The sequence below is a fragment of the Camelus dromedarius genome, chromosome 31 (genome assembly GCF_036321535.1).
Source record: "Camelus dromedarius isolate mCamDro1 chromosome 31, mCamDro1.pat, whole genome shotgun sequence".
Classification (NCBI taxonomy): Eukaryota; Metazoa; Chordata; class Mammalia; order Artiodactyla; family Camelidae; genus Camelus; species Camelus dromedarius.
The window spans coordinates 4,515,734-4,765,545 of NC_087466.1; the positions used below are offsets into that span (position 1 = coordinate 4,515,734).

Consider the following 249,812-nt stretch of genomic DNA (forward strand, 5'->3'; position numbering starts at 1 on the left):
GGGTTTGTCGGGGAGGCTCCAGGAGCAGGCCGAGGTCCAAGTCCTACACATACTAGGCCATTCCTTCCCTGCCTTACCTGGCCATTCCTCAGTGCCGTCATCTGTAAGAGAAGAATCCAAGAGTAGGTACCTTACAGAGGAGTTTGGAGAATGACAGAGGATAAACCAAAGAATGCTCTCAGTACCACGGCTGGCATGATTAGTGTTCAATAAATGTTCGCCATTATTATCAACGCCCTGTTCCTGAACAGGAACACCTGAATGTGCTGGGAAGAAAATACATTGCTATGAGACAAGATTATAAAGTAGTATATAAAATAGGGCTCAATTATGTTGAAAAAAATTATACACATGTAGAAGCTAAAAAGACCAGAAGGAAATGCTGGCAGCACTGAAGTCTTGGTGGTAAAATTATAGGGGATCTTTTTCTTTGTGTTTTCATGTATTTTCTACATTTTCCTGCAATGCACACATCACTTTTGCAATCAGGAAGAAAGAAAGAAAGGAAAAAAAGCACTGTGAAAGCTGAGAGGAGCTATCACTTGGATCTGGGCTTGTGGATAGGATGCCTCAGAGGAAGTGGGATTTGAGCAGGGCCTGGAAGGACAGGAGAATTTGAAGAATGGGGGAGGAGAGCCAGAAGTCTTTCTTGTTCCTTGGTGTTTTTTTGTTTATTTTTGTGTGTGTGTCTGTCTCCTCCCCTAGGCTGTGGGCTCCTTGAGGGCACAGTCCATAGTCTAGCTTGTTCACTGCTGTTTTCTTAGCTTCTAAACAAACAAACAAACAAACAAACAAAAGAACCTGGTGCTTAGTAGGTGCTCAATAAATACAGATCTAGTGAGCGAACAACCTTGACAGCTCCACTTAGCCTGGGAAACAAGGATGCTCTCAGTTCACTGTCCAGCTGGTGCACTGCCAAAACGGAGGTGCGTGGTTTCTGTGGTAACAGAAGAGGGCCCGCCAGGCCAGCGGCGGGAGGCAGACATAGGGATGGCGAACTCTGCATCTTTTCATGGTGTGGCCTGGAAATTGGGAACATGGCGGTGGGCTCTTTCAACAGATGTTGAGGGAGGAGAAAGAGCTTCAAAATATGGTTACCTCAGTTGTTTGCTGCCCAGGCTTGTCAAATCAGTCGATGAATGCTCAGGCAGATGGTTTAGGTCTTTGAAGGAGGGTAGGAGGCTCTTGTTGGATGGAAAGCTAGGGACTCAAAAATGTTTGGTTCCAGTCTAAACCCTGCTTAGTGACCTCAGGAAAGTTACTTAACCTCTCTGGGCCTCATTCATGAGCAGTTTTCTCTGCTCTAAAATTGCTTCTAAAAAGACATGTCTAGTAGGAATGTAAAATGGTGCAGCCACTGTGGAAAAAAAGTTTGGTAGTTCCTCAAAAAGTTAAACATATTATTATCATATGATTCAGCAATTCCACGGTAGATATATACCCAAGAGAATTGGAAACAGGTACTTAAATACTTGTACTCAAAAGTTCATAGTGGTACTATTCACAATAGCCAAAAGACCATCAGCAGGTGAACGCATTAAAAAAAAGGTAGTATATCCATACAATGGAATTCAGCCATAAAAAGGAATGATAGTGCTAAAATGTGGATGAACCTCGAAAACATTATGCTAAGTGAAAAAGCCAGACTCAAAGATCAAATATTGTATGATTCCACTTATATTAAATATCTAGAATAGGTAAATCCATAGAAACAGTGCAGATTGGTGGTTGCCAGGGGCTGGAGGAAGTGGGGAGTGGGGACAGAATTTTCTTTTAGGGTAGTGGAAGTATTTTGGAACTTCACAGAGGTCTTGTTTGCACAACATTGTGAACATAATAAGTGCTGCTGAATTACACACTTTAAAGTGGTTAATTTTATGTTACATGAATTTCACCTCAATTACAAAAAGAAAAAGAAAAAAAAAAAAGACTAAGAGGTAGGCAAGACTGAAGGTGGATATAGATGGAACTGAGAGATCATCACAGGCTTCCCACACAATTACACTGCCAAGGTGACATGCAGGAAAAAGCTCCCAGTAGGGTCAGAACTGGAATCTAGATCTGTCTCTGGCCACTTATCCACAGTGGGATCCTGGGCCACACACTCAAGCTTCCTGAGCCTCAGGCCTCCTATCTGCAAAACGGGGCTGCTGCATCTTCTCTGTCTTCCACAGAGCACTGTGCATCGTTGTTCTAAGAGCACTCTGTGAACCGGGGTTCACAGGGTGAACCCTTTGGAATGAAGTGTCTCAGTACCTATTTTCTAAGCACGGCAGACTGAGAGCCAGTTCCTGGTTCACGTGGAGACACTGAGGGGGTTCAGAAGCCACTGGCAAGGAAGGGGCACACTGGGGCTAACCAGTTGGAGTCCTGGCTCCATCACTGTATCTGTGGCCATGGGCCAGTCACTCATTTTCCTGTTTTTTCAGCAGTATAATGGGAATAGATCTACCTTGGAGAGGGGCTGTGTGTATACCACAGGCACTTAATAATCAGATCCCTTCCCTCTTTCTTTGTGGCTGCTCTTGAATTCAAAAATTGCCAGTTCCCAGAATCCACCAAAAAATCTCTGAGCTGTGGCTCAGAGAGGTTAAGACTCTAGCTCGAGGTGGCACCGCTAGTTTGGGCTTAGAACACAGATAGCCTGGCCAGGGAACTTTCCCCGAACCTCTCAGCTTCATCATCTATTGTCTCCAACAGGCTCCTGGCACCTGCTCCAACCTAGGAAGGACTGAGGTAAGGAGACAGGCCCAGCCCATAATTAGGTGCTATGCAGAGCTCATCACTTCAAGAGACAGGTGCTGCTGTCCCCCGTGTACATATTAGGAAACTGTTTATTAACTAAGGCTCAGGGAGACCAAGTGACTGGCACCAGAACAAGCAATCAGAGAGCAGAGCAGAGGTCTCGAATTTGAACTCGCGTCCTCCCGCGGCGCCACGCCTGGAAGCCCCGGGGCGCGCGTGGCTCTGCGCGAGAAGGGCGCGCGGCGGTGGGAATCCCGAGCGGAGTTGGAAGCCAGGCCCGTTCATTTGCATGCTAATACCCAGAATGCTTTTCCCCCCCGCACACTGCTTCTCTTAATGGAAGCGCTCAGTTTGGAACCGTGGAAAGTTTGGAACACATACTTCGCTCCCTCTTTGCAACTGTGGGAACTTCCCACCCGCACACTTGGTGCCTACAGCCTAGGGCTGGCTCCAAGTCGGGCTGCCTGGCGGCGGCCGCCAGCGCTTCCCGGGCAGACGAACCTCTGTGTCCAACCCGCTCGCAGCAGCATCTCCAGGACGGCCGGGGACAAAGCGCTCAGGCCCGCCGGTTGGGCCCATGGACTGAGCTCTCGGCGACTCACTGGGCTGCGGGTGCTGGGGATGCTCTTGATCTCAGGAGGCCAAAGGGTGTTCCCTGGAGCCTCCAGTACCCCTATTTCCCTGGGGTGCGCGGGGATCCCTGCTCCTGTCCATAGCCGTTGCTTCTGTTGTCGCCTCCCTGAGCTGGTGACTTTCCGCTCCCTGGAGCGCAAAGCTTGGCGTATGGAGGTTTTGGGGAGAGTGTGGACGATGGCCTCGTATCCCCAGCTCTCCCCGGCGAATAGCCCCTTCGGTTCAGTTAATGCGCGGATGCAGAAGCAGCTCCGGCGGTTCGGCCTGCCCTCAGCCGGGACCCCGGGCCCTCTCTGGCGCTGGGAGCGGGAAGGCGATCGCAGGCGACTGCTGGGGATTTCACGCATCGAAGGGGGACTCCGAAGGGTAGCCAACGCCCGCTCGACCTACGGGTGCGCATCGCAAACTGGGGAGCCCAGGTCTGCACCCCTCGGGTCTCCCCCTTCCCCCCGCCCCGTTCGCGCGCCGCCACTCTTGGCGGGGAGGGAGGGGCATTGAGAGCGGGTTTGCTGGCTTGGCGCTTCGTTTGCATTGGTCCGGGGGGGCTGAGACTGCAGCCCCCGGCCCCGCGGGCGGGGTGGGGAGGCGGGGGCCGGACGGGGGCTCAGTCTGCGCTAGCATTGGCGGAGCTGGGGACTGGGGAGGGGGGGCAGGAAGCGGGGGGAGTGGAGCTGCGGGGGGGGTGTATAAATAGGGAAGGGGGGACGTGCATCCTCGGTTGGGTGAGGGGGGGGCGCTCGGCACAAAGAAAGTGGAAAGTTTGCAGCGCGGGGCGGTCCGGGCCAGGGATCCGGGTGCGCACGTGCAGGGCCGGGGGCGCCGGGGGCCCCCCACGCCGAGCTCGGCGTTTCTTTTTTTTTTCCTGCAAGCGAGGGGGGGTGTTGTTGGTATCGCCCCCTCCTTCTCCTCCCCCCAGGGGTGAAAGTGCAAGAGGAAGTGCAGCCGCTGCCATCTTTCCTCCGCTCCGAACACACGGAGCCCGGGGCCGCAGCGCCGCCGCTCCGCCGCCGCCTTCGCCCGGCCCAGGAAAGGGCCCGCCCTGCCGCCGCCGCCGCCCGCCCGCTCCAGCCTTCGCTGCAGACACCGCCCGCCAGGCTCCGGGACCAGGCCCGCGCTGCCGCCCCGGTGCGCGCCCCGCCACCGCCGCCTTAGCCTTTTGTTTCCTCCGCTCCGGCGCCCCCGCCCCGGCTCGCGCTTTGCAGGGGACGCAGCGCGCGCCCCCAGCGGGCCCGGGAAAAGCAGCGGCGCGCGCGCGCGCCTGCGCGACAGACCCCTCCTCCTCCCCGCGCGCGCGCCCCTCTTGGCTGCGCGCCGGCGCCGCCTGGCGGGCGGGAGGGGAGGTGGCAGGCGCGTTTGCGGGAGGGGCGCACCTCTTTGCTCGCGTACCCCCCGGAGGTAGACCGAGAAGGGAAGGCGGGCGGGCGGAGAGGAGAGAGAAGTGCACGATCCAGCAGGGGTAGGGGCAGCTATGTGGGAGGCGGTGCGCCCTGCAGTCTAGACAGTCGGATCCAGGCAGGGGGTGTGTGCGCCCCGCGCACCTGCGAGACTACAGAGCCCCGGGCCGGCACGTGTGGGTAGTGTAGAGACGTTCGCTGCGCCCCGCTTCTCGCTGCCTAGGGGAAGGGAGTGGGGCGGGCAAGTGCCGCGGCCCGGTTTGTGGGGAGGGGGCGGCGGCCATGGAGCGGGTGAACGACGCTTCCTGCGGCCCGTCGGGCTGCTACACCTACCAGGTGAGCAGGCACAGCACTGAGATGCTGCACAACCTGAACCAGCAGCGCAAAAACGGCGGGCGCTTCTGCGACGTGCTCCTGCGGGTGGGCGACGAGAGCTTCCCAGCGCACCGCGCGGTGCTGGCCGCCTGCAGCGAGTACTTTGAGTCGGTCTTCAGCGCCCAGTTGGGCGACGGCGGAGCTGCGGACGGTGGTCCTGCTGAAGTGGGGGGCGCAGCGGCGGCCCCAGGCGGCGGGGCTGGGGGCAGCCGGGAGCTGGAGATGCACACCATCAGCTCCAAGGTGTTCGGGGACATCCTGGACTTCGCCTATACTTCACGCATTGTGGTTCGCCTGGAGAGCTTCCCCGAGCTTATGACGGCCGCCAAGTTTCTGCTGATGAGGTCGGTCATTGAGATCTGCCAGGAAGTCATCAAACAGTCCAATGTGCAGATCCTGGTGCCCCCTGCCCGGGCCGACATCATGCTCTTTCGTCCCCCTGGGACCTCGGACCTGGGCTTCCCTTTGGACATGACCAATGGGGCAGCCCTGGCAGCCAACAGCAACGGCATCGCAGGCAGCATGCAGCCCGAGGAGGAAGCAGCTCGGGCGGCCGGTGCAGCCATTGCGAGCCAAGCCTCCCTGCCTGTGTTACCTGGAGTGGACCGCTTGCCCATGGTGGCCGGACCCCTGTCCCCCCAACTGCTGACTTCCCCATTCCCCAATGTGGCATCCAGTGCCCCTCCCCTGACTGGCAAGCGAGGCCGGGGCCGCCCAAGGAAGGCCAACCTGCTGGACTCAATGTTCGGGTCCCCAGGGGGCCTGAGGGAGGCAGGCATCCTTCCGTGTGGCCTGTGTGGGAAGGTGTTCACTGATGCCAACCGGCTCCGGCAGCACGAGGCCCAGCATGGTGTCACCAGCCTCCAGCTGGGCTACATCGACCTTCCTCCTCCGAGGCTGGGTGAGAATGGGCTACCCATCTCTGAGGACCCCGACGGCCCCCGAAAGAGGAGCCGGACCAGGAAGCAGGTGGCATGTGAGATCTGCGGCAAGATCTTCCGTGATGTGTACCATCTCAACCGGCACAAGCTTTCCCACTCCGGGGAGAAGCCCTATTCCTGCCCCGTGTGTGGGCTGCGTTTCAAGAGAAAAGATCGCATGTCCTACCATGTGCGGTCCCACGACGGCTCCGTGGGCAAGCCCTACATCTGCCAGAGCTGTGGGAAAGGCTTCTCCAGGTGAGGAATGGTGCCCCTCCGCCCCTGTGACTTGTCCTACTCCTCGCCAAAATCTAGGGGTGTGAGACTTGTGTGGGGGGTCACTTGACCTTGTAGGGCCATGTCAGATTTGGGGAGAGTGTTTTAGCAGCCCTGATCTTGAGACGATGTGGCTGAGAGCTGCTTTCTCTTCCCTGGGGGAAGTTCTCTGGCGCTAGGTGTGCCCTACTGTCTCTCTTCCTTGGGGCCTTATGGGAAGGGGCTGGATTCCTCAGGCCGCAGCCACCGGGCCTCACCATTCTTCTCCCTGGGCTCCCTTTGTGTTTCCGGCACCAGGCGAGGGGCCCCCTCTGGGGGCGGGAGGCTGGGCTCCTCCAGCGACTTTCCCCGCTTGAATGGCTGCCGGGGGAGGGACTGAAACAAGTGCATCTGGGACTCCTCCGTCTCCCCAGCACAGCATTGGCCATCCTGGGTCAGTAGACTCAGGCTTCACCCCTTACAGCCTCGGAATCGCGGGGCACCCAGAGTTTCTTCTGAATAGCGAATTCTTTGATCTGCTTTGACCTGGTGGCTCCAGAGCCTAACTGGACCCTGAGGTCCTTTTTATGTCTACTAGACAGAGAGGAAGAGGGGTGGGTGTCTTCTTAGATTCACTTTTCAGTGAGCCTGGTAAGGAACTGAAGACTTGTCTGGGAGCAGAAGGTTGATTTTCCTCTTAAAAGAATATTCAGAATAAAAGGCTGGTTTTAATTTGCCTGGGTACTGAGGACCTAGTGCTGTGCCTATGAACGTAGGGATGGAGAACTCCCTCAGAGGGGCCCCAACCAGGAACCAGTCTTACCGGTCAGGCAGCCCCTGCCCACCTGCCCTGGCGGGCATCTGGTTTACCAGCCCAGCTGGGGACTTGAGGCTTCATCCCTTGGCCTCTGGGGACTGAATTCCATCTGGGTGGCATTCATTGGCTGCTGTGGCGGGAGAGGCTGGGGGAGGGGAAGACTGAGTTTCTAAGGGGCTTTAGTCTGGACAATGAATCACACATACCCCCTCCCGGAAAGGCTACTGCAGGGCAACCCGGTCTCATTCTAAAGCCACCTCCTCCAGTCCTAGGAATCATTGAGTTTAAGGGGGGCGGGGGAAGGTGGGTAGGGAGGGTCAGAGACAAATGCTCACTTCCCTCCCCTTCTAGAGAAAACCAGGGCAGAGAGGCCTGGGCCTGAGGAGCCAGAGCTGGGTGGTGACTCTTTGTCATACTGGGGTAGGGGAGAGCCCTCTCCAGCAGTGTGGAGGGTGGGGGCTCCGGCCAGGTTTGTAGCCCCATTTCCTGAGGTCTTGTTTTAAAGTCTCTCTTGGTTCTCTTTTCCAGGCCCGATCACTTGAATGGACATATCAAGCAGGTGCACACTTCTGAGCGGCCTCACAAGTGTCAGGTAGGGGCCGGGCCAGGGCAGAGATGGGCTGAAAGAGATGCTGCTGTTCTCACAGCCGTGGCCATGAGCCAGCTGATGTGTGTGCAGGGCCGGCTGGCTGACCACCGCTTTGCACACCTCCCCCTCTGTCCCTCCAGCCTCCGTCTGCTCTCCTCCTTTGTTCTTCCCCCTGCCGCCCCCCTCACTGCTGATGTCCCCTCCTTCCTGGTCGCTGGGTGTTGGTCCCCACCCCGTCTCTGTCTTTGCTCTGTTGCTTGGCTTTCCTCTCCTGGCGTTTGCCAGCTCCTTGAATGGTGGGCCACATTGCACAAGTGTCATCCTGGGGGCACTGGCACCCCACCGGGCCCGGCTTTGGGTTCCCAGCAATTTGCAGGGGTCATCGTGGAGGTGGGAAGGGTTTCTGAAGGGCTCCTGGTGGTCCAGCCAGCAACTCTTCCCCTTGTCTGCCTGGCAGCCTGACCCAGCTTGGGGCAGCAGGTGGCGGGGGCGGGGGCGGGTGGTCTCATCTCTGAGCACTGGCACCTGCTGAGCCCATCCCAGCCACATGTGCACATGGCCAAGGGCTTCTGAAAAGTGCGGAGTGAGGTGGTTTCCTGTCCTTGAGAGCTTTGTGTAGCAGTAGGTAGGGGAGGCCCGGCGAGATTCTCACCCTTGGTTGGTCTGCCTAAACAGTATCTGGGGGCCCTTTGGTGCCCAGAAAGTTGAGCTTCCTCTCCTGGCCACTGAGCGTTCCTGTGTGGGTGGAAAACATGCCTCTGTCTTGTCCTTGGTGGTCCCCACTTCCCCGGGCCAAGTTCCCGCCATCTGAGGGGGAGACAGAGTTGTGGGGTGATTACTGCAGCCTATGGTAGGGGGACCTACTTCTCTTATCCTGTTGGTGGCAAGGAGGGAGGGTTGGGGAGACCTATAGGGAGGGATGGACGTGCCATAGGTGGGGCAGAGGCCCCCAGAGGCCAGGTGCGGCCAGTCTTCCCAGACAGCCATGCTGGGTGGCTTCCCCCAGGATGGCGACCCAGGGGAAGGCCTCCCTGTGCCTCGCTGCCTTCTATCTGTCTGTCTCTGACTCTCTCATCATGGAGCACATCCCGACTCTCCCACGGTCTGAGCAGCCCAGGGTCTGAGCAGGCCGGCAGAGTAGGAGGAGCCCAGAGGGCAGTGGGGGCATGCCCGGCGGCCGGGGGGTAACCTGCACTCTCTGCCCTTTTTCCAGGTGTGGGTTGGGAGCAGCAGCGGCCTGCCGCCCCTGGAATCTCTTCCTAGCGACCTGCCAGCATGGGACTTTGCCCAGCCTGCTTTGTGGAGGTCGTCCCATTCGGTTCCTGACACCGCCTTTTCCCTTTCTCTAAAAAAATCCTTCCCAGCCCTTGAAAACCTGGGCCCCGCACCCTCCAGCAACACTCTCTTCTGCCCAGCTCCGCCAGGATACCTGAGGCAGGGCTGGACCGGCCCAGAGGGCAGCCGGGCCTTTACGCAGTGGCCTGTAGGCTAGCCAGGGCCTCCCTGAGTGGGTTTTCCATGGAGGGGAATGGTGGCAATGGCGGCGGGCTGAGACCCCTGCTCTGGGGAGAGGTCAGCAGGGTGGCCTACCCACCATGCCCAGCTCCTCCCTGGGTGACATGGACTCTTTTCCAGCTCAGGGTCCCCCCACAGCCTCCATGTTTCTTTCTGGGCTCTCTTGCCTCACTTTCCCCCTTTAGTCGATGGTACCTTCGGTGTCTCCTTGCCTGGAGGTGGGTGCTTTCCTGGGAACTAACCTCCAGCTTAATGCTTCCCCTCCCCTGCCACCTTCTTCCATCCCACTCAGATGGCTCCTGCTTTCACTTCTGGCTAGTGAATTAGACTTTTGTGGTTTTGAGGTTTAGTAGCAGGTCTGCTCAGGAACTAGACTAACCAGTAGCTTCATATCGGGTCACCCCCGTGTATGGTTTTGGGGGCTGATAAAGCAGATGTAGGCCCCCTGCCCCGATCCTGGGGTTGTACCCTTTAGCCCCTGCAGGCTCCGCAGGGATAACAGGTGATGATAAAATTTTTCATTCTAACATTTGAGGCTTTGTGTGTTTTGTCCTTGGTCTGTGTCATAACACTGGCATCACTGTCCCCCGGTGTACGCACCCGCTCCTGCCCTGCCCCTCCGACACACTCTCACAGACCTGCAGGCCCTGCCTCCAGCCCCATAGCTGAATTCCCCTACCAACGAGCCAACAGGTGAAGATATGCTGGCTCTTGGGCACCAGGCTGGCCAGCCAGGGGTGCCGGGCTTGGCTGAACAGCAGGGGCATCTGTTTTGCATGATGTGTACTCTGGAAGCATCAGAGGGGACGGGACGGCTCTCTGGGAGTTGGTTCCTTGGGCCTCCAGCAGAGCTGGGTCTCAGTCCCTCCTGACGCCACAGAGGACAGAAGGGGCTGGTTACAGAGACTGAGGCCACAGCTGGAGGGAAAAGTCACCCGAATGTCGGGGCATGGAGGCCCAGGCTGGGCAGTGACACACAAGTCTCCTTGGGGCTTGGTCTGAGTGTCCTTAAAGGGCCCAGTTGCCCTAGTGCTGCTGGATCTGTGGTGCTGTGGGCTGGGACATCTCCCCCACATGGAGTTCAGCCTTAAGGCAAGAGGCTGGAATGGCTCAGAGATCTCCCACCGCTGCCAGTGGCCCCACTTCCTGGGGGCTAGCTGGGGTGGTTTGGGCTGAAGGGATAGCTCACTAGAGAAGGAAGGAATTGAAGTGGGAATAAGGAAACCGACACACCCTCAGGAAGAAGGTGGCCAGCAAGGCCCATGGCGCTGGATCCCCATCATTGCCCTTAGACTTTTCCAGGGCTGTGGAAAAGGCTGCCAGACTCAAAGGCCACCTAGGGTGGGGCGTGCACTGGTGTCCCTGGTATCATTTAGGCCCCATTCCTGCGCTCTCCACCCTTGGGAAGAAAAGCATGAGGAAGCCCGGACAGGGAGAAACTGGCTGGGAGGGAAGGGAACATGACTGGTTGAGTGGTGACGAACAGAGGTGACCTGAGCCCGGGTGGTGGGGCCGGGGCCGGCAGGTATGCCTCCAGCAAGAGCGGGCGGCCTCAGCCCAGGGCTAGGGGTGAGGCGGTCTTCCCAGCAGCCCAGCCATCAGCAGGCTACCGCAGGCTGCCCTCTTCCCCTTGGGGCCCCTCTGTCTTCTCTGGCCTCCAGGATGGGAAGTGCCTTTCTCTTGCGTGGCCCTGGCATGGAGGCTCTGGGTGTCCCATCCGTGGAGGTCTGTCTCTCCCTCAGCCTTCCTCTCCTTCCTCTCCTGGGTCAGGTGACCAGGCTCCTGATGTTCTCTGTTGTCTGAACTTCTGGCGGGGCTAGACTCGGACGCGGACACTGTCACAATTCCTCCAGGAAACCTTGGGGACTCCAGCCACAGAGGGTCAGCCCTGGCACAGAGAAGGCAACCACCTCTTCAGCTTGGCTTTGTAATACAGTCAAACTTTTTGTTGAGTCTGTGGGTTTTTTTTTCCCCAGTAGCAGATTTACATTCCTAATTATGTTTGCTCAGGCTAAAGTTAGCTTTCATTCCTTGAGAGAGAATCAGTGGAGGATGGGGTTGGGCAGCTCAGCCTGGTCTGAGATTTTAATTTTGCTTAGCTAATCCCCTAAATGGATAATCCACTTGTGGATAACTGAGGTCTGGCTGTCGGTTATCTTGAGGTAGCAAAGTATGAAAGGCAGAACTTTAAAGGACACACCCCAAAAGAAGGTTGGCAAGAGAAACAATGCATCTCTTTCACATTCCCTCTAGTGGCGCCCTCTCCAGGGACCGCGGAAGATGGAATCCTGGATGCGTGCTTTCAGCTGCATTTTCTTAGCCCTGGTCCACGGTTGGTTCCTTTGAGTTCTGCGGCGTGGCCCACACTGCTTCTCATCATTGGAGGGGTGGTCCTCGGGTCACTGTCTGGCAAAGCCGGCTCTTGTCCCCAGATAAATCAACAGGTGCACCTCTCTCCCCGAGGTGTTCACAGCATCCCTTACTCTGGTTTACAGTCTGGTAGGCTGGGTGGAAGAATCAATTTCCCCTACACTGCGGCCTGTGAGTGGGTCACAAAGTCCCTAACTGTGGTGGGGCCCAGCTGTGGCAATGAGACCAAGCACTCATGATGCTGTCTGAGTCCCTTAAGTGCCTCAAGTTTCCCTGCACAAGTTCTGTCACCTCCCTCCATGAGGACAGCCCTGGCTACTGAGTGCACTGTTACAGACTATCAGCACCTTTCAGAAGCTGCCTCTACTGAGGCTGGGGGTGGTAAGAATGCAGGCTCGGGGGCCGGTTCTCAGGCCAGCTGCCCCATATCCTCTCAGGCCCCCGTCTGCCCAGCCTTAGACCAGGGAGCCGGGCGGATCGGCAGGGAGCCAGCCTGGCAGTGGCCGGGTGTGCAGATGGCTGCTTTCTCTAGTAACTCAGTTGTGTGCTTTGTGCGTGTCACTCTCCAAACTTAGCTTCCTCGTTTGTCAATCAATAAATTCAGGATATAAAACAGATAAAAGCAGTACAGTTGACCCTGGAACAACGCGGGGTTAGGGGTGCTGACCCTCTGGGCAGTCAAAAGTCTGCATATAACTTACAGTCGGCCCCGTGTGTGCACCATTCCTCCACAGCATGGTTCTGCAGCGAGAGTTCAACCGGCCTTGGATCGTGTACGCCGTAGTGTCTCCTATTGAAAAACATCCCATGGATAAGTGGACCCGAGCAGTTCAAATCTGTGCTGTCTGAGGGTCAGCTGTATCTCATTAGTATAAATTGTTCTGTTCAGATGTGTAATGTTAACTTAAAAGATAATGACTGAGAGCAGTGAGGCCAGTCCTGATGCAGACACCTGGGATGCGACAGCAGCTGGGGCGTCTTCTGCCCCCACAGCATCGCATGCCTTTGTTTCTTGTTTTGATTGTACAGTGAGGCAACAGATAAACATTTGTACATGGTGACAGTGTTCAGATGCTTACCTTGAGGCCTCAGGATCTCTGGCTTTGTTTCCGTTAGACAGCCCATGGGAGTACCTCCGTTCCGGCCAGTTAACAGGGTGGTGGGTCTTCAGCGGGTGAACGTTCGATCTGTAATGCACTTGAAGGTGAACGCTGCTTTCTCTTGTGGCTCTGAAACAGTAAACACACACAGAGGAAAAAAAATGGGTCAGCCTTGACTAGAACTCCTGAAACTCCTCCATGGAGCCAGAATAGCTTGAAAGTCACAAGCTTCACCTCTCGTAAAAACTTAAAGTCCTGTGACCTCCAAGGCTGGGGTGGCTGGCTGTGCGGGCCGGGTCCTAGAGAGGGATGTTGGGGGAAATTGGGGACTGAGACCAAGTTGGGACGGGAGACTGCCTTCTCAGGGCGCGGGTGCTGAACTCCAGCTCCTGAGCTGTCCTGCCTGGCACCTGGCCAGTTCTCCGGGGGGAGCGGGTGGTGAGACACGCTGGGAAGATGAGCTGCATGTGACGCGGGGGGGCACCTGGGCGGGGCAGGGCGGTCCCCACCTTGTTGCTACCAGACGTTGCTACCAAGTTAACGTCTCCCAGGGCCCCTGGAGCCTCCTGCCCTCATTCTCCGCTTAGTTTCACACGTGCACAGTCGACACCATCGTTTCATGGGCTGCTTTTTCAATACAAATGCACATGGCTATTAGGAAGAGTAATCTCTGTGCTTTGTCCTGCCTTTCCTTTCCATTTCCCTGTGGCTGTGACTAAAGCCACTTTTGAAGAAAGTGAATAAATTGAATTCTTTGTGTAAAGCAAGCAGGGGAGACCCAGGGTGGAGAAGGTGAAGACTGTTCTGTTTACGTGCCAGTAGCTCTTCTGCACACTCACTCACAGCCAGAGCAGCTGAAATCCATTCTGAAATGTTTTAAGCGCGGAAACGCCTAGGAACGGGCACGTGGGAGCCACTGGGAACCTGTAATCCCCACTCGGGTCCCAGGAGGAAGGTCCTGGGGAGTAAGATGGGGAGAAAGCTGGGGCCACAGTGTAGAGTCCTCTTTACACAGGGAGTCCACGTGTTGGCCAGAAGCGGCTTTGGTTCATGGTGTATGTGGTGGGGCGTCAGGTGTAGATGCTAGGTTTTTCCTCACCCCGTGTTCCCTTCTGCCCTCAGACCTGCAATGCTTCTTTTGCCACCCGAGACCGTCTGCGATCCCACCTGGCCTGTCACGAAGACAAGGTGCCCTGCCAGGTGTGCGGGAAGTACCTGCGGGCAGCGTACATGGCGGACCACCTGAAGAAGCACAGTGAGGGGCCCAGCAACTTTTGCAGCATCTGTAACCGAGGTAACCTCCCTGCCACTCCCGCACGTCCAGGGGATGGGCCTGAGCTTGTGTGGGAGGCCAGGGGGTGTCTGACCACCCTGCCTCAGACCCCACTCTTTGTATGGCCAGCCCTCCCTCCCCACTGAACGATAAACACCTTCATCCTGCAGCTAGCTGTGTGTCACCCCTTCCTTCCCAAGAAACTGGGGGTGCTTGGAATGGGAGATCCACAGGTGGGAACAAAAGAGTGTTGTTCCCAGACTTGGGCCCACGACACACCTGCTGCCCGGGTGGCAGGATGGATGCACTGAACTGCCGAGGTTGGCAGGAGTCATTAGGCCCCCAAAGGTGGTAGGAAAAGGGGTCCTGCTTGAGAGCTGTTGCTGCCTGGCTCACCGGCATGTGGAAGTCAGCAGCCAGGGAAGGAGGTTGAGTCTGGAGATGGACAAGGGCTGAGACTTTCTAGCACAGATGCTCGGAAGAGCCCAGACCGACCCATGGCCCTGAGGAGAGCGGGAAGTGGCAGGTGCTCGGAGCAGGGCAGCGTGCTCGTGGCCAAGGTCAGCCTAGGTGGCATCTGGCTGCATGGCCCCAGTGTTGTGTTGGATGAAGTCAGGCCTGTTCCTGAGCTTCTGCAGGGCTAGTTGGCTGCCGGAAGGGCTGAGATCCTTGTTTTGTGAGCTCAGTGTCAGTGAAGGAGGCTTGTGACAGAGGTCGGGGGCAGCGGTCTGGTGGGCATGAGGACGCTTCTGCACGGTGCGCTTGCTTTGGCCAGGCCGGGACGTGGCTGGGAAGTCCTGTCTCCTGAGACAGTCTTGTCCCAGTGCTTCTGGAAGTCTTGGGTGTGGCTTAGTGGATTGGGCGCTGAACCAGGAGGCGGGGGAACAAGGGTTTAGCTGGCCCCTCCCACCTCACCCTGCGATGTGACCTGAGCCCCCCACCTTCCCCTCTCTAAGCCTCAGTCTCTCCATCTCTACGGGGTTGAGAACACCCCGTCTGCCCACCTCACAGGGCTGCTGTGGGTACCTGGGGGCACAGGTAGGTGAAGGTTCTCTGAACCCCTCGAGGGGCAGCGCACTTGGGACATCCTCCTTGTACTCAGTAATGGTTAGCAAAGACACAGCTCGCTGACACTCTGGTTTGAAGCAGGCACAAGCCCCTGCAGCCTTTTGCTGGCATCTTTGAGTCCCATGCTGTCTCCACATGCTCTGCGGTCACTGGTGGAGGGAGACGGCTAAGGAGCTGGGTGTTCCTGGTGCCCTGAGCTGGTCCCACCCCAGACTGCACACCTGGGGTTTGCCTTGAAGACCCCTGGATGTCGATGCTTGTACCACTGGGAGACCTGCTGTGAAAGCAGGGAGGTGGTCCTAAAAGCTGCTTAAGCATCTGTCCTGTTTCCTGACACATCAGAAGAGCCATTTCTGGCAGGAGCTCCCCCAAGAGCTGGCAGTGGAGCTGTGCGTGGAGGGAGTGATCAGGCTGTGGTTTTCCATCCCGACTGTGGCGGCCCCATCTCTGGGAAAAGATGGTTCCTTGTCTTGCTTCGTCCTAACCTGGCTTCCTGACAGCGCCCCAAAGAGCTCTGAACCTGCCACAGCATGTCGTCAGCGGGCTGTCAGTCAGGTTCTCGAGGTTGAAGTTCTCAGCCTGATAATTGGGGTCCGAGGCCAGAGGCGGGAAACCAGTGAGAATGGAGGAGGACGTCCAAGAGATGAAGCCTGGATTACAGGGCAAGGGTGGGGGAGGGCTGGATGGGGGACCCAGGGCCACAGCCCCCAGGGGCCCCACTCAGGAGGAAAGAAGAGCTGAGAGCAGCAGGGAATGGCCGGGAACGGCGACCCAGTTAGGAGGCAGCTGACGCGGCAAAGCTGACGGCTGTCATGCATCAGGACTTATTTTCCCCGGACAGTGGCCACAGGCTCCACGGCCGGGGTGGGGGGCCGGGGGAGTAAAACCAGAGCCCAGCTTTTCTCGGGAAAGCCGAGACTGGATCTGGATTGTCAGAGGAGGAAGTCCTGCTCCTCCAAGAAGACAGAAGAGGACTCCAGTCCATCCCCGCTGGGTACTTGGAAGGAAGAGAAAACAATTTTGGTCTTCATCAGGAGAGAAGGAGCAGGATTCTGCCTCTGGACTCATTTCTTGGGCAGAAACAGGAAGAGACTCCTCCCCGGCCCCCACCCCCGCCCCTCCAAAAAGAGGAAGGCAGCTTTTCCAGGATAAGGTCACAGAAGAGATTGAGACACTGGAATCAGAACGCAGAGAGCTCTGGGCCGCCCTGTGCCCTGCCCGCCACCAAGGCTGTGCACACAGGAGGAGCTGCAGGACTAAAAGGGTGTTCTTCTCTCCACGAGGCTTCAAGCAAAGGGTACTGTCAGCCAGACGGTCAAGGCTGGATCAGGTGAATTTCCAAGTGCCCTCTGAGATCCTTCAGTCCCCGCAGTTCTTAAGCAATCACCATAACCACTTCCACACCTGCCTCCTTCCAGCCATGCAGGCAGCTCTTGCCTGTGAAGAACGGGAGGGGATGCAGCCTGCTGCCCGGCGCCATGCCGGGGGCAGGTGACTTTGTCGTTATCCCAGAGACATATCGGGACATGGGCCACACCATCTGGAGAGATCGTTTGCAGTGGGAGGAGTGTGACGGCTGCAAAAGCCTGTTCCCTCACTTTCAGGCTGTAGGAAATTAGTTGAGCTCAACAGTGGCAAGAACCTGGTAATCACCACGGTTTTTCTTTCTTTTTCAGTTTCTGTAGTGGGGTCTTTGTACGTGTGCGTATGTACTGGTAGGAGGCAGAGGGAGAGCTCACTGGGAGTCTGCCCTTGACAGAGGGACAACATTTGGACTCATGTCATTGCTTAGGAGGTGGAGGAAGGCTTCTCTCCAGCCAGAGGCGAGCACACCAGTTGTCACCAAGGCCAGTCGTAGATGCACAGCCGGCTGTCCCCTGGACTGAGCCGACACAAGCCTACTTAGTGTCTCCCTCCAGCGTAGCATGGCCCCACCAAGGTGTGGACAAGGAGGAAGCAGTCCCTGACCCCTGCACAGGAGTGCTTCTGGAGAGCAAATGATAGTACACGGGACAAAAAAGCACAGCAGAGGAGCAGTCGCCTCCTGCTGATAAATTCTCCATCTTTGGAGCGTGAGACAGGGTGGCTTGTCGGCGGTGGTGGAATCGTGTGTGTGTTCTGCGGCCCCGTCACCCCGCTGCCTGTGTCAGGCTGCCTTTTTGGTTCTCAGTGAATCAGCGGTGAACCAGCAGGTGAGTTCAGAATCCCAGCCAAGTGTGTCTGGCTTCCGAGATGTGTTCTCCTCAGAAACTCAGCTTCTGTTTTATCCCAGAACTTGGCTGCTGAGCTGCTCTGTGTTTAAATTCTGGGCTGGAGATGGCAGCTGTGGACCCACGCCTGCCACCCGCCATGTGGTTTCACTATAGATAGTAAGTTATCTGCCGCTGGGGCAACGTCAGGGGGGACCCCGCCACGTGGTCCCCAGACTGCATTTCAGGAAAATGCAGTGAGTTTTCGCTGAGCATCTGCTGTATTCCCCCGGCACAGCTCTTCCCACGAGGAGTAAGCGTAATAGTCCCCTTCTTTCTTGTCCCTTTTGACTGCAGTGGCCCTGCCCTGGTGCACCATGGAGAGGGATTCAGACAACTTCAGAGGCTCCATGAGGGATTAAAAAACAAAAACAAAGTTCCCTCCTAAAGTGGTATCATCCTATCGGTCAGAAAGTCCGGATGTCTTTCTTATGCTGGTTTCCAGGACCACAGTACCATCCACGGGGCAGCGCTGAGGTCCTCTGTCCCGTGAGCCTCGTCTGCTCCTTCCTGACTGCAGCCTCCCTTGTAGGAATGTTTATATGGGACCCTCTGAAGCCAGGCTGTCCCAAGCTCGGCCCCAGGCAGACCACTCGGTCACAGAAGGACGACGCGCTTTACCAGGCAGGACAGGACACCAGCATCTGGTCCAGGCGGGTCTTCTTTCTTGGGAAAGGAAGGAAAATTCACCCAGTCCCCCATTTCCCTCCAGCACCGCTGACCGCTATTCTCAGGGGAGAGTCTGTCAAATAAGATTCCCACAGGTCAGCCCCCGGCTACTAGCAGCTGCCTCTCTGATCCACCAGCCTGGCAGGGAGATACAGGACTGTAAATGGTGATAATGAAGCCTGTTGCAGAAGCCCAAGGGGGGTTTCCAGGGCCAGGACCAAAGCTCAGGGACCGTTAGAGAGGCTGCCTGGTGGGGAAGAACCACATGGTGGCATGTGGTCCTGGGCCTGGAGTCTAGGCTCTACTGTGTGGCAGCTGCACACGTGGCCGTGAGGTCCAGAGTGACACACGGGATGCGTGGGGCCCTGGCACACTTTAGTCACTCACTGGAGGTGGGCTTTATTTTTTTAATTGTTGTTCATTTCTTAAATTGAAGTAGCATCGGTTTACAACATGGTGTTAACTTCTGGTGTACAGCATGGTGATTCAGTTACACATATATATATTCCTTTCCTGTTTTCATTATAGGCCATGATAAGATGTTGAATGCAGCTCCCCGTGCTATTACAGTAGGACCTTGTTTATGTGGTTTCGTGAAGATTTTCCTTGTAGTTACAGTTGTACAAGGGCTCCTGCCAAAGTTGCGAGGGATTCTGTGAGAACTGATCCACCTGTAGGTGTACTTTTGATGTATTCGTGGGAGAGGGTGAGCTCCGCGTCCTCTTGTTCCGCCATCTTGAAGCCCTTCTTGAAGGTGGACTTTATTAGAGTTCCAGCAGCATTGCAAAGGCCAGGCCAATTCAGATATTTAAAAAATAAGTCTTGTGCAGACATTACAAAGTTATTCTGCAGCCTCCAGCCCATCAGCGGTGGCTCCTACCGTTACACTGTGGCTGTAACTTAACAAGGGAATGAAAGTGACTGAAGCTGGGTCAACCACATGTGGAGCGAGTTAAACGGACACCGTCAGGGTCCTAGTGCCCCAGGTGGGCCTGACTCCCAAAAGCTGTGAAGGCTCTCGGATCCTTGACTATGGTCGAGATTTGATGTCACAGCTCCTTCCTGTGAAACCCAAGGGGACATCCTTTGACGGGCCCACCTGGTTCCATATCCTCGGACTCGTGGCTGGTGCGGAAGTTGGCCTGAGATGTGCTCATCCTGGCCTAGGGTATCTGGCAGCTCAAACTGACCGGAGCATCTGGGCTGGGCTGGGGCAACTCCAGGATGGCCGGATTGCCCCTCCCCTAGAATAAAGGCAACGGTGCCCCCTGCTTCTTCTTCCTTAAGTGAAGCTGATGGATCCTCCAGAACCAACCAGAAAGTCCACCGTGAATAAGAGATGACTGCACCCCTTTAACATAACTTCCTATTTTCACTCTTCTTCAAAAGGTCTAAGCAGTTACTAAATCCAGTTATTCTGACCGTGAGGAAGTTAGCAAAACAGAAGGTGCCCTGACAGATAGAAGAAGGGGGCTCCCAGAGGCGTGTCTCTGGGAATCTGTCCTGCCTCCGTCCGGTTTCTTGTGCAGGCGATTTACCTTCACAAGTGTTGGTGGGCGTCCTGCTCCTGGAGTCCACGGCCGCCCTGGAACCCTGTGTATTTTCCCGGCTACATTTCTAGCCATGGTCCCTGCAGCTGGTCTGGGGCTGTGGGACGTCCGCTCAAACCACTTGTAATCAAGGCACCAAGCAAGCCTAGAGGCATTTGGCCTCTGGCCCTGGCAGGATCACAGGACATCCCTCCAGCCTTGCAGAGCGGGCTCTGCAGAGAAGCCGACTCGTGGACAGTGCCACCCTCCCTCCTGAGCCAGGGGGCTCCTGTGGTTGCAGCGTTTTTGAGCCAAGGAGGGGCCCCTTCTAGGAATGCTAGCCAGTGCGGCCAGAGGAGAGGCATGGGGGAAGCAGAGAGGTATCTGTGTGCTGGCCGCGGGATCTCATCTCCTTTTGTCTTGTTTAGGTTTCTCCTCTGCCTCCTACTTAAAGGTCCATGTTAAAACCCACCACGGTGTTCCCCTTCCCCAGGTCTCCAGGCACCAGGAGCCCATCCCGAATGGGGGAGCAGCGTTCCACTGCGCCAGGACCTATGGCAACAAAGGCAAGCGACCCCTTGCTCTGCACTTTGCTTCTCTGCGCAGACTGTGGCGTGGGGGCGCTGGGCCGGGCGTGGGGAGGCGGGAAGGCTGCCGGCTTGCTGGCTGCCTCGAGGAGGCTCGAGATCTGAGTGGCAGTGGCCTCCAGGACAGAAGTCACAGTAGGTCCCTCACTCCAGGGCACTGCCAAGATCCAGCCCCCGCCTCCTCTTCCCCAGCCCTCCTCCCTGGCTCCTGGCCTGCCCCCGCCGTCTGGAGCCCTGCAGGGATGTCCCAGGCCCAGGGCAGAAGAGAGCCCTGCATGACGAGTCTCTGGGCCTGTCCATTGCCTGTGGCCCATTAAGGATGGCGTGGAGCTGCGGCTGGATGCTTTCTTCTCCTCTGACCCTGGGTGAGGGGAGCCAAGGGCCGGCTTCCCCCTCCAGCGGGGCGATTGGTTGCTGTGCGCAGCCCTGTCCAGAGAGCCTCTGGCTGCATTTGTGAGATGCATGGCGCTGCCTCTGAGTTGGTTGACGTCGCGCTCCCTAGGCCCCACCTCCAGGTGTTGATTCAGGTTGTTCTGTGGTATTTCAAGTGGTTGTCGCCTCGGGGATGGCACCAGGGGCCAGCAGGCGGCAGAGATGGCATGCTCCACGCTCCCATCACAGACTCCCTTCCCGCCCAGCATGGCTCTCTGACCCCAGGCAGGAAGCTGCTCTCGGTGGAGGACTCACGTGGGCTGGGCAAGGCCGATCAGCGAGGACTGTCTTGAGGTTCCTCTTGTCCTGGGACCTGCATAGGGACAGCAGCTGATGGAGTTGTTCAGTTCCTTTTGAGGTCTGTGTTTTGGCCGCTTGGCCTGGAAGGACTCCGGCAGGCGGAGGCTGTGAGGGCAGGGCCTGTGTTTGCAGCACTGGGGAAAGGACTGGCTCTGGCTCAGCCGTCGATGGGGTCTGCTGGGTTGAGGAGCTGGCGGCTCTGGTTCTGCTGTGCTAGGGTGCAGCCGGTCTGGTGCAGAGATGAGGCCACTGACATACCTGCTCCTGTCATCATGGCAGCTGTCTGACCCGCAGAGGTGCCCAAGGGAGCACCTAGGAGTTGGGGGTCTCTGGGTTGTCCTGGGCAGAAGCAGTGGAGGTCCCCCCTCCAGACCGTCTCCTTGACGCAGGCCGACATGGTGGTGAGCGGTACTTGTGTGCCTGCATGCAGCGTCCTCAGCTGGGGAGGCCGGCAGCCCCGGGCCCTGCATCTCACCCCCCGATGGACCAGCCGAACCTCGGTGGGCTCTGCCAGGGCGGTGGCCGGCCGCCGGCCGCCCTCCATGCGCCTGTGAGCTGGCCCCTCACCACCCCTCCAGGAGGGGGCATCTCTGGAGCCCGGCCTCACCGCCCCTCTGTGTTCTGCTTCCTCCTAGAAGGCCAGAAATGCTCGCATCAGGATCCGATTGAGAGCTCTGACTCCTACGGCGACCTCTCGGACGCCAGCGACCTGAAGACGCCAGAGAAGCAGAGCAGCAATGGCTCCTTCTCCTGCGACATGGCGGTCCCCAAAAACAAAATGGAAGCTGATGGGGAGAAGAAGTACCCCTGCCCCGAGTGTGGGAGCTTCTTCCGCTCCAAGTCCTACTTGAACAAACACATACAGAAGGTGCATGTCCGGGCCCTCGGGGGCCCCCTGGGGGACCTGGGCCCCACCCTGGGCTCACCCTTCTCTCCCCAGCAGAACATGTCTCTCCTAGAGTCCTTCGGGTTCCAGATCGTTCAGTCGGCGTTTGCGTCATCGCTGGTGGATCCCGAGGTGGACCAGCAGCCCATGGGGCCCGAGGGCAAGTGAGGCAGAGGCTGCGTCCCTGTCGGATCGGCCACCGGGGACCGCTGAGAAATGCTGTGAATGCGGAGGGAGGTGGTGTCTTTGGGTTCTGTAGCTGAGAGATTTTTATTCGTTTTTAACTCCCCCTCCAGCCCTGTCACCCCACCCCTCCCCACCTCCCACCCCCAAGTGGTCTTTAGAAATAGAATCTCATCTGACATTCGGCAGAAATACCTGCGAGACCCAGAATGGGACGAGGGCAGAAAACACTACATAGGCCTCTAAGGCAGCACCGGGGCCAGTTTCCTGATGGGCAGAAGCTGGAGCTCCTCCTGGTGTGCAGTCCTTAGTGACCCTGATCCCCAGCCCACACCTGACAGCTTTCTGGGACCTTGCTGATTTTGGTCCCTTCTCGCCTCTGGTCCCTCATTCCCCCTTCAAGCCCTCAAGAGAAACCACAGTAGGGTCTCCACCCACTTACACAATGCTGATGCCCAACTGTTTTTAAGGAAGCTGGAAACCTACAGCACCCCATGGACCATGGGGTGAGTGTCCTCTGAGAGCCCCTGAGCTTGTTGACCCTTGACCTGTGGGGCCCCAGACCTTTCTGAGCCCTGCTTGAAGGCTAGCATTTTGCCACTCGGACAAGCTTAGCAGTTGAGGACACACGCCCCCCAAATTCCAGTTCTGATATGTGATTTTAACCATTCAACTTGCTGTTGGGTTTTAATTCTCTAATTATTATTATTATTGTTATTATTTTTTAGGACCAGTTGTAGTGAATTGCTACTGAAAGCTATCCCAGGTGATACAGAGCTCTTTGTAAACCGCAGTCACACGTTAGGGTTAGGATTAAACTTTGTTTAGATGTACCATAATTAACTTGGCTAGTTGATTGTTTGAAGTCTATGGAAGAAATAGTTTTATGCAGAATTTTAAAAATGCCAGTCTGGTCAGGGAGGTAGGGGGTTTCAGTGCTTTTGGAAGGCAGGCGGGCTGGCAGGTGGGGACATCGAACACCTCGGTTGTATCACATGTGAACAAGCCCAGGTTGACCCTGTGATGTGAACTGATCTGATCAGACTGTATTAAAAACGTTAGTACGTTACTCTGCCTGCTCCCCTGAGTCTGGTTTTTCGGCCGTGGGATCTCTGAGACCCAGAGGGTGGGTAGCCTGCGCCCCTGCACATGGGTGGGGGCAGGAGACCGCTTGCTCTTCACTGTGCCAGTCCTGCTGCGATGGACAGGTGGATGTCCCCACTGCAGACTCAGCCACCAGCATGCACCCACCCATCCACTCCTTGTCTTCACTGCTCTGGGCCTCAGACCCTGGGGATACAGCGGTGCATGGGACACCCCTGTGGGACTTAAAGGGAAACAGACAGTCAACAGTAAGGAGATTGGACCACAAGAGTTTAGATAAGGAGAAAAACCTGGCAAGGTAGGGACGGTGTCAGCGGGAGAGTAGGTAGGTGGTCCAGGCCAGTGAGGGGCGGGGGTGGGACTCTGGGAGAGGGACATGGAGTTGGAGGGGACCCAACAGAGCTAGGACCTAAGGAGGTACGTGGGCAGGGAGAAAATCCCCAAGGGGTGCTCAGAGAGGCTCAGCAACCTGAATCCCCCCAACCCTGTGTGACTCATGGGTGTGTGAGGAACAGGGGAAAGAGAACAGCAGACGGGCAGGAAGTGAGCATGACAGAGAATCACTGGGAACAAGAGGTAACGCGAGGGGACAGGCAGACCCAGGCAGCCAGGACATCGAGGAGCCTGCAAGTGAGGGAGGAGGGAAGCCCCCAAACCAACAGAAGCAAGTGGAAAGGAAACAGTAGAGTGACAAAGGGGAGAAGAATAAATGTAGACCACGAAGAGCAAACAAAGCACAAGAGGATTCAGACCCAGTTTAGTATCAGTTGTTACACTGCTAGGGTCTAAAGGCAGAGAGTCTGAGTTGGATTTTTTTTCTTTTTCTTTTTTTTTAATTGAAATATAGTTGACATACAATATTACATTAGTTTCAGGTGCACCACATAGTGACTTGATGTTTTCACGCACCATGAAGTGATCACTGCAAGTCTGGTAGCTCCCTGCCCCCAACCAGTCATTACAGTGTTGCTGACCGTGCTCCCTGTGCTGTGTGTTACATCCCTGCGGCTTGTTTGTTTTATACCTGGAGGTTTGTGCCTCTTAATCCCCTTCACCTATTTTCATGCCCCTACCCTATCCCCAACACCTGGATTTTTGCAAAAACCTCTAAGCCTCTATGTGAAATCCTGGGTGAGCTGCTGGGCTCTGGTGTGCATGGGTGGAGGCTTTGGGCCCTCGGGGTGAGTGTTGGAGGGAAGGGCAGGCCTAGAAAATGGAGACCTTGTGACCGCCACAGTCTGCCAGCTGGGGCCACCCAGCAGGCAGGAAAAGCAGAGAACCTGGCCATGAACCAAGGACTTGACTGGAGACATTCTCGGTCCTGCCCCCACACAGCCCCCCTCCCCAGCCCCGGTCTCATCTATGGACAGGCAGGCACTACGACTAGGAAGCAGTCTGTCTCACAGCAGGAGGGGAACAAGGAAGTAAGTGCGACTCACCTGAGGCCTGGGCGGGAAGTGGGGGGCCCCTGCCCCCAATTCTGGCATCTCCCCTGCTCTTCAGGCCATGGAGAACAAAGCTGCAGAACGTGGTGCACAAGGGCAGAGTGAATGGTCAGGGTGAAGGGCCTGAGCTTCGGCCGTCCAGCTCCACCATCTGCTCACCGCCAACCCTGGGCAAACCTCTGAGCCTGTTTCCTCACCTGCAAAACAGGTGGTGAAGACTGAGGAGGCCTGAGCTAAATTCATGCGCTGAGTCCTCTGTGCCTAATTCTCAGCTCAGCCTTGAGGGGGGTCCCGTTACTCCCCCTGCTGTGGATGAGCATTCGGGGCCCGAGAGGCAGAGGTGACCCAACCCCGCCCACCCCTGCCCCCATCACTTAGGCAGAGCCAGGGTTCAAACTCAGCTCTGTCCTCTGACTCCAGGACCTCTGTTCCCAAGCTTCTAGTGTTTCCAGGTTCCCAGCGACAGTGCCTCTGCATGCATGTAAATAAATGCCCACTACTGTGCCTGGCTCGGAACGGGCTCTGCTCCCCTGCCAGGCCCCCAGGACAAGGGCCTGCACAGGACAGCAGAAGAAATTCCACATGGAAGTTGGGGTCAGTGCCAGACGGAGTGCCCAGAGAGTCTGACCCTCTGGGGTCCCGAGCCTCCCTGGGACCTGCTGAATGAAGGTGTTCCTGGCACCAGCAGCCTGGTGGACTTGCTCCAGGCAGACCTGTCACACCGGGGAGCCCATCCAGCCACTGCCAGAGGGCCTGGGCCAAGACTGGGGCATTGGCCTCACCTCTCCACAGCAGGGATGAGGGAGGCCCTGTGGCACCAAGGGACCCCGGCACATGTGACCACAAAAGAAATGTGACCACTGATGGCCCAAAGTGGGCAGGGCCTGGGGGGCCTGTGTCCAGTCTCAGGAGATGGTTCCGAGATACTTTTTACAGTTACGGCAACTCTCCAACCCTTGGCATCCCATGTGTGAAGTGGAGACGACAGGAGGGTTGTAATGAGGCTGATACATGCACACCGGGTGCTGGGCACAGAGCCGGGCTCCCCGTGGGCGTGAGTAAACTTCAGCCCCTTCCCTGGCCCCCGTGCCTACTCGCTGCCTTTTTCCCTCAAAAGCCTCAGGTGGGGGACCCCAAAACTAACTGCACAACAGCTTGCCTCCTGAACTTCCCCAGCTCCAATCCCACATTTTCTGTCCACACTTTCAGACACCCGGAGCATAAGCCCCACCTTGTGCTCTTACTTTTCATGTATCAGGCCTTTATTTCTGCCAACCTGCAGTCACATCTTGTTCCTAACAACAATAACCATAAAAATAATGGCACTAAGGGCCAGATGCACTTCTAAACACTTTATACTTATTAATTCTGTTTGCCCTCACAATGGCCCAAAGAGGTACACAAAATTCTTACAATTAAGCAACTTGCCCCAAGCACACGGCCTTAAGTGGTACAGGGAGGACTCTAGCCCAGGCCCAGAGTCTGTGTCTTCACTGTGACCCTGCGCTGGGGAGTGTCGGCTCTCAGACCCTCCCCTTCTCAGCACATCCCATCCAGTGCCTTAGAATACCCTCCCTGCAGGAAGGCTCTTCCTCCACAGCCATGTGCATCAGAACCTTACCGTTTCCATGGCCTTCTCTGCCGCTGCCCTCCTCCACCCCTTCCCTGGGCCATCATCCCTGGGCCCTGGCTCACGGTGGTCTCCGGAGCCAGCCACCCAGGTGCAGATCCCAGCACCACCTCTTTCTAACCAGGTGGCCCCTGGCAGATGCATCTGTTTCCTCGTGTGGAAAACAAGGGTAACAGTCCTATTCACACGGCCGCTGTGAGAATTACATAGGCTGGTTACCCATCAAGCACATTAGAAAACACTCAAAAAGCTCCCTTTTAGTTCACCTGAATTATCTCCTCCACCAGACTAAACCCGCACAAAAATGAGCAAGAGCAGGGAACAAGCAGACTTTTTCTGTAAAGAACCAGAGGGGAAACATCTTCAGCTTCATGAGCCACATGGTTGCCGTCACAGCCACTCCACTCTGCCACTGTACAGGAGCAGCCGGGCCCAGATAACATGAAAACAGGATGGACCCGAGCGACTGTCGATGCCTCTCCCTGCTCCAAGGGCATCAGTTCCCATCTGATTCTCTCCTGTTCCAAGTCAAAACCTGTGCCCTGAGCATACTGGGTGCCTGGGCGTCCACGCCAAGGAGCATGAACTCCACATGTGGCAGGGCCTCTGTTTATTTTTTTTTTAAGCTTTTCTTTGGATGATGATAAACTATTCGATTTTTCATGTCATTTCTTCCACCTCTAAGTTCCTTATCTTCTGTTTACCTGAAGAACTCCTTATTCAAATGCTCAGCTCAGACAGCCCCTGGCCTGCAAAGCTTCCCCCACCCCCACCAGGAGGGAGGCAGCTTTCACGCTCACATCGCTGCTCTGTGCCATGCACTGTGCCACAGGCTTCACGTGCGTCAGCAATCCTGTGGAGTTGGTACTGTCTACTCTCACTGAGGCCCAGAGAGGTCAAGTAACTGCCAACGTCACACAGATGTCTTGACCAAGGATCCCAGGGCCCCATCACCTTGTGCCATCTCCCTGTTCTGCACACATTCCTACTTTCACATCATCTTTTCATGGGTCTATCTCCCCATATGAAGCCAGGTTTTTTTGCAAACCGGCCTCATGCAGAGATAATTCATCTCTGTGTTGCCAACACCTAGAACAGCGCTCGGCACTTAGCAGCCGCTGATTCCCTCACAGGTGTTCTGAGTGGGATATGGTGTGCCAGGAAGGGCTGAATTCCTGCTCTCAAGGGACATACACATAAGCAAACATCTGAACCACAAGAGAAAACGAGACATGAGAGGCAAGGGGAAATAAAATGCTCAGATGGTTTAGAGAAGGTCTGAGAAGGTGGTGGCATTAGAGTCAGACCCTGGAGCAACTTAGGACTCAGATGAGAAGGGATGGATGTAGGGGAAGCAGGTGAGCTCAGAGAAGGGAGGACCTGGGCAAACTTGCTCTTGAAGTGCAAATACCAGCTGACAATCAAGGTGACAAGTGCCTTCATGTCACCAAGGGAGAAAAGGGCCATTTCAGGCTGTGGAGGAGCTGCAGTGAGGAAGAGCTGATCGGGGCAGCCACGCTCCCACGTGCGGGCCAGTCTGGGTGACTGAACAAAGACATCTTCCTAAGGGGAACCCTGTGGCCAGATTCAAATAACAAAGCTTCCCTTGTTGAAATGATAACTTCCCCCATTTACTGAGTACATGTTCTTCTGATTCTCATGACTATGACCAGTACAGTCGTCTCCATTTCACAGATAAGAAAATCGAGGCTCATAAATCTAGCACAGAATAAATAGCCCAAGATTTAGAGTCAGAGGACCTTGGTTCCAAGCCTCACTCTTAGTTTCCTGTACTGATGGCAGAACTTTTCTGGAAAATAATTTGTTAGAATTTATCAGGAGTCTAAAAATGTTCATATCCTTTAAACCAGAATCCTACTTGTAGGAAGCTATCTAACAAAGTAACACTAAAGAGCTTAGCACACAAAGATGTACGGAAAATGTGAAAGCAGCCTAAACGGCTGGTTAATATACAGCCATTTACAAATGATCACACAATGTTTAATGTCATAGAGGGAAACATTTATATTAAAAGTGGTTATGAGAAAACAGCAGGTTATGAGAAAACAAAATTGCCTGGGTGTTAAGAGCTGAACAAGGTTAAAATGATGCATGGAAAAAAGACTGGGAGAAAATGCACTTGCAACCGGTTTATCAGGGTATCTCATCCTGTATAAACGGGAATCATTCCTTGTATTTTTCAGCGGCCGCCCTCAGGAGCACCATGTCAACCCCTCTTTTCTCACTGGATCTCTTAATAACGGACGCCACAGATCCTCCACTACTTCCAGAAACTAGAGTGGTCTCCTTCTGGTAATTCAGGTTCATTTTAAACGTTTACACAAATAAAAACACTCGCTTAAAAATGGCCATCTCAAGCTCCCCTTTGAAGTTCTTGCCCTGCCCCCTCCCAGGGAAGCTGCATGTGGCCATGACCCGCTGGCTTGAGTGGGGGGGGGGGACCGGGTTGGTCCTCTCTGCAGGGGGCTGTAGGCAGGGATGGGGGGAGGGGCCCTGGGGAGGTGGCCAGTGGTCTCCAGGTTGGTTGGCTGCAGCAACTCGAGACCAAGGCTGTTGTCTTCTTCTGTGGCTGCATCCCCAAACCGGCTCTCTCATGCAGAACCTTTCTGAATCTCAGCTTCCTTATTGGTAAAATAAAAGAAAACACGCTGCCTGGGGTGTGTGGTGGACGTTCACAAGAGGACGTTCACAAGAGGACGTTCACAGGAACACTGTCAACCGTGAAGCACTGTGTAAATGTCATTAGCTATTGGCACTGTTTCTGTGAGGAGCCTGTTCTTTGAAATGTCTACTATTAATTGAAGTGGACACCTGCACTTAGAGAAGGTGAATTTTCCGTCAGACCTCCTGTTCTCCAGCCCCACCCCCACTCAGTAAAGGACAGCACTTTCCCAGATGACATGATGCGGGCCAGGCCTTCGGAGGCAGCCCGGGCTCTGTCCTCTCAGGCCACTGGCTGTACTTCTGTTCGGAAGTACACTCACTACCCATCAGTCGCTTCCTCACTCCTGCTACTGCCCCATCTGGCCACCTCACCTCTCCCCCTCCTCCAACTGGTCCCCCTTCCCCACCCTCACCTCCTGGTCACCAGTCTCTGCTGGTGTTGGTTGGTTTCAGTTGCTTTTGGCTCCAAGCCCTCCAATGTCTTCCATCTCACTCAAAGCAAATCCAAATCCCTCATCAAGGTGTACGAGGCCCACAGGACCTGGTCCCCTGGTTCCCTCTCTGACCCTCCCTCCCTCACCCAGCTCCAGCCACAGCGGCCTCCTCATGGTTCCTCTCACAAGCCAGACATGCTCCAGCCTCAGGGCCTTTGTACCTACTCTAGTCCCTTGGACTGGAACATGCTTTCTGCAGACAGTCATGGGGCTTGCTCCTTCACTTCAACAGAGTGTCTTTCCCTGACCACCAAGATGAAAACAACGCATCCCTACCCTACCTCCTTCCCTTGATTCCTCTTCTTAGTACTTAGCACCCCTGACATATTAGCTATTCATTTGTGTAAGGTCTGCCACCCCCATTAGAATGCAGGACATTGTCCACGGCATAGCCCACCACCTGGCAGATATTAACTCCTTCTGAACATTTCATTATAAGGACTGTTTCAGTTACACCTGCCAAGTCCAATGGCAATTTTCGTGGCCTAGGGTTCTTCTGGATTGGGTTCCCTTCGTTGTGTCTCCGGGAAGCTCTATGCCCTGAAAAGGAACAAAGCCTGTGCTCCATGTTCAATTTAAGGTGGAATGACCCTGGCTCTTGGGGTTTGGGGTTGGAGGGAAGAAGAGGGTCTCAGTGTCTGACCATCTTTAACCCCCTTCCTGGTGCCTGCAGCTGGCTGGTATCAGGTGAGACACATACTCCCACAGCCCACTTTCTGGGAAGTTGCGTTGTGGAAGACAGATACATGTAAATAACCAAGAAATGTGATCAAGGGGGTGGGCAGCTGTGGGGAATGTATCATCCTTACCAGAGGGTGGAGGGGGAGCCCCAGAGGAGGGAGGGAGACACAAGCACCCAGAGCTCCACAGAGCCATTCCTGGTCTAAGAGCTGGGAGGTGGGGTCGTGTGCCCAATGTAGGACCAGGAACTCGGGGGACACCACCCTCCTGGCCTCAGCTTTCACAGAGGTAAAGTTCTGTCGCCTCTCTGCCTGCTGGGTGACTACATTTTAACCCAGGCTGCTTCGTCTTCAGGGGAGAAGGAATCTCCATTCTCAGTGTGGGGCCCCATCCCCTCACAATGACGGGCTCACTGACAGCCCACATGGTCACAATACTCATTGGCGCCCAGTGCTGGGGCCCCAACCCTGCCCTCCTGACTTTCGCTGGCAGTTGGCCACCTTCCCTGCCCCTTACCCAGAAAGCCATACTTCCCAGAACTGTTTTCCACAAGCAGCTCCCTCCCTTCCTCCTCAGACCTGCCCAGACTGGCCTGGGCACTTCGCAACAATGTTCTTTGCCCGCAGAAAGTGGCTCAGCTCCAATCCCTTCCCACCAGAGGACCCTGCACGCAACTGCCGAGGAGCTGCCAGCAGGGGGAGACAGGACAATTCAGATTCTGCAGCGGGACAGGAGCCAGGGACAGGAGTCACAGACGCCACTTCTCCAGGCTCAGGTCATTTTCTCCTCATCTAAGATATGCAAAACCTGGTGCTCTGTTCCAACAGCTGAGCGTGAGGTTCAGGGGAGTGGAAAGCCAGATGGAATCCACCCAGTCATCAATGACTGATCAAGCACCTTCTAGTGCCAGGCTGGACGCTCACGCGGGGTCATTGCTGGCCGCAAACGTGAGAGTCAGAACTGGAACTGGAGGTCCGGGCACTGGGACCACAGTGAGGGTGCATGTCAGGCTCCCGGGACTCTGGGAGGAGGAGAGGCCAATGAACAGAGTCTGAGGCCAGAAAATTCTTGTGCTTCTTCCAGCGCAAAAACCCTGCCAGAGCAAGAATGCCGGGCTCAATAAAACAGCTAAAAGCAATCTAAATGAGAGCTCACATCCCCACATCTGAGGGAGACAGCTCTGGGAACAAGGAGAAAGCGAAAACTTGATCACTATCCCGATTTTGGTTCAAAATCCAGTGGGGAGACGAAACAAGATTGGCCGAGGGTTGGTAATTCCACAACATGTACCTGGTAACTATATTATTCTTAGAGAAAATTCCCACAGGGAACGTTTATATATATATATCAACAACTTGGTCAATAATCGCTACAGACAAGTTTCACAGGAGGTACCCTGGCGCTTATGGGAGAAAACAGGGCATCTCTGCTCACCCAAAGTCCCCAAAGAGTTCGGGACACCCTGACGCTGTAGACACTCCCTCCTGCCCCCTTCCCTCCCACACCTGCTGCCAAAGCCCATGGTCCCTACCCTTTATAAAGAGCAGCACGTGTGCAAGTGACATGTTGCTGGGGCGCCCGACCCACGTGGTTCACAAGAGCAGGAAGAAGAAAGCCGAGATCTGCATCCGGTCTTCTGTTGCCCAGTAGGGAAGGAGTGTTTGGCGAGGATGCCAAGAGGGGAAGCCACGGAGTGAGGGGTGAATGAGGCTCCTGGCAGCACTGTGAGGTCACCGGGCCACCTTGAACAGGTCCCAACATCTCTGGGAGCGCCTCCTTTCTAAAGACAGGGACACATGAGGAAACAGCACCTGTAGGTGCTTGTCTGGGCAGCATGAGAGAAATCCAAAAGACAGGGTGTTCCCCCATGTGTCTCCTCATCAGCATGACATCTCAGGGATAGTAATTTACAAAAAAAACCCCAAAAAACAAAGAGCAGATCGTAAGGCTGGTGCCACTCCTGACCTCTGGAGAGCTCTGGTTCAAGAAAATGGCTTTCTTAGGCTTCTACCCCAGAAATTCAATTCATGACTGACAGGAAGTGTTGGATCTGGGCTGAGACAGGTGGGAGTAGTCTGGATCCGGGCTGGTGCTTGACAGCTAACGAGCCTCGGCCCAGAAGAAACAGTACACACATGGCTATCTAAAACAGTAAAAACCAACCCACAAAACAGGGTGACATAAGAGCTTGACAAAACCAAGCACAGCTCTGTAAGGCAATAAAACAAACACTTCATAATTATTTTAAATGACAAGGGCGCTGATTCCATCAGTGATCCACACAGAAGCACATGCTCCAAAAAAAAGGAAAATACAAAATACTGATCACAATACCCAACTGTACTACATATTGGAAGCATCTGGAGTAATAAAAGTAGAGCACTCACAAAGCTGTATTCATCAAAACAGTATGGTGCTGGCATAAACATATGTATCACTGAACAGAACTGAGACTCCAGAAATAAAATCGTGCATCGATGGTCATTTGGTTTTCGACAAGGGTACTAAGACCATTCAATGGGGGAAAGGATAGTCTTTCAACAAGTGGTGCTAGGACAGCTGGATATATGCATGCAATATATGACACCAAAAGCACAGGCAACCAAAGGAAAAAACAGATCAATTAGATTTCATCAAAATTTAAAACTCTGCATCAAAGGACTATCAAGAACATGAAAACACAACCCACAAATTAGAAGAAAATATCTCATATATCTGATAAAAGTCTAGCATCCAGAATATATAATTATTAAAATAAAGACAAACAACCCAATGGAAAAAAATGGGCAAAGGCCTGCAATAAACATTTCTCCAAAGAAGATAAACAAATGGCAAAAATGCACATGGAAAGATGTTCAACATCTTTTCATTGGTCATTAGGAAAGTACAAATCAAGACCACAGTGACATACCATTTTCCCCCAGTAGGATGGCAATCATAAAAAAAGGCAGGGAGAGGATGAGTGTTAGTGAGGATGTGCAGAAACTGGAACTCACGTTGCCAGTGGGAACGCAGTGATGCAGCCACTGTGGAAAACAGTCTGGTGGTTCCTCAAATGGTTAAACAGAGTTACCCACAATTCTACTCCCAGGTATACACTCTAGAAATGGGACGCTTTCCCATAAGTCTGAGGACTTGTGAAGGTGACAGAGGGCCACTCAGTGTTGGAGAGGACAGGCTCCTAGAAAGTGGAAATGCTCTTCCATTGCCTGGGTAGCAACAGCCTGGCTGTGATGGGGCGGAATTTCTATTTCTGACGTCGTCAGGACAATAAGGGAGCTGCTGCCAATGCTGGGTAGAACTCAAGAACACTTAGCAGCGGTGGCTGACTTCCAGCTGAGCCATTAAGGTTAATGGAGAAGAAAGCAAGCACCAGGTGGAAATATCGCTGGAAACTCACAGACACCCTGAGTGTTTGAAGCTGGTACTTAACCTGCTGTCACTGAAGTCAAGCCTTTTCTGACCTCCTAAAACTAGGCCGGGTGCCCCACCATGAGCCCCATGATCCCCAGCAGTGACCTCTACTGTAGCATTTATTTCTACCCCTACTCCTATTGGCTCTATCCCAAGACTGTGAGCTTCTTGAGAACAAGGACCTGGCAGGTCACTGCTGTGTCCACAGGACTCAGCCTAGTGCCTGTCTGTGCCCAGCAGACGTGTAATAACCCCTTAATCAGTCACCCTTTACTGTCTGTGTTACACTCTTTTAACACCTACTTATAAATGCCCTGTATTGTTTTCATTTCCATATGTGTTAGCCTGGTCTTTATAACCAGGTCATTAAGTTTCTGGAAGATAGCAAATATACTCAGGACTTCTAAGTCACGTGACTGACACACTTATTAAAAACTAACACTTAGTCAGGGCTCAATGGACGTCAACAAGCCAATGATGGAGGTACTATTTTAATTTCTCGCTCACCCCATATGAGAAAACTGAGTTACAAGGAGTCAGTAGCTTCTATAAGATGACACAGCTAGGGAGTGACAGAGCTGGGATTTGAACCCTGACCGTGGTGCCTGTACTCCTAACCCCTACAAGAGGCTAAGAAAACTCGGAATTACAAATGCCAAGTGATTTACTTGGGATCAAACTGCAGCGCTGAGCCTGGAAACCAGGACTTCCCAAAGCCTGCACTCTTAATTATCTGACACGCTGCTTCTCTTGCTTAAACGTCTGTGCTAACACCCAGATCGTACTGGGTGTTGACAGATTTTAAAAGCTGCAGATCCAGTTTACTGAGATTGAAGATTAGGTTCCCTTCCAAAAGAAGCATCATTGTAGTTCACTGGGTTGATTTACCTTAAACACCGACAGCCTAGGCTCCCCGGCCACCTGAGTTTGTGGTCTCTAGCACTCTCTCCCGCTGCGACGCGGAAGACTGTTTCCCTCAACATGAAACCCATGGTTTCCAAGGCTGGCCTCTAACTCAAAATCCGCTCCCACTCAGGAATTTATTTTTCCCTTTTTGCCCCCCAAACCAGTGATGTGATGTCCCCAAGTTCCCTGGGGACCCTCGTTTCCCCAATGTGGAATGTCTTGTTTCCAAAAGTAACCTGTGCTCCACAAGCCTTCCTGGCCGTTTTATTGTTTCCCCTTAAAAAATTACTATTCTGTGTAGGCTTATTAGACTCTCTTCCTTACATTCTCTGCTTTCTCTCTTTATTTCAAACATTTACTAAACACTTAACTATGTACCAAAATGGACATAATCTAACTCACTGAAGGCCATACTTTCAAAGAAACGGCCTTGGGAGTTTAGATATTTTGACTGGAGTATGATTTCCTTAACAAGCTTCACAAAACTGTCCCCTGCTCAGTTTGCAATTTTACACCCAAATACCTCTCAGCAAAATCTCCGTGTCCACAGCACATCACACACCCAGAGCGTATCTGGAGTCATCACATTAGCTCTGACTCCAAAGATTTTTACCAACACCTCGGCCCTCTTGCTGACAAAAAAGATTTTTAAGCCTTTTAGCAGCTTTATGGCTTCCTCAGAGTTCTTCTAAGTTCAAAACAAACCGCCCGTCTTTCTTGGGAAATGCTCTGGAGGCTATTTCCTGAGTTAACGGTACAGCTTTGTCTCTCTGGATTAGCACTGATTTAGTATGAAACCAATCGTTAAATAGCTCTGAAATATTTAGTAAAACGTGAGTACTGCATTTCACAACGTTGTCTTCAGGCTAGAAACCATCCAAAATGAGTATCTGGGCAGTGCTGTATCATATTATTGTCGCAGGAATCTTTCCAGAAGAAATCTGAAGTTTGGAGTAATTACAGGCCATAAAATATGGCCACATCGCACGAATACATGAAGCAAAGTTCACATCTGGATCCTAAGAAAAAAACCAAAACATCATCAGTGATGATGACAGGCCCATCTCTGAACTAAATCTGATTTCCCTCAGGAAGGAAGGGACTGAACCTATTACAATAGAATATGCCTTTGAAGGACTGAGAAACAAGTCCGTCATTCCCGGAAAAAAAAAAAAATCAAATCACGCTGATAAATGTCTTAGTTACAAGGGAGAAAAAGCAGAGATGACTAAGCTGAAAACAAGACTCCTCTGGCTTGTCTCACATCTCTTCTAGGCAGTGTGGTTCCTGATAATACACATGGCACAAAATATGGTCTTGCTGTATATCAAAGTGTGTAAGGTTGGGAAGACAGCAGTTCTTTAAACAGAAAAATTACATGGTAACAGCAACAGGTAAGGAAGCTTTGGGCTTCTGAGGAGGAAGTTCTGGCAGCCTATACAGGCCCAACGGATAATCTGGGAGTGGTACAAGTGCTGGCCTGACTACAGCCGGTCTCTATTGCCACCAGGGGAAAAGTATAGTCCAGCAGAAGCAGTCCTTCTGAGACTCAGGAGGGGCATTTCATCAGGGAGTAACTGAGCACTCACTGTACACAAAGGCTATAGATTAGATGCTGAGGGACTAATCCCAAAGAAGCCCCTGCTCCTCCGAAATTAGACTGCATTCTCATCTCCTCAAGCCTATATATTTTACATAATGAAACAAAATCATACATCTCTTGCAGTGGTGGACAAGTATTAGGACCCGCAAGGAAAACGGTGCAGAGAACCCTTCCCCTTCAGCCTTTTGCCTGTGGAAACACCTTAGTGCAATCTTTCTTCAGCCAGTGAAATATTGCTGTTACCCTCTCCCTCTCATGCTGTTTCACCTTTTTTCATAACATGAAAGACCATCTGATGTTTTATATATTTGTCATTAGTCTTTCCCAACTAGAATATAAGTACCATGAAGGAAGGGATTTCAACTATTTAGTTCACATATATATTCTCAGTATCTCTATATCCAGAACTATAGCTAGCATGTAGTAGGTGCTTAAAATTTTTGGAAAATTAGTGAAAGTGTTAAAAAAAAAAAAAGACCCCTGAACATTAAGTTAGAAGAGTAAATTCTGCAATTTGGGGCATATCTGTGTATACGTGTGTAAGTTTACAGACTTAACGGTGTAACTCCCAGGGGGTACCAAGTCAGGAGTCAGAAGATCAGATGCACGTGTGGGGAGATGGGAGACAGACTGCAAAAACAAAGTAACACGTCTTAATGAATGGACAGAAGGAATCAAACGTGGTCCGCAAACGTCTTGAGAGAGTAAATGAAACTTCTCTGTCCTTTCTGTGTCTGAAATCTGACTGGCGTGAATTCAAATTCACTTCAGATTAGTTGGCTTGACATCAGCTTTATTCCTTCATAAAACTTTTGAAACTTACAAAATTTTTTTTCTCCTCCTCCCTGAATTACTGCCTTCCTTCGAGATGCAAGCTCTCAGACCGAAACAGTCTCCCATGTCTATTTTGAGATTTGCCTGAGTCACAAGGTAGTCTTGGTGAATCACTGGGCTCTATCTCTCAGTTTACTGAGACTGCCTAGGAACTGGAGCTGTCAGCCAAACAGGAAGACAGCCCTGCCACCTAACTCCAAAAGGTCTCAGTCATATGGATGTGGTGAGGTTTAAGGATGGATATAAATTGCTGCAAATGGATTTCCCACAGGATGGGGGGTGGGGTGGGGAAGCAAACATGGTACTTAACTTCCTCTATATGAATTCGGGGGCCAGACTATTGAACACAGCTGAGCAAAGATCCCAATGTTTGCATCACATGTGTTTTCAACTAAAGAGACCCCCTCTTCTGTATTCCTACTATATATGACAACCCAAATCCCAGGCAAAGTTACACTATGAAAAAAAAAGTCAGTGTTCATAAACATGTATAAACCAGCCCTTTTTCTTTTTCAAGAATGGGTATAAAGAGCTCCTTCCACCCAGATGCTCTTATCTGTGCCCTCTCTGTGCTTCTGGAGCTCCCCCTGGTCTGCAGCTAGCATGTTCTAAGTTGTTCTGCTTTAGTGACTATAATTCCAACCCCCCTGCCCCCTAATGATGCCTCTTGACAAAATTATTCTTTCTGTACTCACACAAATGGAAACAGAAGAGATGAAACGCCCCTGGGTGCAGCCAGTGCAGGTCTCAAGCTGAATCACTGCTAAGCACAACCTGAACTTTCCTGCCTCTCTTCACTTGGCTGAGCTCCTTTCTTGGCTCAGGGTTGTGATCGAGCTGGGCATAGGAGGCTTAGGACCCAGGGGGCGCCTTTCGCTGAAAAAAACACCTCGCTGCAGCAAGCTGGCTGGGAAGCTCCCAGTTCTAAAGAGAGGCTGTTTACCAGAAGAGCGTAGCAAGGGCAGGTCTGACTGCAAGGCTGGGAACGGAAGGCTGAGCCGCCGCCAAGGGGACCCCGGCTGGACCCTGGTTGGTCAGTCACCTGCGGGACGGAGGAGGTGAGGGAGGATGCTGTTGGCCTGGGTGCAAACGATCCTCGTCAGCAACATGCTCCTGGCAGAAGCCTATGGATCTGGAGGTGAGATTACAGACTTGCCTTTCTGCACCAACTTAATGAAGCAGAAAGGGTAAAGCTCACTATTTCCCAAGCAGGAAGGAAGATGACAGGAAACGGAGCTTTTAGCAGGTTCCTGTTGACCCATGAAAGCTTTTTTTCTTCCCTTTCTCCTTTCCCTGCCAGGAGCTTGCAGCTCCATCTTTGCCATTAAGAACAAAGGCAAGTAGCCACTTTTTCCTTTTCCTTGCCTGTGGCTCAGGAGTGGATGGAACTTGGCGGGTTCATCGCCCCCACTCCTAAGTCCTGTTCTTTTTGGGGGCTTTGCACGGTGTCCCCAGAGCGCAGGCCCTTCTTCCCCAGCCTCTTCCTGCGGCTCTCCCGTTGAGGGGAGTGGGAGTTTGGAGTCTCATCCAGGCAGCGGCGAGGCAGGTTCCCTCCGTTTGAGGCTCTCTTTTGCCTGACTGAATCGGGGCTTTTGTAGCATTCTCTCGGGAGGGAGTGCTGCCTGTGGAAGTGTGGCTTCATGCGCTGAGACGGGAACGCCAGAGTTTATGTAACATGGAACGACAACGCGGGGATGCCTTTCGGGTCTGTGCCCACCGACCCCAAACTCCCACCGTCTCCACAGAGGGACCTGAACCCAGAGCTCCCTGCACCCTCCTCCAAAGTGGCCACAAGTTCCAGAGCAACAACCCCTCGCTCTCGTGCAGTGCTTTCCGGCTTACAGGGAAAAAAAAAAAAAAAAAAAAAAAAAAAAGAAGAAGAAGAAGAAGAAGAAAAAGCGAACGTTGTTTGAGCGCTGAGGGCCGGGCACCGGCTGGGGGCTATTCACGTGCTCTCTCCCTTCTTTTCCGGCCTCACAACAGCCCTGCGAGGCTCGAGCGGGGCTTCCCACGTGAGGGCAGGAGCTCCCAGGCGGGGTGGCCCGGGCTCCCCTGCCCGTCACTCAGTGTCCGGGGGGCTCCTTTTCCTCACAGGCTGCTTCTGGGACAACGGCCACCTGTACCGGGCGGACCAGCCCTTCCCCGCGCCGGGCCTCCGCTGCCTCAACTGGTTGGACGTGCAGAGCGGCCTGGCACCTGCCCCCAAGTCTGGTGAGTGCCGGTCTCGGGCGGCAGGCGGGCAGCGGTCGCATCCCGGCCCCGGCCCAAGCTCCTTCTCTCCCCTCCCAGGCGCCGGTAACCACAGTTACTGCCGGAACCCGGACCAGGACCCGCGCGGGCCCTGGTGCTACGTGAGCGGCGAGACCGGCGCACCCGAGAAGCGGCCTTGCGAGGACCTGCACTGTCCAGGTACCCGCCCGGGACCCCGCGCCCCCGGTTTCCTGGGAGCGGCCGCTGCACCCGCAGCGCACGTGCGGCCGCGCGACGCCGGCCGGCCCCGCCCCGCCCCTGCCCCGTCCGATTGGCCAGGGCTGTCTCCAGGCCGCGGATCCCGAAGCCCATTGGCCGGCGCCGCCGCCCGGAATGAGCTCATCCTCTGCGAGCGCCTTGTAAACAACGGTGGGAGGCGAGGCCCCGCCCCTCGGCCGAACTCCGGATCCTGCGCGCCGCCTGGGGAGTCCCGGAGGCGCGGTCCTGGGCCCACGCCCTGAGCGAGTTCCTCAGCGTTTGCGGACCGTTAGTGCTGCGTGCTAGGCACTCTCCTCACAGCTCCCTCCCCACCATGCCCCCGGGAAGAGGCAGTTTGGGGGATTTGAGCCTCGGAGAAGTTCAGCAATTTACCAAAGGCAGGGGCAGCAGGGTCCATATTTGAGTCCAAGTTTCTTAGACTCCGAGGTGCAGGCTTATAGCTCCCCGGGCAGCAAGACAGTTCTCTAGGATTAAAGGGGATATGTAAGCATATAACATAGGGATTGGCATAAAGTGTGGGCTCAACACATGTGAGCTAACACAACATTGTAAATCAACTATACTTTAAAAAAAAAAAAAAGCGGAGTCATGGATTGTCTCCTGGCGTAGAGAAGGGACCCTTGGAGAAGACGTCAGCTGAGCTGAGCCTTGGAAGATGGCAAGGATTTGAACAGATGAAGACGTAGGAGGCAGGAGAGGTCCGTTGCCATGACCTTCCCCTCACCTGTGCCCCAACTATGGTGCAGTCCTTAGGCCTGGTCTTGCCTCTAGGGCAGGGCTTGATTTTGTGTGGTGGGCCTAAGGTGGGTCCCCTTGTCTTCCCCAAAACTCAGGCCACTCTCTGATGAGAGCTGTTTCCCACTTCACCTCCAGAGACCACTTCCCAGGGCCCGCCAACCTTTACAACAGAAACCAAGGAGACGTCTGAAGTGCTCAGAGGAGACGAGGTGCAGGTGTTTGCCCCCGCCAACACCCTGCCTGCCCGGAGCGAGGCAGCAGCCGTGCAGCCAGTAATTGGGATCAGCCAGCGGGTGCGAGTGAACCCCAAGGAGAAAAAGGACCTGGGAACCCTGGGTATGACTGCCCACCCCTGTCCTTGTGGGATTCCTTGTGAAAATCTGCTCTCTGGGGTGGAGCTAATGGGACCTTGTGCCCTGTCCTTGGCAGGCTATGTGCTGGGTGTTACCATGATGGTGATCATCATCGCCATTGGAGCTGGCATTGTCCTCGGTTACACCTACAAGAGGTCAGTAGCTTCTCTTCCGGGCTCTCTGCGAGAAGGGGAGGAAGGTACACAAAGTCAAACCGGACTCCTTTGTGGCATCCTTACCCATAAAGGAAGTGAGGTGTTGGAAGAGGACCAACCCTTTCCTTTGGTGTCTTTACTCCTCACCCAAAAGCTTGTGAGGGAGGCTTACAAGTGAGGAAGCCTTCATTGGAAAGGTAAAATGACTTGCCCAGGGTTACTCTGCCTGGGAGTGGCTAGATTCAAACCCAGCTCTTTTGACACCAGATTCTCTGCTGTCTGATCCAGATTGCCTGGCATGGAATTTAGTGGCCTTGTAGAAATTAGGCTGGGCTCCCACTGCAGGTTCCCAGAGATCGCATTCTTTCTGTGAGTTATAAAATTCTGCTACCAGAAAAGGTTCCCAGCCACTGCTTTTGCAGGTGGGGCTTGAGTGTCCTGAGCCAAAACAGAGGGATCTCCTCTAGGGCAGGAGAAAGTGAGTTAGAGGATAGGGAGCCTGTTTGCTACTCCTTACCACGTATAAGAAAGTCAGAGAGGCTACCTGGGAAATTCAGGGACGTGACCTGTGGCTGGACAGCAAGAAGAAGAATGCTTATTTTGAGAGGTCCCCTGTGATACCGTGTGAAACAGGCTCTCAAAGCCAGTGACTGGTGCGTGATGATAAGCTGGAGTCATGCTCGTTTTTACAACATTGGTTGTAAAAACTCTGGGAAAATTACTTGCAAAATCTTGGGCAAAATCAGGGGATTTGACCTCCAGACCTGAGTATCTGTGATATTTCTCTTCTGTGGTCTGGGAAGGCTTCCTATACGGGAAGTTGACATGATGGTCTGCGTTTTCCAGTGTTGAGGACCATGCCTGAGCCCACAGCCCGTGGATCAGCCAGCATTAAATAAACCTAGGGTGCCCTTAAAGGTGATGTAGTCAAGCTCCTCATTTTACAGGTGAAAAGTTGGGTAAGAATAATAACAGCAGTAGCAGCAGTCACAGTTACCAGAGGCCAGGCACTGCTTCACGCCAGACGCACACTGTAACTCCATTCCCACAATCACCCCTCATGGGGTAAGTGCCCTTATCATCCCCAGTTTATAGATGTGGAAACTGAGACAAGAGAGGGTATGTACTTTGCTTGAGGTTACACACCTAGCATTTGGTGGGTCCAAGTCTCAGCCCTGCCACTAATGAGCAGTCTCTGTGACTTTGGGCAGGTTGCTTCTCTTCCCTCCTCCGGGGCACTGCTGGGGCTGAGGCACATGGCTCCCTAGCCCAAAGCAAGTGGTCAGTAAACCATAGCTGTTTCTCTTTCCTGTAAAACGTGGGTGCTGTACCAGCCACTCTCTGGGCTTTCTTCCTTTTCTGATCTACGATTCAGGAAGCAGAGGTTAAAAGAGGTGAAGTATTGACCCGAGAGGGTCTCCTGACTCCCTGTGCAAGGTAGGTGCCCCAGTGGGATGGCTGATGTGGCAGGTAGGTCCAAGGGCACCTGCTTGCTTGTTTCAGAGAGTTAGAGGAAGTGATGGGGAGGCCCTGGCTGTCAGTCGTAGTCAGACCCAAACTGTGTTGGCTGAATTTAGCCCTTAAAATATGTCCTCCTTCGTCAGCTACTGGACAGTGGTTGGCTCTCCTCCAACCTTGTGACAGTATCCAGGCCTCCAGGTGCTCAAACAGACTACTGAACATCCTTAATTGCATGCATGCTCAGTTCTCATGCCCAGTGAGGAAGGCAAGGCTTTTTCTTCTAGATTTGCTCCTCTAGGCTGTCACAGAACTGCCTCAGAGCCTTGTATTTACTTTCCTGTAAACTCAGGGTGAGGCACCAAGTCACCAGACTCCCCGTCACTAACCACCAGACCACCCCTTTCCTCAGCAAAAGTGCTCTGAGCACAAGCCGTACAACAGGAAACCACATGTGGGCTGGAGGCAAGCTCTCAGCTCCCATCTCTGCCCAAAGTCAGAGAACAGGGTGTTCTGGAAAGTGCCAGTGTGTGCAGTCCTGCCACTCCTTTGAGCCTCAGTTTCTTGTCTATTCAATGGGGCTGTATCCCACCTCCACACCCCGCCCCAGACTGTCATAAGTATTAAATGTAACCAGTAGGACACCAGTCAAGTTAAATAACCACTCTAGCAGCCAGCATTTATCTCATGCTTTCTTAGTAAGTGAAGCCCCTCTGAATGCCCTTCCCTGATGGTCACGCCCGAGCTTCATGACCACACCAGAGGGGTCACTTTTACACTGTTCACAGTGAGGAGTTGAGACCTAGAGGAGTTAAATGCTGTGTCTGAGCTACATGGCCAACCAGGTGTGTCTAAGGATTGCCAGTATCTCCCCAAAGTCCAGCAAGGCCCAGGGGCTTCGTGCAAGCTTCGCTTTGGATTACAAAGGACAGTAGGAAAAATAGAAACTTTCCAAAAAAAATAGCCAGCATCTAGTTCTGGAACTGCCACCAGTTCTGGGTGTGACACTGGACAAGTCATTTACGCTCTCTGATTTCCCCATTTGTAAAATAGTGTCAGGGCAGGTTAGCTGTGGTCCTCCCCGCTCTAATATTTCCTGAAAAGACAGTATTACCTGCTGGTGGCTGCAGGCAGTACGGGGTTCAATCCCATTTGCTTGAACGTCTCTGCTTCTGCCTCCCCGTCCCTGAAACAGAGATCCTAATAGACGCCGTATAGCTTGGTTGTGAGGATGAAATTAGCGTAGTCTGGGCATGCAGTTGGTGTTTGTGACCTCAGCTGCCCTGAGGAACTCGTCCTAAGTGGCTGCGTGGCAGGGCACTGCTACTGACTGAGAAAAGAGCAGTGGCTGAGTTATGTAATAGTTCGAAGAAAGCCGCGTTGCCTGAAGGAGGTCTCAGTTGCCTGTGTCACCCCCCAAGAGGAAGTCAGACACCGGCAGCAGCTCCGTCCATGCCTGCTCTCTCTGGCCAGCCTAGCTCCCATTCCTGGCCCCGGAGCAGTCAGGGACAGAATTGCCCCAAGCCTTGGATGGAGCTAACGGATGGAGCCTTCTCCGAGCCAGGGGAGTGGGGCGGGGGCAGCCAGGCACCAGGCTTCCTTTCTGGGAGGAAGGGCGGCAGGCCTGGATCGGTGAGGGCTCAGCCTGGGAGATCTGTGTCCTGGTCGTCTAGGCCACCAGGTTCAGGTGGCCAGTCTGCTGTTCCCTGCCCCTGCCCCGAGCACAGTGTCTGTGCTTGCTCCAGAGGGAGCATGTATTTTCTGATAAGAAGGCAAGGGAAAAACTAAGTCAGCACCACTCTGCCCACTTAGGAGGGAGCTGAGTCAGTGAATAAGTCTTTTGTTCTTTCATGGCTGCCAGACAGCAGCCTGGTTGCCCCCCTCGCCCCCCAAGGCAGCAAGAAGGGGCTGAGCCACCTGATGGTGGCCTCTCTCAGACCTCAGGAGGAGCGGGGGCAGCCAGTGCACCTCCAGGACTCACAGGCACCATTAACAGGATGCACGTGGGGCTGAGTGTGTTCTCAGGCTTCTAGATGGAAGAGACTGTAACCCCGATGAGTCCCAGCACCTGCTTCCTTTACTTACCCTGGGCTGCTCCTCCAGCCCAGCTCTGCCCCATTAATTGGCATTGATTTTTTACCCCCTAGATATTTGTGTGTGATGCAGCCTGACCGTCATCAACGGCTCTGCTGACCATAGCCAGACACTTCATAAAGGGGGTAGCTGAGGAGAGCGGGGCTTTGGAGACTCCAAAGCCTCAGTTTCTTCATCTGTAAAATGTGGATGATACCTGCAGTCTTGCAGAGTTGGGAGGGACATGTATAAAATGTGTGGCATCCAGTAGGTGCACAGGCAGCTTTTCTGCTGATGGGAAAGCCATTTCCTGGCACCTTAGTAGGTCCTCAGAAAGTGTGAGTTCCTGCTTTGCCTCTTCCTCCAGCCCCTTAGATCCTGAAATTCAGGCCTTGGCACAAGACACTTGGATGGTCTGCTTCATTTGTGAATTGCCTTTTGGTTTTCTTCTGGCTCGGGGGCTCCCTTAATAAAATTAAACCCAGACCTTCCTCTCCTGACATGGGCAGCCTTGATGAATCTAGCTCTTGGTTTCGTTACCAAGGCGGGTGTTGTCACGGACAAGCAGTGCCCGTGGGCAAAGTGAATCTCAGGCTATGAGTTGGGGTGCACTTGGTCCAGACAGCCCTGACCCCACAGCCCTCCATGTCCCCACGGGGCGCTCTGGGGGTCACTGCTACAGGAGCCAGTGGTGTCTGCTACTGAGCCTGACAAGAAGGATGGACAAGAGCTGCAGGCTTACACACTTGGGCATCCAGGGAGATGAGCTCCTAGGTTTGCCCTCTGTGACCTCACAGTGAGAAACGGAGTCAGGGCACACGTCCTGCAGGGGATCTCACAGGATGTTTGGAGCCCTGGAGGTTATCAGATCCAACTCTGTTTCACAGATGATGAAATTAAGGCCCAGAGAGGAGGGGAGTGGCTGAGGTCACATAAACAATACTTGACTCAGGATAGAGCTTCCTTGGTAAACCAGATCAAGATAACGTTGCTTGGTGAGTCAAGTCATATTCAGGCAGATTGTAGTATCTTTCCCTTGAGTTCTACAGCAGTTCCACTGTCTTTGAAATGCTTTCACATTCACTGTCTTATTTGGAGGCAGGTAGTATATCGCAGTTTCAACAGATGAGGAAACCAAGGCTCTGAGGCCAAGTGTCACACAGCCAAGGCTGGGCTGGTACTGGAGCGCAGGAGAATGGGCTGATTTAAAGACAGTTCTGAAGCATCTGTGCAGACTCTTCCCTCTCCGGCCACTGCTGTTTTCTCAGCACTTTCTCTGGTCTGTGGAGACTGTCATTGCAGTGGATGTGCACCCCGCTTCATCTCGCCATCTCTCCCGGAGGACCGCAGCAGGCCCGTGTTGTTGCACCAGATCATCCATCAGCTGCTTGTTTCCAGGCCTCTTTGCGGGTGGGAAGAGTCCAGGAAGATTTCCTCCTCTGACAACTGAGCCCATGTGTCCAGTTGCTGGCGTCAGAGGATGCTGACCTGGGTTCTGGGTGCTGGTTCTGGTGTGTAGTGTGCTAGGTACTCACCAAACCCCACAGGTACAGCCAGACGACTGGGTTTGTGAGTCTCTGTCCCATTTCTTTGGGACAGAACTTCTCTTGAGCATCAGCCAGAGTCCAGTGCCCACTCTGGGTTTGAGCCCACCATGTCATCTGGAGAGTTCAGCTTCTCTGGGCTATTTCCTCACCTGTAAAATGAATGATAAGACCTAATTGTTAGGGTTCAGCAGAGAATGAGGTGAGATAACATACATCAAATCCTTAGCGTGGAGGGAGCGCTCCACCCGAGCAAAGTGGGCAACACCATGGCCTGACTGGGTCACTGAGCCCCATGAGACGTGGAAGGCATGTGAAGACTCAGGCCCAGTGGTCACTGTCTCAGTTTCCCATTGACCTGAGCAGCCCTCAGCCCTTTTTGTCCCCTGTATAGATTGGGGGTGGTCCCTGTTTCTTGCCAGGGCTCACACCAGGGACTTTGGGGTGACAGCTGTCTCAGAACAGGATGGTCAGGTCAGTTTTCTGGACAGCACTGTGGGTGAGGGCTGGGAGAGCTCTCTGGGTCTTGTGGCACCTTGGGCTGAAGAAGCAAAAACTGTCTTGCTTTAAGAGTCTCCCTCCTCTAGAGTATCTTCGTGGAGCCCCACTGCAACTGTATGGGGCTGTGGCCCCCATTTTCAGATAAGGAAGCAGAGACCCAAGGTATAGGGGCACCTTGTTGAGTCAAGGCAGTCTGGCAAACTAGAAATCTTGGACGCAAGCTCCTGACTGGCTGTGCCCACAGCTGGCCCCCACCAGGCCTCAGGATGCCGGCTAAGGAGCGGAGCCGCCCTGCAGGGGGTGCAGCCTGAATGCTTGCCTCTTTTCCCCGCAGGGGCAAGGATCTGAAAGAGCAGCATGAGCAGAAAGTGTGTGAGAGGGAGATGCAGCGAATCACCCTGCCCTCGTCTGCCTTCACCAACCCCACCTGTGAGCTTGTGGACGAGAGGACCGTGGTGGTCCACGCCAGCCAGACTCCGGTCGGCCTTCAGGAGGGCAGTGCCCCTCTCATGGGCCAGGCAGGCACTCCAGGCGCCTGAGCCCCCGACCCTGGGCAGGAGCCCACACAGACACTGGTGCAGGACCACCTACCCTCCTGTGGCTGGGAGGATCGACACTATCTGTTGTGGTTAAAACCCCTCACTTTTTTTTTTTTTTTTTTGGTCCATTTGTTTTTGGTGAATCCTAAGACAGAAGCAGGGGCACTGTGGGCTGGAGTGAAGCTGGGTAGGGTCCTGCCAGGGCTCTACCTCCACCCCTTGGAGTAGGGTTTTGCCTGTGGATGAAGACAGCGGCGGCCCCCACTGCAGTGCTGCTGACAGGGGCTCCCAGACGTTGCCTTGCCCCGGAACTGAACCAGGGACAGACAGGGAGCTCCCCCAGCTCCCCTGTGCTTCATTGTCCAAGACGGCCTCAGCCTCAGCCTCAGCCTCTGCCGTTGTCCTCCGTGGGCTTGAGTGGCACACACTGTTAGCTTGAGTGGCACACACTGTTAGTCATAGTTCAGGTCAAGTCAGTCATGAGGCAGCATTTTAAAAGTATATTTAGTTTTTTTAATATTTGGGATGCAATTCCCTACTGACCTCTGAGAAACGAGTCTGTATGAAAGTCAGAACTGTGGGTTGAGGATGGGGTTGAGGTGGGGTGGGGGGCTGTTGACAGTGATGTGCCTTGACAACCCTGGGCCAGGTGCAGGCCCAGGGACTCTTCCTGTTTTGAGAGGAAAGGAAGGGAAGAATCGCACTGAACATTCCACAGAGGAAGAGGGTGGAGAAGGACCCGCAACTGCCTCAGGCCATGGGGCTGTAGTGGACCTGGGGTGCCCCAGACAGTATCTATTCAGGGTGGACCGTGGCCCCTGCATTTTTCAGGGGTGAAACAGCAGCCAGTGGACCTACCAGAATTACACTGTGGGCGGGGCCTTGTGAGCTGCAGCCGAAGAGAGGTTGACCTGGAAACCAGCTGAGGCAGGTGACAGATGCTTCAGGGCTTGTCCCTGCAGTGGTCTGGGTCTGCAGGTGTCTGTGGCCTCCAGGCCAGCGCCTTCCTGTGGGGTAGTAGGGCTAGGGTCACAGCCCCTAACTTGTAAAGCAATCAGAGAACCATTGGAAGGGACCTTAGGGTTCCTCAAGCCTTTTGGACAGAGGGGCTTAGTGGGGGAAAGTGATGCTTAGGGTCATAGGGGAAGTGCTGGTGCAGCCGAGAGGAGGGTAGTGTTTCCCCAGGCACCTGCCACACTGTTCCTGTGGCTTGGCAGGGCCTCCAAGCCCTGATGTCACACTTGGAGGCCTTAGCAGTGCTCCCTGTCCATAGACCTTTCTTCCCAAAGCCCTTCCAACTGCCTGATGTGGAGAGGCGGTTAATGGGACCCAGTCTCAGCAGGCTGTTCCTGGGAGCAATTTGCTGAGGGGACCTAGGCCTCAGGGGGTCCCTTAGTGGCAGCGATGCAGAAGGGAACATTACTGGTTTCTACTTTTCTATAAAAGCACTTCTCTGTGTACATGTTTTATATACCTCATTCTGACACCTGCATATAAAGTGCAGGAAATGGCTCTGCATTTGACTTACAGAAATAAATTTGGGGAAAAAAAAAGACTCCATGTTGCCAAGTTTTTGTAAGGTGCCAGGAAACTCCTCCCAAAAGTTGGGAAGTTTTTGGTTACCTTGTCCACACCTGTGTGGCGAGATCCTTCGCCCTGGCCCTGCACCTGGGAGGTGGCGACACCTGAATGCTTGGTAACCGCAGCCTCCACACACAGTCATCACCAGGAATCTTTCAGGTTGAAGCCGCAGGAATGGTGGGTGTGCAGTGGCCCGAAGGGCAGTCAGTCACTGCGAATTCTCCCCTTCAGCATTCTTTCCGAGGTGGAGGTAGTTGAATTGAACATCCAGGCAGCCCTTGGCAGGCGATGGAGACTGGGGTGGGGGTGGGGTGCTGCCAAGGGAGGGATGGGTGTGTATGGGGGAATGGGTCCTGAGCTCCCAGGAGCATCTCTGGGCTGAGGAAGGTCCCTGCGGGGGTGGCTCCTTGGGCTCCAGAAGCAGCTGCCCACAGGACTTTGCTGGGCTTTTAAGTGGGGATTTCACAGCAGGTTCTCAGCCTCTCAGGTACCCAGGGTGACCTCTGCCCACACCAAGACAGCGCTCTGCAGCTCTACAAGCAAGGCGCACCCTAGAGCATCAGTTTTTTCCAGGAACCAGATCCTGTCCTTAAGTTGGACTCTAGCTTTGGGAGAAATCACCTTTGGGTACATGGATACATACTGTGTCCAAGATCCCACTAGCCAGATAACATCACCCTGCCCCTCCACAACAGGTCCCCTGTGCAGAAGCAAGAAGCACACCCTCCACACACATCTCCCTGAGCCAAGCCGCAAGTCACTTTTTCACTCTCAGTATCATCAGTTACGTTAACTGCTTAATTTATTTGGTCTGCTCAATGGCCCAGCTTGGGCCCACCACCCCCATGCTTGCTGGGGACCGCTGAGGCACAACCAGCCCCCTGATACCAACTTGCTGTCGTTGGGAGCCCAGGGCTCGAGCCTCCAGCAAACCTGCACACTCCACACCTAAGTATGGTCTACACAGCAAGGAAACTCTGGCCAGAGATGACATCTAACCGCACAACTCACCAGGTCTATGTACAGTATTTCACATATCACCCCACAGATACAACAAGATAGTTTTAACAGCAACCATCCTCCTGGATCACTCCCCCCGCCTCCTCCCCCCACCCCCGATACAACCACCACATACTGCAGTAATATCCCAAACCCACTGCTAATTTGTTAAATAGGCTGCAAGGTCACATTTAGGTGGAGGCAAATCTACTTGTGTTGAAGACCCCCTAGCTCTGGGAGCCGGGTGGAGGGTGTCCCCAGCACCCAGAGAGGACGTGCTGTGGCTCAGGAGGCTGGGGCCAGGAGCTTGTGAGCTGGGCCAGCCAACACGGAAGGAAGAAGCCGGAGAGCCCAGCCGGGGGAGCGGCCTTCCCCAGCACCTCCACCCTGGGATTCTGCCACCACCTCTCCCCACCCAAGTTGCTGCCTGCACTAGGCACAGTGAGGGGTGAGCAGTGGCTGTCACAAGGGTAGGGCCAGGAGACTGCTGTGATTCCCACCCCCTCCCCCATAGGCTGGGCCTGCGATGAGCCACACCGTCCTCCAGAACGCACTGAGCAAAATGTCCGGGGCTTCTGACTGAGGTGCCCACCAGGGAATGAGCAACAGCAGCCAGGATCCTAGGATACAGGGCTTTCTAGAGGGCAGGGCCGCCTTCCTTCCAACCTCAGCCTCTTCCTGCACTTGCGGCTGACTCCTTGTTGCAGGCAGAAAGGATGCTCCCCAGAAGATCTCAGTCTCCAGCAGCACAGTTTGAGAACACAGGCGGGAGCTCCCCCTTGAGTTGATGTGGCCCCTGGGCTCAGGAAGTGAACAGAAACCAGCCCTTCCCCCGACTCCTGGTCAGATCCACCAAAGACAGACTAAGGGACTCTTCAAAACCTACTCCCTCAACCCTTGTCCCGGGGAGGGCGGGACGTGGAGTGCAAGGCAGTAGCACCACTGTCATCTTTCATCGCTGGATTGCTGCTTTCGCTCCTCCATGCTTGCACATGAAGTCCTCCTGCACCCGCTGGATCAGGGGCTTCAGAGCCCACAGGCAGGTTCACCTGGGATCCTGCCCAGCAGGTCCAGGTCCCGCTGATTAGTGTAAGCACAAGAGCCTCCCGGAATCCCACCGCCAGGGAGTTCCCGAGTGGTCACCAGTAACAGATTCCTCCTGGCACAGGGACCAGGCTTTTTGTTTTTGTCTTTTTTTTCTTCTTCACAGCTTTTAGGCGAGTGCTGGATTTACAGACAGTAACCAGGTCCCAGAACCTGGGAGATGCGCTGCCCTGGTGCTGCCCCCGCTCGCCTCCTGGGGAGGTAGAAGGGATGGCTTGTTCTGCTTCTAAACAAGCTGCCAATCCACAGGAAGCCCGGACGGCCCTGCCCACAGCAGGGGTGGGGCACAGAGGGGGCAGTGCTAGCTGTGGAACGCCCCCCCGCAGGGGGCTGGGCCAGGGCTAGGGGGGCGAGTCCCGGGTCAGGCCATATTGCACGCTCACAGTGTGGTCCAGCTCCTCCAGCTCTGCAGGCAGCGGGATGCCCAGCTCCCCCAGGTACAGGGAGAGGGCCTCAAAGGAGTCCTCCAGTTTTGAGAATGCCGGTCTAGAAAGAAAAGGAGTTGGAGACAGATGAGATATGGGCAGGGCCTTGGGGAGGCACGGAAGGGACCCAGGCCTGCGGCTCAGCCACTTCCTAGGTGTACAACCTTGGGCAAGCCCCTTAACCACGTTGCACCTCTGTGGGAAACAGCGACAATATAACTGTGAAAGTAAGAGAGAATAACACTGGCCTGGCTCGAGGAGGGGCAGCTCAAAAAGTGGAAGTCCAGGAGGAAAAAACCCCCTCGGATGTTGAAGAAAATGCAATCATCACAGGTGGGACTGGACTAAGTGCCCTTTTAAAGATGCTTTCCAGCTCTCAGACTGTTTCCGCATCAACAGATCTGCCCAGGAAGGGGCATTTCACAGACTCGGTAGCTCTTCCCAAGGAGAAAGCCAATGCCTGGCCCCTGGTGCCGTGGGAACAGCTCAGCTGCCCTGGAACCCCAGACATCTCGGGCTCACTCTTCCACCTCCTCCTTGTTTTTGCTTAAACACCTTGTCCCCTTCTTGGCAAGGCCCACTCTGATCATCGTATTTATTTATTTATTTAACCTATTTTTTTCTTTTTTTTTAAATGGAGGTACTGGGGATTGAATCCAGGACCTTATGCATGCTAAGCAAGTGCTCTTCCACTGAGCTACATCTTCCCCTCAATCATCGTATTTAACATGACCACCTGTACCCTAAACAATCCTCTCTTCTCGGCTTGACTCCTTTTTCCAGAGCACCTGTCACTTCACATTCAACAGTTTGTTGTGTGGACTGTTTATCACTTCCCCTCATTGGAAAGCAGGTCCCCGCAGGCACCTTGGTTTTATTCGCATGGTGTCTGGCACTAGCAAGCACTCAGCAAATGTTGTTTGAATGAATTAAAGAGAGATATATTTAGAATGACTGAGAATATTGTGGAGCTTCAAATTTCCCCCTCATGGTCTTACTCTGGTGTCACTGAAGGATTTCAGTCCTTTGGCCCATGAAGGAACAAGATACTGAGCCTCTCACCAGCAAATCCCAGTAAAGTAGGCCTTAGGAAATCAATTAAAAATAAAGATTATGTGCCAACTGGTTATCTTGGGAGGACGGAGCTGGGGAGTGAGGAGCGTTGAGGAGCATGCTGGTTAGGAGATGACAGAAAACGTACACTTCCTGTGCTACATGTATTTTGGTAATGTTTGAATTTGTTTTTTATTTATTTTATTTTTTTTTACTTGATAACAATTTTTAATTAACATCAACCCAGCTACCTTTAAAGGTGTTGAAATTGCATGTTATGCGCTCAGTAATGTAACCAGAAGACATGACTGTGATATAACAATTCTTTAAAAATATTACAGTTTATGCATATACCATTTCTTATAGGAGAAATTCTGAAAGGAAAGATGTACTTTACTTTGGAAACAACAACAAAAAACCAACACACTGCTGTGAACAGTTTAGCTGAGACAGCCTGTCTCTTTCAGTCTTTTCCAGTGATAAGCTACTAAGTCAGAGCTCAGAGGCAGTCCGGTCCTGTCCAGTCCAGGCCCTCCTCGCCCAGCCTAGCAGGCATGTTATGCAAGTGCTTATCGGCTTATTTGGACATTTGTCCTTCTACTTCTGTAATATATACATTTAATGTTACAAACTTCATCTCAGCACTGCCTTTGCTACCTCCCACTAATTTTGATAAATTGTATCCTTGTTGTCATTTAATTCAAATATTTTTATTTTCTCTTGATACTTCTTCTTTGGCCCATGGGTCCTTTGAAAAGTGTGTTGCTTACTTTCCTAATATTTGGGGATTATTTAGATATATTTTTGTTATGAATTTTTAGTTTAATTCCATTCAGTCTGAAAACATGCTTTTTTTAAAGTGATTTCTATTCTTTTAAATTTGTTAAGGTATGACTTTGTTTTTTAAAAGAAACCCAATTTTTGATAGCAGAAGTGCAAAGATTCTAGTTTTCTAAAGCACAACTTTAAAAGACCCAGAGTGACTTGAGTAATGAGGAAAGCTATAATCTGAGAATAATAAAGGTATTTTAAAAAGATTTCTTTGAAGGAGAAAATTAGCTAAACGCATTAAGATGCTCACTGTAGTAATACCTACTCTAAGCAGAAACCAGGAAAACCTAAACATCTACACTGTGTATATTACACGTTCATACAGTCTCCTGATTGCATTTCATGACGTCAACAGAAATGATAAACAGAACGGCTGGGTAGTAACAAAATGCAGGGTGAAACAGAAAACTTTTTTCTATTTGATATTATAACTATATAAAAAATGTGTGTTTGGACATGGGACGTGGGAATATTGGAAACATGAAGATACTTATTCTGTAAGCATAGGAGAGGTCCGGGTGAACTTCCTTCTGTTAAAATTTCTTTTAACAGCAGTCTCTGGGCTACATCCAGGTCACTGTTACAATGCCCTCGTCTCCCTCCCACAGCTGGCATGTCAGAGTCGTCAGGTGGCTTCGGAGGTCAACAGCCACATCCTTGTGTTCAAGGCTTTCCCACCCCTGCACCTGGGAAGGGCTTGGGGACGGCTAAAGGCTGGGCAAGCATCCCGGGACTGTGGGAGTTTGCGGAAAGGAGCAGACACCAACCTGCTCTCGGGCTCCAGTTTGCAGCAGATGGCGGCCAGCGGGAAGAAGGCTGGAGGGCAGTCTGTGGGGACAAACTTCTCCCAGAAAAGCTTCACGTTGAGGCCGAAGTCCAGTGTGCGCGGCAGGCAATCGGGATCTGCATACACCTGCCCGATGATCTGCAGGTGAGAAGACGGTGGTTAGGAATGGACTACTGACAGTGCAGCCACATGGCCGGGTAGAGGGATGCTGGTGGTGTGGATAGGAGGGAAGGATGGTCAGAAGAGGGAGGTAAAAACCGAGGTTAGAGTGCTGCTCCCCACCCCTACCTCTCCAAATCTTGCTAATCCAGACTTGTCCCCTGAGAATCTGCTTACTGCAGCAGAAGCACAAGGTTCTAAACTGGCCTGTGAAGGGGAAGCTCCCCCACCCCCGACCCTGCCCTGTGATGCCCCCTCTGTCTGAGCTCCCTGCCAGAGTTCAGGCCCTGTGAAGCACGCTGCTGGGTCTGATTCATGTCTGAAACCCTTTGGTGCCAGCCTAGTGCTCTGTACGCAGCAGATGCTCCAATGATCTCTGTCAGAGAAAACAACATTTTAAAAACCTTTTCCAACCGCCCCTTGTCTCTCCTCTACCATTGTCCACTTTGTGGGAGTTACAGAGACCTCTGAACATATGTGCTCAACTGAGTGTTTCAAGGCAGACTGAGCTAAGTTCCTGAATCCTTCCCAGACTCTCTGTACCCCACAGTGCCTAGCACTTCCTGGAGTGGCCACTTCTACTTGTTGAACTGAGTGTGGGGGCACCACCAGGGCCTGGGGAGGGGGCACAGAGGGAAAGGCTGCATCTGGCCCAAGAGCTAGGTGGACAGCCCCATGAACAACCTCCTGCCCTTCCCCGTGGAGTTCCGAGTCCCGCCTGCTCCTCGTTGGTTGTGTGACTAAGAACAAGCTGCTGTCCCTTTCTGAGCCTTAGTTTCCTCACCTGACAAAACCCCACCCAAACCTTCTCATGGGACCAGTGGGACTCGAACGTGTCAAGAAATCTGGGATAAACTACACAGCCCTCCACTTGTGCTGGTTTTGTGCCAAGTTACTCATCCTTAGGAGGAGGGGCCCCCGGTCTGGGGAGCCAAGCTGCTGGGCCGGCTGATGCAAGCCTGGTCTCTGTGCCGGAGCTCACCTCGCAGAGGACGATCCCAAAGGAGAAGACATCCACTGTCTCATCGTAGCTCTTTCCTTGGGGAACACAGGACAGTTAGGTTTGGTCCCTTATCTGCTCTGCACTGAGTCTAGGGCCAGGCCAGGCCACAGCCAAGAATCAGGGCTAGAAGAGGTTCTGTGGGGATGCCCCAAAGGCTGCCCAGGACAGGCACCATCTGTAAGTCACCTATCCTCAGCCTGGGTGGGCTGCTTTGGAGAGATATAAAACAGTACTGCCTAGGATGACACTGCATGGGACAGTCAGAGAGAACTGGACCAGGGTTCATCTGGACTCTGCTATTGCCAGCTGTATGCTCCCGGGCAAATCCTGAACCTCTCTGGACTGCAGACTCCAGAAAGAGTTGTATCAGACCACATCTGAGGCCCACAGCCATGTGGGGTTCAAGAATCCCAGCCAGCATCTCTGGCTGGTTTGAATTTTATCCACGAGGGGGCAGCACACTTCAGTTCTCAGCACGGAGAGAGCAGAAAAGGCAGTAAAGGCAGTAAATAGCCTGAGCTCTCAGCTGCCCTTGGGGCACTAAAGCCACAGTCAGACCTCACCATAGGCCCAGGATGCGGCCCTGGCTGGCTCACAGGCCTGAGCTTAGGGAGGGAGGAGATTGTGAGGTCCTGTCCAGCAGGGGACAAAAACCATCCAGGCCTCAGCTGGGTACCTGGCCCTATGCCTCACAGACCTCCCGGGAGCTCCCAGGGCTCTGTGGTGAGATGTGGCCCCATGTCCCCCGCAGGATGTCAGGACTCACCGTTCAGCATCTCGGGGGCCATCCAGTAGGGGTTCCCCACTACCGTGTAGCGCTTCTTGCGGTCACTCTTGCGCAAGGTACGTCTCTTGGTGGCAGCCTTCTCCACTGGGGGCTTTTTCCTTTCCTCAACTATGAGCCGTGACAGCCCAAAGTCTGCCACCACCACAGTCTTGTCCTGGTAGGACAAGGGCCAGGTCAGGACTTGGGGGGACATTTCCGAAAGAAGCCACTGAGAGGGGGAGAAATGGCATGTGGCAAAGGGGAGTCTCAGCGAATGCTTCCTCGGGAGACCGGAAGGTGGGGCTCCATGTTAGTTAAAGAGTGGAACTCAGAGGCAGGACAGAGGACTTCTTTTGTTTAGTTTTTCTCATCCTGCCTTGTTCCCAGAAAGATTTAAGGCCACGGCTGGAACCAGGATAAGACAGAAAAAGACAAGGTGGTGGCATTCAGTGGGGGGCGTGGGCGAGATAAGCTCTTCAAATAGCTACAAGGCAGTCATGTGGAAAAGGGATTAAGATTGTTTGGTGTGAGTCCAGAGGGCACAGCCAGGGCCAGCGAGTGGACACCCAGGAAGCTACGCTGCGAGTCAACAGGAAGAGTAACAACACTAGCAACCAGAGCTGATCGGCTAGCAGGAGGAATGCTGGCCCCAAACCAGTCACTGTACATTTATTAGCTCTGTGGCCTCAGGCTGAGGCTTCAGGTAAAATGATGCCACACACAGCTGTAAAATGTGGTCCTCAGTGAGCTGCTTTTACAGGACTGTCACAGGGCAAAATGAGGAAAAGTGACAGGGCTCTTAAGTCCCTTCTAGACAAAGAATTTCAGAGGCTGCTACTGGAGGAGGTAGAATTCATCTGCATGTGTCAGGGAGCCCCTGGGAGACAGGGGAGGGCATCAGAGTAGCAGGAAGGGTGGGATGGGGGCCGTAGGCACTGCCCCTGGTCTAAAGCAAGAGGGGACACGACAGCCAGTCTCCCTAGTGATAGGGAAGCCAGGTGGGACGTACCAGCTTGATGAGGCAGTTGTGCGAGTTCAGGTCTCGGTGGATGATGCACATGGAATGCAAATAGGCCTGGAACAGAAGTAGGAGTGAGGTCGATGGCCAGTAAGTCAACCAGATGCTGACTCCAAAGCTGGGGGCACAGAATGCGTCTCTTCCCAGGCCGTCTATACCAGATGCAGAACCCAACCCTGGACTCCAGAGCCCTCCTGCGTCACGCCCTTGTCCCGATGCTGACAGAAAGCCAAGGCCACCTAGGCTTCTCTCTCTCCCTGCTGCCATTGCCTGCCCACCTCTGTTCATGGACCGCAACCCAGAGGCTGCTCTCCTGAAGTGTCCAACTCCACCAGGCCCTGGCCCTCGCGGGCCCCACCCCTTCTACCCACTTTACTTAGATCCAGGCCAGTGGGATGCACTATGTCTGCCCCTCCCTTTCACCCTCACCCCCATCTCTGGCTTCAGCCACCCTGGATCCTTGCTGCAGAGGAAAAAGTGACCTCCTCCTGGTCTGGCTGGCCCTGCTCCTGACATCCCCCTACCCCCGTCCTCGCTCTCTGTCTACACGTTAACCTCTCCCCCTTCCTACTCAAATGTTTCCCAACTAGTCTCCATTTGCTAGTCCTGGCTCCAGGCCTGCACCTCTGGCTCCTGCCACCCTAGAGGTGCTTCCTATTTTGTTCTCTTCGCTTCCCCAGCAAATGTGGAAGGAGCCACTCCCCCTCCCCAACCCCTGTAACACCGCTTCCACCCCTGGGGCTCCTGGAGCTGCTCGAAGGCCCAGGGTGTGTTTCCTGACCTGCCTGCCACCCCCTCCTCAAAGGCTGCCCACACCTCTCCCATGTGCCCCTCCAGCGGCTGGGTGCCTGCCTTTACCTCCAGCCTCCTCGACGTCAACCCCTCTCAAAGCCCCTTCTTGTCACTGCTGACACCACGAACCCACCCCCCCAACATCAGCCTCAGTGGACACCTAGCACTTCCCAAACCTGTCATCACTGCCACCCAGCCAAGTCTGGTAAGCCACACCTCCATCCTTCTAGGCACCTCAAGCCCCACTAGCTCCTCCTCCCCCCACCTCTAATCCCTCACTACAGACCAGTGTCCATTCTGACCCACTGTGCCTCCCGGTCTCCGGGCTCCACAGCCGTACTGTAATTCAGAAACCCCAAATGTTTCATGAGCCCTCAACCCAGGTCTCCCTGCCCTGAATTCACCAATGCCACCCCAACCTACTGACCACACTGGAGTCATCTTTGAAATAACACAGCTCTTGCCTAAACTTCCTTGCCTAAAAACTTTTATATTTGTCTTTTGGCTTCCTGAATAAAGTCCAGACTCCTTAGCTTAAAACCCAGGGATCTTCACGTATCCCGAGTCTAACACTGTCTTTGAGAACCTCATGTGAAGAGCAGGGATTAACATTTCAGGCTAGGGGTCAGAGCGACTGGCCCAAGCTCCAAGTTCCTCCCCGTCCAGCCTCAGCTTCTTGCCTGGACCAGGGCTGTGGTGGGGAGCACTGGTCCCTCAGCTCAGTGCCTGGCATGGAGAACGCACTTGGCAGTTGTCACTGTGACCGGTGTCATCCTTCCCCAGCTACAACAGGTGATTTCCTCCTCTCTCCTCCCAGCTCTTTGCTGCTGCCATCACCCCAACTTTGGGCCTCTCTGCCAAGAGGAACTTTCATCCAATTCTCACCCATCCTTCAGGGCTCAACCAGAGTGCATTTCCCCATCTCTGAGTTCCTAGGTGGTGGGTTTGTCTGCTTGCTTCAAGGGCCCTCGGCAGCCGGACACTCCTTGACATCAGAGCCAGGCCACCCTGGGCTAGCTTGCCTCTCCTGTGCCCTGTTTGCCCTTGAAGATTTGGAATTCTTTGAAAGCAGAGTTGTGAACTGAGGACAGTCAACCAGGGGCAATCTCACTGGCACAGAGAGAAGCTCAGTAAATGGCTGCTGAATGACCCAGCCCTGCAGGCTGCCCAGGATGAGGGGGTCTCTGCCTTTCAGTGCCTGCCTGCAATCCTTGTACCTCTCCAGATCCCCTACTCCAGATCCCCCAGCCCCCGCCGGCAGTGTTGTTGGCAGGACTCACCATTCCAGAGGCGATGCCTTTGGCAAATCTGACCTTCTGCTGCCAGGGGAACGGGTCCTGCAAGAGGTGGGGGTGCCATCAGAGGCTATTGGGCCCCAACCTACTTGTGTCCAGGCCCCCTGGGTCATGATCTTCCAGTAACCCCTCCCTGCCTGTGCCCAGTCCCTCCCAGCACAGCCCTCTGCAAGCAAAGCAGCAGGCCTCTCTGCCCTGCGGGTCCAGAGTAGTGGTGACACAGGTGTCCCACCAACAACCCACGGCTGTGGGGACTCCGGGGTGCCATGCTCACCACACTGCGCAGGAAGTCTTTCAGCGTGCCCCCCTCGATGTACTCTGTCAGCAGGTTCAGCTTCTTGTCCTTGTACAGCACGCCGATGAACTTGAGTACGTTGGGGTGGTCCAGGCTGCGCATCACCTTCACCTGGGGGGGTGGGGGAGCCAAGGAGGCTGGGCGGCTTCTCCCCACTAGGCTGGCTCCTCACCCCTTCCCTCCAGGTAGTCAGCTTGACAAATGTCACCCACCCCTCCCACCTCCTAGCTTACGTGAAGGGGAAGAACACCTCCACGTGGATGGGGACGCCTCCCAGGCTGCACGCTTGGGATCCTGCCTGTCTAGGAACTGCATGGTGGGGTATTAGAGTGGGAGGGCCCACGAGTGGAATGAAGGCCTGAAGGGCAGCACCCAACGGAGCACCTGGAGAGGCGGTGAAAACCATGTCGACGCTCAAGGGGGTCAGTTCTGGGGGCTCCACTGCAGCTCCCTCAGCAGGGTGTCCCGGCGGTATCACAGCGTCAGGCTGTGCTAAACTGGCCTGTTTCCACGTCCATCACCCGCTACTCGGTGAGCTCCTCCGACCCCACCTCATTGCACCCAGCTTGTGCTGTCTTCACTAAGTGTTCTTTGCACAAATAATTATGGTGTCATTTACAGAGGGCAGAGACATTCCTCTAGGGATGCTTCTGCTCAGCCTTAAGAACATGGCTCCAAACTAAATTTCCTCTTGAAACTGTTATTTAGTATATAAGATCTCTCCTCCCCTAACAGTGACATCAGACTCCTTACCCTCCTCCTCTTACCTCAGTCAGAAAAGTCTTCTGTGTTTCCTCATCACACCGAATTAACTCCTTCATAACCATCACTTTGCCTGTGGCTTTGTGTGTCACCTAAAAGGAGGGCGACCGTTAGAGACCGGAGGCAGTTCTGGGCAACTGTGTGAAAATCTATGCAACTGGCCATCACACGCCCTGGAGGACACACTGAAGTAACTGGCCAGATCAGACTGACAGTCCATGTGTGAAGGACACAGCACGGCCACAGGGGACTCAGAGGGGAGCACACCCTCTTCCCTGGAGCACTGGGCATGCACAGAGGAGAGGTGAGAATCCAGAAGAGGGAAGTGTGGGAGGAGACAGGAGGGGACGCTGCCAAGCCAAGCAGGGGCTCTGGTCACCTGACACAGGAGCGAGTCCCTTGGGGTAAAAGAAGTCTGGGGGCAGGAGGGTCAGTGCCACAGACATGCACCAGGGAGCTGGGTGGGTCGGGTGTGAGCGTTCCAGCCCCACTGCCCCGAAGGCTGAGACACACAGCTTACCTGACCCCCCCTCCCAGCTCTCAGCAGAGGAGGAGGAGGAGAGAAAGAGAAAGAGGTTAGTCCCCAAGACTTCAGCAGGGAGGCAGGAGCCACTCCCAGCACCAAGGCCTCAGGGCACCTAAAAACACCCACTGACTGGAGGTGGGAGGGCAAGCCTGTCCCCACCCGGGGCTCCCAGTCCAAGCTCACTTCAGCAGCAATGCAGCCCTTAGGAGGTCTAGGAGGGCAAGGGTGCGGCCCTCCCACCATCACCTCCAGCTGGCAGGGAGGCCTGGTGTCCCACAGGGCATCAGGTGATAAGAAGTCCCCAAAAGAAGGTGAATAGGCTGGGAGGCAGAGGGGCAGAGCGGCGGCCTGTGCTCACCTTGATGGCCTGCCCAAAGAAGCCCTTCCCCAGGACCTCCCCGTGGATCAGGTCACAAGGCCGGAAGATTTGCTGTGAGTAGCTGCTGGAGCAGCGGAGAGACTCCGAGCGGCTGATGTCGCGGCTGAGCAGGAGGGGCTCCTTTGGGGAGCTGGGGCCAGGGGATTTGGAGATGCTGTTGCTGCGCCTGAGGAGAAGGAAAGACGGGGGTAAGCACAGGGCAGCCCTCAGAGACCTGCCAGGAGAGCCTGGGGCAGGAACTGTCCATCCCTATGTCTGTAGTTCAGGTGCTGTGATGGGGAGGGGAGTCCAACATCAGACAGGTGTGCAGTCTGGGGCTGCAGGCGCTGTGGTCTAAGCATGGTGAGTCACACTCTGAGCCGGAACTCTGAGTCCTTCTCAACCGAACAAAGGACTAGACTCTACAAGCTGACAGCACTATCGATGGAAACCCACCACCTTCCAGGTCCACCTGATTCCAGGCCCCGACCAGTTTAGAGCGACAGCCTAGCACCATCCAAACACAGATGGGACTTCGGGTATTCTGCTGGTCTTTTGTAGTACCTGTCTGCATTTCTCGAATTTTAAAATAACAAGTGTGAATAATTTTTATAGCAATAAAGGCAGTATGTGTATGACATTATCTTTCTTTTTTCTTTTTTCCCATTAACGGAGGTACTGGGGATTGAACCCATGACCTCGTGCACACCAAGCATGTGCTCTACCACTGAGCTATACCCCCCATGCCCCAGTTTATGACATTCTAAAAGCAGCCAGTAATAGTAATGGCTGGTGACTGTCACTTTGGCTTCCTGAAGAAAGGACAAGAAGGTTGAATCCACAGGTCTGCAGGTTAACTGCAGCCCTACAAACTTCTCTCTGGGCCAACCGTGCCCACCGGAGCACATGAGGTGAGCTGCCTGCTCTCCTGCACGATGGCCCTCCAGACGTCTGAGCAGCTCTCTGGCCACCCACCCCCATCTTCCCTCTTCAAGGCCTTCTTTATCCCCTGGCGCCCAGCCTCCAGCAGCTCACTCATGCTGAGGCCAAGCCGGCAGCCCAGGGGTGACAGGAGCAACCTGTGGGGAGGGCCGTTTCCAGCAGATCCCAGCCAAGAGAGCCCGAGTGATATGCAGCCTGTTCAGTCGAGAGGGTGGATAAAGAAACTGATTCCCAGGGAAACCTCAGACACCTCATGTTACTGGGCACTGACCCTGGGCCAGCCTGCGCTGCTCTGCATCCTTTTCCACACTGAACCCTCACGTAACTGGGGAGACAGCCACTTTTACCCCGTGGCTCCACTTCACAGATGCAGAAACAGGCTTGCAGAGGTGAAGGGGCCTGTGCAGGGAGAGTCTCGGCTGGAAGGCGCGGTCTGGGTGCGAGATGTCTGCCTCCAGAGCCCTGGGGACCTCTTGTTCTTCAGGCTCCCTGCCTGGCACCTGCACCCAGGCGATGGCCCCCACTGGACTTGGACAACTCTGGGTTTTGGGGGCTAGTCCCTTAAACCTAAAACAATTTGCATTCACCCCCTACTTTGTAGTTTTCCACACCCTCATTTATATACTAATCCTAACTGTGCCCCTTCTCCAGCCTGAGCCCCGTGCTTCCCTCACAGGTCATGCTGTCCTGTGGGGTCCAGCATTGCTGCCTTCCGTCCGGCTGAGTTCAGTGAGAGCCTCACCCTCCGGTTTCTAGGGAAACCTGGCAGACCGCTGGGTCAGATCGCACACAGGCCCTGGCTATGAACTGTGATCCCGGGGGTTGGGGGAAGCTGGGTCAGCACAATTCTCGAAGTCCGTCCCTAGCCAGCTGGATTCCCTCCTAGCTCTGCTGGCCTCCGAAAGGCAGCTCCACCTCATCTGTGGGCAACAGAGCAGGGCTGGGGTGGGAGGTGGCACCTCAGAGAGCGTCTCCTCAGCGTCCCTTCCAGATTCTCCTTGGTGTCCAGGGTGCTGAGGGAGTGGGAGTGCCCAGCATCCTGCATGTGTGGGGAGAGCCGTGCATCCAGCCGCAGCTGGTCCAGGCGCTGAGAGACGGGGTCATGTTCAATCAAGAGCTGAAGTGTCTGGCTGGTCTGGTTAATTGCATCTTCCACCTGTGGCCAAGAGCAGTGTCAGGCTGGTCGCACAGGGTGGCCCATTGTAGGTCACCCACCCTCAGCCCAGACGACCCAAACGGTATGGCCTCCAGCTGCCAGTCACCACATGGGGGACGTGCCAGGCTGATACAGGAAGTCACCAGTGGTCACAGGCTCAGTGGCAAGACCAAGACAGACCTGAGCTGGGGAAAGGTCAGGGCCATGGCCTGATCTCCCAGAGGGTCTGCTCCCTGTCCCACCCACACATACCTCCTCCACTCGGAGTGTGCGGACGGGGATCCCGTTGATCTCCAAGATGCGGTCCCCGGGGTGAATGGCATTGCGGTTGTTGGGACTGATGTGCATCCGGTTGACCCTGGGCCAGACAAGAGTTGAGGCAGGGTGAAGGCATCTTAAAAAAGTGCCTGAGCAATTTCACTTGTGCAGGGAGGGCTTACCAGGCCCCAGGCCCCTCCTGACCTCCAAGGCCCAGGCCACTCACAGGGAAAGGTCACACCTTTCATAGGGCATCCACACTCACCCAGTGGCCTAAGCCAGGAACTTGGACATCACCCTCCCCATCTGGAGTTCCCTCACTGCCTGCCAATGCTCATCACCTTGAAGAATCATCCATCACCAGAGTCACCAACATCTCTTGCTGGCACCTTGCAACAGCCTCTTAACTGGTCTTTACACTCTAGGCCTGCTCCTCTCCCGCCCCACTTCCACACCAGTGATCCTTCAAAAATGCTGATCTGGTTGCATCACCTTGTTTAAATCCCTCAACAAACCTGCCAACAGTCTTCATAATCCAGGCAACCTGTCACTTAACAGTCTCCACTCTGGCTACTCTCAACCGCCCAGTCTACACCAGACATAGCCACAGACTCCCACCTCTGCCTTGAACATGATTCCCTCCCCTCTTCACCTGACGAGGCTTTAGCACAGACCTCCCTCCTCTGGACCTCCCCGACCCTAGCACCTCCCACCTCTACTGCAAACACCCAGTGCCTGCATGGAGCAAGTGCACGACCGCCGTCTGCAGGGTCGGCAGCCATATGCGCCTTGTGACTGGTATGAGATGGACAGGCTCCTTTCCCATCAGGTGACTGAACTGGACCTAGGATGGAATCTTAGTCTCTTTCTCCTCCTTCCTCCATTCATTCACTCAACCAACGAAACAATAATCTACGCACACCACTGTATTCTGGGCACTGTTTCAGGCCCTGAACAAGTATTGAACAAGACCAAGTTCTGGAAGGAATTCGTGGGGAGGACAGATGATAAACAAACTAATACGCATAATCAAGCCAGACAATTTCAAAGAGCAAATGTGATCTAGAACTTGGCAAGAGAAAGGTGAGTGATTTTGCCGTTAAGCATCTGGTGGGAGGCAGCCCAGGCAGGGAGAACAGTAAGTGTCAAGGCCTGGGTGCGGTGATGGCACAGTGAGCCCAGGAGGAAGAGCCGAGGTGGGGAAGCAGGGAGCTCTGCTGAGACTCTGGAGTTCTGAGCCCCTCAGGGAGCCCCGCCTCAGGTGTCTCAGGACACTCACTCTTTTACTTGCACGGTGGTAGCATAGTTGGAGCAGGCACTCTCCACAGACACGGAGAAGCCCCGCCTGCCCTCCGTGGTGGCCGGCATGGAGATGTGTGTGACGGAGTAGGGCAGCTGGTCCTGGACAGACTCCGTGGATAGCCTCTCAAACATGGGGGCCAGCACCACCTCATTGTGGCATTTCCCGCTGCGGGGAGGAGCAAAAAGGGGGCTGAGATCCTGAAGCCCCGCCTTGAAGCCCCAAGCAACCCCATGGCTTCAAGCAATAATATCCATAGCCCCGCAATCACCGTCCTTGCTGAGATTCCAGCAGGCCGCTCAGAAAGCTGCCTGGGCTCTCTGGAGCGGACTGGGACCCGGGGTGAGAGGGCCTGGGTTCTCCTCACCCAGCCTCTGCCTCACGAGGAGAACTGGGCCACTGCCTGTATGTCCTGGGATCTGTCTCCAAGAGCCCCCTCCCAGTCATTCTGCCCCTCTGGGAGGATACGGAGCAGTGGCCTTATTCTCACAGTAGGACACAGGGCAGAGACTTTAATCGTCTTGCTTGCAGCTTTCAGAGCCAGTGAAGAGTGCTGACCCCCCGGCAGTCTTTCTGCCCATCGCACACTGCCATTTGCCCCCTTCTCTCAGTCACTCTTGCAGGGAAGGGTGGACGAAGGGCCGATCTTACCAATAGAGGCTGGCGTGTTGCACCAGGGCGTATGCATCCCCATCTTCAATGATCACCTTGCAGCTCATACAAGCGAAGCACTCTGGGTGGTACTTGAACTCCCCGGCCACCTGTGAGCAGGTGGGGAGAAGGGTGGACAGATGGAGGAAGTGAGTTGTCACTGTTGCTGGAGCGAAGGCAGGGGTGGGTGGGTGAGGGTCCTCCCATCAAGGGTCTACAGACCCTAGTCGTAATCTACCTTTGCACTCCCTGCCCTACGTCTTCCAGAGAAAGTGTTAGATTGCTGCCTCCCTGTCATTGCGGAGACTGCAAAAAGCTCTTTTGGTCTCAGCCACGGAAACAGGGAAGTAACCGCCCCGACTAGAAACGCTCCCAGTTCCTCCAACACAGGGCTGGCAGGTCTGTGACTAGATTTAGAGCCCTTAGGAGCAGGAAGGGGAGGAGGAACCTCCTCCCTTGGCCAGCCCATTCCAGGGTCTCCTTTTCTGATTCATGGGACACGTCTTAGGTGTAGCCTCCTCTCATTGACCTGGAACACCCCCTTTAAGGCCCTTGTCCCATTGTACTGCGGCTCCTCCCTCCCTGCCTGCTTACTCATCTACCCCAACACTGAACTGTCAAGTCTTTGAGGGAAGGGGCTTACCTGGCACCCACTAGGTGCTAAGGAAACATCTGTTAAGTGATTGAATAAATAAAGGGAGTGACCTCAGCTAATGGGAGGACTAGAGGTGAATGGCCGTGGGAAACAGGAGGCACTGGCAGTGGGCTCCGGTGACCGGGAGGGTGGGGGGGTGCTCACTCACCATGACGGGCCCTGTCATCAGCAGAGAGCACCCATGGCAGAACTCCCCAAACTTCCCCCAGTAGTCCTTGTGGCAGTAAAGCTTGCCATCCTTCTCGTAGTACCAGTTGGTGAGGGAATCCTGGCATTCTGAACACCTGAAAGGAAGACAGGAACAGAAACCCTCCTGGATCCTTGGAACCAGGCTACACAGGCTGCCCCTGGTTCCCAGGCCTAACGATACAGTGGAGACACCTCTCTCTGAGCCAAAGCCAGGATAGGGGAAAGGCATAGTTTGCTGCTATCTTCCTAAAGAAGGCCAGTTGGAGGAGGGAATAGGACCCTAGAAATCAGCTCTGTCCCACCTGTCTCAGCCGCAGACCAGCGTTCCTCAACCTTTCTGAGTCTTGAAGCCCTTTGAGAATCTAATTAACAGCCAAGAAGCCTCTCCCAGAAAAATGCACATACAAGGAAGATGTGCATACAATTTAGGTTATGGGCCACCTGTGTGTCAAGGATTGAAGCCTACTCATGGCCCCAGTTAAGAACTTCTGGTCTAGACAGATATCGCGATGAACCAAAGAAGCTTAGTCACCTCCACTCTACAAAACCCGCCCACTACCCACAGCATTACCGATGCAGCATTCTTGAGAAAAGTATGTTAAGCATAAAGAAACAATCAGGCAAATCCAGAAGGGGGTGGGTCACTGTATAAGACAACTGGTCTTGACTCTTCCGAAGAGCTAATGTTATGGGATGTCATGGGGTTAAGGCACAGGGATTAAAAAAGCCTAGAGACACAGAAACCAAATGCGATACCTACACCTTGGACTCGATTCTGGATTGAAAAAGAAAGTAGCCATGAGTAACATTTTGGGAATATCTAAGGAAATCTGAATTTGGACTATACATTAGATTATGCTGTGAAATTACTGTTAATTTTCTTAGGTGTGATAACAATACTTTGGTTATATAGAAGAATTTGTAGAAAAAAATATTAAATAATTAAGGGGAAAGTCAAGATACCTGCAACTTAAACAGTTCAGTAAAAAATAAATGAATAAAACACAGTGTGTGTGTCTGTGTATAGATAAAGTGGCTTAAAGTTAACCAATGATGAATCTAGCTGAAGGATACATGGTGTTCTTTGAACTATTCTTTCAACTTTTCTATGTATTTGAAAATTTTTCAAAATAAAATATCGGGGAGGGAACAAAACTCTATTAGCACTGTGCAAGACGTGCACGTTAGCCCCAGCTCCTCTCTCCACCGGTCACCCTGGGTCAAGTTGGGCTGGTCTCGGGCCACATTTGCACAGACACGCTCCTCCTCACGTCTGATTCCGGCACCCACTGGGCCCATCCCACCCCTTTCCTCCTTGTTAACAGACTCTCCATTCTTGTCGCCAGGGCCTCGCACCGCCCACGCCGCCCACATCCTTGCTCCAGAGAGGCAGGGTGGAGCTGCCTCTTCATCTGAATCCTGACCCTGCCACTTACTAGTTATGTCATCTTGGGCAAGTTACTGCACTTCTCTGACCCAGTTTCCTTATCTGTAAAGTGAATGTGAAATGACATGTATTAGAGTATAGGTACTTTACATGAAAGGCCCAGCGCAGTAGCAAGTCGGTAAGTGTGAACTACTATGAAAGATGATGGTGATAATGGAAGCTACATTCCCGGCCACTTACTGCCACTAGCTGGGTGGCTTCTGGACAGCCTCTCTCCGTAGCTTTTCCTCACTGACAAAATGTGACTAACAGCATCCAGTACAGAGAGCCACTGTGAAGACTAAGTAAGTTAATATATCAGGAAAGCCCTCTGCAAACTATGAAGGGCCAGGCAAGTGTATTATTATAGTAACTTGGCAGGCACTACAGAGAGAAAAGACAGATATATAAACTACCCTACTCCATTTTCCAAGAGCTTATAAAGAGTTGGGGAAGAGAAAGTCTAAGCAGTACTTAATTAACAATGCAAGGTGAGAGGCCATGATGGGGTTTCTGCCAGGGGCCACTCCCACCCTGCAGCACCTCCCACTTGTCCTTTGGATGCTGAACCTCAGGGTCCTGAGAGCTGGGTCTGGCGTGACAAGTATGGGTATGAAGTGCCCAGAATGATTAAGCAAGAACCACAAGTTACAGGAGGTGGACGGGAAGACCTGTCCTGGGCACACAGCTCAAATTCCTCTCAACGTAAAGGCTGGATGAGCTCTGAAGTGGGAGGAGAGAGACCTGGGTTCAAGTTCTTGGGAACTACATGCCCCTGGACAAGCCCCTTTCCCTCTCTGGGCCCACTTTTCCCACCTATAAATGAGAGAATTAGACAAAGACTTTCCCCTGGACGATCCAAGGCTCAAATCCCAGCACCACTTCCCACCTAAGTGATCCAGGGCCAGCTGCTTCACTCCTCATTTGTGAAATGGCAACATGACCACTGACTCTGAGGGTAGCAGGAAGGACTAAATTTGGTTCTGGGTGGCTGTAGGTGCCTGGCAGAGGGCTGGCACTAGAAGCAGGGGCTTCCTTCCTGCCTCCCACCTTCTCACTGAAAGCACCTGACCACCTGTCTTCCTCCTTCACCACACTGAGCGCTCCCTGAGGACAGGACAGCATCCCTCTCACTCCTGGTAGACTTAGTACCTCGTAATGGGCCTGGCAGAGTAAGCTCTTAGCACATGTTTCTAAACTGAAAATGGTGGGAGTGGCAAACCAGCAGTCCAGGTGGGAGCATGGGGGTTCTGTGGCTCAGGTCACCGGGACCCGTCCTTCTCCTGGCTGCAGGGGAGAAAAGCTGGTGAAGACACACCTGCACCGAACTATAGGCCCGGGCCCTGTCACACCCTCGGGATGGTATGTGCGCTGCAGAGCCCGGGAGCACCAGAACATGTCCTCCTTTCCACTGCCAATATCCTGCTTTTGTTGCCCCAGCCAGGCCCGGAGAGGAGCAAGTGCAGGCACGCAGGAGAGCCACGCCAGCCTCCTGCGAGGAACACCTGGCTGGAGAGCGACACCCCCCAAGACACACGTCTGTGTCAAGGAATGTCTCAAGGGCAAAGCCAGAGCCGGCCGCCAGTGTCCCTGAAGAGCAGGAAGATGAACAGCTGATGGAAGGACTGGCTGCGGGTCCCCAGGCTGCTCTGTCACAGAACACAAGTGGTTCCAGGCCCCTGGAGAAGTTGCCGGGCAGACCCAGAGTCTCAGCTCAGATATTAACAACAGCTACTGTTCCACAACTGCTAACCATATTCTGGGCGCTGCATAAGGTGTCTACTTATGTGAGCTCTAATTCCAACCATACCCCTCAAGGTGACAGGATCATCCCTGTTTCAAAGACTAGAAGACTAAAAAGTAGAGTCAAGTCACTTCTGGAAAGTCGCCCAGTACACACACCATGGAGCTGGAATCTGAACAAACGTGTGCTTGTCTGTGAAGCCGTTTCCACTGACGGCACGACATCCCCCGTGTGATGCACACACCCACTCAGCCGGAGCCCTGAGAGCACTTAACACCTGGTGACGCTGCTCCTTAAGCCCAAGGGCCCATGTTAAATACACGAGGACTCTTCTCCTCCACTTAGTCCACAGTGGTCTCCGCCCTTTTAAGAAAAGAATCCAAAATACACTCTGGAAATGTGAGGTGCAACTCAAAAAAAAAAAAAAATCCCACTTACATTGTACAACACAGGGAATATATACAGGCACTATTTTATAATAACTATAAATGGGATATAACCTTTAAAAATTGTGAATCACTATGTTGTGCACCTGAAACCTATATAACATTGTACGTCAACTATACCATAATAAAAAACCACTGCAAAAAAAAAAAAAAAAATCCCACCTCAAGTTCTCAGGGGTGATGGCCACAATATGTTCTCCCCAAAGTCGAAGCTTATTTCCAGCTTTCAGTTTTTGAAAGTTCCAAGTGAAGGTCAACGTCTGCCCAGGCTGCAGGCCTGGGGGCATCCAGCCTAGAGGTGGTGGGACTGGTGCTGGAGCCCAGACCCCAGGGCCGAGGCATCAGCCATCCACACTCTCCTGAGCAGTGAAACCCCCAGCCAGGGGTGATCTCTGAGAGGCCCACTCACCTTGAGGACAACCTCCAGGACTCTTCCCAAGCACTACAGGGTGAATCGAGCCGTTGTGGTCAGTTCAGTGGGCAGCTCAGACCCAAACTGAGGCCTTTTGAGTTAGCAGGGAACACACAGGTTAAAAAAAGAAAATCAGCTGAGATTCTCACAAATAACTTCTTACAATGCATGGGTTCATATTTTCTCTTTGCTGTTTACTATGTGTGTCACCGAAAGCCAGTTACTTCATGACTCTGGGCCTCAGTCTCCTCATCTGCACACCGGTGATGATAAAATCTCAAGGGGTTATGAGAATTAAAATGCCTAGTGTGATGCCTGGCCAACAGCAGGTGCCCAGCAGGTCCCACTCCCCCGCTTCCCTCTTTAATTTGAGAACACCAAGGGTGAAAGGAAACAGACCCTTTTCCCTCCCACGCCCAAGCAGTAGGGACCTGTTTCTTGGCCCAGAACCAAACAGATTTCTGGAAGTAGAGAAGATCCTAAAATGAATTATTTGTCTAGCCAACTAGAAATCTATTGATTATTATCAATTCCTACCGATTAGGAAATAGTTACTGTGCATCTAGGATGTGCAAGACCAAAAAGGCAAGGTGCTGGGAGAAGCCAAGTGAGATAAGATAGAGGCCCAGCCTTCAGTCACATGCAAGTTCTTCAGACCAAATGTTTACAGGTAAATTTTCAACCTTATGTGGTAAGAGCACAGAACAGCCACTATTACAGTGAATTTGCACAGGTTAAAGAATAAGCCCTCCCATGTCCTGGTGACTGCCTGGTTGGATGCTCAGCCTTAGCCTCCTAAATGAGCAGAAAACATCTGGGGAGAAGCTTCTTCCAGGCCCTGCCTCTGAGCTCTGACTAGCTGGATGGGAGACTGGGCAGGTCTCTGCCCTCACCTGAGAGTGTCACGCCTGGGGATGCCAAGTCTCCCCCGGGCCCTGGAGGGCAGACAGACCAGGGCCCTTGAGACTCTGGTCCATCAGAGCCTAGTCTTCTACCACCACAGACCCCTTTATTACCTCTCCTGCCTGCAGACCCTGTAGACAGGCTGTCAGTTAAGTTGTAATTATTATGGAATATGCTGTTATTCTGTTTGAAAAAATTAACCAAATACATAATAAGCCTCTGATCAGCAAGAAATAAGTGTTGCCAGAGCACGCTATTCAGTTCCAATCAAAAGCCAGGAAGCCTATAGTTGCAAAGTAATCTGTGCAGTGGCACTGCAGTTAGGAATAGAGCCTTCGTTATTTGGGAAAAATTGAAAAGTGCTTGTGTGTCTCTGAGGAGCCTTATGGGTTGCACAGTTGGGAATCATTCAACTGATTCAAGTCCTTCATTTTTCGAATGAGGAGGAAAAGGGTCCCAGGGGACCTAAGGCACCTTCCAAATGTTACTGCTAAGCTGGGCAGGGTCAAGAATAGTTTTTCCTGTTAAATGTGGGTTGCTTTACACCAAGATGAACTTGTTTTCCTCAAGAGACAATAAGTAAACCAAACCCATTAAATCAATGTTGGGCATTAAGGGAAGATCTATAAAAAGAAAAATCCTTGAAAGATGTCAGACAAAAGTTACTCACAAATTTACTTCTTTATAAAATCCAATCTGAGGTGTTCTCTTACTTGCGAGCACACAGTAACTGCATCTCACCCCTCACATCGGTGGCCCTATCGGTGGCCCTGGCAGAGGAAGACGGTGCACTCTGCTGAGTGAGATCTGCCAGGCAGGGGTGCCAGGGCACAGAAATCATTCTCCATCCCTGCTCCCTCCTCCCTCCCTTGCGCATGGTCACGCCCGATCTTGTCCCTGTGGAATCCGGTTGCGTCACTCTCCTTGCAACCAGAGCCCCAGAACTCCTGAGGGTTCAAGGTCTGGGGTCAAGGACTTAATTTGTTCCACAGAACCTGGCAAGGGTTGTGTTCAGGAGCCCAGGAAGTGCAGTCCCTGTGCTCTGTGAAGGAGGAAACTGAAGCCCAGGAAAGGGTCAGGCACCTGATCAGAGAGCAGCCCATGAAGACACCCTGTAATAAAGGATGGGGCAGGCAGTGACAGTGGTGACTAATTAGACTGCTACCTGGGAGAGCAGAGGGTCTGGGTGGTCCCTCCCTTGGGGCACAGAGCCCCATGTGCGTGTGTGCGGCTCTCTCTTCAGAAGTGGCTTGAGGAATGTGGCCTCTTATCTGGGGGAGGGGAGAGGGTCTATGGCACATCAGTCAGTCAGTCAGTCGGTCCCCAGACTCCAGCTGGGCAAATAGAATTGGGGGGAGGGTTGTCAGGTTGCCCAAAGGGGGTGGGGCAGAATAAGACAAAGGACAGGCAGACCTGGGTGGTGTCAGTGGCTTGGCCCTCAAAGGTTCAGGTTGAGAGTTCATTATCTCTCTAGCTCCTGTCTTGGCCCCAGAGAATAAAAGGGGCACACATTCCTGGCTTCTAAGGGAACAACCCCACCCCGCCAAGCTGCCTATTCAGGATTAAGAGGAAGAGGGATTAAGGAGGGCCTGGCTTAAACTAGTGGCTGCTTCAAACACTTGGCATCTTGATTCCACGTGGTAAAACCTGCCTCCTAAACACAAGATCAATTCCCACTAGCTCTTCCAAGGAGAACCTCTGCCATCCCTTCATATGCCAGGCAGCCATGGGGACCCTTTTTCTGCTCTCTCTCTGCTGGGAGAGGAAAGCAAACCCAAGAACGACCCTGGTGAGGTACAGGCAGGGGAGGTGCAGCCTCCTGAGGATGAGAGAGGAAACTCAGGACGACAGATGAGGCTGGCCAGAGACCCCACAAGTTAACTCTGCTGAAACCAGTTGCTGCCTCTGTAAAATGGGGATACAAAATGTCTTGAGGCTGTTGTGAGACGGAGGGATAAAGTGTGTAGCAGGATGCTTGGCAGAGTCAGCCCTGAGGACCAGCTCCCACCCTCGCAGGTCCCCGAGCCCTTGCTCAAACCCAGGGGTTTCCCACCACTCCACCAGGGGCTGGTAATTCTGTGAAACCACATGGTGTTCTGCTTTTTCTGCCCAGGGCACGGCCACCTGACTAAGTATCCCAGCAGCGAAGTCCGGGCACGGGGCCGGGCTTGGGAAGCCAGAAGGGAGGAGTCGACCAGGACCACTGGTGAGGGGAGGCAGACCTGGGAACAAGCTGCTCCCAAAGAATGAAAACAAGCCCCACCCCAGCCAGGAATGGCTCCATTCAGGAGGGACCCAGAGGGCTAGAACCCCCTGGGGAGTTTCTGTTGGAGGTGGGGTGGGGCAGAGAGCAAAGGAAGGCAGGTCAGAGGTAGAGAGAACGTTTCCACATCTCCCTCTGGTAAGGCCCACAGAAGCTCGGGCCTGGGGACCCAGCAGGCCTGGGGGCTAGCCCCACAGCATAGGTCACTCCAAAGCCAACTGCCCAGGTCTCACCTGCCCAGGCCTTTCCCCAGCAATCTTACTTGCCAGGGAGAGCAGAAGCCCTTAAAGGCCAGAGGCAGAGGTGAGAACAAACGTGTGTAATGAGAGTGCCTATGGTGTACAGGCTGCCCACACCCAGGCCTTGCCAGCTTCCATGCTGTTTGGCAAAACCTGCCTCTCCTGCTTGTTGGGACAGATTCCTGGGCAGGCGGCACGGCCGGCAGGTGAGACACGTGAGAGCTGGAAGGACAGCACCCTGTCTGTGCTCTCTCCCCGGAAGCAGTAGCACCAAGAGCAGGCCGGTCAGTGGCACCTTCTGGAGGCTCTTCCAGGTGAGTCAGGGAAGCAAGGAGAGCCCGAGCTCCCCTGGGGCTGCCCCCTGGGCCCACCCCTCACCTCACCATTCCCAGAACATGGTGGGGGGGCCTCGGGTAGCCCGGCTCACTTGGGAGCAGCTTCTACTGGCTCCTGCCTGACAGAAGCCACAGTCAAAGGATAAATGAAATCCGAGAAGCAGATTCAGGGAGGCCTCTGCCCGCCCCTCAGGACCAGGGGCCCGAAGAGGAGGTGGGGCAGGGGACTGAGAGTCCAACTCACCGAAAGGGGTCTCTGGAGGTGAAGTAAGCCTGGACAGACAAGTAACTCCCCATCTTCTTCCCACACCAGATAAGCACGCTTAGCTGCAAACCCGTCTGGGAGAGCCTCCAGCCGGCAGCGGACGGCCACCATGACAGGCCCAGGGCTCCGCACCACTGGCTGTGGGCTGGCTGCCCGGCGCTCACCTCTCCCTCCGGAGCGGCTGGAGAGGCGTGAGCACTCCGGGCCCCTTGCCCCCCGGCAGACGCCCGTAGGGTCTCATGGCGGGGAGGGCTCTTCCCTGGTTCTCGGAAGCTGGGCGGCCCCTCAGGACTCAGGAGAAGCACCTCTCTGCGGAGGCTATGCGCACAGAGGCATTCCTGGGCAGGGGCCGGTGGCTAGCTAAGAAAGAGGCGCTGCTGTCAAGTTAGCCTTCTTCTCCAGTCCCACCCCTGACGGGGGAGGGAGGGAGGAAGGGGAGGGGCTCCGCGCCGAACGAGGTGTGTGGTTGGAGCAGCTATTAGGAAACAGACCTTGCAGTCAAGGGGTGGAGCTGAGCTGGAGGGAGGCTGCAGGCAGGCGCTGCAGACAATGACCAGGACTGGCTGAGCGTCCATCCCTGGGCTCAGGGAAGGGCAAGGCCGAAGAGAGGGTGAGCACATGTGGCCCAAGTGTCCCCAGCCTGAAGAGCTACTCCAAGGACAGCAACTCTGCTCAGAGGTGAAGAAAAGCATAGGATACCAGCTCCAGGTCAAGCCACACCCCCAGAGAGGGGCCTCTGGCAGGAGGCAGGTCCAGAGATCCAGGTCCTGAGAAAGCTGCCCTCTGGGCTCTCTGCTCTGGGCTGGCATATACTTGGTGCTAGCGCGTGGGTCCCCATTCATCCCTTCCCTCTGCCTGGCTTGCGGACAGCTCCAAGAGCTGCTAGCGGGGGCTGCTACTCCACCTGTGGGCAGAGCTGCACTGCAGACTAAGAACAAGGCCCAGAATGTTAACCGACACCTGCCATTTCTCCGTGTGGTAAACGCCATACAACACTCTTATTTCACCGACAAGGGAATTACCTCCATGGTATAAACAAGGAAAGTGAGGTACAGAGAGATTAGGTAACTTACCCAGGGCCAGAAAATTAGTCAGTGGCAGTGCTGGGATTTAAATGCAGATTCAAAGGGAAACACCTCCCTCAAAGCCCTTCTGCAGGTAGAAGGGAGCACAGGGACTGGAGCCAGGTCACCCGTCCCCTCTCTTTCATTTCCAGAATGCCAGCCATTGGCCTCAGCAGGCAGTGGTGCTTCTTCCACTGTGTCCATGGTAACCAAGCTTCTCAAACCGAAAAGCAGGGCACGATGGAGGACAAGGCCCAGGGTGCCTGTGGGGAATGATTGGCCAGGTATCTGGAGTAGGGGCTGCATGAAGAGCCCCAGCTGCTCTGACCAAACCAGAGCCCACCATCAGGGGAGCCCCAACCTCCCTGGCCTGCAGAAGACTTAGGCACATCCAGACCTCACTGCTGGGCTTGAGGGAGCAACACCAGCTCCCTCCCACCAGGCACACACTCCTCACCACTGATGTTACCCTGTTACGACGAACAGGAAAGCCTGTGGCAAAGGTGGCGGCTGGATGTCAAAGCCTTTTCCCATTCCTGGACTGACTGAGCACACGGATAACAAAGAATGTGATAAGAGATGGTGTTTGCACCCTGCTGTAAGCGAGCATTTCTGAGCACTTAGTACATTCCAGGCCCTGTGCTAAGTGCCCTGCATCTGTTCTGTCATACTTTTGTGACCAATATTTGAGGCAGATGTTATCACCCCCATTTAACAGAGGACGAAACTGAGGTTCTGAGGGTTGTGTCACTACCCTGAAGACAAACAGCTGGAGGAGCGGAGCTGGGTTTCAACCTAGTAAGAGCCAGGGTTGAGACATTTTTTCTGTAAAGAGCCAGAGAGCAAATATTTTAGGCTTTGCAGACCTACAGAAATACAGACTCTGTCACAGCTACTCAGCTCTGTCACTGCAGCACAAAAGTGGCTGTCTATAAAATGCAAACAAATGGACGGGGCTCTGTTCCAATGAAACTTTATTTATGGACACTGAAATTTGAATTTCATGCAATTTTCATTTGCCACAAAATATTCTTTTGCTTTCCTCCTTCAACCATTTAAAAATATAAAACTCTTCAGCCATACAAAGACAGGCAGGGTCTAGGGTGCTGACCTCTGCTCCACGGGCAGTGCACTCAACTACTCTGTTGACGGCCTCCAGCAGCAGAGACCAGCTTTTGGCATCTGTGCAGAACTCAGCCACATGCAACCCTGCCACACAGACGCCACACTCCAGCCCGAGGCAGCCAGCAGGGACTGAGCGCCGGACGAGTGCTGCCCCAAGTACTGCTCGAAGCACTTATGTATGTGAATGAATTTTAACCTGCACTAGCTGGTAGTGCTGTGATTTCCCCCTTTTCTTGGAGGAAGGAAGTGAGGTACACAGACTTTAAATCCAAGGTCTCCCAGCTGTGTACGTGAGAGGTGAAGCCAGGATTCGAACCCAGGCTGCCGATGCTGAGCTCGACCACTGCTCTGCTGGAGCCCAGCCTGGGCCCGCAGCCAGACTGTCTGGGTTTGAATGCGACAAGGCCCTGCACGTAAGCCCTTGGCACAGAGTCTGGAACACATTAAGAGGTGATAAATGTTAGCTGCTAATATCATTAAGACTATTGTTACTACCACTATGGGCTAGCTATGTGGTCTTCAGCAAGCTGCTGTCTCTGTCTGGGCCTTGGTGAGGTCTCTAAATAGCTTCCAGCTTCAACGTTTTCAGCCCTGTGAGGCTGCAGAGGGCTCCCTGTTTTCCTTGGGTCTCGAGTTTAAAGCTCTTGAGCTGGCCCTGAGGGGATCAGGATCCAGGCCTGGGGGCCGCACACGAGCCACAGAGGAGGCGGGGTGGAGTGGAAGCGGGGACAACACACAGGACACCAAAAAGCCTGCCCAGCTAGAGAGCTTTCTTCCAGCAACAGGGCCAACTATTTCTCACTAAAAATCTATTATGTTCCCCTGTAATTCGATTCGGGCAAGAAGGGGGCCCCAAATTAAGCCTGGAACTAGCAAATTATCTGCTAATTGCACCCTCTATTTCCATCTGATGAACAGAGTGCGGATGGAAGAAAATACAAGCCACAAAGAGATGGGGCCAGGGAGCCCGTGAGCATAACTCCTCCTGACATCTCACACAGCTATGTGCTGTTCCAGCGGCCGCGGGCGCAGTGAGTCGGTGTCTAGGAATGCAGGAGGCTGCAGGCGTTCTCCAGTCCCCCCACCCCAGCTCCCTGCACGAAGGACTCAGTGGGTAGGTGGGTGTGTGGGGAACCAGTGTGAGGATTCCTCAATGCCACAAAACTGCACCCCCCACCGAAGAGGTGTGGCCGTCTCCCCGTGTCCTGAGCTGAAGCGCAGGGCTCTCCCAGGTGGAGTCTGCCTGACCTCTCTAAATCCAGACCTCAGGAGGGACCAAGAAGGACAGACCACCAGAAGTGAGAAGTTGCTGGCCACTCAGACCCCAGAGTGTGGCTCCCTGGGGCCAATTTCAAAGGCCCAAACCCCCCAGAACTGGGAGGTAGAAGGTCACAGTGGAGGCTGTATTTCCACTGCCTACCCTTGGATACTAGTCCCAGATGGAAAGCTGCTCTTCTGGGTTCCAGGTGGGGGATTCAGAAGTTACGGTTGCCAGAGGCAACAGGAGGGACACTTGGACTGGCAGTTACAGACGGGATAAGATGGCAGGAGAGGTACTAATCTCTTACACGTTTCACAAGTTAGAAACCTGGCGGGGAGCCCAGCAAACCGACTCCTCAGAACCAACTGAGACTCAGGGCTTCAAGGTGGCTGTGAGAGGCTGGAGAAGACCGGCGGCCCCAAGTGAGTGCTCTGGGGGGCAGTGGTGAATGCATGAATCACCCCAACCTCTTCTCAGAAGGAGGCTCTGGTCAGATAACCTGAAGCCCAAGGAACTGTGTCCGTGTGGGGCCCTCTATTGGCCGGGAGGACTCCCACCAGGGACGGGAGCTCGAGGACTGCAGCTTCTGAACCTTGGAAAGTGAGCAGTGTCACCCCGTTTGCTGGCTGTTTTTACTGCCTCTGCTCCCCCTCACTTCCGGCTCACTTTCCACACTACAGCAGCAGTCGGCTTTCAAAAATGAGAGTCCCAGCAATTCTACTGCCAGAAATTTTGCCCAGAGAAATATTCCTACAAATGTGCCAAGATGTGTGTCCAGCACGGTTTAGTACTAAAAGATGAGGAACAATCCATGTGTCCATCAGTAGGGGTGGGCTAAGTACAATCCCACAGCCATGCAACACAATACTATGCAGCTGTTAAAAATAATGAGGTAGGGGGAGGGTACAGGTCAGAGGTAGAGCACATGCCTAGCATGCACAAGGTCCTGGGTTCAATCTCCAGCACCTCCATTAAAATACATACAATACATACATACATACATACATACATACATACATACATACATACATACATACATACACTTAATTACCTTCCCCCACAACAACAACAACAACAAAAAATGAGGTAGACTTTAGGTCCCAAAACAGAAATTGTCCTGGGTAAGGGGTTATGTGAAATCCAGGCATCAGAGAGACTGTGTGGTATAATCCCACTGTTTCAAAAATCAATGCACACAATCCTTGGAGACCACCTGGCCAACTCCACCACATGGATCAGTTTCTCTTTAGGGTAGCAGAGACAAGAAGCAGGGATGAAACACTATTCTTTTTCTACCTTTTTGATACTGTTTACATTTTTTCTTACACTGAAGTGCTGCTTTTTCATATGGTAAATGAACAACAAAAAGAAGTCCTATGGTTTAGAGCAAATACCTCCTCACACGTTTTTGCTGGTGCTCCTGTCCAAAGGCAAAGCCTGCCTGCTTAGGTGCCCTGCACTCAGGACCCTGGGGCAGTCTCTTGGCTTCCCTCCCAGGGAAGCTGGCCGCCTCCTGTCCTGCTCCACTTCCCAGAAAGGCCATGCAGGCTCTCCCTGGGCAGTCCCCAAGCCTTTGCTCCCTTAGCTCCTTCTGCAGCCCCCTCCATCTCCTACTTTTTCCAGGCCCACCTCCAACGGAGCACTCAGTCTCCTCTGGAAACGGTTCCCCTGACGTGTCCCTAAGCACATTTCACACAGGAAGGGCTTGGAGCCCGCATCTGTCCACCTCCAGGTCAAATACAGGCGCCTACACCTGGCCCACACCTGGCGCCTGCAGATGCCCAGTAAATAAGCATAGGATTCAGGAACTCTGTTAGGAACAACTTCTAGAAAAGGGATGATAACTAACGTTCACAAGAGATTTTCAGTTTACAAAGGACTTTTATTCTCATCATCTCATTTAGTCCCCACAACAACCTGGCAAGGGGTATGTACAGCACAGACAGGGCAAGGGAAGCCCAGAGAGGTCAGGCAATCCAGCTGAGGTTACTGCTGGGAGGGGCAGGATTGAGATTAAAAGCCCGGTTTGCTGACCTCGAGTCCCAAGCCCTTTCCTCAACAGAAGCCAGAGCGAGGTGTTGAGGAACCTGGCCCTCCCGCACAGGGCCCCAAAGTGCTGGATACACGGAACTCCTGCATCTGATTTCTCTACATTTCCTGCCCACAGTCTTACTGTCAGGATAACATGAAAGAGTTTATCAAATGCCTGTCTCTCGATAGCAACCCAGTGAAAACATGAAGCCAAGTCTGAGGAGTCATGACTAATTCACAACTGCTGGATCAGCTCCTCTTCTAAGTGCTCATGGTCCCCCTAGCCCAACACCTGCAAAATTCCAGAGTCCCATCGGAATTTGTCCACAAAATTCCATCGGAATTCTGTGACAGAGTCAAGTCAAAAGGATTATGAGTTTACTGTTTCAGCATCTCTTTTCCCTCCTTTCTGAAAACCGGGCCGGTTAGCCATCTCTACTTTCCTCTCACTACTAGATCCTTAGCACCTGGTATACAGCAGGTGTGGAACAAATAATTATACTTGGGGGTATCACACCAGTCTCCATGGTTTCTCAAAAGTTATTAACAGTGGTTCTATTGCTGCGCTGATAGGTTCCCCTCTGTCTTTCTTCAGTATTTTGGGAAATAATTTTTCCAGTCTGAAAATCTAAACACATTTCATGTGACTGGGTATCCCCACACATCTTGAGCTTTCCACCTTCCATTCCTAGTTTCAAGTTCATGAGCCATAAAACAAGGGACTGGACTAAATCTCTAGTGTTTTATCCAGATTTCCATGATACCTGATTAAGCTGGATGCTAAGAACTGTCTTCTGCCTGGTGTCTGTCAACATAACACCACATTCCAGAAGTTGTGGACCCTTGGCTCCCACTCTGTAAAACACCGACAGAGTTCTAGGACCTCTGCACCGAGGTGGGCTTGCTCACATACGCTTTCCTTTTATTGGCGTAACACTGTGAGGTCGGGGTATCACCTCCTTTTTACGTATGAGGAACTGAAGCTCAAAGAGAAGGTCGTCCAAGGTCACAGGTCTAGGAACCAGCAGAGCTGGGATTTAACCCAAAACTTTGGATTCCAAGTCCAAGATATTAAAATAGCCTCAAATAACCATTCTATACTGGATTTACAGTGGTATTTCGAAAGTGTGGTCAAAGGGACAGCAGCATCAGATACCCTTGGGCAGCTTGTTGAAAATGAAGATTCCTGGCATTACCCCAGGCCAACATAACAACAATTGCCAAGACTGAGCAGGAGAATTGCATTTTAAATAAGCTTCAGTATTTCTGCTGCAGACCGAAGATGGAAACCACTGCTTTCCTCTTTCCTGTGTGTCTTCCACTTGATTTCCACTCCACCCTCACACTGACCCCGAGAGGCAGGCAGGTAGATCACTAGCCTCCCCTTGGCTACAAATGAGGAAATGATTGCAAGACAGATTGTTCATCTTCCTATTCTGGATGTAGCTCAATAAATAAATATTTGGTGGTTGACATTCTGTAAAGCCTTGGCTCGCTGGGGACTTCCACCTTCCTGGAGCTGTTCCTACTCATCTGAAACCCACAGTAGTGGTGTTCAAGTACAGTGGGAAAAGATGACTCCAGAATATAGGGTCATCTCATGAAAAGGCCACCTTTGGAACTGAAACAGGTTAACAAAACAAAACACAAGGGCTGACATGAGCTAACTTCAGAAAGAGCTGGTGCTGCGCTAAGAGTCAGTGCTACTGATGGAAGCGGAGTGGGGCACCCTAGGATCTAAGCAGAATCGTGACTGGGCAGCCCCAGGGAGGCAGGACCAGGTGACTGACATGTAGAATAAAACCCCCTAATTCAAATCCGGCTTGAGGCACTCAGAGGTTTTTCCTGGTGATGGAGAGGAGTGTGGAGAAACAAAGTTTATTAGCAACCCCTCCAGCGCTACCCAAGGGAAGAGGGATTTCAGGCCTTGGAGGAAAACTACAAGGAAATCAGCACAGTGGGCTGGGCAGTGCAGAAGGCACGCCATCCCTTGAGGCCGCAGTGCTGCTGGTTTCAGACTCTGGAATGACACAGACAGAGGTCTTATTCCATGCCCCCACTTCGAAAGAAAAGCTCTTGCCTGGGACAAAACTGCAGAGCAAAGAGACAGTGGTGATTGCACTGGAAGGGCTTTATGCAAGTGTCTAAAGAGAGAGGTGGTCGTTTGACAAAAACATACTTTGTACAACAAGCACTGAGTGTCCACCGCGTTCTCAGCACTCAGCCAAGCTCTGGGACACAAAGGAGAACAAGATGTGGCTCCAGACAGAGAATTTCATACTCTAAGAGGGATGATGATGGCCGTGACTGAGGTTATACGAGGAGAACGACAAAGGGAGAGAAAAAGTCTCCTCTGATCGGTGGGGAAGGAGTGAGGGTGGACTTGGGGAGGCTCCTCCAGAGGCCTGGCTGTCTCGCCTGAACCTAACGGGCTGATCGCCAGGCAGACAAGAGGCACTCCAGCTGAAGGAATAACATGTGCAAAAGCACTGAGGCGTAACAGAGTAAGGTCTTGAAAGCTGCAGCGGCAGGCACATGTGAGGAGTGAGCGGGGAAGAGGCTGGGATGGCAGAAGGGACCACGGCTGACCTCGAGCCAGGTCATCCCCAGGCAGTGAGCAGTGATCAGAGTATTTAACACGCAGAGGCTCCCAATGAAGAGAACACAGAGCCTGAAACAGCAAAGACAGCGCTGGCCCTTTGCAGGTTTTTCTCCATGGGGGGCATTCACCTCTCGAGTCTGCACCTGGCTACGTGTCCATCCACATGAAGTCCGCTGGCCGACCCGTGTGCATTAACAGCAGACCACGGCCCCATCCTCAGGCCACATCTCTCCCGAGGTGGTTATTTTAACAGCTGAGATTTGCTGTATGGGCTGTAAGTACATAAGGATGGGGTTGTAACCCCTTGTAGGTAATTATCCACTGTTGCTCTCTGATATTAATATTACAAAATTAAATGTCTAACATTCAGGGTCAAATGCTGTGTTTACACAGATTCTCATCTCCTGGCTGCATCAGGAAAAAATGCTTTGGATACTGAACAAATCTCCGGGCAATGCCTGGCAGAGAAGGCCTGAAAATTTGACCTGGCCAACAACAAAACTTGCTGTGTGATCTGAGCCTGCTGTTAAACTTCTCTGGGCTTCAATTTCTTCCTCTGTAAAAGGGAGTTAGGGTAGCAAAAAATTCCACACCAGGAGGCCAATGCTGAAGGGTTGGGGTCAGAGAAAGGCTGGCTGGCTGAACACCCAGACACTCTCCAAGGCTAGTGTCACCTTGACAAATGATCCTAATCTAGGCCTCATTTTTGGCCTTTTAGGCCCAGAAACAGGACTTTGCAGTACCCAGAGAGGTGTAGACATTCTAGGATGGGTGTATCCTAACCACTTATCAACCTACTGTCCACTGACAAACTAACACTTGAAATCAGAACCCCCACATCCCCTACACATGTACTGCCTCCAGCCCCTTCCTGTTAATCAAGAATCCCAGGCAGCCGAATTAGGTTGCACTGTGAGCACCGACTTACAATAAAGGGAAATGAGCAGCCACGGAGAGAAACTTCACTCCAGCAGTAATGAGCCAGCCAAACTAGCCCCACTTGCAACAAAGAACACCCTTCTGGTGACCACATCCAGAATCAGTATCTCTGTGTGGACATACTTCTAGTTTTGCCTCACTGACTTTTCACTGCTGGCCACTCATTATTCTACTGGTTTTTAAACTAATTTTTAATTAGAAGAGAAAAATCATGACTCCTTTAGATACGTAACAATCACCAATTCAGCCCTGGGAGACGTTTGGCTCCCTAGTAGCCAGTAACAAATGGCTAACAGCCATGGGTGCTTACTCTGGGTTACACACGACTTCACTCATCCACCCCTCACCATAACACTAGGAAGCAGGCAGTAGGTCACTTTTTCCCTTTTATAGGTGAGGAAATGAAGTACAGAAAGGGTAAGTAACTTGCCTACGGTGCACAGCAAATAAATGGCAGGACCAGGATTTGAACCGAAGAAATCTGGTTCTCAAGCCTTTCTTAACTACCACACGAGACGGCTCTCATTACACATGGATCCAACTAGTTTAACTCCCAAAGGACAAACTTCATTTTTAAGAACTGCTAACCTATCCACCCAGTAGCTGCCATAAATCACCCACAAGTAAAAGACAAATTTTTTTTCCACTTTATACTTCATGGGCATCTTTAGCTAATGCCACCCTTTAAAGATTTCTAAAAATTAAAAAAAAAAAACAACAACAAAATTTTTAAAACTTACGATTAGAATTGGGATTTGTCAGATTTCAGGGCAGTCATAACTAGTTTGGGCTGGAGCAGCTGAACTCACTGGTTTTCTCTCCAGGGCTTGCTCCCATCTAGACTGTGCCTGCAGAGAAGGACAGCTCAAGACCTGCTGCTGGGCAGGAGGACTCCTGGGTCAGCCTCTCTGGCTCCTTCGGGGACAGAAGACAAATCTTTAACTGCTCACCTCGAGACTTGCAGGCAATTTTCCCAAACAACCTAATGTCTGGAACCAATTCCTCCCTGCCGATTACAGTAACCGCAGCCACAGTGACTGCTGAGGGAAGGATGTGGGGAAGGGGAAGGGCAGGGAAAGGCCACGCTTACATCACATCTCTTGGCCACCCCGGCAATTCATTCGACAAGTATCCCTCCCATGCCAACACGTGCCCAGTGGTGACATGTGGGGGGCAAAGAGCCCCGTGGTCCCTGACCAAGTTATGCTGACACATTAGAGGTCTCAGGATGTCATTAGGGAGATGATCAGATGAATACATGTAAAATTAAACCCACAAAAAAAGCTTCAAAGGGAAGATCTGTGAAAGCATAAAACAGGGGCCATGACCTATTTTGTTAACTACTTCCCTGAGATATCCGTTTCTCATCCAGGTACATACGAAGAGTGAGCAGGTGTTAATTAGGCCAAAAGAAGGTGAGAGGGCTTTCCAGGTGGAGGGAACAGCAGGAGCAAAGGCCCGGTCAGAAGGAAGAAGGGCACGTTTTGGACCTGTAAAGAAGAGCGGTGAGGCTGAAGTAGGGAGAACAGGAGGCTATGGGGAGAGGCCGGACCACGGGGGGCTCTACAGGCTACACTTAGGGCTTTGGCCTTTATCTAAAAATGCTGGAAAATCATGCAACTATATAAGGACCGAGAGATGAGAGTGTGATGTGGTCAGACTTAAAAAAAAAAAAAATCACTGATTTTGGCTGCTTTGTGGAGGATGGACTGGGGGTGCAGAGTGATTAAGGACAGTTAGAAGGCTACTGTGGTCATCCAGGTGAGAGAGGATGGTAGCCTGGAGCAGGGTGGAGAAATAGATTCAAAATATAACCTGGAGAGAAAACGGACGAACTAGATCTGGAGGATACGAGAGGAGTACTGGGAAGGACACCTGGTTCTGGCTTGGGCAGTGGGTGGATGCTGGTGCCACTCAACAGGACAGGTTACAGTGTAAGAGGAGCCAGTTTTGGAAAGTCCAGCTGGGTCTGGGATGCCTGCAAGACATCCAAATGGACATGTAAGGTTGACAGCAGGTGAGCTAGTGGAGAACTCAGGGGAAAGGTTTGGACTGAAGATATTGATTCCATCAGTATGTGGAGTATGTGGTCATCAGTGTGCAGAGGAGATGGGAGCCCCAGGCGAGGGTGAGACTCTCACCCTGACAGAGGGAGAAATCGGTGAACGCGCCTGGGGGGATGGCAACATTTCAGAGCTGGACAGAGGAGGATAAGCAAATTGGAATGACCGGAGAAGGGGAGGACACGAGCAGGAGTGTGGCATGTCAGGGAAGCCAAGGGAAGGGAACATTTAAAGAGTGACAAAGACACTAATAATAAACGCTAGCATCTATTAAAACTTAATTACGGCCAGGCACTGTGCTAAGTAAGGGCTTTGAATACATGTTAAATTTAGTCTGCACAACAACCTTTTGAGGTGGGAACCATTTCACCCTTTTGTAGATGAGGAAACTGTGGTCAAAGAAAGGATACGCTAGTGACTCAAGAGAAGTGGGGATGGAAACTCAAGCAGCCTGACTGCAAACTCTGATTCACTTTACGACCTCCAGGGCAGCCTTGGAGGCCTTGCAAGATGAAGAGAGGCCAGTGGGTGGACCAGCGAGGCTGTCCTCTGGAACCCTACTGAGGGGATGTTCCAGGGGAGAGACAGAATGGAAGCCAGACTAGAGCCCACTATCAGGAATGCTCCAACTTATGACCTGTCTGAGGGAGCCAGCTGGGAGGTCAGGCCAGTATTTCCAATCTATATCCCCATCAGCAGTTAACTGGGTGCTTTAATACTGTACCGCTCAAAATGAAACGTGAACAGCTAATTAAGGAGCACAACGCTGCCACATGCTGCTTTACGTCACACCACCCTAAGGTGTGCAGAGAATGCTCTTCTCCATCCCCTCCGTGATCCTCGTGATTCTCACAGCTACTTCATCAGGTGAATTACTTTCACTGCATCTCAGATGTAAGAAAATGAAGCTCAGAGTAACTAAGGAACTTGCCCACAGTTACACAGCTGGCCTGGCTCAGCTAAGACTTAACTCCAGGTCTTCTGACTCTGAGTCTTGTTCTTTCGTGGGAGTCACAGTGGAAAGAAGATCCCTCTTTGGAGCCAGGGAGACCTGAATTCACATGTTAGCTCTGTGTGACCCTGGGCAAGTTACTCTACCTTTCTGGGCTTTTCTGTTTTAGTATCAAATGAGGTTGCAGGGTTACTGTGAGGGTTGAATCAGATAATCTAAGTGAAACTCCCAATACAATGTTTAATAAACATCAGCCCTTCACCCTAGCCCCACCCACCCCCCTCCATCCCTCCATCTCTGGCCCAGACAGCCAATGTGGGGTTTCTATGGTGTCTTAGTTTTCTCTTCCCAAAGAACAGAGCAGGATTAAGGCACGTTGAAGGTCACATGCTGTTGCAAACTAGGAGTCCCACTCTGTGTTCATGCTGGAGTCCCTCGTGGGGGCAGAGGAAGACCCAGGTGTTTGTCCTTCCCCTTCTCTGTCAGCCAGGCCCTAGCACCCTGCCCACCAGCCAGCCTCAATGACCCGCAGGCTGGCTGTTTCCTTAGAGATAAACTAGACAAACAAGCAGACGAGAATCAAAGACTCAGGTCAATAAACGCACAGCAGCACTTGCAGTGCAACAGCAGATGGCAGGGCTGCTCCACCAATGCCCACACCAGGAGCTGGAGCCCCAGAAATCCGGCAGCATTTTTACTGACACTTGAAAGTTCCTGAAGCCTTTGAACCAATGCCCTTCAATGTTATCTGACACCACCAGTGTGTGTGGTGCTTGTTACCCTGAAGTTACAGAGGAGGAAACAAGCCTTAGGGAGGTGAAATGACTGCCCCGGTCAGGAATGCAAGACTCTGGTAAGCGAGGAGTCAGAATGCCTGGGTTCAAATCCCAGCTATGCCTACTTACTAGCTCTGAGACTGTGAGCAAGCAACCTCCATGTCCCTACTCATAAAATAGGTAGGACTAGTACCGCAGTTATTAGGTTGTTGTAAGAATTAAATGAGATAATGTATGTGAAATGCTTAGGACAGTCTCTGGCGTGGAGTAAACGCTCAACAAAGGGTGCTATTACTGTAACTCTCACTCTGCGGTGCTTGTTTGGATGGGGGTGTGGGTGAGAAAATGAGCACGACTTTCAGCATCACAGAAAATCCTGTGTCGTCAGGCAGCCCATTACACCACAGTCTGGTCACGACGTGTGGTTTCTTCTCAGGCCTTTCTTAGAGTCACAAATTTAGAGGAAATGGTGATGAAATAACAGCTTTCTATCTGCATCATCCCTTTTCCAGAGCACTGCCATTAGAAATCACTTCTCAAAAGAGAAAACTCAAACAGCCTGCTTTCGTGATTCTGAGAAAGGCCCAGAACAGTTCCCGGGGGGCTTACACACGGTGGTGTTTTCCCTCTGACAATGTTGTCAGGAACCAGGTTAAGCAACAGAGTCCCAGGTAGGGGCCATAAGGACTAACAGAGGCAGATTTTCCCTCCCCCTATGATCCCTCCTTCTAGGCCAAACACCTCTGACAAGGGTGAAAGGACAATCGTCAGAAAACTTGTCCAGGTTCCCTGGTTTGCCAACATGCAAGAGATCAGGTCGTCATTCACAGCTCCACAATTTAACCTCAGCTGCAAACATCGTGTGATCCCGCTGCTTTCCTGGCCTCCCCCAACGAGAGGGAGCAGGTTCCGGAGAGCTTCAGAGAGAACGGCCCCAGCTCTAGAACCAACGGAACTGAACAAGGAAAAGGAAGGCCAGAGGTGCTTCAAGTGCAAACAAGCTGGTTGCGAAGGCTGAGGAGAAAGCGGGAGGGCTGTTCGGCCAAGTGTCCAGAGATCAGAGAGATCCTGGCCAGGTGCCCAACTGCACTGGCACAATTACAGACGGGACTACTTCCAGGAGGTTCCTCAGCTGGCCTCCACTGTACAGTCCCTGGTCCCAGCCTTAAGTGGCTTCCCATTGTCCTGGGCACCTGAGAATCTGGATGAAGAGGCAGGATTATGGATGTGGCTGCAGACAGGGGATGGGCCAGTGTAGGGAGAAGGCGAGGGGAGGAGTTTGGGCCAAACCCTAGCAATTTCTCCATTCAATATCCAGCCCCACCCTGAGACTAGGAAAACAAAGGTACAGGGGAAAGGGGAAGAAAGTCATTTCCTTTATTGTAATTGTAGCCCAGCTGGGTCAGAGCAAAGTTGGAAGGGAGTCAGGAAGAATGAATTTCTTTGGGGAGCATGGAGGGAGGGTCCTGCACCCAGACACTCCGAATTCCTCAGGGAATCACAGATGAGCAGGGGCACAAGAGACCTTAAGAGACCATTCAGGCTGGTGCCTTGTGCTCTTCGTAACACAGGTCGCTTCTGGGGTCAGACAAATACAGTCCTTCTCAGCCCTGAAGATCTTCCAATAATTTGGGCAAAAGTCAAATTGGCTCCAAAGCTGCCAGTCTCCCCACGGCAAATCACCAGGCTCTGTCTGAGGGCTCCACGCTATCCAGTCTGCATGGGAGAGCTCAGGCGCCCCTTCAACAGAGCTGGATCAGAAAAGACTCTGTCCTTGAGGCAAAGCTGTATGTAGGAGACTGAACCCAGATGCTCTACTCTCCCCAGGCATAATCTTTTACTGTGCCAGGGTAGTTCAAGGTTAACCTTAATCCCTGAGGCTCCACATCAGATGACCAATGAGTGTGGTATGAGAAATAAAGTATGTACGTAGGCGTATATAGACACACAATCACAATATAATATAAAGTGACAACTACTGATTATTAAGGGTTTTCTACGTGTCAAGAGCTATGCTGGGGACTTTATATAGGTTATTGCATTTAATTCTCCCCAAAACCTTGTAAGATGAGTACTATTCTTACCCGCATTTTACAGATGAGGTGCCTGGAGTTCAGGGAAGTCACCTAAGGCCAGTTAATAAACTGCGAAGACAAGATCTGAAACCAGACAGTCCCTTCTATAGTCTGCACCCTTTTCCACCAGGATAATGTGCCTTACTTCTTTATGAGCATGCATGTGTGTGTGTGTATGCATCTGTCTGGCTGTCTCTCTCCCTCTGTCTGTCTGTCTGTCTGTCTCTCTCTCTCTCACACACACACACACACACAGTGCTCTCTAACAAGCTAGCATCTCACCAGATCTACTAGTGACCCAAGACTTCAGGTCTAGGGCCAGCTCTTGTCATCCGTGGTCTGGTCTATCTGTGTAACTTTTTGTCTTTTTGGTTTCAGGCCTTGCATCTCTGATATGAAGGGGTCATATCATATAGCAGGTGCTCTTCTAGTTCTAGGAGAATCCAGAAATTCCCAAACATTAGCTTGTTCTACCCGGATAGAGGATTTTGGGGGGGGGTGGTAATTAGGTTTGTTTGTTTGTTTGTTTGTTTGTTTGTTTGTTTGTTTATAGAGGAGGTACCAGGGATTGAATCCAGTACCTCATGAATGCTAAGCATGCGCCCTACCACTTGAGCTATACTCTCCCCTGACAATTTTGGGTAGAAGATATTCATACAAATAGGAAAACAGTAGGAACAAATATGACCATATGGACTGGATGCCAAGGTGAGCCCCAGCCTGGGAACTCACTGGGTTCTGATGCTGCTCGTTTGCCTCAGCTGTAAAATGAAAGGGCTGGCCAAAGGCCCCTGCAGCGCTGACACTCTGCTCCTATCTTACTAAAAGGCAAAAGTAAAAGTAGAATCAACTTCCCTGAGGGTAAAAGGAGGAGGAACCGAGGCAGTCAGATCCACAGAGAAGATTGGAGAGCTCTGAATTAGAGCTGAAGGGGCAGAAAAATGCTGCTTCTTCTCCAACACTTTCAGAGGCCAGAGCTCTCCAGGCCATCCCCCTACGAGCTCTCCAGGCCATCCCCCTATGTAGTTCCGCGGGTGGAGGCAAGTGCTTAAAGGTCAATTAAATTACTTGTTATCAGCACAGGGGATGCTTTGCAGCATGAGCTGTGTGTGGGAGCTGGAATTTACAGCACATGGTGCCTGTCCACAGTCTCTCTCATTCTCAGATCGTGAGCACAGCCCCACCACTTCAGACCATGGGGGCCACAAATGCCCACCCAGCCTCCAAGGAGGAATGACTGTGGGCCAGGCACTGTTTCACGCTCTGGAGGATACAAAGACAAGCTCCCACTCTCCAGGATTCCAACCAGTCAGTGGGTGCCAACCATGTGCTGGACCCTTGGCATGTGTGAGTTCATTCAATCTCAACAAGTCCGTGAGAGAGATGATTAACATTCGTATTTTCCTAACGAGGAAACTGAGCCTCAGACAGCAGGAAAAAATCTCACTTTAGAGACTGTGTTTCTGTCAAGAAACCGAGCTGCCTCCAAACAATCATCTAAGAGCTATAACAAAGTTTGTAACAAAAAGCAGGAAACTAGGAAGGCATTGTGTGGTGAAGAAGAGCTGGCTCTGCCAACTGCACTGAAAACAACCCTTGAGGCCCCTGCAAACCAGTAGTGCAGGCGTGGGAAAGTCACCCTTTCTCAGCCTCAGTCTCCTCACCTATGAAGTAGGGGTGCTGGGACACCTTGGAAAGGGCTCTCCCCACCCCCCCACCCCCACCTCTAGCTGCACCGGGCCCACATGTGGCTACTCCACTCTCACCTGGTGTCGGGTTGGGGGCCACACCTGATGTTTGCTCATGTCCTCCTCCTCGGCACATCCCTCTTTGCCCCCTGACCCACCCCCCACCCACTCCCCTACCTTGAAATGGAAACTCTCAAGTCAGAAGCTTGTTTTGTATTTTCTAGAAAATGAATAGTGCCTGGCTCCTAGCGCCCTGGCAAAGACAGGAGCGTGGATTCACTTACCGGAAGCAAGAGCTGTGCCAGGCTTCGTTGACAGTCCTGTACAACCTCTGGTTCGGAGCGACGTGGTCTCCACAGCCCCGACACCTCCAGGCATCTTCACCTGCACACAAAACCAAGGGGTTCAGAGGCTGAGGTAGCAGGCGGCACAGGGACAGGGTTCCTACTGGGTAGAATAAGACAGAGTCATAGACCCTCATCCTGAAGGGGCCGGGCGATGCTCCGTGAGGTGCAGGATTCCCTCCTGGGGGCACAGGATCCCGGTGAGCTCTCATCCAGCCTGCTCCTCTCTCCCGGGACAAGGAATTCATGGTCTCAAAAGTCTCGTTCCAATTTTTAAAAAGCGGTCTGGCGGTACCTTTTTCTACTGGAACAAAACCTGCCTTTTCCTTCAGCCTCTGCTTATAGTTCTGAGTAGACAAAATGAACAAGGTCTGTTTTTTCAGGGCAGCCTTTCCTACAACCATCCCCAACCAGGACCCAGACTCAGAAACGTCTCCTCTCTGGGTTACATGTGCTGCTGCCTTTTCCTGTTCCCCCAATGTCCTGGCTGTGCAGACTTTCCATCTAGGAGCTCGTGCATTCAACCAACATCATGGGTCCTCTTGTTCCACCCATGGGTCCAAGCTCTGCATTGGAGGCCGTTGGATAAATTATCCCTGCTCCTCGAGGAGCAAAATCTACTCGCAAAGAAACATTCTTCCACATTATAATTTTTCACCGAGATATTATTTCAGAAGCAAAAGCAAAGTGCAATTTTAGTTCAAAGAAAGAAGTTGTGAGCGTGGAAGGGAAAGAACAAACATTTAACGAATGCCTCCTACATGCCGAGAACTGTGCTAGGTGCTTTCACAGACCTAATCTCAGTTAATTCTCAAAACTATCGGTGAGACAGGTATTATTATTCTCATTTAACGAACGAGAGAACTGAAACTTGGGGCGGGCGTGACAGGCCAAGGGGCAGGGCCAGCATCCCAACTCAGGCCTGGCTTGTTCTAAAGTCCATGCTTGTTCCGATCTCCTGCGTTAGGTCCTGCTCATTCCACTTGGGGGAGCCAGCAAAGTGTCTATAGGGGCAGCTGAGCCTTGAAAGATGGGGAACGTTTACCAAAGGCTGAAGGAGGATGGGGAAGTACTGTGTAGACTGAGAGATTAGCATGGGCGTGGCACAGGGTCGGCCTGTGTCCCTCCAAAAGGGACAGAACACAATACCCCTGGGTGTGGCTCAGATGCCAACTTCTTGAAATAAAGACAGCTGAGATCAAGCTGTGCTACCTGACTCAGCCCTAGAAAGTGGGACATGGTTGTTACAAGACTCTCTTGTGCGCCTCGTGTATGCAGCTTTGTTCTCTCCTGGTAACTCCAGACTGCCACAGGCGCAGTGACAGTCACCGGACCCTGTTTCACAGGCACAGGGGCCATGAATAGACAATGCGCGGCTCCGGGCACTTCAAGACTGCTTGGCGGCATTCTGGGGCAGCCAGGGCACAGACAGCTGTCCTCATGCCCCGGAGGAGGGTTAGACAAGCTGGCAGAAGACAACCGCGACCCACCCGCCCCCTCCCGTACATGCTCATCACCCCCAGGATCTAAACTTCTTAGACTTTTTGGAGCCTTTTGGGTTTGGGGGTGATAGTTGTTAGACAGTGCACCATCAACCTCACTAACTCCAAGGCAGAAAGTCTGAAAGACTCACTCAAATTGGGTTGTGGACAGTGGGCGAGACAGAGAATTAATGAGAGGGTTTTTAATGAACAGACATCCAAATCTGTGAAGCTTCTGAGGTACCACTGTAAAACATTCTGGGACCTCTTACACGGAAAGGCTTTTAGATCACTGAGCCCCACCCCCAGCAATTCTCATTATTTTAAGCCACACCTTGTTTCTTGTTTTTACTTTTTAACCCAAAAGGAACAATCTCTGACCTGACCACCCAGTTACTCAACAATTCAACTTCTTGGCTCTGAGTGACTTTTGGCCGTTTCCAAAATTCAAAAAGAACCAGGATTTCCACTGTGAGGACAGTCGAGATAACTTGTCATGGCCACACCATGTCTCCAGGGCCTGCCTTGCTCTCCAGTCTTAAGAAACATAAAGCCATTCAACACTTAACATCCGCTCTGCGCCAGGTGTGAGGGGCACAAAAATCAAGCCCCTTACTCCCTCTTCTCACACCCCTCTGGCTCCACCTTCCAAACGTCTCTCCAGTCCTTCCCTGTCCTTCAGCACAGCCCGAGTTCTGGTCTTTGGCGTCTTTTCCTGGCATCCTGCACGGTCTTGGCTGGCTCACTCAGATACCCCAGTGTCTATAGAACTCAACTGCCGGACATGGCGCTCCTGTCCTGCCCTGTCCCACCTCACCATTATCTCCACCACCACTCCCTTCTCCACTGACTCCTTCCAATTGTCATTTAATAAATTCAAGTCTGTCCCATTAAAAGAACTCTGGACCTCATTTTCTCCTGTGGCCACCACACTTGCTTCCCCACTGCACAGTTACACATATTAAAAAGTTGTCTACACATCACCGCCCTCATTTCCTCACTTCCTATTTACTGCATAATCCATTGCAATCTGACTTCCACCCCTACCATTTCTCTGAAACTGTCTCACCAAGGTCAACAATGAAAGCTTATTGCTAAATTCAATGGACATGCTTCAGTCAATCTTCCAGAAAATATTTATCGCCAACTACGTGTCTAACACTATGCTCGGGAAAGAGCAGCAAACAAGAGAGAGATTAAACACAGAGCAGATATTAAACAATAACACAATCATTTTAATTATAATTGAGGCAAGTGGTATGAAGAAAACATCAAGTTCATAACTAAGTAAATGGGGTGGGGTAGGGCAAACAAGAACATATTCCTTAAGGAAGTAACTTCCAAGCTGAGCTCTAAAGGCTGAATAGAAATTAAGTAGGCAAAAAGGAGAAAAGGGTAAACTGGAGATTGGGAATGGGGGGGGAGAACATGTGCAAAGGTCCTGAGACAGGAACACAAACCCCTCACACATCATTTAAGCTGGCTATTGTCAGCTCCAAAGGACTAGGGGAACCAAGACCAGTCCCTGGCCTAGTACAGTCCCTCAGTAAACATTAACTGAAGGAACGAACATCTCTCTACAAGGCGGCCTCAAAGAACCTTTATCTTTCATCATCCCTTACAAAGAGATGCACTGGTCACATCTTGATCTATTTTCTATTCCTGCCACACATATTCATGTTCTTGCATTCTAACATTCACACCTCAAATACTCTGTGTGTTTAGGATACTTTATTTCCTCCCCTAATCAAACTTCCATCCTTCCTTGATGGTCCTCCAAAGGCAGGCATGTTTGTTTCATTCTATTACCTGTTTTAAATCATTTGTTCTGTAATTACAGCTTATTATGTTTGTCTCCTTCAGTCCCTCCCTCTCTGCAACACTGCTCCCTCCACAAGGGGCAAAGACTGCATCTCGATCATCCTCAAATCTCCAGGGCCTAGCATAAAGCCTGATGCAGAACAGACACTCTTTTGTGTGACAAATCTAACTGGAAAACTGGATCCAACAACTACCAGCTACAAAGGTAATTTCCAAAGATAAGCTCCAACGGCAGCAGCGATGATTCATCCAGAATGTTTTCCGGCTCCCCCAAATAAAGTCACATGTAGACGCACAGTTTATCATGTTGTACCTGAGCAAGACTGTTCACCCAGAGCCTTCAGGGTCCCAAGCCCAGACTCTCCTCCAAAGAATACTCGTGGCCTCTTCAGCTCCCTTACAGCCCTTAAAGTCAATGATCTTAACCCTCATGCAACCTTCATTCTAGGAAACATAAGCGAAACATAATAATATAAAGTCTTGGAGATTTCTTTGAGGTCCAGTGGAAGATCAATCAAGAGTGCAGTCAGTCTGGGAAATTCTTCCTCTAAGAAAATACTGCATCGTACCAGGCTGTTCACTCTCCCTCTATTGTTTACCTCTCCTGTTTGCAGACTTATCAACAGTAGCTATTGATTGTCAGAGTCCAGAAAGGGAACTTAACTGAGTAAATGTCCCCAGCAGTTTCAAACAATATGGAGCCCTTGTTAGGTGTTTAACAATCGGAAAACCATGCCTTCACAGTTATTATTGGGATTTGTTGTTTTAAAGAAATTGTAAGTGTACCATGCAAACAAGGTGAGAATTGTTAACAAATGGCTCATTACAAATGTTTTCACCTTTAGGATCTTTTTCAAATACTGGTATAAAATATATTCAGCTTATATACCCTTCTCTCTGCCAACTTAATAATCAGCTATGTGACCCTCAAACAATCCTTGAATCCACTGGGGCAGGCACCAGGGTGGCAGGTTAATAATGCTGGAAGGGCCTTTAGAAGTCACCTACTCGAACCCAACCCTTTCATTTTCCTGAAAGAAAAATGGACTTAAAGAAAGAGAACTGAGTTGTCTAACCACCAGAAAGCTGGTCCAGGAGGGGCTCAAACCCAAGTTCTGAGACTACCAGACTTGCTGCATTTTCATGACCCTAGATGGCCTCAGACAAGTTGAGACTTGCTCAAGACTACACAGGTATTCAGCAGAAGGGCTCAGCCTGGTACCCCAGCTCAAAGCCAGTATATTTCCCACAAGACACTAATGTTCACCTTAATCTTGGTCTAAGAGCTGAGTTTCTGCAAACTAGTCCTTTTCTGACTTCAAAGTGGTGAGAAATCCCCAAGCACTGAGAGCTCATGAGACCGTAAAGCCTGGCCTGAACCAACATGCATAGACCCTATCCTTTCATTTGAGAAGAATCTCTGGTTGCTTCTCATGTTCCACTAGACAATGAAAACCAGGAACAAAACCCAACCAATTCAGTGCAGCACAAAACAACAAGTATGGTAACTGCTGGGCCCCCTGGGAACTGGCAGGTCAGGTATATAAATCCCACTTGTTCCAGGATAAAGAGGAAGCAGAGGGGCAGGGCAGCAACTGGTAGGGTACAACCAAGAGAGAAAAGATCAGATTTTAATGAAGTGACTACCAACAAGGCTAACAAAAATGATTAATGTTCCTCTGGATACTCTCCCCTGTATCCCAAAGGGTTTTCCTCCTTGCTAGCTTATCAAATATTACCAAAGGGAGTGTCTCAGGAAGAAAGATTACATGATTTCTAAAGGAGCCTTGGGACTTCTCTGGACCTTAGATTCTTCCTTCATAAAAAGAGGGATCAAATTATTCCTTCTAACTCTGAGAGTCTGTGACACCAAACCAGGGGCTTCTCATTTTTCAGGTTAAGGCACAGCCACAGGCATCTCAGCACATTTCATTCCTGCCAATGCTCTCTTCCGCCCTTTTGTTTATTAGGAAAAATGTGTAAGGTCAAGCAGAAGAACCAGAGTTAGACCCGGGTTTGAAACCTGGCTCTGTGTCCTTGTGCAAATTATTTAACCTCTCTAAGTCTGTTTCTTAAACTTTTTTTAAAAATTGAAATACAGTTGACGTATATTTTGTTAGTTTCAGGTGCACTACAGAGCGATTTGATGTTTGCATACACTATGAGTTGATTCCGATAAGTCTAGTAGCCACCTGTTCCCATACAAAGTTATTACAATGTTATTGACCATATTCCTGGTACGCTATATTACATCCCTGTGGCTTACTTACTTTATAACTGGAGGTTTGTGCCTCTTAATCCCCTTCACCTATTTCACCTTCCTTGTCTCTAAATCTTTAAAAAGAGGATAATACCACCTGCCTTACAGCATTACCAGAAGGATTAAGAGAAAAAACATACTATATGTGAAAATGCCTCCCACAGTGCCTGGCACTTGGTTGGCAACTGAATTGTAAGTAGCTTTTCTTCTTTCTTTCACATATATCTAAGGGGTTGGCAGGGGGAAAGGTTGCACTAAATACACTAATGTCTAAAATTTGAAAGAAGTGTTTCAAAACAAATTGAGCAAATGTTTTCTATGTGTCCGTGCGCAAGACAAGGCCACGCACTTCTGGGGCCCGTGGTGAGTACCTGTGGGGTGACAAGGATACACAGAAAAATAAGACGCGGCAGAGAAGGACAAACCAGGTGCTGGGGGCAGGGCAAACTTGTTAGAGTAACAAGACACGTGGTAGAGGAACTAAGACAGATGGTTCCTGTGGCTTTCGGGCACTCAGGCTCTCACTTCCAACCTCAAGTTGACTTAGCTGTGAATGAGTAGGCATTTTCTTATTGAGGGGAAGGCCTGTAAATAATCTCTTCATTGGAGGACTGGTTAACCAATCCACACATTCTCAGATGGCAGTTTTCTACCTGTTGTCAATGGCAGGGAAAAACTACTTTGAGTCCTAATTATGACCCAGCAGTGTCCTAAGCATTACGCAAGCATGAACTAATTGAATATGAAGCTTCCAAGAAATAAGGACTAGTACTGAAGGACTATTATTGTTCTCATTTTACTGAAAAGGAAACTGATATCTCAACTAATGAGAGTTAGAGCTGGTATCAGACCACAGGTCTGCTAACTCCAAAGTCTATGTCTTTAACTACATTTTAGACTTTCTTTCCTGGGAAAATAAACTACAGGCAGAAAGATCTGACAAAATAGAATCCCAGGGTGGATGCTCAAGGTATACTTTAATAGAACCAGGCAACGGTTTCATGTTTTAGCTACTGTTGGATGTGAATTAATAGATAAGAGTCTAATTCTTGCTCCTGTATAAAGAAAAAGTAAAGAGTGGGAGAGAATATAGACTTATAAGAGATGGCTACAGCTCCACACCCATTCTTATGAAATGCTGAAGTGACATCTAGGGGGTGGGCCCCACCCCTTCCTAGTATGCCTGAGACCGAGCCCCTCTCCCCAAGTTTGCATTGATCGGAAGCCAGCCCTGGACTGGAAATCAGCCCAGCCTCCCAAAGATGCAGACACCCACCAGGAATGTGGAAAGCCTAACACTGCTTCTTGAACACAATGGGTTTCTATTTAGCTTTTAAAGCCTTCTGGCCTTCCTGGACCCTACCTTGCTTCCTTCATCCCATATTCAGTCATTCAAGTCATCCTGCCCTGCCCATGACATGAGGCATTTCTTTTGATTGGTGCCTCCTCCTCCATTCCTATCACTAACAACCTCAGCTCAGGGCCCACTGTACCCACCTCTCAACTGGTGCCCTTCCTCACCCTTGTCCAATCCACCCTGTCCACCAATGCCAGACTGACAGTCTACAAAAATAAATAAATAAATAAATAATGCCCACCTCAGGACTCTTTCCACCTCTAAATCTATGGTCTCTACTGCAGATCAGAAAATTCTACAAGCCTGGCATTAAACCCTCTGCAGTCTGGCTTCACCCAGCCTCTCAGACTTATCTTCTACTTCCTACAACTCTCACACCTCCAAATCTTTGCCTCCACCACACATATCAATTCAACATCCCTTGTGAAGACCTTGAATTTCCCTGCCTTTGCAATCCTACTCCCAGTTTCTTCCTTACCAGGATATCATCCTGCCACTACCTCCCCCCTTTTTTAAACCTACCTAAGACTTCTCAAACTTTACCTCCTTCAAGAAGCATTCCCTGACCAAATCTGGTAGCCACCCTGGACACCTTGCTGTTCTTCAAACATGCCAAGCACACTCCTGGCTCAGGGCCTTTGCTCAATCTTTCTTTCCTTTCTTTCTTCCTTTCTTCTTTCTTTTCTTTCTTCCTTTAGGGGGCGGTGATTAGGGGAGTGAACCCAGGATCTCCACTTGAGCTATATCCTCCTTCTTGCTCATTCTTTTACTCCCTGTCAAGAATGTTCTTCCCTCAGATGTGCAAATGGCTCACTCCCCTGCTTCATTTCTCTGTTCAGATGTCATTAACCAGAGAACTTTCCCTGACCTCCTGCTGCTCCTATGCCCTTATCATACTTCATTTCTCTTCAGAGCCTTTATTCCTGATGTAGAATATTCATATATTTACTTACTATCTATCTCTCACCACCAGATCATACACTCCAGGAGGGAAGGTATTTGGTCTATTTTGCTACCTCCTGTATCCCCCAGAGCCTAGAAGTGTTTGGCACACAGTAGGAACTCAATATATATTTGTGGGATGAATGTATGAAGTTCTCCCTCATTTTTGAAATTCCATAATGTTACCCCCTACAAGCCTTAAAATCGCTTGCCTTCATTTGTCCATTTTTCTCAGTGACTCTAAATAGTGAACTTCTCGAAGGCACAAACCACGTATTATACAATTCCACAAATATTTATTAAGGGCTTACTGTGTGCCAGGCTCTGTATGTCTCAAAGACCCTGGGAATATTGGATAAAGCACTGGAGAAGTCCTAGGTTAGTCCTGGCTCTACCACCAGTTGAGTGACCCTAGACAAATCCATTTTCCTCCCAGGGCCTCAGTTTCTTTACATTTAAAGTGAGGAGCGTTACATTATCTCAACCCTCTCCCTGCTTTCATCTGTTAAAATTTGTTAAGAGGTAATGCTTGGCCTAGCCCAGTGCCTGAGACATCACAGATACTCAGTAAATATTTGATTTCTTTGTTGTTGATTCTCCTGTTATGCAGGAATCTAGTTGTCTTGGAACAGAGCTCAGACAGAACAAGTAAAAACTTTCAAGTCCCACTTCCTTCTCTGACTCCACGGGAAACTTCATCCTGGTGTTTGCAATACAGAGAGGATGAACTACCAAAACTGAAGCTGGAAAATATGAACTCTGACTACCACCATTTATTTGGCTATGGAACCCTGAACAAGTAATTTTGGAACCGTAGTCTCCTCACCCCATTAAAAAAACGCCATACTGGCCTTCGCTCAGCTCTGCAAAGGCATCATATGCCCCCCTACCTTTTTTTGCTGTTCCCTCTGCCTGGAAAGTTCTTTGCCCTTTCCTAACTGGACTAGCTTCTACTCATCCTCAGGGGTCAGCAAAAACTTACTTTTTACAGGAAGGTATTCCCTATCCACTCATAGAGCACTTACCTCAATTGCTCATCTCAGTTATTATGGCATTTCTCTCAATTGTTACCTCAATTATTTAATGTCCATCTCTAGGACTGTAAGCGCCACAAAGGCAACGACTGTGTCCATTTTGTTCATCACTATACTCCTCAGTATTTGGCTAAGTGCATGGCACAGAAGCATTCAACAAATATTCTTATGGAAGAATGTACAAACTTTCTGGTTCACTCAGAGAAAAATCTAATAAACACTATTGCACTCTAAGATCTTTCACAAGTTTCTGACAATCAAGGTTGAAGACAGTGAACATATGTTACCCAGAGGCCAAAAAATGTCACAGGAACTCATCTGAACTAAAGAACCCTGGAAGCTAAAAAAAAAAAAAAAGTAAAAGAGGAAAGCACAGGGAGCATTTCTACCCCTAGCCCTCTCTCACCAGGAGACTATTATCAAGAATGCAGAGAAAATCCCATGCTCCCACGGTGAGGAAGTGACCCAGTGGTGGCCTGGTCCTTGTATTCAGGATGGAGGAAGTGAGTGTCCAGAGGCTGAAAGCCAGGAAGCGGGGGCAGATATCCAGGACAGCCTCCCTCCTCCACTATTCCCTCCTAGCAGCTCTAGAAAGCTTCTGGATGCTGACCCTGGTCGACCTAGAGGCTAGGCCACTCACACAGGTGGCTGGGAGACACAGGCAACAGAAAGTCCCTGGTGCTGGGGGAACAGGCGCGGAGAGCAGGAAGCTGCCAGGTGGTGTGAGGTGACCGGTGGGGATCGCAGGCCCAGCTAACCTAACCCTGAAGCTACCCTTCACCCTTAGACACTTCCTTCAGAAAAGTCTTTGGCCACATTCCTCTCTTGTCTCAGAGAGACCATGAGACGGCTCAGAGTCCCCCGGGGGCCTACCTTCCCCAGGAAGAAGGCTCTGCTCTCTCCCTACCCCCAATCATGTCCTCAACCCCGAGAGTCCACACTGCTCTATTTCCTGCGAAGAACCCCAAGTCCCAGGAGACCGTAGGCACCAAATACCCGCCAGGGGGCCTTGGATCCCGTGGGTAAAGTCACACTCTCCTTTATTTTCCGCAGAAAACCCAGAACCCGGGGTAACTCCGTCCCCTCAGAGCTGCCTCCAACTCTGAGGATCCTGTACTCCTCGTACTCCCCAAAACCCTCACTCCTAGGGAAACCGGGTTTCTCAGCTTCCTTAGAAAAAGTTTTAATTTGAGGACCTGCGCTCGTCAGGTCCACCAAAAAAAATTAATAAATAAAATAAAATAAACGCCCCCCATTATCCGTTCTTCCCAGGGACCTCAACTCGCGGGAAGCCGCCCAACCCAAATGCGCCCGCCCTCTCCGCGAGCCTTCTACCGCCGCCCCCTACAGCCTCCGAGTCTTCAGGGAGCGGTGTGCTCACTCCCCCAATTCTCCAAGGAGCCGGGCCCCACAGGGGTCCACTCAGCCCGAAACCCCCGAGAGGCAGTCGGCTTCCCTAGGGCGCCCTGGGCCCGGGCTTTCGAGATAACGGCGGCACAGGGCGGGGCGGCCCTTCCTTACCCGCCTGCGCGGCCATGGTCCCGGGGGCGCGGAAATGGAGAGGAGGAGGCGGGAGCCACGACAGCTCCGCTCAGCTCCCGCCGCCGCCTCAGGCGCGGGAGATCTTCAGCCCCGGGGGCGACTAGGATGCGCCGCCTACGGCGCCCGGGGAGGACCAAACCGCACCTGGCACCGGGGCCCGCCCGCCGAAGCTCCGCCCCAGCTGCCGCCAGGCCCCGCCCCCGAGAAGGCCCCACCCCTGGCTCTGGCTCTGCGGCGGCCCTGGAGCCCCCATAGCTCGAGCGGCGCCCTCTGTGGGTGCCCGAGCTGGTGAGAGTGACTGCGCAGGCTGGAGATCGCCACACATGGGACCCTCTGCTCATTTTACAAATGCAGACAGCTGAGAACCAGAGCGGACAAGCTCAACTACCTCAAAATGGCTTAGCTCATTAGGAGCTGAGCTGGGATGGGAACGCAGACTCTTAACCACCTGTTTAAAGCTCTTTCCAGTTGAGTATTTGGAATCAAGAATATGGAGAAACCAGGTTTACCACACAGATAGCTTTGTTGGGGTTGAGGGAGAGCTTTTCTTAAGAGCTTCCAGCTCAGAGAAGCCACTTGTCTGTGCGACTGTGAACAAGCTGACACTCAGGGGCACAGCCTTAGCAGACCAAGTAAGTATGTAAATGAATCCAGAACACCAGATCTTCCAATTTTTCAAAGACAAGCCAAAATCCAGGTATTCAGGTGAAATTTCCCTCTTTTAAAAATGTTGGTAACGTTCAAATTCTAAAAATGCCAAAAGGGCCAAAGGAAATATATCGGTGGACTGGATTTGCCTTTGGGGCTCCTCTCTGTAGAGAAGAGAGCATTAGACCAGGTCCTAGGACAGACAGCAGGATGGCTTCTGGCAGCTCATTGCTGGATGAGGTGCCTTGAGAACCACTTCCCCTCACTGGGTTTGGGAGGAGATTGGGGTCCTCTGTGTGATGAAGGTCAGCCACATCAGCTGGTCCCTGAGACCCCTCCCATCTGATTCTCTCATGCTGGGTCTTTGGCAACTGTCATTTCCTTAGACCAGATTTAGGTCATGAGAAAAGTGTACAAATGACCAGGAAGGGACAGGGATGGGGCCCAAGGAAATGGTTCACGACACTTCCACCAAGGACAGAGTTCAATCCAGCTGCCTCTAGTCCCAACAATGGAGTAAGCAAAGGTGAGCACAGTTCTTTCTTCCTGCCCTGACCGTGTAGTGCAAAGCAGATGCAGGTCAGATTTTTCTCCTCTGGGCATGGCAGGTGGCTCCTAATCTCCTGAGTGTGCAAAGTGCTGAGGGGGCGGTGGGGGCGATGTGCCTGACTTCCATTAATTCCTGGGAACCCTCTTCAGCAGTCGGCTTTAGTTTCTGAAGAAACCTCTGCTCTGATTATACTAGCTACAAGATTGTGTATTGAATTAAAGTGATGGGGATCCAGGGGGCTCTCCTGACAGGCCACCTCATGGCTAGCAAAAAGGGATGGGGCTTTAACTTGCCCTGCACATGGAAAGAGGTTACACTGTATTTTCCCAGACACCCAGACACTGGCAGCCTTGAAACCAAGACCCCTGGGAGTCCTTCCTCTCCCCCTGCCCCACAGCAAGGAACCCAGGTCTCTTTTCCCTCCTCACTCTCATTCTACTTCTTTCCCATCTCCAGCCTTGTGGTCTATCACCAGCAGGGAGTGGGGGGATAAACAACTCCAAGTTCCTCCCAGAGAAGTTCAGGTAACTCTCGGACATGTAGGTTGAAATGTAAAGGAAGAGAACAGCAGTCTGTAGACATGACATAACCCAGAGACATCTTTTCAGTGTGGACCCAGAGAACATTCAAAAGTCATTGTGAACCCAAGGGGAGTTCTGGAGGGCAGAAAAGGCCTGAGCAGGGAGAAGGCCTCCTGGGTTTCTGGCACCTAGTCACTTGTCCAGTTTGATTACCTAACCATGGCTTGGTCAGTCTTTGAGGCCAGATCCTGCTGACTGACTCACAATCAACTCTGGGCCTACAGAGATGACAACCTGGATGCTGACAACCACTCTTAGGTTCAGACTCTGCTATCCTGAGGGAACTGACCTACTGGTCCACAGCCAGACATTCCCAGTGTCACTTCCATGTGCTTCAAACCAAGCCAGTCTTGGACCTCTAATCTTTCCCCTCCCTGAATTGTCCCACCTAAAATGGACTGATTAATCTTCCAAAATTATGTTTCTGTCACCTCTCTGCTCAAAAACCTCCTATTTGTAGCTCCTCTACAAAACAATAGCTGAACCAGGCCGTCATGAGCTGACTACACCTCACCCTACCACCTACTCTCCCTACTCTCTCCACTCCAAGACGCTGCTTTTCCTTAAACACACTCTGCCCCTGTACCACTCTGCCATTCCTACCACTAGATGTCTCCCTCCCACCCCTGCTTCCCATGTTTTCTGTAATTTTGTTGTACCAGTCTGCTGGAAGTCCTCGTTTCTAAGCTCTTAACACATTGTTATCTTCAATTATATCATTTTTGCAAACTGTGTAAATAAATCTGCTCTGTCCAATATGATAGCCACTAGCTGTAAGTGGCTATTTAAATTAAAGTGAGATAGAACAAAAAATTCAGTTCTTTAGTCCACTAGCCACATTTCCTGTGCTTGGTAGCCACATGTGGTTAGCGGGTACTGTGTTGGGAGAGTGCAGATAGAGAACATCTCTGTAACTGCAGAAAATTGTATTGGGCAGTGTTGTTCTAGACAATGGTCAGTAAGGGCTGCTAACATCACAAACAGGGACTACCAGACATTAGGTGCCTCCTAATATGATGCAGGAAACATATACTACCACTTACGACCTAGTCTTACCAAAAAAAAAAAAAAAAAAATCAAGCCTGAATCTGGCTAAGCCTCTAGACTTAACAACCAATTTACAGGAAATAAGAAGCGTTTCTTAATATCATAGTGATGCAAATAGCAAAAGTGGAGCTGTGGGAAACTCAGTAGAACAAATGAAATGGTTTCCTTAACAGATCAACTGCAAAGGAAAGAAAGGAGATGGAAGAGGATCCTATGGATGTAATGGACTTAAGAGACATCCCAGCAATGTATGGATCTGATCTGGATCTCAATTCAAACAAACTGTACACATTATGAGACAACTAGGAAAATCTGAACAATGATTGGGTGTATGATGACATTAGGAATTATCATTAATTTTTAAAGGTACGTAAGAGCATTTTGGTTATATTTTTTAAAATCCTTATTGAGATGCATATTGAAATACTTAATAGAGAAATATGACTGGAATTTGCTTCAGAACAGAGCAGGTAGGGGAGAGGAACACTGTGTGGGTGTGCGAATCAGGGCTGGACCCGAGTTGATGGTTACAGGATTGGACAATTGGCAGGGGGAGGCTTGTACAGTCCCATTCCTCTTCTGTGCATGTTTCCTTGTCTTACTGGGCTTGTGAATTCCTGGAGTTGCCTACATTTGCGTTTCCTACTATACCCTGGCACTCTTTCACTTGATAACTGTTAGGTCAAAGTTTAAGAGGGAGAAAAGGGCTCCTCCCAGAGGGATGACCTGTAGCTCTGAGGTGCTGGGGAGCCTGAGGCTGAGTCAGGTTTGTCATCTCACCACCTTCTATCTCACACTCTGCTACCGAGGGACCTCACGGCGCAGCATGGCCCCTGCTCCAGGTAGAGGGCTTGGCTGGGGGCCTACCTGCCTCGTTGAGGAACACAGGGAGAGATGCTGACACTGAACAACCTGATGGTCCTCAGGGCTCTGATCAGCCACAAGCTAAGCTCCACAGTGGCAGCCTGCAAGTGTCGGAATTCCAAACACTTCTCAGGACTGGGTCTGCCTGTCAGACAGGTCACACCTAGGGCGGGGTTGTGTATGAAGCGAGGCCTCCAGCCTACGCTTTTCATTTCTAATTATCCATGGGTGTTTGAAGACTTTCGTCCTCAGTGTGACATATCCGAGGACGCACAGGTGCTTCCCAGAGGCCAGACCGGTGTGACTAGTCCCCAACCCATCCCTCCACTCCCCTGACACAGACAATAAGTCCACAGCTCACAGTAATGTAAAACCATTTGTTTAATTCTAAATCAAATCACTTTCACAACAGTGAAAATTAGTGACTGGTCAAGGTGTGCCACTGTACACAGTGTCATTTTCTGATGGTGGTTGGGACCTGGTCCTAATCCACAAAGGTGGCAGGAGGAGGGTGGGGGCCAAGAACATAGAAAACACACACAAAAGAGAGCAAAACTGCCTAGGCAGAAGGGCGAGGTGGTGAGCCTGCAGAGGGGTGGTGGGAAGGGGGCTCCCTGTTGGGGCTGGGCCAGCAGTCCCAAGTTGGCTCTCCTGCCCCATCTCCTGGCAGAGGGTGAGTGGGGGCTGCAAGGTTCAAAATCAAAGGACAGGTGGCCAATCTGGCTTTGCTAGCAGGTTCCTGGGATGCCTTTGCTGGTGGAGCTCCTGGGCTCACTCCACTTTGTTTAAGGGTCTAAGTTATTCTCTTCTCACCTACAACCCTTCTTTAATAACCTTTCTTCTGGAACCCATTTCTGACTGAAGTCCTTTCTCTCATCACTAGGTGGGGCCATTGCACTGAGAAACTCCAGGGGCCCCTCAGACTTTGGGGATTTCCAGGTGAGTGGGTGCCAGGAGAATGTTTAGAATCCATCAGGCACACTGTAAAGCTGGTGGATTACTCCTACCAAACAGATTCGGTAAATGAATCACCTATTCAATACTTGTATTTTGTCTCTTTAAACACTGAACTCTGGCATTGAAAGGTACAAGGGGGAAGAGGGGTGGTGCTGTGGAGAGGGGAGAAGGGCTTCCCTCATCTTTCTCAAGGTCTTGTTTCCACACACTATGCAGGGTCATATCTGGGAAAAACACTCGGTGGGGCTTTTGACCACTTGTTGGCTATTGCTGGGGGTAAACCAGGAGCAGAGTGGACTGGTGAAGTGACAGAGAGGCCCCCAGAGTAAGTCCATCTCCCCTCACCCTCAGGGTCTCCTGGAATACGCTGGATTTCTAGGAAGAGGCTGGACTGGCAAAGCAAGAACCATCCCACTAAGTGAACTGGCCTCCTGCCGGCCCCACACTCCCTCAATCAGATTCAGAGAAAGAAGCCTGTGAAGTCGAAAAACAAATCAGGGCTTGGGAAGAATGATTCCATGAAGTCCCTGGGGAACTTCTACAGAAAGACCACATCCTACCATCGTGCTGAGGCTTCCCAGGCTCTGCGCCTGCTTTACGAACCACCAGGGGCTGCCTGCCCTGGAGTCCCATGCTTCCCTCGTTTTAGCACACAGACGAGGAGTCTTCAAGCCATACCAAAGTCAGGGTCACATGCTGGTCTTCCCCTTCCCTGCCTCTTCACTAAAGGACAATTTGGCTTCTGAGGAGGGTGGTCTTCAACATGCAGCTGGGATGACTTAACAAGGCCCCCAGTTTCCTTCAAGGGGTGTGGGAAAGGATGCACCTGGAGCCCCTGCCACCTTGGGGTCAGGGCTTGCGTGTTCAGTCCTTCCAGCATCTGAGCTCCGAATCCACCTGAGCCCTGACCGCAGGTCTCTGCGAACGCACTGTTGGCCCCGGCTCCAGCAGTCATCCAGGTTAGATGCCCTCTGGCAGAGAGGCAGATATGCACAATTTTAGGGGGAAAGCTGATGGGAAATCTGTGAGTGAAGCCATGTGTCTCTGGGGATAATCCACATCAGGAAAACAGAAGGTCATTCAGGCCACTCTGGAGCCAAAGACACCAGCATGGCCCAGAGGCAATAAAAGATCTTTGGGTCTCTGGTGAATTCATGAAGCGACTCCAGCTTCAGCTGCTGCAGTTATGATCTTAACAGGACAGCAATTTCTTGCATCTCTGCTGAGGAGGAAGGGAGGAAATAGGACAGAACGGCACTGGGACCTGGAAGGGGAACCTCTCTGTATGAGTCCCACTGATTTCAGAGGCCACTTATCAAGGGGTATTTAAAGAGATGAAAAAAAGTTCCCATAAGTACGACTGGGTTCATCCCTTTGTTTGTGTGATATTAAACTCAAGTGAAATTGTTCTGACAGTTTCTCTCCTCCTGCCTCTTCTCTGTGCAGAGTCAGGCCCTGCTGAGCTGGCTGGAACAGGATTTCACGGTGTAACCCATGAGGGATGACTCAATGCTAAGGCCTGAGGTTAAAGCAGGGTGTTTACAGCAGTGGCCATCTTCCAGGGTCCTCAACAACTGGTCTTAAGTACCACAACTCTGATGGAAAAACAAGACTCCTTGATGTGTTACTGACCCCACTGATTCCAGGGGGTCAGGATTAGCCAGGAAGCCAAACATCAAGGTGGGGGTGGCGTGTCACAGGTCCAGAGGCCCTGCTGTGGATGTAGGCCGAGAGCCCAGCATTAGGCAATCAGTAGCCAGAACATGATCACCAGGGCCACAAACAGGAAGAGGCGTGACAGGAACTGTTCATCCACGTACTGGGGCGTTCCGGGGACAGCTGGAGAGACAGGAGGAAGGAGAGAGGGGCTGTGAGAATGCTGCGGCTCTGCACACTTTGCCCACACGAGTCAGAGGTTGAGAGCATCAACCTTCATCTCTTTACAACAGAATCCTGCACACTAAAAAGATTTCCAAACCCCAAATAATATTAGACAAAAGCAAATTAGAATAATGAAACATATGGGATCATGTCACAATGAGGACAAAGTCTCCAATTTATCCTAAGAGGGTCTGGCCTGCAGGTGCAAATAGAACAGGGAAGTCTTGGAAAAATAAAAGAAAAGCTACTGTTTTTTTTTTTTAATTCATTTTCTTTTTCTTAAATTTGTATTTATTTTTGTTTATTTGTTTGGGGGGGAAGTAATTAAGTTTTTTTTTTTTTTTTCATTTTAATGGAGGCACTGGGGATTGAACCCAGGACTTCATGCATGCTGGGCATGCGCTCTACACTGAGCTATACCCTCCCCCCTAAAAGCTACTGTTTGTTAAGCATCTCCTGTTTGCTGTTATGTCTACACATTATTGCTTGGTGGGTATTATCTCATTTTGTGTAAGAGGAAACTGAAGCACAGGTACGGGGTGACCTGCACAAGATCTCTAGGTGCATGTGTTAGTGGGGAGCCCCACCGCTGTGCTCTCAGCCTCCCTGTGCACTGCCTCCCGCGTCATGGAGTCTCTAGATTCTGGCACTGTTGAGCAGGAGGGGTCTTAGGGAGCCCCGTGTGGGTGTCTTCCTTTTCCAGAGGTGAGAACCAGGACCCGGACAGGCAAAGCGACCTGCCTCCCTCACTGCATTGAAGTGGGCTGAGAACATGGCCTCCACTCCTCTCTGCTTTAAGAGCTACTATGTAGAGCTCCTTGTCCTGTCTGGGGGAAGGAGAGTTAGGAGAATCTATATCCCAGACGGGCAACTTGTACTAAATGTGACAATGGAAAACTGTGGCAGGGGGATAAAATGATCCAGAGTCCACTGGCCGTTGAACTGTTCCCCTGGGGAACCCAGGGTGACTCTGGACCAGGCTGGATGGAAACAAGCTACCAGGCAGGTACCTGCTGCTTCCACGGGGCCCTGCCCTGCTTCAGAGCGAAGCATACCCTGTCCTATGGGGTCTCTTTCCTCTGAGAAAATCGCATGTGAACAGAGGAGAAATTCTGAGGCAGATGAGGTAAGGAAGCGCAGTCCCCAGGTCTCTCAGTGCTGTACTTGTCCCAATAGGGGCTCTGACGGAGTCAGGCAGGCCGGCAGTCAACAAAGACTTATCAATTGTCTGCATTGTGCCAAGCACAGGGTCGGGGCAGGGGACACACAGGACGGCTCAGCAGAGGCTACTGTCCCTAAAGCATAGGCTCCTGGCCAGGAACCACACCCTGGCCCCTTCTGTACTCACACCGTGCCGAGCACACACGAGGCCCCAGTGAGTGCAGGCAGAGCTCAACAGAACTCGGAGCTCTGCAGGCCCCATGGTAAGGATGGGGACCCATGCACAAGACTGCAGTAAAGCTCAGGGTGCCCACCTAACTGCTCTGCTCCACCCGAAGGCGACTGGCACTCTCGGGCTGGCTGGAGGGAGAAAGGCAGCAGAAGGCAGCAGACCTCAGCAGAGTTCCCAAAGGGCTGGCACTGAGGACCAGCCCCACGTGTGTCCTGAGGGAAGCTGGCCAGAGATGCCAGAGAACAGAGAGGCCCTGACTCCCTGCAGTCGCCTCACCCCACCTGGCCCCCAGTGGTCAAAGCAGGAGGCACATGCCCAGGACTGCGCTCTTCCTTGGCTGTGCAGTTTCCACTTCATTTTATGGGCACGGGGTATGTCTTGGGAAACACCACTCAGCATCTTCTGATCTGTAGAATGAAGCTAATTGCCCACCTCTCCCACAGGCTTATCGTGAGGCTCCCAATTTCATAACGAGAGGCATTCTGAACATGCCTAATATTTGGTAAGTGTGCAATATCATTACCATGACTACCAGGAATCTAAAAGGAGTTTAACATATTTTGAAAAGGCTGACTATCCACGCAGTTACCTAGATACTGCCGAATTCCAAGGAGACGTCCAGCAAAATTACCAAGAGAACAGGGTCTTACCTGGAGGAGGCCGCCCATCGTTTATGTTAAATGCTGTGGCAAATATCCCAAAGGGGAATGCTCCAATTCCAAAAGACATCTGGAAACCACCATCTCCAAATCCAAACCCTTGAAATCCCTGTGTAGAAGAAATGTAGCTCAGAAGAACAGCAAGCAGGTTTCTCCTGCACCTGTCTAACATGTCACCTTACACATGGCACCCGTCTCTCCCCGCTACTCTTTTCCTCCCATCGAGATCCCAAGGCAGAGGAACCCTGGTGGCCCCTCTGCCCATCTAGCCTTCGAGGGGCCCCAGCTAAAGAGCTGTGAATGCCAGAAGGGACTGGCTCTGACCCAAAGTAAATCTCTCTGCTGCTCCAAGTAAGGGTTCTCAGAGCTCCAGGTTCTTTCCCAGAGTCCCACCCTGCCCAGTACAATTTTCTACATGCTTTATAGCAGCTAAATTGTCAATAACCCCTATGCCCAATTACCAGGAAGCATCAGAACAAGCCACACATTATAACAGAAAAAAAGTAGGAACCCTAATTAGCAACAATGGAGGTTATGATCAAAATCTTGATACACCTTTTAAAACAACATTACGCTGACTATGCAGCAACACAGAAAAACTCTTATGACCAAGTTATCAGACAAAATTGTTTGAACACCATGGTCACAAGTATGTGGCAATATGTACCTATCTGGAAAAGATATGGGTAAGAATTTTCAGTCAACATTTTTCTTTTAATATTGTTACAGAGAATTTTAAAAATTCAAAACAATTTTTTTCTGATTACAAAAGTAACATATGCTTGTTACGAGAAACTCACACCTTACAGGAATAAATGACACAGAGTCAGAGGTCTCCTTGTTTCCCCTCCACTTTACAACACCCTCCCAGCCAATAACCACTGTCAGCAGTCTGGTATCATCCTCAGCTTTTCCTCCCTATAGCATGGTCTACATTGCATCATCTTACACATGAAAAAATTCTGTAGAAATCATAATATTCTAAATAAGTTAACTCCTGTTTTCTAAGTGCCAACTCTGTGTTAGGCACTGTGTTAAGCACCAGGATACTCAAATAGCACGTAATTCTTATATCAGCATCACCCACATCTGCAGATGACCACACCAAGGCTCAGAGAGGTGAGATAACTTCACCAAGGTCACACAGCTAGTATGAACTAGCTAGGGATAGAATTTAGATCTAAAACTAGGTCAGTATAGTCCAAAAACCCATGATCTTAATTACTGTGCATATCTTTAAAAAAATTCCTCTCTTCCTCTGCATCCCTGGGTAGATCTTTAGAACAAATGATTAAAAAATAAAAAAAATTAAAAAAAATAGAGAGGGAGAAGAAAAATTATTGGGCCAATTGCTTTTCACAAAGAGTTGACTGGCCTTCATTTGTGAGTCTTCCGCAAGTCAAGGAAGTGGCCACTCCCTGTCCCACACTGAGTGCAGTCTGGCATCCAGCTCCAAACTTCTTGCCGGGCAGCACTACCTAGAAGGCCTAACAGCCAATTTAACCCACGTTCCATCTGCACAGTGAAGAAATGCCTCCCACTCAGAGCCAGCATGGTGAGTCTGAGGGCTCCTGGGATCGAGGCTGCCTCACCCAGAAGGTGCAATTGTTTCATCAGGAACCACCACTTGATTCAGTGCAATCCCAAGGACAAACTCCCCGGCCTCCTTCCAGCAACACCTATACAATCCCACGAGTCCTGACTTTTGGTGGGTTTATGTTCCTTGGGCAGAGTAGGCAAAAAGCATCACTGGCGGTTGCAGGTGCTTGTACACCAGTCTTCAGGGCAGGGCCTGATTCCTGGGTTAGGAGCTAATGCTCCGTTACGAACCAGAGCCTGGGAAGGTGAAGGTGCTGTCGCCCAGTTGTCAAGAGCAGGGACTTCAATATAAGCCAGATCTGGGCTTCAGTCTTGTCCGTATGGCCCTGGACAAGTCCCTTCACCTATCTGGGCCTCAGTTTCCTCTTTTGTTAAATGGGCTGATGTGGGGTTTAAATGAGGTCATGCATATAAAGCCCTTAACATACAGTTCTTTGCATGTAATAATCATCCAGCAAGTGTCCACTGCTGTTATTATTAAGAGTAATCTTGAGAAGAGATCCTGATTTCTATCACGATCCCTGACTTCATTCAATCTAAAGGATTAAGTAATGTTAAGGCTATACATCTGAACACTAAACAGCCATTAAATAAAGTATTAAAATCTCAAGATATATCATGAAATCTCTCTCCCTCTCTGAGAATGTATGGGCATATCTCATTTCATCGTGCTCCACAGACACTGTTTTTTTGTTTTTTTTTTTTTTTTTACAAACTGAAGGTTGTGGCAACCCTGCATGGAGCAAGTCTGTTGGCGCCATTTTTCCAACAGCATTTGCTCACATTTGTCACATTTTGCTAATTCTTATAATATTTCAACCTTTTTCATTGTTATTATGTTTGTTACAGTGATTTGTAATCAGTGATCTTTGATTTTACTACTATGACTTGTTGAAGGCTCAGATGATAGTATTTTTTAGCAATATGGTATTTTTAAATTAAGGTTTGTACATTTTTTTAGACATAATGCTATTTATTGCATATTTAATAGACTATAGTATAAACATAACTTTTATATGCACTGGGAAACCAAAGTTTGTGTGACTCGCTTTACTGTGGTATCTGCTTTACTGCAGTAGTCTGGAACCGGACCTGCAGTGTCTCTGCAGTCTGCCTACAATCCCCACAAGGGCAGGGTCTTCACTGTGTTCACTGATGTATGTATCACCAGTGCCTGGAATGAGGCCCAGCACACAGAAGGCACTAAATACAAAATGAATTAAATTTTAAAAGAGGCTTGCAAAACAGGAACCAAATATTGTAAAAATAAAAATGCATGCTTACACATACATCTAGCTATAAAAAACACACACACATAAACAGATCTACAAAATTTGTGTGTATAGGTAACTATAGAAAAACAGAAAAGAAAATAGACCAGAACGTTCCCAGTGGTTATCTCTGGATGGTGTGAATATTAGTTATTTTCTCCCCTCTTTCCCTTTCTGTATTTTGCAAATTTCCTCTACTTTTGTAGTCAAGGAAAAAAAAGTGTAGGGTCAAAAGGGAAACTTCTAAAGCCATGAACTCATTTCTAGAAGCTTCTCCTAGAATTTTCCTCACCCCTCTGTTCTCTGGCTCTGGCCTCTGTCCTTGAGGACGGGGTGGGGTCTTCTCTCTGAAAACAGAAATGATGTAAAGTAAGTCTATTACGAAATGCTTCTGAGCTGGTCCCTGAATGGACTGGGAGCATTTCACCAACAGGGTCAGGGCCACAGCCCCCTTTCATGCCCACCACATGAACTTATGCCAAATTAATACTAACTCTGTTCCACCTGCAATTGCTTTTCCTTAGTGTGTAGAAAACCAGGGAGAAAATCCAGTTTTTACAAGACGTTCATCAGATGGCACGCAGCCCACTCCTCTCACAGAGCCTGACCCAGACTAGTTATGACGGCCGGCCAGACACCTTCCCTGGACCTGTGTGATACAGGGCTCACGGACGTCAAAACTCCCAAGTCTAAACTGAAACAGAGGATTGCCCGTAGGCAGAGCCGGCTGAGATTCAGGGTCTCTCTGTTCTGCCCCATTACCTTCAGCTCCACCTCCCACTACTCCTGGGCAAGTACTTTACATGATTCTTTTTGCCTCTGGGTCCGAGCCCCTCCCATCACTCATCCCAGATACTGGACCCACCAGGCACTAAGCGGGATGGTAAGACTGAGGACAGACCTTACTCTTGAGGTGCCCATGGTTTTAAGAGGGCTACAACCAGTCACAATACAGGGTGGGAAGAGACTTCTTTAATAGAGGTGTCAACTAAATGGAGTGGGAGCACAGGTAAAAGCAACTAACGTGGGGAAGAAAGGCCACTTCAAGGAGGATGTAACCTTAGGACTGCTCACTGAAGATGGCAGAAGGTGGAGGACGAGGGGGTCGAGCAGCTCTGGGGAGGCAGGAGAGGCAGAGGGACAACAAATACAAAGGCTAATGAAGGTGAAGGGTAAGATCCTTTAAGAAAAGCCAATATATCCAGGTACAGGGCATGCTGGGGCGGGCTGGCCAGGAGTCTGGGGGGTGTGTACGTGTGTGAATGTGTGTTTGCACGTGCCATGCACTACACTATGAAGGCTCTCAGTACTTGTGTCTGTAGAATGCCAGACCCACCCACAACTCCATTTCCAGAAACCTCAAACTCCACAAAGCCTCCTGGACCCGTGTCTCCTCCCCTGTCTATGTCACTGCTGAAGCAACCCCTCCCTGCAGACCCTCCTGCTGACACCCTGCTCCCAGGCTCCTTCAACAGCACGGAGCACACCTGTGCGCTGCCCAGCACACTGCCTGCCACTGGCAGACGCTCAGGGCACATCTGTATTACAGCCCAGCAAGGGTGACCCGATCCCCTCCCCTCCTCGCAGGCTCCCATCTGGATCCCCAAACTGAGGACCTGCAGGCACTACGTGAAGGGTGGAGTGAGAGGTGTCCAAGGGGAGGAGGGGGTGTGAGGGGCGCCACAGCCTCACCTGGGGTCCTGCTGCCCGGTGCTGCCCCTGCCGTACAGCGGGATGACCTTGTCACGGCTGATGCCGGCTTTGCAAACTGGACACACCTGTCTGTTAGGTCTGGTCTCCAACCACTGCAAGGAGAGAAAACCGCATGACGGCACAAACCCACCAGAGTGGTCAGTCTGAGCCAGCAGAAGACACGGACCAGAGGCCGCACACTGGAAACACCAGAACCAGCAGGGAACACCTTGAGCAACCCAACTCTCTGCTTCCCGCTCCTGGCGCTCAATAAATATTTACTAGTGGTGAAATCAAAACTGCCTTTAAACGCCATCATAATTAAACAGGCTTCTTCATGCTTCGCTCTCTTGAGGGGCTCCCAGCAATATGGCAGGAAGGAACTGCAAGCCTGGAGCTGTGTCAAGAGGCCTGACAGATCCAGCCTCAGGTTAGGCCGTGGGTACAGCAATAATAAACTGTACACCTCCACCTTCCCTGAGGGTCCACTGTATGACCCTGGCAGTCAGATTATTACTATTTTTTCTGTGTTTCTCACTTTTACAGCATTTCCTCATTAACTCTGTATTTCAGACACCAGCATCTGGGCCTCAGCTGACCATTTTCTGGTGATTTACTACGTGCTAAAGAATAGATTTTTCTTCTTATCTAAATTTGCTTAGTGTTTTTTATGTACTTTCACTGATTTTCACATTGTACTATTTCTTTCAAAATTAAAAACACCAGGTGAAGATGGAGGCGGGGGGTGAGGAGGAGTGGAGAGAAGTAGAGAGATTTGAAGGTGCTACATTACTGGCTTTGAAAATGAGGGCCGGGATCATGAGTCAAGAGAATGCAAGGACATGATTTCTCTCCCAGAACCTCCGGAAGGAAACACTCTTGCTGACACCTTGATTTGAGTACTTCTGACTGGCAGGACAATAAGATAATAAGTCTCAGTGTTGTGATAAGTCATTAAGTTTGTTGAAATTTGTTACATCAGCAATAGGAAACTAATATAATGCGTCAAAAGAAAGGGTCCAAGAAAAATACCATAAACTTCTAACTGTGAACAATAAAACCGCAATATTCTTTGGGGAAAAAAGAAAAAATTAAAAACACTAGAATCCTATTTGGGGTTTTCCAGCCCCTTTGACTGGTTATAGTAAATCATTTTGTTTAACTTTCTCAAAAACAAAACAAAAATGATGAAAATGTATTACCTGTAGTGTCTTTGTAGACATTAAACAATTATATATATTCTCAACATTTATCTTAGAACATTAATGGCATCTTTAGACCCAATGATACAAAGTTTATTATATAAATGTGGACCTAGGACTTCAGGGCCAAGAAGAAGGCAGCATTTAAAGATTTTATATCTTATTTCCTTTATCTCACTGTTAAAAAAACTCAAAAACTTAAGTGTTATGAGCTCTTCATAAATTTAGAGCAGAAATGTTCCACCAGGTTCCGCTGGGGTCAGAATGTGCAGCCCTAAAACTAGCGGAAACCCAAACCTGTCTTGTTTCCTCCAGTTCTCTCTCCCACTCAGGTTCGGAGGCTCTAGCAGGCTGGAACTTCTGTCCTCCCTCACATTCCCAGCCACCTACTAGTGTGAGACTCCACTGCCAACAACCATGGAGACACTCAGCCAGCGCTGATTATTCACAGCCAGTTGTGAATGCCAAGCCCGGCTCTGTCCCACCAAGCAGGCGCCTGGGTCTTGGTGAAAACTTACTAAGTGGTTTTCATAATAATCAAAAGCTGGGAAAAGAGACTCTTTCCCTTTCATAAAAGTTCTCTGTTGAGTTTCCCTCTTCTTAACATTCTCAAGACCTTTAAGGGTGGAGGGGATTTTTGATACAATAGGAGTTACTTTTTATAGAGGCACAATCTCAGAAATAAAAACCTAACAGGCTATCATATCTAACGTACAAATGAGAAAGTGAGACCCAGCAAGATGGAAGCCTGCCAAGGCTACAGAGGCCATTGGTAGCAGAGGCAGGAGCATCCCTCCCAGGTACCACATTGACCCCCTGTTACATCAAGTGCTGTCCGTGGTCAGATGTATAAAGAGCTGGGGGGAACACAAGCAAATGAGCCCACAAGCAGGGGAGATTGCAGATTCTGACGGCAGTCTCCTGAGACTAGAGGTGTCTTGTGCAACCACAGCTGATGAAAGACAAAGTAAAATGAAATGCATCTTACCTGATGTAAACACGGCCAACTGCCAGAGTCCCCAGGGCAACCAGTCATCAAGGAGGAAAGAGACAGGGGAAAGGAAGAAAAATGATTTCATTAATAGAAACACTGGATATGGTAGGAACAGGAAAATGGAAAGACAGCATCGTACTGCAGAGCACTGCCACCGCACTGAGGGTCTGCAGCGATCACTGCTTTCAGAAATTAGAAAAGACTGAGCTCAAGTCACAGGAAAAATGAAGCAATGGAGACAGGACCCCAGTCTCCACCCCTGGGATCCCACTACTTATGAAGACCCCCAGGTCCCAGACCATCTCAGACCAAGCTTCTTTACAAGGTGACCTCTGAGGGGTCATGGCCTCTGAAGGAATCCAGAAAAGCTAAGGATCCTCTGTTCAAAAAAATCCACGGGGGCATTCTCATGCACAGGCACACACGTACTATTTTAGACTCGATTTCAGTTGGTTCACAGCCTCCTTAGGCTCACAAGGGAGGTGTGGCTCTAGATCCAGTTTAACTGCATATGCAAGCTGCCCTTAGCCCTGAAAGCTCTGCTGGCAGGAAGGAGCCTCAGAGTTCAAGTCTACTGTAAAAACATCTTGAAGTAATGGGAAGATGGGGACGCTGCTTGGCAGAAAGGGCGGCTTCCAGCTTAGAGCGTTACACTAGAGACACTGCTGCCCAGCCTGTCGCTTCAAAAGCAAGGGAACCAAACGCAGAAACATGGAGGAACTCGCCTACCGTGCCAGGACCAAAAGTCTTCTGACTTCCGTTTTACTGCCCCTCTATCATCCAGCACTGAGTGCAAAAACGACATTTACAGAACTGAAGAAGAGCTACTCTAACTCCAAATTTAAATTTTTTCTTGCTCTCTTCATCTATCCATTCATGCATGTATAAAATATCTACTGCGTGTCTACTATGTGCTAGGACAGCGGAAAATGTAGACACAGCTTCTGACCCTCACATAATGTAACTTCTCTAGCTAAGTAAAATTTTGACTAGGAGGATAATCCCTTTCCCAATTACTGAACCACAGTTTAGTCTCACAGTCCAGACACACAGCCTCCTTGGATGTAACAGACACCTGACACCTGACTCCAACATAAACCTTTCAGCTCCATCCCAAACTGAGCAGAGGGCACCCAAATCATGGCAGCTCTCCACTGGGGACTTCCCTTAAGGGCCGTGGGGGAGAAGTGGAGGTGCCCTCCCTCAGGGGGAAGCTCCGGATTGTAACAGTGATGCTGATTACCCCCATCCATTAAACAGCTGTGGCTGAATAGAGTTTCATTTGTCAATGTCACTGAATGGTCGTCACACTACCCTTTGAGAGAGTGCAGTTACCTCGCTTCACAGATAAGGAAATGGGTAGAGAGGGGACAGCAGACACGCTTAGGGACAAACCACTCAGCATCTGTTTCATTTCAGAGTCTGTATTCTTACCAATGGTAAGCTGACTTAATTCTTAATTCTTACAAATCCTTGTTTTATGACACCCCAATCATAAAACTGGGGCATCTCCAATTTCTAGGAGAGAGCTGATGACAACAGTTTCTGCATAAAACTTAATGATTAGGGCAAGAGCCTCCAGAACAAAAATCTCTGCCCCATTCTGTTCATTCACCAATAAATTTATCTTTTTCACTGTTGCCAACTTAAACTCCCTTAAATGTTGCTTAAATGACCCTTTCTTCATCCCACTTCCTTGCTCAAAAATATTCAATAGCTCCATGTTCTGCTCAGTCAAATCTGGGTGTGATACTCTGGCCCAATCCTCCCTGAACCAGTCTTGGTGCCTCATATCCCCTTGCCCATCGCACCCGCGCACAGTGCCATCAGGGAGAACAGCAGCCTCAGGCTCTCAGACGAGCCCAACAGTGCATCTGCCTGTCCTGAGAAACTGCCTGCCTTGGGGTGGAACCCACTCTTTGCCTTACCTGGCTGACATTCTCATCCCTCTAGTTATCCCAATTTGCCCTTCGAGGTCCAGCTCAAAAGAAAGAGAAAAAAACAAAAAAATCCAAAAACTCTACTTTCACCCAGGTTCTCAGAGCCAGTTCTGGAATGGACACTGACTCTGCCACTTCATTCTGATATGCATAAAATACAGTAAACACTAGGACCATGGTGAACATGTATTATTTATTATGCACTGTGTGATTTTCTACGTCTTTTATACATTTTGAGTCATTTAATGTTCCCAAACACCCCTGTAAAATGAAGCACCGTGTGTGTAAGCACCTGGCCCAAGGTCATCTGGGAGGGAAATGGTGGAGTCAGGATTTAGAGCCAGGCAGTCTGGTCCACAGTCCTTGCTCATAACCACTGTGCTATAGTGCCTCTGGCTCGTGTGGCAAGTGGCATGGAACAAGTGCTCACTAAGGTGAATACTGTCACTCTGGAGATGGGGACAAGGAGCCCAGGGTGGGGACAGGATTCGCCCAAGGTCATTCAGCTTAGCAGCGGAGCTGGGATGAGAACTCAGGTCTCCTGCCTTTGGGCCTGAGTGCATCAGGACCCAAAGTGGGTGGGAAACCTTCTGCTCCAAAGCTGTTCATGGTCACAACTGTTTCTTAACTTGGCATGTGTCCTCTGGGGCAGTGGCAGGGGTACTGACCAGAAGAGGTGGCCGCACAGGCTGATGACGGCGTCCTTGGCTGTGTCCAGGCAGATGTTGCATTCGAAGGTGCTGTCCTGCCCTCCGCTCTCTCCAGTGCCATTGCTGCTGCCACTGGGCCCCCCTGCACTAGAGTTCTCAGGGGACGCAGAGGCCGAGGGCCCCTTGCTCGCCATTCTTGGCTGTCAGCAAACGCTGAGTGAAGATTCTTCCCCAGGAAAACCCTGAAAGGCAGAGAGTCTGTGATCCATTTCTGCAGGCCACTCCCCTGGTCTCCATGCCAATACCCCCATCTTCTCTCAGCTCCGTAAGTTCAGATTATGACTGAACCCCTGGGCAGATGTTCCAGAAGCTGACAGTTGTGGGGCACCACCCAGAGAGCAATGACTCAGAAACTTCCCACGAACACGGCCTAGACTGCACCACACAAATGCACAAACTGCACAAATAGAGAGCAGCCTCCAGATGGCTCCCCCTGGGAACTAGGACCCTGTCTCATTGCCTTCACATTCTTCCAGGATCACCGCCCAGGCGATAAACACATGCTCAATCAGGCTGAAAGTTCACAGGCTGTCCTCTAACTCTGAAAGGCCTCTATGTTGGCAGGTGAATCTGCTCAAGCCAGAAGGTTGTGACTGGTATACAGCAGAAAACAAAGAAAAGCCTGTAACAGTGAAAGGTTAGGAAGCCAGGAAGGACCAGAAAGGTCATGTGGGCTAATGCCTTCCACACTGCAATCTTTCGCATTCCATCTGTCAGGTGAGAATACCACCTACCTTATTTTGTCTAAATCTATCAACTTTTTAGCTCAATACATTTAAGAGGAGGCTTCTATCACTGCTGAAAATAGGTAACACTGCATTACCTGCCGTAAGTGAAAGGTAAGTATAAACATAACGAAAGGAAATCTTTTATCCTTTAGGAAACTGTGGGACCTTTTGGCTGATTGAGGAATGTGAGACTCAGACTGTGGGACTCATGACACTCAGTATTCAAACCACTACTATACGACCAACAGACCAGGCTAGCCACTAAATGCCAGGAGAAACAGACCACTGTTTACTACCTCCTCCAAATCAAAGAACCCCCAGGAGCTGAACAAGAAGGAGCACAGGAACACCACCAAAGGATACTCAGAAATTCCAAGCGGGAAATGCTAGCTGGCTACCAGTCAGAGAACTGGAGGCTTGGATGCTGGTCCCAGTTGTGCCTCCAGCTTGCTAGGTGGTTTTGGAAACCTCTCTCCTCCCTGGGCCACAGTTTTCTCATCTGTAAACTAAGGCACTGGACCACATGGTCTTCTAGGTGTCCTCTCCTAGCTCTGAGACTGTGTCGCGCTGGGTTGCTGGGTCATGTCACCCTTGGCCTCCAAAGCAGGCAGCCCTGCCACACATTTGGGACTCACCGCTGCAGTACCAGAAGACCACCCTGATTTCAGCTTCCAAAGTACGGGGAGGTAAGGACCAAAAAGCCACAGTCCTTTCAGACTCAGAAGTCTTCCTATACACCACGGACTCAGAACTCTAGACTCACGAGTGTCCCTCACCACGCCAGCAGCTCAGTGACTTGAGCAGGGAGAAGAGGCTGGCTCGCCACCACTTTTTCACTCAGTTACATCATTTTACATAATGTCCCAGAAGAGTAGCTGGCTGCCAGCAGCACTGCGCCTTGCTGGCCTTGGCTCTGAGACCTTCCCCACGACCCCACACTTCCTTCTCTCCATATATGTCTGCTCCCTTCTTTGGAGGATGGAGCCCGCTTGGAAGGCCCATGGTATGGCCTTTGTCATTCCAGCTCAAGTACCCAACCTATGAGTTTCTTAAAAAAAAAAAAAAAAAGAAAAGAAAAACTTTTTAAAATCAAGGACTAAGCACATAGATGTGGAAAGATAAGTCAGTCTCTCCTGATGTGATGCACTGACAAGTATATAGCACTAACAATGAAGCATCCTTGCCATAAAACAGACTCTAACCAGGGCTCTAAAACGAATTACCCATTACAGAAAATATGGGGCACAGATGCATGTGTTAACTTCACAAAGATACAATCAGGAAATCCAGAATGCAGGACTTTCTACAGGACAAACAACCAAAGTTCTCCAAAAAATAAACAGTAATGGCAGGGTGTGGAGTCATAAATTGAGAGTTGAGACATACCAACCACCGGCAGTATGTGGATCTCACTGGAACCAGATTCACACAAACCAATTGTAAAAATAAGTTTGTGAGATGACTTGACAAAAACTGATTTAGCCTGGGTATTAGTTATACTAAAGAATTATTGTTCATTTGGGGGGTATGATAATGGCACAGTGTGATGTTTTTAAATTTTTTTCATCTGGTAAAGATGCATGCTTAAGTATCTATGAAGGAATGATAAGATGTTTGGGATCTCCTTCAAAATACTCCAGGGGGAAAAGTGAAAGTGGAGAGAAAAGATGAAGTAAGAACAAGGAAGTTGATGGTTGTTGGAAACAGGTGGTGAACTGCATTAGTTTATTTTTGTGTGTGCTTGAAAATTTCCATAACAAGAAGTTTCTTTTTTTTTTTTTTTTAAAAGCAGGTTGGAGAAGAGTCTGTGTATGAATTTACTTAGGTGAGAACAAGTGAAGTATATAAATGAGTATACATTTACACATTTATAAAGAAAATGTCTAGAAGGCACACACTAAACTATCAACAGTTATTTCTGGGATTAGGAGGGCTAGGGAACTCTGAATTTTATATTTTTATCCTGTTTCAGTGTTTTATGACAAGTAGGTATTACTTTTACAGTAACATTTTTGAAAAAGTAAACTGTAAAACATATGTATAATATTAATTTGTTACAACAATAATGAATATAAGTATTAGAAAATGTCTTTGAAAATGTGGAAGAATATACCAAATTATTAATAGTGATTGTCTCTGTACTGGTGGGGGCTTAGAGGCCTTTCCTGTTTATAAAACTGACATTTTAACCTGTATTAATTCTAAAATCAGACAAATTAATTTACATTAAAAACTTTTCCCCCCAAATGTTCCAATTCTCCCAAATTCTGAAAGGTTCTGAGTTGAAATCCTGGCTCCACTACTGACTAGCCATACAGCTCTGGGTAAATCCCTTGATGGCCTGAATATCTTTTCTCACTTGAAAAATGAGGATGTCATACATCGTGCGGGGCTGCTAAGGACGCCATGTGAGACAACACAGTGACCTGGAGGACCCTCCAGGGCAGGAGGTTCTGCTGCTGCTGGGAAGATGCACGCACCCACCACCCACCCTTGTTTACTGCCCTCTCCACCCCCTGGCCCAACAAGGCTCTGTACTTGCATTTCCCTACACGTGGGTGTAAGGGAACAATAAAGGTCATGGTAGTGTCAGGGTAGGAATGGCCAGGGGACAGTAACAGGTCAGCTCACAGTATGCAGGGAACTGCGGTATTACAGAAGGCCAGGCACTGGGATAGGCCTCCATGTCCCAGCTCTAGGCAGACCGTATCACTCTCCTTTGGAGACTGACCGTGTAGTCCCTACCTGGGTTCTAGAGCTCCATCCTGGTAGGCACTCAAATATTTGCTGAGAGAGTGGGCACAGGCGTGTGTGACCGATTTTGGTCAACTCCCAGGCTGGCTGTTCACGTAACCTCTCTTTGCAACACATCCTGGGTCCCGTCACCTGAGCCTCCTCTCTTACCTCCTACCTCCCCTCCTGCCCAGGAACCGCATGCCAGAGCAGCATGGCAGAGATGAGCAGCCTTCCCTGGGAACCGTTCACTGAGTACCTGCAGAACAGAATGTTCCATGAGGACCCAAAAGGACTGGGACACTGGCGCAGAGAAGAGAAGGCCCTGGTAAGCTCAGGAACTAGACAGAGTAAAAAGGAAGCAGGCCCTGGGCATAGCTGAGCGGCCACCCTGCTAAAAACTCCTGGTCCCTGGAGGGACCTGGATTTGGACCTAAACACTGAGTCACCTTGTTGTGGCTGGTTCTGTGTCCCTGTCCCTACCCTGACCATTCTTCACTCCTGATCTGAATCTACTTTCTAGTTTTCATAGCACATTCACATCCACTACCACTTCTGACCCTCACCCCATTTCACAGAGGAGGACATCAGACCAGGATGTTAGAGGACTTGCCCAAGCCAGGCCATCATACATGTAATTCTGTGCCCAGTTCAGACTTTGCAATACAACAGCACTCTTTTCACTCTTACATTTTACTCCTTTAACATACAGCTTTACAAAATTAAACACCTGGCCTTTGTTTTTCCTCAAATTCACTGTGCAATGCTCTACCTTCCGTATTCTTTGAAGTGAGTACAAAGCAAAATCACTACTCATCCATTTATGCATTAAACCAACAGCTCTCTAGCACCAACTACACGCCAGGCCTGGGGCTACCAACTATGGGGTAGGGGTCATAAGGAAAAGCAAGACCATGTTGAGCCCCTGGAGTCCAGGACAGGAGCTAACTGTAAGAAGTCTTAACAAGGCGCTCCACCAAACTCGCCTGTTTTTCCTAAACAAGGCACCCTCCCAGATTTCTGGTTCCTAGACCCCCTCAGTGATTTAAATAGGACCTGGAACTGGACAGGATCCAAGAATCTATATTTTTAAATAAGTGTCCCCAGCTTCCACTCCAGATAGTCCTCTGATGAGGAAGAGTTTTGGAAAATCAGCTCTCAAACAGGGGAGGACTCTGGGAACATAGCACAGCAAAGTTTGGGAGGGACAATAACCTCAGGGCTTCTCTTCAGAATACACCATCCCCAGCAACAGTCCACAGGGACTATGGAGAGATCAGATAATCTTGGAGGGTAGGGGACAAGTCTGCTGAGATCTCAGACAGGCAGGCCAGCACCTGGTCTATCTGGGACAAAGCTGACCATTTAAGGAACAAGTTCACCTCTTGCTTTGAAAACCATTCCTAAATTTGAGATGTCCAAGGCAGCACATGTGGTGCTGGGACTAAGGCAGGTGTGTGATACTTAATAATCCCTTAGGAATGCAGAGCCTGGCCGCTGAGGCTGCCTGACCCAGCACCTACACTCTACTACCTGCCAGAGCTAGCCTGGCCCTCCTCACAGGAACTGAGAGAGGAAGAGAAAGCAAGAGTTGCATATCCCTGAAGGAGGCCCCCGGGAACTCAACCTCAGGAAGAAATCTCTTTGTAGTATTCCTGTGTTCAGTTCTCAGGTTCTAGAGCTGCAAACATTCATCATCTGCCTTCTCTGCCCCTTCAACTCTATGAATTCCTGGCCCAGGTGTTCAGAGGTATCTGGAAATGTCAATCCTAGTTATGCATATTACAAATTTGGATGATAAATAACTGGCATGATCTGAGAGGTGACCCAGCAGAGGTCCTGCTCCTGTGGGCACATGCTTGTTCACGTGGACGCCTTCCACCAGAACAGTGACGTGTCCAAGCCCGTTATCACTGCTCATTAGGCCGCTGCTGGACCACATGTAGGCCAAGATGGGACCCACATTCCAAGAATGTCTACATCACACTTGCAGAAGGTTCGAGTGGGAAGAAATCTGAGTAAGCTGACTGGAACTTGGAACACACAGAAACTAGCCCCTAACATTTTGGAGTCTAAATGGAGTTGAGGTCCTCGGCTAGCTCACAGAGGGCTGGCCCTCAAATACAAGACCAAGGGCATGAGTGGCCTTTCAGGTCCAGAAGGACAGAGGAGGCTGAGAGTTGGTCTCTTTTCCTTAGGGCTGCACTGGTCCTTTTCTCTGGTACCCTCTAATCTTCCCATCTGTTCAACCAACCCCACACTTACCTTCAAAGATGTATTCATGATCCTATTTGCCAGACATTCAAGGCACAAAGATAAAGGGTTTCAGCCTAACAGGGGACACAGGCAAGTAAACCAAAAGGGCAGCCCAGTGTGCTACGTGCTGACAGTGGTGTGTACAAAGTGGTGAGGCCAGGGCTTGCTGGGGAGGATGCAGACACGGCACACAGGACAAGTGGACAGCTCAATTTCCAAGTTCATTGTGGCTGGAGCCCAGAGCACACACGGGGGTGGGAAGGCAGCAAGGGCTGGGACTGAGGTATGAAGAAAGGCCTAGAAGGCCTTGAGCCCTTCAGCCCTGGCCTGTCAGGCTCATTCCCTGCTGAGCCACCTAACCCAGACCTGCCTAAGCTTCCAAAGAGTTCCGTGATTCCAATGTCTCTTTCTCTCCCCATCCAGCTCCCATTCCCTGGCTAAGTAAACTGATACATTCACGCAATAGATTACGAGGCCACTAAAACGTATGCTTCCATAAAGATTTTGCTTACATGGGGATTTTAATTACATAACATAATGTTAAGTGAAAAAAGCAGGACAGAAAATTGTATACCAAACTGAACATACTGTATGATACCAACAGGTTAAAAGATACAGAAACAACTGGTAGGGCCCCAAAATATTAACTGTAGTGGTCCCTGGTTAGTGGAATCATGGGCAAAATTTTAAAGTTTTTTTTACGCTTAACTGTTCTTCCCATTTTTCCCATAATAAATACTATGTTACTAATACTCATAAAAAATCTGGGAAAATGCTAAAGGTCCCGTATCTTCAGATCTCAGCAGGGGACAAAAAGGAAAGCAATCAAATGAAAGAAATCCACACTAAAGTGTGATGATCCTTAGCATAATATCCTCTCAGAAATTTTCACATTTAAAATTTTCATTTATATTTTTAATAAGAAACACATTCATATGGCTCAAAATTCAAAAGGTACAAAAGGATATAGACTGAAAAGTCTCTCTCTCCCATCCATAGAACCTAGTCACCCTGTTCCCTGCCTTGGAGACCAAGGTCCTAGACTATCCCTTGAGGACACATTCCAGGAGTAGAAATGCTGGGTCAGAGGGTAGCTATACTTGTAATTTTGACAGATAGTACCAAGCACCCTCCAGAAAGGATGTGCCAATTTTCACTCCCATGAAAAATACGTAAGAGTGGTTCCTTTGCTCATCCTTGCCAATGACATGTATATCTTCCAAACAGAACATATGCTAAGTCACATGAGAAATACAGTGAAATTTTGGCAGTTTGGACAGATACTTGAAGTTCATTAATTAATTATTAAAATCCATTGTGTTCCATGCACTGTGCTAGGCCATAGAGATAAGAATCTCCAAATATAACACACATCTGAGTGGGAATTCTAGGCTCAGCTGTTCCTACTTTTTCACATTGTCTTTCATTATTTCTGAATTAAAAGGTTTTCTTCTTTGTTTCATTTTAAGCTTCAATGGTTTTTCTCAAAGCTTACCAGGTTTCATAAGAAAGGGTGGAGCAGGGTTCAGCTTACCCTGGCACAAGCTTTTGAGGAGTCATTCAAGAGGCCTTCTGCCATCCCTTATATCACTGTCTTAAATGTGCCTGAACTTTTTATGGACTTTTGACCTTAAAATTAGCATGGCACAGAGGAATCTGATGGTTCTGGGTTCAAATCCCAGCTCTGACACTAACTCTGTGACTTCAGTCATTATTTTCTCTCCAGGCCTTTTTTACTCAACTATAAAATGCGGCGATTACCTTGCTCACATGATAGTTGTAAGGATTAAAGAGAGAAAACAGGAAGGGGCCAGCACAGTGCCTGCACACAGTAAGTGCTCAGAAAGTGTTAATCCCCCTCTGCCATGAGGTCTCGCAGAACACGCACACACGGAACACGTAACTACATCTTTATATTCCCCACAGAGCTATGCACTCAGCTGGTACTCGCCTTACTTGCTGAATGAATGAGTCACAACTTCCCTTTCTGAATGAGCATCGTTCCTTGAAGGCACTGTAGGTGAGACATCAGAACTGTGTATGAGGAAAGCCAAAACAGGACATGCTTAGTTTGATCCTGGTAAGATCAGATTCTCCCCACAAGTGTGAAAATAAGGAGGCACTTGTATCTATCATCACTGTGAATAACATAGGCTAACACTCTGCTCAGTCTTTTAATGAATTCTCATTTAATCTTTACAACCTGCCTTTGAGGTAAACACTGCTGTACCATCTTTAGCATCCCTGGGAGGTCAGATTAAGGCTCACAGTAGTTAGGTCACTTGCCCAGTCACAGGGCCAGTAGGAAGCAAAGTTCTCAACTCCCAAGCCAATGTGCTTAAGCACCTCAGTGATTTGTTCATGTGTCTGTCTCCTCAAGCCCTGACGCAGGTTCCAGGAGCCTTATTCAGCACAGGGCTAGACACCTCAAGAGCACCTCATAAATATGTGTGGGGTGATGAATGTGATGCCCAGGAGTACTCAGAACTGTGCAACTCAATATGAGTCAATGTAGCCAAATGAAGTTGTAGAAAATCAGTATTCTAAAAGAACAAGACATTCTTCAGTGATGCTTTCCAGAACTGGAAATGTTACATAACTGTTTTAGAATAGTTTTTTTTCTTATGTATTGCCCAAAACAAATGAAACAAATGGAAAAAACCCCAAAAGGTCAGGGATATACAACCAAAAAAAGGTTGAGGTTTTCCCAAACTGGTGCCAACTTGTATTAGACAATGCCAGTCTCAGAGAGGATTAATTATTCATTGAACTGTCTTGCTCACTCTAGTTAGACACCTCCTGGAGTCACATGCACATTTGTCAATAAACGATGGGAATTTGCTAATTTCAATTCAAACCAATGTAACTGGATAAAAGTGTATTAACGAAAGATTGTCAGACTAGACAGATCCTAGTTAAGGGCTGTGAATTCAGTAAAGTACAACGAAAGGAACAATCTGCAGCCAGAGGACCTAGTCTAACACTCTGCTCTGCCACTCAACTAAGCCAGGGCCCTCGCCCACAAATGGGGTAATTGTGCCTATCCTTCCTTTGTTATCTGAAAAGTTTTCAAAGTGACAGTTTTGCTTTTGTTTTCACACAGTCAGTAAATCTTTATTCAATTCAGTTTCTATAGAATCTCATTAATACAAATTTTACCCGAGGTTGAGCTAAAGACCTCTGAAGTACTCTAAAGGTAGAGTATAAAAAGAAAATGAGTAAGGTCGACGAGATTTAACCAATTATGGAGAAAACTTTCTAAGAATTTCAATAATATCAGCATATACTTGACAAAAACAATGATCTCGCTTCTCCTTTCAATAGAAGGCCCCACGGAGGACCACCAGGAGAGCATGCATAAGACAGACCAACCATGGCTATAAACAATAAAACCAAAATGGCATTGCTTTAAATAATCTGTAATACTGACTTTTACAAATTAGGCTTGTGCCCCAAGCCACCTCCATTAATTGTGCTTATTGTCAGTGCAGTCTGGGAAACATTTAGAGAATGTCAAGAACAAGACACAACAGTAAAAATAAATCAGACTCGGTTCTGGTTCCTGCCCTCAAGAAATCCATGTCCTTGTCAGAATTTAACTGCTATTTTTTAAAAAGCGCCTCGGTGGGGACGGTATAGCTCAAGTGGTAGAGCTCATGCTTAGCATGCAGGAGATTCTGGGTTCAATCCCCAGTACCTCCATTAAAAAAATAAATAAATAGACGTAATTAGCCCCCCCCCCAAATAAAATAAGTAAAATTAAAAGTGCCTCACACTGAGAAATTCCTCTGCAGAGATAGTAGTGTTAATTAAAAGAAAGAAAGAAAGAAAGAAATTCTCCTGGGCTTTTGCCTAGGAGGCACTTTCGCATTCAGACAGCTGTCCATCTTTAAAACCCCAGCCATGTTACAGCAAAAGGCACTTCTGAGAGGCAACTGGGGGTGTGGATATTAAACAGCCAGGAGCTAGACAGATGACCACAGGAGTCAACCTGGCGACTGGTCCCAGGACAGACAGCCAGCCTCCCTGATGCTACTTTCACAGAAGCAGACACGGCCGCTTCTGATCTGTGTGTGTCCTTAGGCCAGCTGGGTTGGGTGACAAGGACACCACTACCCAGTGGTGCTTTGCTCCCACTACTCAATGAAATGAAGAGATGGACCCATGCCATCCCCAATGGGTTGCATCCACGAGGGCCAAGTCTGAGAATCTTAGGCCAGAAGCTACTTGGTGGCTTTTCTCTACTTTAAAAACTACATTTCTGGCAATAAATTTTCAGATATGACTCCAAAGGCACAGGCAATAAACTAAAAAATAAACAAAGAGACTTCATGAGAATTTTAAAATGTTGTGCATCAACAGACACAATCAACAGAGTACAAAGGCAACTCAGAGAATGGGAGAAAATATCTGTCAATCATACACGTGAGGGATCAATATCCAGAATATATAGAGAACTCCTAAAATTCAACAACAAGAAAATGGACAATCTGATTCAAAAACGGGCAAAGGACTTGAATAGACATTTCTCCAAAGAAGATATGGCCAATAACAACATGAAAAGATGCTCAATATCATTAATCATTAGGGAATGCAAATCAAAACTATGAGATATCACCTCATACCCACTAGGATGGCTACTATCAAAAAACAAACAAACAAACCCAGAAAATAACAAGTGTTGGTGAAACAGTGGAAAAACTGGAACCCTTGCGCACTTTTGGTGGGAATGTACAATGGTACAGCTGCTGTGGAAAACAGCGTGGCAGTTCCTCAAAAATTTAACAATAGAATTACCTATGATCCAGCAATTCCACTTCTGGTTATATACCCCAAAGAACTGAAAGTGGGTCTTAAAGAGATATTAGTACACAATTGTTCATATCTGCATTATTCACAATAACTAAAGCAGAGGAGCAACCCAAGCGTCCGTCAATAAATAAATGGATAAGCAAAATGTGGTATATAAATACAACGGAGTATTATTCAGCCTTAAAAAGGAAAGAAATTCTGACACATGCTACAACACGGATGGATCTTGAGGACACCATGCTAAGAGGAATCAGCCAGCCACAAAAAGACAAAATACTATAGGAGTCCACTTACATGGGGTATTTAGAGAAGTCAGAATCATAGAGACAAAGTACAACTGTGGCTGCCAGTGGCTGGGGGGAGGAGCGAATGCGGAGTTACTACTTAATGAGTACAGAGTTTCAGTTTTGCAAAATGAGAAGAGTTCTGGAGACGGATGGTGACAGTTGCACGACAACACAAACATACTTAATACCACTGAAGTGCACATCTAAAATGCTTAAGATAGTAAATTTTATGTTATGAATATCATACCACAATAAAAAAATTGAAAAATAAATCCCTACATTTTCACAAAGGGTTATTTATTGTATGATTCCCACACAGGAAATATCTACAGGAGGCACATTCACAGAGATAGAAAGAGGATCAGGGGTTACCAGGAGTTAGGGTGAGAGGAGAACAGGCTGTTATTGCTTAATGGGTGCAGAGTTTCTGTTTAGGGTGATGAAAAAGTTTTGGAAACAGAGATGATGTTTGCACAACACTGTGAATGTACTTAATGCCACTGAGTTGTACGCTTAAAAATGGTTAAAATGGTAAATTCTGTCATGTGTATTTTTACCACAGTAAGAGTTTTCAACCTGTGCTCCCTATTAAAAAAAACAAACTAGATTTCCACCCACTAAGAACATGCTGAGTGTTATAAACATTACATCTATACCTTAAGACTTCCTGGTTTATTGACTTATTGGATAAGGGAACAGTTAAGTAATGTATTAGAAGTCAAGCTTACAGAAGAGGCTGGCAAAAACACAGAGACATCAACATAACGTTAATAGGAAAAAGCAAGCTATAAGAACTATGTACAGTGAATGGTTTCAACCATTAAAAATGTTACCTGCTGGGGGGAAACAAGAAAGAAAGAAAGCAATTGCAGTAAAGGCTCTTGTTAGATACTGGAGCTAGAGATGACTGGGGAGGATGTGTGTATGTGTGTGTGGGGGGGTGCTTTTCTGTATTTCCCAAAATGTCTAATATGAGCATCAATTACTTTCACAATTAGAAGCACTGGGGTGTGTGTGTGTGTGTTGAAGACAGTCTACATAGAGCCGAATGCTCTGGGGCCGAGAGAGGCTTGGGTGCGCTGGTAGCTCTGCCCGACAGGCAGTGGCCCAAGGCTCTCAGTCCTGAGTGTTGCAAACCACCCGCCTCCTCAACTCCCTGCCTGTGACCAGACAAGCACAACAGGAGCTCCCAAGTGAAAGGCTCCTCTAGTGGTCTCGTCACATCATGGATGATGCTGGTGCACCCCTTTCACTGGACACAGCCACCCCAGCTTTGCATGGTCAGCAGTGGTCAGGGCTGAACCAATCTTTGAATGGTCAGCAGTTTCAAATGGACAAGTCGGTCTGCACTTCAACAGGTCCAAATCCAACTCCATTCAGGTAAGGGAGTTACTGGCATTGCCTCAGATCCTGCAGGTCAGCTCACTCCGAATAACTTCAAGGGGTTTCAGGGAATCTGCAAACTCTTCGAATATTTACATGTAAAATTGTACATGTTGACAAATAACTCAATGACAAAATGGGCAAAGGATCTGAACAGACATTTCTCCAAAGAACATACACAGATGCCTGATATGCACATGAAAAGATGTTCCACATCATCATCATTAGGGAAATGCAAATAAAAACTACAATGAAATTCACACCCACCAGAGTGGAAATAACAGCAACAATAATAAAGACAATAGCAAGTGTGGAAGAGGATATGGAGAAAATGGAGCCCTCTTATACTGCTAATGAAAATGTAAAATGGTGTAGCTGCTGTGGAAAACAGTTTGGCAGGTCCTCAAAAAATTAAGCAGAGCTGCCATATGAGCCAGCAATTCCACTCTTAGGTATACACACCTAAGAGGGTTGAGAATATGTTCAAACAAAAATTTGTACAGGAATGTTCACAGCAGCATAACAACTAAAAGGCAGAAACAACTTAAATGTCAATCAACTGACGAATGGATAAATGAAACACAGTTTGCCCATACAGTGGAACATTATTCAGCCATAAAAAGGAGTGAAGTACTGATACACCTGACAACATGGATGAACCCTGAAAACTATGCTTCATGAAAGAAGCCAGACACAAAAGGCCACATATCATGTAGTTAGTGGTTGCTGGGGGATGGGAAGAGGGGAGAAGAGGGAGAAACTGCTAACGTGTACAGGGCTTCTTCCTGGCATGATGACAATGTTCTGGAATTAAGATAGTGGCGATGGTTGCATAACCTTGCAAACATACTAAAAACCACTGAACAGTATACTTTAAAATGGTGAATTTAATGATATGTGAATTCTATCAAAAAAAGATTTGAGGGATCTCCTACAAAATAATTGGCCAGTTCTCATCAAAAGTTTGCAGTCATGAAAGACAAAAACGACTGAGGAACTGCCTCAGATTGAAAGAGACTAAGGAAACTTGGTACTAAATGCAAAGTGGGAAAGTGGACTAGATCCCGGAACAGAAAAAGGACATAGTGGGACAAATGGCAAAACTTGAATAAAGCCCATAGATTAGTTAGTAGTACTATATTATTATTAAATTATTTAGATAATTTTATTATGGTTATATAAATGTTAACATTAGGGAAAGTTGGGTAAAGAGGATACAGGAAGTTTGTATATTATTTTTGGAAGTCTCAAATTATATAAAAATAAAAAGTAAAAAAAAAAAATGTACACAGAGCAGGTTAGGGGTAGGCAAATTTTTTTCTGAATAGCACCATGTAGTAAATATTTCAGATTTTGTGAACCATATGGTCTTTGGGGCAATTACTCAACTCTGCTACCAAAGACAGTATGTAAATTAAAAGATATGGCTGTGTTCCAATAAAATCTTATTTATGGAAACTGGAATTCGATTTTCCTATAATCTTTGCATATCACAAAATACTATTGTTCCTTTGGATTTATTCCCCACCATTTAAAAATGTAAAACCCATTCCCAGCTCACAGGCAGTGGGGTCAGATTTGGCTGACAGGTCATAGACTGCAGGCTCCTTCTATAGGTCAGAATCTGTCAGTATGCTTCAATTCCAAAAAAATAAGGAGAAGCTTCACATCAATTAAGTTTGGCAACACTAGGTTAAACAAGGTTATGCATATTTCTTTATTGCAGGACATCTCAGTGCCTTTAATATGGTACTATAAACTGAGAAGCTCCAAGAAGGGATAATGATATGCAGCTTTTTTCAAACTTATTTTTATCACAGAACATTTTTTTTAGAGGCATCTCTTCAGACTAGTGGCCTGAAGAATACATTATGGAAATGTGGGCTTAGGTACTTTTTTATAAGGAACATTTCAGATTGAGAAGTTTTAAAGACACTACTAAATTAAAATCATTTTACTCAGCACCTGGATAATATCTGAATAAGCATTTCACAACTTTAAAAAAAAATTCTAGGAAACACAAACAAACAAGGCAGGAAGGTAAACAGAGGTAGGAAGTCTTGGCTCAAACTCAACATTTTTTTGGCAGGGGGATGTCAGCAGAATTGGGACATAATACGGAACCTCTGCTCCATAGGGCAAGATAAATATTCTAACAGGTTTTGAAAAAGTGATCTGCTTGGAGTTTTGTAAATCACAAAATAAGGAGCTTTGATGTTTAACTAGAAAACTAAAGATATGCTAGAAGCATTAAACGCAGATTACACGTGAGGATGAACTGGCAACCAAGTCCATCAGAGGACTGGTTTTTAAGTGTGGATAGAAAGTTAGCCAACAGATTGCAAAAATTCTCCTGGCAGACACAACCTCTATACAACACACTGCTGGAGAGAGGATTAAAAAGGGATTTACGTCCTGGGGCTGGGGGGGTGGGGGTGGCTGGTGGCATGAACAACCTCAAGGGGTCCCTTTTGACCCGGACTCTTCAATTCTGTGAGTCCAAAGAGTTCACTGGCTGCTTCTGATCAGATACAAAATCTTCAGAGGCATTTCCAAGTTTTTCTAAGAAAATAAGCTACAAACAGATGGAGTTGGGACCCTGCTTAGTTATTCATTCAACAAACACTTAAGGATCCCTTATCAGATGGGCCATTCCAAAGTCCTAGAACAGAAGGATGGTACATAAGACAATCAGGAAGAGATTACATAAGTTCAGATACACTGGCCTCACTTCTAGAAGATGCAGGCCGAGGGGACGGAGATGTCAAGAAAAGAGGACAGAAAAAAAAAAAAAGTCAGCACCAAAAAGACTCAAAGTAACTACTCAGAATTGGGCACTTTCAAGTTGAAAAGGACTTCGATTTAACACCTTAATAGCTCCTACAACTGGGAGTTCACTATCTTAGGAGGCAATCCATTCCACTGCTTTCGGACCAACATTAGGTTCTTATATTCAATCAAAATCTTCTCTTCCTACAGAATCCACCTATTGGTTCTAGTTTCTGCCTCTTTCAACCACAAAGATGAGGTAGAAGCTCTCTTCACCATAACAATGTTTTCAGTTTTCAATGACAGTTCCTTTCCATTGCTCTCTTTTCTGGGCTAAACACCTGCACCCCCCTCCTCCCTTTTTTTTCTCTCAAATATCCTGAACAAGTTCCAGCTGCCTCAAAGCAAAGAATGGCCATCTAGTACTCATAACAGGAAAGCACTTAAGATCAGTGGTATTCAAACAACAGTATGCAGAGGACACCTGAGGAGTACGTTCAAAATGTGGTTCCGACCTAGATTTTGAATCAGAGGTCTTATTCGAGACCTGCATTGTAAAGTACGCACCCGAGGGCATTTTAAAGCAGAGGTTGGGAGACTCATTTAGAGAAATACTGCCCTGTTTTACAAATAAGGAAACCGAGGCCCGACACAGGCAAAGGACTTGGCCCAGAATGCACAACTGGCTGTCGGCGGCAAAGTCTCCGATCCGAGTCTCTTACTCCCAAACCCAACTCTGTTCACCACGCTTCCGGGCCTCGACCTCTCCACTGGGGGCAAACTCATTAAAAGAACCTCCACATGAGAGAGGCAGACTCGAGTGGGAATCAGAAAGAGTGTCAGAGTGAGTCCCTGCCTGGAAAGCTTGTGGGAGCCTTTTCCCGTCTCGGGGCCTCAGTTTCCCCAAACTGTAATCTCTGGACGGAAGACCACAACACCAGCCTGAACTCCCTTCTGGGACGGAGGAGAGGAGGGCAGAGCCGGCTTGTTGTCTCTGCGCCCCTGGGCTCAAGTATCGCAGTCCGTAGGCCCGGTGAAGGCGGAACCTGGTCCCCTGCCCGCGTCCCTCAACCTTGACGGCCCCTGGCTACCGCCCCCAACCCCTCATGTACCTGCCTCTGCTCAGCTAACGCCGCCGAGGCCGCCCCAGCCTGTCCGTCCGTCGGCAGCCCAACCAGTCCCTCCACACGGTCAGCTTGTCCGACCAGACCTCGGACCCCTCCTACGCGGACTCTGGTCAGCTGACGCAGAACCGCCGCTCTCCGAGGAACTTCCGGCCACAACCGGAAAAGGTTGGTCCGCCGCGCTGTTCTCCGGCCCAGATACTGGGCTCTAAGGTTCCGCCTGCTGGCAGCAAGCGAAAAAACACTGGAGCCGTTTCGCAGCTTTCGGAAAGCCTAGGTCCGGGCAGGGAAAGGACCAGACAAGCTTGGGACATTTTTGTTGCACCAGAATGTGAGGATGATGAGAATCAGGATGATGGGACTATGTCAAAGGACATAGGAGCTAACTTGAAGAAGATCCCACTGGCCAAATCGGGGCAATTGGAGCATCAGAATACATAATGATAACAACAGAGTATAACTAACTGGATAAAATGGTAACCCTTGAGTCTTTATTGATGTAAAGAAGAGATAAATAAACAGGGCAGAAGGGAAATTCTTCCTTCTATTAGATTGCCAATTAACAAATATGATGGAGTTAGAAAATCAATAGAGTGGTAAAACTACAGGAACAGAATGTTTACACAGTAAAGGGTCTCCCATAAATTACATACTGATTACAAAGGGAAAATAGTCGTTTTACAGAGGTATTACCTCGCAGAACAAGGGAATCAAAATGATCAAAGTTAACATCACCAGTTATAGGCCAGGTAAAATAATGTGTCTCCTAGTAACACGTGCTGAGAAAGACACATCTCTCCTGTGGTATTGCTGTCAAAAATGCACCATCCCCAAGGGAAGAAAATGCATAACCCACATCATATCTCATGAGGAAGGATGACATATATCCAAATCCAGGACATTGTCAATATCCTGAAAGACAGAGAAAGGCTGAGGAACTGTTTTGATTTAAAGATGATTAAAGAGGCATGACAGCAAAATGTGGTGTGCAATTCTAAATTAGATCCTAGACTAGGAGGAGAGGAGACAGAATAGGTATAATGGACAATATTAGGACAAGTGACAAAATTTGAATATGCACTGTGGATGAGCTGTTAATATTTCTTGTATCAATGTTAAAATCTCTACATTTGATCATTGTATTGTGGTTATGTTAAGAGAACATCCTTCTTGTTAGGAAATATTCCCTAAAGTAGGGATAAACGGGCACAATGTCTCCAACTTAATTTTAAATGATTCAGAAGAAAATGCATATGTATATAAATAAAATGATTAAACAAATGAGGCAAAATGTAAACAAGTGGTGAATCTAGGTGAAGGGCATATGGGAGTTCCTTAAATAATTTTGCAACTTTAAGTTTGAAATGCCAGCTAAGGAAGGTTTCTTGCCACTCGGTTCTACGAGGATTGAATTACTAGCCACTACAGTTGCTGACCTTCACCACTTCACAAAGGGAGTTCAGGGCGGAGAATAGCAATGAGGCATTCTGTGCTCTGGGAAAACAGGCCTTCGGATAGTTAGATATTTTCAGAAGAAAATTTTAGGAACCCAATTTCTTGCATCTTCCCATACTTAGAAAGACACTAAAATTGTTAACTGAGATACATGTTCCTTGTGACAAGCAGCAACCTTCTACTGAGATGTGTGCTTGATTGCACATACCCCTTCTCCAAAATCGCATGTATACCTGCCTCCCCTCTGCCCACCTCTTTGAGCAGTTCCTCAGAATTCTCTAACAGCCTGTGTCCCCCAGGGCTATAGTCCTTAGTAAGTTCCCAAATAAAACTGAAACTCACAGCTCTCATATCATGCATTTTTATTTCAGTCGACAGAAATGATATACAAATTAAAATTTACCCCCAAAATGAGGGGAATATCTGGGTCCTAGCCAATTTACTTATTTACCTATCAAACATTTATTTATGCGCTAGGCCCTGGTGATGCAGTGAGAAACAAGACCCCATCTTTGCTTTCTTGCCATGGAATCACAAAACTAATGGGCTACTTAGTTTGATACTACTAATAGCCAGCAGTACTGACCTTACCCAAGCACACTCCACACACTGTTTCTTTTGTTCCTCACAGCAGCCTTATGAACGGTTTTGTTGATGATCTCCATTTTAGAAATGGGTAGAGTAAAACTTTTGAAAGTTTACGTAATTTTATCATTTAATAAAAAGTTTTCAGATCGCATGCTGATAGGTGGTGGAGCTGCAATTTACACCCAGGGGTTATTTCTCTGGAGATCTTAACACCCATCTTCATTGTTTCACTAATTCAACAAGCATCTATTAAGTGCCTACAATGATCCCAGGGACTGTCTTAGGGGTTGGGTCTGAGTAAGGGGTGAAGGTAGTAGATGAAATGAACTCATACATGAAATCCCTCGTCTGCCAGCCTTCTCCTCAGGTTCCCGTGGACAGGGAGTGACACAGAGGAGTTTCTAGTCTCACAAACCTAGATTTGAGTCCAGGCTCTAAGAAATAGAAAAGCAGCCCCTGATATCCAGGAGCTGACCTGACCCTCACAGGGAGGCCTTGGTGCCCTTCTGTTGAGCATAAAAATGTCACAGAACATCAACCTCAGACAAGACCACTCTGTGACTGATGGATCAGGACATTAACAAGACCTCCCGGTAATCACGTCTGAACCAGACAAAACAAGAGCATTGTCCAAACCACAAAGATGACCAAGCATTTCCCTACCCTGGCTCACATCTATGTGATCCCTAGATCGCTCCTGCTTCACCAGTTACAGCTTTCATCTCAGTCTAGGCTTCCTTCCTCCTGGATAAGATTTATCAACAGACTCGATCATCATCAACAGCATCCAATCCAGATGAAAACCCTGACTCCTTAAACCTTCCCCCAAATTACCTCACACAAGCCGAATCCTAAATGTCCTTTCTAAGACGAATGAGATGTCCCCTCATTCCCCATAGTTCACATCCCACCCTTCACTGTAACAAGTCAACTTGTTCAACCACTTGTGTGTTCCTCGTGGTCTTTGATTGGAAGGCATTGAAAGTGCCTGTGCTCACTGCCTACATTGACTTTAGACAGCAGTTTGACCTCCAGAAGCCTGTTTCCTCATCTGTTGAAATGGAAAGATTTATTCCAGAAGGTGGACATGAGGATATGGAACAGGCTTAGCACTGAGTGAGCTCTGGGTGTACTTTAAAAAATTCCTGCTTGAGCTACTACCTCCTTTGGAAAGTCACAGAGCACCGTTATTACGAAAAGATATTGAAGCCATCAGCTTCAGTTAAGACAAACTTGCTGATTATATTCTCCTTTGTTCTTTTCTTGGGTTCAGGAGGCCAACTGAAGGTGAGAGTTCAACTTTTCCTTTGTCAGGAATGAGGTCATTCTCATGGTCTCGTCTGGAAAGCAATAACCGCATTCCTAAAACTTTAAATGTTCAGGAACCAGCAATGTTTATTTCTTCATGTTCCTGCTATTAAAAACGTTCCCAAGAAATAACAGAATTGGAACTACCATACTTGGACGCACTTCAGCTTCAAAAACATAACAAGTAATATCTTCTCTGCTTAGCACACTAAGATACTTACAGACCCCAGAAGCCCTGTGGGTTATACTGCAGTTATACTGTTAGGACTCAGTGTGGATTTAATAGTATTTGATGCCTACAACAAGTTGTGCTAAATTAAAAAAAAATTCATTCTAGTGTGGGAAAATAAAATAAATAGAAATGTTCTGAATTCTTCTTCTGCTTGCTTTGAACATCCCCAGGGGTTCTTATTTTAATAGCCCTAACCTTCCTCCTGCTCCCTCACTTTCTCTCCCCTTACTCCTCTAATACTAATATTAACACTAATACTAATAATGGCAGCTATTTATTGAATGTTTAGTAATATACCACACACTGTGCTGTGCTAAGGGCTTTACGCAGTTTAATCCTCACCCCCAAATTCTGAATTAAGTATTATTGCGTATGAGGTGCTAGAGGCTCAGAGAAGTTAAGCAACATACCCAAGGCCACACAGCAGGTAAGAATCAGATGCATTTGGAATTCACCTACAAAACCTACTCCTGTTAAAATGCTGCCTTGCCACCCTGGGCCAGAGTCTGTGAAGGGACAGAGGGAGGGATGGGGCTGGAGAAGGCAGGGGCAAGGGGTGGTGGGAGTTCATGCAGAGGCAATCAGATCTTCTCCAGAGAGCAGAAGGGCGGGGTGGAGATTAGGAGCATAAGACAAGTGGGAGGCATTGCAGAGCCTCGGAGGGAGCGGGGACCTGAGTCAAGGGGTTTGGGGCGCCAGGAAGCTTGTATAGTGGGAAAGGGCAAGTGATTAGGGGGAAGAAAAGTGTGATTAAGGAATAAAATAAATACGTAAATAAACAAAGCTAATTACTCCCCCTCAAAAAAATAGTTCATCGAGGAAAGAATTATCGGCCATTTTACAGAGGAGGAATCTGAAGCTCAGAGAGGTGAAGGAATGTGACTAACGTCACACAGCAAAGAAGTAGCACTGAATTTTGTGCTTCCAAGTCCTGGAGGATGAGCTAGAAGTCAGGTTTCCAAATAAAATACAGGACACTCAATTAAATCTGAATTTTACATGAACAATGAATGGGACATATTTATACTAAAAATTAATTGTTGTTTATCTAAAATTCAAGTTTAAATTGATGACTTATTTTCTTGCTAATCGAGCAATCCTAGAGAGAGGGGATGCTCATGGCCACGACAGTGAGAACCGGCGGAGGCCAGGACTGTGAGGTCCAGGAGAGAAGTTTGAGTGACACGGTGACCCCCTCTCATGTGTGAGGAGAAGGCCCAGGCACCAAGGTCAACTGTTTCCTGCCACCTCCTACCTGGCCACTAGGAGGCAGCCGAGGTCTGCACAGCTCCTGGCGGTGTGACTGGAAACTCCCAGGGATTGGAGGCAACGAAGACCTAAAGGGACCAAGCTCCTTAGACTCTCAATTTTCCCCCACGTTGCACCCCATCTGTTCACCTCTAGCCCCTTCCACCTCAGGAAATCGCCCTATCCTTTGTCCACCCAGGATCAGATCAGAAACCTGCAAATTTTTTTCTTCCTGAAGACTAGATACAATTTGCATAAACAAAAAAGTCTGAAGTCTTCAGTTACATGAATTTTTACCTATGAACTCACCTGTGTAAACACCACACAGGTCAAGATACAGAGCGCTGTTCAATACAGTTGTCTCTATCCTCATGTGGCTACTGAGCGCTTGAAATGTGAGATGTGCAGTGAATATAAAATACACACCGATTTCAAGGACTTAGTATGAAAAAAGAATGTAAAATAGTTCATTAATAATTTTAAAATCTTGATCATATGCTGAAATAATGCTTTGCACATGGATTACATAAATATATCGTTAAAATTAATTTCACCCGTTTCTTTCATTTTTTAAACTGTGGCTAGAAATTTTTAAGTTGCATTTATGGCTTGCATTAGAGTTTATTGTTCAGCACTGGTGTAGACAGAAAATGATTTATTTACCTGTAAAATAGGGACTCGAAGTGTGGAATCATTGGCTGATGTTTACACTGCCCATTGGCAGCAGAGTGGTACAGAATATTGGGTCAGACTGAACCCTGAGCCCATGACTCCCACAGTACCTGCCCCCTAAACCCCCCTGGCCTGAATGGACTGCCACTTGACCTCTTTCAGTGACATACATCTTTGAGATGTCAATCAATCCTCAGTGGGGACCTAAAGTACATTCACCCGTCCTGGGTGTTGGGGAGGAGGGCTTCCTGGAGGAGGTGACTCAACCAACACTTATAGGAACAAGCCCAGGTGAAGAGGAAAATACTTTAGGTAAAGGGAACAGCCTGGTGATTGAAGAAACGAATTTGCTCTGTGTGGCTGGAGCAGAGAAGTGGGGATCTGGTGAGGTCAGCTGGGCCCAGATCCTGCAGGTCATGACAGGCTTTAAAGGCCAGAGAGGATCAGGGGACAAACCTGGCCAGGCTTGTGTTTTAGAAAGATCAGGCCTGCTGCTGCTGCTGTTTGGAAAATTCTTATTCTGAGAGAGAAAACGAGAGCCAGGGAGGCAAAGAGCAGCCCTCCAGAATCTGCAGCAGCTTTGGAGGGGAGGCTACTGTCTTCCTGGGCAACTTCCAACCAATGACTGGGCACAGCCAGGGCGCTAGGGTCTGGCCATTTCTGCCCAACTGGGGCTCTTCGATGGGCAGTCTTAGCCCCAGAGCTCCCTGCTGACTGGCTGAGACGTTCTCAGAGCAGCACTGCGGTGTGAGGCTCTTCTTCTCCAGAACCTGCTTTCCGTCTCCTCTCTCCCCTAGATGTCAGACCCGCAGCAGCCTGGAGGCTTTCCCTGCCCAGTCCTGCTTCTTCTCCCTTTATCATTCACAGGTATTTCCTCCAATAAATCCCTTGCACTTCTAACTTCTTCAGGATGGCAGCTTCCTAGGGGACCCAACTGACAGCCAGGCCCGAGTTCCTCTGGGCTGCCAGACCCCTTACCCCCAGGGGATGCCTTCCCTCTCCATCTGCTGACTTGAGCATCCTCTGTCCCCCTTCCCCTCCTCTCTCTGTCCAGGGCCTTGCCCTGTGCCTGTCACATAGTAGACTCTCAGTAACCATTTGTTTTTGAACAAACACAGAATGCTCTGGAGCTAGGCACTGCCTGCACCATTCTCCTGGCACAGAGAGCTGCAGGGAGCCCTCGGGTGGCAGGTGGCGGGGGGCAGGAGGGCCAGCTCCAAGGGGCGGAGAGACGTCATCCCTCAGGCAGTGGGGAGGAAGGCCCTGATATGGGGAGGTTCTCGGGGAGCTGAGACTCTCCCAGGGCCAGGGGTGGCCCTCCCCACAGGCCAGGAGGCACCTAACCTGGCTTCTCCCCTGACCTGCTGCGACGCCCAGCAAGTCACCTCTCTTCGGGGGTCTCACTCCATCCATCTCCACAATGGTATGATAAGCCTTGCCCTGCCTGTATCCCCAGGGAGGGACAGGGGTTGTGAGTGTCAGATGAGGTCATGGCTGGGAAAATGTGAACAGGAAAAGGCAGGGTTCACTGGGTCCTGGGTCAGGGTGTGGAGGAGGAGAGAGACAGGAAGGGAGGAAGAGAAAAGAATTAGGAGAGGGAGAAACACATGTGTGCACGTGTGTACACACACAAAGGAACAAAGAACAGAGTAAAACACGAGATAGAGGAAGAGGAAATGAATGAGAGAGAGAGACAGTAAAGGAAGGGCCTCAGGGAAAAACTGTAAAGAGGAACAGAGGAGAGAAAGAGAAAGGCAGAAAGAAATGGAGGGAGGGAATGAGATGGGGCATCTTGCAGACAGAGAAAGGTGGAGAGACGGAGGCATGGGGGAGACAGAAAGAAATTATCAGAATCAGAGTCAGAGAGGGAAAGAGACTAAGACTGCGAGGAATGAGAGAGGAGCCTGAAGGAGACAAAGTTCTGGGGACGGACAGAGACCTGCAGGGATAAACAGTAGAAAGGGCGGGAGGAGGGAAGACCTTCTCTCCCGACCACCACCCCATGCTCCCCACTGTGCACCCAGCTGGGGTGGGGACCCAGAGGAAAGCCTCGGGCCCCCTCTGTCTGAAGGGCCAACTGGTCCCGTCCTGTCCTGTTGGTTTGGCTCCTAGTAGCCTCCGCTCCCAGGCAGCTGAGGGGTGCCTGGGTAGGAGGCAGGGCTCCTGTAGGCTGACTGACGTGGCTGCCGCTTAATCTGAAGGGAAAACCAAGTGACACCCTCCCTCGAGGCCTAGGCAGGCCCCGGCCTGCCTCCATTTGGGGCCCAGACAGGAAGAGACATCAAAGGTCAGCTCCACTGTACAGAGGAGGAAACTGAGGCCCAAAGAGACAGGAACAAACCTGCAGTCACATAGCCAGGTGGTGGCCTAACCAGGACTAGCTGTCTCAGATGCTGTGGCCCCAAAACCTTTGGGACGTGCTTTCTCCTGGGGACACTGAGTCCAGCCCAGGGGTGTCCTGAGCCTTCAGGGACAGTGTTACGGATGCCAACATCTTGCAAAGTGACTGCTGTGATTATGCCCATGATGTAGATGAGGAGACTGGGGCTCAGAGAAGTTAAGACTTCTAAGCCTGAGGTCACACAGTGCCAGGACCTAAGCTAGGTCTGTCTGACCTTGAAAGTTAGGTTCCTGCCATGGTACCTCCCAGCCTCCCCAGGTTGTCACCCACAGGGAAGGGCTCTGTCACATGGAAAAGGAGGGCAGAGGTGGGTGGCAGTTCCTACAGCTGGAGAAAGTTACCAGCATGATGGTTTCCAAACATCAGAATTCTTCCCAGAGGGACCCACCTTTGTTCATTCTCTGCCTTTGGGAAGCCCAGGTGGCCCTCCCCTTCCAGCCACCACTCACTCTACCCAACACCCTCCTTCCCAGCCTCTGGAGAGAAGGAGTTTGGCTCCTGGGCTACCCTCCCCCTCTCTCCCTTCTCTTCATTGTCCCAAGCCGTGACCTTTGGAGCCACAGGCCCAGGCCGGTGCTGAAGCCACAGAGACGGGTCTTCTTCACCCTGCACAGGGAGCTCCCCTTCCCCAGCTCTGCGCTTGGCTCTGCCTCAGTGGGGCTTATCTTCCTGGAGGAGACTCAGATGGAGATTGGGAGGATGCTGGGGGAGCAGTAGGTTGATGGGCACGACAGACAGACGAGATACTATTCCAGCCAGCCCTGACCTCTCATAAAAGCCCCCCAAGAGCTGCACTCCCAGCCTCAAAGCCCTCCCCAGCTGGAGCCCGACTGTCACCTGAGGTTCCCTCACCCTCACTGGTGCTCAGTTTCTTGATCTGCACTTGGGTTCTAAGTACCCGACCTTGCTGGATGGCTAGAAGTTGAATAATACATCAGCTTTGAGACACAGGAACATCTGCGGGGTGTAGCTCCTCCCTGATGGAGAGACCCACACACTGTATCTCTTGAGGGACACATGATGCCTGCTGTGTCTCCCCCCAAACCCCCGCCATAGTGGCTACAGTCCGAGGATGGAGGAGGCTGCAGACCCAGCCCCCTGGGCCACCTCTGTTCCTCTGGGGACCACAGGCCCTTCAAGCCCAGAGCATCAGCACTGTCCTCTGTTGCTCCCAAGCCTGCACTGACTGTGTCTTCACCATCTATAAGACCAGGAAGGCAGCTGCTGTGCCAGGCCCTTACTCGGAGTCCCAGGAAGTAGGAAGCCCTGGGGCATTGCCCCCTGAACATGCTGATTGCCTTTCTGAGAACCAAGATTGGGCAGGGGAAGCAACCTAGGTGGCCAGGGGATGGACGCCCCCTTTCCCAGAACCCTCAGAGCTCTTGGGGGGCAGGGTGGCCACAGAGCCCCAGCCCTGCCCTCATCTCTTTACCCAGCTTTGGCTGAGACTCATGGCCCTCTGCCAACTTCACGGAGGTGGGTGTGGTGGCCACCTCTTGGGTGGGGGGATGAGGACCAATTCTGGGAGCCTCTTCGGACCCTCTGAACCCCCCTCTTCCCTCCTCAAAGAGATGCAGATCCCCCTCCTGGCCCTCGCCCCCAGGGCCCAGGGCTTTGGTTCCTGCGTCCCCATCCAGGCAGGGCTGGCGGCAGGTGACTGGAAGGCATGGAGAAAGGCAGGCCGAGTGGGGGCGTGGGCCCCGGCAAGTGCACTCCTTGGCCAATCAGCAGGCTGCCCAGCCGGTGGATTCAGTTACAAGCCCCAGATCACCCCATACTCCAGCCTCCTTCCTTCTCCTCCCAAACCTCCATTCATTGGCCCTGCTGCACTGGCTCGGCTGGGCGCCGTTTCCACTCAGCTGCTGAGCTGCTGCCCTGTGGGTAGGCTTCACGGGGGCTTTGTCTGATTGGGCTAGGCCAGGGTGGAATGGGGGTTCTGGTGGTGCTGTTGGAGGTGCTGAGCTTCCTGGGGGTGGCTCTGGGGAGCCTCCCTGCCCTCCACTGGGACAGCACCTCCTGCCACTTGGCCAACCCCATCTCCGGCAGCCCCTTGGGGTCCCTTAGCTTCCTGGGTAAGAATGCACAGGGCCTGGCCCTGTTCCATGCCCGCTGGGATGGGCACGGGAAGCTGCAGGTGTGCAGCCAGGAGGATGAGCCAGAGCTCACTGCAGCCTTCAGTGCCCTTTGTGCTGATGAGATCACTCGGGGCTCCTTCATCCACACCCCTGGACCTGAGCTGCAGAGAGCCCTGGCCAGCCTTCAGAGTCAGTGGGAGGCCTGCAGAGGGTCTGCCAAGAGTCCAGCAGGGGCCAGAGAGAAGCGAGCAGCAGGGCAGAGTGGCACATCTGGCATAGGGCACCAGCGGGTGAAGAGGGGCTGGACCATGCCTGGCACACTTTGGTGTGGAGTCGGGGACTCCGCCGGGAACTCATCGGAACTGGGTGAGCCATGGGGGTGTGGACTGGGGTGCTGGCTGGGGAGGACGTGCAGACTTTAGCCCTGGCACCCGCTCTCCCAGGCTGTGTGTCCTGAGGAAGTGACTTAACCACTCTGAACCTCAGTTTCCTTGTCTGAAAAGTGGGGATGACCATAAATCTCATCATAAGATGCCAAAATGAGATTTTAGATGGGAAATGTCCTACTCAAACCTGGGAGTCCTCATTAATCACCATCCCAGGGAGGGGCAGGCTGGGGTGGGTCCAGGGTCAGCTGAGCCAAAGAGCCATTACTCGAGAGGAGGTGTTACGGGCACAGGGTGCCCAGTGGAGTGGACGCAAAGACCCAAAGGCCTAGGTTCAAATTACAGCTCCGCACATCCAAACTGAACAAGCCACTTCCCCACTCTGAACTGTACAATTAAAGCAACACCTCCCTCCCAGGGCTGTGGTGCACTTGGGTGTGGGAAGTGCTAGGCATTTAGGAGATGCTCAGTAAAGGGTGTTATTATTTAGCGGTTGAAAAACACGGATGGCTTTTTTGCATCCTCGGTGCGGCTGTCTGTGCGTATGCATGGAGCACTGGGTGGGGGGACTTGGCACCTGAGCTGGAGCAGGTTGGCATCCTGACAACGCCTCATCGTGCCAGTGAGGTTACTCCCTGCTGTCTGCCATTCCATTCCACACACATTCATAACTTTGGAGTTTTTTGGGGGGTGTGAGCCCGAGAACTCAGGAAGATCTTTCTGTAGGCAAGGGCTCCCGGGTGGGTTGTCTGGCACTTGGAGTCGCCCAGTAGAGGCTGAGCCTGGGTGTTCCTTTCAAGCTTTGAAACTGTGAGAATCCCACAGAGGGAGGCCTGAGGCCAACCACAGCATCTGTGTCAGGGCTGGGGCGAGAACCAGGTCTCTGCTCCCGACACCAGGTGAGCACGGCTGGTGTGTGGTGCCCAGGACCCTCCTGAGCTGGTGCCCACTCCACTCCCTGCAGGGGTCTTCCAGGGCCCAGATCTCTGCTGCCGGGAACATGACCACTGCCCACAGAACGTCTCGCCCTTCCAGTACAACTATGGCATCCGAAACTACCGATTCCACACTGTCTCCCACTGTGACTGTGATGCCAGGTCGGTGGTGGGCAGGGAGGGCTGGGGCCCAAGATGGGGTTACCCAGTTCCTGGGTGCAGAGATTGGGATTCCAGAGAATGCTAAAGGACCAGCCAGCCAGACCCTACTGTGCAGTGGGAAAGCTGAGGCCTGAGAGGAGAGGGGACTCTTGGACCCCAAGTCACCTGGCTGGTAGTGACCAGGTGGCTTGGGAGAGGAGCCAGCTAGCCCTCTGTGGTCCAGGGACCTGAGTGCCTGCTCTGGGGCAGATTCCAGCAGTGCCTGCAGAACCAGCAGGACTCCATCTCCGACATCGTGGGCATGGCCTTCTTCAACGTGCTGGCGATCCCTTGCTTCGTGCTGGAGGAGCAGGAGGCCTGTGTGGCGTGGTACTGGTGGGGCGGGTATGTGGCTGCGCCTTTTGAGCCCCTTCCCAGCCAGAGGGGGACCTGGGGCTCCAAGCCTGGGAGGGAGGGAGGCCTGAACATATGTCTGTCCTCCAGGGAATGTGCATCATCCTCCCTGTCCTCTCCTCAGGGCAGGGGGATGCAGATCCTCCCTGGGTGCCCTGCATGACCTAGTAGGATGTGGGATGAGAGATGGGACTGACAGAGCCCCAGCCTCCATAGAGATGAGCCCCGGGACTTCTGGGAGGGAGGATTCTGGGTTGCCAATTGCCACCATGTTCCACCTCCCAGGTGTAGAACGTATGGCTCTGTACCTCTCGCTCGCCTCCAGCCCAGTACCATCTACAATGCCTCCTGGAGCTCCTCTACCACCCCCTTGACCCCCAGCACCCAGAACCCAGCCCCCAGCAAGCCTCGGCGGATGCAGCGGGAAGAGTCCAAGCACCCCAGCAAAGCCAACACCACAGCCCTTCAGGCCCCTGTGACCTCGCATGGGCCTGATATGGCACCTATGGCCCAGCTGAAGGTCACACATACAGGCCTCCAGGAAACATGGCAGGGCCTAAAACCTCAGGGTGAGCTCAGAACCTAACCTTGGGGGTTCCTGATATGAGGAGTTGTCCCTGCCTTTGTGCAGGGCCAGAGGACTCTGTGTTGTTTCCTTTCCTGCTCTGAACTCCTTCCAGGGTCTCCCAACCTCTCCCACCGAATCACGATGCAGCCAGAGGGATTTTCTTAAGCTCCAAACTTGGCCATGGCTCTCCTCACTGAGCCCCCATTGCAATGTCCCAACACCCAGAGGTCCTCGGGTGCTGGTCCTACAGACCCTACTTCCCAGTCAAATCTCCAGTTTCACCAACTTCATTTGATTCTTCTAAAGCAGCTTTCTCTCTCCCACCTCTGGGCCTTTGCACATGCTGTTCCTGCCACCGGGAGCGCTCTCCCTGACTCTTCCTCTCTCATAGCCTCTGCCTTCTTTTCTGACCACTCTGGGCTTCCCCCGTGGTGATGCTGCTGTGTGTGTGTGTATGTGTCCCATACATGAGGCACTCTGAGGGCACAAAGGGCATGAGATGGAGGGACACCACGTGTGAGACTGAGCATATGTGCTGAATGGCAGGGGGCATCGGTGGGGCCTCACTGGGTGATGGGGCTCCCCTCACCACCACACCTGTCCCCAGGTGCCCGCCAGGCCTGCCGTGGCTTCCGCTGTTTGGACCAGTGTGAGCATCAGATCGGGCCCCAGGAGACCAAATTCCAGCTGTTCAATAGTGCCCATGAACCCCTCTTCCACTGCAACTGCACATGCCGGTGAGGACGGCTTGGACCCGGGGGTGGGCTGCCTTCTGCCAGGCACTGGGAAGGGACACCTGGCTGGCGAGGCCCTGCCCCAGCCTGAGTCTGCTTCTGTCCTCAGCCTGGCACGCTTCCTGAGTCTCCACAGCCCACCTGCAGGTGCCAGTGTGCTTTGGGAGCTGCTGGGCATGACTTGTTTCAAGCTGGTCCTGCCACCCGACTGTGCTGAGGGCAAAGGGTAAGTGACAGCAGAGCCAGGAGGGATGGGGGATTCCCCCGAGGAGAGGTGCCTAGACTCCCTTCGTGAACCTCAGGCCGAGGGGGTGGGGGAGGGGATCAGGGGACCTCTGAGCTCCACTGTCAGCCCTGGGTTCAGCTCTGCAGTTGGCGCACGTAGGTGGCATCTCGACTCTGTCACTTACATCCTGTGTGACCTTGCAAGTTGAATCACCTCTCCACATCTCTGCATCCTTACCCGTAAAATGGGGGTAGAAGCCAAGGAAATAGCAGATGTGATGTGCACAGGCCAAGGCCTGCAGGACACAGAGTAAAACACTTGCATTAACTCTTGCTCCTAATCCACAATCTCATTTCCATTCTGATTCTCAAAGCCACTCCCTTGTTACTTCTCCTGTTTCACAGGTTGGGAAATCAAGGCCCAGACTGGCCTGGGTTTCTGCAGAACCTGGGCCTCTGGATGCCAGCTTAGGTTTATTCTGCCTCATTGGAGGGATAACCCACCCTGCCCTGCTCCTCTCTGGGTCCTGGTCACCCTGTATGCAGAGTAGCGTGGGATTCTCGGCAGTCGTGACCTCCTGCCCCACTTTTCTTTCCCCACAGCTGTTCCAGGGACCTTAGGGCCATCAAGGTGTCAACTCGGCACTTGCAGCGACTTCAGCAGAGGCGGGTTCAGCTCCAGGGTACAGGCACAGACAACGGGCAGGCATGGCCTTCAGAGCACCCAAGGGCCCCTGTGTCATTCCATGACCGGTGCCTGCAGCTGACCCAGGCAGCCGGAGGATCTGAGGGGCAGCTCAAATCCCAGAACCAGTGACCTCAGTTCCAGCTCTCCTGGGTCCCAGACTGGACCTCACCTCTGGGTTTGCCAGGCCCTGGAGGTCTCGACCTCTCCATGTGTTAGACTGAAGCATGGCGTGGACTCTTGTGAACAGTCAGGAAGCTGTATGGAGAGGGTAGGGGACCAAGGTCCAAATGCTGGACCACATTTCCTGCTCTGCTGGGTGATCTTGGGCTGGTGATGTAACCTCTCTGTGCTTGGATATGGTATTCAGGAGGCTCATTCTGCTGCCCTGGGCTGGGGCCTTCCCAGGGAACTTCACATCCAGATGGGAATGGGGAGGGGATAACTTATTGCAGCAGCCACAGCAGGTACCAGGAGGAGGTACACATATGTCCACGTTGTGAAATTAATTCATATCTCAAGGACTTGCCCGGGGGGGGGGGGGGCTCAGTGCCTGCCTTCTGAGGCTGGGGGCAGCAGTGGGGAATAAGGGATGTCACAGAAGTACCTGTGTCTGAATCCAGAATGGGGGGCAGGGCTAGAGAGGGGCTTCCCAACTCCCCTCCTCCCCAGGGGACCCTTTCTCTTAACAGCTGCTATGCCCTTCCTGGCCCAACCCTGGTCCATTCTTTCTGCCTGAAACCTAACTTCAGATCTCCCCTGTGCCTTTGAGCAAGAGACCTCCTTCTCCTGCTCTGAGCCTTAGTTTCCTCCTCTGAAAAAGGGGAGTGTAAACAGGACCTACCTCATAGGGTTGTTGAGGATTAAATGAACCAGTACCTGGACAGCACTTAGCACCTCGTTAATGGCCCCTCCCTCCAACACACAGGCAAACTGGGCTTAGGTGTCTGATTTACAAAGGCTACCAGAATCTCTTGGAGGCCTGTTTACTCACCTGTGAAATGGGGCTAAGAACTGTACTGAAAACACCACAATTCAGGGTTGTGGTGCAGATTAAAGGAGATGGCTTGTGGAACGTGTACAGCTGGTGCCTGGTAACTGTTGGATCTGCCATCCTCTTGCCTCTTGGGCCCCTCCCTCTGACCGCCCCCACCCCAGACTGCTAACAAGTGAAGAAGGAGTCGGGAGTGAGCCTGGAGAATTTAATTCCTAATTGACGACCTCCAGGTTTGCTCCCCCCATCCCAGATGGGAGCCTGGATAGGGCTTTGCTGATTGTCACAGATGAGGTGCCGGGACCAAGTTTGGGGGACCCCAGCTGGCCACCTCTGGCCAGAACAGAGTGGCAGGTGCACATAAAGATGGAGCAGCAGCAGGGGGGAGACAGGTGGGTTTGCAGAAGATTGGGGCAGAGTGGGGGCCACCTGGGCCCTCCTGCCCCCACCACCCTCAGGGCCCCAGGCCCCCTTCCTCCAGTCCCTGCTGACCTTAGGGGCTGGGAGATAGGCTGTCAGGGGTGGGGGCCTTCCGATCGGGTCCCCAGGAGCCACCACCTCCGGGGTCTACAGTCTCTAAGCGCAAGGCAGGCAGCAAGCCTAGGTTTCGAGGTACGGATGGTGGGAAGGCCCAGGGGCCAGGCAGCCCAGGGGTCCCCTCCTCACTGCTGCCCCGGCTACCACCGTCGCTGCCCCTGTCTGGAGCCACCCTGGGCAGGCGGCGGCTCTGGGGCGAGGGGCTTCGGCTGGTGCCTCTGCGCTCGCGGGACGAGGGCCGCAGGGCGAGGCCAGGGAAGCGGGCCAGGCCAGGGCTGCGGCTACGGTGCCGCTTGGACTTGCCAGGGCTGGGGCTGCGGGACTTGGGGGCAAGTAGCTCCAGGGTGCTGTCATCCTCATCCTCCGAACTGGCACCTGAGCTGTCTGTGCTGCTGCTGGCCAGCTCCAAGGTAGGCAGTGAGATCTAGGGGGACCACCCCAGGCTGGTCACTGGGGTGCCTCTCTCCGCAACAAGCCATGAGGCCTCTGGGAACCACTCCCTCCTTCCCCCTTGGCAGACCCAGAAAGGTCAGAGTGCAGAACGTAGAGGCCGTGGCATTTGAATAGAGTCTTTTGGCACCCCCAACCCTGCAGCCTGGCCTTCTCACCTGGAAGGGCTCGGTGACGCCAATGAGGATGCTGTGGGTGTGGCTATAATAGCCCAGGATGAAGTCACCGTGGCCCTTGGGCAGCGACTCTTCACTGAATGTCACCTAGTGGGTCCAGGGGGTTAGGCCCAGGTTAGGGTGAAGGAGGCAGCCTCAGGACCCATCAAGCTGGGACCTGAGTCCCCAAGGGCAATGGGGACTTCCTCCCACTCTCCCCACTCCACCCCCTTAAGTACCTGGTAGGTGTTCCCATCCACGTCCTCATGTTTGGTCCACACATAAGCCACATAGTCCTTGCAGTGGCGGAAACCCACCTGGGGCGAGAGGAATCAAGGTCATGACCCCTAACACCTGACCCCAGCAGCCTCCCAATGTGGCATCAAACCCTGGAGAAACCAGTGATCCCACGTGGGGGTCTGGTCGTCCCTTCAGGCCCTTCCTTCCCAAGTCGCTGACAGCCCCACCCCACGTGCCCTTCTTACCCGGTACAAGCCGATCCAGTCCCAGGAGCTGCGAGCAAAAACCGTTTCTATGCGGTACCTCGCCACAGCCTGCTCCGGCCGCGCCCACTCGTCTGCCACCTCCAGCCGCACCAGCGGCATGTCATCCCTGAAGGCAAACTGCCCAGGGGCAGGCGACAATATCAGGTGAGACCCTCTAGTATTCCATGCACCTAGAGCCCTTGGGCCTGAGTCAGCACAAATCAGCTGAGATGAAGGGTATTTGAAGCCACTGCACAGACCAGGAAACAGGAAGAACAGGTCTAGGATAAATGTCAGGCTTCCTGCCTCCCAGCTCAGGGCTCTTTCTGCCCTTAGCCTCCTTAGGGAGTGAGTGAGAACCCAGCTTTGAAGCTCAGTAGACCATGGGTTTAGCCCTGGCTCTGCCATTGACAGGCAGTGTGACCCTGTATGAGTTTCTTGACCTCTCTGAACACCAAGGCTCATGTCTGTAAACTCTGATGATCTTATTTAACTCTTGGGGTTGTTCTGCAGATTCAGTGAGACACCATATAAAGCATCTCATAAATGTCCCAGTATGCAGTAGGTACTTAATGAATGATTTGCCTATATACCAGCGAAGGAGACAGGTAAAGTCCCATGAAGCACTAGATATTCTGGGCTAAACTGAATACCCCTGAGCAGGCAAGAAGAGACCTGGATAGATGGCTGGAGAGCTTCCAGGCTCTGCTACTAACTTCTTTCATGACCTCAGATAAGCCCCTAGCCACCCTAAGTAAGACTCAGTTTCCCCACCTATACTGAGAGACCACTATTAACCTTGTTTGTTCTCAGTCCATGAAGACAAATTATAACCATAAATATCCTCCTACAGAGTCACCCCAGGCTGATCAGGGGTCACCATGTGGGTGGGGTTGCTAGAGTGGCAGGTGGCCACTTCTGTCCCTGAGGGGAGGACTCAGATAGTGCCAGCCTCAGGCTTTTATCTGTTTCCCTGTTTATCTGGTTTCAAGTTTCCCTCCCTCCTTGGCTTCTAAGCCAAGCTACTCCAGAAGGAACTAGCACATCCTCTCCCTGCCCCTGGGTTCGTGACTGCAGGTCTGGTCAGAGTGGGCTCTTGGAAATATCCTCATGGCCTCCTGGGCTCAAAACCCCTGCTAAGCACTGTTCTGTGTTGCTCTGGGTAACAGATTTAAGTTCTCTGAGCCTCCGTTTCCCTTATCAGGAAACTGGGAGAATTTGGACATCTCAGGGTCTACCAAGGCATTCAGAGGGATGGCATATGTGAAGCACCCCATACCAGACCTGACTGTACTCAACAAGTAACATTTTACAAGGGATAGAGTCCTAGACAAGGAGGGAAGGACAGGTGCCCAAAAGGAGTGATTCTCAAGGTGAGGTTCCTAACTGGGGGTTAAACCTCACACCTAAGGCTTTTACCAAAGGTCACAGGAGGCTAGACATGGGCAGATTTCCATTCCCAGCTGAGGATATTGGCCACTGTCCCGCTGACTGACCACATGACAAAGTTAGCAGGGAAAACATTCTCTGACTTGCTGGGCTCCCTCTTATCAGATCAAGAGAACTGGAGAGCCCAGAGTTGGGTTTCAGGGCTGGAAAATGGGATCTACCCCAGTCTGCTGCTAAACTGGCATATGACTTGGGGAAAATGCCTACCCCACTAGGGGCCTCCATGTCCCCAGAAAAAAAAAACAGAGATTTGGACTATCTGGTCTCTCAGGTCCAGTTCTGACATTCTTGGATATCCCCTTTTTATTTTGGCAACTAGGGACCTCAATCCTAAACACAATGCTAAATTTTATCGTAACTATTTAGAGTTTAGTTTTGTGGGGTTTTTTATATCTCTACTTCACCTCCCTACCACATATGGTAAGATGATAAATAAATAATAAATGAATATGAATGAATGTTACATAGGGTTTGAGGAACTATTTTGAGTTTGTTGGTCTTACTATATATGTGAATTTTTAAAATGTCTTGGTGAATTTTAGCATTTTTTGATGTGCACATGTGCATATATATTGACTGTTCTAAAGCTATACTAATGGCTTTTTTAATGTAGAAAAATTGTTCTGGACAACTTTAACTGATAAAGGTTAAAACAGATACTAAAAAATGATAATGATAATGATTAAATCTCATATTTACATACCTTTTTGTTGGTATGTAAAACACTCACAATATATATGTGAATTTTAACACAAGTTTCCCTAAGACTTTCTCAAAATGAGGGAGTTCAAGATGAATGGAAAAGGCATGGCCTCTTAAAAGGACTAGCCTGGGTTCAAATCCTAACTCTTCCCTTTACTAGCTTTGTGACCCTGGTCGAGTGATGCTGTGTCTCTGAGCCTCAGTTTCCTCATCTGAAAATGGAGATTATAACCCCACTCCCAGTCTGCTATGACAAGTGGGTTCTTCTGAGGGCGGGTACAAGGGGTTACCGGTGGGTAGGGGGATGCTGAGCCAGGCTGGGGGATGTCACGAGGGGAGGATGAGGCCAGGACTCACGTGTAGGACGAACTGGGCAGCCACCGGCTTGTGGTCGCTGACTGTGTATTCCATGTGGCTGCGGTAGCTGTGCTGGGTCACCTGGAGCCGGTGGCTCTCCCGTCCTGAGGGACTGGGACCTCCACCTGGAGCCTTGACCTTCCACAGGATACGGTCTGTCCAGGCAGGCTTCCGTTTCTTGGCACTATGATGGGCAGGGGTAGCCTGAGTATCAGTGGCTGGGGATCAAGGCATAGCTCCTGACCTTGCCTCTTGCCCCTCTTTCCTGTCTCCCTCATCCCGAAGCCCATGCTCTCACCTCTCATCCCAGTGCTGAGCTCACCTGGTATCATATTTGTTAGTACCCACGTCAAACTTGAAGGTGGGTGCAAAGTTGAGGGGCCCCTCCTGGAAGCCTTTCAGGATGGGCCAAGTGTTCTTGGCCATGTTGAGCTGTGAGAGTCCAGAAGCGCAGAATTGGACAAGAGCTTGGGCAGGGCGGGTGAGGGCAAGGACTACAGCCTAGGGTGCGGGTAGTCTGGGGCATGCTCAGTGTGCTGGACGGCTTGGGGTGCAGGCTGGGATTCCCCCACCTGGTCTTTCTCCCAGAGCTGGTGGAGCTGCTCGCTGTCGATGGCAAACTTGACAAAGTGCAGATCGTAGCTCTCAATGCGGAAGTTCAGGTCCCCAAACCAGAAGACAAGGCTATTCAGGGGTGGGGGTCAGCAGGGTCCGTGGGGTGAAGAGACCAACTGGGATCCTTCTCTGCCCCCATCCAACCCTACGGCACTGGCTGCTCCTAGCCATCACGCAGTGGGTGGGTGGGTGGGTGGGTTGCGGCAGAGCCTCCAGCGCACCACAGAGCAGCAGCGAGGAAAGTTAAGTTCCGACCTCCAGCAAGGCCCAGCCCCTCAGCAAAGTTCAGGCTGCAGGCTCAGCCTCCCCATCAAACTTACCAGCACTCCAGATCTTAGATGCAGTTTGAGTGGTCTCCACCCCCATAAGCCCCGTCTCTCCCCACAAGGTTTATCAGCTTTGACTCTGAGGCCCACCCCTCCTTCACCAGCCCCTCCCAACTCCATTTGGTCCCGCCCCGGGCCCATACTCGTGATCCAGGATGCCTTGAGCTCCAGGCCCCTGGAATTGCTGAAGGCTGAGGATGGTCTGGAAGTTGTCCTTGCGCTGCTCGGCTTTATCCATGTGGGCCGGCAGGTGGCAGTTCAGGAAGCACAGCATGTGCCCAAAGGCCGCCAGGCGCACACTCACTCCACCCTTGTTGCCCTTGGAAGACAGGGTTGGGCGGATCATGGGCGGGGCCTAGGTAAGGAGGTGTGGCATGGGCGGTGCTTTTTGTGGGCGTGGCCAGTGGGTGAGGCTCAGAGCTGGTGGAGGCTAGGAGAGGGGTGGGTTCTAGGAAAGGAGTGGAACACTAGGATGCAATGGGGACAAAAAAGGGCGGGGTCTAGAAAATGGGGCGGGATGGGGTGGGGAGGGGTAAGGGGTGGAGCTTGGGGACGGGACATTGATAACGCTGCGGGCCGGGGGACTAACCTACATACTCCTTAGGGCCCTCTCCCCTCTGGGCCTTTCCCATGCTCACCCAATAGCCACCCAGGCCAGTGCGTGTGCAATCGGTCTGCACGTTCCTCAGGAAGGGCAGGTGGTAGTACTTGGCGAACAGCAGCAGGATGACACCCTGCATGCGCACAGTACTCACCTGCAGCGGAGGCGGGAGGAGGCTGAGGGACAGGACACGACTCCCCCGTCACGCCCTCGCCTTTTCCCGCCCACAAGGTCTGCTCCTCCATCCTCCCATTTCATGGACCCGTCAACAGAGGCCCAGCGGGCCCCACAGTGAATCAAGGCAGACCTAGGGCTGGGCATCCAGGAGGTATCTGCCTGCCTGGGGGGGGGGGGTGAGGGGGGCGTTACCAGCACGAAGTTGAAGGGTCCCAGTGCGTCCATGAAGAGCTCGCTCCACTGGTCCATGAAGAGCGCGTCCTTGAGGCGCTTGTTGATCATGGAGTTCACTTCCTGCAACCTGAGGGGGACGGTGAGGCAGCCTTCGGATTGGCGGGTGCCCTAGAAACCCCTCCCACCGGAAGGGCTCAGGAGGGGGTCTACTGGCCCTGCCCCCTCACCCTATGGCGATCATGTCTGCCCTGTCACTGTCATCACCGCTGCTGCCCAGGTGGAGGAGGGACGTGACATCGTCCGGGGGCATGGCCGTGCCCACATTCCATGTGACCACAGTGATCCTGGTGGTAGGAGTACAGGAGGGGTCACTACTGGGCCCCACTCCTTATCCCCAACCCCCCCCCCCAGGGGCTCTTTCTAGGGAAAGAGCTGAGGCAAGTATGGTGTGAGCCCTCAGAAGGACCCCCAGGGGGCCCGGGATCTCTCCTACCAGACTTTCCCAGAGGGATCAAATGAGGCAGGGTAGGGGGGCAAGTCCCTTAGAAGAGGATGCTGTCTTCTGAGGGTCCCAGAGTGGGCCTAGCACCCGCAAGTCCTCTTCCTCAGGGAGGTCAACTGGGGCAGAGTAGGGCAAGACACCCTAGAAGGATGGCTAGTCTCAGAGCTCAAGTCTCAGCAGTCTCTTAGGAGAGGGCCCCCTCACCAGAAGCCAGGGTCGCTCTTGCAGGTGGGCTGAGCTGACCAAGAGGAGGGTGACGAGGTCGATGTAGGAGAGGAGGTAGTGACTGGGGCTGGGGTCTCTTGGGGCTGAAGGCTGGGGCTCAGGTGCCCACCAGGCCCTGCAGTGCCAGGCCTGGGGAGGGCCATCTCAGGGGCTGGGGGGACACAAGGGGAGAGGTTGGGGGAGCGGCTGGGGGAGCGGCTGGGAGACCGGGGTGGCTTGGGCAGAGGTGGGGGCACAGTCTGGGCTAAGGGGGCCCCTGGCCTGAAGGTGGGGGACAGAAGTCCTGGGGAGCGAGTGCCAGGCTCTGAGGGACCCTGGCCCACATCCAGGGGCAGAGTCTGGGGTGGCCGAGGCAGGACTGGATCCTCAGGGCTGCTGCGGGAGGCCTCAGGCCTGGCTCTGAAGGAGGGGGAGATCCGAGGATCTGGAGGGGTTTGGATCAAGGATGGGGAGCTCATAGGACCGGATGCCTGAGCCTGGGGCTGGAGATGCCCTTCAGAAGAGGGGAGAGGTCTAGAGGTCGGAGTATCCCTCTGTTTAGCTGGCGTCCATCCCACAGAGGCCGGGGCTGATGTCACAGATGCTGGAGCCAGGGCCTGTTCCTGAGAGGGCAACAGAACTGGACTGGGCACTGGAGTAGAGCTGGATGAGGGCTGTGGGGACTGCTTGGGGTGCTGTGGGGGCTGCTTCTCAGACGTCAGGGCTAGGCTCAGGCCTGAAGCAGCCAATGCTGGCTTGAGTCCCACGGAGGCAGGTGGCACCTGCTTCTGGTCCCTGGACATTGTTGCCAGCCTGGGCCCCAGGGTAGGTGGAGGAGGCCTGGGCCTGGCCGAAGCGGACATCACCAGCTGCCCCAGGGATGTTGGAGCCAGGACGGAGCCTGAAGTTGCTGGAGGAGGCTTCGGCCCAGATGAGGCAGACATGACCAACTGGCCCACAGATGTTGGAGCCAGGCTGGCATTACGGTGGGCAGGAGAAGTTTTCTGCCTTCCAGGGGTAGACACTGGAGCCAAGATGGGTCGGGGGGAGACCAGAGCCAGCCTTGGCCCCTCTGAGGAAGATGGCATAGCTGCTTGTGGCCCCACAGGTGTCAGAGCCAACCTTGGTTCCAAGGGTACTGGGGCTGCATTCTCCTTCGCTGGGAGCTGAAAATGTGAGTCCATCTTGTATAGGATACATCTTGTATAGGATACAGGGTCAGCCCTATCCTGGCCTCCAGTTCCATACAGACCCCAGCAGACTCCCTCTAGCTAAGAGAGGCACATCTTCCCAAGGAAGTTCTTCCTAATTTCTCACCTCAATCCATTCTGCTGTGAATCAGCTTCTCTTTTGGAGGAACCAGGAACCAGAACCCTATCCCCGCCCTCATGTCTGACACCTCTTTCATAGGTAGGGAAACTAAGACCCCTGACTCAAATGAGGCAGAGCGTGAGCCTGGACCTGAGCCTGGCTATCACCCACTCCTTGACCACACAGCCAGCTTTTCTAGGCAACTCCCCTGCAGTCCCTGCTGCTCCCCTGGCTAAGGGTTACTGATCTGACACCCTAGATCTGCCACTCTGGACACCCTGGGTCCAGCCTATTAAACACCACTTCCTTCCTCCACACTCCCCAGGAACCCTCAGGTTCTCCCGGCTAAATGTCCCAAACTCTTTGGTCACAGCCCTCTCTGTCCTCTTCACCATTCCCAGAGCTCCAGGCAGGAGTAAGACCCCAGAGCTGGGAATGGCCACACTGATTCCAAGCCCAGCTCCGTGTGACCTTAGGCAAGCACCTCCTTGCCCAGGGCCTCAGTTTCCCTGTCCATAAAATGCAGGAACCTAGTAAAGTGTCCCTGGCCACACCTGATCCTGGGAAGCCTTGGTCTCACATTCTCTGTGTTTATGAGCCCAACATTTGCTAGGATTCCGTGTGAGCTCCATGGGATAGTCCATCCTCCAGAGTGTGACTCTAACATTCAGAGCAGGTCCAGGATTCTACTGATCCTGGCATTGCACCTCTCTGTGCACAGGTTGTACCCTCTTACCCTGGTCACCCCATCAGTGAGGACAAGCAAGCAGGTATCATCTTTTTGTCCGGCAGGTGGAGTGGAGGGCGTGGAGCCCTGCAGGGACCTCCTCTCCCTTTCCCTTCTGTCCCCTGTTTCTGATGCCCCTGTCTCCAGAAATGAGGATACAGCGTCCTTTGCCAGGGAGGGCAGAAGAAGGTTTACACTCACCCTGGGGTGGCCCCATCCTTGCCTCCAGAGATGCAGTTCTGCCTGCATCCCATGTCCTTCTTAGTGCAGAGACTCTGAAACTGTGCCTCCACCTCTGTCCCCAAACTCAGCTCTTTGAAGCTTGCATTTTGGGCATCGTCCTTGGCTCCTAGTGTCCCACTCTGCACACAACCCCCCCAACAACACCACACCGCCTCCAGCACTAACAACTTAGACATCCCAGATGTCACAGTTTTAGTCTTCAGGAACAATCCTCCTCATTTTGCTTTGGCTCAGAGAGGACAAGCAACTTGCCCAAGGTCACACAGCAAAGCTGGAGCACAGCTGGGTCCCCAGACACTCAGTCCAGGGTTCTCCAGGGGGTCCTGGGGATGGCTAACTCCATCTCTCTCTGGGTGTCCCATCACTACCCCCTTAGCCCCTAGGGCGCCATGTTTGCCCAGTCTCTGCTGGTGGGCAAAGGATAGTGCCAGCCCCCCAGCTGAGGGCACCAGGGTGCCTGCAGTGTTGAGGGGGTATGGGACCAAGGATCAGGAATAGGGGTGCTAGGCTTTAAGGGTCTTACCTTGGAGGGTGTACCAGTTTGGGAAAACCCATAGGGCATGGGCAGAGGGCCCAGGCCAGCCCGGGTCCCTGGCCTCCTGCTGCCACTGCCGCCCTGGCCCTCCATGTCTGCAGCCCCAGCAGCCCGGGCTCCCTCGGGCTCTGGCTCCAGCTCCTCCGCTCCCGGGAACCAGTGATGTCATCAGCCGTTTCAACCTGCTGAGAATTTAAAGGCACAGGCACCCACTTCCCAACCCAGAGGTGGCCAGGGCAAGGTGGCCTACCCTCTGGGGACTGGCTGCTGAGGCTGGAATGGCTATAGCAGGGGGAGGGAGGGGCAGGGAGGTGGGTCTATTGGCCTGGCACAGGTCCCAGCTGGCAGATAGAGGAGGCTGTCTGTCTGCCCCCACCCTCCTGCCTGTGGGCCTGGCCAGCCCTTGCTCAGGGAGGGGCACTGACACACCTGAGGGTAAGGTAGCTTGGAGGTCAGCCTCCTCTCCAGGGCCTCAGAGACACCTGAGTCCCTGCCCTGATCCTGTTACCTTCCTGACTCCCTGCCAGTGCAGGCCTTGCCTTGGCCCCCACCCTTGCCCCATTTTCAGGCCTTGGTGCCCGCCCCCCCGCCTGGCTCTGTCCTTCCCATTTCAGGGCCAGACACTCAGGCTCCAGCAACTGGAGTCCCTTCCCATCTCAACCTCAGCCCAGGCTCTTCCTCTTCAGACAATTTGTGCCTGCCCTCCTATGTCCCTACAGCCAGACCCAGCATGGCCCAGCTCCTCTCCTCCTCCAGGACTCACTGGGAGTGGCTTGGGAGAGGGATTTGCTCAAGGTCACCTGGTGAGCTGGGGAGGTCTCCTGAGTCTCAGTGAAGAAAGGGAGCTCCCTCAGTGACCCAAGACCCCCAGGAGCCACTCAGGCTGTCCGGGGGAAGGAAACTAGGGTGAAGAAAGGCCCAAAAGTGGGGGAACAGACTGGCAGGAGGGTCAAAAACAGGCCTGGGAACTTCTTTGGCCATGACCCAGCACAGGGCCTGGTCTCCAAAGGACCTAGGGAAGTATTTGTTGAATGAACGAATGAATGAACCAATAGGAAGAGTGAATGAGTGACAAGGTCCAGATTTGGCCAGAGATGGCTGGGGGCCCTCTGCTTCTGCCCTTTCCCCATTCTCACTCTTATCTGCTAAGCAGTCCCTGAAATCCTGATTCTTCCAGAATGGCTAGATTGCTTAGAGAAGAGTGATCTCACTCAGTTTAGGCAGAAAATGTTCAGAGTTATGTGTCCAGGGCTCCCTGCTGGTCACCTCTGTATCCCTGTGGATCTCTGTGGTCCCCTACATGAAAGTCATGTGGACAGATGCCTCATTCCCCTCTCCTGAATGGACTTCCCACTTCTGCTTGATTGTCTCTGGGTCTAGCCTGTGTTTCTGGGCCAGCATCTCTGTGAGGCTGGAAATTTCAGGGGCAGAGACCCAGGCTATATCAGGGCCCTGGGGTGGAAAGGATTTTTTGGGTGGTGATGCAGAGGTGATGACATTGGTGATGGGGGAGGTAATGACAGTGGTCATTGTACTGATGGAGATGATAATGTACATAATTATGATGATGGAAATGGAGGACTGACAGTGATGCTGTAGGCTGTGAGGTGATGGTGCTGACAAAGTGAAGGTGACAGTGATGGGATGGAGAATGGTGACAGAAGAGGTAGTGGAGGTAATGGTGATGGCAACAGTGGAGGTGAAAACAAAGGATGGTGATGGTGGAGGTGGCAGAATGAAGGGACGGTGGTAATGTGATGAGGCTGATAGTAAAAGTGGACAAGAGATGGGGCAGAAGAGGCAGGAAGAAGATGGGGTGGTGGAGTTGGAGGTGAAGATGGGGGTGGCGGGGAGGGAGGAGGTCAGAGTGGACATGGTGGTGGTGCTCAGGCTGCCAAAGAGGGAAGGAAGTTTTGAACTTACCCTGCCCAGCCCTCTGACTCCTCTTACAGATGAGAAAACAGGCCCCCAGGAGTACCTGTCTTCTGTTGCAGTCACGGAGGTGGTGGAGGAAGATCCAGGTGCCTGGAGCCAGTCCTAGGGCTCAGCCATGGGGGCTGAGACAGGGGCATCAAGGCCCTTTGGAAACCAGGCAAATGTCATGCAAATAAGTGTGCTGAGGGCTCCTCTGCCCTGGCAGGACAGCCAAGATCTCCACATCTCCCCTTCCTGAGCTCAGATCCTGCAGGGGACTTTGTTTCTGGCTCTGCCACTGATTTACCTGGAGGTCAGTCAGATTCCTGGTCTGTGGAGGGAGATAAAAACAATAGATATCTCCTAAGGTTGCTGGGAGGATTCGACAAGATAATACATATCAAGTATTTAGGACAAAGCCTGGAGCAAGCAAGTTCTCAGTAAGGGCAGCTGCCCTGGAGTGACCACCACCACCACCACCACCATCATCTATTCCAGCCAGCCCATTTGGTGGATGCTGAAACTGAGGCCCAGCAGAGTTGCATTCCTGGCGGGAAGGAAAAGGGGCTCTGAGACCCAGACATGCCCTTGCCAGGGGAAGGGGGCGGAGGGCGGACCCCAGCTGAGAAGGGAACAGGGAAAGAGCTATATTTGAGCTCCTGGTGTGATGACTAAGGAAGCTGATAACAGGCTCTGGGGCTCAGGGCGGCAGGCTGGGGGCAGCTGCCAGGGAGAACCGCCCCCCTGGAGACGGCTGTCTCCGGAGACACCTCCTGGCTCCCTCGCTTCCCTCTCTCCTCGGGGTGGGAGCTGTACTGAGGCAGAGAGTACATCTTGTCCAGCCCCCTCCTGGAAACGCTTAGTTCTACCCCCCCAAGCTGTGTGGGTCAGGGATAGGAAAGGAAGTGGTTGATGGATTATCGCAATCTCTCTCCATAGTAACCTAGTGAGGTTGGTAATAAGATCCCCATTTGACAGAGGAGAAAACTGAGGCCTAGGGGTTACCCAGCCAGTAGGGCTCAGAGCATGGGGTTCCTGGGGAGATGGTGGATACAGAGGTTCCCGTTGAACTCATTCTTTGAAGGAGAGTCTGCATTGCCAAACTGAGAAGAGAAGAAGTGCCCTGGGAAGCAGAGCGGGCAGCAGGTGCAAAGCTGTGGAGTGTGAAAGGGTCTGGCTGCCAAATGATGCAAAATCTGTACCCATGGCCTCATGGCCCTTTTGCTCAGAGTAAATCCACCTTAAGCAGGGAAAGGAGAGAGATTTTCTTCTTCCTCTTTCCTCTTTCCTCTTCCTCTTCCTTGACCCACCTCCCAGGGGCACCTGAGGATGGTAATGGTACATAAGATCTGTCCTCCGTTTGGCTCCCTGGTCGTCTGACCCAGGCTTACTGTGAGGGTGGCCACACTGTGGCCACTAGTTGAGAAATGTTTCGAGATGCAGAGGGCGCCACAGGGTATTGTGGGAAGGTGGAAGAGGTAAGTATCAGGGAGGGCTTCCTGGAGGAGAACGCATACAGGGCCTGGAGGAGCATTTCTCCTCCCCAGGCTTCACTCCAGGGCTCCTTATTGGTACCAAGTGCCTCATGTTGTATCACTGTCCCCTTGTTCTCATCCCCTGGGGCAGGCGTCATCTTCACCTCCCATTCTGCCCCTCAGGAATGGACTTAAGGAGGAGGAGTGACTTCCCCAAGGTCACACAGCTGGGGCTGAGCTCAAGCATCCCTCCTCCCTCTCCTTGGCTCCCCCTCCTCCCAGGCAGCCCAGCACCCGCTGTCAGCTGCTCTGAAGTGAGTGGCTATTTTTACGCTAGTGCGAGGGGATCTCGGGCAGCAGAGCCATGTAGGTTAGAAGGCTCTAGGACAACCGGCTTTAGCAGGCAAGGAGAGGTTCACTGCAGGGACATAAGCTAGTCTGGGGGCTCTCCCTTCTCGTATGCTGACCTGCCCTTGGCTCCCGTGCCCCAGAAATTTCTTTATTGGAGCTCAGAAGAGAGCACAGAGACAGACTAAACCCTAGCCTTGATCCTAGATCCAACTTGAGCCCTGATCCCATGCTGAGGCTAAGCCTCCACCCCAGCTCAAGATTGGGCTCTGACTCTAGTCAAATACTGAACCAGATCCAAGCCTGACCAAGCCTGATTCCAACTTGAGACCTCAATTCTTGACCCAGATTGGGCCCTGATCATAGTCACAGACTCAACTCTAACCCTAGTTCGGACTAACCCTTGATTTTAGACTGAGCCTCAACCCCAGGTCTAGACTGAGGTCCAAGTCTAGTCATTAACTGAACCTGGTTCCAGACTGAGCCCTGAGCCTAATCATTGACTGAACCCTGACCTCAAACTGAGCTCTGACCCTGGGTCACACAACTCTGGTTACACACAAACCCCTGACCTCAGACTGTGCAGTGAATCCGGTCAAAGACTGAGCCCTGAGTGCAGTCAACAGACTGAGCCTTGATCCTGGTCACCGACTGAGGCCCAAGCCCAGTAACTGACTGAGACCTGACTCCAGCCCCAGCACCAGTTCTAAACCTGGCCATAGGCTAGGGACTGACCCCAATCCAGTCTGAGCTTGGCTCTTCACAGACTAAGCCCCAAATCCAGCCCCACATAAGTATGGCTGCCGGCCTAGATTATAAACTGCCACATAAGGGCGTGGATTATGAGCAGAGATCTGTTCTGGGAGGTCCTGAGCCTCCCTTGGTCGCTGATGCCAAATTGTTCCTGGTACTGTCATGGCCAATGTCTCTGCCATCAGTTTCACTAGCCGGCTTGTCAACCCTCAGCAGCCCAGACTGTGGCCCCTCCAGGCCACAGCGTCCAGGTTAATGCAATGAGAGTGGTTTGCTGGCGTCTGTCCAGTGAACAGTGAACGTGGGCCTGTGGGGCACTGAGGTTTGGTTCTGTCAGCAGAAAAACCATGGGCTCCATGAGGCCTCTGGCTTCAGCCACTCTGAGACTCTTGCTGGGTGTAGAGGAAACCTATGGCCTATGTCCCATTATTTTTATAAACAGACTTTACTGTTTGTGTTTCAGTAATATCTATTTATTATAGAAAACACAGAAAAATATTGTAAAGGAGAAAATAAATTCACCTATAATTTCATTTACCAAGAGTTGACCATTTTGACTTAGTGGCTTGTTTCTGTCTAGATTTTTGCCTTTTGGTCTAGGCATGTATATTTATACATACATATTTGATAAAATTGATTGGCTGCCACAGCCTCCACTGCAGTCGGTATTCTTGACAGCCTTCAGGAATGGGTCCCAACTGGTTAAGCCAGGGAGCATTTTCCATTCCCCTGGCCACTGGTTGGATCATGGATGGACTAGTGAGATACAAGGAGACTTTTGCTGAGGACTTTTGGGAAAGAAAGCTTGAGAAGTTAAAAAGGAGAGAGAGAGAGGGAGAGAGAGAGGGAGAGAGAGAGAAAGAGAGAGATTGATTTCCCCTGATTAGATATGAATGAAGAAGCCTGTAGTGGTCCTGCAGCCATCTTGACACCACACAGGTAACTGGGCTCATGATAAGCTGATACTATGGAAAGCAGAATGGAGACAGATCAGGTCTTGGTGACTTTATCAGCCAGATCAAACCTCACCTAAATCCCTCCCCACCTGGATTATTTTGTTATTTGAGCCAACAGATTACTTTTATTGTTTAAGCTGGTTTAACTTGAAGTTTCTGTGACTTGAAACCCAGAGCATCACAACTCCCAACAGCAGTATGCTGCATCATTAAGAAAAATTGCATAGTCTTCTATCCAAAGGAGGTACCATCATTTATTTTACTCATCCCCGGCTGTGACACGCTTCTGTCGTTTCTTGTTTTTCACCATGATAAACAGTGTTTAGATAAACGTCTTGACCAAACAATTGGTCTCCTCTCTGAAGATTACTTTGGGTCAAATTCTGAGAAGCAGAATGACTGGGTAGAAGAAATATTTTTAGGGTTTTGATTTGTTGTGTCAAGTTGCCTTTCAGAAAGCTTGGATGAATTCCCACTTCCTCAGCAGTAAATAGAATGCTAGACATAGCCTATCATGTCAATAATCTGGATAGAATCAATTACATTTATTGTGTCCTCATGTACTTATAGAGAATGGATATTAAATAACAGCTGTAAGCCTATTATTACTAGTGTTGTTGTTGTTATTGTTATTATATCTTTACAATCAAGTCAGTAAATGGAAGGTAGCAGGCTATGAACAAAGGGCTCCATGCACACCTGACTTACATATTAGGCTCAGTGTCTAGGATCCATCCTACTTTTAGGGGTCCACAAAAATGTTTTAATTTTAACTTATTTTAAAGCCATAATTCTAAAAATGAATAAATAATAATGAACCCAGATTGGATTATATCCATCTTTTCATCAAAGCAGTTGTAAAATCTGATGATGATGATGATGATGATTTTTTTGATAGAAGAGGGGGCCCAGGAAGGCAAAACTGGTTAGGGTCCATAAAGCCGTAATGCAGGCTTGACTTGTTGAAGAGGATTCTGTGTCTCAGTCTAGATTCAGTGGGAAAGAGCACTGAGATCGATTTGCTTTGTCTGCCTTAGGCTAGAAGAGGGGAGGTAGCATATTTGGTTTGGGGAGATCAGCAAAAGGACATTTTGAGTTCGAACCCCAGATTCACAGCTTAATCGCCTTAGCTTTCTGAGCCTGTCTCCTAACCTGTAAAACGGAGTTCATGGGGCCCTTTTTAAGGTACCTCGCCAGGTGCTGTTCTAAAGAGCTTTCTGTTGTGTATTAACACTTTTATCCTCCCAGCCCCTACAGAGTACGACGTAATATTCCTATGGCCACAACATGTGCTCCAGAGAATTGAAACCCACATCAGAATTTCGTCCAGAGAAATAAAAAACACAAACAAGGATTCTCTAAGCCTCAATTTCCCCGTTTTCAAGTCGAGCGTCTGGCCCAGAAATTCCCGTGTCCGTCCGCATCTCGCTTGCGCCACCTGCCGGCGTAAGGGGGAACTGTCTGGCCGCATCCTGTCGGAGCGTCAGCGCTCTCGGTCAGCACAGGCTGGGTGGACATTCTCAGGATGGGAAAGTAAAGGGCTGAGGGCCAGAGAGGAGCCCAAACCCCGTCGAAAGTGCGCGAGAGGCCCCCACGCCGGCCCTGGGGCGGAGACCGAGAGCTGGGGGCGTGGTCCCCAGTGGGGCGGGACCTCGAGCGGGGACAGGGCCAGCCCTCGGGTCCAGACGTGGCGCAGTGGCCCGGCGGTTCACCTCCAGCTTGCGGATCATCTTCGGCCCGGTTTCAATGCACCTACCGCTGCCTCCGCCGCTTTTGCTGCTGCTTCTCGCGGCACTCGCGGCCGCCGCCACCACTTTCCGGCCCGACTGGAACCGTCTACAAGGCCTGGCCCGAGCCCGGGTAGAGGTGAGTGCGCCGGCCCCCAGCCTAGGGACAACCGCCGCCCTACCCTATGACCCCTTAGCTTTGGGATCACCACCCGTTCTGACCTCAGGACCCTTCCAACTCCCTCCAGTCCGCCGGGACTTGTCCCTCCCACTCTTCAGCCTCAGAACGCCCCAGCATCCACTGTGGAAGCCTGACATCCAATCTTGCCATCTGGAAATCTGAACCTCTTCCCAGTTCCCCACCCCGCCGGACAGCGGGCTCCAGACACATTGGCCCTGTCTCCTAACTTCTTCCGCATTGGCCCTGTCCTCTAACTTCTTCCGGCCGGTGACTCCCAAATCTGCCCTCTGGAGCCCAACTTCCCATCCCCCCATCAATCCTCTTTTTCCTGGAATTCCTCCCCACCCTAGTTCCGATTGGTCTCTCTCCCTTTGCCTGGGGGAGGGAAGGTCTTCTGGAGCCTCCCCTCACCAGGCAAAAGCCAGGGAAGGGGGCTGGTAACTGCCCTACCAACACTTGTTCCGCATCAGTTCCCCCACACTCCCTGCCAGGAAATGCCCCCGCCAAAGTCCCTGTTTCCTTGTGTGACTTGGATCCTCACAGACCTTCTCTGGGCCTTAGTTTTCTGTCTGAAAAAAGGAAGGGGAGGAGGAGGGAGGACTAGAATGGGTGGTCCTGGGGTCTGGGCCCCTGCTAGGAGGTAGCTCCCCCCTAGAGAGTACAGGGAGGGGCCCTCCCACCCTCCCACCCTCCCTTGTTGGGGAGGCAACCAGGTGATCTGTAGGGTTAGGCTGAAGGTGGCAGGGAGGGTCAGCTCTGCATGGGGTGACGTAGGGACCAGATGGTAGGTGTCTCTAATGGGGCCTCTTAGGGAAGTTCTGAGCTGTTTCCTTCTGGCCTGCCTCCACCCTGAGGTTCTAGAGGCCAAAGGCCAGGTCCAGGTCTCTACTGCCTGAGAGGAGTAGGGTGACCATTTGTCTTGGGCGTTGGGAGTGAGTCAACAGTCAGTATGGTGTGCAGGCAATAGCCCCAAGGCTGGTAAGTGCCCTTCGGGTCTCTGGCCTTGCTCCTCTTTTCCTCTGGTTTTGCTAGGCCTCAGCATCCCGGTCTGTACAGAGTTCCCCCTTTTGCCCACAAGGGATCCCCATCTCTACACCTTGGGAACTGCTCTTCCAGGGAGTAATCCACAGCCCCACTCAACTCCCAGCTGGGGGAGGAGGGTGCAGTGAGGGTGAGGGGAGACATGAAGAACTCTTGACCGATCCCATTTTGTCCCCCTCCAGACCTGTGGGGGATGACAGCTGAATCGTTTGAAAGAGGTGAGTTTGAAGGAAGGGGTCCCCAGCTCTGTCCCTTCTGAGTCTCCTGGGGCAGGGGCAACATGGTCCCAATGACTGGGTAGGGGAGGATCCCTGGGCTGGGAATCAGGAGCCTGCTCTCCTGAACTGCCTGAGTGCTGTGTGACCTCACTGGGCTTCCTGATGGTACCAGGAGCGGGGTGGGGTCTGATGCTATGGTTCCTCTCCAGGTGAAGGCCTTCGTCACCCAGGACATCCCACTCTAGTATCCGCCTACTGTGCTGGGGGAGGGAGGATGGGGAGGGGATCTGGAGAATGTTCTTCCACTTAACTTCACAGATCAGGATGACAAATGGTTTTCACCTGACAAATGGGGTTAATTGAGTGGCTGCCCAGAGAATTCTGAGGTGGTCTTGGGTTGGCAACAGAAATTGACTAGTGATGACTGTCACAGATACAGGAACCGAAGGGAGACCCTCTGATTTCTTTGAACCCCATTTCCTCAAGTGTCAATGGGGATTCCTGCCCTCCCTGGGCAGACGCGGTAGTGCTGTTCACATCAGCAAGGCCCCGGGAGACCCCATCTGCCTCCGCCCACTCCACCACTACCCACCTTAACACCATCTCCAGCCACAACCTGGTAATGAAACACCTGCCGGGGGCCGACCCAGAGCTCGTGCTGCTGGGCCAACGCTTCGAGGAACTGGAGGTGAGGCCTGGGGAGGCGGACTGGGAGGCGGGGCGAGAGGCGGGACCCTGCGCGCTGACTCCGCCCCGCCTCCACTGCAGCGAATTCCACTCAGCGACATGACCCGCGAGGAGATCAACGCGCTGGTGCAGGAGCTCGGCTTCTACCGCAAGGCGGCGCCCGACGAGCCTGTGCCCCCGGAATACCTGCGGGCGCCCGCTAGGCCCGCGGAAGGCGCTCCTGACCGCGGTGACCTGTAGGTCTGGGAGCGCGGCACCCCCCTGCCTGAGCCCTGGGGACAGAATGAAGCGCTCAGCGTCCCGGGAGCACCTCCCTCGCTGAGGGTCGACGCCCCGTCCCCAAGCCAGCAGGGTTGGAGTTGAGGGTTCCTCCTAACCCTTCTTTCTTCCCTCCCCAGCTCCACTAAATCCCCTTTCGCCTTAACTGAAACTCGACTCCTTCTTTGCTGCGGGCGGGTGAACAATAGGAGCTCCTCGAATACCCCTGGGAGACCCCGCATCCCCAGCTGCCTGGCTGCCAGAGTGGGGACGTGGGCACACCTTGCCCAGCTGCCCTCCATTCAAACCCCCAAGGGAGGCAGAGAGGAGTCAGAGTCTTTGAAAACCAATAATTTATCAAAACGCTGCGTGTGTATGCGTGGGAAGGTGTCGCGACAGACAGGGCAGCGGTGGGCAGGCGCACAGGGGAGGGGATGGTGCCTGGATGGTGCGGGCAGCTTGCCGCGGGCGGCCGTGCGGGCGGGGAAGCTAGACATTCTTGCCGCGCAGGCGCAGCTCGTGGCGCCGCAGGTGGTTGTAGAGCGACTGCACATAGGTGAAGACGCACTTGGGGTCGGGCTTCTTGCCCATGATCATCATGTCCTCCACCTCCACCAGGGGCACGCAGTCCACAAGCATCCTGCGGGGAGGGGGCACGGGGGTCGTTGTCAGCGTCGGCCCCGCCTCTTGCGGCTACCCTCTACCGGGAGGTCTTTCCAATGCCGCAGCTTCCTGGTCTTCCATAAACTCGACTCTTGATCAACTGAATGGGGGAAAAGCCTTCCAGGAAGGCAGAAACCCCAGGCCCCACCCACCCAAGCCTGGAGGCACCCCTGTGGGGAGTCAGGCCAGGTATGTGGAAGTGGAAGAGAGCCCTGCCCCATTCCAGCGGACCCGGTGATGGGTCGGGGTCTCAACCCCAAGCCCTGGGGACGTCCTGACTCCTGACCCCGCCCACTCCTCTCTGGAGGGCGCGCCGTCTCCTCACCCTCAATGGCACACTCTAGCTGGCACAAGCCTCTCAGTTGGACCATTGTACCTAAAGGGGATCAAATCTTTCCCTGCATCTAGGACCCTCCTCTCCAGTGACCCTCTGGGCCCCAGATTATCTGCCAGCTCCCTGGCCTGGCACCTCCTGCAGAGCAGCCTGGGAACTCCTGTATGTCTCAAAGGACAACCCTGCCATCCAGGGAGGTGTTTGTGTATGTGTGGGAGACCATTCTTTAACCCTTATTACCCCCTTGGGTAGGGCAGGGGAGGCAGATGAGTGTCCCAATCAATACAGACTGGACCATCTACGTTATGCTCAGGGGTGGGACCACCCTTCTATCCATCTTCCAGAGTGCTAGATGCACCTTCCACAGAGGGAAACTGAGTCACATAGCAGCGGAGTCATCTGTTTCGAGCTCCACAGCTTAGTAGGTGAAAAGCTGGGCTGATGGCATCCAGACCCCAGCTCTGGGTGTTGGCAACTGCCTGGGGCCCCTTCTTCCATATTGCAGAAGCCCTCTCCTCACTCTGGGGTGAGTGGGCTGCAGCTACTAAGCAACTGACAGCGCCAGGAGGGTGACCCCAGCCTCATTTCCCCTCCCTCCCAGAGCAAGACCTCTTCTACCCTGCTCCCTCCCATCTGCCATGCCTGACATACAGTAAACAGTCAATGCTGTTAACCGAGTTTTCTTTGGCAGAGAAGGCACAAGGGCAGGAATTGCTCCTGTTTCCAAGATACTCAAGGGCCCAGGACTACCTCCTACCTTGTGCCTCCAAGGTCAAACCTTCAAGGTCAAACCATGGTAGGACTAGGGCCTACTCTCAGCTTACCAGGACTCTCTCAGGGAGTCCTGGGAAGCAGGAGAGCTGTTTAGGTCAAGGCTCCACTCCTGGCCAGCTGTGGAAGCTAGAGAAGCCCTGCCTTGTGACTCAGTTTCCCCATCTTTACAGCAACAGTATAGTCATTCTTTGCCTCATTTGAGTCCTGGGAAGCAACTAGGATGAGTGAGAGGTTCCTGACTCTCTTGCTGATGTGCTATGTGCCCTTGGGGTCATCTCGGCCCCAGTTTGGGCTTGTTTCACCAGCTGTACTATGGCAAAGGGGCAGCCTCTCTCTGTAGCTTCTTCCAGCTGTGGCCATCTCCCCAGGGATCCCGGCCTCCCCCAACATGGAGCTCCCTCCCACCTCTGGTGTCTTCCCTGGAGACCTTATAAAGCCATTGTTTACACCGGGGCTCACGGCTCAGGGCTCCAACTGCCCCAGTGACAGGCCAAACACCAGGCTATTCGAGCAACAGTACGGCTGAGTCACACTTTCCAACTGGATCGAGGCCGGGCTGGGCCCCTCTCCCTCCAGGCTGGCCTGCTGGGCAGCAGTTCCTAAGTCCATATATGACCTGGAGACAGCACCAAGCCCATCCTCCCCTCACCTGCACGGCCTCTCTGAGTGTATGTGTGCACATGTGGGCTGCACCCTACAATGGTTCCAGGCCCCGAGGGGCATCTGAATGCACTGCTAGCTCTGCCCCTGACTCAGGTACTTCAGGCAATCCCCCTTCTCCCTCCAGGCCTTTGTCTTTTCTTCTCTCTACAAAATGAGTGGGGAAAGTGATGGGGCAAGGAAAAGAGCCACTAACTGGGGGGTCTAGAGATCCAGTTTCTGGCCTCAGCTCTGACCTAAACCCCCTAGCACTCTCTGAGCCCAACTCTCTCCTTCTCTGGGCTCCTGGTCTGTAATGGGCAGTTAGCTCAGGATCTGAATTCTCTACTGTGGCCCTGGAGTCAAGCGTCTGGACAGGAAATGCCACAGCTGGCTTGGGAATCCAGGATCCCCACCAGAAGCATCTTCCTGTTAAACTGGCCTTGCTCCTGAGCCTCTCAACTTGGAGCATGGCACCACCAACTCCCCAGTGTGCAAACTGGAGGCCGGAGACTCTTCCCTGATCCTTTCTCTCCCTCCCCAATAGATCCATCAGGAAGTCCATCTCTCCACTTAAGCTTCTCTAGCTGTCTAGTCTGTCCCCTCCATTTCCCTCCCTCATCCAGGCCTCACCCCAGGATTGTTCTAGAATGCCACCAGACCACATACATCCCTTCTCTGTTTGGAAATCTTTTATGACTCCTGTTGTCCTCAGAAGGAAGTTCAGACTCCTGACTGTGACCCCTTCCTCCCTCTTCACCCAGACTAAATAAACTTCCTTCCCCTCTTGGGTGTACCATGGCCTCCAGCTCCCTCGACCCCATCCCTGTACATAGGCTGGTCCCTCTGCTGGGTACCCCCTCTCCCTCCTTTAGCCTGAATTGGTCATTCAGATCCCAGCTTAGTTTGTACTTTTTTCAGATCACTGTCCTGGACCTGCCCACAGGGCCAGGTGCCTCCTTCGGGTTCCCCTGGCCTCCTGGGCTTCCTCCACCTCAGTCCTGCTCACCTGGGTCATCACTGCCCATTTAGGAGAATGCTCTTGCCTGCTAGGTCCTGAATAACCAGAAGACAGGGCCATGTCTGGCTCCTTCTGGCTCTTCTCAGGTTCCCCTTTCTTTCCCCCGCCATCTCCCCAGCTTCTCTCTGTGCCCCACTGAGCAGATTCCGGCGTAACTGGGCAGGCGAGCAAGGAGGCGTTCCTCACCGTGGGGCCCCGAGCAGGGGTTAGGACTTTTTGGTTTTTACCAGCCCCTTCTGGACCAGACAGCGGTAGAACTCCTGGATGTACGTGTACACGCACTTCCAGTCAGGCTCTCGAAGCCGCACCATGTCCTCTGTGTCCAGGAGCTGCGGGCAGTCCGCATGGGTCCTGGGGAGGGTAGGGGGCCGGGAAGGGGCAGGGGATGGGGCCCGAGCAGGGTAGGTGGGGAAGAGGCAGAGAAGAGAGAGGGGAGGAGAACAGAGAGACACACACATACACACACACACAGAGACATGAGTTCAGTTACGTTCTCAGTGCTGCAGTCTGCCAGCCCCCCGCATGCCCCCTCCCCATCGTGGACGTGCCGCTCACTACCCATCACTAATGGTGTGCGATGCAGACAGGGGTGGGGGCCAGATCAGTCACAGGTGCAGAGAACTCTCGGGGCAAGCGGGAGGGAACGCGGGGTGGGGGCGATGGCGTTGGCATTGACGCCAAGGTTGAAGAGGAGGGCTGTGCCCCAGGGAGTGGGGGTGAGGGAGGCGTGAGAGGAGGTGGAGGGAGGAGAAAGAGGAAAACTCTAGGGGAACCAGAAAGAGAAAGGTAGAGAAGGGAAGACAGATGGAGGAGGGTGCTGAGGGTGAAGTGAGCAGACGGGGCAACGATTCCAAAGTGGAGGGCTTGCTGATGTCCTATATAAGCCTCTGGCAACACCTATATAGGCTGGGCGGGCACGGGGCCCGGGCCAGGAGCCTCCTTTTGGAATCTCCAGCCGGGATCCCGTGGGAGCAGGAAGCTCTGGTGATAGTGGGAGGAGAGCAGGACAGAGAAAGGGAGGGAGAGAGGGAGAAGGGGGCAGAGGATTGGGATGGAGGGGATATGGACAGGGCCACCTGGTGGGCCTTGGCCCGGGCTGGTAGGCGGGCCTCCGGCTCCTTCGTTCCGGCGGGCACCTGGCACGCTCAGCAGCAGGTGGGTGGGGTGGAAGAGGACGGGGGCTTTCTGGGGAAGGGGGTCTCAATCGCTGAATGACAGTGTGGCTGGCCAGCTCCAGGGGGCCTTGGGGCAGCTGGGCCTGGCCCAGATGCCCAGCCCCAGACACCCAGCCGACACCAGCAGGGCTGGGGCCCACACTTACTCAGCGGATGAGAAGGCCACCTCGAAGTTCTGGCGCCGGTTCTGTGGGCTGAGCTGCCCATAGTCGAAGGCTTCAGGGAAGAAGTTGTGCACCAGGGCGCAGAAGGCCATCCCATCACTCCAGCTTGAGGAGAAGTTCTGGATGTCCACATGCTATGCGTAGTGAGAGGACTGTCAGCTCCCCCATGCCCCTCACCCTCCAGTACTGTGGCATTCCAGACCTAGCGCGACAGGGCTCAGAGAGGTCCTGTGGCTTGCTCAAGGCTGCACAGCCGGTGAGCAGTGGGAACATGAACCTCCTCCAAAGCAGTTCCTTGACTCCCATGTCTGCTACTTAGGGGACAGAGCAACCAAGAGGCCCAGTACCACCTTGTTAAGGCCATGGTCATGCCCTCATCACTCCTTCCCTTATGTATAGAAATTTACCCAATGCCCCCCACAGAGCAATGAGGAGGGGACTTCAAGGGTGGGGTCTGGCCTGAACCATCCCCACCATCCAAGGGCCCTCATTAGGCCCTGCCACTTAATCACTTATTCTGGAACCAAGGGCATGTTATGTGTCCTCTCTGAGCCTGTTTCATCCCAGAAGAGGAATGTCCATCTTCCCTGCCAGGCATGGTGGCTGTGAGGGTGACTGCAGTTGGGATTAGGGGATGGGAGCAGCGAGGGTCAGAGAGGAGGGGTGGCCCGCTGGGCCACCTGGTCTCCTAGAGCTCACCTCGTAGCCACGCGTCTTGGCTCGGCACCAGTCCAGCAACATCTGCTTGATACTGTTGGCGTTGGGGACCCCAAAGCTGGTGGAGCGCTGCACAGCTGCACGGGGTCCGCCAGGGCTGCTGCAGGGGTGGTGTCAGGAGCAGGGTCACAGGAGTATTGGGGTGCCTACCCGCTGGGCCCACCTTCTTTACCTTCAGGCTCCTCCCACCACAGCTCCAGCCTCGCTCTTCCCGTTTCTGCCCCCCCTGCCCACCACTATCCAGACCCCGCCCCTTGCAGTCATTAGGCCCCGCCCCTCCCCACTCTCTGCTGCTCACCCCGCGGCGCCTTCCTTCTCCAGCTTTTCAATCATGGCCTTGCGGGCCTGAGAGGCCGAGGTCTTGGGCAGGCTTTGTGCCTTCATCAGCTCCTTCTTCTTCTCCGCCTGGCGTTTCTCCAGCGCCGCTAGGCTGCCAGGCCGCGGGCTGGCCTCATCCTCCCGGTCGAAGATACTGAGGGGGTGGGGAGATGACTGTTAGGGCCGAGGAGGGCCGCTCCTATGCCACCACCCCACCTCACCAAGCGAGGGGTCTTGTCGCGCTCCAGACCCTACACTCTTGCGGTATCTTGACCAGCAACGCAGACCAGCAAGGGAGGTGTCCTCATCAAACCCAATTTATAGAGGAGTAGACTGAGGCTCAAACGACCAGAAGATGGGAGCCAAGCTCTTTTCAACAGACTTGGCCCCTGGGGAGTTGTCTGCGAAGGCTCGCTGTATTGTCAAGTTACTGGTGAGTTCATATTCTGGGCACTATCAACTAATAATGACAACCAACGTGGTAACAGTCATGATAATAATAGCTCATGTCTATTGAGCCTTTTTTATGTGTCATTTTAAATTTCATAAGAGGATGGAGGGACCCTTACCAGCTCCACTAAAGATGAGGAAACAGGGCCTCAAATTTCAGAGGGCATGGAGGGCAGCACAAGAACTTGAACATAGGTCTCTGACTCAGAGTCCCTGGACCCCTCTGGTTCCTATCCTGAATTCTGCCCCAACATCCTCGGTAACATAGGGTGCACCCCACCCTCATGGGGCTAAAGTGTAAGGGTGCTCTGTGACATGGGATGTGGTCTGCAGACACTGGGAAGTGGCAGGGCCAGCACGCAGCTCAGTGTAGTGGGGAGGCCCCTCTAAGACCCTGAGCAAATCTCTGGCCTCCCCCATGGTGCAGCTGAGGATTAGGTGAAATCACAAGGGGAGTAGGAGTGGTCTGACTCCCACTCTGCCCCTCCCTGACCATACACCCTCACCTCCCAGCACCTCGGTCTGCCCCTCTGTAGAATGGGTGTGCAGTGAGCTCCCCTGTGGCACTGACTCCTCTGTGGTCTGGGAGTGGGTTCCTGTGCTCACCTGCCCATCTTCTTGGATGATGAAGAGGAGAAGGTCTTGGTTTGCATCATGGTGCTGCCACCACCATCTGCAAGACAGAGGAGGGAGAATGGGGTGAGGTGCTGGGCTTGATGTGGGAGATGGGGCAGGAGGCTGGTGGAGGGATGGTGGTAGTCGCAGGCAGAGAAGAGAAAGTGACGGCTGTACAGAGACACAAAGATGAAAATGGTTCGGAGAGAGAGTTTGAGGAAGAGCCTGAGGAGGCGGACAGGCAGGCAAGCAGGCACAGGCAGACGCTGGGCGGCCTTACTCTCCGAGCGCCTCACGAAACTCGACTCCACCGTGGTGGTGCGGGCCGTCCGTGTGCCATCATCTGCAGGGGCAGGGGACGAGAGGAAGAGTGTGAGAGGCATGGGGCCAGTGAGGTGGACGTTTTCCCACCCTGAGCCCTGAGCCTGCTTAGCCCCTTACTGGAGTGGACGAGCCGCTCGGTCTTGGTAACAGTGCTGACAGCTGAGCCATCGGCTGTCTGCTGGCTGTGCCGCGTGGTGGTCTTGGTGGCTGTGTTGCCACGGCCCTCCCCGGGCCGGGCCCGTGCCTCTTGCAGCCGCCGTTCCCGTTCCTTGTCCCGCTGGTCTGGGCAGGGAATGCCCCATGCATGCCCAGAAGGGCCACCATCACCCACACAGCACATATGCACGGGCATACGGGACACATAAGATGGGATGGAGGGGAACTGGTTAGCAACACTGAAGACACAGGGAACAAGCACCCTCTTTAGGAGTAGCTGAGGGTGAGGGGATAGCCATAACTTGGCAGGGAATGGGGGTGTGGACTCAGAAAGGAGAGGATATGGAATAGCTGAACTCAGAGGAGGAATATTTGGATCCAAGAAGGGAGTTTCTGTGGGGATGAGTATCTGAATCTAGAGGGAGTATCTTGATCCAGGGAGGGAGTAGCAGAGTTCAGGGAAGAAGAAGCTGAGTGAGGGCAGTAGTGGAGCGGACCTTCAAATGGGTCTTGGTGGGAAGAAGAGCAGCTGAAGCAAGATATGTCTAGATCCAGGGATGGAGTAATTGGAGGTATCTGAGAAGCAGTTTGATCCAGGGAAAGGGTAGCTGGGAGAGAAGCTGGCAAAGCGGGTAACTGGGCCTAAAGAAGAAACAGGTGGGTGGGCGTGGAGGCTGGGTGGCATCAGCAGGCCCTGGAGGAAGCAGCTAGATCCAGAGAGGGAGGAACTTGAGAGTGTCTGGAGAAGCAAGTGAATTGAGAAACTGAAAGAAAGAATAGCTGGGTCCAGGGAAGGGGAAGTGGGTAGGAGGCAGAGGCTAAGGTGGCCATCTGTGGACCCCAGGGAGAGAGAAGCAGCTGGGAGAGGGAGTATCTGGATTCAGGGAAGGAGTCCTTGGCAGTACTTGGAGAAGCAACTGGATCCAAGGAGGAGTAGTTGGGGGAGAGGGTAACCGGGTCTAGGAAAGAGAAGAGAAACTGGCTCTGGGTCTCGTTAGTGGGAGAGAAGCAGCCAGGGAAGGGAGCAGCTGGATCCAGGGGGAAGGAGGGAAGGGAAGAGCCGGGTGGAGAGAAGGAGACACTGGGTAGGGCAGTTACTGAGTTGGAGCATCCACAAACGGACCCCAGTGAGGGGGGAGCTGGATCTAGGGTTGGGGCAACAGGCGCTCTACCTCTCTTCCTTTGTCGAAGCTCACGCAGCGCAGCCCGAATGAGCTTCCGCTCCTCAAAGTCCGTAGTCTGGTCCAGCTGCGGATAGAGCCCCTGTCATTGCCCACCTGGAGCCTGCTGGCCTAGCTCCCTGCCAATCCCCCATCCACCAGATCAGGCCATACCATCTTGTCCAGGACACCCTCATCCTCAATGGCCATCAGCTCCTCTGCACTCAGTGGGCTTCGCCTCTCTGGTGCCTTGTCCATTCGGGTCTGCTGGGCGCCATTGGCCACCTCCACTGCTGCAGACGGGGTTTCTGCAGGTTCTGGCTCCATCTGATGGGAAGGGGAGACAGCATGGAGTTTAAGCAGGGGTGTAGATAAAACCAACCATGCCCCCAAAGGACAGGAGACCAGACCCTGGGGCTTCTAACACAGCCTTTGATATACCACTAGCCAATCAGACTGCCTAACCAAGGACAGCCATGTGGGTGACGGCTCAGGAATGTGGCACCGAGAGCCTTGTTGTAGGGCCTCCCGTGTCTTAAAATTATCTTAATACAATTAATAGTGGCAATGACAGTGATTTCCATTCAGTAGTAAGCACTGTATGAGCACTAGGAATTTTCTGTCCCTATTTAACAGAAGGGAAAACTGAGGCTCAGGGTTACTGCATGACTTGCCCATAGTCCTTCCATAAGTGTGTTGCAGCCTGTGGTCTGAGGTGAAGTGGGCCTGGCTCCTGAACCCGAGTTCTTTCTGCTGCTTCATTCCCAGCCCCCTCCAGGCAGGCTGTGCTCTGGCCTGCCTGTTTCCAAAGCCTGGGTCCTCCTGGGCCAGTGCCCAGGCAGCACATGCCCCCCTCCCAACACACCAAGGGGGCTGGACCAGGGCCCACAGGCTCCTGACCAGGTGTCTGACTGGGGCTGCCCAGAGCCAAGTCCTCTCTGAAGCTTACCCCTGCTCCCCACCCCCCATGTGTGAACCACCCTCTAAGGGGCCTCCAGCTTCAACCTAGCTCCCCACCCCTCCCAGGACATCTCCCCAGCCCCTTGCAGACAAGCCCCCGGCCCCACTATCACAGCCCCTCCCCTCCTGGCAGGGCCCCTCTGCCTGCTGTAAGGGAAAGGAGAGCCGAGGTGGCAGCTGCTTCGGGGAGGCTTGGCCTGGCTGGGGCTGGGGCAGGGGGTGGGGGTGGGGACTGGGCCCTGGCCAGGGGCTGCCAGGGCAGCCGCCACGCGTGTCTCAGGGCCAGGAGCCTGGGACCATCTTGCCTCAGTCTTGGAGCACTAGCTCCCCAGTTCCCTTTACAGATAGGTAAACTGAGTATCAGAGAAGGTGGTGGCACATCTAAGGTCACTCAGCCGAGGTAGAACCTGTCTGAAAACCACCCCTCTCCCCATAACCCATCAGGACTTACGAGACTGCTGCTGCGGGCTGGGCCGGCAGAGGAGCGGCGGCGGGTGCTGAAGGCAGGCGGGTGGGCCACGGGGGTCCCAGCATCCTCGGCCGCCTGGAAGAGGGCCTCGGGGTCGGCAGCGGCCAGGAGCAGTTCACTGGGCTCCAGCTCAGGCTCAAGGTCAGGCACGAGTGGGACCCCCAGATGCAGGCTCAGCACCTCCACCTGCCTGCCCAGTGCATCCAGCCGCCGGCTCAGTGCTGCTGTCTCCGCCCGCAGCTCTTCAGCTGCCCGGGCCACTGGCTCCACGGCCGAGGCGGCTGCCTCTGCTGCCTGGGTCACTGCTGCCCGGCCTGCCTCAGCCACTGCCCGCAGCTCCTCCAACGCCTGGCCCAATCGCTCCTCCAGGGCTGCGGCCAGCTCAGACCCAGGCCCTGGTACCCCCGGCATGGTGCAGGCAGGGGCTCTATGGTGGGATGACGATGGGGACAGTGGTAGGGACTGCTGCTTCTGGCTGGCAGTGTCAGAGTCTTTGCAGTTGGCCTGAGGGCGAAGGCAAGGGCAGTGGGCCTGCCCCGCCCCTGCTGGCCTCCCAGCCCGCCACCCGCCAGCTGGGGCTGTAGCCCAAATAGAAACCTATTCTGGGCTCCCTCTAGAGGGGGGAGTGGGGGAGGGGTGGCCTGCCCCAGCAGGCCGACCGCCAGGCCTGGCCTTGGCCCTGCAGAGACCACAGACCAGCAGCGCAGCAAGTCTGTAGAGGTTCTGATCACTGAGGCAGGGCCCCATGCCCTACAGGTGGGGAAACTGAGGCAAGGAGCAAGGAATGGGCCCGTCTGGGCCACTATGTACGTAAGCTGGGAGGATCCAGTCTGTCATACACCAAGCCTGCACTGTTTGCCCTCATGCCATGCTGTTTCAGAAAGCCTTGAACAGATAGGGGACATGGAGGCACAGAGAGGTGGGACTTTGAGCAGTCTGCTGTAACAAGTGTCTTGTCCTTGAGATAAATGTCCTCTGCCTGCCTCTGGTGCTCAGATCAACCACACACTTCGAACAAGTGCATTCTGGGCACAGGATCTGCCTCCCCTTGGTTCTAGATGGGGAAGCTGGGGCAAGCTGGTGGTATTGGACCCAGGCTCACTGTGGCACCTCCCATCCACTGCAAGGGCCTCAGCTGTCCTCTCCTCATTCCCTTGGCAGAGAGCAGTTAGGTCCTGCCCTGGGAGGGGAAGGGTGCTTTCTTGCTCCCACCCTCTCCCTGTCACCCCTGAGAAGGCCCGAAGCTGGCTCTAACCATCTCACCTCGGCTAAAGTCCCATTCAGTCCCTGGTGCACCGCAGAGGGCATTACCTGTGCAGCTGGGCAGCCCGCTGGGGATCCCTTCCCTGGCTGAGCTCCCAGCCAGCTGATCCCGGGCTCCAGAATGAATAATGGAAGGGTGTGATGTATAGAGTTCCCGTGGCACCTGCTAGGCTGCTGCCTCACCTGACTGACACCCCCTGCTTGTCCCCCCATCAATGCTTCTCCCACCTCCCCCCGAGATGTTGACGCAGATGGTAATCACTAATCTCCAATCTCCTAACAGGCCGGGCTGATCTTGGATGAGCAGAAGAGCGGCTCTGCACCTTGGAGCCAAGGTCCAGGATGGGGTATGCGCAGGGGCACTGGGGCTGCCACAGGAAGGGTGGGCAAGCCCTTACCACCCTCTTGGAGCTTCAGTTTTCTCATCTGTTCACAAGGAATGAACCAACCAATTTTGGAATAAGGACTGGAGATCAGCATGTGGGAAGCTTAAAGCTGGTACAGAGTGAGCTTAGGACACATCCAGTGGCTGATGGGTGAGGGTCTGACCTTCGCTCTGCTACCAACTATCTGTGGACTGTGGGCAGCCACCTTCTCCCTCTGGCCTCCGTCTCCCCAGGTGTGCAGCGGGGGAAGGGCAGACAGAGGAGCCCTGCTAGCCCAACAGCCTGAAACAGTCTCTGTGAGGTTGGCAAGGGTGAAGCTGGTGGGTGAGGGAGGGCTCACCTTGACACTGTAGCCTCCTCGGCTACCAGGGGCAGCATGGCTAAAGCTGGTGACGTGAGTGACACTGCCCAGCCGGGCCAGGGTCCCAGGACTGCTGATATGGGTGACGGTGCTCTTGCCCCCACTGCTGGTGCTCAGGAGGGTGGGGGGCGCCCGCAGCCCCAGCGTCAGTTCTGGAGGTGGAGAAGGATGACTGTCAGGATCAGGTGGGGTGAGGGCCATGCAAGCCCAGGTTGACAGCACCCCTTGCTCCCAGCGCACCCCCTGGAGACACCCTGAGTCCCGGCCGCAGCACTTGTCTTATGTGCAGAGGTTGGCGGCTGCAGGCACTGGTCCCCAGCAATGGGGAACAGGGAGGCCTACCTGCCCTTTGGTTGCCTGTGGGCAGCAGCACCCGGCCCGTGGAGGCCTGGCCCCGGCCATCCTTGATCTCAATGGTGAATGTGGTCTTCATACTGGCCCCTGGCTCAGCAGTGCCCACGGCCACGGGCAGCGGGGCACTGGGCTCCTCTGAGCGGGCCACGGCCCCCCCGGCTCTGTTTTCAAGGGGCCTGGCAGCCAAACCCCGCCCCCCAGGGCCCTCCTCCTGGGGGCAGCTCTGAAGCTGGGCCAGGGGCCGGGCTGTTCCTTGCTGCTCCTTGTTGAACCGGGAGGAGGTGTCACTGGGCCCCCGTGAGGAGGGGCCACTGGAGGAGGAGGCAGGGGTGGTGCTGATGTGGGAGGGGCCTGAGAGCCTTGCCGGGGTCGAGGGACCTAGGGCTGCCCGGGCTGGTCCTTCCTGGAGCCCAGCAGCCATAGGAGAATCAGATGTGAACTTGCGCACGCGGTCCCGTATGGAGCCAGCTCGCTGGAAACGGGAAGGTCCTCTGGCAAGAGGGGTGGGCTCTAGAAGGGACAGGAGACCTGTCAGTGGTTGACGTGACAGGGATTGCCCAGCACCTGAGGCTGTGGGAATGGGCAGTACCTCGGTTCTGGACTGGCTGGCGGGGGCTGAGCACAGACAGGGAGCTTTGGCAGGGGTGGGGTCCAGCCAGGTCTGGCAGCATGGGGAGGCGGTGGCAGCCATGTAGGGGCAGAGAAAGGAGAGTGGATGGTGGGGTCCACCTCTCATAGTCCTCTCTTCCGCACCTCCTCAGCCTCCCAGGCCCTTGCTGCACCTCTTACAGCTCCCAGCCTCCCGCTCAGCTGCATCTCTTACAGGCCCCTCCCCCTAGCTCCCACACTGACCCCAAGATGACTTGGACACTCCTGGGGGCTGGGGCTAGGCCTGGGCTGGAGGAAGGGTGCCCAGATCCTCCCTGCTGATGGGGACAGGGGACACCCCCGGACAGCACTGCCCACGCGGCTCCAGCTGGGAGATGGGCGCACTCCCTTATTGGGGAAAAGAATGTGCCTGAGGCCTGTTGCCTTTCAAGGCTGCGGGGAGGCCTCTGGCCATGGGTGGGGGAGTGGGCCAGGCCAGGGGCGGGGACACCTCAGGGGCAGTGGGAGGAGTGTCAGAGATGGCCGGGACCTTCGGGGACTGGAGCTGTCTAGGCACAAGCACCCATTTTCCAGGAAGGGAAGGGGAGGCCGGGGAAGGCAGATGCCTGCAGCTATCCCTGCTGGAAACTTCACCTGCTCTCTTCGTGTTGGAGGGATCTCTGGCGGGGCCTTGGGCAGCTGGGGGCTCTGTGCGGCCAGGCAGGAGCTGCAGGAAGACATGGCATGGCAGGGCCTGACTCCTACACCCAGGAGCAGTCCTGCTTGGCATCTCTGCCCCTCATCCAGACTCACCTTGTTGACCACCTGCCTCTCAGTGCTGGGGATGGCCGGAGGCTCCTGGGGCTCAGGGCTGGCAGCCCTGGGCGGGCTGGGAGGTGGCTCGGGGCTGCCCAGAGCCTCGGCAGCAGGGCACTGGCCCTTGGCAGGCTCCAGTGGAGGCTCGGGAGAGGTAGAGGTAGGCGAGCTTTCGGGCGAGGCAGGTGGGCTGGGTGTGCCCCCAGGTGGGGCCCGCAGCAGGAGTGTCACTGTGGTCACATCCCGGCTGGTGCTGCTGGGGGCTGGGGTTGGCACTGGGACCTCTGCCTGCTGCTCCTGTTCCTCTGGCTTCGGCACCTGCGGGAGACCCACAGGATGCGGCCAAGGATCCCTGGGCTGGCAGGCACCAGGGCAGGGCATGCAAAGCAGAGGGGCTGGGCATGGTATCCTGCAGGCACACCTGCACAAGTACGTCACTGGTACCACACTGGCGGTTCTCTGATCCTCATTTCCCAACCTCCAGGCACTGCCTAGTCAAGGGCAGTTCAGAAAGGACCAGATCCTAATGCTAGGGGGTGGGGATGGCAGGAGACCTGCTGGGAATTCCCAGACTTACTAGATTCCTGGAGTGGAGGACCCTGACCCCTGGCCTCAGCCTGGTTAATCAGGGGGCTTGGGGTTAGTCCTGCCAGGACTAGGGATCCAGTGGCCTCTGCTGGCCACTTTGGGAATCTGCATGGCCTGACCTCTCACCCACACTCCCGGGAGAATAGAGTCGACTCTGTGAACAGCCTGGGCCTGACACGCAGGCCCTCATAAGCCAAGGTAAGGATGTGGGCTGTCTGGTGGGGGAGGGGCAGCCTTGGGATGATTTAAGCTGGGCAGGTTCCAGGGTCTGATTTGCATTTCAGGGAGATCCCTCTGTCCACTGAGTGGAGACTGGATGGCTGGTGTCGGGGTGCAAGGTAGGTGTGGAGGTGGGGAGGCGAGCAAGGAGGTTAACAAGGGTGTCATAGGAGACAGACAGGAAACTGGGAGCAGTGTAGACAAGCTGGCTTTGAGGGGAGACCTGGGAAGAGACAAACTCTAGAGTGGGGACATGTGACCAGAGGTTGCCTGGGAGAGTGGGCAGGGGCCAGAGATGGAGCCCCAGTGTCTCCCAGACACAAGGTGGGGGACCCTCAGTTAAGGCCCAGTCTAGCAAAAACACACAGGTTCTCTGGGCTGCTGGCATCCCTGGCTCAGGACCTGGCCTGCACTCCTTACCTCACACCGTTCCAGCCTGCGTGCTGCCCGCCCCTTGCTGTCCTCTCTTGAGCCACTGTTGGGACGCCCACTGCACAACCTCCCAGCCAAGGTGGCAGCTGGAAGGAGAGGGAAGAGTGTCTGGTGAGTGGCCAGGAGGTGCTGCTGGAAGCATGCGGCAGGGCAGGGGTGGGGCCGGGGCAGGGCACGCACCCTCAATCTCCTGGGCCCGGATGCGGCGGATGGCGGCTCGGATGAGCTTGCGTTCCTCGTACTCAGCAGCACCTCGCAGCTGTGTGTGAAGGGCAGGCCAAGGTACTGGGCTGTGCGGTCCAGGCTTTCACCTGCCCAGCTCCCAGCCCCTCCCCGGCCTGGGCCTCACCATCGCGGTCAGCTCCTCCACATCACTCATGGACTCCAGCCGTCCCGCCAGCCGTGCCAGAGCAGCCTGCTGCTCAGCCTCCCGCTGCTGAGAGCTGCCGGGACATCATGACCATAAGCTCCACTGCCAGGGGCGGGTCATGGAGGATGTGGGCTGAGGGTGGAGGCCAGGACAGGGTACCCGGAACCTTGGCAGAGGGGCATGTAGCTGTGCGCACCCTCTGGCTACACGCTGACATGTGCACGCCCATGGAGCAGCGCTCACACCACACAACCAGATATGCTGTCCACATGGGTGTGGCCAGAGTACTGTGACCAGTAATTCGTGCACACAAACATCCCTGTGTACTCCAAATGCGTCCCGTCCTGCCATTTGCCCACCCAGGTGGGGAGCAGTCACCTGGCTCGTGCCTGCCTGTACAACGTGAGCTGAGCCCTGGCACATCCCGCCCCACCTGCATGTCCAGCCCCCACCACTCACTGCAGCCAGTTCTCCTTGTTGTCCTGCCGCTCGGCACGGAAGCGCTTGGATGCCAGGGCCTCCTCCTCGCGCTCCAGCTCCTGCCGCTGCAACTCCCGGATGGCCGAGCGGATGCGCCGTCGCTCTGCCAGATCTGCTGTGACTTCCAACTGTGGGGCAGGCGGGGGCGAGGGGCAGGTCATTTTGGATGCCAGGGTGGAGGGCGGGCACCAGCTGCCCACAGCTCGTCCCAAGGCACAATGAGTGGTCTGTCTCCACTCCTTCTGCCCCAAGCCCGTCATGTGCCTGCCTGCCCACCCAAATTTGGCCTTGGGGAAACACAGATGACACAGCCAGGGCTTCTGGACAGCCCACCGTGCGCTACAGTTCATAGCATGGGCAGCCAGCAACCACTCACCTGTGCCAGGTGCCAAGCCAGGCACTCCTTTCTGTGACTCAACTCCTGACTCTCAGAGCCTTCACCAAACCCCCAAGAGCCAGGGAGTCGTGGCAGGAGGAGGGAAGCAATCCTATGGGTCCCTAACAGTGTCCCTGGGAGGGGAGGGTGATTCAGGCCTCTGGAGTCCAGCTGTGAGCAAGGGAGACTCCCATCGTCCCAAAGGACCACAGCCCTGCTGGTGAGTGGCAGTGTCCTCCACACTGGACAGATGGGGAAACTGAGGCAGAGGCAGGCGCTCAGGAGTCACAGCACTCTGCCTGGCTGGGGGCTGTTGTCTTCCCTGCACTGGTCCAGCCCTGGCCACCACTGAAGGGGCAAAGGGGCCAGGGCCCAGACTGGGAGGGCCAATCCCCCAGACAGATATGGCAGCTGCACTCGGGTTCCCCCAGGGGCCTAGAGAGGGCGCCCATGGGGGACAGGTGCTCCCACTAGCTTCTTAGCCTGTCACTCCCTGGGAAATTGGGGGTGGCTGGTCTAGTCAGGTCCAGGAAAGAGCATGTTCTCTGTGCAGAGTCAGCCAATCCTGTTGCCCCCCTCCACCCCCAACAGAGCCTCTGTGGCTCAAAGAAGAGAGGACTGGCTCAGGGCCCCCAGGAAGATAATGGCAGAGATAAGCCTCCAGTGTGGGTCTGAGCCACCTGGGAGTGAGTAGAGGAAGGTGATTTCCTCTGCCCCCACCTCCCCACAACCCTCTGCTCCTTTCCTCATTCCCCATCATTCCTTCCTGCTCCATGGGAGAGGGCTTAGGGGGGATAGGCTTCAGCAGAGAGCGTGGGCTGGCCTAGCTTAGCCACAAGCTCACCTGTCCCAGTCTTAAGAGAGTAGGGATAGAGCCCTCCAGGGTACCTTCAGTCTCCACATTCCTGAGGAGCTATGGGAAGGTCCCCTGAGGCTCAAGCCATCACCCCCCAGCTGGCTCCAGCCCCAATCCAGTCCTGGCTGGGTGGTCAGGATCATATCTTTAACATCTCTGTGACTTTTCCTTTCTCACTTGCCAGATGGGACAATGGCTCCCATCTCAGGACTGTGGATGGGGATGGGGACAGTGACTTGGGCTCCCCTACTCCCCCATAGACCTTCGGATGCATAAGCATCACCCCCCTGCTTGGTTCCAGCCAGTCAGGAGGGGAGAGAGAAGTAGGGCAAATGAGGACAAGATACCCAGAGGCATCTGTAATATTCACAGAGAACTCATGTGCCAGATCCTGGGCTGACTGGCCCCCTTGTCCTAACTTCACAGAAACCCTAGGCACTTTATTACTCTCATTTTACAGGTGAGGAAACTGAAGCTCAGGGAAAAGTGATTTGCTTACAGTCAAATGACCAGAGCCAGGATTTGAACCCAGGTCTCTGTAACTCCGGGGCCTGCCCTGGGCTGAGGATAGCTCTATGGTTGGGGTCTGTCTGCTATGGTGGGTACCTCGAGGACCCTGGTACTGTACCGGGGACACTACTAGCCTGGACTAGAGATGCTCTGGGGCTTAAGGGGGGGCCTATCAAAACAGGGTTGGGGGAGAATGAGGCTCACCTTCCTACCCCTAGTCCTGGCCTTGCCTTGGGCCCAGAACCCTCTGTAGCACACTTAGAGATTGGGGACTAGGGGTGGGGGAAGAACAGCTGGTCCAGCCCCTCTGTGCAGAGTGCAAAGAGGCTCAGAGATGCCATTACTAGGCCTTTATCTCCTGGGTTCCCCTTCCCAGTGCCTCGGGCTCCAGAGATGGAGTTCTTGTCCCTGAAAAAAAAACTGATGTGGATATTTGGTCACCTCTGCAACACCAGAGGGCCTCAGTGTCCCCATCTGGAAAATGGGAGCCTCTGTCAGATCCCCTAAGTGGCTGGGGAAATAGGCAAGCTCATCTCACTGGTCACCTTCTCGTACGACCCCTTCCTTTGGGCCTGGAGACAAAAGTCCACCCACAGTGTCCCTGCTGTGCGTTCTTGGTTCCCCACCCTCTCAGGCCCCACCGCCCTGAGTGGAGGGGGCTGTGGGAGGGAGGGAAGGAAGTACAAAGCTCCATTGTCCACCAGGGGGAAGGGGAAGGGGATGGGGCGATTTCCGAAACTGCCCAGTGGAATTCTCCCGGGAGGAAAGAGGGCGCTTCCTCCTCCCGGCGGGCCGGGCCTCCGGTACTTTGTACCTTCCCTGCTGGGGATGTCTGACAGATCCTGGCGTCTCCCTGGGCTTCAGTCTCTCCACCAGCCCAATGGAGGAGAGTTTTCAAGCATTTGCTCAGTCCCAGCTCCAGTTACCGATGGGGGACCTCGCCAGGGGGCGCCGAAGGCCCGCGGGCCCCGCAGCCGCCGTTTCCCCGCCTCCCCCAACCCCGCCCGGGGCAACGCCCACGCCTCTCCCACGCAGCCCCGCACTAGGCGCAGAGCGGGGAGCCAGACAGGCAGGAAGTCTCCCGCTACCGGCTGCGTTAATATCCCCGCTACAAAGAGGAAACCCAGATTCACAGACTTAAGCAGCTTCCCCAGGTCACCCAGCTAGTGAGTGTCAGAGCCCGATCTCGAACCCGGGACCGAGGAGAAGGGAGTCCCGGTATGTGGTGGAGCGGCACGTGGCGTTCGTGTCCCCAGATGCCCCCACCCTATTCTTAGGAATGTGCGGGAGCCCAAGCTAGGAGCGGGTCCCGGGTCCCCAGATCGGCCCGATGCTGGGGCTTGGGTCAGCTTTCCCTTATAAGGCCCGGCCCCGCGGGGAGGAGCCCGGCCCGGGACGCCCCCGTTCCTGCCACGAGGCCGGCGCGCAGGGCGGGACCCTCGGCAGCGCCGGGGCGCAGTAATGGCGGGCGCCCGGCGGGGAAGAACCGGCCCCGGAATGGGACAGACCTCGGGGGTCTTCGAAGTCCAGATAGGAGGGATGGGTTCTCGTTAGTCCTTTCCCAGGGAGGGGGCCCGGGATGAGCTGACTACAACCACCGATCAGGCTTCTCTGAAGCCCTTTTCCAGCGCCCAAACCTGCATGGGGTGGGGGTGGCGGCTGGAGAACCCCGAGCCTCAGAATGGACCCCTAGACAAGGGGGTGCGCCGAGACCTGGCTTTTTCTCTGTTACCCGCAGTGGGATTCCGACTTCCTGATGGGAGGAAAGTCGAGTTGACATGGTGGGGACCTTTGTTAACCCAACCCATCTCCTTCAGGCTGCACACAGCTGGCTATGGTGGTGGCGGACACCCAGAGTCTAAGGTGCTGTCCGAGGACACAGAGGCTCAGTGCCTTGGGTAGGTGATGGCAGTGGCTGGGCACTGCCCAGTGCCTGGACTGGGCTGGCTGGCTCCAGCCCCTGCCTCCAGAGGACTGGTATGGGGGTGGGGTGGGTCATTTGCCTTCTCCCACAGAAGGTAAATCTTTAATTTCCCCCCTGGACAGGGGTCAGGGGCTAGGAGGTGGGGCTCTGGCCCTTCCTCCAGTTCAGCTGCTCCTTGCCCTTGCTGGTGGGCACATGTCTGCCCTGCGCTGTTGCCCCACAGCCTCTCTGTGCATGGTGTGTGTTTGGGGGGGCGGGCTTCAAGGAGAAGCTGGGGAAAGGGGATAGAGTGGGCCCATACTTTTTCCATCCCAAGATCAGGCCCCATGCCTCATTCCATTCCAATACCAACTATAGGACCTAAACATTATGTTCACACACATTTCCTCCACCTCCCATTTTACAGGTAAAGAAACTGAAGCTCAGAGTGGGAAAATGACAGATTAGATGTCACAGAGCTCATATGGGCCCCCAAGGCCTGTCACTCTCTATGGGCTCTTCTTGCCTTGACTTAGCCAGGTCTCTTAGTCTCCGATGACCCTCTTTGGGGTTTGTTTGGATCCTGGCACACCCTTTTCCTGGCTGGGTGTCCTTGGGCAGGTGATTTCACCTATCTGAGCCACAGTGTCCTCCTGGCTCTTGGAGCTGCTGGGACCATTCTGTGAGATGGTGTTCTTAGCACCCAGCCTGCTGCCTGCTGTGTCCTGGCTTATTAATCATTGCTGCTGCTTTTATCATTGGGCCAGTCTCCAGGGGTGGGCACTGCCCAGGCTGTTGCTTGGGAGAGGCAACTCCAGCTTCCGCACACCTGTGACTGCACATGGGCGAGTCCTCAGCAGTTACTATTTAAACAGGTGGTGGCAGTGGGGGGCTGGGAGGGACAAGGCTTCAGCACCTGGCATGGACAGGTACATGCCACCAGGGCCTCTGCCTTGGCCAGGCAGAACAGGCCTAACCCTGCTCCCCTGAGTCCTCCTCCTGCCCCCTCCCTGTCACCTGCTCTTGTCAGCTGAGAGGTATCCTGGGCTGGCCTTGCCTCTCTGGCCTGGCTTGCCTCTCCTCATAGTGGGGATGATGGGGCCACTTACCAGCTTCCGCAGGGCTCCCTCATCCAGCCCAGCTAATGTTTCGTCTGCCATCTTGCTGGCCCCTAGTTCCATCCGTTCCCTCTGTTCTCCAGTGCCTGTGGCACCTGTTACCAGCTCAGGGAATTCTGCAGGGGACAGACATGCATCAGGCCTGCTGGGGCCTCTAGAAACCACAGGCACTTGGGCTCTGTGCCTCAGTTTCCCCATCTAACCCACAATCATCCATTGCTGTCCCATTCCTGTTATCTGTTATGTGGCTCCCATGGGAGGTGCCCTCTGCTCTAGGGTAGTGTGCTGGAAACCTCAACACACCAAGAGTAGAAGTACCTGGTTCCAGCCCAGCCAACTCAACTGCTAGCCTGCTGTGTGGCCTAAGCTGGACCCTCTCCATATCTCAGCCTCATGAAACAGGGAGGGTAGGAACCTGGATTGTGGAGCCAGGACCCAGCAAGACCCACCCAAGCTGTGCTCACCACCAGGGGGTGCCCGCCAGACTCCACAATGTCCTGCCCCACCCACCCATCCCCAGCGCCTACCCAGCCCCCACTCACCCCAAAAGCTCAGCCTCTGGCTTTAGGCTAAGCCCATGTCCAAGTCCTTGCTGCCTCTGCCGTTCTCATTCCCCCAGGTGAGTTACGCCATTGGAGGTAACACCCTGTCTTCCAATTCTTGAGGACAGCCTTCTGTACACACCTCTCTCCACTCCTCCCCTTTCTGCCCTCCTTATGATGCCAACTGTCCTGACTGCATGAAGCCAGGCGTCCAGGCACCCAGCTCCTCCTGCCAATTCATGCACTTAGAATTCAGTTTCCCAGCTGGAAGAACCTTCCAAAACTGATCCGTCCAGCTTCTGGACTTAGGCAAACAGGATTGGAGAGGGCAGAGAATTGTCACGGGGAGTAAGGAGGATCCGAAAGACCCAGAGGGCAGGGAATGGATTTAATCTTGGCTTCCAAAGTCCCCTTCCAAAGTGCCCTCAGGGGCTCAGGACACTCCCCCTTGCCCTATCACTGCCTATCAAAATGGCCCCCTAAACCTTGGCCCAGCCTCCCACTGCAGCTTTGCTTCCTCCTGAGGCCCTAACGTCTTTCTGGAATTTGAGGGCCCACAGCCTGACACACCTTAGGTGCTTAGTTAACGTATGGTGACTGAAATGGCCCCAGGATTGCTCCCCCTCCTGTTGATTCATCACTCGGTCATTCCTCCCCCGTCCCCAGATCAGAGTCACTAGGCGAGTCACCCCATCAGGTGAATGGGTCAGAGTTGGGGGTCCTTGTCCCCACAGTTGGGATTTGTTGGACCCTGCCTGTTCAAGTTGCTGCTGGCTTTTCCCATCTGTATAGGCTTGGGCAGGTGGCAACCTCCCAGCCACCCTCTGCTGGGGCCCTTGACCCTTGTCTACCTACTTTGGGGTAAGCTTCCAGGAACGTCACTCAGCAATCACCAGATTTAGGTTCTGTGGACACTCTGAGTTCCTCCATGTCTCCTGAAGAGGGGGGACCCTAATGCATAATATAGGACTTTCAGGGAAGTCTCTTTCTTCTCAGGGATTCCCGCTGCTGCTCCAGTCCCATGCTCCCTGTCACACAGTTTGGGGCCCCCGAAGATTGTGAGGGGCCTCAGAGGAATGTAGGCACTTCCTCAGGGTTTCTGCCCCCACAGACACTAGCACCCTTGGGGGGCGTGGAGCCTCCTGGAGGTCCGTGAGCGTCTTTTCCCGCGGTCTCAGAACCTTATCGCATGGCTTACAGCCCCCGTGGGTAGGTAGGGGCTCCCAGATCAGGGAGTCCCAGAACCCTGAGAGTCCACACGTCCGGGTTCCACCCCCAGACCCGTCGGGGGTCCTGGTGCCGCCCGGAGGCCCGCACACCCACCTCTCAGTCCAGCCCGCCCGTCTGGCGCGGGCTCAGGTTAGGTAGTTCGGGATCCAACAGATGGACTAGGAGCGGTCAGGAGGAAGGCGCGACGACCGGGATCCCAGGCCGGCTCAGCAACCGTCCCCGGGATTCTGCAAGCGCCGCCCGTCCAGCCGGGCCAGCAGTCCCGCCGGCTCCGCCCCGCGCCATGGCGCGAGCCAATCCTCAGGAGGGTGCCGCCCACCCTCGTGCCCCATTGGGGAAATTCAATTTGGCAGCCACGCCCCTAGTGGAGGTCCCGCCCCTCGCAGGCCTAGGTTGTAGGGACTTGCAGTCTTGGGGCCACTGCTGGCGCAGCCTTGACTGGTCGCGTGGGCGTCTCTAGGAGGACGTAGATTTGCGCCAAAGTCGAGGAGGGCGCCCAAAGCCGGGGTAAGTGGCCCGGGATCGTACTATTCGCGGAGCCTTCAGGCCAGCCCCTCTCCGCCCTCCTCTTTGTTCGTGAGACCTTGTCCCCTCCCTCGACTCCGCCCCCTCCTCGCTTCAGTGCCCCGGCTTGGCCGATGCCCCCAGGCTGCTTTCGGGATACCTGGTCCGGGCCACCTCCGAGCAGGGAATAAGTGACCGGGAGCCCCTTGACCCTACCTACGTTGGAGCACCTCAGGGGCCACTTTCAGATGGAGCAGCATCAATCGCACAGCACACTTTCCCAGGCCGGCACACCTTTGCGCGGACATTGATCTTATCTGTGAATGGTTCTCCCTCGACCTCTTGCAGCCCTGGAGTTTTATTTTGTTTTTGTTTTTTAATGGAGGTACTAGGGATTGAACCCAGGAACTCAGGCATGCTAAGCATGTGCTCTACCACTGAGCTATACCCTCCCTCTCCCCGCTCTGGAGTTTTAAATAGGAAATACGGAGTTCAGAATCTCATTCGCCAAATGGAGGAAATTGAGGCCCAGAGAGAGAGCCAACATGTCCAGGACAACACTGGGAGTCAGCTAGGGGACCCAAGAGCTCAGACTCACTGGGGAAAGCCACCCATCCCCTATTCTAGAGGTCAGGGAGCCGCCCACAGGTCTCCATGGAGGCAAAAGGGCGTTGGAGCTTGGGAGGTGGGGTCTGGAGTCCTGTCCGTTAAAAAAATATCAACTCATTTATTTTGTGCTTGCCATGTGCCCGGCGTATAATCCCTACAGTGACCATTTGAGCTCAGGATTACTGTCCCATTTTACAGTTGAGGACAACTGATAGTGGACCTGCGATTCATACCAGCACCTTTTGAATTTAGAATCTGTGCTTTTAACCACTATGATGTGGGGTTGTGGGGAAGTGGTTTCAGCCAGTTGCCCCAGCAGAGCCCCTTGGCCCCGCTGACCAGATCCTCTGTGACCACTTTCCACCCCACCTCACCCCCATCTAGAAAGAGGGCCAGTATCCACTCCGAGACCCTGTTGAAGATATCGTATTTTATTTCGACATCCCTGAGAAGTGGTCCCATTTTACACGTGGGAAAACCACGGGGCAGAGAGGGAAGAAACTTAAGATCACACAAGAGAAGGAGCAAACAGAGCCCAGTTTGGGGGCTATAGTTGGAGGTCCTCTTTCCTGGGCAGGCCCGAACTAGGCCCTCTCTACTTGACCTAGATGCAATCCTATTTTCCAGAATGAGGGTCGGTGCCCTCCAAGGCCCACTCGATTCTATTCAACCCTTGCGCCCCATTAGAACAGCCCCTTGGAGTGGAACACATATAGGCCACCTGAGTGGCAGCTGTCAGCTCCAATGAATGGCCTGCTTCGTGCTAGCTTCGCACCCCCTGCCCCCCCCCCCCCAGCAAGGAGGAACCGCACAGGTGAATCTCTGTGTATGGACTTAAAGTGCCTACCTGCGCTCACTAGTTCTGGGTAGTACTGAAGATAAGCATGGGTCCTGCCCCTCAGTCAAGCCCCCAGGGCTGGGGTCCTTCTCCAGACCTAATTGCCTTCCCTTCCTATCTGAAAGGGGCAGAGCGGGATGCTGGTGAAACAAAGATCAAAGGGCAGCCCTGTGCAGGACTGGAGAAGCCTGCAGCCACAGCACAGGGAGGAGCAAACATCCCGTCAGGAGGCTCCTGGTGTCTACTGAGCACCTGTTGCATGTCTGACACAGAATTTGCTCCGTTGCAAATTGATCACTGTGTAAGATGTGTTACCCGGATTCTACAGAGGAGGAAGCTGGAGCTCAGGGAGGAGAAGGCGCCTTGGATAGTAGTGGCATTCAAACTTGAGTGGAATCACGCCCTGTACCAAAGCCCCTTTCCTTCACCTAGCTGCATCTAGGATGGAGGAAATCCTGGAAGACTTCTTAGAGGAGGTGAAATGCACACTGATCCTTGAGGAAGGGTGCCAAGAAATCCATCCCACAGAGAAGAGGAGGAAAGACAAGAAAAGATAATTGTGGCAGAGGAACAGTGTCAATAAAGGCCAGGAGGTTTGTAAGTGGGAAAAGGAGGAGAGCTGGGCTGTGGATGGAGCAGAAAATGGAGATGGGAGTCCTCCCATCTGTCAAAGGCCCTGAATGCCAGGTGAGCAGGGTGAATATGTTTTGTGGGCACCGGGGAGGACTGGGCTTCAGCCTGTCCATCTATAAAATGAGGGGCTTGAACCGGCTTACTTCAGGCTCTCCCAGGGCAAGAGGCGATAACAGAAAGGGTCCAGATTCTTCCAGGTCCAACCCTGGACTGGCAGACTGGGGAGTGGCTGGAACAGCTCAGAGGCCAAGGGTAATATTTTGCTCCAGTCTCTGAGCCTGAGAATAAATATTTTACCAAGCTGGCAGTGCCAGATCCCTGAAACTCCCTGGCTACCCCTCCCCCCAGCCAGTATCCTGCAGAGAAAGCCCAGGCCTGGGATCAGGAGGCAAGAGGAATGATGAGTCTTAGGCCTGGCTCCAGCCCAGGTAAAGTTTGGGTCACCTTGGAGCCTCAGTTTCCAAATCTGCACAATGGGGGAGTTGTGGTCTGAGCTTTCCAAGCCCTCTGCCCCCAGACTAGACAACATAAAATTCCAAGACTTTTGTGGGAGACCCCACAAGTGGCTGTGAGGCCAGCCAAGGCCAAGACCTATAAGGGAGTTCAGGGGCTGCTGGGCACTGGGAGGGATGGAGGGATTAGGGGTGGGTTGGAGTTGGGCCTGCTTTTGGGGTCTCACAGCCTAGTGAGAGCAGGGGAGGGATGCAATTTGGGCTCTAAAAGTTGTAGAAAAAAAGCCCTCTCTTGGTTTTTGGTGTGGGTTGGGGCTGGGGAAAGACACCTGGAGAAAGGCGCAGTGTGAGCAAAGGAAGGCAGATAGGACTTGAGGACTTTCCTGGGGAAAGTCACGTAGGCGAGGCTGGAGCATGGGGACCCTGGAGGTGGAGAACTAGTTCTTGCTGGGATTGGTTGGATTCCACGGCTGCGACCCTCTTCCTCATGGGCAGAGCTAGAGGCCCCCAGGGTCCTGGCCAGCAGTGCCAGAAGTGGGGCTGGGGACCTGTTTGGCAAACCAGTTTGGCAAGACTATCTCTTCCGTGATGTCATCCAGCTGCTGTGTTCTCTGAGGACAGTGCCAGATAAACTTCCGGCCTTGGAGAAGGCGGCCCGGCCCTAGGTGCTGAGGGATGGGAAAGGCGTGACTCTTCAATGTAGGAAACTTGGAAGCAAGTGGGCCCTGGGAAGGAGGTGGGGCCCTGAGACGCCCAATGGGCTATACTGAACCCCAGGAGGACCAGCCTCTAGAGGGGCTGGCCTGGACTTCTTGGGACTTCCGATGGTTCCCTGATGCCTGGTGTAATCTAGGCTTATGGCAGGGGTCCCAGATAGTTGCTGCCCAGTGGGTTGGAACTTGGCTCCAGATCACCCATAAACTACATGAGTGGCAGTTTTGTTATTATCATGAACCTCACAGCTTGAACCTTGTGAAGCAGAGCCGTCATTATACAGACGCGGAGGCAGGCTTAGCAAGGCCAAGCCACACCGGCCCCTCACACAGGATTAGAACCCAGATCCCTTGATCTTAACTGCGCTACCCTGCCACCTGCCACTTGGGGTCTCTGCCCACATGGGGCCTTGTCATATTCTTAACTACTGGTGACCACAGCAGCTGGATCATGACATCATAGAGTCCCAGATGCCCACCTTGTGGTCCAAATAGGTAGTCTGAGTCCCAGAGAGGGCAAGGAACAGGCTTCAGGTCACACAGCAACTTGGAGGTGGAGCCATGCTCTACCCCAGATCCCCAGGCCCCCAAACCCCTTGTTTCCCCCTCAGGGCCTGGCACACCCAGGCATGAAATAGCAATAACCAGCACATACTGAGTCCATACTATGTGTCATTCACTCATTTAATCATCACCATAGCCATGGGAGGTCGGTGCTAAGATTAGATCCATTTTACAGATAAAGAAATGGAGGCTCATGGAGGGGAAGTCACTTGTCCAAGTTGACATCATATGTTGGTGATAGGGCTGGGATTTGAACCCAGTTGTGCAGACCCTTTCCCCTTGCTGGACCCAATAGGCCTCATTGGAGGCATGAAGACCTCTATACAGGAGGGTGGGTGGCCCCTTTGCAGGCTCTGGAGGCAGGCAGTGTCCAATTCATAGTTTCCATGCAGGCCTGGTCTCCCCGGCGTGGGCAGAAACGTGCTGAGGCTGCAGAAGTGCTCTGAACCTTCCCTGAGGAGGCGGCCTGAGGAGGCGGCCATGGTGGGAGGGAGTGTTTGGGGCAGACCTCAGAGCCAAGTGCAGACGTGGCGGCTGGACCCGCTGCAGGCGAGGGAGGGCAGGCAGGGTGGGGCCCAAACCCGACCCGGCCTCCCAGCAGTGTTCCCAGCCCTCGGGCAGCCAGGCCCGGCTCTGCCCTCCCTTCTAGCACCCCATCTGGATTTGAGATGAGGATGCTGAGCCTAATAATAGCCGAATGGTAGCAAAGGCAATGCCCCGAGCTGCAGCCGGAGGTGGGGCTGGGACCCCCATCATCTCATGCTGGCCCTGGAACAGGTTCCAGAATTTTAAAAATTATACCAAGTGCTCATGCAGCGCGTACCTGCACCAGGCATTGTGCTAAGGCCCACAGTAACTCGTTTATTCCTCATGACCACTCTGTGAGATAAGACTACTATTAGCTCTATTTGTCTTAACCAAGTAAATAAAACCATTCACACTACAACAGGTAGGAGGAAGGGACAGAATTTGCACAAAACATAAAAAATCTGTTGACCCAGGCAAGATAAAATCAGAAAGACCATCATGTCTGCCCAGAGGCCTCATGTTTATGAAGCAGGTCCTATGTCCCAGGCTCTAAGCTAAGCTCCTGAATGCTCACCCTAACCCTGCAAGGGGACATGGAACCTGCTTCACAAATACTTACTTAGTTAAGAGAAGGAAATTTTCCTCTGATTGGATATTAGTTACTCAACTAACCTTCTAAGTAAGCACAAAGCCCCCAAACACCACCGGCTGTTCTGCTGACAGAAGTCTAGAATGCTTCTATTATTGCTTCCTTTAGACTAAAGCTTGGCTCTGTAAAGTGCATCCCCTTCCCAACCCACCCCTAGGATTGTCCCATCACTGGGAAGGGAACAGGGCAAGAGGGTCTGGAGCTAATAGGCTCCAGCTGGGGAAGGGGCAGGGCCAAAGCAGACCCTGCTGTGTGTGTGGTCTGTACATTGTGAACATTTCCGCCCACCCAGAAGGAAAGGTCCAAGATGGGTGAGAGGTGGCTTCCCCTCCTTTTACCCCATTAACCTATCTCTGAGCCTCCCTTTGAAGCCAGACAGACAAGTTCATGAGGATCTGCTGATACTCGGTAGGACTCATGGCACTCACAGTCTGGAGGTGGAGATGGACTCAGCAAACAGAGCCCCATGTAGTGTCATTACAGATTAGGGTCAGCTCTGTGCAGGTGGAGCCACATGGCACTATGGGAGTTTGTCCTGGGGCCTACTTTAAATTATGTTTAAAGTTTTGTTTTGAATAGATAATCCTGGGAGGTCAAGGAAGGTATCTGTCAGGAGGTAATTATGCTCAGGTCCAGAAGATAAGAAGAAATTTCCTGAACAAAGAGTTGGTCTCAGGATGAGGGGTAGTGTTCTGGTAGCGGGAACAGGCTGTGCAAATGTCCTAAGGCAGGAACAACCTCCAGGAACTGGTGGAGGACCAATGCAACTGGAGTTTGAAGGGTTAGGGAGGAGCGAGGTGTAAATGAGGAGCGAAAGGAGAGGGGAGCAGGGCCAGTCCCTGTGGGCAGGACTGGCTACATAATTTGTGGTGCCTGGTGCAAAATGAAGATATGAGTCCCCTTGCTCAAAAATTATTAAGAATTTCAAGATGGTGACAGTAGAGCATTAAGCCAAGCGTGGGGCCCTGTGCAACTGCACAGGTCATACACCCAGGAAGTTGGTCCTGCCCTTGGACCATAGTAAGAAGAAAGGACTTTGCTGTGATGGCTGCAGGGAGCCACTGAAGACTTTTGAGTGAGGGGTGATAAAATCTGATTTGCGTAAACCCAGGTGCTGTCTCACTGTACCACACCTGGATAGTCTGTCACCCTCTCCTCTCTGCACAGGTGGTCTGATTCATTTTCCTAAAATATTTTACTCAGAACATCACTCTCCTGCTCAAGAATCTGCCGTGGCTCCCACCCCCTAATCAGATACAGCCCAAACTCTACCCAGACACTCAAGACCCTTCATAATTTGTCCTCATTTGATTTAGTTAACCTGCTATCAACATAGGCTGTGTGCGCGATTCCAGAGCTGATGAACTAACCCAAGGGTGAGCATCAACTAGAGAATGGCAAACCAGGACACGAACCCAGGTCTCCTGCGGTAGGCAACCCTTGCCCTGGAGGAGGGTGTAGCCTCACAATGTGCTTTGTATCCTCCAACCTAGTACAGAGACTTGCACAGTAGGTGCTCAGTATGTGCCTGTGGCAGTGAGTTCCTCCTGGGGCACATCTTTGCCAGGGCAGGCATTTCAGAATCCAGGATGTAGTTAGTGTCCTTCCTATCTCCTCTCCATCACCTCTACCTCTAAGCATTCGCCAAAGCCCCACCGCACCCCTGAGTGCCGGGGGGCGGGGCGGGTCTTGCCCATAGACATGTGTGTGGCCTGCACAGCTTTTAAAAAGCTTTTTCAATTCATCGTTAATATTTAAAAATCAAAAAATTTCACATGGCAGTACGCAGTTTTGTTCCTCTGCAGAGTCCTGGGTCTGAATTCCCCAGGGGCAGACGCTTCCTAAGTGGACCCTCCGAGGAGTTCCACCCTTAAGTCCCCCATAGGACTGTCAAATTTGAAACTTTGAAGAAAAAGCTCCCTAGTTACCACCAAAGACTCTGACTGCAGGATTTGAAACTTTGAAGAAAAATCTCCCTTACCACCAAAGATCCTGACTGCAGGATCCTGAAGTCTGACCTATCGGATGCATAAACGCCATCTTCTGGGGGCGGGACCACGTGGAGTAAGGCCCGCCCCCAGTCTCCTCTAGAGGGTAGGAGGAATGCTTTGCTTCAATTCTTACAACCAACTCCAACTTGATGGCTGACTCCTGAATCCCTGGGGGGCTGAATGGATGTAATGAGTGTTCCTCAGACCACGCTGGTCCCTCCTTCCCAGCCTTTGACGTTGCCCGTGCTCTGTGCTTGGACCGCTCTTCCTCCTCATCTTAATTCTGACTGGCTCCTGATTACCATTCAGGTCTCAACCCAAATGTTACCTCCTTAGAAAGGCCTTCCCAGCGCATCTGTCTGAAGCTCCAGGCATTACTCTGTACTGTATTTTCCTTTTTTATTCTTATTTTTTTTTTAAATCATAGCACTTATTATCTGAAATTGATTTGTTGCTGTTTGGCTCCCAAAAGATGTGAGCTCTGTGAAGGCAAGGACAGAGTTTGTCTTGCTCACCTCTGAATTCCCAGGACCTAGAAGGTAACCTGGCACCACAGAAGAGGTTCAGCACAATTTGTGGAAAAGTGAACCACTGGACTCACAAAACACCTTTCCCTGGAGGATGCCCATGACTCAGTGTCGCAAGTTTGGGTGGGAGCCGGTTGGCAATTAGAGAGCAATTAGTCACCAGCTAATTGATGCACAAGACAGCTGTGGGCTGGGAGGCAATCAAGGGACTGAAGCCCAGAAAGGAGACTTAGGTCTCTTTCTGGGAAAATGCTGAGAGAAGGCAATGAGGAATCCCCAGGATAACATTTGAAAACCTCTTGTGTTCTTGCAAGAGATTTATACCATCTGAAGTGCCCCCAAAGGGACTTGGTTCCCTTTAAGAAGCTGGTGGATCTGGCCAGGCTCTGGTGATGGGACTGGCCTGTAAAGGAAGGGATGGGACAGATGGAGGAGGTGTCACCCTTTCCTACTTGGGGGGTAAAATACTTTGGGGTATTAGGAAAGGCTATCATGTTTGCAAATACCAGAAACCTCACAGATTAATCTGAGTTAAAAGGGGGCGTTACTGGAAGGCCATCAGAAGTGGTATCAAGATTATAAAACTTTCAAAGGGAGCATATAGCTCAGTGGTAGAGTGCATGCTTAGCACGCATGAGGTCCTGGGTTTAATCCCCAGTACCTCCACTAAAAAAAAAAAAGACTATAAAAAATTCAAGGTAGAAAGCGGGGGCTCTCAAAGTCATTCCATTCACTCAAAACCATTTTCTGGTTTCCAGACCCTTCTGATCAGCCTGTTGTTTAGAGCTTTGCTTTCAAAGTGTGGTCTGTGGACCAGCAGCTTTGGCATCTCCTAGGAGCCTGTTGGAAATGCAGGGTCTCAGGCCCAACCCCAGGCCTACTGAATCAGGGTCTGTGTTTTAACAAGACTATCAGGGGATTCGTGTGCACATTATAGTTTGGGTTCATGGCCACAAAAATCAACTGGTTGATGGGGGGACTGTGTCTCTTAAACCTGAGGGTCCCTAGGAGAGCTGCTGCCTTGGTGGTCTCCAAGGGATGGGTGCTCCCAAGGGTCCACTGGGGAGAGGGCGGTGAAATTGGCAAATAGTCTTGAGCCATTGAGAATTTACCAATTCTTGGGTGCTAGCTAGGTAGGAGTCCAGCCTACAGCACCCTGCTCCTCAGGTAGGAGATGGGCCTGGGAAACCCAGGCCTGTGACCTGCCAAGGAGGAAACTGCTTGGGACCCTGGATCGAATGCCCTGTATGTTGCTGGATCTCTGCTTGGGGGGCTTTATTTTGAAGGGCTCATCTGCTTGGCTGAAGGAAGGCAGAGTGTGGCCTGGGCTGATGTTGGAGCTAAGACCTTCATTCTGCCTGCTGAAGTCTGGGCAAGCAGTTCCTAAAAAGCTGCCCTCAGGACACAGGATGGGAACAGCCACATTGACCTGGCCCTGTAGGAGTTCCAGGGTGCCTTCACCTTTTATCATATTTGATTTTCATAACGATCTTGTATAAAGGACCAAAAAAAAAAAAAAATCAAGCACAGAAGGTTCCTGCCTTTAAAAAGGAGTGTTGCTACTTACCTTATACCTCCCTCTTGGTTCGTTAAACTCTTGTTCCAAAGTAAAAGTGCTGTTGGGTTAGGAGGCTGGGTCATTGGTGAGCTGATCCTCTCACATTGTGAAGTTGTTCCTTCAAAGGGTGCGCATGTCAGATCTCTCGGTAAGATACAGGTATCCGCCCAGACTTATTCAGTACTCTGGAGCTCAAGAGTTTTCCCTTGTAGAGCCAAACCATTATTGGAGGGAGGCAATTCCTACTTATCACCCTTACTTCTGCCATGGGAGAGAGGATCTTCCCCCTGCCACCCAAGGGTCCCGGGCATCACTCGGCACCTCGAGGCAGTTCCCAAAATTGCCCAGAGAGAGGCTCCTGAAGGAAACTGTCAGTCTCTACAGGGCTTGCCTTGTGTCTCCAAAACTTATTAAATGACATCATAAGTTAGGCTTGGCAAATAGGATGAGGGAGTCTGGCCAGTGAGGAGAGACAGAAGCCTTGCAGGCATGGATGCAGGCAGGACGGAAATGGAGACTGCCAATAGGCGGAGGTGAGGACAGAGCTGAGCGCCTTGGAAAAAGAAAGAACCACTCCAGTTAGCTTTACAGAACACTTTCACAAACATGATCCTCCTCTATCCTCAGCAGCCCTGAGTGGTACCTAAGGTCCAGCAAGGTCATCGAGCTGCACATAACCAAGCCATGCGTCTTAGACCAGTGCTTGGTATATAGTGGGTGAACAGTTGACGCTTGTTGAATAAAAGTAGAAAGTGTGCATTGCATAGCACTTTAAAAAGAACTGTAAAGAATGAGAAATTTACATTTTTGCATTCTCTTAAGTATGTCCCCACAAGATAATTACTAATTACAAAGGGACCCTTTACAACAGAGAAACTTGGCAAGCACCTCCTTAAACCAAGTGATCGATGTTAACATCACTAGTAGTAAATCATGTTGACAGGATGTAGCCCCTGTGTGATGCCCTAAGAAGGGCACAGCATCATTTCTGTGCTATTCTTGCCAAAAATGCCTCATTTCGGCATGATTATGAGAAAACCATCATGCATCCAAATTGAGGGATATTCTGTAAAGTGGGATCCTGGATTAGATTACAAGGAAAACTGGCAAAATTCAAATAAGTTCTGTAGATTAGTTAATAGTACTATATTAGTGTTAATTTCTTGGCTCTAATAATTACCAAAGTTAGGCAAGATGTTAGTATTTGCGGAAGCTAGGTGAGTTCTCATAGGAGCTGCCATGTTGTTACAGAACCCACCCCAAGCCACAGCTGATTGGTCCAGGGGTGGACTTCTGACTTGGGCCAGTCAGCCACCTTCTCTGTTCCTACTGCCACCACCACTGCCACTGGAATTGAGATGGTAACTGGTCTGCCTCTGGTTGCTAGGGCCATGAGATGTGAGATACAGAAGCTGTTAGCCATCTGCCACATGGAGGAACCCTGTCTGCAACCAGAGAGAGAAGACAGATAACACAGCAAGAAGGGGAGAGTGAGAGAGAGCGAGAGCACTGATTCTGTTTGTTCTTGAAGTTTTCTGTCCTTGCCAGCAATGGTTGGTTGGTTGGTTGGCCCTGCTGTCCACTACATAACCCCCAGAATCCAATCTCCCAATAAAAATCCCCTTCCAATAAATCTTTCTTTAATAAGGTAGCCAGGATAGTTTTGTGTGGCTCTCAACCAAAAGATACTCAATGAAGATCACTACTCTGAGTTATTTGCGTAAATGTTTTGTCTCTCCCACTCATCTGGGGATTGCCAAATGCCCATCTTAGACACAGTCTCCCTGGCCTGCGGCTAGTGAGAAAACTAGGACAATGACTTATAAAGATAATTTTTAAAAACTGCTAAATTCTGAGATTAGTCCTTATTAAATTTTATGGTGACAGAAAGTAATGCTTTATTTTTCTCTTTTCTTTAATGCTCTTTGACAGATAACAAAATGTTGGCAACTCTGTGCCCCATGTGGGGAGAAAACTTTACCAGGATGTGAAATCCCAGCTTCTGGGGAACGCTGTCCACGTGTTGATTGCTCTGGGGCAAGGCTCTTGCCTGGCTCTCTCGCCACAGCTCCTGGCCTGGGGCAGGGAAGGAGATACCTCCAAAATGACTGAGATGAGCTAATGGGTTTAGAGAGTGGTTCTGGTCTCCTGCCGGTCACGAGGAGATGATCTGATTTAAAACTACTACTGGTTGTTCGTTCATTCTTTTATGATTTTTTTCAAAGGAAGCCTAATTTATATATTTGCAAGATGCCCCCACTCATCCTGATTTTTCCTTTCAAGTGGACCTCAGATTCATTTTCTCTTTTATCCTCTCTTTTATCTTAATTGTCTAGGATGGCTTGGCTGGGAGGAAAAGTGAGGGCTCCCCTCACAGAATGCGGTCCACTCACGGTGGTGGGGAGAGAGGACTGGAACAGGAGTCAGCTAGCACTGCCGTCCAAGTCTGGTTTCCCCTTGTGCTGCTTGCAAGGGCTCAGGCAACTTGTTCCATTTCTCTGAGCCTCAGCGTCCCCATCTGTGAAATGGGGATGATACCTAGCTGACCTTCTTATAACCTTCTAACAGGGCTGTTATAAGGGGCTGAATAGGGCTTTGGCAGCAATTTGGGAATCGGAAGTGGAGGGTGCAGGTGTCGGGTGTTTGCAGGAGCTGTTGGGGGGCACTGGATGGGGAAATGGGAACGTAGGAAAGTGCTGGGGAGTGGCTGAGTGCTTCCAGCTCTTCCTAGCTCTGTCTGTTCCTGGGATGTGACCTCACCTCTCTGTGCCTCAATTTCTTCATTTGGAAATCCGGGTCCCACAGTCAGGAAGTAAGTCCTCCTGATCCCGCACTCTAGGCATTAAAGTTTGCCTCGAGCAGGTCAGAGACAGAGAGGCACTCCAGGTGGAGGGGGCTGCGTGAGCCGAGGCTTGGAGCTGAGAAACGCTGGTCTCACGCGTTTTGTTTCATGGGGACAATAATAATACTTCTGTATCGTGATAAGAATTAAGCAAGATAACGCAGGGAGAGTGCTTAGCACAGACTGGCAGGTAGCAAATTCAGTTATGGTGTTTGTCCTTACTGATCTTGCTCTGTTTTACAGATAAAGAAAACCAAGCCTCTGAGAGGTGACGCGGTCGGCCCGGTCCCACAGCCATTGGAGGTCCGGCAGAATTTGAACCCACGTCTTCTTGACTCTCAAGGCCAGGCTCTGAACAACCGTGTTAGTCACCCCATGGGGAGGCCTCTGCTCTCGACCCCAGCCGCCAGCCTGACTCAGCAACTGTGGGTGGCCTCGCTCCTGTGCCTGGGCAGCAGAGCCAGCAAGAAGTCTCCCACTTCCTTGAAAACCAAATATGGCCAGACCAAGCCCTTGGAGGCCTGACCCCCAGGCTGGGCCTGCTCCCGCCTGCTCCCCTGTGCCGTGGGGCCCTCCTCCCTGCACAACTGCCCGGCTCTGCCCCAGAGGACTCTGGGAGAGCCTCCATCCAAATCCCCCTCCTCATAGGATCTTGTTGAACAGGTTACTGAAAGGGCATGTGAGACCAGTGTCTCATCCATGTCTCAGGAATTCCTAACTCCAAGCCTTTGTGGTGCTGTCCCTTCCACCTGGAGCACCTCTCCCTCTCTACCCAGCTCTTATGCCTTCTTTGGTGTCTAATGTGAGTTCTCAGGAAGGGTTACTTCCTGACTGTGTGACCTGGAGTAAATCTCTCATCCTGTCCATCCATCCATCTGTGTAACTGTCCATCCATCCATCTATGTAACCATCCATCTATCCATCCTTCCATCCAGTGGGCACTTACCTGTGCCAGGCATTTTATATATAGTCTCTCCTTCCAGACTGGACGCTCCCTTGAAGATTGCAGATCAGGTGTAGAAGGTAATTGTTCCACTACTATCCATGGGCCAAGTCTTGTCCTTACTACAGTCCTGGTGAGGCTCTCATCCTATCACCCCTTTCCACAGTTGGGAAGACTGATACTCAGACGGGGAAAGTCCAAAGGACACAGCACAGATGAGTGGAGCAGAGACTTGAACCCTGATCTGTTGGACTCTGGAGGCCAAGTTCCTAACCACTAGGCAGTACTCCCTAACTCCTCTTGGAGGGAGGGGACCATTGCAGTAAGTGTCAGGTCCTGGGGGAGGGCTGGGGCCACTTCACCTTCCGTTCTTGGTTTCCAAGTAGTCCCCTTAACCTTTCGACTTCTGAGGCAGCTGTACCTCACTGACCTTCCCTTCTCCAGTCCCTCTGTGACCAGAGCTGGTCTGACACTTGCCAGCGTGGCTGGGAGAGGATTATTTTTTTCCTTTGCCCCCCCTCCCCCACCGGACTGAGACTTTGAGAATACCTGTCCCATCTCAGAGCCTATAAAGTCCTTTTCAAAGTCACCAGTGTCCTCGCTTTAGTCAGGGGGAGTCAGGGCAGGGAGGCGCTTCCTCCTGGTTCAGATAGGGGAACCAGAGCCCCAGCACTGGTCGTTGGCTACATCAGGGGGTGGCCCGGCTGGAATCTCTGGCTTCAGCGAATGGAGCACGGAGCATGGAATCATTTGCTAGGTCTTCCCTGAAGCTACGGTATAAGATACTTAGAGTCCGACAGATTCCGGCTCTTCTACTCACCAGCTGTGCAGCCTTGTAGGAGTCATTTCGCCTCTCTGAACCTCAGACTCCTCTTCTGAAATGTGGGGACAATGCTTGTACCCACTTGAGAGATGTTGGGAGGATGAAATGAACTAATACTCGTGAAGTACTTAGAACATAGTGAAGTATTGAAACAGTGGGTGCTTGGACAATGAGGTCTTCATTATTCTAACGTGGTGCCTAAGTCAGGACACCAGATCAGGAGGGTCATCCAAGCCAGGGTGACAGTGTCTAACTTTCCTTTATTACCACAATGTACCAGGCATGTACATCAGGGCAATATCCCTGTAATAAAGTGCCATTTTACAGATGGGGTAACTGAGGCTCAGAGAGGGAAAAGGACTTGCCCTAACTCCCTGCCCAGCAAGGGGAAGAGCCTGGGCTTGTTCTCAAGTCTGTGTCTACAACTTTAGCTCTGATCCACCATGCTGGGTTCTCCAGCTCCACTGTGCTAAGGCCCAGAGAGGGACAGGGAGTTACTCAGGCTCCACAGCAGTTGAGGTTGTGTCCAAACACACTGGGAAGGCCTTTTCCATCCTGGCAGCTCCACGTGGGTCTGGGTAATTCTCCAGTCCTAGGATTAAAGCTGATGCATTCACAGTCTTTGGAGGGGTCTGGGGATCTAGTCCACAGTCTCGGGCTGGCCTTAAATCCCACCTTCCCTAGGTACCGCATGATGACCCTCTCCTCCCCCACCCCCAGCTTTCTGCACAGGCCCCCTTTAAAAAAAGTCAGCTGAACTTTCAGCCAAAGAAAACTCATTGATGCCCTCAAACCAGCCATCCAGGGAGAAGGCTGCCCTGGAATGTCGGAGGGGGGTCACCAGGCTGTTTATGAGCAGGCCAGCAGAGAAATGCAAGCAGCTACCTTTCTTGGAGAAAGCCTGAAGTCCCTCTGCAGGAAAGGACCCAGGGTGGGCCAGCTTAGAGTCTCTAGTCTCAGTTTCCCTGTAATCACCACTGTGGCATTTATGGGGTATAAAGAACTTCAGCTGTTGATTCAACGACTGTCAGTTGGATGCCTGCTCTGTGCCAGGCACTGTGCTGGGTGCTTGGGAAGCAGCAGAGACAGAGCTAAGCCCTGTCGTCCGGGGCTGATTTTCTAGCAGAAGGCAGTCTCTCAGTAAGTCTCCCAAAGAGCCAGAGGCCAGTTCCCTAGGCCCACAACCCCAGATCAATACTCCTGGGGCTGGATGGGTTTCAGAATTCAGAACTTAGGGGGATTTTGAAAGGTGATCTGTTGGGGTCTGCGCCCACCCAGTCAAACATACCGGTGGGTATTGCTGTAGTGAGAAGTGTGAGTATTGACTCTAAGTCAGATAAATACAGGTTCTGCACAGCCTCAGTCCATTCAGGTCAGATTTTGCCTCCAAATGAGTGTTTTTTTGAATATACAGAAAAGCCTTGGTTATCCAGGCATTCTGGACTATAGAGTTGAAAGTGGGGACTGGGGACCTGATTCCTCTCCCCACTGTACAGATGAGAAAACTGAGACTCAGGGCAGAGGAATCATATACCCAAGGCCCTGGAGCAGGTAACTGGCGGGTGAGATGCAGGTCTCAGTGACTCCAAATTCAGAGTTTGCCACACCACGGACCCTGCCTGGGAGAGAAGCAGGGGCTGAGGACAGAAGGCCCCTTGGCCAAGCCTTGGCAGCCCAGCAGCCGGTTCTGCCAGGAAGGAGTTAAGCACCACCTGGGCGTCCGCCAGGCCTCGGCACCGCGTCTCCTTGCAGGGCCTGCCTGTCTGGGGCCTGTTTACCAGGCCACGCTTGCATCACTGGCTTCGACATGCAGTGCAAACACACTCACATTCTTGGGTCATGAGAAATACCCAGTTGCGGTGACATCAGGCCCAGAGAGGAGGTTTTTGCCAGCCTCCTTCCTGCCCACAGTCCAGGCTGTTTAATTAGCACCCTTAACTGGAACTCTTGTCTTCTTGTAAAAACCAACTGGAGAAACTCATGGGTGGGGGTGATGGGGGTTGGAGTGTGTGTGCGTGTGTGTACGCATTTGAAGGGATAAAAATAGCCCATCTGAGACTCCTTTTGGGGTATTTGTGAGTATTAATGCACCACTGTTTATATTAAATCTATGTCACACTGGACATTTTCATCTGCATTTGGCTTGGAAACGGGACCAGAGAAACCACCCATGTCTTTTTGTTCCCTCTAGTTTTTCCTTTTGGGAGGGAGACACGTAGGCCAAGTGAAAGGGCTGTTGGAGACTATTTAGACCAGCCTTTCATTACACAGCCAAGAAAAGGGAGGCCCAGAGAGGGGAGGGCCTTCCCTGAGGTCACACAGCAAAGGTCCGTGTTCTCACCCAACTTCCATGCATTTTGCAGCACTGCCCTTGGCTCCCACTTTGGCTTTGGGAGTTGGCTTTTCAGGATGTTGGAGAGAGATGCTTCTGGCTAGAATTTCCTGGCTCTTTGAGATCAGAGTGGAAGTGATGGTGGCAGTGGTGGTGGGAACAGAGAAGAGCGATTGGGACCACAGGAGACCTTAACCTCACATACCCACCTCCCCAAAAAACCTCTGCTAGGCTTTAAAATGTCTGTTCCTCCTCCAGACAACTGCAGTCTCCTTTTGCTCCCTCTTCCCAAGAAGTCCTATCCCTCACTGGCCTCCTTCCATTAATTAAGGAAAATCAATTTTTTTTTTTTTTGGATGGAGGTACTGGAGGTTGAACCCAGGCCCTCGTGCATGCTAAGCATGTACTCTACCACTGAGCTACACCCTCCCCCTGCCGTGACTATTGAAGACTTACTTCCCAGCAAGGAGTGCTAGGTTTTTAGCAAATGAAAATAGAAGACACCCAGTTCAGTCTGACTTTCAGATAAACAACAAATAACGTTTCACATAAATATGTCCTATGCAACGTTGAGACAGACAGTTACCTGGCAGCCCTATTCCCCTTCACCTTGATATCATTACTGTGGCAGACCCTCTCGACTGTCTTCCCATCACCCTTTCTTCTCCTTCCTCATTAACTGATCTCTGATTTTGTTTGGGGTGGCAGTGTTCCAGGTGATGAATTGTGATCAGTTTAAGCTCCTCATGACAATCCTATTCTCCTTTGCTTTCCTAGATTTGCTTGCAGTCGGGGATGATCTAGTGGCTGCAAATTTTTTGACACCCTCCTTTTCAAAGGATAGAAACTCACCCACTCCACTTGAATGTAGGCTGGACTTACTCATTTCAAAGAGTGACTTCCAAGGCTAGGTCATAAAAACCATTGTTGCTTCTGCCCTACTCTCTTAGATTACTCATTCTGGGGGAAGTTAGCTGCCATGTTGTGAGGACACTCAATAGCTCTGTGGAGAGGCCCACATGGGAGGAACTAAGTCCTCCCATCAACATTCAGCACCAACACGCTAGGCATGTAGGTGAGCCACCTTGGAAGTGGCTGCAGCCCCAGTCAAGCCTTTGGATGACTATGGTGTGGGCCAATATTTTGACAGAAGCACGAGCCAGAGGGATCCTCACATTAATCATGTTTTTTATTTTCTATATTTTATGATACTTTGACATCTTGGGGAACCTTGGTGTCTGGGAAGAGCCTGCCCCTCCCAGAGCTAGTTAATTCTTAGAGACAGTAAAGAACTTGTCTATGAGCCCATCTTTCACATATAAACCGACCAATCCTGAGTCCATACCCCCAACCACCTCCTTATCTAACTCTCACATACCAAGCCAATACTTCCTCTGCCATAACCCAGGGCCAGGTACTGGACAACTTAGGACAGCTCCTATGCCGCAAAGCCCACTGGAATTATTCAAACTAGCCAGTCCTAAGCTGTTTCCCTTGCCCTGCCCTGCCCTGCCCTTAGAAACCCCCATAAAGGCTGTGCTTTTGGCCTTGTCTCTTTCCTTTCTGCTTCCTGACTGATGCTGGTGCTTTCCCCTGTGGCCCTGTGTGGCACATCATGCCTCTTCTTTCTAGGGAAACTCTAAGTAACATTAAACATTTCTTTCAGTGGCACTGACTTCCCCATGTTGTCACACAGTCACCTTTATATATTGAGACTGGCACAGATTACCCCTGAGAGATCCTGATCTAGATCCACTTAACTAAGCCATTCCTGGAGACCTGACTCCCAGAAACTTTTAGAGATAGTAGATGGTTATTGCAACAGCCTGGTTTGGACCAATTTGTTTTATGGCAATAGATAATAAATACAGATGGTCACATGACTTAGTTCTGGGCTAATGAGACATAAGAGAAAGTATGCTGGGGTGCTTGTAGGAAGCTTTCCTGATAAAAGAATCAAAACGGAGAGTAGAGCTCAGGGGTATCACCCTCTTTGGACAAAGATGATGCTTACAGAAGTGACAGCCATTTGGGGACCATGAGGTGCTGAAATATAAGGAGAGAGGAGTGAAAAATTAGGAAGAACCTGTGTCTTCTGTGACATCATTAAGCTGGTAGAACAACTCTGTGATCTCCTGCATCCAGATTTGTAGACAATCAAATGTCCTTGTAGTTTGAGCCACTGTGCACTGCAACTTGCAGCTTAATGCACCCCTAACTGATTGAATAAGCATGACAGTAGCATCTCACTTAACTGGAGTAACTTATGCAATGACCTCACTTATTCAGAATCTGCAATGAAGCTAAAAGGGCAACTGAGCACCAAAAGTCACACCATAGTGTCCATACTAAGCACCTCACTCTTAGGTAAGCGTTCCTGGCCTTCACTCATACATAGCCTTTCTACTTTTACTTTACATACCATCCTAACAAGCTTTTCTAGGAGAACATCTCCCTGGGCCATGGCTTGGAAATAAAATTCAATTCAATAACCAATTATCTATTATGTGCAAAGCACTGTGGGAGGCTCTGCTAGGCACTAGGTATGCAGAGATGAGTTTTAAGCAGGAGAGCAACATGATTCGATTGGCCAGGTAACTTGGGCTGCAATGTAGAGATTGGAGAAAGCCTGGAAAAATGAAAAGAGAAAACTTTTTAGTGAGTGTCAATTTATTAAGAAAATACATATCTAAAATTATTTCCCGTGGAAAATTCCATCTGCAGGACAAACCACTCTAACTTTTCTTAATTGTTGCTAATCTTGGTTTCCAAAATACTTGTCTGCTTTGACTTCCTGAAAGCCCTAAAAGCTTTCAGAAGTGAAGAGTGTGACCCGTCTGGATCTGAGTTCTGAGGAGATACAGAATGCAGCGGCTCTAAGATATCCCGAAGCCCGATTATTCCACCTCTACACTTCATAGATGGGAATCTAAGGCCCAGGGAGGGGAAGGAATAGCTCAGAGTGTCCCAGTAATCCAAGTGGCAGTGTGAGGACTCGAACCCAGGTCTCTATACTTTCCCTTTCTCCAGGCAGTGAGGAAGGCAATGCTAGTTCCCTCAAACCACTCAAACATTTCCTCTCATAAGGAGCAGAACTTTGACCCAATGCTGCGAGCTCCCCCGGGCTCAGGAAGCTCTGCCTGTCCAGAATTTCCTGTGTGTGGGAAAGAAATAGAATGAGCAGATAAATCCTCAGAGGCTTCTTTTCAAGGCTTCTCCTTGATGAGTGTACAGCAGCCCTGGCCAAGAAGACCAATCCATTGACATGTGTTCTGTGTGTTCCTGAAAGTAATCAAAAAAGGATGACCCTGCACCCATGAAGCACAAGGCTGGATATGGTAGGGGAGAAGAACATGGGTCATCATCTCTGCCCTTGAGGAGCAGCCTTGGTTTGGGTCCTCCCAGAAGCAGACTCAAAGACAAGTATTTAAGTGCAAATAACCTATTTTGGAGATGATCCTAGGGCATCCCTGTAGCGGGTGGAAGGGAAGGGAAGGGAAGGCATCCAGTAGAGGAAGCATTATCAAGGAAGTCACTGTGGTGGGAAACCCTGCTAGGGAACGCTCAGAGCCAGTAGTAGAGCAGCCTCCATCATCCCCACCACTGGGCGAGGGAGCTCAGACATCCATCACCAATTCTCCATCTTTGTCGGCTGAGGGCTGGAGGGGGGGCCAACTCCCTCACTTCCAGCTTGCCCTCATGCAGGCCCAAGAGCACTCCTGAGGCCAGAACAACGTCATTCGCTGTAAGCCGCCTTTGGTGAGTGCAGTCCGGGGGATATATGGGTGGTGTCTGCTCCAGACACTGACCACTAACTGGTTTACATTCACAGAAAAAGGCAGACACAGGTCTAGGAGGCACGCCTCTCTCTCCCTGTTGGGGATGTGGAGGGTGTGTACGGGGCAATAGTAGGGGCTTTTGCCTGTCTAGGCCCCCGTGACCCCCTTTCTTCTCATGTTGGGGGACCACGTTGCGGACTGGGACAGACTCAGCTATTCTGCACGAATACTGGCGTCTTCTTCCACACACAGCTAGACCGCATTTCCCAGCCTCCCTTGCAGTTAGGAGGGGTCATGTGACTGATTCCAGCCAATGAAAAGCGAGCGGAAGGCACACGCGCTTCTCTTCCAGGCTTAGGTCCCAGAATCTTACGAGGCACTGTCTTTTTTCTCTTTTCTTTTCCACGCGACCTTGGAGGTCACGTGACAGACAGTGGGCCGACTTCAGCGGTCTGTGGAGGAAGACGACATCACTCAAGTTACTACATGACTCACTATTGTTAGTTGGCTCTTAGAAGGAAAAGGTTAATTAAGGTGCTTTGAGTACTTTGCTCGGTATTGCAGGCGGAAACAATATGGGCAAAGGCCCTGAGGTGGGAAGAAGGTACCCAAAGCAAACTGGCGTGACTGGAGGTATCGAGCAAGGGAGAGTGGCATCAGAGGGAGGTGTGTAATCCTGATACAAGATTCATGGGTTTGTGGGACGAATTTGGTGGGTATGGCCCAGATGCTGACTTGGCAGCCTCCCCACTCTCTCTAGGGGCGGAGCATCAGCGTAAGAAACCAGATTGTAACCAGGAAGGGCTGAACCTAGAGACTTGGAATTTGGGTGTATGGAGTTAAGTAAGCCCCATGTCTGGAGTCCCCTCTCCCAGAGTCCGGGCCCCCTGCCTGGTCTGCAGTGGGGGAGGGGCTTTTCTGTCTTCCAGTCACAGCCCAGCCTCACCTCAGAGGATCGTTTCCAGGTCACCTGGCCTGAATTTGGTGAGTCTTGAAATCAGGTACTAACCCAGGCCCTCCTTCTAGCTGGGTTCCTCTCATCCTATCTTGGCAGATGATTCCAATATCAGTGCTATGGGCCAGTCCGGGAACCTCACCATGTTGTTTTGTTAAACCTCAAGTAACTGACTTAATAATGAACTGTTGAGCCAGAGCTGCTTGCTTGACCTCAGGGGCTGCCTTTCGCCTGCCCCTCCCCCTCCCCCAGAGCAGTGTCCTCTCAGGAAATGCAGCTGACCCAGCTGCATCCGTGGGAAGGCCTGGCCCCCACACCTCACCCTCCCAGCCCTGCTGAGGCCACAGGAAATGACCCTCTTAGCAGCCACGAGCTGTGATCCAGAGGACAATGACAGAGTGACGGAAGCCTGTTCATCCCAGCTAACTTGTCCTCTTGGGTGCCTGCCAGCTGCTGGAAACAAAACTGAAGATTCAGTGGGAAAATATGTTTTTTAAAAAACTAACAAACAATCCTATGGGCTTTAGCCAACTTCTGAGGCTCTGAGGGGTTTGGTTTTCTTTGTGTGTGTGTGTGTGTTTAAAACACAAACAAGACTTACAGAGAATACAAGGTTTGGAAGGTCAGCCATCCCACCTAAGCAGCAGGCCTCCTGTGGCATCTGTCTTCGTGTGGCTGGGCCCCACCTCTCCACACTGCTGTTATTCACGTCACTTGGCTCTGGCCACTGTCCCCACCCCATTGCCCCTCACCACCTAGAATCCAGAGAGCTCTTCTTAATCCCAGATCAAGTCAGCCCTTCTAGGGCTCTGCAGGCCAGCCCTATCTCATTCTTCAGATGTCACCTCTAATGCCACCTCCTCCAAGGGGCTTCTTGGCCCCTTCCTCTCTGAAGCAGCGCTTCACCATGGTTCTCTTCATAGCACTCATCACATTTAACCCCATTCAGAATGATCTGGTTTGTTTACGTGTGCCAGGCACAGAGTAGGCACTCAATAAATGTTTGTTGACTGAAAAATGTTTTTCAGTGGTTGTTGCATTCAGATCAGAGCTGGCTAAGAGAATCCAGATTTCACTGTATTTTAGCACACATTATTGGCTACGAACTGTGCCAGGGCTGGGAGGCACATCCGTCAGGAATTCCACTCATTCATTCGTTCGTTCATTTGGAGGGGAGAGTCCTGAGTAAACAGTGATTCAGTCTAGGGGTGCAGAGACCCAAGAAAGCTTTACAGAAGAGGGAATTCGAGGTGGACTTTCCATCAAAAGGGAAGCCAGATGGGGTGCGGGAGGACTGTCCAACTGGAAGGAAGTACCTGAATAGAGATTTGAAAGTGAACGTATTTGGAAGAGGAAGAGGACCACAAAGAACAGAATTTATTTATTCCTGCTTTGGATGCCCAGGGAAGGCAGGGACCTGGTTTTTATCTGGGGCAGCAGCAGGGACACTCCACCTTATTTTTTGAAGCAATAAAGAGATGGATGTGCATAGCTGAGGTGAGACAAAGCTGTCCTATGCCCCTGGAGAACTTGAATGCTATGCTAAGCCATCTGGATAGAAATAATCACTTTGAGAAGCTTGTTTTAAGAGCCCGATGTCCTTGGCCCCTGAACTCCAGTTCTCTAGTGATGCAGACTATGCCAGGATGCTTCTAGAAAATACAGTTGCCGGGGCCCCATCCTGGAAGAGTCTGATTCTCTGTCAGTGTTGGGGCCTGGTCATTTGCATTTTTACAACCTTTTCACATGTTCTCATCATTCACTGGGTTTGGTGACTAGTGAGGCTCAGAGAGGTAAAGGCATTTGCCCAACGTCAGCTAGACAGCCAGTGGCAAAGGGGGCATTCTGAACCAGATCGTTTGGCCCTCTGTGTTTCCCCACTTCATCTGCAGCCTCCTCTGGATAAGTTCTCTTCTCCAGTTTTATTTTCCCCTGAGTGCCAGAATCTGGGCCATGGCTGGGTCTGCCCGCCCTGCGCTCCCTTCCTCTCCCCACTCCCAGCCTCAAAGGTCAGGTACCTCCCAGCCTCCCGCGGGCATGTCCATTTATGGCTCTGTTGTTCCAAAATGTGGCCAAATTTATAAACTCTCCCTTCCCGGAGACACAAAACAATTTGTGCAGAGTGCAGTGCAGGGGCAGATCTGGGAGCTTCGACCCAAGCCTGGACGTCAGCCCGGGCCCAAGCGCAATGAGCTCTGGCGTCAGACGGACCCCAGTCCCTCCCCGGGCCTCAGTTTCTCCACCTAAAAGCAAAGGAACTGGACTAGATCATTCCTGAAATCCTTCCTAAGTCTAGACACGTCCAACTTACTGCTTACAAACGCCAACTCCCTAAATCCATGGGCCCAATAACTGTAAAAGGAGGTGCCAGAGGACAGACTGCAGCCTCTAGCCTCGCTCCTCTACATCTCTCCTTTTCTTTCCTTTTTTCTGCTTGACTTTTTTGTATTAAAAAAAATCAGCCAAGGAATCTACTTTCATGATAAAGTAAAACCCCCCTCTCCAGCCCCCCACTCCCACCCTCCTCTCCAGAAGTATCGATTGTCAAAAAGTGTGAGGTGGAGCTTTCAAGATGCGATTCTCTGCATTTCTTTAGACATATTCATGTTCATATGGGAGGGTTCTTAAATTGTATTTTTTTTTTACGTAAACAGGAATTGGATATTTTGTTCAGCATCTTTCTTTTTTCACCTAATGTCTTATCCCTTTTTTCATATCAGCCTCTTAAGGAACAGCATGAATGAGGGGTGACTTATAAAGTTCACCTGTTGTGAGTGTGGTTTTTAGTGACTTCAGAGAGCTGCACATCCATCACCACAATCCGGTTCAAGAACATTTCCAGCCCCCCAGCAAGTGCCTTTCTGCCCATTTGTGAGTCAGTCCCTGCTCTCACCCGCAGCCACAGGTGACCGCTCATCTTTCTGTCTCTGCAGGTCAGCCTTTTCTGGACATTTCATATGAATGGAATGACAGAGTACATTATCTTTTGCACCGACTTCTTTTATTAGCCTGACTCTTTGGAGGCTCATCTGTGCTGTAGAGTGTTTCGTCCTCTTTTTGCTGCTACTCCATTGTAGAGCTGTATTCCATTTTGCTGATCTATTTATCAGCCTGTGGACACTTGGAGTATTTCCAGTCTGGGGCTGTTAGGACTAATATTGTTGTAAATGTTCGCACCTGCATGTTTGTGAGGGCTTGTGTTCTCCTTTCTCTTGGGCAGAAACCTTAATCCTAACCTTTTGAGCTGCTGTGGCAACTCCGGTGTTGTAAGCAGCCCCCTCTCCATGGACACTTAGGTTGTTCCAGGATTTCACCCTCACGATCCTCACTGCCCTGAGTGGCTTCACGCACATGTGCGAGGAGAGAGCAAGCGAGCCAGTCACAGAGCAGGTACATTTTATATTTGCTGAACTGTTGCCAAATCCTCCTCCATGACAGTCTTGCATTCTCTTCAGAGGAGCAGGCAATGAGGGGAGAGAGAGAATCCACTGTAAAGCTATCACCTGTCCCCCACCCCACCTGTTGAGCTTGAGAGCTTGAGGAAAAAGGCCACTTCTGGGGAAAAGTCCCCAGGGGCAGTCAAGGATGGCTGAGGCCAGGCAGGAGAAGGCAGGGGCCAGTGTAAAGACTGGAACCCTTCCTCCCAAGATTCTGCTTTGCAGGGCTGTAGGTAAAGAGCCCTCTGTCATTGGGGGTATGCAAATGGAGGCTGGCCAGCCACGTGGCAGGGGCTGTAAAGGGACTCTCAAAAATCTCTTGGGAAACTGGGCTACGTGGCTTCTGAGACAGCAGTGTGGCTGAGGGGTTAAGAATGTGTCCTTTGCTGGCAAGTGCCCTTGGTTCAAATCCTAGCTCTGCCATTCCCTAGCTCTGTGATGCTGAAAGAGTGAGCTCAGCACCCGCAGCCTCTGTTTTCTCAGCTGTAAAATGGGGATGTGATTCCATCTCCCAAAGTCTGGGGAAGAAGGGGAGTGTCAGTGACATCATGTGAGTGGGGCCCAAAGTCAGTCCTATGATTAGGACTCTCTTAATCCTGTGATCATGGCCTGTTCTGTCTGGGACCCTAGGAACTGGGCATGAGAGGACTGTGATGTGTGTGCATTAGCCTCCAGGGAAGGAATGCCTTCGACAACTGTCACAGGCTGGGTTCAGACACAGCCTGGGTTCATGTGACCTTGGGCAAGGATTTAATCTGTAACTCAGTGTCGTCATCTGTACAACAGTAACAGTACCAACCTCAGAGGGCCATTGGGCAGGGAGAATAGGTTAATCTTCATGTGATAGTAAACCCCAAAATGACAGTGGCTTCCCCAAGAGTCATTTCTTTCTCTCACGTCTAAAGGTGAGCAGGTGAGCAGTCCAGGGCTAGTGTGGCAGCTCCATGAAGTAGTTAGGCATCCAGTTCCCAGCTCTTCTAACCTTAGTGTGTGGCCATAGTCCTCATGATCAAACAGGGCAGCCAGAAATCCAGCCATCACATCTGTTTTGAGAAAACAGCATGGGGGATGAGGGGACAAGGAGGCAAAGAGCATGAACCAGTCCTTAAAGATTTCACCAACTGTCACCCGACAGGTCCACTTATGTCTCATTGATCAGAACTTTATCAAGTAGCTACACTAGCTGGAAGGGAGAGTGGAACAGATATTAGGTACATGTAGACAGGGAACAGCTTTGTTTGTTTCCTTCAGCCCCCAGGGAACTGTTATTCTGACTCTTGTCAGCATAGATTTATCTTACCTGTTCTAGAAATTTATACAAATGTCATCACACGGAACATTCTCTTGTATCTGGCTTATTTCATTCAACATTATGTTCGTGAACTTCTGAGTTGTTTTTTTTTTTTTTCTCTCCTTCCATCCAGAAGGAGACATTCATCAACATTCAGTCCTTCATTAATTTCTTCCATCACTGAGTCACTCATTCGACAAATATTTCTTGAGCCCCTATTATGTGGGGAGGGCTGGCCAAACACACTCACTCATGGCAAAGACTGATGAACTCTGAGTGTCTCAGGATGTCCTCTGACCCAAAGCTATTTTGGCTTCAAATGACCATGGTGACAGCTCTACTCTAAACTGTTCCAGCTTTGGGGAGAATCCCCAGTAGACACATAGCCCAAGGGTGAGGAGCTCAGGCTGTGGCACCCACGGATGGGCACTTAGTAGGTACTTAATAAGCAGCAGCTGCAGCTCCTTCCTTGGCACGGAAGCCTTGTAAGGAGCATGGCCCCCCTCTCTTTTTAATCCTTCGCTGGCCTCATAAGGCAGGTACTGTTACATTTAATCGACAAGGAAAGGATGCTCAGTGAGGTGTGGCAACTCTCCTGAGGCCGCACAGCTGGTGAGTGGCTGAGCTGGGATTCAAACCCAGGCCTGTGGAGGATCCAGTCTGCCTCCTGGCCCATCCTTTAAGCCTTGACCCACTCAAGGGAGAGCCCAGACTCGGCACGGACAAAGGCTGCACACTTTGCTTTGCCGTTTCTTGTTGTCTTTCTCATCCTTGGGGTCAACCCAGGATGTTTTCCCAGCTCCAAAGCCAGGTTTGTCTGTTTCAGCTTAAAATCATATGGAGGTGGGGAGGGGGTGGGAAGAGGGTGGGGAGGGAGAGGCATAACTCGCCAGTAGCTCCTCTTGCCCACGTCCCACACCCTGGGCCTGGGTTCTAGATGGTCTCACTGCCATCTGTCCCCCTCCATCCTGCTTCCTGGGGACTGTCCCCCCTCAGGGCCCTCCCAAGCCCTCACTCTCAGGCTCTATCAAGAGGCCCTAAATGGCAGCGTTTTGCTAAGTGACATTTTTCTAAGTGATGGGCATGAGATTACACATCTGGGTCGGTTGTTACCAGCGCCCTGACTCACCCAGCTCATTCCTTCAAGTGAATGAGCCTTTCATTGTAACTGCTGGCTTTTAAAGGGCCCACGCATCTGTTTTTCCGACCATGTAAAATCTATCAGACAGGGGGAGACGTGTCATTTAAAGAAATGGTTAAGTTTTCTCCATGGGAACAAATTTTCCAGGGAAGAAAATATGTCAATCTTATGATGTCATTGAGCGGCTTTCAAAAAAATTTTTTTCCGCACATGAACCCTTTTTTTTTCCAAAAAAAAAAAAAAATATGGACTGCTTCACGAATGTGTGTGTCATCCTGGCGCAGGGGCCATGCTAATCCCTGTATCATTCCAATTTTAGTATCTGTGCTGCCGAAGCGAGCACGGCACGTGAGCCCTTCTGCAGAGGCTACTGAAGCTGCAGCTCAGTGTCCAGATGGTGAAAAGGGAGCCCCTGGGATGGAAGGAGAGTAGAGGTTGCTCAGTGACACGGCTTCCCTCTTACTCCAGGGCCCCCCACTTCTCTGTGCAGCTTGCCCCCGGGTATGGAACCAGTTTAGAACCGCAGAGAGTGCTGTGACCCAGGAGTTGGAGCCCCGGGCCATCGTTTACTACCAGTGTGTGACCTCAGGAGAGGGAGTGGGCTTCCCATCTGGGAAATGGGACGGTTGTCCTAAATATTTCCTAACCTTCTTTCCAGTTCTAAGGTTCTGTGCGGCTGGGAGGATTTCGTCTGAAGTGGTGAACTTTCGGAATATAGACTTTTCAAAAAAAGAAACAGAGTTCTCTTGTTTGAGGAGGTCTGGTAAGAAACCAACAGCTCTATGAGTGTTTTCCAAGGGGAGGTGCTGTGGGTCTCCTTGCACGAATCGGTAAAAAAAAGCAGCTTCATTTACTTCATTGTTAGAAAGTAGGGAAAGTCGAATCACGTTGCTGTCTGCGCACCTTAAACTTATACAGCGCTGTATATTGATTATATCTCATGATCTGGGGAGGAATGGGAATAATGTTAGAATGTAAACAAAAAAAAGTACTACCCAAGCAATATCACTCGCATAAAGCAATGCAAAAAATTCACTAATGTATTACCATATCCGGCAAGGGGGAACAATCTAGAAAGAAAGAAAGAAAAAAAAGAAAGTAGGCTAAAGATGGCCTCTGATAGCCCGTCTGTGTTAATTTGTCAGTAACCTTCCCTCATGCTCAGTATAAATAACCTACTAAGTAAAAAAGTACTTAGTAATGAGAAGTCAAACAACATTAATATAGACGGTTATTGAACATTAATGCAGACTTTTTTTAAAAGATTGAATATCCACATACAATTGGGATAACCAACTATTCTGCTTTGCTCAGACTGAGGGGTTTCCTGGGACACAGGACTTTCAGTGCTACAACTAGGAATGTCCCAGGCAAACGGGGTGAGTTGGTCACCCACCCCGCACAGCAGTTATTATGTGTCAGACACTGTTCCAAACACTTTTCACATTTTAACTCTTTTAAAATCTGCACCACAACCCTGTAAAGTAGGTCCTATTAATATCCCTATTTTTACAGGTCCTCAGGGGAAACTAAAGCTCAGAGAGGTTAAGTGGTTTTTCCAAGGTCACACAGCTGGCTGGAGGCAGAGCCACGGTGAAAACCCACCCAGTATGGCTCTGGTGCTCGTAACTGTTACATCATATCATCTTGCTCCTAAATCATGTCTTTAGCAAATCACAGAGCTGTAGCTAGTCTGTGACCAAGGCCAGCCGGGTACTCAAGAGATCCAGGCCTGGCTCTCTGGGGAATAACACTGAGGGGCCCCCAGCTTCTCTGGGTCCTGGCTTCCAGCCCAGTGAAATGAGGGGACTGGTCTGGAACAGTGGTTTCCCTAGTTTTTTAAGCAGTAGAACTTGTCAGATACTTGGGATCCCAATATATAAAACAGACCACAGCCAGAGAATTTACGTCTTCAGTGTTGAGCAGAAAATTCTTCATAGTGTAGAGAATTCCAGAAACTCTGCCCCATAGCCTGAGGCTTCCAGAAGCAGAATGTGAAAACTTGTGGTTTAATTGCTCTCTAAGGGCCTTTTAGGCTTTAAAATTAAATCCAACATTTAATTTAAACATTTCATTCGTTCATGCCGCAAAAATGTTAGAGCGGCATCAGATTTGCCAGGCACTGGTCCAGGCGCTGGGGCATCAGAGATGAGCTGGAAAGGGTTTCTCCACTGTGGCACTGCTGTCATTCGGGGCGGGACAATTCTTTGTTTCGGCCTTTGCATTGTAGAATGTTTCGTGGCATTCCCAGCATCTACTCAAGAGATGCTAGGAGCACCTGTCCAGTTGTGACAGCCCAAGATGTCTCCAGACATTGCCAAATGTCCCCTGGTGGTAAAAATCAGCCCTGGTGAAGAATTATGCAGCTAAGCTAATGAAGATCTCTTATCTCATCAGCTTGGGTTCCCTGGGGAGAGACAGACAACATAGTTTTTGTTTTGTTTTTTTTTTAAGAAATGATTAATGTATGATAAAGCTAAAATAAGGTGATGAGATAGGTGTTCCTGGGGCAGTCTTCGTGTTGAGTGGGCAGAGAAGGTGTCTCTGAGAAGGTGATATTTGATCTGGGGCCTAAATGTCCAGGGGGAAGGAGCCAGTCATGCAAAGAATCTGAAGGAAGAATGTTTCCATCAGAGTCAACAGTGAGAGCAAAGGATGAGAGGCTGGATGAGGTGGCTTGTTAAAGGAACAGGACAAAGGCCAGTGTGGCAGGAGCCTCGAGGATGAGGGGCAGAGGAGAGAGACGTGAGCTGAGGGGGGCACGGAAGGCAGGTAGGAACGGGAAAGGTCAGATCACTGAAGGCCTCTTACCAAATTAATCATCTAAATTCTACTTCAAGGAACTAGAAAAGGAAGAGAAAAATAAACCCAAAGCAAGCAGAATAAAGGAAATAATACAGATAAGAGCAGAGAGCACTAAAATTGAAAACAAAAAAACAAGAGAGAAAATTAATGAAACAAAAAGCTATATCTTTGTAGGGGAGGTATAGCTCAAATGGTAGAGTGCATGTTTAGCGTGCATGAGGTCCTGGGTTCAATCCCCAGTACCCCCTCTAAAAATAAATAAGTAAACCTAATTACCTCCCCCCGCCAAAAAAAAAAAAAAAAGCTGTATCATTGGGGAAAAAAATCAATAAATTGACAAACCTCTGGCAAAAAAGAGAAATCATTAATATTGGGATAAAATATAGGATATCACAACAGATTATGCAGGTATTGAAATGATAATAAAGGGATACGACAAACAACCCCACACTGTTGGACTCAGAAGAGACGTTGTTCATCCAGAACACGGTCAATGCTTGGGGGCATGTCACAGGCCCCAGAGAAAAAGTTTACCAGCAAAAGCAGCAGCCTTCTACCTCCACGGTGAATTTACCAGGAGGAGCTGGGAGATAATGCGGGGGGGGCACTGGCATCCTGGGGCCAGTGAAGAGTGATCACCTTCCTTCCTTTTATATGAACACAAGGCTGACCCTTGATAATGAGATGGGTGGTACAGTGCCAAGATGCTAACAGAAATGAGAGAAGCCAATTGAGCATAAAAACAAAACTCAAAAACAAAAAAACTGGTGAAAATAAAGGACAAAACCCTCACAATCACACAATAGATACAGAAAAAGCTCTGACAAAATCCAGCACCCAATCATGATAAGAATTCTCAATAATGCTTAGAATAGAAGGTAACTTCCTCAATTTGATGAAAAACTACAGCTTACATCATATCTAATGGTAAAAGACTCAAATGCCTTTCTTCTAAGATCAGGTACAAGACAAGGCTATCCAGTTTTGCCTCTTGTATTCAACTTCGTCCTGTAGGTTCAGGACAGGCAACAAGGCAAAAATGAAAAGAATTTAAAGGCACCTATTAGGGAAGAAAAGAGGTAAAATTCTTAATTCACAGGTAACATTACCACGTGTGTAGAAAGTCCTAAAGAACTCCCCTCTTACTATGCACAAAAGCTGCTAGAACTAAAAAAGTTCAGTAAAGTCACAGGATACAAGGCCAATATAATGAAAAAAAAATCAGTTGTACATCTCCACACTAGCAACAAATAACAACAAAAAAGAAATTAGGAAAATAATTCCATTCACTGTAGCACAAAAAAATCAAATACTTAGGAATAAATCTATCAAAAGGAGTGTAAGACTTGTACACTGAAAATTATAAAACATTAATGAGAGGAATTTTAGAATATCTAAATATATGATGAGACATTCAAATTCAAAATTGTTAAGATGGCGACTGTCCTCAGATTGGTCTCTAGATTCCATATAATCCCTACAGAAATGCTAACAGGATTTTTGTAGAAATTGTAAAACTGATCCTAAAATTCATATGGAAATGCAAGTGCCTAGAATAGCCAAAAGAATTTGGAAAATGAAGAACAGTCACAGGACTTACACTACCTGTGTTCAAACCTAACTGGCAAAAGGCTGGATAGATCAATCGAACAGAATCAAGAGTCCAGAGATAAACTCTTACATTTATGGTTAATTGATTTTCAATGAAGCATCAAGGCAATTTGACAAGGAAAATATAGTTTTTTCAACAAATAGTTCTGGGACAATTAGATATAAGTAAACAAAAAGGTGAATTCACACCCTACCTCACACAATACAGAAAAAGAAACTGAAAATGGATCACAGATATAAATTTAAGAACTACAACTATAAAACTTCTAGAAGAAAACACAGGAGAAAACGTTTGTGATCTTGGGCTGGGCAAAGAACTCTTAGATATGATACTAAAATGATGTTCCACAAAAGGAAAGTACAAATTGGGCTTCAACAAGATGAAAAATGTTTGTTCTGTGGAAGACACATTTATAAGAAGATGAAAAGACAAATTACAGACTGGGACAAATATTTTCAAATCATACGTTCAATAAAGTACTTGTATCCATACCATATAAATAACTCATATAACTCAATAACGAGAAGACAATATAGTTTAAAAAATGAAATGGAATCCAAAAAATCCAAATATAATGAGAATTGTACACAATGGCCACATGAGATTTATCCAAGGAATGCAAGCTTGGTTTAGCATCAAAAAATTAATTAATGTAATACACAGTATCAATAGAATAAATAACAAAAACTACCTGATCATCCCAATAGATGCATTGAAAACATTTCACAAAATCCAACCCCTTTTCGTGGTAAAAATACTTGTCAAAGTAGGAGTAGAAGGGAACTTCCTGAACCTGATAAAACGTATACATGAAAAACCTACAGCTAACATCATACTTAATGCTGAAAGTATGTAGGCTTTCCTGCTAAGACAGGAAAAAGACAAGATGTACGCTCTTGCCACTTCTATTCAGCATTGTATTAGAGGTTCTAACCAAGAAAATTAGGTAAGAAAAAGAAATGAATTGGAAAGGAAAAAATAAAAGTATATTTTCAGATGACATGATTTGTACATAGAAAATCTGAAGGAATACACAGAAAAGTTAATAGTACTAATAAACAAGTTTACCTAGGTTGCGGGATACAAGATCAGTATGCAGAATTATTGATTGTATATATATACACTTGCAATGAACAATCTTAAAATGAAATTAAGAAAACAATTCTTTTCATAATAGCCTAAAAAAATTAAAATGCTGAGTAATCATTTAACAAAAGATTTGCAATACATACTCTCAAACTACAAAACATTGCTGAAAGAAATGAAGGAGATCTAAATATACGGGAAAGGACATCATGTCCATGGATTTGAAGACTTTCTATTGTTAAGTGGCAACACGCTTCTCCAAGTTGATCTACAGATGCAGCACCATCAATATCAGAATCCCAGCTTGCTTCTTCGTAGAAACTGACAAAATGATTCTAGATTTCACATGGAATTGCAAAGGACCCAGAATAACCAAAACAATACTGAAAAAGAAGAACAAAGTTAGAGGACTCATAACTTCCCAATTTCAAAACTTATTACAAAGCAACAAGAATCAGGACAGTGTGTTACAGGCATAGGAAGAAAATGTAGGTCAATGAACTAGAACTGAGAGTCTGGAATTAAGCCCATGTGTCTGTAACGAGCTGTTTTTTGACAAGATTGCTCTGGTCATTCCAGGGGAAAATACAGTCTTCAATAAATAGTGCTGGGACAACTGGATAGACACATGCAAAAGCATGAAGTTGGATCCCTACCTCACATTATATAGAAATAATAGTGAAAAATAGATCAAAACCTAAAAGTATAAAACTCTTAGAGGAAAATGTAGAGTTGAGTTAAGTCTTTATGACCTCATATTTGACAATGGATTCATAGATATGACACCAAAAACTTGATGAACAAAAGAAAAATAGATAAATTGTACGTCATCAAAATTAAAAACCTTTGTGCTTCAAAGGACACCATCAAGAAAGGGAAATGATGACCCACAGGAAGTGAGAAAATATTTACAAATCATATATCTGATAAAGAAATGGTATCTAGACTACATAAAGAACTTTTATAATCCAATAATAAGAAGACCAATAACCCAATTTTAAAATCAGTGAAGGACTTAAATAGGCATTTCTCCAAAGAAGATATTCAAATAGTCAGTAAACATGAAAAGATACTCAAATTCATTAGTCATCAGGGAAATGCAAATCAAAGCCAGGAGACACCACTTTATACCCACTAGAATGGCTATAATGAAAAAGTCAAATAATAAAAAGTGTTGGCGAGGATGTGAAGAAATCAGAACCCTTATATGCTGCTGATGGAAATGTAAAAGAATGCATCCCTTTGGAGAGCAGTAGACACTAAACATAGAATTACCACCTGACCCAGCAGTGCCACTCTTAGGTATCTACTCAACAGAAATGAAAACCTATGTCCACATAAAAACTTGTACATGAATGTTTACAGCAGCATTATGCATAATAGCCCCACACTGTGACCAATCCAAATGCACATCAATTAGTGAATGGAGAACCAGAATATGGGAACAAGGAAATATTATTCAGCAATGAAAAAGTAATGAAGTATCGATACAAGCTACAACATGGATGAACCTCAAAAATGTTATGCTAAGTGAAAGTAGCCAGACCTAAATGGTCCATATTGCATGATTCCACTTATACCAAATGCCCTGAAATGGCATATTTATAGAGTCAGAAAGGTTAATGTTTGTCTGGAGCTGAGATTGGGAGTGGAGATGACTGCAGATGATCACAGGGGAACTTGAATAGGGTGATGTCAATATTCTAAAATAATTGTGGTGATGGTTGTGTAACTCTATAAAGTCACTAAAAACTATTGAATTGTATATTTATCATCAGCAAATTTTATGGTATAAATATCTCAATAAAACGGGGTGAGGGCTGTGGAAAACAGTTTGGAGATTCCTCAAAAGACTAGGAATAGACTTATCATATGACCCAGGAATCCTGCTCCTGGGCATATATCCAGAAGGAACCCTACTTCAAAAAGACACCTGCACCCCAATGTTCATAGCAGCACTATTTACAATAGCCAAGACATGGAAACAGCCTAAGTGTTCATCAACAGATGCCTGGATAAAGAAGAAGTAGTATATTTATACAATGGAATACTATTCAGCCATAAAAACTGACAACATAACGCCATTGGCAGCAACATGGATGTTCCTGGAGAATGTCATTCTAAGTGAAGTAAGCCAGAAAGAGAAAGAAAAATACCATATGAAATCTCTCATATGTGGAATCTAAAACAAAAACATAAATACAAATCAGAAACAGACTCATAGACATAGAATACAAACTTGTGGTTGCCAAGGGGGCGGGGGGTGGGAAGGGACAGGCTGGGATTTCAAAATGTAGAATAGATAAACAAGATTATACTGTATAGCACAGAGAAATATATACAAAATCTTGTGGTAGCTCACAGTGGAAAAAAAATGTGACAATGAATATATGTACGTTCATGTATAACTGAAAAATTGTGCTCTACACTGGAATTTGACACAACATTGTAAAATGACTACAACTCAATAAAAAAAAGTAAAAAAAAAAAAAACACGGGGGGGTCAAGGAGAATAAATTTCTGTTTTTTAAAATATTTATTTATTTATTTATTTTTAGGAAAGGTACTCGGAATTGAACCCAGGACCTTGTGTATGCTAAGCATGTGCTCTGCCACTTGAGCTATACCCTCCCCTCAAATTTCTGTTGTTTTAAACCATCCTATCTGTGGTTAATTTGTGATGGCGACTCTAAGAAATGAATGCAGGGTTCATTACACTATTACTTCTACTTTTCTGTATGTTTGAAAGTTTTCCTAATAAAATGTTTTTTAAAAAACCCAAACGTTGCAAGTCAACTCAGAGGCCTTCAGGTTAGGGGACATTGAGGAGCGGTGGAGACAGTGGCACCGCCTTCAGAGAGCACGTGCTCTGTCTAACGGGGATCTCTCAGCTCCAGGGGTTGTGGCTCTGTGGAATATGCACCCAGGGATGCTAGGGCTTCCAATTTGTCAAGATAAACTGGGAATCCATATTTTTCTGTGCCATTAGTTTGTAATTAATTCAAAATCTTAAAAACTTGTGTGGCTTTTTGAAGTAAGAACATGGCAACAGTGTGTATGTGTGTGTGTGTGTGTGTGTGTATGTGTGTGTGTGTGTGTGTGTGTGTGTGTGTGTGTTTTAACCCTTTAAATGCCCTCATAAAAGTAAGACAGAGTAGGATAACAAAAGACCATCCCCTACCCACCCCCGCCACCCACATACACACACATACGCAGCCCCTGTTTGGGCCAGCTAAGATTTCTGCTGGTTGGATCTGATCCTCAAATAACACTGACAATACAGGTTTCTTAAGTGCCTATTGTATGTCAAACACTATGAAAGCATTTTATGGGCTATATTTCACTTAATCATCATGGGGTAGCTATTATTCATAAGGAATTTTTTTATACACGAGGAGACTGAGGCAAAGAGTTTGCATGTGCTCTCTCTCTTCCTCCATAACCCATGAGTTGTTTTGAAAGGTCGGTATCAACTGGTCAGAAGAATGGACCCTGGAATCAGATAAACCTGGATTCAAAACTCAGCTCTGAGGTTAAGCACTATATGACTGTGGGCAATATACTGAAACTCTGAGAGCCTCAGTTTCCTTATGTGTAAAATGGAGATATCAGTACTTAATTCATGGGGCTATTAAAGGATTAAAGGAGACAGTGTATGTCAAATGCTAAGCCTGCAATACAACTGTAATTACTGTAAATACAACTAGGAAATAGGAGATGTGAGCTATCATTATTTTTATTTTAAAATACTGTTGCTGGGTGCAAGACTTTGTTTCTTTAACTATAACTTCCGCCTAGCACATTCAACTAAAATCCAACTGACACCAAACTTCCCGGAAAATATCCCTGTGAAGAAATCTTGGTTTTCTTTTAAACAAATAGGTAGTAACCATTGTTCACCACGTGTACAAATGGCACACATGCTCTGTACAATGCTTTGTTGCTGCGCCTTTCTGGAGAGCATTTAGCTGCCAGGGACAGGATTTCCTCCCCTCCACCCTGGAACTGTCTGTCCAGAGATTCCTGATCTCTTGACTGTTTCTTCCCGCCTGCCCAGCAGATGGTGACTGAGGTTTTTGTTTTCCTCTCCATTCAATGCTGTAGGGCTGACTTTTGAGGGAATAAAGCAGTCCCAGGACAGATTCTGATTGGCTCAGCTGGAATTTGATGTCCACCACTGGGCTAATCATCTGTGGCCGGGGAGGGTCATCTCAGAAAGGGGGTTCTGGGCACTGACTCTCTGAGATTCAAGGACATGGGTTGTCTGGCTCATGCAGCCAGACAAGAGTCGCTGAGATGTACCTGCGTTTCAGGTCGATGCCAGAGATGACAACCATGGTCCACTGGGGCACATCACTGGGAGACGTCATCGATGTTTTTTCTGTTTTGGTTGTGCACCAAGTGTATTAATAGTTACCTCTGGGGATTTGGACCTCAGAACAGAAAACAAAGATTTTCACTTTCTATACCTTTGTGTTGTTTAACATTTTTTCTTTTCAATGTAGTTTATTTTTTTTAGCACCTTTTAGATTTATAGAAAAATTGAGAAAATAGGATAGAGTTTTTATATACCCCACATCTAATTTCCCTACTAAAACGTCTTACATTAGTATGATATGTTAGCCCTCCTTACCCGTAGGTTTCACATCAGTGGATTCAACCAACCTGATAGAAAAAAAAATTCCAGAAAATTCCCAAAAGCAAAACTTGAATTTGCTGCTATAGGCGACTATTTAAAAAGTATTTACATTGTATTACAAATGAACTACAAATGATTTAAAGTGTAAGGGAGGCCATGTGTAGGTTATATGCAAATACTATGCCATTTTATATAAGACACTTGAGCATCTGAGGACTTTGGTACCTGCAAAGGGTGGGGTGGGGGTCCTGGAACTGATTTCCCATGGATACTGAGGGATGACTATACACTTTGTACGATTAATGAACCATTATTGATATGTTATTATTAACTAAAGTCCACAGTTTTTTTTTTTTAACATTTTTTATTGATTTATAATCATTTTGCAATGTTGTGTCAAATTCCAGTGTTCAGCACAATTTTTCAGTTATGCATGGACATATACACACTCATTGTCACATTTTTTTCTCTGTGAGTTATCATAACATTTTGTGTATATTTCCCTGTGCTATTAAAGTCCACAGTTTGATGAGATTTTCTTAGTTTTTACCTAGTGTCCTTTTTCTGTTCCAGGATCCTGTCCAGGAGCCCCCATTATACTTGGTTGTCGTCTCTCCTCTTGTCTCTGAGTTTCTCATACTTTCCTTGTTGATGATGACCTTGACAGTTCTGAGAACTGGTCAAGCCTTTTGTGGGCTGCTCCACTCTTGGATTCATCCAGTGATTTTCTTGTAAGGCTGGGTTATTGGGAGGAAGACCACAGAACTTTCCACTTCCATGACGTCATATTGAGCACACAGGCTGTCAGCATGACTGATGACTGTTGATGTTGGCCTTGATCACCTGGCTGATGGAGTGTTTTTCAGGTTTCTCCACTCTTAAGTCACTCTTTGTCCTCTTTTTCCATATTATACATTTTGGAAGGAAGTCACTATGCACAGCCTTTGCCTAAAAAGTGGGGCTTTATGCCCCTCTCCTCGAGGGCAGAGTATCTACATGAGTTATTTGGAATTCTTTTGTGTATTAGCTTCCTAAAGCTGGGATAACAAATTACTGCAGACTAGATGGCTTAAAACAACAGAAATTCATTCTCTCAGTGTTCAGGAGGCTGGAAGTCTGGAGTCCAGGTGTCAGCAGGGCCAGATTCCCTCTGAAGGTTCCAGGGAAGAATTGTTCCTTGCCCTCTTCCAGCTTCTGGTGGCCCCAGGCATCACTTGGCTAGTGGAAGCTTCCCTCCAATCTCTGCTCCACCTTCACCTGGCCTGTGTATCTCTATGTCCTTCTTATAAGGACACCAGGCATTGGATTATAGGCTCACTCTGAATCCGGTGTATCTCGAGATCTTTAAGTAATTACAATGGCAAAGACTCTATTTCCAAATCAAGCCACATTCTGACTTTTCAGTGAACACAAGTTTTGGGGGACACTACTCAGTCCACTCCATCTTGCAAGGGAGATTTGTCTCTTCTCTCTCCTTATTAATTTATTCCATCATTTATAGTATTATAAGCCAAGGCATATTTTTTATGTTGGCTCATAACCCAATGCTGCTTTAACTTTTTGTTTAAGTTGTTTCAGATTTAGCCATTAGAAGCTCTTTCAGTTGGTTCCTGTGACATAGTCTCAATAAGATTATGATTATTATTACTATTATTATTTTTTTGAACACTTCCTTACTCTCTGGCAGGACGCTCCAGGCTCATCTTGTGTATTTCCTGTTTCAGTTCTAGAATCAGCCATTTCTTTAAGGAGCTCTGGTTCCTTTTATAGAGGAATGGCTTAGAAACCAAGATCTGAACATTAGGCATTCTTGTGGCTACTGGGGTGTCATTTCCTTTAGGCCCTCTCAGCTGACAGAGCAAAAAACTTGTTTCTACATGTATATATACATTTGTGTATGTGACTGTCTATATCTATATTAAGCTGATCGTGAGCTCATGCTGATGTATCCAGTTCTAATCTATTACCATATGGATCATTCTAGCTCCCTTCCCTTGCTTGTCTGTAAACTCCTGTTCCAACAGTGAGAAACTTACACCCAATATCTGACATCCGTTTACATCTGAATTGTTCCATTTCAGTATATGTGTGTTCACCAGCAAGGAAGCTCTCCTGTTGTTTGGGGGGATTTGGAGGCTTCATTACATAGGTGTAATAGATTAAATCATTGGCCATTGGTGATTGAACACAATCTCCAGCCCCTTTTCCCTCCTTGGAAGTTGGGGGTGAGGTGGGACTGAAAGTTTCAATTCTCTAATCACATGGTTCATTTCCTTGGCAACCAGCCCCCATCCTAAGGTTACTGAAGGGCTTTCCAAAAGTCACCTCATTAACATAACAAAACACACCTTTTTGGCTTTTACCACAGGAAATTCCAAGGGTTTTAGGAGCTCTGTGCCAGAACTGGGATGAAGAGCAGTTACAAAATTCTTATTATAAATCAGAATATCAAACCCGGCATCCACTGATCATTTTACTGTCTCTGTAGTTTTGTCTTTTCCAGTTGGAATCATGTAATATATAGCCTTTTCATACTGGCTTCTTTCATTTTGCATTATGCATTTAGGGTTCTTCCACATCTTTTCATGGCTTGATAGCTCATTTCTTTATATTGCTGATTAATAGTCCTTTGATTGCGTGGTTGTATCATAGTTTGCTTATCCATTCATATTGAAAGACATCTTTGTTGCTTTAAGTTTGGAGTAATTATGAATAAAGCTGCTATAAACATTTCCATACAGGTTTTTGTGAGAGATGTTGTTGATAATTTGGGAGGGGGTCCTTGAGACCCTGTTTTTGCCTCTGTTGATCCATGTTCTCAGAGGTAGTATGAGAAACATCATTCACGGGTTTGCACCATTATAGTGAGGGTTGTGAGGTTTGAAGAGACCATCCTTCTGGCTTGGAGAATCTTTCTCCATTCCCAGACTGTGGCCTTGACTGCCCAACACATTGACAACTTGCCTGTTCCTGCAAGACTCCAGTCTTTCCTCAGAGTATCCCACTGCTCCATATGCCTCCACCTGCAACTCCCTGAACCCTCAGCTGAACTCATTACTTTCTCCCTCAAACCTGCACTACATCCTTTATTAACTCATTTGGAGGGGGCAGCCTTCCCCATATCATACATGCCCTCCTCTGCTTCCCCCCACATTTGGTCTGTTATCCAGGCTGTGGATTCACCCTGCAGTCTCTTCCTCCTCTGTTCTATCACCACTTCTCCTCCTTAAGGGGCATCTTTCTAATCTGCCCCCTGCACTGTGAACTTGGTGTTTCAAACAAACCAATGCCATTTCATGCCTCTACATCTTTGCATAAGTTGTTCTCTCCACCAGGGTATACCCTTCCCCTCAATTGTCTGGGAAATTCATAGCTATCTTTCAAAACTCTGCTCAGGCTTCTGAAAAGCTTTGCTTAACTTCTATTTATACTTTTGCTACTCAAACTGTGGTCTGCAAATGACCAATCTTTGACATCACCTGGGAACTGGTAGGAATGCAGGGCCTATCCCAGATTCACTGAATCCGGATCTGCATTTTAAACGATGCTAGGTGACTTGTGTGCGAGCTGAAGTTTGTGCAGTGCTCTGTGCCACTTTTCATTTTTTGTAATTGCTTGTGTCTGTTTTACCCTCAAGACTGTGAGATCCCCGAGGTCAGGGTCAGGGTCCATACCCCATTCAGGGGCCAGCCCAGACTGTGGCAGCTGAAATATTTGTTGAACCCACAGGGTTCTTCAGACCTGGATCTGAGCCCAGTGTTAAAAAGAAGAATTACAGAAGTGAGGTTCTTTTGGAACATTATTTTACTTTGTCCTCATAAAGATATTATTAAACAGTGTATACCTCCCTCCTTGCTTTCCCTTAGGATGAATTAATAAAAGAATCAAATGGAAAAATGAACAAGGGTTTATGTACAAGAATGTTTATAATTGTACAAAATTACTTAAATAATCAACTTTATGCAGCTGTTAAAAATAGTGTTATGTGAATATATAAATACAGAAAGCTAATATGCATCATACTTATAAACCTTTATAATTTTTAAAAATTATAAATTATTTATAAATTTAACACATTCAAACAGTATAGAACCACGTGGGTAAGCATTAAAAGTAACCGTCTGTCCCACATTATTTGTTAATTGATAGGCTTTTGTTACCTACCCTCCTGAGTCAGTTCCCAATGAGGGTCCTTCTCCCTGGTGTCATCAGAGAGAATAAAATGAGACTGAGTTTGGTTCGGAAGTGAATGAAAGCTTTATCCTTTGATCAAAGAATGGAGAGGTGTGAGCTTGCAGTGTAAAGTACAACGTTGGTGCGGCTATTTTATGGGGATTCATCAGCAGGGAGGGGAGAGGATGGAGCTCTCACTGTGCTGCACCAGGTCCACATCGCAGGGTAGCCATAGCATCTCTGCACACGGGCCCCGCAGCGTATCTGCACACGGCCCGCATGGTCTCTGCACATGGCTCGGGCTGCCATCTTGGACTGAGGTGTCCGCATAGCGGTTTGGCACCAGGAAGTCTGGCTGAAGGGCCTGGTGCGAGGCCTCTGCACACACGAGTAAAACTAGACTAAGCACAAAGGTTAAAAAATTTAAAAAAAGCTTAGATTTTGTTACCCAAGTTCTATTTTTGTTTCCTGGGAACTGTTAATGGGCTTTACCGGCAACACTTTCATCCTCCTACAATTTCTGGTCCAGAAGGATAGAAGTAATGTGGTCTGTGGTATGGTGGTATGAGGTGACAGCTTCTAAAGTCCGTTCACAATGTTAAATTTTATTATTATTGATATATATGGTCTTAATAGATCCTGTACTTTCTTTAATAAGTCCACCTAGTTTTCCTACATCATGTAACAAACAGATCACTATTTTTCAGTTGAGTATCAGTTTGCATTTAGGGGTCAAGTTGCAATATATACACATTCAGACATACACATATATCTCTATCTCTGCGCCACTCTTTCTTTATCTCCAAGCCCTTTGAATTATATTTGGGTAGTTTAGAAGCTCCAGTTGTGCAATTGGTTAGCGCATGGTGCTTATATTTGAGTAATTTAAATTAAACTTTTAACCCTCACCTCCCCCCAAAAAACCGAGAACACATTTTTCTGCCACTTGCTTTCCTTAATATTTTTCCAAGTCCCCTCACATAAATCTACTTTAATCTTTTCAATAACTACATCATTGTTTATGGGGGTATCATAATTTACTCCATTCCCTTGCTGACAGACTTCTTAGTTGTTTGTCATTGTTTCTTATTATGAACAATGCTGTTATAAATACCCTTTTACATATGTATTTGGCTTTCTTTTATAAAATAACTTTTTATAATTTAAAAGTAATGCACATCCATGGTTAAATTTTTAAAGAAAATTACAGAAAAGCATAATGCATAAAAATGAAAATTAATTCCATCACCATGAGATGCTGAGTCTCAGCTTTTCACAGTAAAATGTTTTAATTTATTTTACTAGAATTTAATAGGAGAAAAAGAACTGAAGTAAAACCAAAGTCTCCCTTTGCCACCCCACCCCACCTCTGCCAAATTCTTCTATATTTAAAAAAAGATTATGAAATAGTACAAGAATGGGAACATTGTGCATTTGGTTAAACTTTGTTTATCTTAGTAGATATAACTTTAAATTTCTACATAATAAAACTTTTAACACCTGCCGAATGAAAATCAGAGGACAACTGTGATGGCTAAATAGACAATAAACACTCACATGCACATTTAAAAATTTTATTGAAAGGAACAAAGTTTAAAACCTAAACCCGCTAGAAGAAAGGAACTGAGAAAGGCTGATCTCCAAGAAATTATTCAATAAAAGTGACAAACTGCTTGTAGGAAAAAAAAAAAAAAAAACCTATCCCATCCTGGCAAGAAACATCCTGGGAAAATATTTACACCTCCTGTGTATTCTAAACCCAACAAGTTAATCATGAATTCAGAATATTAATCTTACTCCTCGCTCAATTTTTTTTTTGTCCAGTAGGGTTGAGCACTGTTTCAAATTTGTTAAAAAAACAAAGCAAAACACTTTGCTGAGCTTTGAACATGCACATTCAAGCACCTCTGCTGAATGACCCGAGGCCCAAAGGAGTCTTTTACAGTGTGTCTTGAACTTGCTTGAAATTAAGTTCTGTGTCTGTGATGCAGAGCTTAAAGGTGACCACTTGCAAAGATGGCTTGCTAGTCTGCTTTGTGAGCCAAGGAGAGACCATAGTTCAGAATCTTGCCTTGTTTGGTGCACTTCCTCCCCATCCCCCCTTCACTTTACCTATTTACTTTCACTTCTGCTCAGAAAGCCCTGTGGAACTTGTGTTTGAGGGACATGACTCTCCCTTGCCAGGAAGGCAATAAATTCAGCTTTGTTTCTGACTATAATTTGGTGATCTTTGTTTCTTACTGGCTAAATCACCATCAAGTATCCCAAATTATGTTCTTTTTAGCTTGATTGTGATTTTCCAGCATCGCTTATACCCACATTCCACTGTTTCTAACTGCACTCTTCCTTTTGGTCTTTTATGTTCATCTTTTCAGAACTTTCAGATTGTCATGTATTCAACTTGCCCAATGACATCTATTTTTATTCTTGAAGTTTTTGTCCCAGAGGCCTCTAATGTCCAATTCTAGTTGTAACACATTGTCTTTTACCTCTTCTTTCTAGCTGTCAGGTTGGGATTCTTTCAAACCTTTTCTTGCTTTAGTTCCACTGTTTCTTGTTTCCCCAGTCTTTTTCCTGGACTCCCTTATCAGTTTGTTGAAGTGCCTCCTCAAGTAATTTTTTTCAGAGAAGGTGCACAAGAGAAAGTTTCAGAGTCCCTGCTTGACTTCAGATATCTTCTTTTGTCCTCACATTTGCTTGACAGTATGGCTGGATATGGGCTTTCCATTCAAAATAATTTTCTTTGTACAAAACTGTCATATAAAAAATAGAAATTGCATTATTTTAACAACTGGCACTAGAATTCATTTAAGGGTGGGGACTGTAAGGGGTGGGAAAAATACACTAATAAGCTCTCATGGATAGACGAAAAGGATAAGAGTGTGGGGGAGAGACCAGGAGAACAAGGAAATCAACTACACTGCTCATTATGTAACAAGACAGGGAGCTTGTACTGGTTCTGGGAGAGCAGAGCACTGGAGAGGATGTCTGATGCCCAGTGTGAAATGGACTATGTTGCTTGTATGGTGCTTTTGAAAAAAAAAATGTCCACCAATTCTTTGATACTCCTCTCTTCAAGAAATGGAGCTTAATTCCCCTTCCCCTGAGTGTGGGCTAGACTTAGTAACTTGCTTCTGATAAATAGAATAAAGCAGAAATAATGTGTGACTCTGGAGACTAGGTCATACAAAGGCACTGTGGCTTCCATCTTTTTTTTTAAATTGAAATATAGTTGATTTGCAATGTTAGTTTCAAGTATACAGCAAAGCTATCATTTTATATATACATATATTTTTTCATATTATTTACCATTGTAGGTTATTATAAGATATTAAATATCTGTGCTATGTAGTAAATCCTTGTTGCTTATCTATTTTATGTATAGTAGTTTGTATCTGTTAAATCCCTCCCCCTATTCCCTTTACCCTTTGGAAACCGTAAGTTTGTTTTCTGTGAGTCTGTTTCTGTTTTGTATATAGATTTATTTGTATTATTTTTTAGATTCCACATATAAGTGACATCATATAATATTTGTCTTTCTCTGGCTAGCTTACTTCACTTAATATTATAATCTCTAGGCCCATCCATGTTGCTACAAATGGCAATATTTCATTCTATTTTTATGGCTGAGTAATATTCCATGGTATGTGTGTGTGTACATCTTCTTTATCCAGTCATCTGTTTGTTAATAGACACTTAGGTTGCTTCCATGTCTCTGCTATTATTGTAAATGGTACTGCTATGAACATTAGAATCTTTTCAAATTAGAGTTTTCATCTTTTCCAGACATATGCCCAGGAGTGGGATTGCTGGATTGTATGGTAACTCTATTTTCAATTTTTTTAAGGAACCTCCATACTGTTTTCCGTAATGGCTGCCAACCTTACATTCCCACCCTACATTCCCACCCACAGTGCATGAGGGTTCTTTTCTCCACACTCTCTCCAGCATTTATTGTTTGTAGACTTTTTGATGATCTGAGGCTTCCATCTTGATTACACCTTTAGGAGAATTGGGAGTTCCCACTTCCTTGTTCTTGGAATGCTTGTTCTGGGGGAAGCCAGTTGCCATGTAGAAGTCTGACTATTCTGAGACCGCCATGCTGGGATGAAGTCCAAGCTAGCCTTGTGAAAAGGCAGCATCACAGAAAGATGCCAAAGTTGCCTCCAGCTCTCCCACTGTTCCCAGCCCTGGTGGTGGACATGAAGGTGAAGAAGCCATCTTGGACATCCTTGCCTCAGAAGACACGTCGTGGAGAAGACCTGAGCCTCCTGACATAAGGCCCCAGTTGAGTTGACCTAGCCATTTTCATTCATTCTAGGCACTCCAGCTGGGGCCCCCTGGTATGTAAGCCCAGAAACGAGCCACGCATACTGTGCTCTGCCCAACTCTGACCCATGGAACGAACGGTGAGGATATATGGGTGTGGTGCTCTGCTACAAAGTCTTGAGGTGGCTTGTTATGCAGCAATAAACTGGAACAGTCACACAGTTTATAACTGTCAAACTAACTCAGGCATTCTTTTTTTTAAAAAAATCTTTACTAACCATTACTTTTTCATTGCCAAAGTCACACTTGTTCATTGCATCACATTCAAATACAGAAGTATTGTTTAGGACTGGGATCCTGTACTTACCTCCAAAGCACCAGTACCTGCCACACGGACTTCCAGTGGCTTGATGAAGTTTACTGAGTGAGTGAGCCCTGCCTTCCTATTCTCACCTGCTTACTGACTACCTTTCCACTCACATTTAAAAGAAAGTCAGAATAAAATAAAATAAAAAAATAAAAGAAGGTCAAATCTGAAAAGTTTTAGAATGGTGCTACAGGAATTGAGTATCAGCTACTCTGGGGGCCAGGGGAGAATCAGGCTCTGTGGGTGGTGGGCTGGCCAGGTCTCAGGCAGAGGGGTGCTGGCTTCCCCCTATTCCAAGTCCCTCTCATTAAGGGGTGAGGCTGTGGCTTACATGAACCAACCTCTGACAATAATTCCAAGGGGAAATTTGGGGAAATAGCAGCTCAACTACAATGTTATGAGGAGTTTGGAGGGGCAGAAGTTTCTGGGCGATGACAGGCTATCTGGCCTTGGGTATGTCCTTCCCTTCCCAACCTCAGTTTCCTTTATGAGTCTCCTTTGCCAAAGCCCAGCCTGGGAAAAACACGAGGTCTTTAAGTGGGATCTGGCAACATCCCCAAATGCCAGGAACAAAGTCACCCCTCTGATGCTTCAAATTCTTTAGAAAATATGGGCTGACACTGTGGAAAGGGCAAGTTACAAAACAGTCTGTACAGAGAGTACAGAGCTTGCTCTGTTTGTAACTTTATCCAGCCTCTCTGTGTAGAAGCAAGTTGGGGGAGGCTGTTTGCCAGTGTGTTATCTGTGGTTATCTGAGAGGGTGGGAGGAAATTATTCCTGGTAATTTTTATTTTCTTTTTGGTGTGCCTCCAAAATTTTCTACAATGAACATCTATTGCTTTTCATAATCAAGAACTTAAAAAAATTTTTTTTTAAACCAGGCAGTTTGATACATGCCTTTTGTCATGCTTGGTAAGTCCACAGCTTGCTTCTAGATGAAGTAATAAAAAGAGGGGTCATCCACGCAGCCTTGTTAGTGGAGACTGTGAGGTTGTCTAATGTGTTGGTTTTCCACTGCTGTGTAACAGATGATCCCTAAGTTTGTGGTTTGGAGCAGCACAGTTTATGAGCTCACGGTTTCTATGGGTTAGGAGTCCAGGTGTGGCTTAACTGAGTCCTCTTCTCAGGGGCCCACAAGGCTACAGTCAAGGTGTTGTCCAAGCTGCATTCTCATCTGGAGGCAAGGATGGGGAGGAACCTATTTCCAATGTCACTCAGGGTGTTGGTGGACTTCAGTTCCTTGTGGTTGTAGGACTGAGGGCCCCAGCTTCTTGCTGGTCCTTTGGGTGGAAGCCACCCTCAAGGTCCTAGAGGCCACCTGCAGTTTCTTGCCATGTGGGCCTTCCCCAACACGGCCACTTATTTCAACAAACCAGCAAGAAGAGCCTCTGGAGCAAGTTTGCTAGCAAGATGGAGTCTTATATAATGTAATATAATCACAGAGTGACATCCCATCACCTTTGCCAGATGCCACTGGTTAGAAGTAAACTGCAAGTCCCACATCAGAGGGAAAGTCTGATATGAGCAGAAGGGATTTTGGACTGAGTGTCTGCACCCCTCTAGAATCCATGTTGAAGACCTAACCCCCCGTGTGGCTGTATTTGGAGATAGGGTCTCTAAGGAAGTAATTAAGGTTAAATGAGGTCATAAAGGTGGGTTCCTGATCTGGTAGGATTAATGTCCTTAAAAGAAGAGACACCAGAGAGCTCATTCTCTCTTCCCTCACACACACACTGAGGAAAGGCCACATGAGGACAGAGGGAGAAGGTAGCCGTCTGCAAGCCAGAAAAGAGCCCTTTCTCGAAACCAAATTGACTGGTCGGTCACCTTGATCCAGGACTTCCAGCCTCCAGAACTTTGAGAGAATACATTATTTGTTGTTTGATCCATCCAATCTGTGGTATTCTGTTACAGCAGCCTGAGCTGCGTTGGACAACTGTGAACGCCAGGAAGCACTGATCATGGTGGGGGCAAGTGGGGTCTGTCTGCAACACTTAACATTGTGAGGCTGGCTGGAATTCCAAATGGAAATTCCACACAGAAATTCCAGAAGCTTCTAGGTAACATCTGGAATTTTTAAAAGTGCCGATTCTCCCCCAGAGATCGTCGTTCTGTAGGCCAGTGCGGGGCCCGAGAAGTTTCCATGAGCTCGTCCAAGGTGTTTCCAACACCGGAGCAGGTAGTCCAGGTTGAGAGTTAAAGTCCAACATCTTCAGACTCTAGCCCTGCCGCTTCCTAGACACAGGACCTTAAATTGGTGACTCCTCCTTCTGCTGATGGTTCTTCTTCTGATGTGACATGGCAAGTTGTTAAAAGAAAATTAAAAAAACACTGATATTAGCTGCTCCTCTTCCCAGTCCAGCCCAGCCCACCCCAGCCCCAGCAAAAGGAGGCTGGAATTGTCTCACGTCCTTATCCCTGTGCCTTTGGGTCATGGAAAGGTTTGAATTCAGGAGAGGGACAGGGTTTGGAGGCTGTTCAAACATGCGGGTGAGTGACTTGGGTCTTGCTTGTCCTGATGGCTTGTTCTGGGATGCTGAAATACACCAGGGGGGCTGGAGAAGGTGAGAGTCCTGGTGCAGGCCTGTGGTCAGGTGGGGGACAGGGGTAAGGGCCAGTGTACCTGGGTACCAGAAGGAAAAGCAGTTTTTGGCCAAGCTGGCCACAAGCAGGTGGAGCAGCCTCCCTGTGGTAACTGCCGTGGAGGGACCTCAGTTTTCTGTCACAAAGAGTCAATGGCTAAGGGGTGGGGCTGTGGTGGTGTGTGAGTTGACTCAGGAAGGACTAAATGACCTAAAAAGTATGGGAAATTTCTTGCATTAAGTCTATGGAATAAAATTCACACCAGAAATGTGTCAAAAGAGATGATGCATATAAACTGCAGAGGAATTGATAAACGAAAGGTATTATACTATTATGTTAAAATCTCCAGTTTGAGTGCCTGGAAAGCCTCTTCTTACTTATCCACTATCATGGGTCTTATTGTTTTCTAGGCTGAAGCAGATCTGTGGTTTGGAGGATGAGGCTATGGTTGGAAACCTGCGTGGAAGACCACCTACAAATTGAGGGACCCTGGTGTTCCCTCCTTTGTAATGACTGGCGTGCTCTGAGCATTAACTGAGTTAATAAAGGCAGAGGGCTTAGCTCCATTCCTAACCTTAGTAAATGTGAGTTATGACCATGTGTTGTAATAATGCTACCAAATGCTGGCAGACTGGGTGGCATGGACATATTTTATTCTGTGAACGAAAGGGTATTTGAGTAAAATATACCACCAGAGCCAGATTCCTGGGCATGCGGCCCGTGCAGTCACACAGGGCCCCATTCTTTGAAGAGCCCCATACTCAGGAGGGGCTCACATTTGGTTTAATGCTCTGCTGTTGTCATCTTGAAATTCTTCATAATTTTTGTTTTGTTTTAAAAAAATTTTTAAATTTTACTTTGGGGGAGCAGGTACTTAGGTTACTTACTTACTTATTTGTTTGTTTATTTATTTATTTAGTGGAGGTACTGGGGATTGAACCCAGGACCTCGTCTGTGCTAGGCATGCACTCTACCACCAAGCTATACCCTCCCGCCTCTTCACAATTTCTGAACAAGGCCCCTGCATTTTCATTTTGCACTAGGCCCCACAAATTATGTAGCTGGTCCTGTAATACTGTACCTTGACTCGAGTTCTTAGGAGCCAACTGCATGTGAAGTTTCCAAATTCCTTACAGCCCTTTACCTTGTATGAGTCTTGCTATATCTTGAGTGCCTTCATCTACAGGAAATTTCAGAAGGCAGCGATAGGAGAAGGTGGATGGTCTAGGATTAGAAAAAGGGGAAGGAGCCAGGGCTGGGGAGACTGCGAGGATCCCCTCTGTATAGACCTGGCGCCTGCAGGTGTGTAAAAGGGGGTGGTTTCCTGTAAGGGTTAGGGTTAGAGTTAGGTGAGGCACAGGGAAGCTTGACTTGAATTTTCTAAGTAGAAGAAAGACTGAAGAGTAAGAGAAGCAAGGAAGGAGGGGAACAAGAAGGTTCTATTTCTCCTTCTTAGGCTGTTAGACCCAAGGACAAGCACAGAAAGCAAAGCCAAGAGTATTAGTTATCATAAAATAGGTCCATGAAGGCCAGGCCCGGGGACAGAATGCTATTAGAGCAGTTTGCCTTAAAAGAGGGAACTGGGGGAGGTATCCAGGCCAAGAGCCGTAAGCACAGCCCAAGTCCTCGTTCCCTTTTTGGGCGCCCCAGGCACGAGGAAACTGCATTCCATTTGGCAAAGTGCTAAGAATAACTTGGTATCAATTTGCTTTTCGGCTGAAGCCAAAGATGCCTGTTATTATAGACTTGAGGTTTCTTGAAACTTTTCCACATTCACTTTTGATTACTGCAAATTTTCCCATCGTTAGAGATAATGAAATGTCGCAAAATGGCTGAAGGGCTTGATTTGGCCGGGGAAGTGATGGGAAGACGCCATGTGATTACACTGTTCCTCCGTAGGACCCTTGAGGAGGTCTGATCCTCTCCCGCCTTCCATGGAGACCCCAGCCAGGCCCCGCCTCTGGGGCGGGCTCCCTGGGCTGTCTCAGCTCTGGCGGTGGTGGGGGTGGGTGGGTGTGTGTGTATGTGTATGTGGCCACGCTTGCTTTGTCATATACTCTCCAAAATTTGTGGTATAACTTAAATGATCACATTGGAAAATGAATATTGTAAAAGACACAGATTATACTGCAATGTAATTGTGCTGGTCACAAGAGAAACAGTATTTACTTTAAAATGTTAATTCATAGAGCACTACAGATGATGTGTTCTGGAGATGGGAAGTAAGTTGAATGCCATTTTGAGGACTGTTGTCACTCTTTGAGCGTGTCAGCTAATCTTTGGGGCTGGAGTGAAGTCTGGGCTCGTTGGTCCTCTCGTCTCCCTTCCCCTGCCCCGTGTCCTGTCCTTGCGACATCTCTGAAGGCTTTGAAGCCCTGGTCTGTGTATGCCTCTCAAGTCCTAGATCACCTAAAACAGTGTCGGGATTTGAATACTTTCTCAGGGCAAATTGTCTTCTCCCCAACTCCAGACAGTCCCAGGCATCTTCCAAACTTGAGAAGTCAGAGCTCCTATCCAAAGAGGCCGGGCACTGAGTCAGGCAAATGTGACTGGGGTGTTTCTGTTCTGCTGCTGCTGCCTCAGCAAGTGACACGGATGAGCCTAGGGCTGCTTGATGCAATCTGGCTTCAGCCCATTTCCCAGACCTAACAACTAGGTCTGATTTCAGCTCCTTTCCCTAAGATTTGAAGGCAGTTCAGGATGGCAATGTGGGATAAAGCCATTAGGTCTTCTGGGGTATTCAGAATTAGATCCGAACAGAAAAAAATATTTTATTTTTGTAGATGTGAAGAACCAGGATTCAACTCTGTGACTTAAACCTGTGTATGTATATATATATATATATATATATATATATGTGTGTGTGTGTGTGTGTGTGTGTGTGTGTGTGTGTGTGTGTGTGTGTGTAAAAGGAGCAGCCAGGAGTGCTGACCCTTGATCTGATCAACCGTCTGGAGTGCACCCAGGCTCCCAGACTGGCTGTCTGCTCTGATACAGATGAGGAGGGACATATTTCTATTAACGGCTATTGGACCTCCATAATCCAGGCTTCCTACCACACTTACTAACAGGCCAGCTGGCACAGGTGGCGTCCAAGGACCTCAGCCCACAAGAGGAATGGAATGTGACATGTTCTGCTGCTACCAGCACTCCCAAGGGTGATGGGGCAAATAAGGAATTGATTTTCCTTGTAAAAGAGATTGAATAATACTCTGTGTGTGTGTGTCACGGACACTGGCAAGTCGAGGTTAAAAAGATGGCAAGCGAATTGCTGGCTGGCTGAGCCAAGAGGCTTGCAGGGAATTGCTGCCTTCATAACATTATTACTAACATTTACTGAGCGCTTCCTCGGCACCAGGCTCTGTGCTCAGCACGGTGCGTGCATCACCTCTCCTAATCCTCACAGTCTTTGAGGCGTTGGCTGCTGCTACTCCTCTTTTTGTGAATAAAGTGGGCTCAGAGAGGTTAAGTAGCTTGCCAGTGTCCTCAGCTTTGCCAATGCTGAAATTTCCGTGGCTCAGTCTATTGGAGCTAACAGGCTCTAACCTGCCTCTTACAAAACAATCTCATAATATTTCCTAAACACTTACTACGTGTCAGGTGCTGGTAATGAGTTGAATTGGAATAGTTTAGTCAGGACTTTGTCCACTTCGTGAAAAGAGATGACAACTCAAATTGAATAAGCAGAAAGTGGATTTATTGGCTTGCAAAAAATGTCCAGGGTTAGTTTTGCTTCAGGCATGGCTGAATTAAACAGACAAAAAAAAAAAAATTCAGGATTCTCTTTTGTAGTTCCCTGTGTAGGTTCCATTCTCAGGCAATCTTGTGATGGCAAGATGGTTGCCAGCAATGCCAGGCTTGCAATCTTACAGTTCTAAATTCAGCGGATTAAAAACAAGAGGAATGCCTTTCTCAGTTGTTTATCACCCCCACCCCTCCACTAATCTGCCAGAATTAGCTGTTTGTATAAGATTGGTTTGGCTTGGATTATATTCTCATTCCTTACCCAACTACACCGACCAAGGAGCTACAGGGCTCTGGAGGTCAGTCTGGGGTATGTGCTTACACTGGAGTCAGGGGTAGTTAGCATACGGACAGGAAGTGGAGGAGGGCTGAAAAGCCAGAGGGCGATTGACATGCACTTATCAAAAGAAGGGGGGATAGATACTGGGAAGAAAAAAACAAACAAAACAAAAGAAATGTCCACAGCAGTGGGGGTTCTGGGAACATAAAGAAGGGGCACCTAGCCAATAAAGCAAGGGGTCAACTTACTAATTTATAATGGGAGATATATGCCTGGTTCATGAACCAACCAGACATCCACCTAGGGCACTGCCCTCTTGTCAGTGAGCCCAGCTGGGGGCAGGTTGCTTCAGCGGTATAAAATTAGAACAGATGGAATCAGATGTTCCTGAGAAATATCTCCATCAAACTACTTGTGAGCAAATAGGTTCAGCTGCGAGGGAGAGAAAATCTTAAATACCAATTATGTAAAGAAGATAGAAGTTTTCCTTATCCGTTAAAGCAAACCTAGAGGTAAACAGTGCAGGCAGACCTAGGATGGAGGCTTGACATCCATCAGGCACCCAGACTCCTTCTCACTTGTGGCTCAATCACCATTCCTACACAGCTCTCTCTCCTCCATGGTCCAAGTGACATGTTTAAGTTCCAGCCATCAAACCCACATTCTATCCAGCAGAATGGAAGGAGGAAATGGGCACTTGCTTTTTCAAGGACAAGTCCCGGAAGTTGCCCATGCCCTTTTGGCAAAACTTTAGTCAGTGGGTTATACCTATCTGCAAGGGAGGCTGGGAAATGCGGTTTTTATTCTGGGAAGAACAGGTAACAGGGAGACCACTGGTCTTTGTCAGAAGGGCACCCTAATGGACAGCCCGTTCTCTGCTGCAGTGAGTGGCCTCTCCAGTGGTTGAAGACCAGTCACCTGGGCCCCAAGCACCTTCCAAAGGCAACTTTAAATATGTGAGACGTAAACAACTGTTACTCTTTGTTTTCTGCTTGGATCATCACTCTTTTATTAACATATTCTAACTTGAAAATGTCCATTGTAATTTAGTTGATTATTCTTAAACTTAAAATTTATTTTTCTTAGAAATAAGTATGCTTTCTCTTAAAAAAATAAAGACAAGTGCTTCCCACAATTAGTACCTCATACGTATTGGCATTATTTCACTAATTGTGAAACTTTCTCAAACCCTGTATTTTAAACCTGCTGCGTGTCCTTCCACCTTTCTTTCGTGATCATTTATTTAGACACAATTGTAGGTTTTGTTTGTTTTCACAAAAATGCATTCTCATGATATACATTATGCTGTAAATTTCTCATTTTGCTTAAGAAATATATCATGGACATGGCACAGGTTAAGAGCTAGAAATCTGACTCATTCTTTTTAAGAGTTGCATAGGGATCCAGAGGACAGCTGCACTTTAAATGATGCCACCATTCCCTTCGATGGGCTCTCCAGTCATTTCCATTTTTCTGTGACTACAGGCCATGTTGCAGTAACTTTTTTGTACCGATGTCCTTATATCTCAGTGCTCTTAGTTCTTTAAGACAAGGTCTTTGAAGTAGGACTGCTGGGTTAAAAGGTGCATTTAATTTTTTTAATCAGTATGGCCAGATTACCTTGTAAAAAGATTGGAATGATCCACATTCCCACCCATAATGTATGAAAGTTTTCATTTGCCCTAATTCTTGCCAGCACTGAAGGTATTGCTCTTTTGAGTAAATAGTTCATTGCCATCTGATTGATAGTTGATCAATGGTGCCTGGTTGCTTTGATTTACATCTTACTGACCACTTGTACACTTGATCATCTTTCATAGGCTTATTGAAATGCAGAAAAGTTTATGGTTCAAAGCACAGACTCTGGAGTCATTCCACCCGAGTTTGTGTCATGGCTCAAGATGTCTGACCACCTATCATATGACTTGGGCAAGTTACTTCATTGCTCTGAGCCTGTTTCCTTAGCTGAAAAACAGATATATTATCTATTTTATAGGGTAAGTTGTGAGGATTAAAAGTATATAAAGTACCCAAAACTAAGTCTAGCAAATAGCAAGCACTATAAATGGTTAGTGACTATTACTGTTGACCTTATAGATTTCTTGCGTTACCTGCTGGGTGTTCTGTACTGGCGTGATTGTTTCGTAGTAATCAATTTGTGGGAACTCTGTATATTAGGGTTATTAACCTCAGTCTGTTACTTATGTTGGAAATATTTCCCCAGTCTAACACGTGTCTTTTATAGAACTAAGATTTGTTTTCCCCAAACTTCTGTGTATGTAGTCAAACATGTCTATAATTTCCTTTAGGGTTTCTAGGTTTCCTGTTTTGTTTATGATCTCCCATCATAAGATTATAAAAATAGTCTCCTAAAAATTCTTTCAGTATTTCATTTTAACATTTGTTTGTAGTTCTTTTGTATTTATTTTTGTGTATGATGTGAGGTAGGGATTTGATTGTTTCCTCAGCACTTTACTGGAGCTCTGTTTATATAGTAATTACACATTTCACATTTAATCTAGAAACTTCATAGAGAAATTTGGATGAAAATATAGTATTTATAACAGTTAGGAATTATTTGGGTAGTTATGAATATTAATGGATTTTGATTTTTTTCTTTTAATGGAATCTTCCCTTTCTCTCTTTTTAAAATTGTGAAATCTTTTTTTCAAATGAAATATTACAGGAAACTCCAACATACAAAATTAGCTGTTACTGTTTGACATGGTGAAGGATAATGAAGTGACATCGTGGAGGAGTAAGATAACAAAGAGCCTTGTAAAGAAGGATAAAGTTTCATAATATAAGTTTAGATTTTATTCTGAAATAATGGGGGGACCTATTAAAAGGTTTTAGGCAGAGAATGACACAATCAGCTCTGCAAAGAATGGAGAAGTGGACAACAGCGGAGGCAGTAACACCACTAGAAGGGCATCACGGAAGTCTGAGCAACAGACACTGTTCCCTTGGACAAGGGCGATAGAAGTGGAGATGGTTCTGGGGTATATTTACATGATATATCAAGAGAAGTTAATGACCAATAGGGATGTCTGGGGTGAGAGAAGAGAGGGAGGTGTCAAGAATAACGCCCATGTTGTTTTGGGAAATAGGGTGGAGGATGGTGCCATTTATCAAGGAAAAGCAACACTGGAAGAACAGATTTTGAAGGGAGAATGGTGGGGTTAGTGCGAGGAATCTGTGTGTTAAGTGGAGGAATATCCAGATGACAGGTGGACATTCAGATCTGGAGCTCAGGAAATATGCCCGGGCTTAAGATAGGAATCTGGCAGTTATCAGCATACAGCTGGAAACCACAGAGGCATGGGAATGGATGAGATTTTTCAGAGTCTATAGGACAAGAAGGTCTAAGACATAGGACGGACACCGATTCAGCTGGGGTTCTCTGACTGTAAGTAATAAAAATCAACTCTGGCTACTGAGCCTCTACATACGGTTGCACAGGGGATACCTTGTGCAGCCATAGGTAGCAGCCTGGCCAGGCAGTGTAATTTATTGGAAGGATATGAAGCAGTTCACAAAAATTAAAGAAGCTTAACATTCAGGAAAATCAGGTACCTCGGCAATGAGAAAGTCTCAGTAATAGGAACTTACATGCCCCATGTATTATCTTCCTATAGCATGGGAGAGGGATATCTTCCCAAAGCAAAGGTGAGGTACTATTCTCAAAGAAGGGGGGAAAATACACTGAGTAGGTAAATCCAGCTGTCTGTTATGGTCTGTCCCTTGCCTTTCCAGTATATGCATTTCTTTTTTTTTTTTTTTAATATTTTTTATTGATTTATAATCATTTTACAATGTTGTGTCAAATTCCAGTGTTCAGCACAATTTTTCAGTTATTCATGGACATATACACACTCATTGTCACATTTTTTTCTCTGTGAGTTATCATAACATTTTGTGTATATTTCCCTGTGCTATACAGTGTAGTCTATTCTACAATTTTGAAATCCCAGTCTATCCCTTCCCACCCTCCACCCTCCAGTATATGCATTTCTTACTGAATAATTTTATAAATGCCTCCATCCAACATACTGTAGAAAATGAATTAATCTTGTCCCCAGAGGAGATAAGCTAAAATTATTTCAGTTATTACATCCAGTGTCAAGATTGCTGGGTGATAGTCACTATCCTCTAGTTCTTAACCCCATCTTGATAATGTACAATTTATGGATTTACTGGCTTATATAACCATCACGAACACACTAACATATATTAGCTTGGGGACACTGCCAGCAGAATGACTCAGTGCCCATGGAGGGAAAGTCAGATTGGGCTAACTTGAATCATGCTTAAACTTCAGCCAGGAAGTGTGAGGGGCAAAGTACTTAAATGGAGAGAGAGGAGAGGGATAAAAAGACAAGGTAAACTAGGAGATATGGGTAGAGGCTATAGAGATCTTATTTCCACAAGGCACAGGGCTGTAGCTGGTAGTTGTCCCTCGGTAAGCATGGGAGACTGGTTCCAGGACCCCAGCAGATATCAAAATCCACAGATGCTCAAGTCCCGTATGTAAAATGGCATATTACACCCAGCCCTCCGTATCTGTGGATTCCACACACCCAGATTCAGCCAGGGATTGAATCTGTTCCACACTGGTAGAATGTATAGATGTAGAACCTGTGGTTATAGAGCCGACTGTACTTAACTCTCCCTTCTTCACTATACAGCTCTGTATTTTTAATTCAGCCAAGGGTTTTTGTCTAATGGGAAGACCCAAACTTTTATTCCTGAGGTACATGGGGGTTGGGATTTTCCAAGTCTGTTGAATCTTTTTAGATACCAGTACTCCGTAAGTCAGTACTGGTTTTCTGACTAATGCCTTAACTTTCACAAAAGATCTTAGTAATGCTGCAAATCCAATCAGCATCTAATTTTTGCAATTTGTGGAACCAATCTGTAAGTTCTAGTTTAGAATTAAACACCCCTAATTCAATGGTTTTAGCCTTTCTTACTCACTTCAAATTGTTCTGTTGTCAACAGCTACCTGGTTATCCAAATTTTGCCCTCAATAGGTATATAATTCCAAACAAGAGTCTTTCCTTGCTGTTTTGCCATTGTACATTATTCATTGCCCTCCTACCCCCCCCCCCCCAGAGCAAGTGTTATTGCTAACTTTAATTCAATCTCAGTATAATTCCAGAATCTCCATGTCCCTGCGGGTTTGAAGCCTACTATTTAACGCTGTTATCAATTTCTATAATCATTCAGTCGTTTGGCTGCAAGCAATGAAAACCCACTTTGGTTGACAGATAAAAAGGGAACATAAGGAAGATACATGGTAGTCTGAAAAACAAAGGAAAATCTGGATGACAAGGTCTTGACAACAGAAACTAGGGCACCTTTGGGGATGTCTTTGCATGAATTATTATATGGTCTTCTTGGGACACTACTATCAGGACTCAGCTTCTGTAAGTTTGTGTCACTGCTCTCAAGACTCAAAGTCCTGGTAGAAGGGAATTTAGATTGTACAAGCTTGGATCACACAATCAAACCTCAGCCAAGAGGCATGAGGCAACAATACTGTCATTTACAGTATTTCCACAAAATGGGAAGAAGTAGCTTTCCAAAAAAAAAAGAAAGAAGCTATCACTAAAAAAAAGAGAAATGATTTGGGAGGAGACAAAAATCAATGGATCTCCATTCTACCAATATTTAAATAATGAGGAGAAGAAAAGAACTTACAATGGAACAACCAATAGCCAGGAAGGCAGGAAGAAGCACTTAAGGGAGGAGT

The 249,812-nt window shown here is 50.6% G+C and overlaps 8 protein-coding genes, 2 long non-coding RNA genes and 2 other non-coding genes across 34 annotated transcripts; 5 read left to right on the plus strand and 7 right to left on the minus strand.

Annotated features, from left to right (window-relative positions):
- Window positions 1-4,128: 4,128 nt before the first annotated feature.
- PATZ1 (POZ/BTB and AT hook containing zinc finger 1) lies at window positions 4,129-22,958 on the plus strand. Of its 6 annotated transcripts, none has more exons than XM_010992254.3 (5): window positions 4,129-6,325; window positions 7,668-7,731; window positions 13,836-14,007; window positions 19,930-20,067; window positions 21,456-22,958. In XM_010992254.3, exons 1-5 carry the CDS (start codon window positions 5,055-5,057, stop codon window positions 21,872-21,874), a joined length of 2,064 nt encoding a protein of 687 aa, XP_010990556.2. In that variant the 5' UTR covers window positions 4,129-5,054; the 3' UTR covers window positions 21,875-22,958. The 6 variants fall into 6 exon arrangements, with proteins under 6 accessions (XP_010990556.2, XP_031298971.2, XP_031298977.1 ...); XM_031443111.2 differs by having other exon boundaries at window positions 21,459-22,958; XM_031443116.2 differs by having other exon boundaries at window positions 4,131-6,325; window positions 19,995-20,067; window positions 21,456-21,623.
- Window positions 11,172-37,516, minus strand: LOC116150041 (uncharacterized). Its single transcript, XR_004133721.2, has 5 exons — window positions 37,381-37,516; window positions 31,460-35,267; window positions 24,433-24,635; window positions 12,693-12,842; window positions 11,172-12,403 (listed from the first exon to the last, which is right to left on the minus strand). It is a non-coding gene; the product is annotated as an uncharacterized LOC116150041 (long non-coding RNA).
- A 105-nt stretch (window positions 37,517-37,621) lies between these two features.
- On the plus strand, window positions 37,622-48,070 carry PIK3IP1 (phosphoinositide-3-kinase interacting protein 1). The gene is made up of 6 exons (XM_031443110.2): window positions 37,622-37,823; window positions 38,780-38,896; window positions 38,975-39,094; window positions 40,028-40,228; window positions 40,322-40,400; window positions 46,311-48,070. The coding sequence occupies exons 1-6, from the start codon at window positions 37,754-37,756 to the stop codon at window positions 46,513-46,515; spliced, it is 792 nt and encodes a 263-aa protein (XP_031298970.1). The 5' UTR covers window positions 37,622-37,753; the 3' UTR covers window positions 46,516-48,070.
- An 810-nt stretch (window positions 48,071-48,880) lies between these two features.
- Window positions 48,881-100,953, minus strand: LIMK2 (LIM domain kinase 2). Of its 7 annotated transcripts, none has more exons than XM_064481059.1 (17): window positions 90,314-90,413; window positions 83,216-83,323; window positions 81,665-81,808; window positions 65,380-65,515; window positions 64,577-64,686; window positions 63,905-64,093; window positions 62,620-62,725; window positions 62,171-62,367; window positions 60,270-60,456; window positions 59,391-59,477; window positions 58,603-58,734; window positions 58,314-58,370; window positions 56,233-56,298; window positions 55,224-55,398; window positions 54,437-54,492; window positions 53,276-53,433; window positions 48,881-50,685 (listed from the first exon to the last, which is right to left on the minus strand). In XM_064481059.1, exons 3-17 carry the CDS (start codon window positions 81,748-81,750, stop codon window positions 50,541-50,543), a joined length of 1,887 nt encoding a protein of 628 aa, XP_064337129.1. In that variant the 5' UTR covers window positions 81,751-81,808; window positions 83,216-83,323; window positions 90,314-90,413; the 3' UTR covers window positions 48,881-50,540. The 7 variants fall into 7 exon arrangements, with proteins under 7 accessions (XP_064337129.1, XP_064337128.1, XP_031298968.1 ...); XM_064481058.1 differs by having other exon boundaries at window positions 83,216-83,390; XM_031443108.2 differs by lacking the exons at window positions 81,665-81,808; window positions 83,216-83,323 and adding an exon at window positions 100,790-100,953.
- On the minus strand, window positions 60,940-61,011 carry TRNAT-GGU (transfer RNA threonine (anticodon GGU)). The gene has a single exon. It is a non-coding gene; the product is annotated as a tRNA-Thr (tRNA).
- A 3,909-nt stretch (window positions 100,954-104,862) lies between the features above and the next one.
- On the minus strand, window positions 104,863-135,038 carry RNF185 (ring finger protein 185). Of its 6 annotated transcripts, none has more exons than XM_064481063.1 (8): window positions 134,879-135,038; window positions 122,431-122,518; window positions 118,757-118,980; window positions 116,143-116,161; window positions 113,953-114,065; window positions 112,553-112,607; window positions 109,382-109,499; window positions 104,863-107,296 (listed from the first exon to the last, which is right to left on the minus strand). In XM_064481063.1, exons 2-7 carry the CDS (start codon window positions 122,460-122,462, stop codon window positions 109,403-109,405), a joined length of 540 nt encoding a protein of 179 aa, XP_064337133.1. In that variant the 5' UTR covers window positions 122,463-122,518; window positions 134,879-135,038; the 3' UTR covers window positions 104,863-107,296; window positions 109,382-109,402. The 6 variants fall into 6 exon arrangements, with proteins under 6 accessions (XP_064337133.1, XP_031298966.1, XP_031298964.1 ...); XM_031443106.2 differs by lacking the exon at window positions 122,431-122,518 and adding an exon at window positions 126,467-126,529; XM_031443104.2 differs by lacking the exon at window positions 122,431-122,518 and adding an exon at window positions 126,467-126,549.
- Window positions 135,039-144,721: 9,683 nt separating this feature from the next.
- On the plus strand, window positions 144,722-149,326 carry PLA2G3 (phospholipase A2 group III). The gene is made up of 7 exons (XM_010992261.3): window positions 144,722-145,235; window positions 146,220-146,352; window positions 146,602-146,736; window positions 147,031-147,314; window positions 147,921-148,050; window positions 148,157-148,273; window positions 148,876-149,326. Exons 1-7 carry the CDS (start codon window positions 144,722-144,724, stop codon window positions 149,087-149,089), a joined length of 1,527 nt encoding a protein of 508 aa, XP_010990563.1. The 3' UTR covers window positions 149,090-149,326.
- Window positions 149,327-150,145: 819 nt separating this feature from the next.
- Window positions 150,146-159,638, minus strand: INPP5J (inositol polyphosphate-5-phosphatase J). Its single transcript, XM_064481065.1, has 13 exons — window positions 159,490-159,638; window positions 156,686-157,851; window positions 156,207-156,323; window positions 155,998-156,106; window positions 155,666-155,782; window positions 155,171-155,346; window positions 154,659-154,770; window positions 154,409-154,518; window positions 154,087-154,270; window positions 151,579-151,716; window positions 151,333-151,410; window positions 151,097-151,201; window positions 150,146-150,912 (listed from the first exon to the last, which is right to left on the minus strand). Exons 1-13 carry the CDS (start codon window positions 159,592-159,594, stop codon window positions 150,445-150,447), a joined length of 2,985 nt encoding a protein of 994 aa, XP_064337135.1. The 5' UTR covers window positions 159,595-159,638; the 3' UTR covers window positions 150,146-150,444.
- A 6,805-nt stretch (window positions 159,639-166,443) lies between these two features.
- Window positions 166,444-169,225, plus strand: SELENOM (selenoprotein M). Its single transcript, XM_010992265.3, has 5 exons — window positions 166,444-166,813; window positions 168,079-168,114; window positions 168,324-168,358; window positions 168,724-168,802; window positions 168,883-169,225. The coding sequence occupies exons 1-5, from the start codon at window positions 166,694-166,696 to the stop codon at window positions 169,039-169,041; spliced, it is 429 nt and encodes a 142-aa protein (XP_010990567.2). The 5' UTR covers window positions 166,444-166,693; the 3' UTR covers window positions 169,042-169,225.
- A 172-nt stretch (window positions 169,226-169,397) lies between these two features.
- SMTN (smoothelin) lies at window positions 169,398-191,661 on the minus strand. Of its 7 annotated transcripts, none has more exons than XM_064481066.1 (21): window positions 191,484-191,658; window positions 191,016-191,111; window positions 189,610-189,734; window positions 184,835-184,983; window positions 184,355-184,448; window positions 184,186-184,264; window positions 183,994-184,091; window positions 182,764-183,084; window positions 182,605-182,677; window positions 181,952-182,023; window positions 181,351-181,872; window positions 180,988-181,160; window positions 177,744-177,896; window positions 177,582-177,657; window positions 176,371-176,535; window positions 176,210-176,272; window positions 175,921-175,987; window positions 174,845-175,018; window positions 174,529-174,646; window positions 173,812-173,963; window positions 169,398-169,699 (listed from the first exon to the last, which is right to left on the minus strand). In XM_064481066.1, the coding sequence occupies exons 3-21, from the start codon at window positions 189,679-189,681 to the stop codon at window positions 169,549-169,551; spliced, it is 2,772 nt and encodes a 923-aa protein (XP_064337136.1). In that variant the 5' UTR covers window positions 189,682-189,734; window positions 191,016-191,111; window positions 191,484-191,658; the 3' UTR covers window positions 169,398-169,548. The 7 variants fall into 7 exon arrangements, with proteins under 7 accessions (XP_064337136.1, XP_031298959.2, XP_031298958.2 ...); XM_031443099.2 differs by lacking the exon at window positions 191,016-191,111 and adding an exon at window positions 172,677-172,841 and having other exon boundaries at window positions 191,484-191,653; XM_031443098.2 differs by lacking the exon at window positions 191,016-191,111.
- A 112-nt stretch (window positions 191,662-191,773) lies between these two features.
- On the plus strand, window positions 191,774-205,330 carry LOC105099432 (uncharacterized). The gene is made up of 3 exons (XR_838093.3): window positions 191,774-191,897; window positions 193,467-194,028; window positions 204,042-205,330. It is a non-coding gene; the product is annotated as an uncharacterized LOC105099432 (long non-coding RNA).
- A 13,408-nt stretch (window positions 205,331-218,738) lies between these two features.
- On the minus strand, window positions 218,739-218,842 carry LOC116150075 (U6 spliceosomal RNA). The gene has a single exon (XR_004133752.2). It is a non-coding gene; the product is annotated as a U6 spliceosomal RNA (small nuclear RNA).
- Window positions 218,843-249,812: the final 30,970 nt, after the last annotated feature.

Coding starts and splice junctions, on each gene's coding strand:
- PATZ1 (XM_010992254.3), top strand. CDS start 5,055: ATGGAGCGGGTGAACGACGCTTCCTGCGGCCCGTCGGGCTGCTACACC. Junction 7,732..13,835: donor AGCGGCCTCACAAGTGTCAG/GTAGGGGCCGGG, acceptor TTCTGCCCTCAG/ACCTGCAATGCTTCTTTTGC. Junction 20,068..21,455: donor CAGGACCTATGGCAACAAAG/GCAAGCGACCCC, acceptor GCTTCCTCCTAG/AAGGCCAGAAATGCTCGCAT.
- PIK3IP1 (XM_031443110.2), top strand. CDS start 37,754: ATGCTGTTGGCCTGGGTGCAAACGATCCTCGTCAGCAACATGCTCCTG. Junction 39,095..40,027: donor CGAGGACCTGCACTGTCCAG/GTACCCGCCCGG, acceptor CTTCACCTCCAG/AGACCACTTCCCAGGGCCCG. Junction 40,229..40,321: donor AAAGGACCTGGGAACCCTGG/GTATGACTGCCC, acceptor TGTCCTTGGCAG/GCTATGTGCTGGGTGTTACC.
- LIMK2 (XM_031443108.2), bottom strand. Junction 59,478..60,269: donor TCTTTGGGCAGGCCATCAAG/GTGAGCACAGGC, acceptor CCCTCCTTTTAG/GTGACACACAAAGCCACAGG. Junction 50,686..53,275: donor AAACTGGAGCCCGAGAGCAG/GTTGGTGTCTGC, acceptor TTTTCTTTCTAG/ACCGGCATTCTCAAAACTGG.
- RNF185 (XM_010992260.3), bottom strand. CDS start 118,932: ATGGCGAGCAAGGGGCCCTCGGCCTCTGCGTCCCCTGAGAACTCTAGT. Junction 112,608..113,952: donor ACCGGGCAGCAGGACCCCAG/GTGAGGCTGTGG, acceptor TTCTGTTTTCAG/AGAGAAGACCCCACCCCGTC. Junction 107,297..109,381: donor CGATGGGCGGCCTCCTCCAG/GTAAGACCCTGT, acceptor CTGTCTCTCCAG/CTGTCCCCGGAACGCCCCAG.
- PLA2G3 (XM_010992261.3), top strand. CDS start 144,722: ATGGGGGTTCTGGTGGTGCTGTTGGAGGTGCTGAGCTTCCTGGGGGTG. Junction 147,315..147,920: donor GCAGGGCCTAAAACCTCAGG/GTGAGCTCAGAA, acceptor ACCTGTCCCCAG/GTGCCCGCCAGGCCTGCCGT. Junction 148,051..148,156: donor CACTGCAACTGCACATGCCG/GTGAGGACGGCT, acceptor TTCTGTCCTCAG/CCTGGCACGCTTCCTGAGTC.
- INPP5J (XM_064481065.1), bottom strand. CDS start 159,594: ATGGAGGGCCAGGGCGGCAGTGGCAGCAGGAGGCCAGGGACCCGGGCT. Junction 155,347..155,665: donor CTGGCCTGGGTGGCTATTGG/GTGAGCATGGGA, acceptor CTGTCTTCCAAG/GGCAACAAGGGTGGAGTGAG. Junction 154,771..155,170: donor CAAGGCATCCTGGATCACGA/GTATGGGCCCGG, acceptor ACCCCTGAATAG/CCTTGTCTTCTGGTTTGGGG.
- SMTN (XM_064481070.1), bottom strand. CDS start 189,681: ATGGAACTAGGGGCCAGCAAGATGGCAGACGAAACATTAGCTGGGCTG. Junction 182,678..182,763: donor AGAGGCAGGTGGTCAACAAG/GTGAGTCTGGAT, acceptor GTCTTCCTGCAG/CTCCTGCCTGGCCGCACAGA. Junction 182,024..182,604: donor CTCCAACACGAAGAGAGCAG/GTGAAGTTTCCA, acceptor CCATGCTGCCAG/ACCTGGCTGGACCCCACCCC.